Source organism: Falco cherrug, chromosome 2 (genome assembly GCF_023634085.1).
Source record: "Falco cherrug isolate bFalChe1 chromosome 2, bFalChe1.pri, whole genome shotgun sequence".
Taxonomy (NCBI): domain Eukaryota; kingdom Metazoa; phylum Chordata; class Aves; order Falconiformes; family Falconidae; genus Falco; species Falco cherrug.
In genome coordinates, this window is record NC_073698.1 from 30,558,591 (window position 1) to 30,802,383 (window position 243,793).

Consider the following 243,793-nt stretch of genomic DNA (forward strand, 5'->3'; position numbering starts at 1 on the left):
GCTGGCGCTAGGCTTCCATAAAATCTCACAAGCTGTCCAGACTGGGGACCAGATCCAGCTGCAAAACACTGGGGATAAAGTATGATCAGCAGTTACGTTGGCTTTGAGGGGAACGAAGAAAGAAAAAAAGGATTCTTTTTCCTAGACTGAAGCCTAAAGTCCAGTCTGTACACCTCTTTTTCTTTTGTTCAAGAAAAAGGCTGTGAGATTTGGGAGGCGAGTGGAGTTTTCCTCCAAAACTCATACAGAGGTGTAATTCAGGATGGCATGCACAGGTACTTTGGCATAATAATGTATTTCCCCCTTTTTCATGGACATAAATTACACTACTACTAATTTTTGTCTGGAGTATCTGCTTCCACACTCTGTGAAAGAGGTGTGGGGACTATACAGTCCTAGGAGGAAAGTGAAACAACTTTTGTGTTTGGACAGGGCCTGAGTGTCTGTCAGGAGCAGCAGTAAATCTGGGAAATGTTTTGCAGAGCTGCATGTTTTGGACTAATTCTAGGCTGTCAATCAGTGCAGAGATAGCTTTTGTTATTTTTGGCAATTCCTTTTCTAATGTGTTTCGAGGAAGCAAGGTCCTACAATTGAAGGCATTTTGCTTTTCAATCTATTGAGAAAGCAAAATGTTCCTAATTCCAGTTCCAAGAAGTCTAGCTTGATGGCCACATCTTTCATCTTGAAAAGGAGCAGGGACAAGCTGCCTGCCTTGCAGATTTGTAGAGTGGCAGTGGTAGGACACATAATGCATCCATCTGTCTTGTAAGCCACATGAAACCCTCTCTCCTTCACTGACAAGTACCTGTGTTTTCAATGCAAAAATGAAAACAAACCAAAAACCATGCAAAAAAGAGGGACTTGAATGCAGGTGCAATTGCATCATTTTAAACACATTCATTAGTTGTACCTAAAAGCTTGGAACAAAAGTTAAAACTTGGAACAAAAACTGGTTGTAATTTTTTTCAGTACAGTGTGAACACTGGGGCTGTGCAGGTAAGGGAGGATCCAGCTCTGCGGAGAACCTTCAGTCCTGTAGCTCGGAAGGAGTTAATCTCAGCAATGAGTTTCAGGACCCAGCATTGAAAAAAGTCCTTCTCCCCTCCTCAGGAACTGCCTGCACAATGGCAGCCGGCTTTTCTCCTGTGGTGCAGGCAGAGGCCAGCCTGGGAGTTAGTTGGAAATATGAGTACTCCTGCCAGCTTCACAGGCAGATGGCAAGTGACAGCAGCGAGCAGGGACTTGCTCCTTCTCCAGCACTTTGCTGCTACCTGAGGGCCAAACCACGTAAAGCCCCAGCTTCACCCGTTCCCCAGGCACTGCTCCTCCCACGCACACCTCCCTCCGCTGCATCTCCTTGTGGGACTACAGCAACATGCCCTACCATGCATAGAGGCATTATTCTAAATAATATTTAATAGTCATAAATGGTATTGTGTATAGATCTGTGGTGCCATTTGAATACATCGCTATTGAAATTTGATATCTAATACTGTTAATGATGTTAATGAACAAGAAAAACTTTTATTTTTAATTGCAGGAAACAAATAGCAATCATCTCTGCTTTCAGATTGGTTGTAAGACCTGGGAAAATAGCTACTAGTAACACTATTTGCATTTGCAAGAAGCATTCCTGGTTTTTTCCAGCATATTCTAATGAATTTTTCAAGTCATGGTAACCCCTTCGTAAATATCCCACAGGGTGGTAGCAGCATTGTAATCAGCAAGCTTTGGTGGAAGGTGAAATATCCCAGTTAAGTGATAAGTCTGAGTATCAAGTGTTCTGGGCAAGAGGCTGTTTTGGGACAGGGTGACCTTCACAAGCACTTTTTGAGATGAGGCCCATAAAAACCTTTTTAAAAATCTCTGCAAATGAAACGAGCTAACGTAGCAGTCCGCAGGAGAGGATATACTCTCAATCCGATGGGAACAAAGGCCACATGAGAGGAAGTACAACTTAGTGGATGCTAATTTGCACCTATAAACTACTGTGTGCAAAAGCAGTGGGGATTGAATTCCCTGTTCCTTTTTGGCCATTAAAGGCATGACAAAAAAATTGCAGCAATAATGACTTCATTACCTTTCCATAAAGGCTCCCGCAGGGAACTGAACAGGGGCAGGGGGAGAAGAGAAGCCCCAGGATGTAAATCTAGCAGCAGCACCAAGAAGTCTGGCTATAGATGCCCAGGAAGGTGCTATGCCTCTGCTTCTGCTCCCACCGATACTATGGTGCAGCTTCGTGGCAGAGCACACTTCTGCTTCAGCAATGAAAGGCACATAATCAGTGAGGAATCTTGCTAAAACCTTGGTCGATTACTATTATTATTATTATTGTGGTTGCTTTCTGATAAACCTATCTTAAGCATGCCAACCTCTCCGGTGTGCATACCGGGTGGACACACTCGATGTTAATCTTAAGTGATACATTCCTGGGTGTGTTTCAAGTCTTCACACCAGTTTGTTGCTTGGAAAGGAGCGGGACACTTGAGAAGGCTGAGCTGCAGTCTGCCCCAACCCTTCACAAAGTTCAGAGGACTTGCGGTGCTGGGGTTCTTACCTCTGACAGGTAGGCTGGCTCGCCAGCTCCTCTCCCCTCCTGAAATCTGGCTCATCTTGGACAGCAATCAGTCCTTTCCATTTCCATGGTGAAATTCCCTGTAATGGCTTCAGAGCTTGGATGCAAACACCTTTGTTTGAAATGCAAGATGACAGCAGCAGATGCCTTTATAGACAGCAAAAGGCTTGAAGAAGGGCAGAGTAAATAAACAGCAAAAATCCAATATATAATATTGCCACACAGAGAGGAGCTTTCTCTTCAAAATGAAGCAATTAACATGTATGGACTCATTCTGCCAGGCTGGGAGGAAGCAGGAGGCACACTATTTAAACGAATTGCCATGTAGCCCGTGATTATCATTAGGATTCATTCAAACCCAGGCATTCAGTAAAGCTTCTGCTCTGCGACTGGCTCTCTGCTGCCTCTCTATCAGTACCTATTGTTTCATAATCTCACCATACTCGACGCTTTTTTTATCCCAACCAAGTCTGCCTTGTTTTTTACCCTCCCCAGTGACTAAGCCGAAGCGCGTTAACAATGCACCGTTTCATTTGGCTCTTTTTCTCGTGTTAGCTGAAAGAGAGATGTCTTCTCCCCTAATTGCAGAGGATCTCTTCAGCTTTTAATTTCTGTATTGAAAACTTGTTTAGGGAAAGGCATGGGGATCTACATAAACCTGAGAATTCACTGGCAGGGGAGGTAATTGCTCTTTCCCTCCAAGCATGACAGAGTCCTCCTAAACAGCTCTGCACAGGCAAGTTTCCGCACGACAGAGAGGAACCTCAGACATGGCTCAGCAGCTCAGGCTCTCTTCCTCCATCCCAGCCGGATGGCTTCCCTCTTCTAAGAGCACCACAGCTCAGGTGGGCTCTCCAGGGCCAGATTTGGCTGTTCCCGGCCACACTCTGCCCAAGCAGGTCCCACGTGGGGTCTGCAGCTGAGCAGGACAGGGGATGCGCTGCCAAGGGCAGAGCTTGCCCTTTGCACAGGCACCACCACTGCATGCTTCCCACAGGGAAGGAATAACTTTGGGGCAATTCCCCCTCTCCCTTGTGAGAAGATGGGGCTTGGCTTGTCTCAGATACTTCCAGGTTTAAAATGTTTTTTTCTCCCTCAGTTCTGATTCAGAACAAAACCAATGTCTTTTTGTTGCTCTGGAAGCATTGGCCTGACTGAGGGGGAATATGGCTTTCCAAATGCCAGAGGGAGCAGCCTGCTCATCTCCAAGCAGCCCCAAACCTTGCATGGCCACCTGCACTGCACTGCACTGCACTGCACTGCCCCTGCACTGCAGAGTCCTGTGGCAGCGGGGTTCCAGCACCAGGAATTCCACCCCTGTCCAAGCTCCAGCTTGCTTAAGTCTCCCCAGGCATCTTCCCTCACTTGTTCTCCTCTTCCATGAATATCTATGCCTCCCAGCACGGGTGGAGTGCATCTAGCACCTGGACCACCCCACTGCACAGACACCGCTCACCTCTCTCCTTCTCCCAGAAACGTGCTGCAAAACCCTCATTGCTCCTGCAGAAAGCTGGCCCTGTTGTCTTCCACAAAACCTCTGCATCTCTCCTATTGAAACCTCAAAATGGTATTTTCAGGAGGAATTTGAAGCATCCCTCGGGGTGGATTAAACCGATTGGAGCGGGGTTTTGCTTTGCCTTCCTGCACACTGTGTTTCAAAGATGCACTCTTCACAGCATCCAAGCCGTTCCACCCACAACTGAAAGTAAAATGCAGCACTAGGTACATAAAATACAAAATGTAACATAAACAAATACATATTTCATATCTAATGTGTCTATATAAATAAAAGCTATATAGATTATATAAATCTATATATGCACATGTAGAGCATTGATATATGAAACATATTGATACTGTATAATAACCAACACAAATCTATACTTCTGTACTATGTTCATATATTTATTTATATTTATAAAGATATATTATAGGTATGCAATGTACTTGAGTCACTGTTTTTAGCTCAAATAAGATGTTTCTCTGACTAACCTTTTCCCACATGTCTGAGAAGGGAAGCCTGCACCCAGAGTTGGATGCTTGTGGCTCAGGTACCACAGACGGGGATGGAGAGAGGGTCTCGGAGGAACTTCAGCACAGTGAGCAAGAAGACTTCAGAGTAGCTGGGCCACCATCACACAAAGCAGGTGTTTGTGCCTCAGGCCCCCCAGGGTGGGCTTGGCTGTGCTGTGGGCTGCTGGCTCTTGCTGCTTCTGCATCCTAAGCATGAGATGCATTCATGCTGTGTTCCTAAGTCTGAATCCTCTCCAAGCTTCAGCAGCAGCTTGTGCAGGATTTTAAAGTTCACAGCTCCGGATTTAAATGCAGGAGCTGTGTGCTGAGCTAACCACAGCCATTAAATCCTCCTCTGGAGCAGGACAGTTGCATGGTGCACCCCAAAAAGTACCTTCCACTGCAAAACAATCACTGGCTGCTATGGGACCCTGAAGGGACCTGGGGTTGTGTGTGGCATGGCAGCTGGTCATGGGATCCACCCAAAGGTGCTGAGGGAGCTGGTGGAAGTGCTCAAGGAGCTACTTTCAATCATTTATCAACTGTCCTGGCTAACCAGGGAGGTCCCAGTTGACTGGAGGTTGGCAAGTATGATGCTCATCTACAAGAAGGGTGGGAAGGAGGATCCAGAGAACAGAGGATCCAGGCCTGTGAGTCTGACCCCAGTGCCAGGGAAGGTTATGGAGCAGATCATCCTGAGTGCCATCACATGGCATGTACAAGATAACCAGGTGATCACGCCCAGCCAGCGTGGGTTTATGAAAGGCAGGTCCTGCTTGACGAACCTGATCTCCTTCTGTGACAAGGTGACCCACTTAGTGGATGAGGGAAAGGCTGTGGATGTTGTATACCCAGACCTTAGTAAAGCCTGTGACACCATTTCCCGCAGCATTCCCCTGGAGAAATGGGCTGCTCATGGCTCGGGCAGCTGTGCTCTACACTGGGTAAAAAGCTGGCTGGAAGGCTGAGCCCCAAGAGTGGTGGTGAATGGAGTTGCACCCTGCTGGTGGCCAGTCACCCGGTGACAAGTGGTGTTTCCCAGGGCTCAGTGCTGGAGCCAGTCCTGTTTAATATCTTTATCAATGATCTGGATGAGAGGATCGAGTGCACCCTCAGTAAGCTGGCAGATGACACCAAGTTGGGTGGGACTGTTGATCTGCTTGAGGGCAGGCAGGCTCTGCAGAGGGATCTGGACAGGCTGGACCGATGGGCTGATGCCAATTGTATGAGGTTCCACAAGGAGAAGTGCCGGGTCCTGCATGGGGTCACAGCAACCCCAGGCAGCGCTACAGGCTGGGGGCAGAGCGGCTGGGAAGCTGCCCGGTGGGAAAGGCCCTGGGGTGCTGGTCAAGAGCCGGCTGGACAGGAGCCAGCAGTGTGCCCAGGCGGCCAGGAGGGCCAGTAGCATCCTGGCTGGTACCAGGAACAGTGTGGCCAGCAGGACCAGGGCAGTGATTGTCCCCTGTACTGGGCACTGGTGAGGCCGCACCTCGAATCCTGTGTTCAGTGTTGGGCCCCTCACTGCAAGACAGACACTGAGGTGCTGGAGCGTGTCCAGAGATGGGCAGCGGAGCTGGTGAAGGGTCTGGAGCACAAGTCTGGCGAGGAGCGGCTGAGGGAACTGGGGCTGTTCGGCCTGGAGAGGAGGAGGCTCAGGGAGACCTTATCGCTCTCTGCAACTACCTGAAAGGAGGGTGTAGGCAGGTGGGGGATGGTCTCTTCTCCCAACTAACAAGTGACAAGACAAGAGGAAACGGCCTCAAGTTGTACCAGTGGAGGTTTAGGTTGGATATTAGGAAAAAATTCATTACTGAAAGAGTGGTCAAGGATTGGAACTGGCTGCCCAGGGAAGTGGTTGAGTCACCATCCCTGAAGGTATTTAAAGATGTGTAGATGTGGTGCTTAGGGACATGGTTTAGTGATAGATTTGGCAGTGCTGGGTTAATGGTTGGACTTGATGAGCTTAAAGGTCTTTTCCAACCTAAACGATTCTATGATTCTATGTGCTCACCTGTGTTAAATCAGCAAAAATGCTGAGTTGTGAGAACCAAAAATAAACTCAGGTGTCTAACAAGGGGTTTTACCTTCAGTCTGAGCCTTGAGAGTGCAGCCAGCTGTGCTAACCCAGCCTTCCTGTCCTAAGGCTGCTAGAGTTAATATGGGTAGATGAAACGCCTAAATAGAGAGTGAGAGAGGAGAATGTTAAGAACCAACATATCAGCCTTTTGCAATTTCTGTTTTCTGAAGCATGCAGACATACTAACACAGGCATCTTAAGTCTATACTCCCTTCAGAAGAGGAAAGCCACAAAAAAATACTAACAAAAGTGTCTTATCTTGGCTGAATGTTGATTTGCCTACTCCTTGTTTTCTCATCTCTATCCCTTGTGAATTTTGAAGTTCATTTCCATATTTCCTGAAATTTCTGTGTATCATCTGTAACCAAATTTCATAGCAATTAACTCTCCGGGACGTATCAATTATGGAAGCGAAGCCTGAGAAGTAAGCGCAAGGCATTCCTGAAGGTGAACATTGCACAGCTAATGATTAATCATAATATACATAATAATAATGATAGTAATGATCATGATGGCTATGTGAAAACTAACATATGGCAAACAGTAGCATAAATATTCCTCACTCAGCCTTTTGCTTTTTGTTTTGATACTTGTTTTGCTTCTTGGAAGGTTAATGTTGAGAAAGAATTAACTAACAGATTAAATTACAACTCCATCAGTGAAGAAGTATTGTGTTCCTGCAATTCAGATGTAAAAAAGATACAAACAACTTCCTAGCTAGTTATTTTAAAATATTTAAATTAAACAGCAAATAGGACATAAATCAAACACTCCAGTACTGATTGATGTTAGCTTATCCAGGCTTGAAGAGATTTTTCTTCCTCAGATAAAATGAACACTGCGATGTGGTGTTGCTGAAGTGGGGGCTGACTATGGTTTCTTTGGCACAACTGAGGCAACCTGAGTTCATCTTTCACCTTCCCCAATTACTTGCACAATCTCAGCTCCTATAAGGGATTAACTGCCATTCCATGTCCCAGCATCTTGCTTGGGGCCACCTGGCTCTTGGCATGAAATCCACAGCCCTACACACTTCGGTGATGCTCCTCGTACCTGCACAAACCTGTTGGAGCTCACCTGATGCAGCAGCTTGTGACCTGGTGTGGCTCAGCACATCAGCTCAGGGTATCCATGTTTCCCCGTAAGACCTGAGCTCTGCCCGTCTCTCCCTTTGCAGTGGGCCAGAGCAGCACCCTTTGGGGACAGGCATGTGGCACCTCGCAGCCAACATAACACATCTCAGGTCACCAAACTGGCCCCAAACTGGCCACCCAGAGGGTTGGCCCTTAGTCCCAGCATGCTGGAGAGGGCAGACAGCACTGTAAATCCTTGGGGTGGAGGTGCCCAGCTCTGGGGCAATGCTGTATTGCATCCAAATAACTGTGAGTAGGATGGGACTGGAGGACTGGTCATGGGAACAAGCCAGGCAGCTTGGGGCAGTAGCTGCCACTCCACGGAGCGCTGGGTGACCCCTGTAAGCATCAGCCAGGCAAGAGGCTCCCTGCAATGGCAGAGGCTATGGAGACCCTCCTCCAGCTTAAACCAGAGTCGCCTTCTTCAGCACAAGCTCGACAGGGATGCAAGCAGTTAAACCCCTGTGACTTTCCCAGACAGAGCTTGATTTTACACAGCCCTGCCCTCTCCTCCTTTCTACCCCACAGCCTTAAGATCATACAGTTTTCTTTCATTTCAACTTGGGGTTATTCAAAAGAAAAACAATTATTCTCTAGCCAGTGCAAACAATTGTCAAATAACCTGCTGTGACCAGGCAGAGAGGAAAAATGTGGAGGGAAAACTACCCTGCCCTCCCCTGCCAAGTCACCTTCCCAAGCAATATCTGCTCCTCTAGCTGATTACAGGTGTCAGGTTGCCTCAGGATCCCTTGGTGATTTTATAGGATGATCCATCAAGGAAACACATTACACAACTCTGAGCTCATAGGTTTATCCGGGCGGCTGCCAGATACATGCACGCAGAGATATAGCCCGGGTCGTGGCCCCCTTTCCTACAGCGGGGTGACTTTGCTGGGGAGCTGGGATGGGCTTTGTGGCCCACGTCCTGCCTGGAGACCTGTGTGGCTGGAGCCTCTGCCTGGGCAGATGCCCTGGCACTCATGGGGAGAAAACTTCAGAGGAAGAGGTAATGATTTTTAGGGCAGGATCCAAGGAAGGATGTTAATTCACAGCAGTGCGGAAACCTGGGGAAGGTCCTTTTTTCTTGGATAAACCACAAGTTCTCAGCTTAGTGAAGATAAGAGATGGTATGTAGTCATCAAAACACGTAAAACTATGTGATTTTTGTATAACTTTGGTTTTTGTCACCCTGAAGTGGCACAAAAATGCAGTGGCTTTTCCCCACTTTCTTTCCCAGACATACTGACATTTGCTGTGCACCAGAAAGGACCCTTGTGCTTCAGTGTCTTCCTTGTATGCTCACCTAAAATCCAATGTTGTCAGCAGTTTGCCATGTCCATCACCAGGAGACAGTACACTGAAACAGTCATGCTGTTGTGAAATGGCTTTGGTATATAATTCCACAAGCGTGGCTGCTCATTTAACCTTTTCATCCTGTGTTGCGCCAAGAGCCATGAATGATTTTAAGAGGGTGACTCGCATCCCTCAGCAATTTCCAAGGACACTGTCTTCTCTTTAAAATCATGAATACATGTTTCATGGCCAATAATTTCACCTTTTATATGTGCTTCTCTGCTGGGTCGAGGATATTTAAAAAGAATTTGGCCCCAGAGTATATGCATCTGTGTTAAGAAGCTGAAGGTGATGAGCACAGCCCATACCACACATGCTCATTGCTCAGGCAGGCTGGTGTGCAGTGGCTAAAGGAGACAATCTAGTCTTCCTACTTTCTCCCCACTTGAAATCAATACCAAAAGCAGAGGGGATGCTTGTGTGATTTGGCTTAAATCTGCTGCTGATCTGGGTAAGCTGAGTCAAGACCAGGCATTTTTACACCACAGCATGTGGCTTCTCACATATGAAAGCTGGCATTTCAAGGACAGGTTGGAGAAAGGAAGGGAAGGCAAGGAAAAAGCAACAGTCCTGCAGTGACAAAGCCATTCCTGTGTTTCCTGGGGAAATATGCTATGGGGGCCCATCAGACTGTTCCAGAAAACCCCTACAGCAGCCAGCCTCACCATGAAGAAACCTACATGCAACAAAACCAGCCACCAGTGCCCTTTACAGGACTTGTGCCTGCTAAATCTGAAGACAAGGATGATACTTGGAAAATTAATTATTTGAGCCTTAATTGGGTTCTTTGCTGTCCCCTGTGTTTTCTCCCTGCTGTTCAAGAGGAGATTTGTAGGACCAGGGCATGAGCTTTGCAGAATGCTGCAAGCAAAATACTGCAGATGAGAATGGCAAGCACACAGGGTCTGCCAAGGTGACAAAGAAGGGTCCCTGGTGCCACCAAGTGCAGGGCAAGTCATGAAGCACAGCAGACGCTATGCCTTCAGAGCCAAACTGTAGTTAAAACTCATGGGGCAGCATTCAGAAAGGAACTGACGTGGCATTACCCATTATTTTTAAGGGTATGTAGGAAAGGAAAGGTGGTGGCCAGTCTAGGTTTGAAGCAGTTCAACTTGTGGCCCCTGCTTCGTTACCGGCAGACAACTGTAGTGGGTCTTTTCCCCATTTCTTGTCTTCTCACAGGTGGGTTAAAAAGCCAATTCCTTGAGCTGTGGACAGGGCTGGCATCTTGGGAAATCACTGCTGTAATAGACTGGTTTGGACCTATGCTTATGACATTTATCCAGGTTGCTGCTGGTGTTTCACCGGCCCATCACTGTGGCATCTTTCATCACTATGACTGGCCTTTGCAGAGGTCTCCTGGCAATCTGCCAGAAATGCAACCTGGCCAGCAATTAAAGAGAGCTAGCTGATGAAAGGCATCTGCCCTCTAATTCATTGTTTCACTTCTTGGCATCCTTTTGGGGGATGAACTGAAAATGCAGATGCTAAATAATACTTGCTATGAGGGATTTATTGCTATTTTAATGCTATAAGTAACTTCCAAAAACTACAGCTCCAAATAACATGTGCGTATTGGTCAAATATATCTAAGATGTGAAGTTTTCATAGCTGCATTCATCTTCCTGAATTGCATTTCTACTAGATTTACAAAATGTAATTGTATTTCACTCTCTGCCTACCAATACGGGTTTCTAATGATCTGCACAGAAATCTTATCATTTCTGCCTTAACTGTTAAACGTCAGTTAAATGTAAAGGGAACGTGAAGAGTGAGTGGACTTCTTCCCTCATAATCTGCAAAGATTTCTCCTCCAGCTTCAGGACCCCAATGTATATTCCCACTCTTTGATACCACTTGAAAATGTAACAGCAAGTATTAGCAAACCACCACCAGCACCCAGACATATTAGCTATCAACCCAGGTATTTACATCTAACTGCATCTCAGTCTTTTGAGCCTCTGTAGTAAGCAGAGATGTTTATTCTGGCACTTTCCCCATAGCAACCTACAAGGTTTCAGATATAACAGCCATCAGTCAATGCAGGTTGAGCATATTTGGAGCAGAGAGACCCCCTGCACTGCTGTCACGGCTGTAAGCTTAAATTGAAAAGCAGTTATCTTTCGTAGCCTGGAGCACTGTTATCTCTTCAAATACAAGGAAGCCCTGTCCTTTTACACTGATGGAGCAATGCCAGGGATTCACCAAGTATGCGCTACACAACATTTAAAAAAAAAAATTAAAATCAGTGGCACTGACATAATTATCTGAATTCCCTTATTACCTGGAAGGACAGAAATCTAGTGGGAATCTTGGCAGAGCTGGCGCCAGTTTTCTGCCTGGGAAGGAATTCCCCGTAGCCAGGAGAGTGGCTTTCAGTTTCTCTTCCACTTGGCCTCCCTCTTGTTTTAATATCGGCTTGCTGAGTGCTGACAAGGGACACAGTGATGTGCGATGTGCAGAGCGGAGGGGGACGGCAGCTCAGCATTTCATGCAGCAAGCAGTGCTCCCGCCAAGGGGCAAGCGGGAGTGCGTGGGTCTGCCGAAGGGCTCTCTGAAGGGGACCCTCCCAGGGGTCCCTCCAAACAGGGGCCCCCATCGCTACCATTTTTCAAAGTGGGTGAAGAATTCTTGCAGGGTTTTGGGGTTTACCACTGTTGTTTTTCCTCTCTGCTTGTATTTACCTTGGCAGCAGGGGAAATACCAAGTCGCGTTGCAGCAGGTTTGCTGGGAGGCCCCAGTGGTCTCTCACTTAGTAGCTGGCTGAGGGCAGCGAAAACAGCCTGAGAAAAGAAAAAAACCCCACATGCTTCTCTCTCCCTTTTTTTCTTCCCCTCCAGATCAGTTCTCTGACCTGGTTCACTACCAGCCTGCCAACCGCCCGTACTGGCTCGTGGCAGGGGCCATCAGGAAGCAGAACTGGTGCTGGCGGGTCCCAAGAGGCAGCACCCCTCTTCTCACATAAATAAATTGGTACAAAACGTCAAATTCAGCTAAATTTCAGTAGCCACACCAGGCTGGCTGACACCCAGATTTTACATCAACTGTGTTGAATCATCATAAAACTATCTACAAACAAATGCTTACAAAAAGCTCCCTCCCCTCTCAATTACTCTACAGTCACATTTTTTATTTGTATTATGTTGTCATTGTCATGCTTTGGCTTAGATAGAGCATTGCCAACACTCATGCTGTTTGAGGTTGCACTTGCAACCTCAATCCACTGCAGCTTGAAACAAGCAGTGAAGTAGGAACTACAGTGCTCCTTATTAGTTTTCTTTTGTCCTTTTCCCTTCCCTTCCCCCTCTCCTCTCCTCTCCTCTCGCCTTGCTTTGCCTATTAGTTTCCTGCCTTTTCTTGCTTCTACCTGCTTTTTCTTTTTCCTTGCCTTGCCTTGCCATTTTCTTGCCTTGACTTTTTCTTCCCTTGCCTTGTTCCTTACCTTTCCCTTTTCTTTGTACTGATGAAGAAAAGCTGAAAAATCTCTCCTGGGCTCACCCTGAAGACAGCTAAACACAGGACTGGCTTAGCTCAACACCCACTGCTGGAAAACAGCAGTTGCTGTATTCATTTCACCAGTGGGTCGGGTGTCCCTGCCCTGGGATGACAGCATCTGTCAGTGGACGCTAGGAACAGAAACAGCAGCTGGCTGCATTGGTGGCTCCAGGCTGCAGCCAGATGCCCCATGCTGAGCTCGGAGGTGACAGACCACGATGTCCTCTAACAGGGCCCTGGCAAATGCAGTGTGGCACCTGGCATTGCCCCATCCTGGCCACTGAGCTGTGGGACCTCGGTCAGCTCAACTGAGTCTCCCATGGGGATGCATCAGGTTGTGCCAGCTGGCCTGCAAAAGCCAAGCAGGGAGCTGAAGGCACTTGCACTTAAGCAAGCTCACTCGCAGCTGGTGAGATGCCATTGTAGCAAGTGGTTGTTGTCACCCACTCTGCTGGTTGCAATAATAAAAAGAGACCATTTAGAGCTGTACAGCTCTGACTGGGAGCGTTTCCCAGCTCCTGGCTCTACCCCTGCTTCTCAGCCATGCCCCAGCTTTGCTCTGTGTTGTGCACAGCCTGAAGTGCCTCAACCTGTGCCACATTAAGAGCTCCAGTCTGCAGCTCTGCAGCTTCCTTGCTGCTCTGTGTCTCCCTCTGATGCTGCTGGGTTCTCTTGAGCCCCTGGGTGGTGGTTTTCCTTTGTCAACCCATGTTGGTTTTGTCTTATTCTCATGGCACTGCACCTGCACGTCTCCCATGAGAACTGATGGCCAGCAGCATAAGAACCACCTTCCTTTCCCACCTCTTTTCCTATTCCTGGGCTGTCACTCTCAGCTTACATTAGGGCACCCAATAAAATGCACACACTGAGCTTCACAACCAGTGTGCCCCATCAGTGTGTGCTCCCATCAGCACTAACAGGTTTGTAAGCAGGAACAGACAACAGGGGGTCAATGCCACACCCCACCTCAAAACCATACATCTGCCTTGTGAAATTTTTCTGCAGGGAGGGCATTCACACCACCAGAGAGGATACCCATGGAAGGACACTCCTCTGGGGACCTCCTGTTCCTTCTCCTCCCAGCTGACCATGGGTGTGAGTTTTCCTTTCCCTTCTGTTTCTCTCCTTTTACTTTTTTATCTTTCCCCAAAAGCAGCTATTACCTTATTACCTCTAGAGTCAATGCATGCTACCAGCTACAGTCCCCATGAATAAATCTTTGTACTGTCTCAACAACACAGCACAACAGCTTGGGGGAGGCTGCAGGCAGCTGAGCTCCAGCCAGCAAGCAAGCACTGACAGCAGTGTCCATCTTCCTGCAGGACCTGATGCCCACCAGATGCTGGCACTCCTGCATTGGAATGACACAGGGGACAGGCTCCAGGAGTGATGTAGAGCTGGGCAACCAGAAGATGAGGTTCATATGATACCTGGTGGCCTGCAGGAAGAGGTCCATCCAGGCACAGCCCTGCTGGAGCACCCTCACAGGACCAAACTGAGGTCCACCAGAAAGGCAGAGCGCTGTGAGCAAAGAAACTCCACATGTAGTTGATTCTTCCTTCCTTCATCATAGACTTTTAAGGCAGCATCAAAGCTGAAAACAAATTCCTATTCTTAGCTAAAGCAACTCACAAGGCTTCCCATTTTGATTAACAGCTCCAGTCCAAAGGGCAAACACATGAATATACAAAATGAGATTAGGATCCATTTTCCTGTCTCTCCTCTTCCGCGGCACCATTTCAGTGGTATTTCGCTGGGAAGAGTGATGCCTAACAGGTTCCCAGTTCACATGAATGCCATCAGGTATCATTAGAAAGCCATTCAAAGAGCTGAATGCAGGCCTACTTTAAAGTGACAGTGTAAAAATAACGCTCCCTCACTTGACATATCCTACCAAGTGGAGCGGATCTATACATGCACTTGGAAAATAGCTATTTACTTTTATGACCAAAACGAAAACCTCTCTGTGCAAGCATGCACCCATATGCTTAGCCTTACGCATGTGTGGTGCCTGTGTTTTTCAGTCAAAATAGCTGTGCACATTGTTATTTTCAGGATTTGAGAAGCTATTGCCATGGGGACTGAAGATCCAAATAGATCCTGAGATCAGATCACGGGATGTTTTAAAATAAAATTGCCGTTTCTGCCAATAATCATGTGAAACTGGCTTCAATGTGTAAGGGTGGGGACTCACCGCTTTGGTGACTTCTTACAAACTGGAGTTACTGAAACAAGAAGAATATTTTATGTTGTTCATAACAGCCTGGTACCAAATGTATAAGCATTTGCAGGCTTTAAATATGCAGAACATCTCCTCAAATGAGCAGAAGATGGTGGTGGTAGCCAGCTGTATTAGGTCTGTGTTGAAGTGTAACTACATTTGGATTTTCTTCCATCAAGGTATACGAAGGGAAATGACTCTTGTTCCAGATTCACACAGCACTGCATCTGTGGCTTTCTTATCTCTGCAGCAAGGCAAGCTATTATACAAAGAGAGAGAGAGAGAGAGGTAATAAATATACTTATATATATAAACTTACACAGCAGTACAAACTTAAACTTGTTTCGCAGAACAGAAGTTATTTGAATCTGCCTCTACTTCTGTGTAATCTCTGCAGCAAAGCGATCTGAGGCTGTGCTATCAGCTCTGGCAAATGAGGCGATGTCAGGGCAGGTTAATACTTGGATATGAGAACACAAAAGAAAATGCGCCTTTCTAAGGATGCTGTAACCAGAGCTGCATTAACCAGGGATGGAGACAGTGTGCTCTGGGTGTGTGCAGGGAGTTGCTGGTTGCACAACGTGCACACCATGTGGAAATGCACATCGCATTGCTGTGACTCAGGTGGGGCAGGGACCAGAAGCCCCCCAAGTCCACTTCAGTAAATCTTTCCCTTGTCTGTCATAATTATTTGCATTAAATTGTCTTTGCTTATATAAAAAGTTCTTAATCTGTTAGTGAAATCAGATCAAATCCAAGTGAAGGCTCCTGATAACCTTTAAAAATGTAAGCACTAAAGATGCTTTGATGTCACTGCAATTCCAAGTCAAGATACTTCTGCTAAAAATGCCTATTTTCTGCAGTGCAGGTGGAAGTCCTGCAGCTCTCAGCAACTGCGTTTAGAAGAGAAAGTGTATTGCTAACATGTGCCAAAATTTGAAACAGGTCATCACACTGTGATGGTGTGGTGGGTTGACCCTGGCAGGACTCCAGGTGCCCACCAAGCTGCTGTCACTGCCCTCCTCAGCTGGGCAGGGGAGAACTACGTGACAAAAGGCTCCTGGGTCAAGATGAGGACAGGGAGGTCACTCACCGATTACTGTCACAGGCAAAACAGACTCGACTCAGGGAAATTAATTTGATTTATTGCAAATCAAATCAGAGCAGGATAATGGGAAATAAAACCAAATCCTAAACCACCTTCCCCCCACCCCTCCCTTGTCCCCGGGCCCAACTTCACTCCCGCTCCCTCTCCCCGCTCCCAGCAGCGCCGGGGCCGGGAATGTGGCTGGGGTCAGTCCCTCACAGGCTGCCTCTGCCGCTCCTTCCCCTCAGGGGCGGCTCCTCACACCCCTCCCCTGCCCCAGCCGGGTCCCCCCACGGGTGCCGTCCCTCAGGCACAGCCGGCTCCAGCCTGGGTCCCCCCGGGGTCCCCAGCCCCGCCAGCAAACCTGCCCCAGCCCGGGCTCCTCTCCCCGCGGGGCCACAGGCCCTGCCAGGAGCTGCTCCAGCGTGGGCTGCCCACGGGTCACAGCCTCCCTCGGGCACCCACCTGCTCCGGCGTGGGGCCTCCAGGGGCTGCCGGTGGGGATCTGCTCCTCCGTGGGCCTCCCCGGGCTGAGGGGGACAGCCTGCCTCAGCGTGGGCTTCACCGCGGGCTGGGGGGAACCTCTGCTCCGGGCCTGGAGCCCCCTGCCCCTCCTGCCTGCCATGGCGGCTGCGGGGCGGTTGCTCTCACCTGCTCTCACTCCTCTCTCCAGCTGCAGGCTGTTGCACAGGTTTTTTCCCCCTTCTAAAATATGTTGTCCCAGAGGTGATACCACCATTGCTAACAGTCTCAGCCTGGGCCAGTGGTTGGGTCCATCTCAGAGCCAGCTGGCACTGGCTCTGTCGGACAAGGGGGAAGCTTCTGGCATCTTCTCACAGAAGCCACCCCTGTAGCCCCCCTCACTGCCAAAACCTTGCCATGCAAACCCAATACAGATGGTAAAGTGCTGGCTATTCACGTCTGTATAGTACATCTAAATACATCTGGCTATGGTGGATCAAACCATCATTTTCCCACTCACCCATGGACATTAACATGTGTCAGTCAATGTATATCACTCAGTACCTGTTCAAAACAGCAGTGTCACAGCACCATGGTGTTTAGGAAGCTGGCAGTACGGCTTTGCATTATGATTTGGAGGTGATGAAGGTCACTCCAACCACAGAACTCCAAACCCACAGTTAGATTACCGCAGAAGTGATCCTCCAGTGCCACCAAACCAAAGCCTACAAGACAAAAGCCATCTTCTTCCCTCATGCTGCTAAAATACAAAGATATGTCTGATGTGCATCAAAACTTTATTACTTGGGGCTGTCAGAGCAAGAGTGTTTGCAAACTAAGGCTTGACCAGGCAGACTACCAGTGCTCCAGAGACATTTTAAGCATTCACTAAAACGAGGTTTTCCCGTCTGGATTGCCCCTGGGAGACCAACCAGAGCCAACCAGGTCTCTCCCGTGTTTCATAGTCCAACCGTAGCCCGGAGATGGGTATACAGGCTGGTTTGCAGGAGCTTCAGTACCTCTGGGGAGGACAGGCCATGGGCCCGCATCCTGCCAGCCGGCAGGAGTGGGCTGTGCCAGAAGAGCTGCCTGTCCACTGCTGACCCTCACCAACACCAGGCCTGGCCAGCACACCCAGCTCTGCATTGTCCATCTCGTGCACACACTGTGGCCACACAGAAATGTGCAGTATCATCACCCTGCTGCAAGTGATGCTGATAATGTCTGACCACAGAGGATTGCCCCAAGCTCATCTACAGTCTTCAGAGCGAGGCCAGATGGTTCATAGTGGGTGGATCCTCCTCATGCTAGAGATTACAGGCTGAAAAATGCACTGTGGCTGATGACAGTTGTCCCCATGAGCCCAGTGGCCACCTCCTCATAGATGGAGAGCAGCAACTTTCAGCTGGGCCCGTGACTCTTGCAGGATGGAGTACAGGGGGCTTTGGGTGGCTGACCCTGAGTCCTAGGGCTCCAAAGACAAGCTTTCCCTCACCTGCTGTGACACTTCCTGCCCTGTCACAGTGTCCACAGCTTGCATGAGGGCTTCAAGGAGCCTTTTTGCCTGGAGGATGCACCAAGACATGGTTCCCCTGGCAGCAATGGCACAGCCTGGCACTGCCACGCCTGATGGACCTGATTCCCTGGCCAGAAGGGACATGCGGGAAGCCATGGGTGATCATACAGCTGGCATGAGGCTACCTGCACCATGCCCCCAGCATTATAACACAAGGGCTTGCACCACTAAAGATGTCACCCAGGAGCATTGACTCTCCCCTCCTCTTTGCCATGACACAGAAGCAAACCTCTCCTGCTCTAGACAATGAGGAATGTAGTATCCCATGCCCTGTGACTAGCATGTTTAAAGGAGATCTTTATTACCCCAGTAGTTTCCCAAAGAGGATGACATTATTTACCTGGTTGCAGACTACTTCGGCAGCTATCTCGCTCCCAGACATGCTTCCCTCTTGCTTCTCTACTACTGTATTCTGTGCATCCATAATGAAGGGAAGAAAGAAGAATCCCAATTATGCCAATTAAATTATCCACTTTGAAATACAAATTAAGAGAGCCATCCTGCGGACAGTCACACCCAGGTCCTCAGGGACCTTTCCTGTAAACTGCGTCCCTTTGATATCTCCTTCAGGTGCAGCACAGTCTGTGGCAGGGATTTCCTGGCCCTTTTTGGCTCTGGGGCTGGGCTTCAATCGGTGCATCTCTGGGCTGCCTGTGCCGAAGGCTCTGGGCCATGGAGCAGACCGGCTGGAGTTGTTACTACCAGAAAAACCAGCGAGCCCATCAGGTTTTGCTGTTTGAGGCACAGCCCAGCACAGCACAGCCTAGCCTCCTGAGCACCCGCATCCCCAGGCTGAAGCCTAGGAGGCTGGTGGACCCATGGTTCTGCAAACAATGAGTACCTCAGGAGCTTTGCTTGGACTGAAGCTCTGGGCAGGATGGCATTCTGGCTCCTGATCACCATCTGCCTTAAATCTGGGAAAGCTGTCCAGTCCCTGGTGTAAGTCTCCGTGATCTCTCTGGTTCTGTGGCAGCCTGGAGCTCAGACATCAGAAGAAAGGGATGTCTCCAGCTCCAGGTGGGTGCCCGAGCCCTGAGCACAACCCCATCCTCCTGGGGCCTGGGCTGCCTGGGCCCAGGGCCAGCTTTGACAGTGCAGCTGCCTGGCCTTGAATCAAAGAGCTGTTTGAGAACAAGCTGTGAGGAGCCTTGGCGGGGACTCACTCCCCTTATCTCGGTCACTGCTTTTAAGCAGGGCTTTTGCCCTTGGTCTCTGTCTGAGCTATACTACAGCTATTTCTGTACCTGGCTATATAACTTACTGGACCCTGACGTGACCTGGGACCTGCCTTATCACTATGGTCTTGCCTGGTGATTGGGCTTTTGACTAACCTCAGCTATTGTCCCCCAAGCAAGCTCTTCTTGCTTGGGTACCATGGCGGCAGGCCCTCGTCTGTGAAGCCCCTATCTCATGTCCACCTTGCTGTCACCCTCAAGCCCAGGTAGCCTTCTTGTGTGGAGCTGCCTGAAAGAGGGAAACAGCAAATGAGGCACTGGTGTGTACTTACTCTGGGGATTCTTGTGAGAATAGCAGAGGAGAAAAATGATGCTCTGTCCCAGGAGGAGCTTTCCCTAATTTTCCTCCTGGTCAAAGTGTGGTCAAAGATGCTCAGTCAGCAGCTTGGCTCGGACTGAGCAAAGAAGGCCTATGAATAAGCAAAGGTTCCTCCTTCACTAACAACATCCCCCAGGTTCTGGAAACGCTAGCAGACCAGTCAGCTGCTCCCTCAGTGCTTCTGTTTCTAGCCTGCAGATAATGAGGCATTTATAAATCCTGACCCTGGGCTGTTCACTGGCTCTTCCAAAGCCAGCCTTGTGCCAGCTCCTTCACCAGCTCTTGTGTTGCCCCCAGAAGTGACTTCTCCCAGCAGCAAGGGCAGCTTTCTGGGACTGCTCCTGGCACAGATGTACTGAGGAGAGTCTTAACTCCCCTGAGCCCTGTACCAGTCCACACACCTCCTGACAGCCCAGGGTTGCTGCCTGTTCTTGCAAAGTGCTGTTGACTGTGCTGCCTATGGGTAGTGGGATATGGTGTACTGCTGCACAGAGGTATTTAAGACTGCCAGGTCCATTGAGACACTGTTGAAAGACCAGGAAAGGACATCAGAGAGCCAAATTTGATAAGGTATATAACCCCACTATAGCCAGGGCAGGGTTTCCCTGTGCACAACATCCTAGCTAGGGCTTTCTGCCAAAAGAGCAGCTGTTTTCATCCCACACTGGAGTCTGGTACAAGGTAAGCTGCCTCCAGGGTGGGTGAATGGAGAGCAAAGCAGCAACAGGACAGCCTGGTGACAACCATAACCTACTGCTTTGAAACTGGAGGACTACACTGTGCCCTGAGAGTATTAATTCATAGTGATGTCGTTCACTAAGCACTAACTTTCTGCTATAATTATAAGGACTATTGTGGGTCAAACCAAAAGCTTGTCTTATTCAGTATTGCATCTCCAATTGTCATCACTAAATGGATGTCTTAAGAAAAGCAGGAGAACAGGAAAAAAGGTGATGCTTACCCCAGCACTTTCCCCAGCTTCCAACCATTTTCACATCAGGGGTTTCCTGACCTCAGGGTGCGGATCTTTGTACACAGCAACTTTCCGCAGGCTTGTCTTCAGTGAACCTCTCTCATGTCTCCTTGAGTGCATGTTACCTCTTAGCATCCATGATAGCAGCCTTTGACAGACCTGGAGTGTTTACCAGGATTTACCTCACATTCATTACTAAGCCTTAGTTACCATGAGGTAAGAACATAACTTTTCCTATGAAGACAAATTTTTACATCACTGATGGAGAGAACTGCGATCATGCATTAATAGTCTCACCAGAATGGTACATATATCCTAAGGGAAAATGAATGTCAAAGGCATTGTTTGTAGGGGACTTTGCCTTAGTTTACGTTATATGCTACTCATCCCTTTTTGTCAGAGAGCAACACCTGATGAGACGCTGCTCAGCTGGTTGCTGGAGAGCTGTATGTATGGTGGGGACAGCTGCAGGTGATCTGGGCAGGGACCCCAGCTGCGTGCCATGTCTAAGCTGGTGCCAGTCATGCTGCCTCTAACAGACAAGAGGAAGCAAGGCATGAGAGTTAACGTCTGCTGAGAGAGAACACACAAAAAAGCAGCAAATTTTGTAGAAAAAGCTTTCTCTCGCTCTGCCATGCCAATGGTAATACACAGTTAAAGCTGTTGCGCAACTCAAGTAAGAGATGCTTAGGCATCCCATTTTGAGATAAGCAAGCAAGACACAAAACCCATGAATGTTTAGGTTAACTTAATGGCTTGAGCAACAATCCTTGTACTGTTCTGTGATTACAAGTTGCATGATTTTACAGACTATTGACAGGTTTGTAGCCAAGTTTAGCCAGCAGTGGTTTAAGATGATACCACGTTGCCATCTGCCCCGCTCCTTTGCTGGGGAGGCATCCACACCTCCTCCACCCCACAAGTCTTGGCTTCAGCTGCTCATCACTGTGAACAGAGAGATTAGGGAGCTGATACATGTTTTATTTGCCTCTCCTGTCTTGCCTTCTAACATCCACTAGCAGGATAGGACTGACAACAGGTACCATCTTAAAGCACTGCACCTAAATCTCCCCAATCCTTCTTGGAGGGAATACCAGCAAAAGCATGACTTAGGCTCCTTGCATTTCTTTTACGTTCTTGCATCTGTATTGTTCGGTGGATATAGACAAAATCACTGATATAGATAAAATCTCTGACTGCAAAAGGACAAGTGACCAGCTACTACAGGGTGAGTGGCCTCCGACTCTGGAGCTGCAGGTGGGTTCCTGAGCTGATCACATGCACTTCCCAGAATATGGCAATATCACCTGCTGGGTTCATTGTGTTTTGCTGAAGCCAACAAGTCATCCCAGAAACAAGGACAGCTTGTTCAGTAATGGGACACTTGAAGAGTTGTTATTGTCCCACGTATTTCAATTATGAAAGATCTTTCCTCCCCATAGCTCTTTAAGCTATGAAATTTATGTTGTCAGGGCACTGAAGGCTCCCACAAACCTTGCTGGCCCTAACTAGCCTCTTTTCCAACCCTTCACCCCTTCCCATCACCCAGGAACCCCTTTTCAGCCCAGCCAGGACATCAGCCTGTGCATCTGGGCCAGGGCTGCAGTGGAGGTGGAGACTGCCACTGCTGCAGCATCACTGGGGCAGGGGGCTAAAACGGAGTGTGGGGAGGCTGCTCAGGGCCAGTAAATTCTATAAGTGTGTTCATGGCCTTGACATGTATCTTGCAGGTCTTGGTGACAAGAACACTTTGATACGAAGCTCATATGATGAGGAAGAATGGCTACGCTTGACCACATGTCATTCAGTTTCCAAAGTAGCGAAGTACTCATTCTTTATATTTTAGTAGTGTCTGTTAATTACAGTGCCAAAAAGTAGTATTTGCTTAACTACATCAAAATGTTTTCTCTTTGAGTACATGCAAGTTTAATTATCTAGTCAAGAGCTCCACCAAGAAGCTTTTCTCAGGCAGTAAAACTAATCAAACTTCCATTTAGCTCTGTCTAAGAGGCATTCAATTCCTGAGTGTCTACTAAGACTAATGAAATCGCTATAGAAACTCTGAAAGGCTTATATCATGGATAGGAAGAAATGGGAAAGAAAAGACATTGTCACCATTGTATGTATAAATCTGATCTAGTAGAATGTGTATAGATTTATGGATTGGTAAATTGAGTTGTCCCAGTCTGGAGACACTCCATTTTTTATTTGCAAATTTTCCTTTTACTTCACAGATTACACTGGATGGAGCTGAACAAACTCTTTTGTTTGTGGTAATGGTGAGCAACTCCTCCAGAGGATAACTGCAACACCCCAGCCTGGCAGGGATCGGATCGGCATTGCTCTGATGTCCTACCAGGCCTGAGTAAGCCACAGCTGGCAGCTATGGCCACCTTCCCCGGCGGGCAAAACAAAGTTCTCAGCCGCTGAATCTGCTTTAGCAGCTCTCTGAAAGACAGCTGGATGACTGAATCCAATTCTCCTTCAAAAAAGCAAGTGCCAGAACTCAGAAGCCATCTCTGACATTAGCAATCTTGACAAACAGTGGTCACATTGGTTGTGCCATTTGGGCTTTGCCTGCTCCTGGCTCCTTTTTCTCTTCCATTGCTAGCAATAATGGTCCAGCACACCCAGAAAAAGCCGCCGGGAAAAGGCACAGAGGAATGTGCATTGGAAGCTGAAACTACTTGGATATGAGAAGGATGGAAATGCTACATTGATCCCTCAGATAAGAACATTTGGCACACAGCTGAACGACAGTGAAGAAGAGCATGAGTCTTCCAGATTTTTATTCATCTCCATCAGGCTGCAAGCTTTGTTTTGCCAGAACCGTGAGTTACAAGTTACAGTCATTTGAATGCTATAAAGAGGGGTTGGGGGAAGGCAATTAAAAAGCTGAACTGTCAGTTAGAGGGAGAGACTTTTTAAGAGAAAGAGGTCTGTGAACAGCTTATATGTAGCTATAAGGGTCTGTTGCAGAACCTGATGTGGTATAAGGTGACCTGGGCAGGAACATTACATGTATTTGTTATTTTGGGGTTTTGGTTTTCCTGGATACTTTTCTTCCTAAGAAATTATACTCTGCTTTATGGGAGGTATAAGATCACTGCTTACCACCCTCTACATTGCCTACAAATTACAATTACCTACAAAGGCCATTTGTGCTCTGCATTATGGTAGGTACAACACCCTGGGGATGGCCTCAACTGCCACATGCACTTGTGGTACGAAGGGCATGTTCACAGAGTGCTGTATTTGCTTTCCAGGTAGGGGCTGCTTGCACGGCAGGCGAGCTGAAGGAGGTTAAGGGCTTCCCAAACACCTGGATTCACCAGGTGATTGTCGCACCGGCAACATATAGCAGTATCAGTGCACTCTTCTGGAGCAGAGCAAGGTGTGGAGCTGTAACCCCAGTGCACCCTTGGCTGGGGAGCTGTGCGAGGCCGGCTGTGAGGGTGAGCCACCAGCGAGGTCACCACACAGTGCATTTGAGGGGGACAAGCCCGCAGCTGACAAGGCCGCAGGGGCTCAGGGAGCCTACTGGAGGCAGGGGGGACCCTGAGCCCACCGCAGCCCCTCTGCGGGGTTGACCCCCAACGGGGCAAGCGGCGCCCCGCGCCCCCCCCAGAAGCACGATCGGCGCCCCACTCCCAGGCCCTCCCCGCCGGCCCCGGCGCTCCCCGGAGCCGCACAGCGTCCAGCACCGTGCCCGGCCCACAGCTGAGGCCGGCGGCGCCCCCGACCGCCCCGCAGGGCGCGCTCCCGCCCGCTCACGTGCGAGGCCGCCGCCCGCCGGGACTACAGCCCCCAGCGCGCAGCGCGGGGCCCGCCGCGATGCAGGACGGGAAGCGCAGTCCCCGGCCGCCGGCCCCTCCGCTCGCTACGCAGCACGGGCGAGGCGCGGGGGGCTGGCCGCGCCGCGCTGGGATTGGCTGATCCCGCCCCGCCGCGTCACGTGCGCTCGCGGCCGCTCGCCCCGTCACTCGGCAACGGCGCGCGCGCTCACCGCCCCCCCCTCCTCCTTTCCCCCCCCTTCTCCCCTCCTCGCGCTCGTCACGGAGCGTCCCGCTTCCCCCCGCCCCCCTCTCCTCCCCCCCCGCCCTCCCCTCGCGCGAGCCGCCGGGAGCCGCCGCCGGAGCCGCCTCGCAGGAGCTGGGAGCCGCCGCCGCTGGGAGCCGCCGCCGCCGCCATGGCCGAGAACGCCGCCGCCGCTGCCGCCGGCCTGGAGAACCACCGCATCAAGAGCTTCAAGAACAAGGGCCGCGACGTGGAGGTAGGTGCGGGGCCGGCGGGGCCCCGGCCGGGCCCGGCCTCCGCCTCCGGCGGCCGCGAGAGGAGGGGCCGGGGCCTGGCCGTGCTGGCGGCGCCGCCGGCGGGCGGCGGGAAGGAGGCGGGGAGCGGCCGCCCGGGGCGGGCGGGCGGCGGCGGGGAAAACGCCCGCGGGGTTTTTTTTCGCCTCCGTCATGCGGGCGCGGCCGCCGGGGGGCGGAGGCGGCGGCGGGGGGAAGGGTTGGCGCGGCCGAGCCGAGCGCGGCCCCGGCGGGCGGCGTGCAGGCCCCGCCGCGCCCCCTCCGCGGCTTGCCGGGCTGCGGGAGGGCCCGCTGGGCCCCGCGGCGGTGGCCGTGCCCGGGCAGGGCCGGCAGGCGGCGGGATGCGCCACCCCCTGCCGCGGCTCGCGTCCCCGCCGCCCGCGGCGCTCCTCGCTGCTGCCCCGGCTGCCTCCCCGTCCTGCTCCCTCTGTGCTCGGCGGGGTCGGGGCTCGGGTGGGGTGGACAATGGTGCCGGCCGCCTTTTGTGCCGGCCCCTCTGGGCGGTGGTAGCCCTTCCGCTGGGGCCGGGGGCTGCCCGGCCCGGCCCCCCGTGCCCCGCTGCGCCGCTGCCGCACACGGAGGCCTGCGCTGGTGGTAGGGGCCGCTCCCACGCTCCGATGAGTCTTTTTACAGTGTGCCGTGCTGGCTGATTTTGGTCCCTCTACTGCCTTAAATCAACCTTTTATTATTTTTTTTTTTTTTCCTTAAATGTTGGTAGGCACATAAGTAATGGCCTGCTGGGCGTCTTCATCTAAATCGGGAAGGAGTGTGGTGCTTACTGAGGCTAATGGGGTAGTAGTTTACTCCCCCGAATTTGTGAGACCACGGGCGATTAGAAGCTTTTTTTCCCCTGGAGCTATTCCGAAGGTCTTCTGAATCTGTGTGTCATTACCGGGGACATCTTCAATTCCAGTCCCAGTTGGAAAGGAAGGAAATCCCGAATCTTGTGTTCGAGTTTTTGTAATAGGAAAGGAAGGGGGAGGGAGTTGTTCTGAAATCAGACTAGGATTGATATCGGATTAGGATTTGGTAAAGTGAAAACCTGAATGTGTGTCAGATGACTTACACTTCACCTGAAGGTGTGTTCTATACTTCTCTTGATTTTATCACTTAAATTCACTTCTGTAATCAGTAGGGCTGAAATTTTGTCCTTTGAAAAGCGTGTTTTGTATCTTAGCAGAATTCGCACCTCTGCTGCTATTGTTTGGGTGGAGACAATTTTATGCAGGTCAGGCATAGCAGCAGCAGTGTCTTTAACATGACATTCAGGGTCTAAACTATTCTTCATGTTAATTTTTCTTTAACTTGGTGATGGTGGATCTTTCTCGCAGAAAATACTGTACCTAAAGAGTATGGTAACTTCAGTGCTTCTGGCTAAGATAGGTAAACGTTAGAAAGTAACTAAAAATTGCCCATCCTTCTGTTTAGCAGTTCCTTTTCAGGGTAAGGAGGAGGTGCGGTGGGTTTCTTTTTCCCCTTCTCATCTAGTGAAACTCTTCCTGCTGCTCCTCATTCATTTTGTCCTTGTCTCATCTCCCTGTGTTCGTTACTGGCTTTGTTGCTGCTTTCTCAGTCACTGGCCTGAATCCACCAGAGCTCCAAACAGGGAAAGGTTAGATATGTTCCTGCCTAGTGTGAACTGATCTGTCATCCATACTTGCTTATATTATAGCACGCCCGAGACTAGGGGAATTAAATATCTGCCTCTGTGGGGAGTGGGGGTGGGGGGGAGAGGGGACTTGACTGCCTAAGCTTTACTGAAATTAGTTATACCAGACCAGCTAAGGTAGCTTAGCTTTTATTTCCTGCTGAAGGGGAGTAATTATTTTGGAATAGGGTATTTGCTGTTACAGAGAAGCATATCCCCTCTAGTGTTATCTTCCAGTGTGCTGACTGACTTCCTTTTGTGGCTCAGCCTAAGACTTTGGTATACAGCTCCACCAGTGTTAATGTGGCTAAAGCTTTCATCCATGCTTTTGAAAAAGGTTAAAATCGAAGAAGCATCTTTCTTTTGGGGGCAACAAACAGGTGAAACGCAGAAGTATGTAAAATTTGTATACCCATGGAGATATGTTAAAATTAAATTTAGATTCATTTAAAGGATTGTAAAAGATTAGAAATGTGTCAGTGTCATTCAGTACAGCTCAATTTGTATTAAATGTCTGAAATTTTCTGCTGCATCTTGTTTTTGACTTTTTTCTGATCATGGTGCTAATTTAAAAGTTTGTGTTAGAAGTACCCTTATAAGTAAACTTTAACTTAGGTCTCTAGAAATAAAGCAATGTAAATTAAGTTTATAGGGGAGGATGAAGGAGCACAGCAGTGCTGTATAGTTGCCATTACTTACTGTGCTTCTCTTGAGATACTGGTACACAGATTGACCTGCTGATGGGACAGTTTGTATTTAGTGAAAGTTATGTTTTCCACAATGTTTCTTTTCTAAATCAAATATACATAATTCCCAACTGTCACAATTAAATACACTTGCTTTGGTCCCTGTGCTTCAGTGAGGAGTTTTACTTAAGAGATCCTGCCTCCAGTTTTCTGTACTTCAAGAAACATCAGTGATGTTTCATTGGCATTGATTTGCATCCACACATTTTGTCAAATTCCACCAAAGAGAAAATAAGTGGTTTGGTTGGTGGAGTAATAAATCATGGTCTGGTATCTAGATTATATCCTTTGGAAAACATAAAATATTCAGAGCCATAGGCTCTCAAGTTCGGTTTGAAAACAGTGGTGCTTGAGTCACCTTCTGCCTGGAAACAGTCACTGCCTTTGAACTCATCAGGCTTGAATACATTCTTTAGTAATCTTGCTTTGGCTTCTAATAAATACTGGTGAGTTATTGATCCCCTCTGGGTACAGACTCTTTTGGCAAACCAAAATACTTACTCCTTTAATTTGTAGTTAACTTGTATTTTATTACTGGGTTTGCTAGGCCATATAATTCTCTTTCCCTTTTTGTTAATGCAATTTTTAAGGGAAATGAAGGATGAGTAAGTACTTTTCTGTATTATGTTAAGACAGACCTTGGTACCCTATGCAACTTCTCACTATGCTGCTTTTCTAAGAGCAAAGAAACTGATCTGTTGAGCAGAAGTCAAAGCTTCTGAATCCTTGATCTGTACAAGTTCACTCCACTTCTCCTAGTTTCAGGTTTGGGTGGAAGTTTCTTACCTTTTTGTTGGGTGCCTCTGTTGAGGTAGAGTTGTGTATATAGATTTCTAGGGTTCTGATTTTCAGGTATTACAACTTTTAGAAAGTATTTATCCCCCAAGAGGGATAACAGGAAAATCAAATGACAGAAACGAAGTGTTACTCACTTCATATGAGTTTGTGTTCTTGTTTTTATTAGTGAGACTTCTATTTTTGTAGGTACTGATGTGTCATTAGCAGCAGAGAGCTAACCTGAACCTGCAGTGATGAGCGATAAGGATCCAAGACACTAGTGGCTTCATCTGGACAAAAAAGTGCCAGAACAATTTTTCCTCACAAACTTCTGAATTTGATGTTTTTCAGAGATGTGAAAGGGCTTCTTAAATTGTCCCATATACGAAGAGGAAGCTTTCCTGTGTTGATCGTAGGCATGTAGTCTCAAGCCTCAGTGGGTTTCTTTGAAATGTATGACACTGATAATTCCAATACAATTGAGGCTTTACAGGGCAAGATTAAACAGTTGCAATCACGTAATTTGTAATATCCCTTGTAACTGCTGTGTTTATTTGTTTATATTGACATCTAAGCTAGCCTAGCTTTAGAAAATCTAATTTGAGCCTTCTGATCTTTGTTTGCAGTTCTTCAGCTTCATTCTTTACCTAGTAACATCCTTCTTAGTTTTTTTTTACTCCTCTGACTTCTTGGCCTAAGGTATTACTTACTCTTTATTACAGTAGCAGACACCTAGATGTTGGCTCACTGTTCTAATGTTTGTGACAGATCAAACAATTCAGCTTATGTCTTTTTGTCAGCATCATTAGTCAGCATCCCTGACTAAAACTGAGGGAAAAAGGATCCATTTTTATTCTGTACCTTCAGCATCCTGACCCCAGTTCAGGTGGAGGAAGAAACAGCTTAGCCCAGACCTCCATCGTCAGCTCTGGTAGCTTCAGTGTATTTGCTGTTGCTGCTTTGCTAACAGTGTGGGTTTAGTACTTAAGGATGCTTAAATTTATTTGCATTTTTCTGTCATGCTGCCATCAGGTTTTTTTTGCAAGCGGAGGAATATCATTTTGGGGAGGCCAAATCTCGTACAGTCTCTGAGCATCTGAGAAGGGTATAGGTTGACTTAAACCCGTGTTCCCATCAAGTGTCAAAGGCTTATTGCAGTGGAGGTACCATAGCTGTGCAGTGTTAATGAATGATCAGGCATGCTGCTGCCAGCTCATTTCTTGATGCTGTTCCGTGGACTGACTAGTGTTTTTGCTGTCTCCCTCAAACAGTACATGAAACAAGGCTTGTAGCAATCCCAGAAAGCCTCTTACTCCTAGCTACTTTGCAACAATCCAGTTTTCTTTCAGGAGTTCACTTTTACAGATTGATTGGCTTTCTGCCTTTCACTTTGCTGGCACAGGGATGGATTCTGGCAAAAGAAGGGCTGGGAGCAAGTAGGACTGTAACAGCTGATTTAGGTTGGTTTAAGGTAATTCGCTGGCTTGGTGAATCTCAGTACTTTAAGTGAAAACACAGGTGTTGGGTAGCTTCCTGTTGGGAACTGGATTTAGTATAATATCCAATACTGTAATGCAGAGTTTCTAAGCTCTGACTCCTGCAGCTTCTTTATTACTCTTTCAGGCCAATGTATATACTCTTGGGAGAATACAGGTGTACGTGTTGGTACCTTGGAAAGAATTACATGGGTAGGAAGTAAGGTGATGATGTGGGAAGCCTCCTCAGTTGCTGCTGTTACGGAATTCTCCAAACTTTAGTTAGTCTGCAAGAAACAGTACAACTCTGAAACATTTCACAGCAGACTCTCGGCAGAAAACAAACAGCATAAGTCCATTTAGATGTACTGTCTTGTATTTTCCTTGTGAGGTTCAAAACCAGTTGAATGCATTGCATTTTAAACTGGTATCTTAGGCAGTCATTGTTTATTTCAGAAATACCTGTGGAGAAAACAATTTGGAGACAGGATCTCATGATGAACATAATCTTCATAAGCTGATTGGGATCTGTGCTTGCTGTATTGAGGCCCAGATATTACTGGTTTTTTTCTTGTGATATACCAAGCTTTCACTAATCTTCCTGTAATTGCAGAGTTTGTTTTTCTTCATTCTTGTGTATTTCTTACACTACAGCACGTGCACTGGTATCTCTAAAGCTTCCTCTATTAAAAGGATTGATTTTTAACTTGTAAACCGTCAAAGTTGGTAGCAGTGTAACTGTCACACTAAAGAGCTCTTTAACTATTTTTACCTGATTTCTTTGAGGCTTTCGTAATATTTGTGTGGTTCCAGCAGAAATCCAAGCAGGGCATTTTGTCCTCTAAAACTGTTACCTGAAAAGACGGCAATTAGGAGGATGTACCAGCTACAAGTGAGTGATCAGATTTGTATTTATTGTGTGATTGGAAGTGGAATGAGGCATCTAATTTATAAGACTAGGCTAGAAGAGGCAATGAACTGGTTGAAGCTGATGGGGCATGTCATCAAGTAATAAAGACAAATTGCTGAATGAACTGACTTGAAATAAAAAAGAAATGTAAAACCTATATATTTTCCAAGAATAGAGTTGTTTCCAAAATACCCAACACTATGAAACTCTGATATCGAATTCCTGATTACTTCTCTAATAGCGGAAGCTGTGGGCTTTGCATTCCATTTCACAAAAGTTGACATGGGTAGCCAGAAGAGTTAGTATCTTCCAAAAAGTTAGTCCTGCATCAGAACTGTCTGTGCCTTGGAGTAAAACTAGTTGCAAAGCTCTTCAAGTTTCTTTAATTTTCTGCTCCCTTAGCTTCCTGAGCCAGCCCTTCACATCTGTAGAAGACCAGTGGTGGCTCAAAGAAGTCAGTGTGAAAGGGAGGAGGTGTATCTTGTCTAGTGATACTTCACTGTTGGATGGTTACTCCTTCACAGTGAGATTGACACCACTAAATCTGCTGGGGAAGTTCCATGTTGTTTGTTTTAGGTCAGCTGACACTTGTCTCCTTTCTCAGGTTAAGCAAATACAGTCAGTTTTAAACTTGATTTTTCTGTGTGAGTTTAATAAATACAGCAAGTACAAAGCAGGATTATATACTGTATGAATGTCTGTGGAACAGGAGACAAAATTAGTATCTTCCCTATTCAAACACCTATTACTGAATGACTTGTTTCTTTTGTATTCTGTTATGTTTGACCAGCCGAGGATCTCTTCTTCTGCATTTTTAACCTTGGTTGGTGTCAGATTCGGTAACAGGTGGACTTTTGGAGGTAGTGGTACAATAAGTGATTTGCAAAATCAACTTGTAGAAGTTGGGCTTCCTCATATTTAGGCTTGTTAGCCTTGATGGAAGTGTATTCTAGCGAGTGCTCAAGCCCTATTGCAAACTTGCCGGTGTGGAACGGTGTGGAACGTAGTCAAAGTTCATCAGCATGAGGAGAAGGTGCTCAGAGAGGATGATAGGGTGACCTGTGGCTAGATTTTCCGAGGTGCAGTAAGGGATTCCTGGTCAGATGCAGTGTGAGATTTCAGGTTTGCCGTTCTCAGGACATCCTAGTCCTTGTTTTTCCTTAGTCAACTACAGTGTAAGTCAGAAAGTTGATGAAATTCTGCAGAGAGACATTGTGTCTCTTTTCTCAGGTAAGCTAAGGTCACCCTAACCAGCAGATAACTGTCTTTGCATGCAGGTTTTTGGCATTAGGGTCTCTTGCTTTTTTTCATGCACACAAATGTTAGATGCAGAGTCAGTGTTAGTGATTTTTCTGCACCAAAAATCTGATTTGCAGCCAGATACAGAGGGGTTTCCACATCAACAGAGAATCCTGAAACGAGAGCGCCCTGCTAGGAGTCAGCAGGATCCTGTTAACCAGTGTTCGTGAAGTGTGCAAGAAGAATATGGACTGGTAATAGGTAGTATTCATGACAGTGGAGAAACAGCAGCGAAGAGCAACCTTCCGAACAAGAAGAGATGTTTAAGGAGCTCTGACACAGGCAATCAATGTGACAGCACCTTTGAGCATCATGAGCTGCCAGTGGCAGTTCAGAACCTGGCAGTACCCTCTTCCCATGCCTCTTGCCTATAGGGGTATAGCCCACTATACCTCTGTGCTTAGTATAACCTTTGTTTTCCTGGGCCCTATAGCTGTGAGGTTTGAAGGAGTTTTGTATTGGTTCTTGTTGATCAAAATCAGACCACTTTTGGTGGCTTAAGCAATGAGTTAGGGCTAGCCAATACCTTAAGTTTTCCAAAATTCTAATTTATACATCCTTCCATAAAAAGGGTATCCTCAAGGAGAGAAGTATGATATCTAAAATGTTCAAATGGCAGAAACAAGGAGTCAGGGTTTATGTCATGTTAAGAAGTGATCTAGAAGCATCTAGAATTCATGACATTGAAATGATTAAATCAGAAGGATTGCTGACACGGTTCATAAAAAGATCGTGGGATGTTACTGGTGTGTATTTTCTAGTTCCTAATGCTCCATCTTCTTCCTGGTTTGTCAGCTGGGTTTATTGTTTTCTCTTGCATCTTGAGCAGAATGATCCCTTCATAGATTTGATTAGGCAGCTAGCACATGTTTAATCTTTTTTTGCCTTTTGATTATATCTTTCAAAAAACAGGAAAAAAAATCTGATTTCATTTGAGCCATGTAATATACCAAAAAAGCTTGTCGTGGTTGAATATAGACTAGCTCTCTAGGGACTTGATTTGTTGGGTTTTTTTCATGGCACCCTGTGAATGTATGCAAATTGCAATTATTTCCCATTTTATAGATCGAATAATAGGACTTTTTTTTTCTTATTTCACAGGGAGGTGCTTATATATCGTAGAATGATTGTCTGAGGCACTTTGATATTACAGTTGAAGACTGTTTAAGTGTCTGGAAATGGGGTGTCTTTGTTCAAACAAACTGCACAATAAGGTATCTGGCTAGTATTTAGCCTAGTAGGTTTTCTTTTTTCTTTTTTTCTTCCTAAGGGAAACTGGTATAAATATTTGGCAAGTTTAAGAATTTCTAGTCTTCTGTGGCATTTGCCCCAGAGTTCTGTGAGGCGTTTCTGACCAAACACTTATTTTGTAATTAGATTCTTGAAAGTAGTTATCTACAATTTTATAAAAGCTTTTACATTTAAGAGAATTTAAGTCTTTGCGCTGATCTAGAGATCAAAATTTTAGTCTGGTATTTGCACCTATATACCATGAACAGCCATTTTAATTTTGCTCTGCTGTTTTCTGTTTTCATGGCCTGTAAACAAGCAAAGACGGTATTTTGGCTGCTATGGCTTTAAAAGTGTTGGATTTGGTTTCTGGTAACATCTGTTAGAAAAAACTGAACCTATACCTCAGATGGGGTCTTCTAGACTGCAGAAGAGGAGAGGGACTCCTGCACTTTTGCAGTGGCAGTCAACTCTTCTGCTTGAGTAAAAGGGTCAGTGTACTTTCCCTCCTTGGTAAGGGAATGGGAGGGCTGCTTGCTTAGAAATTTTAGGGGAGGATAGAGGTGGTGTCATGTCTTGGGAGAGTTGTGTAGGTGCATCAGTTGTTCTCCCTCAAGGACAGGATAAACATGTTTCTGGGAGATTCTAAAGCATCTGCTACACTGTTTGTGCAGTACAGGGAAATAACATATCTTTTTAGTGTTCACACATCTGAACAGAAATTTGTGTACTGGCTAAAGCAGATTCCTGTGACGTAAAACTACCAAATTTCAAATCCTTGTACGTACCTAGAATGTGTCAAGAAGCCTAATCTTCTAACTTTAAAAAAGTGTGGATAGGAATCATGTAATTAGGCTATCTTGATTATCTGCTGTTCTTGGTGCTTATTTAGCATATCACAATATTCAGATAAGGCAGAGCTGGCATCATTATAAAATACAGTATGCCCTTCTGTTTCCAAAAGGTACAGGAAAAGAAGAAAGACTTGATACAAGTATCCTTCAGACCAATACTTTCTTTTGGGCTGTAGCATAAATGAGCAAGCTCCACAGTTAAGTTCTTCAAGGTGGGCCCTTGTCAGAGTGGAGGTAGGATTGGCTGTATCGCTGCTGTTCTTTGGAACACCATGTGGACAGGTTCTTTGTCCTGTTAGGACCACAGGACAAAATGAGCACTTTTGAGTTAGTGATCCAAGGTGATCCTTGCTGCCTGCCTTACTGGGTAGGGATGAGTTAGCTTGCGTTGCTGTGGAATTACCTGGAAACTTCAGTCTGACTTCAGCTGGAGCCCGTATGGCTTGCGTTGTGGTCTTCGGTCTGATGTCAGGAAGGTGTGATTAACAGTGTTAAGACAATTGAATGGAAATGCTGTAAAACTTTTGACTGGGCATAAAGTCCTTGATTCACACAACAGCAGTAACTGGAAATGTATGAGATTCTGTCTTCCCCCCGTTGAGTTTTGATGTTGAATAGACAATTCCAGCTTGCCTTCTATTCTGTATTACAGCATCAGATAACATGCTGATTGTAATCTGGATTGCTTTGTGTCCTTCAATATCTGTGCATTTTGTGTTGAATGCAGCCAATTAAATTGCTTCAGGTCCAGCCTCCTGAGGATTGTTTGAGAAGTCTGTACTTGTAAACTGGGTAATTGGTATGTGGAAACAAAACCATGAGTGCTCACATCTCACTGCTGGTCATAGCTCAGTATGCAGGTTAAACAAATGCAGAGAGGATATCGGGACATCAAAGAATATGCTTACAAAAGAGCTGGTAAGAAATAAACTTAGCAATTGCTTTTCTGCCAAGATCTTTTGGAGCAGTGGAAGCAGATAATGTGGCTGGGCAGCTTTGTCTGCTTCCATAGGGCTTTCAGGTGAGTCAACACCATATTGGCATGCATGTCTGACTTCAGTGAGTCACTACCCATCACTAAGTAAGAGTCATAGTGGATATGTCATGCATCCAGTTTGCTGAGACTAGCCAGGATCAGATATGTGAATTATCTTGCCACAGACTGGCTAACAGAAAGCAGCTGGTATTCATTTGGGGGGGGGGGGGGGGATTAAAAAAAAAAGTGTGGCGGCTCCAACTGCAAAAGAGCTAGTTTTCCTTCAGTGGCCTTTATTAACCCTGAGGAACAGAGTGTCCCAGACAGGTTATGGCATAAAATACAGCAGTGTAAATACTGCGTTCTGCTCCTGATGGAACTGGTACTGTGTTAAAGGTTACAAGACAAAAGGAAACTTTGTAATATTAAGGTTCTGCAGTACACAGAGCCTGAACCGGGTTCTAATACTTTCTGCAAAAAATAGAATGTTTCCCTAAAAAAGGAGCAAATACCTTTTGGGTCAAACAGTAACAAAATGAGAAAACTGTCTTGGAATCTTAGGTCAGGGTACAGGCACATTTTCAGTGTATTTGGCTGCTTTGGTACCTCATTGTTTGCACTGTGGAATCCATGATCCCTACCTGTATTTCTAACTGGGTCAGCATAATTTAATACAGAGCTATGATAACAAAGCCAGAAGTGAAGTTGTTCTAACTTTGTAGTCTACATGACTGAAAAAAATTTTACTGTTTTTCTTAGAAGGACAATTTGGAGGTTTATGGTAGTACTTGGTAATTAGGTAAATCTCAAAATTGGGTGTGGAGAAGAAGAGTCTGCCTAGAGCATGCACTGAGGAGGAAAAAAATCATGATGCTCGTAACTATAAGGAATAAACCTAGCAGGAAGAGTCAGTTTTGGCTAAACATTTGATTTAGTTTGACACGGATGTCAAATCTTTTTGCATGTCCAAAAGAAATAGAGGGGATCAGTGTGCACAACATCATTGGTTTTAGTTCTTTCAGTTGGGATTGAGTTGCATTCAGACCATCATGATATCTCAGAACTGTGATTTAATAGTTCCAGAATTTTTTTGTCCCGTGTTGTGATTTGCTTGCAGTTCTTGGAGTAAGCTATAGGCACTTGGAAAGTGAACAGATACAACAGCAATATCACCTTGTACAGTGTCCCTTTATCTCTGTTTTTGGCTGAAGCCAGATATACCAGAACAAGTAGAACAATATAATCAGTCTAAACCTCAGCTTTACACATACTAAGAAATTATTCCTATGCAAGTATGGAATATTTAACTTCTAAACTTAACCAAAGATAGGCTAGCTGACAACCATAATCTCGACCATTGTATACAAACAAACACCTGAATTTTTTCTGCCCAAAACCAGTCCAGCTCCTGACGCTTTTGCATTTTCATGTGCATTGCAGTATTTCATGCTTATTAAAAGGTGTCAGAGAAGAAATAAAGAAAAAAGGCTAGTAAAGCAGTTTCCAGGGAAGAATGGTGTTTACTTCATGAATGCAAACACCTTCTCCTTTCACTGTGTTGCACCCACACCTATGTTGTAAAGTATTTAAACTATATACTCTTGGGTATGCTCATATGCAAGAGGGGAGGTATTAGTTAAATCCAATCCAGCTGTTGGAACCGAACCATTTTTTTTCTTTCAGTTAGGCAGGTGGAAGTAGTCTGGAATTGGCTTGCTAATTTCAAACTCTTCAGGTACCCTGTATGTTTAATCAAGCTACTTTACTATCCCAGCTATGTATTCAGGGTAGCTCTTTCCTGTAAGCGTTTATCTTCTGGGTTTCTGAGACCAGATCCTGTAATGTTTAGAGGCAAGAGCAGAAATGAAGAACTTAAAGGACCAGTTATCTTGTAATGAAGTTCATAGATGCAGAGGAATTAGAATGTCAGTGAATTTGTTCTCTTTTCCACTTAGTAACCAACTTTCAAAAGCAGCTAAATGCACATCTTACCAAAGTTCCTGAAAACTTACCTTCTGTATCCACAGAATAGCCAAAACTGACATTGGTGAGATGAACACCACACACCAAGCTGAGCCTGACTTTCCCACTTCCCACTTCTGTGGGCTACATGGAGGCTGGGTGGTGTGTGGGAGAGCAGGGGTAGCTAACTGGCTGCTTGTGGGGCAGCTGGCAGGCCAGGCACACTGGCAATATTGATACACTGGCTGGCATAAAAACATCAGTTTCCTGCCTCTTGATCTCTCATGTTTTCTGGACTTGTTCCAGTTGCAATGGAAGTGGTGTAAATGTGTTGATTAAAAGATGACACTACTCGGGTATACCCCTTAATGAGGTGGCTGATGTGGGTGAGCACCACACCGGGCTCCAGATCTTGCTGTTAGAATGGCAGGTGGATTTTTAGTCATTAAATGATGGTTAAGTTTTAGTCTTCCTTCTGACACAATTTATATAGCTTAAAATGTTTAAAACCACTTACTGTGCAGCATTGGGTTATTTTTTCTGCACAGAGAATTACATTATTAAACATCTTGTAGATTCAACTTCATTTTTATTTTTAAGAAATCTTTATCCCAGCATAACAAAGGCAATGTAATGACTTGAACTTCCTGCTAGTTGTATCATTCACACATTTAAATAGTTTTGGTTTTCTGATTTGTACTTTAACTTGGGATGAAGTAATCTTATCAAGTATCCAGAATTTCTTGTCTCTGAAAGTGATATACTTAAGGGACTTAAAAGTGTTTATAATCAATTAAGATTGATTTTTAGATATGAAATAGAAATTTCCAAGTAACAGAAACCCTGAAACTGGTTCCAGTATTTCATTGTGAATGAAATCGTAACTTGCATTAAGAAATACTAATGTTTCAAGCAATGTGTTTGTAAATAGGACTGCTCAGACTGCTTTGTCTCAGATGTGATTTGTCCTCTTAATTAGCCTTTCTACTCACTGTCTTGTATAAGTCTGGTAGGGTGTTCTTGGGGTTTTTTGGGGTGTGGTTTTTTCTTTTTTTTTTTTGGCTTGTAACCACCCCCAACCCCACCCCCCGAAAAATGCACTGTTATGTATTAGCCACAGAGGATTTTGGAAAAGTTATGATGTACAGCTGATTGTTTTTGGTATCCCTTCAGGGTTTTTTTTTTTAGTTTACAGAAGCTATATGAGTTGCTTTTTCAGGTAGTTTAATGTATTATGCATTTAAAGATTTATTTTTTTTAGTGTTAAACAAAGTCTCAAGAAGCCAGAGAAGCTTGCTAGACTTAATTCTTTCCTTAGAATATCAGTGCCATTCAAAACTTCAAAGTAATCTTTTTTTGTTTGTTTCCCAAGAAGGTGTGCATGGGTTGTCTCAACATACTACGTGCTAGTGTTACAGCAGTGATACTTACTGTTAAATATGTAGTGAGCGTCTTATGCACCTTTGTACAGGGTTTCACCAACGGTACTTGTGAAGTCTCTGTGGTTGAGCCAGAGGGTCCCAAATGTTTAGTCACTCAATAATTCTTTGAATGTGCTGATGGTAAAGGTTAATGTTATGCTGGTAATTCAGAATTTCACAGGGTCATCTTTCACAATTACTTTTTGATAAAAAGAGTTTTATGTACGGTGTTGTGTTCTGTCATAAACCAAATATCAACTAAAAAATCAGGAAGACACTTCCTTCTCCACAGATGGCTCTGAGTCAAATTGAGGTTGAGTTTCTTGTCAGCTTCTTGTTGGAACAGAGATTGTAGAGCTGAAACACTGATCTGATGAGGATGGTTGGATTCTGTGTCACTTCTGCCCCTTGGGTGTGACAAAGGCAGTTTTACATGGGACTGTGGCATTCTTTGAAGCCTTGTTTTGGGCATTGACTTGAAACTTGCTTTGTTTTCAAGGTCTGGGGTCCTTAAACCTCCTTTGTCAGCTTAGCATTTTTGTGTTTTGTATCACTGTAAAATGGGGGTTCCTTACAGCCCCTATCACAGCAGCCCTAATGTGTGTAGTGATTTTCTTTATTGGCATGTGAAATTAATATAGGTTTTGATACTTTGAGGAAACTAGGGATTGTTTTTCTTTCAATTGGAAGGTGTTAGGGAGAGATTCTTGGCATGTAACATTTTGTGCCTAGCTTTGGAACAGTATTCAGAAATTCAGGGTAGGAATGAGAACACTGATTTATCTAACAGCTTCTAGTAGATCTTTTGGGTTTTTTTCTGTTTTATTTCATAAAATAATAGCATGTTGAGGCACTTGAAATTAGAATTACTGCTGAATATCTACTTTTGACTTGTTACAAGACTTACAGTACTTGGTGTATTACTGTGGTTTTATCAGCCTGTCAAACACACTGGTATGTAATTGTTTTTCACAGATGGTGAACTGGGAAGAGGAAATCTCTTGTTACAAAAGCCTTATGAACCTAAAGTCTGACTTGTCATGTATAACAATTGAGATGTAACGTTGTAGCACAGTTTGGCAAATGTATGTTTTTGTTGCTTAATAGTACATGTTGACTGATAGTTACTCATTTTTACTTTCTATACGTGGTGTATGGTGCATTAATACCTTTAGTTAGGAGCAGAGTCGGAGTTCAGATTCTGCAGGAATAAACTCATCTTTTTTGTGATTTGTAGAATTTTGTATATTCAGAGTTTCTGAGATTTGGAGTCTGGTTTTAGTTTTTTTTTTAATTTTGTTTTGTTTGTTTTTTTGTTTTAATGCAGTGAAACAGTTCAGATTTTTTCGGGAGAGTGATTTTGAGATGTGCTGTTGCAATGTGACATGAAGTTATTTGTTTGAGTATATTAAGCTGAGAAATGACCATAGTCAGATGCTGTGAATGTCAAACAGTGTTAGATGCATTGGTAACATCTCGCTAGGTTTTAACTAGTGCTGCATATCTAGACTTTAGTGGATGGTTGTCTTCCCAGCCTGAAAGCTGGTAATGAATCCGTGGGGTTAAGCTGCAGAATAATTTTGTCACTTCTGTTTGTTTTAGCAGACCTGTTAGCAGGGGAAAATGCTTTAACCTTCCTACTACTGTATAAATCTCTTGTAAATGCCTATCAGTTCCCTATGTGCTGAGGCTTGCAGGTAACATAAAAGCATGGTATTCTTCTTACAGTGGTAATGTTTCCTTAAAGGGAGGCTTGCACAGGTATTTAAGATCACTTCTTTTATATGCTGTTGGATGATAGTATGTTTACTTCTTCTGAGGCTATAGGAAGGTGCTGATAACCTGCTGTATTTCTAAAATGGTTCACCTGAACACAAGCTTTAAATACCTTTTAAGAAATGCCAAATCAGGACAAAAAATTAACTGAATCACTTGTCTGTTTTTTGGGGAATAAAATTTGAGCTTTGCCATGCATCCACACCCTTCCACCAACAGGTAAGATTAGAAATTGCCCCTGTCAATATGCAAGTTTTAAAATAAAGTTTGCAAAAGCCCAGCAGGAGAGTCCAGTATATAGCATGGTGCTGTATGTATACCTGTATTTTCTGTAATCAAATGAGGCTGAAGCAGGGTCTCTCAAGGCAAGGATATCCAAACTGCAGTTCAGAGGTCTGTCATGGAGCAGTCTGTCACTAATGTATCAGCTCCCTTGGTAAAGAGAAAAAAATAAAGATGGAGAACAGCCTGAACAAATCCCAATTAAGTAGCAGGCATAAAACTAAGAAATTGGCCAATGTCAAGCGCATGCATATGTTTTTTCATGTACAGTCTATAATTGCAACAATTGACATGTATGAAGTAGAATCCATGGTCTTAAATATATTGGTATGCAGTGGTCATCGCATGAAGTGTCAGGTTAGAAATGATGTCAGCATATATCTAGCTGAGAGCACTGGTCATGATGTGACTGTGGCAACCAAGTTTAACTGCCAGAACGCACCATAGGCTCTTTGGGAACTTCAGTCACATGTACTTGTGGGAAGAGTCTAGCCCTAACACTGTATTACTGATTCTTGGATGATCCTGGTGACCGCAACATGCTGAATTTTTAAAGATGCTGTGCCAGTAGGAGATAACACTCATTGGTTCTGTGAAGTTAAGGCTAAGTGATAGCCCCAGTTATCAACCTACTTGCTCCATGAATGGAGAAGTAGCTCTGGACCCTGGTGGTGAGGACTGCATATTCAGCCTGTTAAAGGAGGGAGAACAAAGCAAAAATGTACCAGAGTTGCTTTGAATGTGAAACTATATATAATAAGTTTAAGTGAAAATATAAAAGAACAGCTAAAAGGGTAAAACCCAGGTAGTATGGAGATTGCCTAAAACATAAAGCTTGTAGAGTGTATACTACTAGTCAGCAAAAATGCCTGTGTAGCTGGTAACCTTTTTTGAAGAACCTTTCTAAAGAGTGGTAGCTCCCTAAATGAGGAAGAGATGGGAGATTCTTGCACATTAAATGTAGAACCATAATGGGATGGTCAAATATTTTGAAGATAGCTTGATAAAAGCAAAAATCTAGTAAAAAAAAAATTGAGACAGAATTGTAATAGGGTGGGATCAGTGGGGCTGAAATAATGGAAGTATGAAACAAAGATAAAACCCTAATTGAAAATCTGAGTGAATTATTTGCCTTTAGAAAGAAGCTTAGAGTCTTCCCAGTAGAGCCTTTATGGATGGATGACTCTGAGTAGCTGTATTTAGTCAAAGCATTGTTAGAGAAGGTTTTAGAGTAAATTGATGAAATGAATAGTAATGCTGTGTCTGAGACTGCACTGTATTTGGGTTTTTTTCTAAACCAAAAATATGAGGCTGCTGAACTGTTGAGCACAGCATATAGTCTTTCTTAAATCTGTCTTGCTACCAGGTGGCAAATGTAATAGTATAGCTGTCGGCTAAGGAGCTTCAGATTTGGTCAGATTTTTCTGCTCAAGGGAAGGTGTTATCACATAGACTTACGTGTTTTTCATTTGAGTAAGTTGTAACTAGGGAGCGAATATAAATTATGCATTGTATCAGTTATATCGCTAAGCACATACAATTTTGGGGGAGAAGATGCTAATGGATATGCAACTGATTTGTTGGGTGATGGGATACCCCTTAAAAACTAAGGTAAAAGGTTAGATTTTAGGGGGAGATGGGGTTGTGTTACTAGTGGAAAGTTCTGTAAAGATCTTTGGTATCTAGCACATTTATAATGATCAAGAAAAGGAGATTTTACAGCAGGAATCTAAGACAGCTGTGTCTATGTTTTTCCATTGAACTGCAGAGTTATCATGGGGAAGAAGTATTGAAGAACTTTTTTAGGCTATTTATTGCCCTTAAATTTGACACAATTATTAAGATTATTCAAATATGAATGAGAAACTGGAACGGCTGGTCTTACTAGTTGCATGCAGTGACTTTTCTCGTTCTTCATTTGTCCATTCCCTACCTACCCAGTGTCCTCCCATTCCCCAGCAATCCGGTCATATCATACTGAGCTTTTGCAGCAGGCTCAGATGGTCACAAGAATCAAATGGTTTAGCAAGATAATGGGGGTGGGGTGGGGAAGTGTAGTTCTGATAGATATAGTACCAGTGTTCTCTTACTGTAATGAGGACTTGCTTTGTTTAAAGTGGTATAGTTCATGCTTGTAGATGTAAAAGGAGAATTGTGCCTGTGTTTACTTGAGTGAGTTGGTTAATTAAACTGTGGGTAGGAAGACAAGCCTTCCTTACTCTCAGGTCAATCTAAGATAATTAAATGATGCTGCTATGCAAACGAATTGAAACCAATGAAGCTAAGATAATGTTCTAAGTACTGAAACTACGTCCTGTATAGATTCATGGTGTGAAGTCTGCTCACTTAGTTTACCTGTGTTTGAATTTAGCATGTTCAGTATTTCCTTAGATAACTAGACGTGGAGTGCTGGCGTTTTCTGTACACTGCTGGTCTTCACTGATACTTTTTAGCTCAGAGAAGTTATTTGCCCTAACTCAAAAGGAAAGTGATAGCAGCAGTGAAGGTCAGTACAAGGATAGGACATAGAAAGTATTTTAAAAGGCTAATTTTAGTTAGTGTGGGTGATCTTTCTAGGCTGCCAGCGGTCATCCAGTCCTGATTTTCTCTGAATTGCATTCTGATGGTGCAAGTCTTTTCCACTGATTGTAAAATGAACATAGAGAGATTGGCTTCAGTAGGCTAAAATTGTTCTTTTTCAATCTTATCTCTCTTAGCTAAGAGGTATAGCAGCATTGTAGGGGATGTGTCCTGGGTGCCCAGTATCTTTTAAGGAGCAGAGATGTTTATGGGCTGATTTTCCTTTACACTGTTCAGTCTGTAGATCCTAAATAGACTCAGTACCACTGTACTGCTTTGTTTCCTTTTGCCACATGCCTTATCTGTCTTGTTTGCATTGAGCTTAGTAATCTTCTGTCACTCATGGTTGATTTTGGCCAGATAACTGGCATAAGTTAGTGTTTAGGTTGTGAGTGTGATCCTATGTGAATGAGACAGTCTAACCTGTATTTACTGCTTCTTTTGGCATGCACATATAAACACCTGGAGAGTCATTCCAGTGAAGCTCCCAAGGGAAGTCAATGTGTCAATGTTTTCTGCCTTTGGGATACTTATTGTGGTATATGACAAAGCTTTCTGTAAGGTTTATAATCGTAAAAAAAATCCCCAAACAAAACAACCAAAACCAGCACAGACAAAAAACTTGTGCATCTTGCTAGGAAAGATTGAATTATAAATTATGCACACTGTTTCTCTTATCTTTTGATGAATAACTGAGCTTTTGACCTAGAACAACTGATTCCAAAACAGAATACTGCTTTCTTTACATACAAATAATTCTTTTATTTTTTTACAGACTATGAGAAGACACAGAAATGAAGTCACAATTGAATTGAGGAAGGTGAGTCTGCTTTTGTTTATCAACCGTGTTACTTTGCTAATAATACTCTGGTGTCTTAGCTAAATATTTTGCTATAAGCTTTGCTTTATGGCCCCAAACTTACATAAAAAAGTTTTAAATTTGTAGATTACTACTGCAGATTCTAATGTTGGTTTTATTCTCCAACTTAAGCTCAGTACAGCAGCACAGTACTGCTTTACTCCAGTGTATTGCTTGGAAATAATCCATATTCAGTTTCTGTACCAGTTCTCATATTATTACAGTGAAAGTGTCAGCTGTTCAAATGTTTGAAGTCTCTGAATGGGAAAAGGGAGAGTTTTAGCATTTGGAAAGTGTGGATGTTCTTTTGTTTTCTGGAAATTACTGCTTCTGGGCTGTAGAGAGAATTAATTTTAGGGTCTGATTTTGGTTATGTTGGGTAGATGCCAGTGTAGCTGGGAAGATCATGAGCATGAGAGATGATCTAGATCAGTGCTTTGCCTAAAACACAGCATTTGTTATACCCTCGTCATTCAGAACTCTTTCAACAGCATTTCGAGGCACCTTAAAGGCCTGCTGCTGCAGAATATTTTCACAAGCTAAACTACTTGAGCTATGTGTGTAAAGAGAAGGGGTAAACTTTTATCTGCCTTTTGGTACCTTCAATATATTTGATGACTGATACTGGCCCCTTGAGTTTAATCCTGTTGAGAGAAATTCAGTTATTCACCCTTTCCTTGAACATTCTGTTTTCTAGATTTGACTTGTTGCTGCTCCTCACATCCAAATTGCCTGTATCTTTCTGGAAGTGTAGAAGTCTGGAAGGATGCAGGCCACAGTTTAAATGGGACAGTGAAAAACAATTCTTAACACAGTATTCCTATTTATCTTGAGTATGTTGTTGACAGGCACTCAGTCTGTGATCCATTATATCCTTTGGGCACTTCTTGCAGTACTGCAAAGCAAGAGTAGTTGTTTGTTCTCTATTCACGTAGTTTAATAAATGCAGAAATTTTAAAGACATCGCTTCTTGTCTTTTGAAATACATCTGCTTTTTCCAGACTTTCTTAACTTGAATTCTCATTCTGTTCCTCAGTATGCTTCAAGGCCTCCTCAGCTTGCTGTCACCCATGTTTTCTAATATTTTCATCAATGACTAGATGGAAGTGTGTGCTTTCAATATGCTAGACGTAGGTCAAGCTCCTTTGAGTCTCCCATTTAATACATGTCTCCAGTTTGCCAGTTGAATCATTGACAGTCTGAGAGGTGCTTGCTTAGGAGTGCATAGCCACTCAATTTCATCTAATTTTTTTTTCATTATTTCCAAACTGAGAGGGGAGACCAAAGTCTTGCTAAAATCAAAATGAAGGGTTTGTAAATGAAGTTATGTCAATAGAAATTAGCTTAACTTGTTTTTGAGGAATTTTTTCAGCACTTGTCACCGGATTGTGTAGGAGCTACCCAAAATCCTGTGCTAATATTTTCTTGGGATCCTTCTGCTTTTCTTAAAGAGGCTTTTTTGTTTTTTTCAGGTCTTAAAGAAAAACTTCTATATCTCATTGCAGTATAAAAAACGTTTGTAAGATTAATCCCGAGACTATAAGAATTAGTTGAAGAAACCTAATAGGACCCAGATGACTAAAAAAAGAAAATGAAATCTTAGTACTTGTGCATGATGTCATCTAAAATTTGTTTAATGCTTTCATATTTTCCTAATCAAAGAAACCAGCTGAAGATGTGTGAATGTGTAGCTTAAGCTGGCTGTGGCCTCATTGGTACTGGCAGAGGATTGAGGGTACTGGCAGAGGATTGGGGTGTGGAGAAAGCTACTTCTACATACAGTGAAAAATGAAATTGCACAGTTTTTGCTTAAGTGAGATTCAGGTAATTTTGATATCTGAATTATCAGCAGTTGAAGTCTATGCTGACATGTTAGGAGCCCTCTCTGTTCAGAACTAGTGTGTTGATTCAGTGTAAAACTAGCTGTATAACTGTGAAATCTGTACTGGGAAGAGTCATTCATAGCATTTGGGCAGTCTATGCCTGCTGGCAAAGCAGTGTTGTAAAAGATGGCTTAGCTAATGCAGCTTATCCTCATATATCTTGTTAAATTGAGACTGCGTATGAGCAGTGCAGTCTTTGGAGAGAGCTTTGCAGTGCAAAGTGAGAATTTGAGTTTTAATTTAATTCTCATAATTGGTTTTTGTAACAGGTCACAATTTCAAGGCCATTTTATAACAAGCATGGTGTGGAGCAAGTCATGCACTTGAGACAAGGCAATGGAGTGTTCTCTGTGGAAGGAATCTGGTATATGCCAGTAATACATGAGTGAAGATAAGGAAGAGGAAGCCTATGAGCTGCTATTGACTTTTCACTGAAAACTACACATGCAGAGATGAATTATACGTTTAGAGAAGCCTAAGCTCTGGGTGTAGGTCAGAATGTAAATCAAGAGTGAACAGCAGCTGCAGAACTCATAAATACAGGAAGTTGTGTTCTTCTGGAGTATTTGTTGGAACGTCTTCCACTGCAGAGACCAGTGGAAGACATCTCTTTAGTGTAAGAGAGAAAGCATGTGTCCAAGTTGTTGGTTTGCAACAGCTGAACTGGTGCTGGTGGGCACCTGGTTTGCTGTTGGAGCTGCGTGGCAAATGTCAGGCTGTTGCTTCTGGTGGAGAATTGGGACTGAAATGTAAAGGGATATATTTTATTCGGTGGAAATGATAAGCTATAATATCAATTTGTCTTCACCTTTACAGCTAACACAGCTACCCTAGCATGTGTGCCAAATCCAGGAAATGTGTGTTGGCATGATCTTAGTAATCCACCAGTGCCTCTTGAAAACCAAGAGTTATCTTCTCCCTTATCCCAGCTATCCAGATGCTGAGTGTACACCTGGCTTTTGAAGAAAATAGGCAAATTGAACATTCTTGATCTCTACAGTTGAAGCACTACATAGTCATGGGTTTGTCTTTTGAATCAATGTGTGTATAAATATTAAATGAATGGATCTGATGAAGTTGCTCACATTTCTGTTTTGTAAGATGGAATAAATCAAAACAATTCACAGCTTTGAACAGTAGTAAACAATTTCTGCATGCATTAGTGTGAGGTGTTTATTCTTTTGAGATTACAGACATCAAGGTGCATTTGCAACACATTCTGTATTTCAAGAATATGTTAATCTCTATTCACTATCTTCACACCACAGCTCTTATTCAGAAGGAAACTTCCCTTCTTTTTTCTTTTCCCAGTCACTTATTATTTGTTTAGGAATTGAGCTAACAACGTTCTCTCTGATATGAAAGGGTAGCTAGCAGTCATCTGGCAGAGACACAGGTTGGCACTGTGAGCCAGTCACATGACACTTCTGATGGTCAGGCGCCCTTTTTGATTCCATATTGGTCTTGCTGAACATGAGTTTTACGCATTTTGGGAATGGACCTACTACATTTCTGGAAAGATGGTCTCTGGCTATATTGTTAGGGCAGCAGCGGGCCTAAGAGCTTAAAAAGTAGCCATCTTTCTTTGCAGACAGACAAGATAACAGTGTCAGTGTTGGCGATGGAGACTCTCGGGATTTAGAAATTAAACTTCTCAGTGTAGTGCCTTGGCAGAGTCTGATTCAGAATGTTTATTTCTTAATTTCAGCATCACAGAAACCTGAAGGCGGTTCTGTTAAGAAACAGGAACCCTGGAATGAATTGGCTAACTTAGCTGATTTGTCTCACTTCTAAAGGGCAGTGGGATGGATGAATAATGGCTAGGGTTCCGTTTAAGGTTCCGTATCTGAATGAAACCTGTAACTATTGCTGTGAGAGATCCTTTGGTTCTAGGTGCATGGCTTTCTATGAGGAGGAAGCTTGACTTGGGCTGCTTATGTGCTTTAAGAAAGGTAGTCCTTAGCCAGGTCAATGCTATCATCATTGAGTTAGATGCCACCCTTCAAAGGAAGCCTTAACACTCCTAACCTCAGCAGAAACAGAAGATCTTGTCCTCCTTTAAGGTCTGCTAACAAACTGGAATCCTAAGAACTTCCAGGATGTCTCACAAGGTTTATTTTTTACTTTCTTGGCAAACTCAGCTGCCTCTGAGAGTTCATAGACATGAGCTCATAGACATTAGCTCATGAAAGCTCTAATTGCCAATTAAAAGTTTGATGCAAGGCAAAACAATTATTTGCTAAACAAGTGGTAGATTAAGGAGCCGTGGGCATACGTCTTTTTTACCTGTTTCTCTGGCATACTGTATTTGATGTCCCTGCTCTGGTCTTTCTTAAGATTGATGACCTCCACAATAGCTCCTAAATAGTGAGTCTTGAAGAAAGGAATTTTGTCTTCATGTTGCTGGGAGACCTAGGGTGGGAAAAATCTTTTTCTGATTCTCAGGAAGTCTGAGAATGGGGGTGGGGGAGAAAAAAAATGAAAAATTCCACATTTTCAGGTTCAGGATAGTAAAACTTGCTTTGGTTACACAGCTTTTCCAGTACATCATGAATGTATAGCTTTTCATTTACTGTAAAGTGTGGGTTTTAGGTGTATGTCTACCCAGCTTCCAAGAAACGGCTACAGTCGCAGGAGAGTGAAGCACTATTAGTATGTTCTTCTGGAGGCTTCCCTGTCCAGTGTTAGTAGTGCAAATTCTTGGGAAAGAACTTACATCTACCCTGCCTTGACTGAGTGCTCAAAAAAAACCCTAATAAAAAGACCTTAGGAGGAAAATTCTGTTCCTAATGTATTCTTCTGGAGACTTAGTTGAAGCCCAACTTAACAGGCCTCAGTCTTTGCAGCGTGTGCTTCGGGCTGTTGGGCCACACACTGATGTACACTTACGTGTCTACTAATTTTTAGTCAGCCTGCTTATCTTCTGTTTGGCTAGTGCACATCTTTCTCGGGAACCTTGTGACTGCTGTCTGTTGTCTCAAAGGTGAGCTAGCAGAACTCAAATGTAGAAAAGTAGCCTGTCTTCTAACTGCGTATCTGTAGCTATGCTCTTTATCCGAAGAACAGTCGTGGAATCTGTTTGACTGCCTTTGGATGCAAGGGACCTAGTTTGCTGAGCATGTAGGATACAATTTTATTATCCGTGGGTTGTAGGATCATCAGATTGACCTGTTCAGTGTTTTTACAGGTTTGCACGGTTTCTTTAAATCTGTCTAGGTGTTAATGGGTTCTAAGACAGTGAGTGTAGGCAATTAATGGTCCTTTCCCAACCACTGAAGAAATTGAATCTTTTCCCCCCAGGTTTGTATCCAAGAGCTGTTACTAGAAATTCACTCAGGCTAGAAATGCCCCCCTAAGAAAACTTCCATTAAGAGGATATTCAGTAGAGGGTTTCCGAGCATCCCTTTAACATGATGAGGCTGGACTGCTAGGCATTTTCTTTTTCTTCATGATGGACTGTGGCAGGTGCTCTCACTCCCCATAGCCATAACTGGAAATTACATGTAAGTGAAACCTAGAAGCTCAGCTCAGTCTGTCACAACAGTGGTAGCTTAAAAGGGATGTCCAGACAACCTGACTCATACCTCCATCGCTAGCCTGATCCTTTAGTCTTTCCTAGGATGTAAGAGCAGAGGAAAGAGCTGCTTGTTGTCATCTGTGAATACAGCTAATGCTGGCTAGCCCTGCAGTTCCTAATGTTGAGATGTTCTTCAAGTTCTGCTCTTCGTCCCCAGAGAACTCAAATATCTTGAACTTTCATGCTAAAGGAACTTCTTCCTACTAGCTGCTGAGTTCCTGAATTCTTTCCCTGACCTGAAGAGTCATGGTGTTTGTTACCTCAGGGCAAAGATCTTCTTGTTTATTTCTTTTCCCTTTTGATCTTGATGCTTCCCAACAGAGTTGAGACTCTCATAGTTTTCCCATGTGTCAACTGCTGAAAAGCATGTATAAATTTATGGTGAACACCTTTCATAGCTCCATTAGAGTATCCTATTGGCTGTGTCCTATAGTACTAGGTGGAATGCAGCACAGAGCTTGACAGGCATCCTCTTTGCCCACAAGGATTCTTGTGCTATTAATCAGGTTGTCTTTGAATCTTGTTTGCATTGATAGGCATTTTTTTGAACCCTGTGGCCATCTTGCAAGAAGGTAGACAAGGAATACTGGGATCATTTGCATGTTTACTGTTCATGCAGCCTGACTTTCCCACTGTCAGTGAAGCAGATGATGGGTATCTGTCATCAAAAACTCTTAACAGATCATCACACTGGACAAGAAAGTGCACTCATGGTATCATTACTGTTGTTTCTAATCGCTTGGTATTTTTGCCTGGTGTATTTGTCCACGTGCCTTTTGTTCATTTGGAAACCTCTGTAGACTGTTGTAGTGGGATCTCTACTAGAATGTTGAAATTCCTATAACCAGCAGTCAGATGCTGTTTATAAACTTCTAGATTTCATTGTAGTAGCACACATTGTTCAGGCGGTGGTTGAGGATCTCCCCCCTTGAAGGAGACCTGCTTAGTTTTGTTAGCGGTAAGGTCTTACCCTTCATCAGGGATTCCAGTCTGATGCCTCTCTCCTTGAAGGGGCTCTCTCACTGGGCTTTGAACAGGACAGCTGTACCCAGGTGGGCTCATTTGTCTTCATTTTTACCACAGGAGCCTGCAGAAGAGGCTAGTGCTATGATTTAGGTAAAAACATTGGAGTTTGTCACAATACGACAAAATGCAAACATTTTAAGGTCATGCCAAGCTGCAAATCTTGTTCTTTTACTTAATCATTCACAGGGGAGTGGTTGGTCTATCAAATTATTGTATACAGTGGTTAAGCTGTCCAGGAATTAGATGCTTTTGCAAGTGGACAGAGCTGTTTCACATAGCCTTAGAGACGCTTTTGAGACTGGAATGTTCTGTGAAGACTCTGACTTTATAAGAAATGCTAATGACAATGGCTTTTCCTTAGTAAGGAAGTTTTAGTGCCTCTTGGTAAATACTAGCCTCTCTGCTTGAGGCTGCTGTGGAAGCTCCTCTTTCTTGATAACTGTTTTTCAGCCCAACCATCTGCAAACAGTGAGTAGCTACAAGAATGTTCTCACTCACTCTTACTTTCCCTGGCTGAGGTCAGTTTTTATACGTGATTACTTGTACTTACTTTGGTTAACATTAACATTAGGAAGCGTTCTCTTAGGCATACTCATGTTGCCAAAGGGAAGGCGTAGTTGTATATGAAGGTATAAAAGGCTTTCTAAGGAGCTGTTAACTTGCTTGCTGGAATGGGAGAGAACTAGACTCTTGGTTAGCTCAGTTATGGTGTGTGTTATGGCCACCTTTAGCATGCAGCTACAACTGGAAGGCTTTTTGGTGTTACTCAGTCTTATACTAAGATTTCTAATTAGTCTGCAGTTTTACTCTTGTCAAGAGACCCTGTTCCATAGTAGAATTTAAACCTACTTGTTTGATGGGCCAGAATTTGAAATGTTGTTCCTTTTGTTACCGTCCTCACCATCGGTCACCTCCCAGGTGAATCAGTGTGGATAACAGTTCTTATGTCAAGCATACTTTAGAAAAACCCTGTAAAGCTCTTTCCCTGCTTTTTTTTTTTTTTTTTTTTTGAGCATGAGATGTAGAATATTCAGCCGAATATTTTGGGAGGAACAGAATTGGAAAACCCTGCATTACACCATAGTGGTTTGCTGCTAATGACAAGGAAACTTCACCCTTCCCAGTAAATGATTTAGTTTGAAACTTTTAACTTGCTCCAGCAGTCAGTGGTGACAGTTGTGTGCTAAGACCCCAGTTACGTCAGGCTGCACCTTTTCTGAAGACAGGGAACGTCTGTCTGAGGCTGGACCAGTGTCTGCCACCCTCATAGCTAAATGTCTTCCTGTACTTTCATGCTTGTGTGAACTTGCTCACCACCGTGATCTGTGGTGATACCTTTAGGTGGGAAGAGGACAGTTGACTGAAGACATCAGGACCTTTCTCCAGCTTCAATCCCTTCTCCTAGTATTGGCTTGTTTTACTATAACAGCACAGCTGATCCTATAGGAGCTGTTCATTCAAGGCAGGAAGGAACTGCTTTCTCCTCAGGTGGATGTGTGTAGTAGCCGTGTACTGGGGAGGGAGGCTGATACGGTCATGGAGAGGGCCTCTGGAAACTGGGTCCGGTCCCTGTAGCTGCTGAAGTATAGGCTATGGTTTAGACAAACGGTAGGAAAAGGAATTGTACTTGAGCAAAGCTAGGCTGAATGATGTTTGCTCTTTGCTTAAAATGGCAGTGCCAAGTACTTGGGGTGGAAAAATAAGATAAATACATTATAGGTTTTTATGGTGAATCCACTTATCGGTGTGTGCCTGCCTGATGCAGTTTGTCTGCATAGCACTGTTTTCTCAGCATTTAACTGCCAGCTCATTTCCATCTCCCTTTTTTCCAAAAGCACTTGATAACAAAATACCTTTAGTGCTTGACTCTATGAATGTGCTCAGAGTATGTTGCTGTTAGCGTACAGCTCTGGAGAGGCTGCCATAGCTAATCTAGGTGACCTTCTGCACTCTTTGAGGATCTAGTTTCTGTACTTAGACTTGAGAAAAATTAAATTATGCTAAGTTCATGGAATGTTGTCTTCTGCATTAAAGTGTTATTTAATTCTGGTGCTTGTTTATTATTTTAGCATTCTCTTATCTGAAAAAAAAATTTAATACATTGCTTGGGAACCTTTAAGGCTGGAAAAGCTGTTTTAAATTATTTTTTTTTAAATGTCTAAAAAGTAAGCATGTCCCAGAAATTTTGGACATGAGTTTGGTGTTTTTTTTTCTAACGTAATAAAATAAAACATTGGGGACTCCCTCAAAACATGATTCTGTTTAGAGGCTTTTTTAATATCTTACAAGCAAGGCATGATATAATACAATCTCTGTGGTCAGTACTGTTTAGGTATCAGATAATTGGAGACTGAAAAGCCTGCCTTTCCTTGCTAGTGTAATAGATTTATTTTAGGTGTTACAGCTAGCTGTTAACACCTTTTCCAATGTTCTGCTTCATTAGAGATTGATATCTTAATGTAGTTGTTTAAAAAAACAAACTAAGCAAAAAGGTGTTCGGATATATGTGCTGCATCATCATCTTCCACTCTCCTTTCTATTTTTGTACCTTTAGATGTACCAAGCAAAAGATAAATTTAGAAATTTAGAAAAATTTCTAAAATTTAGAAAAGACCACATTTTAAACTTGTAAAAAAGTGCATTTGGATACAGTTACAATTGATGATTTGATGTCTGCTTTTTTAAATTAGGGCTTTAGGAGTTCAAATATTCTAATTAAGCAAGGTAGAAATGTTAAATGGGTACTTTACTACTGAAAAGGTAATTTCCCCCCCCCCCCCCCCCCCAGTAATTACTTAAAGGAGCTGAGGCTGTGGAGGGTGCTTTAAGTCAGAAATAAGGCTAATAGTGTGAGTGGGAGATATTACAGGTGTCAGTGTACATAGAGCATGCTGCTTTACACACAAGATTAAAATGGTGTAACCAGGGAACTTTGAAGTAGGTTTAGCTGAATATTAATCTTACACTGGAAAATAATTTCTGTTATGTGTGGCTAAATGTTAATGTTACACAAATATATTTATATTGTAAATGTCTGTTAGAAAGTTGATCCCCAAACTGTCAGTTTTAATTAATTCAAATGTCATGGATTGTCATAGTTCTGTGATTAGTGAGCTGCTGGATTCTTACAGCTGAAATACTTCAAATTCAATGTGCAGTTATAAATGCCTTTTTTTTAAAAAAAAAAAAAGTAACGTTATCTAAACTTTTCTTGTGAAAGTAGCCATTATATTGTCACCCTGTACTAATAAGCATTAAGTGTCCTTATTTTTTGTCATTCTTTTACAGAACAAAAGAGACGAACATCTTTTGAAAAAAAGAAATGTTCCCCAAGAAGAAAGTTTAGAAGATTCTGATGTTGATGCTGACTTCAAAGCAGTAAGTTCCTTGATTCTGGAATTATTTTAAAAACTTTGATGTCTCAATATAGTCTGTTCTAACTTTTAACACTGGAAGTCTTGAGTTATTTTAAAGCAAAATTATGAACTTACATGCTGTTAAAATTAGTTTGATTGTGTTGAATGTTTAAAAAGTGTAATTTAGCAACAAAATTAATAAAACCTCTTTTTTTTTTTTTAAGCAAAACGTAACACTAGAAGCTATACTACAGGTATGTTTTATTTCACCTTTTTTTTTTTTCCATTAGAAGTGCATGTTCTGTGCTTTTGTAATTTTTACAAGCCTAGGTTTTGTTTTGGGTTTTTTTTTTTTGTTGTTGTTTTTTTTTCCCCAGAATGCCACAAGTGACAACCCAGTGATCCAACTGAGTGCTGTCCAAGCTGCAAGGTAAAAATAAAGGCATAGAAATGTACTTCCAACACTTGTTTCATGATGAAAGTTACTTATTTTACTTCTGCATTTAATTTCACAGAAAACTCCTATCCAGTGACAGAAATCCACCTATTGATGACTTAATAAAATCAGGAATTTTACCAATTCTGGTAAAATGCCTAGAAAGGGATGATAAGTAAGTATACTTTTAAGAATGTTCACCTTTATGAAAATCTGCATACAAAACCCATCTCATTATTTCAAATGAAACTGAGGATTCATAGCACCATATAACCTGGCACAGTGGATCACATTTCATGATGATAAACTGTAAGTTCTCCAGGAGTATTTATCCTGCTGCTGAAACATCATTTTCTTATTTAGTGCTTGCTTGAGGATATCCAGCTAATGGAGAAAGAAAACCTTACTAAATTTCTCATTGGTTTTGAATTTCAGACTTTTTTGTTAACTGTAAGAAACCTGTCTCGGACTTACTGTGTATATTTGTGTGAAGGCAGAGGACATGCCTACTTGTGAACAGGGCTCTTTGCCAGAATACACTTGTCTTTTTCGTTAAGGTTATTAGCTTAAGTTTCTAGCTTTTTTTTGTTCTTGCTGTGAGGTGGGTTTCCTTCTGGCTCTGTACTGTTCCCTCATGTGATGGTACAATACAGTGAGCATGCTCCCTGGTATGATTCTTTTTGGCAAAACAAGAGCTTCAGTAAAGGAGGTAGAGAACATTGAGCATGTAGCTGTAAGAATTTAATGACATGTAAGAAAAATGCCATGTTCCACAATCTGAGCCCCTTACTCAGGTAGATGGGGATTAACACATCTGAGGTAAATTTTTTAGCCTATCTTTGCTCTCAGGCAGCCATAAACGTATTTACGTTATTTGCATTTTCAAGGTTATTTCTGCAGCCATAAGGGCTAGAAACTTCAAAAATGCAAATTGGCATTTTGGGTATAATTTTGTGGTTGCAAAAACATGAGGCATGAATAGTTTTGTTTCTAGCTTGTTTAACAAAATGGTTGCTTAGAAAGCAGCTGGCAATAATATTCAGATCAAGATTGCATTTTAAAGTGGGTCATGAATGCCTGTCTGCTCTAGAAGTAGATGATTCAGTGCTGTGAAAATTCTTCTAATTTGAATTTTCTGTCTAGTTTTTGTATGATTTACCTTTGTGTATGTTTAATAAGCCTTTCAAAACTGAACTGAATATTTTCTTAAGTCATCCTTTTAATTGTGATTGCTATATAATGTTTAGTAGAGCTGAACTCTGCAAAGACTTTCTGTAACAGATTGTTAAAGCTGTTGTTCATGTTATCACCGAAAGCTTAGCACAAAGGGAAGAAAAGGAGGACTGACCTAGAACTAGAATTTTAATGCATTTCATCCTACAGTGTAAAGGTTTATAGATGACTGCTGACAGATACTATTTATTTTCACAAATCCTTATTTACACATCTTGGGCCCTCCTAGCTAATTCTTTTCCAATCCCATCCCCGATACAACCTTAAAATGCTTTGGAAACTAATGGACAAAAAAAGCTTAAAGGAAGCAGGTACTATGGGTATAAAACACAACTGATAGACCCAAAAACATGGAAATGAAAAATAGTCACCTAAAAGTAAATGTTCTCTTCTCCTCCCAAAGCCAAATGTTTGTTATACTAACCACCATAAGCTGTAAACTCTTTTATAGCTTCTAGAACTCTTAATCTTTAGCATTTGCTTGAAAAACGGTTTTCATGCAAACTGTTTTACTAAACTGCTGTTGGCATAGAAAATGGTTCACCAGCATCTTGGAAGAGGTGTTCCCCGAGCTTTTATAATATGTGTAACTGATTTTTATCTGCATTTAATAAGTCAGTTTTAATACAGGTATGATGCTGTCTTTTGATAACGATGCTAGATCTTTCCCATCTCTGTGATGGAGCAGAAAAATGTCTTTATCCCAGTATACCAGCTTATGCTTGATCTGGGATGTAATGTTAGAAAGGGCCAAGTTTTTATTCATTATGGTCAGACATGGTTAATCTGTTGAGACCTACTAATGGCAGCAAGACAGTTGCACTTTCTTCACTATGTATGAACGGTGTTTGGATCAGCTGGATGTGAAGAGGTGTCTGTTACCCATTAGAGAGGCATAATTAGATTTTGTGATGAGTGCTAGAAATGTTTCATACAGGAGATAAGTGGACTAGAGCAGTGGTCAGCTTCACTGGTTGGTATGTGCTTCCACAAGTATTACTACTTTTTATTTATTATTACTAATAAGAAGTCAGAATGATGGGTGGTTTACAAAAGGTCATAGAATGTAAAAACTTTTCTTTCTTACAGCTTTTCCCCTGAGATGTCCAGGCTTAGATTTATTTTTTTTTTAAAACCCAACTTTTAGCCCAGTGACACTGCTTGAATGTGGAGTGTCTCAGAGTGATTACAGCTAGTAATACTGAAATGAACCATAAAATAATCTGTAGATCATGTTCCAACTTACTACTATGAAATTATTTCATTACAGTCCTTCATTACAATTTGAAGCTGCATGGGCATTGACTAACATAGCATCAGGCACTTCTGCACAGACTCAAGCTGTTGTACAGTCTAGTAAGTATTACAGTTTGGTTTTTGGGTGGTGGTGGATATTGTAGGTAAAAGGGAGAAGGAGGTATTTGGTTAACATGCCATTTGTTATCAAACCCATTAAAATAATAAATGCATGTCTGGTCTCTTTCCCCAAAAAATTCCACATTTGATCTTAAACATCCATCTGCTTATATCTAACAATATTAAGGATTCCAGACCTGGTTTTCCCATAAAGATAATGACAGATGATATAATAAGTATGACAAAAAAATGTTACTCCTTTCTAATTCTTGGGTTAATTTCTGAAACCATATACTGTTAATTCCCTGATGGCTAAAACTGATGTTAGGAAGTAATTCTTTCTACCTCAAAGGTATGTTCGTAAATCTTACTAAAGTTGTTAAATACATACAATTCTGTAAGGTTGTTCATTTAAATACAGAGTTAAGAAAACTACCATCCTTTCCTTGACCTTATGATTAGTATGTCATACACACAGCATTTGTTGTGCTGCCTTCCTTTCTTGCTTAACCAGCCATTGAGACTTCTAGTATGAGAGGAGATAGGAAATAAACTATAATGTTTATATAAGATAAATTATTAAAATTATTTTTTCAGGTTACATGTACAGCTTTTATGTATCAGCATGCTTATCTTAAAAAAATCACTTTTATGCTAAATATAATATTTTGTTTTTAAGCAGGAGACTATAGATAAGCAAATATATAATAAATTGTCTTGGCTTATTCATATTCAGTGTTTTTATATGGGAAAATGGTGACAGTTATTTGTGGTTTTTTTAAGTGTATGCACCTGCCTTTCAAATAAAAATGCTGGTTTGTACATTTTTATAGCTAATATAAAGTCTCAGTGTGTTTGGACACCTCTGGTTTTGGATTGCTTTTTGTGTGTCTAAATATCTTTGCAAATCTGTTCCCAAGTTTTTCATTCTTCCCAGTTTGCTCATTGGTTAGTCATAGTTTTCTTCCTTTTTTAAGTTCCACAGTGTTGCCATGTTTGAGTGAATGAATCTAATGAAAAGGCTGTTTTATAGTATTAGCTTTGCAGAAAAAAATCTGGAAAGAATCTCAAAGCAAAAGTTAGAATGAAAATATGTACAGCACAGCCAGAAGCATTGCTGTTACCTGAACCAATTTCCAGAAGTTCAGGCTGGGATATGTCTCTCCCAAAGTCTGTTTAGGTAATGTGCTTGAGAAAATGCGATAAAATTACTTTAAAGAAGCAAAAAGCATTTTTCAAGCTTTACTTCTGAAGAGAAAATGGAAAAAGTTTAGTCTAAAAGTTTTGCTGCTTTGGCTGGGACATGACTGAGGGAAAACAGCCTCCCAACTCTACTCCCTTCAGATAAGGGGTGGTTTGAGGAAACAAAGCCATAGACCTTTGCAGCTGTAGAAGGGGCTGGTGCAGCCTCGGCCTTCTGCAATCAGGAGGGAAGATGGCAGTTGGAAGGCCCAGCACAAGAGGAGAAGTACTGTATACACAGAACAGATCTTGGCAGGAGCCAATCTGGAGCAGAAGTAATTAATTTTTTTGAGAGTAGTAGATCAGATAACCTGCAACTCATGATTTCTCAGACCGTCCTCCTGCCTGAGTGCTGATACAAAACAATTTCATTCCTGCTTTTGAAAGCATACCAGGGTTGCAATCTAATGTAAACTACATACTTGACCCTTCTCTCTGAAATATGTTGAATACACATATGGCTGAAGCGTAATCTCAGTAATCACTGAGAAGGAAGGCAGAATGTTCTACTTGAGGTAGTGGAAGTAGGATGATGTTACATGAACAGAGAGACTGTTCTTCAGCAACCGTGTATTGCTGTCCCTCCTGACTGGTCAGTTACAGGCAAGTGTTGAATTACTCATCTGGTATGGGGAAGGAATTTAGGTTGTCTTTAATTTTCATTGCTCTCTTTTCAGGAAAATGTATCAGGGTTTTCTAGCTATTGTCACATGTTACATTATCAACAGAATATTGATTCACAGTTGCTCACAAATTGTGTTGCATTTTTAAAAAAATTCTGAAGCTATTTCTACAAAAAAAATATTATTTCCTGCAACAGTATGTAAATTGATCTATTTTACTTTCTCAGACAATAGGACGAGTGTGATCATAAATAGATTTTGAAAATTGCTGCAAGAATTAGTCTTTCAAACAGCACGAGTTGTCTGAAGTAGTGCATGGTAATAGTAGATGGATGGTTTCTTAGCCCTATTAAATGTCTGCAATTCAGCAGAGACTGATACCTAAAATCAGTACCGCTTCCTTAATCTGGTATGTTGCCTGTGTTATACAAGAGCAAATTAAAACGTGTCTCAGGACTGGCAGATGGAGGTAAATCTTCACTGCATATGGAAACTAACTATAGCCACCTCTTGGGAGGAAGCGATTTTCTTAAAGTCAAGATTTGAAGCACATTTGTACGAGTAGGCATGTCATTCTGCTACGTATGTATTGTGATCTTGGATAGCTGGAAAATCTGGATTATCAGGACATGAAACCTCACACCTACGTACTTGAGGCTTTTGCCTATCACTTCAAGAAATATGGGGAACTGTTTAAATGTGGGGAGCATTGTTGTTGAACTGTTGCTTGTTCTCAGGGCTATTTTCCTCTCTCTAGATACGTACAGAAATGTTTAACTGAAGGTTTTTTTATGCTCTTCATAACAGAAACATGTACAAGGCATGGTTGAGAAAGGTTTTTGTATTAAGGAATGAAAGTAATGTGCATATACCACGTTCTGGTAAAAACAAATCCAATCTTTGCCTTCTGCAGATGCAGTACCCCTCTTCTTGAGACTACTTCATTCACCACACCAGAATGTTTGTGAGCAAGCTGTATGGGCTCTCGGAAATATTATAGGTAACTCTTGTTGTTACGATGATTTGAATTCAGGGAGCGTTTTACTTTAGAATTTGACTTTTTGAACGCTGGCATTATCATGAGACTATGTTTCCTCTAAATTCTGTGGCTTGATATAAATTTTCACGTGGCTGGAATTACACGTGTACATTGTATTTTTTTTCTAAACAATAGTTTCACTTGCTACACAAAATACTAACAGGAAGGATAAATTTTGTGTCTTGTAAAATATACATACCTATCTGTATTGTATGTATATTTAATTGAACACGACCTTTTAATAGTAGTCTCTTGGTGAGGAAACATAGAATTTCAGAATCCCAACATGTCATTGCATACATTTCAAGATTTTCCATTTTTAATGTAATTTCTTTTACAACAATTTTCATTTCTGTAGGTGATGGTCCTCAGTGTAGAGATTATGTCATATCACTGGGAGTTGTCAAACCTCTTCTGTCCTTCATCAATCCCTCCATTCCCATCACCTTCCTTCGGAACGTCACATGGGTCATTGTAAATCTCTGCAGGAATAAGGACCCCCCACCGCCTATGGAGACAGTTCAGGAGGTAAATAAAGAATTACGAGACAGATAATTTTTTATACTCTGGGCTAGAGACCAAATGTTTTATATTGTCATATTATGAATTTGTGCATGTTTTTTGTCACTGTCTTGTGCCGCTTACCATTGTTAAATGAAGTAATTTGACCAGATTGATCTTCCTAAGGCTGTAATAAAGGTATTTGTAACATCTGAAATTGAGTAAGACTGATCACCCATATATTAAAATGGACACAATAAGAAATTAACACTAAAAAGTGTTAACATACTCAGCATTTTAGTTTTTATCAAAAATTTCCTACAGATGTGATTCTGTATATAGAAGTATTCAAATGCTGATTATTTTCAATAAAAGGAAGTTAAGTAAACTAATGTACGTAGTGTAGTTTGTGTTTCAGCTAGTTTTGAGTGTGGAGTCAATGTCAAGCCCCAGTTGAGAAGCACCTGAAAATCCTTTTAAACTGGTGAACAGAGCAAATGTGGTGTTCATGGCGTGGGCACAGCTAGTAAAGTGATGCTATTTGGCTAGAACTATAGTTGTAATGTACATAAAGTTCTTCATTTAAAGATAAATTTCAAAGTATAGGTACGTTCTTTGAAGCCATGTGAAGTACAATATTGTTAGCAACTAAACTCTAATGAAATTTAAAAAATGAAACTGAGAATGTGGAAACTTCTACAAGCAATACTTTACCAAATTAAAAAACCAGCTCTTCTAAGCAGTCTTATAATGGCTCATTTTTATGTTTTCTCCATACATTACTGCAAAAATAAAATTTTACTTTATTCCAAAAGAGGTTTTTATGTTGTTGTTAGGCTAATGATTTTTATTCTATTGTGTGGTAAAAAAGCTTTAAAAATAGCAAGGGGATCTCTAGTCTCTGTTTGCTTGTTTTCCCTCTAAATGCAGTCTGCTCTCATGTGTCTTTGAAATATAGTAGTCTTGTATTTTTACAAATTTTAAATACTATCTATATAGATTTTTGTACATACTTTGAGGGAATGAGCAGCTGCTGGGAAGTGTGTGAATGCAATATGCGAATGCAGTTTCCAGCTCAGCTTTGTGACTGCGGTACTTGAATTCATTATTGTACAGCCAGTTTTATTCTGCTGTAATGACTGATGAACTTCTTTTCAGATTTTGCCTGCATTGTGTGTTCTCATTTACCATACAGATATAAATGTAAGTAATTTCTAAAGTTTTAAATATTTAGATTCTTTTTCTCTAGAGAGAAAATGCTGCAAGATTATGTTTAAGTGGAAAACTTGGTTTTGTGTGTTAATTTTTGTATAATGAAGTAATAACTGCACAATTAAGTATGAAGACGAACATAATTGTAGTCATTCAGAGCATGAAAAGTGCAAATACCATTTCTGAAATATCTTTTCTAAATTTTTTTTATCCTTTACATTAGGATTTTTTTAATGTAGTTCCTATCTTGCAGAATCGAGCACTAGAAATTTAAAGTGCCAACTTTGCTATCAGCTTCACTTTAATTCTGCCACAATTTATAGTTTTAATAGATGACATATAATGCATGTGTAGAAAAAATGTTTACATTTACATACCAGTCCAATCAAACACTGATCATATGGGTAAATCTGACTTCTGTAACCTATTGGGTGCCTGACTTTGCGACCTGTTTAACTAAGGAAATGTCATGTGAAAATACACTTAAATAGCAATAAACTGTTATTTTGTGGCACCTTTTGATAACTTTTCTTCAGGTTTTTATGACTATTTCTGATCCATAGGTTTATATGTATTTTCTGAGTAAAGTCCTAGAGGGGTGGACTCCTGAAATTTTATATTGGGGGTTCAGGAACAAAGATCTGTGTAACTATGGGATACTGAGCTGCTCTTCTCCTCCTCCTCCTGTCAGGACTTTGATGTCTTTGACTTGCTCTCTATAGTGATACTCCAATTTAGGGAAGCCAGAATTGAACCCTTGTGATGGGTCTGGGCAAAAAGCATAAGATTGGTGGAACTGTCTTTCGTTATTTCCATCCTGTGCTAGTGATTTTTTTCTGCTGCTCTTTTAATGCTGAAGTGGGCTTGGCTCCACAAAATATTTGCAAACAGATTAATCTGGGATTTTGCCAGGGTTTTCCCAGTGTAATGTGAGTGGGAGACAGCACATGGTGACTTTCCAATCTGTAATTTGGACAAACCTGAATGGAAATTCATAGCAAAACCAAACATACTTCTAACCTGTAGGCTTTTTTTCCCTGTTGAATTTGAAAGCTTTTGCAGACAATGATTGTGTGAGAGCTTCTTGAAGTAGATACGAGACTGTGATGCCAGGTTTTGACTGATCTCAATTAGGGTGCCCGTCTTTTTGGTCCTGAGAGTCAGGTGCTAGTTTGAAGGTACCAGTCTGGTCCCAGCCTCTCCGTACTGGAGCAGCAAACCTATCTTTGGAGATGAGTCAGTGATGCAGGTAGGTCAGCCCACAGTCCTGTGAGAGCTTCTGGCGGCTGCTGCTCTTGTCACCAACAGGGCTGTGGGGCAGCAAACTGGTGAGGCACCATCTCTCACTGCTTCTGCTGCAATACTGGCTCCACTGCAGCACGTTCTGCTGTCCCAATGGCATTAGCAGGTGAGGGCAGCAGCAGGCTGTGTCAAGAAAGCATTACGTGTGTGCTGTCTAATCCCTGGAGCTGGATAGAAGCAGCCTGTGGGTCAGGACTTCAAAGTCCTTCCTACATTTCAGTAATGGAGTACTTAGCTATCTTAACAGCTGGAAATTTTATATGGGTGTCTGTTTTAAAAGTAGAGTGGATCTAGGTACCTCAACAGATCATGTCCTCAGTGTGGGGTCCAGATTTCTCTTTCTGCAGTTCCTAACATCGTCTCAAAGTGATGTGATATCCCTCTTTCTGCTGGCTTTGTTTCTGCTTCAGATACTACCTTTCAATGACTGTAACTTTTGTACCCTTTTTTTGAGGGCTCTCAAATCACCTTACCAAGTCATCAGTGATTTAGTCTTTATTTTCTTTATGATACTAAGATTGCCCTGCATGATAGTAATTTCTCTGCAGGTTTTTGCTTTGCTTGAACAGTTGCCACCTTACAATAGTTGCTAGTCCTTTAGTTGGTATAAGAACTCCTTTCCTTTGCTGTGAGTTTTGATCTTAGCATGAAGGCAGAAAAAAGGCATACATCCAGAATAGCTGACAGTTCCGCTTTAGAATGGCATTATGGATCAGAAAACCTAAGGGTGTAGATAGATGGATTGGAGACTAAGGGAACATACATATTCTGTAATCAAAAGGTAGCACAACTAATAAATTTATAGCAGTGCTAGGAGGCTGGGTTGGTGTTTTCTGCAGAACGTTACTAGCACAACTACTTACCTCATTGCCTATCTTTGAAATACAAATCAAGCCCAACAGTTTACCTTTGTGAGATGATGTATGCTGTCACTTTACGCACCAAAATGTGGTACTTAATTAAAAAAAGTTTGAGAGGACTTATAAAATGGTTATTATGGAACAAATGGCCCCAGTTTTCCTAGTTGTACGTAATAATCTAACATTTTACTAATTACATCTCATCATAATCATGTTTGAGTTTTTCCTGTAACTAAATTGCATGCTTCTGCACTGACATAAGGAATGTTGATCACTAAATTAAGCCTCCATTATGTGGGTTTTACTGATTCGATGTGTAAACCATGTTTTTTCCAATTTGTAGATTCTTGTGGACACTGTTTGGGCTTTGTCCTACTTAACAGATGGTGGAAATGAACAGATACAAATGGTGATTGATTCAGGAGTTGTACCTTTTCTAGTTCCCCTTTTGAGTCATCAGGAGGTTAAAGTTCAAGTAAGTCTGGTTCCATTGCTATCAAATAGCCATTTGTAAACTATTTTCTAAAAAATGTGCCTTAGAGTATTTTATTAGTGGAGTAATGAGATGAACATTTATAGCCACATTTGTTACAGGTAAAATTGAACAAAAAGTTACCTACGCTGGGGAAAAAGGATTATTAAAATGAAAGAAAGCTCAAACAGAACAGTTCTAATACAGTTTAAAGTGACAGATTAAACATTAACTTCCATTGTGTGATTACCAGGGGTGCCTGCCTTTTGTAGTCCTAAAATATTTAGTGACAGCAGATTTTACATTTCCCAGAATTGAAGTTACATGCGCTCTTTTCTATTGCTGCACACATGGTTGTGCATATTCAGTCTGAATAGCTCATGGAAATCAATATTTTGGGACCTTTTGCATATTAAAGTATTTGCAGATGCTGAGTACTTTTAGTAAAGTAAATTTCTAATTGGCTACAAAAGGTAGGTTAGCTGAGCTTGTTTGATTAATTTCAAAGATAAAGGGAGACTGAAAGTTAATGTGTGCTTGGTTTTTATAAACCAGCTACTGTGTTTGGGAGCTCTTTCATGTATCTGCACATTTGTTGTTTATTTAGTTTGTACTTCAGATGAGACTTGACTGTCTTGAAATTTGTCAGAGCAGTTCTCTTGACAAAAAGGAGTCTCTCCAGTATTCTGTTGCTTGTAAAGCATTTACTAACTAGTACATAAAGAAATACAGTCAGTTTCTGAAAGTCAGCTGAGAGTCAAGAAAAGTAGTCATGGGGTTTTAAATTCTGGAATGGAGAACTGAATGGAGAAGTAAACAACCTTGGCAGACATAGTCAAAACCTAGAAACAGTTAATGTTATTGTAACTCAGATCAGATAAATGATGAACTATTATTTTAGTATTCTTTTAATTTCTAATTTTTACACTTCTTGAGTTGAGCTGCAGTGCATCTGTTCAGTAAAATGCTGTACTGTGTGTTTCTGTTTTGATGAAACAGTACCCGTTTCTAGGATGTAGCTCAGAGGATGAAGTGCTAATTTGTATTTTGCAAATTTATGAAGACATGTCTTAAAATGATCTTTGTTTGAGCATAAGTAACAGCAATGTCTTTTAACATGCAATTTTTTTTTCCTTCCCACTTTGGATATTCAGACAGCAGCACTGAGAGCAGTAGGCAACATAGTAACTGGTACTGATGAACAGACACAAGTTGTTCTCAATTGTGACGTTTTGTCTTATTTCCCAAATCTCCTGACGCATCCAAAAGAGAAGATAAACAAGGTATGGTTTGTTTCCTGACCTAATCTTTTTGTTTAAGAAATAAAACAGCAGTCTGTAGAACGTTACAAAATATTTTTTTACAGCTATCATTTCTGGCATGTGAGCAATTTTATGTGAGGCCACAGCCTTTGAGGCAGGTGCTTAATTAGGGCTAAAGCCGAACAGGAGGATCCATGTGTTGGTGCTGATGCCTAGTACTCCTTGGGAGGACTGGTGGTTTGTGCTTTGGAGTGTGATACTTTTTTTCATTTGCAAAGTGAGTAACTGGCAAACCTGCATTATAGTGTTACTTTTGATTGAGTCCAGTGAGTTGAGTAAGACTGATCCAGTTTTTCCACTCCACCTTTTCACAGTGGAGTTTGTTTTCTTGTCAATCTTCACCTTCAAGGAGGTAGAGTACCACCACTGTCCTTTTCTAAAAACTGGCCTTGCATTTCCTCTCCTTCCTTTTGGTGGAGGTAACTTCACTAATGCAAGGACCGGGTGGAACAGGGGGAGTTTAATAAAAGCGATCAATGCCCTCTTTTCCAGAGCTGTATTTCATGTTGTTTGCTTTTTTTTTCTAATCGTGCCATCTTCCACTGCAAAGATGGAGCTGGCTGAGGAGGAGGCTTTTTTGTTTAGCTTATGTGAGTTCTCCACTTAGTGTACCACTGAGGGAAAAATATTTGGGAGGAATCTCTGTTTCTTCTAGCCTTGTCAACAGCTCTGTGGAAGTTATTTTTGACAGTTCAAACTGCTGTGATTTGTTTCTGCCTGCCCTTCTAGCTCTCACAGAAGAATGATGAGGAGCTCTTTTTGAATGCCAAGAAAGGAATTATTTTTGTATAAAGGGAGTCTAGAAATACTTTGGGTTTTGTTTTAAGTGTATGTTGTGACAGGCAAGTATAAATAAAAGCAAGATACACATCCCTAAAAAGTGGAACCCATTATGGTTTTTTTTTTCTGCAGTATTTCATAATTGCCTGCTTGCCGTATCAGTTTGTCTTTTGCTAACGATTAGAGCCTTTTTAAAATGTTCTGGATTGCCTTGACAAGTATCACCCCTTTGTAACCAGGAATTTGTAACTGCCATTAGATAGATGTTAGCTATGTTGATGAACCACCTGGAGGTAACTGCTGAGTAAAGGCTCAAGACTGAGAGTCCTGTCTGATACTTGAATGAACTTTGTGAGCTCCATCCACTTAATATTTCAGGAAGAAAATGGGAGCTGGGGTTGGTCTTCCTTGTGTCAGCACAGAAAGCTGCTACTGAGCTGTCAGTAGTAAGTCAGGATAAATCCTTTTTTACGTGAGGCTTTACCAGTTTTTCTATTTTCTTTGGAAAACCAATTGAAAGTTTAAAACATGGCTGTGACTACAGCAGTGCAAAGTGAATATAAGGTTTAAGTCAGTATTATTCCTGATGTATGGTGACATTCATTGGGTAAGTAATAATCTGGCCCAGTGAATTAATCATATCAATTTTACATTGATTGCCTGCATGTTTGGCTTTCACAGGGCAATAACAGTTTGTGTGCTAGAAGTGCTACGGGGGAGGAAACCTGGAGGTTCTCTTTAGTGATTGGTCATGGTATGATTTTAGGTTTTCAGGTTGTTTGGTTTGATTGCTTTTTTTCTATCTGTTGACTGGTTTTAAGTGTTATGCTTTTGTTTTTTGTCCAATTGTAGGAAGCAGTTTGGTTCCTTTCCAATATCACAGCAGGAAACCAGCAACAAGTTCAGGCTGTAATAGATGCTGGGCTAATCCCTATGATCATACACCAGCTGGCTAAGGTCAGTCAAACTATAAGCTATGCAAGTTGTCATCCTCTTTTTATAAATCTGACATGAGGAGTCTGTGATTTTTAATAAGCTTGACAGATGTTTCCATGCTGATTTTAATGAGCTATTAATTTTATTTTTTCAGGGAGACTTTGGAACACAAAAGGAAGCTGCTTGGGCAATTAGCAATTTGACAATAAGTGGGAGAAAAGATCAGGTATGTGTAGTGGGATTTCAGATTATCACTAAAACATTGCACATACAGCTGTTTGTAAGCAGCACAATGTTGAAAGCACTTTTTTTTTTGGTGCCATTATTTAGGTTGAATACCTTGTACAGCAAAACGTAATCCCACCATTCTGCAATCTACTCTCAGTAAAGGATTCTCAAGTGGTACAGGTGGTGCTGGATGGTCTGAAAAACATCCTGATAATGGCTGGGGATGAGGCTAGCACAATAGCTGAAATTATAGAAGAGTGTGGAGGTAAGTATAGACTTTTAAAAAATCTGATTTGCTGGATATTATTCAGTCTTCGCCTTGCTGCTGTCAATATTCACTACAGCATTTTTTTTACCATGGGCTATCTGAATAAGCAAGTGAGACTTTTGCAATGAGAGAAACGACACTTTTTTTTCTGTTTCATTCAGTTTATAGATGATCATGTTGGAGGCAGTGGTTGAAGGAACTTTCTGTAGCTTGGGTATTTTTAGGTTAAAATGAGAATTGTACTACTTTTCATTTGATTAGTGCATGTGCTTTTTTCTGTGGTAAAACACACAATTATTGCTTTAGTTCATTGCCTTAGAAGCAGCTGTTAGGATCATAATTTCATTACAGACCGAAGCAGGATGAGGAGTCTTTAATATTGCAATCCAAGTTTTAACACATGCTAATTAATGTATTATAGTAAAGTAGCAGTAAAGGGAAGACGTACTATGCTGGAAGTTTTTCCCTTATATTATTGCATATCCAGTTTGAAAATGGGACTATAGCGTTTTAAGCCGCTTCTTGTGTGCGGCTGTGTCGCCTTGTTGTTTTAAGCTTGTATGCAACACAGAAATGTAGCCACTTCCTTTGGTGATATACAGAAAGCACTATGACTAAAACAGAAGTCTTAACAAAAATTAAATACAGAGAATTTTATCTAAAAAGAGAGAAGATTTCATTATTTTTTGTTCATAAAATGGAATATTCCATGGCATGCAAAGGTTCACAGACTACTTCTCTTTCCTCTTACAGACAAAGATAGCTACTGTATAGATAATATTTGCAAACGGAGCTACGTCTTTTCTAGGATGTTTCACTAGTAATGTTTCAGTATTTTTCTTAGTTTTTTCAAACTAGTCAGTAACCAGTTCAAACTTTATACAACTTTTATCTGTTTTCTTTTATTCAGGCTTAGAGAAAATTGAAGCTTTGCAACAGCATGAGAATGAAGACATTTATAAACTAGCATTTGAAATCATAGATCAGTATTTCTCTGGTGATGATGTAAGTATGCTAAAGATTGAAGAGTATATATGCTGTGCTGTTAGCTTAGTAAGTACATTGTTATTGTTCCTCCCTGTCTGGGGGTCAGTTTTCCTGCTCTCTTTTCAGTACAGTTTCTCTTAATTGAAAGTCTGAGTTTCTCAACACCAAGGAATTTCTTTAGCAACATCAAGATGACTGCTGTGGTTTTGCTTAATAAATTGATTGATGCTGACCTAATTTTGTTACACTGACATGTAAATTGACAGGTAATCACTTGTGATTAGAATCTAAACGGTTCTCTGGCTCTCCTTTCTACATACTCATCAGTCTTTGGAGGGGGCGGTGGATCCTTACTGTCAGGTAGATTACTGTATTTCAGCTCTGTAATTGCTCCATCTGGATTCCGCATTGAAAAAAGTCATCAAAACTATTAACACTTTTTGGAGCTGATTGATCTAGACCATCTGATATTTTGTTGCATGCTGGTTAAGTATTTTGAACCTTTGGGTTCTAGCTCTTTCTGCTACTGGCTGCTTGTGAGTGCCTCGGAAGCACTTCAACAAGCTATTTGAAGATGAATAATAATTATCTTCTCTAGGCCATCCAGGGTGTCTGTAGTTCTGCAGCATAGCAGGACTATGTCTTCAGTTCTTCTCTTAAATTGAACTCTTCAGATATCAGCTCTAACTTTTGGACTTGCTAATTTTCAATTCATGGGCCCATCATGTGATTGTGACGTTAGTTACCAAGAGTTAAGGGAAAATTCCCTATGCTTGTAATGATTCTGTGAGCAGCATTTAATAGTCTCCATAATGGCTCTGAAACTTCTGTAACTAACTGAAGAGCATGGTCTAGTTGGTGTGAGTGGAAAAATACCTCTTTTGAGGTTAGTAGTCCCTTTTGTGCATTTACTTTTTACATAAACTAATGCAATTTAATCTATGCCTGATGTGCTGAATTCACCTCCTTTACTCAGGAGCAAGACTTCATTTCAGATTACCCTTTATACTGTTACCATGTTTTCTGGGGCTTGTGAAACTTGAAAGTATAGAAATTCCATGATGGGGAGACAGGAGTTAAAACAAAATCAGACACATTTGCAGGCAGTAATTTTAAGTAGGAAAATAACCCTTGTCATTTGAGGACTGGTGGAGGAAAAAACAAAACAAACCCCCAAAACCAGGAAAAAAATTCCAAATTGCCCTAGGGAGACAAGAGACTGGTTATGTTAGCAGTGTTAAGATTGACTACCCAGGAGTATTCCTGCCTTCTTGTCACTTCAGGGTCTTCTGTACTCTCGTGAGATGTTGCTGGCTACCAGATACCCCTTCACTGTTAATGCCATCAGCCTTTGCTGAGCCCTGTAAAGTGCACAGGCATGTACTTTAGGACCAGTACTAATGGCTTTCTGACTTTACTGTGTTAAAGGCGTGTGAACTTAGATAATGTTACTTTTGGTACCCCTGCAGAAGGCAGAAGTGCTAATTTATCAATTCAACATTTTGCAAAGCATTCTGAAACCAGATTCGATTTTTGTTTGGGCATGACATGTCCCATTCTTTCCTCTACATATTGTTACTGTCACCAAAGGCCTTAATCTCTCTCCAGTTTAAGTATTGTCACCCAAAGTAAAGAGAAAGAAAGATTTTAGGTGAGTCAGTTCTGATGTCTGCACTACTGCGAGGCCAGATCTCAGAAAGCTGTTTAGACCGTGCACGAGAGCTCTCGCCCGCTTCAGAATGGCACATGGTTTGAAACGAGCTTTATGGTTCCTGCAGCCTGGTCCCTAGAGGCGGCATGTTCAGAGAATAGGTGCAGCTGGTGATTTGGAGGAGTATGAGTAGGGCTTGAAGTTGTGTGTATTGATGCTACTGTGTTATTTGCTGTTCCTAGAGGCAGAAAATACCGAAATTCTAACAGCTCTGAGGAAGCTGCGTGAAGTTGGATACTGATGCCTTTCATTCTATATCCAGAGAGTAATGAAGTACTTCTGGTTTTAAAAAAAATTCAGATTGCACTTAAGAGAGCTATATAAAACTGCTCTGAAATGAGTAGTTCTAAATCCTTCAGATTCTGATAGGAGATACTTAGTATTCTTTTAAGCTTTATATAAGTGTTTCTATCAGCTGCCAATAAAAATTATTTTCATGTTGAAAGAAAAGGGGAGAAAGTACAAAACTAATTTTGGAATTCAGAACTAGTGATTAGCCAACTCCAGAAATACTAAAAATTGGCATTGAAAATTAAATCAGACAGCTAAAATAGCAACTGCTTTGACCAAGCAGCAACCCAGTCTCTAACCATTAAAATTTTCTGTTTCCCTAATGGTAGGACAGATTTGATGTGGTGTTCTTTTTAAACATATTTGAAGAATTGATTTGGAAAAACTGATGTAGTTTTATTACAATAATATTGTTTTTAAAAAAAAGTTGAATGTTTGTGAATCTCTTCTATGGGTACTGAACTGTGCAGAGGATTGGCCTCTCATGTATCTTTGTTGTATTTTATAGATTGATGAAGATCCCAGTCTCATTCCTGAAGCCACTCAAGGAGGTACTTACAACTTTGACCCAACGGCCAACCTTCAAACAAAAGAATTTAATTTTTAAGTTCAAAAAAGTGCAGCTTCTCTGTCCCACACCAGTATGAAGCACCACCAGATGGCTACCAAGTGAAGAAACAAAAGGCTCCAAGACACACATGCCTCTTCGTTTTGATGCTTCTAAAGCAAGCCATGTATCGGTCACTTTGCAGTTGCCAAACATCACTATCACATGGACTGTAAATGCATATGCATGATCTCTTAAACTGTTTCAGAATTCTTTTTAACAGTCCCAACTACCTTTTTTTGCCTTTTTCCTGGTGCCACATGCTGACAACCGCAATCTGCAGTTTTGTTAAGAATATTCCATAGTGGTGGCACATTGGCTTTCCACGGAAAAGTAGCTTCTTTGGAAAATGGTGCGCTGTGGATCAAGACACTTTGGTATGATGCGTACATTTTGGAAGACTTCACAGGGGCTCAGTTTGCTCTGAGCCTCCATCATCGTCCTCCACAAACATATTTTCATATACTTTATGTGGAAGAATAGATTCAAAAATGCAAGCCAAATGAATTTCATTGGTGAAACTGAAATAAAAGTAACTTAAAAAAACAAAAACAAAACAAAAACACTTGGCAATTGATTAAACACTTAAGTTTAAAACAAAAAACTACTTCAGCTATCAGTAATTGATGTGTGTTCATTAACTGCCTCAGAAACCAGGGTTGGAGAATGAACTGTAGATTTGGACTGGTAAAGCTTTTGCCATTATACCTAATTTTTGAGAACAGCGAGCCCTATTTGACCACTCACTTCAGCCTGTGTGTTCCTGCTGTTTTGAAGTAATCAAATGCTGTGCATGGTATTTTACCTGAGCTACAACCTGTTATGGACTTGAACTTCTGTTTAAGCTGAAAGCAAGAGTCCCAGACGTAGGAACAAAAAAATTCTGTCCAAAAGTGTATTAGTTAAAAAGAATCTTGCTTTCAACTTTCAGTAGTCAATATATTTCGTTTTAAATTGATAATTGGATATGGTTGATTTATATTGGGTTTAAACTGTGGAGCTTTCATGTTTACTGTAATTTAGTCTTAAACTATTTTTTACTTAGTAACCAGTGCTTATGATGATGTGGTTGGCAACAAACCAGCAACTACTTAGAAGCGTCATAAAAGCTTCATTCTTGGAGTATTGGAAGAGTAATTCAGAAGTTAGTCTCAAATCTTATTCACGTAATTAAAAAAGATACAAACTGGTTGATGTGTGAGGCTGTGTGGAAGCTGCTGTTATTCAGCATAAACCTGATGTGCAGCGCACATTAAATAACTTTACATAAGATATGTGAGGTCATTGCTTTTGGAAAATCGTCTGACCCAGTCATTTTCAAAGGGATTTTGGTATTGCTGGGGTGAAGATCGATAATTTTGAAATTGTGTAAGCTATCACACAAACTGGTTTTGTTGCTGTTGTTTACTGGGTGTAATTTCCCAATGCATTGATGTGAAGGGATAGAAAAATCTAAACTAATTTAGTTGTTGGATGTGGGTTGTATTTACTGTGATGAAGATAAGGACAGATGCCATCAGAGCTTTGTGGATCAGCTGTTTTTCCACTGATGAACAACGCATAGCAAGTGTGCATTCATTAAATATATATCTGCCAAGGTGGAGCCACTTTAAAGAGTGAGTTGTCTTGTATCTCAACTGGATACAAGTGTATGTTTAAACTGCAAGATTTTTACTTGCTAGATAATCTGTTTTAATATAGTGGTTTGGCCTCTGATTATTTATAGGTTTTATAAATTTTAGAATCAATTTCTCTTTAAGGTGGCTCAGATTTTTCAACTCTTGTGCACATAAAATTGAGTTGAAGTTCATTGTGCCTTTTTTTCTTTTCCCAAAAGTTGAGTTGAAGCTTCATATGGTAACTGCATCCTATTCACACACTATAGTCTAAAATCTTGAAACTGTGTGGTGTTCGCTAAAAACTAAACAATAAAAAGTCAAAGTTAGGTAAGGTCACAAAGTTTTTGTGAAATTAGAGTTCCAGCAGGTGTTGTTGTGAACAAATATTTCCCCCCTTCTAATTGAATTTAGTCTCCCTGTATGCCATATAGACTGACGGATACCCTGTTCAGCCTGCACTCGCTATTGTCCTAGAGATTACATACAAATTGATACTGAAACAACAGTTTTCCACTACTGTGAAGATTTGATCCTTTTCTTGCACTCAATGCATTACATTAAAAGTGAACATCAGAGAACTGGGTAAGGCAGGACAAAGCATTTGCTCAGTTCTTTCTGTTGTGACCTTATCAGCTTTTGATTGGGATTGCACCATTTCATAGTTAATAAAGGAAACAAAGTATATTGCTGCACTTTTACGTTTTCAGAACAGTGTTTAAAATTGCATTGTTTTTATTATTTTTTTAAACTATCAGTTAAAATAGACTAAAACGTTCTTTCAAAGAGGCATCTAAATGTGTTCCTAATTTTGTATATGGGCTTAGGTTTTGTAACCAATAAAAAGCTGCTATCAAATACTATAAAAAATTCAAGAACTTATTTTGAAGATTATGAAACTGCTTAGTCTTCATGGATTGACTTAGGGGTTTTTGTCTTTGACTAGATATTAGCAGAACTCCGCATCAAGGTTTGAAGTATGTTACCAGAATGAATAAAGTAAGCTAATGCAGTCATCTGAAACTTTGGATGCTGTTCCAGTACGGACTTTCATACTTTTTAAGGAGAAGTTTTCCAGAGACGTTTCCAGGAGGCCGTGGTAAGTGGGCTGCAGCTGATCCACACAACTATTAAAACAGTGACTTCAGTTTAAAGGTTTCAAGATGTCAGGGAACTTTCACAGTCTTTTTCTATCTCCAGAAACATCCTTTCCAGGCTCCCAGAGCTAGGCTGACTGCTGAATCAGCACTAATTTTAAGGTCTGTTGGGAGGGGGTGTGCGCCAGGACCAGCTTTAGGTGGGAGGCTGGGCCTGCGGTGGCCCTCCCTGGCTAGGAGGGGGTGACCAGCATCCCTCGCCTCAGGCACGAGTGGCCCCGTTGGGGTGCTGGTTGTGGATAGATTGGAGCTGTTGGGAGCTTGAATTGTCCAGCAGCCCCCTAATTAATGCAGTCGTGCTTTAATTACAAGACAGCACCAGTGGAGGAAAACCTTTCGAAGGGTGCTTGCGACTGCTTTGCCGTCTTTGCTCTGTGTGGGTTGGGTGAGTCAGCTGGAGAAGCCCTTCTGCCTCCATGAGTGGGTTGGTGACGGAGGTGAGCTTCCAGTGCTGTATTTAAATCTTTACAAATGCTCTTCCATGGGCACATAAAGGATAAAGATTTCAAGAGAACCCAACTCCCGTTTCCAAAGCAAAGTTTAATCTTTTTGGTTCCTTCAGCTTTCAGTTGGCAAAATGAAACTCGAATTGTGTTGGGTTTTTGCAACCTCTTAATCATCCAGCAGGTACTACCTAGGTGACTTCAAAGACTACATTAGAATGAAGGATGCATTATTTCAAGATTACTTAAAAAGAATGAAGCCTAGAGGATATCTTGATGTTCTCCCAAACTTCTAAAATTACAGACACTCATTTTGTTTGCTTGATCTGCTAAACAGAAATGATCCACTGACAGGCATGTTTTTGTAAAAAATTCTTAAAATCTCAGTAGACTTAATGATAGTTCAGGCCCATTTTGTTACTAATCTGATCTATAATGGCCTCTAGGTGCCGAGTGCGTTTCAAACTAGTCATTTCTACCAAAGCAGCTTACTTGTGTTCCTTCTATTTTGTTGCATTAAAAAATACTCCCTTTTGTGGCATAATTATGCTTCTCTTCAGATGTATGTAGGACAACAAATTACACCAAGCCATTACAAAGAGCTTCTCGGGAAGAAAAGGAAAAAAACCAGTAGAAAATTGTGGGCTCCAAAAGGCAAAGCCTTGGGACATCGTGCTGCAGGGGTTTGTCGTGATGGCAGCTGTCAGCTCCACGGCAGTGAGGGCAGGGTGAGCTGAAACCACCTTGAGTTGCTTGGCTGCGCTTCAGGGTGGTGTATGTTATCTCAGACTGCTCAGGGAAGATTGCCTCATGTTTAAAATGTGGAGTTAAGAACTAAGGCAGCTTTGCCCTTACCTGATTCTGTTCTGTGCGTGCATTATCCTGCCGCAGAAGCTACCGCAGGCAGGTCTGATGTGTGCTGCTGGCTTAGACCTGGAGATCTTCAGCCACTGCTGCAGCAGCACGAGCAGCTTCCTTTTCAAATGCATTCATGAGACCTTGAGCAGCGTATGAGTTTATAAAGGAACGTAAGAGCTGGGGGGTTTTCCAACCTCAGTTTTAAAAAAGTATGTTGGGAACATTACAGCCTTCAGTATCACAGCTAAGAATATTAAAACCATGATTCTTGTGTTCTAAAATGAAGGCTAAAGTCTTTACTGCTTTCTGCCTTCAGCAGGAAAGTAGGATGAATGTCACCACACAACCTTAGAGCAGAACCAGCAAGTTTTGTGAAGGATTTAGATACCCCACAGGAATTCAGTTTGCTCAATGTGCATTAAGTAGGGCCCAGGGATGCAAAAAGATGTGAAAGATGAATTAACCTTTCTCTTTACTAAATGTGGAAAACTCTGGTGGTTGGATTTTTCTAATGTGCTGTAAATGAAGCATAAGGGAGCTCATTCATGTCTGCATCTTAGTTATTTGCAAGCTGTTAACTTTAGTGGCTCTTTTTTTTTTTTTTTTTTAACCCTGCCTCATGGAGCTAGATGATCCCCTGTATAAATTCTCTGTCCATGCAAAAGGAGGATGAAATGGAAATATTTTGCCAGTGGCTTCAGCAAGTTCAGTGCTTGGTTTGTGCAGGGAGATCCTTCTTGCCCTGGGATTACACCCATCACTGTTTCTTTCTGTTTGATGCAGTTAACAGCTGGTTCCCCCTGCATTTTATACTTCTGCATCCTGGTAGGGCTCCCTGAAATCTAGATACAGCCTGTATTTTGTAACATTGAAAATAAGGGATAAAGTCCATCTGTTCCCCTTGCTGTGGTGACCCCAGCTTACAGGAGAAATAACACCAGTGAGGTCTGGCCCTACTGTAACAGAGTATTTGACATTAGTTCTCCGGGAACGGTTTCTGTGGTCTTGGGTTTTGTCATTTTAAGCACAGCATCAGCACATAGGACATCTCAGGGGATGAAATGTGTGTAGGGGGAGTCTTTGGACTTGACAAATTCTCGTGTTTAAATCCAATACATACAAAATTTCAAAAAGTGTAGCTTTGTCAAAAAAGGCAGTCTTCCAGTTTTTGCATCCCTCAATCTCTTGTCAACGTTTCACATCTCTGAGCCGTTGCCTTTACTAGTTTTGAACAAATATTAAAAATTAAAAAAATAAGTACTTAAACCCCCTTCTCTTCATGTTTGGAAGGAAGAAAAAAAAAAAAAAGGAATTGCTGCTAAAACGCATGCTGATGCTTGCATCTCACATGGAAAAATTTCCATCCAAAGGGCTTGTTTGTGAACTCACAGAAGGAGCTGGATGTTCCAACGCTGTGTCAGACACTTACCGATAACACTCACTTCCAGCTCTGTAATCTCAGCATTTCAGGGTTCTGTGCTGAAATGTTTAACCCTTTTGTGAGAAAAGGGCGCAGTCCAAGGGGAGTGTTTGGCAAGGTGGCATCTTGCCTCTGCAGTGGGAGCATGTTCCTGCTTCCCCTGTTATCAAAGCGCTGGGGTTTTAAACCTGACCTCACGTCAGCAGCACAGCGCCAGGTGTCTGCACTGAGCTTTGCCTGGCTGTCCAGAGCCAGGGGGGTGTTTCTGGGGAGCTGAGCCAGAGGTCTGTGCTTGAAATACTGTAAACTGATGGAAAGGGAGGAAATCGCTGCTTGTAGTGGTCACAATTTTCTCTGTGTTTGGTACTTTAGTCAACATTTGAGCTCTTGAAATACTCCAGGAGTTTTACTGGCCTAAGGAGTTGCATATTACCCTAAATTTAATAGAAGAAAGATTTGGCCCCTAACGATGGGAGAGAGAATTTGAAAATGTGAATCCTACAGGTTTAGATAATGGAAGTTTATTAAACTCAGTGTTTCTTCTTGACGTAACCTGGGGACAGCTTCTCGTGTACCAGTTGCAGGAATACTGCTGTAAGTATTCCTCAGGGCCCCTGAGCGCATCGGGTTTTTTCTTCTACCCCAACTCCCATCGCCTACTCAAAAAGAAACACCGCAAGCATTAAAGTGTTGATACTGAGAACTTGGGGGCTCTTTTCTTCTCCCCTCTCAGAGACCATGAGAAGAGCTGGTTGCTGAACTGCATCAGTATTTCTCCCAAGCTAAGTTTGTGTGAGAGCTAGAAGTGCCAGAGAGGTAAAAGCTCCTCACTGGGCAGGTTTTGCTGCCAGCTTCAGGCTCCGTGCCCAGGGACTGACCTCCCAACTCAGGCTGCTCCTCTCTGTTACACCTGAGAAACTCACTGTGTGAATAACTCGCTCCTGACTGACTTGGTTTGGAGTTGCTCAGGGTTGCGCAGTGGGTGGCTGCCTCGAGGCAGGCTCGTCCCTGGGAACCAAACAACGGATTTGAGGTGGTTTGCTGCTTAAGAGGCTGTTGGTGGTATTTGCACTTTGGAGAAGGTGACTGATAATTTATAAGTGGTTAAAAACTGTCCCTTTGCGACATCTTATGTGGGTGTATCACTGCATTAGGCACTTAGGTTACTGTCACCAGATTTAGTCTGGTGATAAAAGTGGAGCTGGGAGTTTAGCTGGCCTCAGCTCATGCAGGACTGCTACAGTTAGAGCTCCCGTGTGCACTTCTGCTTCATTTCACAGATGAAAAACCACCTGGGAGAAGTAGCTCAGTGACCAGCTGTGTGCTATTGGGACAGGAGCTCTGGCTGGCAGCTGCCTTCCTCCTCCATGACCTGGGTCCTTGGTTTCTGCTAAAAACCCAGGAATAAACTATTTGACCTATTTTGCCTTTGCCAGGGGTAAAGGTGGCTACTTGGCAGCAGTGGACTGTAAGTTGAAATCTAGCTTCCCTTTTCGTAACCTGCTGCCTGCTTGTTGGCAGGTATTGGGGCAGGACACCTCACCCCCAATGTGTCCTGGAAATCGTTGTCTCCATGCGGCAGCCTGAACAGGTCAGGGAAAATCTGCTCCTTGGTGTACTTTGAGTAGGTTTCATTTTGTTTCTCGTGTTCCCAGCAGAAGGGAGGTGAAGAAAGCATTTTGCGAAGCTTTGTACAGTTGCTTCGTACAGTTGAGCTTTGGGTTTGAGGGTCACAGGTGAGGTCTGGAGCTTCTCATGGGGCTCCTCACCAGGGGAAGCCTCCTAGTGGCATCTCCATACATGTTTGAGACACTGCCTGTTCTGTTAGCTTGCGGCTTTGTAATAGGCACTTCCCTGCGGGACAACAGCAGCTTGGGACACTTACCAATGAAGTCCTTGGCCTCGAACGCTGTACGGTGCAGTGCATCGCCCCAGCACCAAAGACCTGCCACCTTCTAAAGAGTCCAGAGGTCTACCTCAGGGTGCAACAGCTTCCCTCCAGCTCTGTAGGGATCACTGTGATTATCAACGCTGCTTCTGGAGTGTATCTCCAGCTTTCCAGCACCACCAGCTCTGCTGGAAAACATTTTTCCCGTCAGCTGGGTGAAGAGGTTGGAGCAAACTCCAACAAGAACCATGTCCTAGCCTATACCTCATGTTCTACCTAAACTCAGGGTTTAAAGCCTTTGTAATGCATATGGATATGAATGTATAATATCTATGTGTGTATAATGTGTATATGTATGTAATAAGTGTGCATAATATGTAAATATTTATCTATATGTAACGTATAATGTCAGAAGAAAATGCTGAGTGCAGGCTTAACATTTTAAACATACGAAAGGCAGCTGCAAAGCTGAAAAGAATAGATTGGTCCCCATGCCCACCAGGAATGAGACAAGAAATGCTGTCAGCAAAGGAGTCTAGATGGGATGCTAGAAAATCTGCTATGGATAGGGTGAGAGTCACCAGAGAAATACACCACCTTTGTCTTCCCCCCTGTTTAAGGACAAGTCGGTGAAGTCCCAGGGGAGGGAGCAGGGGAGCGACTAGCAGACCTGGGCATGGCCATAGCTTCTTGGTGTCCCCCCTTGCCTGGTGGGTACCAGGAGTTGTGTTTCCTTGGTGTGATGGGAGAGGAGGCCAGTGACTCCTCCAGTCTGTGGCCTGACTGTACAAGCTGGGCAGAGAACCGGCAGTTGTGGCCTGGCTGCAGTACAGAAAGATGATGTAATTTGGGAGGGATCTCTCCCCTGTTTATCATTGACCTGTCACACGTATTACAGTCATGCCTTTGGCCCACAGAGCAATGCCCAGATTTGCTAAAATGGCTTGGAGTGCTCAGGGGAACATCAGTCTGCAGGCTGAAACCCACCTCCCAGGCAGGAGCTTTGCTCGGTTGCAGCAGAGCCCAGCCCCTGCTTCCCCCTACCTCCCGGCCACCCTGGCGGGCATAATCCCAGCCGCTCATTCCCCAGCCCTCAGTGGAGGGCAGTTTTGTGCGGCCTTGTAGGAAGCAGGGGGACATGGGACAGACACGTCTGGCCTGTAGCGCAGCAGCCAGGCAGGCCAGCTGCTTCAGAGGCTTGCAGGGTGGTTGCCTGGAGGCTCGACCCCTCCGAACACGCAGGGCATGTTGGATGGAGAGGTCCCCTTTTTTCGGCTCCTGCATTTCATATCTCTCCTGCAAAAGCAGCTTGAATTTTTCCCCTCTTGAAGCAGGTGCTTCCCAGGGCTGCTCCTCTCTTGCAGGCTCCCACAAGTCCCACTCAGGTGTGGTGTCAGTGCGGGCTGTGGCACAGCAAGGTAGCAGGAGGGGGGTCTGTGCCCACCAGGGCAGCTGTTAGGGCAGGAAGGGTTTGCCAGCTGCTGCAGCACCCACCTGCACCCCTCCCTGCCACCCGCAATCAGGACACCCCTGTGCTGCCCACTTGCTTTTTTTATTCCTTTCATCTGACTCCCTCTGCCAGGCTTCATGAGATCTCCTTTAGCTCCGTCGCAGATCAAATGCATTTCATCCTGAGCAGCAGCAGTTGTTGGCACGGTGTTTTGGCTAGGGCTGTGGACAGGCCAACGCACGCTTCTGCAACAATTCCGGCAGTGTGGGAATCTCGGTGTCATCAAGGTTTTCTGGAAGTTTGCTCCTCAAAGGGGTCCCTTGGCTCAAGAGCACCTTGTACCCAGTCCCTCCTGTTTGCTGAGGGCATTTGCCCAGCTGAGAGCAGGTGTTAGGCAGGATGCTGCCACTGAGCAGCTTGGACAGGACAGCAGGGGAAAACCACGTTCTTTTGCTTCCAGCTCATACAGAACAAAAAAGGGGTTCTCCTTACACAGAGCCAGCCGGGGCTGTGCTCCACCAAGTGCTAAACCAGCGTGAAGGCATGGCGAGATTCCCACCAGCCATTCCTGCAACTGACTCAGGTGAGCATCACCTGCACATCACCAAAGCTAGAATGACAAAGTCTCCTAGAAAAATTGCTGTAGCTTTTAAAAATTAGTTTTATTTCGCTGCTTCTAAACAGTTAAAAATTAAAATGAAATTTTTTATGGAGCACTGATAGTTTCTGCTTCTGGGAGGATCTTTGTCCTGAAGCCACAGTGCGGAGTGTGTACTGAGGTATCGGCTGCGGCTTATTCCCTGGGACTGAATGTGCTGGGTTCAGTCACTGAATACAGAGATGCGCAGTGCTGGGAATACAGAATGCTGTGGCCCGATCTAGGTATAAATAAGCCAAAATCCAGGCAGGGCATGACAAAAACAGTCTGACTCCAATTTCTTAATTTTTTTGATTCTATAGTTGATAACTTTAATGAGGCAGCCTGGTTTGGATGTAGCTTTTGTTTTGCAGCTGAGATTTCCTGCACTGTCCCTGGTTTTCAGGGTTTGGGGGTTTATTTTGAGTTTGTTTTGGTTTTGTTTTTTTTTTAACAGATGTGTTATTTACATTGCTACTCTATCTTTCTTCCTTTTTAAAAGGTTGACGTGACTTTTAGTGCAGTACTTGTACTAGCATCAGGGGTATAACATGCAGCCTCAAAATTCACTGCATGTTCTCAAAAGCTCTTTCCTTGTGCCTATTTTCTTTCGTGGGGCACCTCACCTTCAAGAAAATGGCATGAAGCTCGCTTAAGTTCCAGCATCAAAATGAGACTAAAATAATTTAATTAGGATGCATCTCCCATCGGATGGATGGCAGAGACCGTGAGATGCTCCTGCATGGATGGCGCGTCAGTGGCCACGAACCGAACCGGGCAGCTGGGGGACCACCTGCCTGCTGGTGACAAGATCAAAGTGACAGGCAAAAGCAGGGTGAGCCAGGGCCAGCCCTAAGGACACAGTAAGGCACAGCCTTCCCCAAGCCAGTCTGTGGCATTTTCAGCTTCTCCCTCTGGCTGAGGCCCTGATCTTTCCCGTAAGTTAACACTCTACGGAACTGACCGTTCTCCTGCGGTTTTCTTGCGTTAGTGCTGTCAGCAGTGGCAGGCGAGCTCCCATGCAGCGGTGGAGGTGGCTAATGGGGTCTTCAGCTGTGCAAAGGGGAAGGAACAACACGGTTATTTGTTACCTGTGCTGGTGGTGCTGGGGGGACAGATAGCAACGTGAGCAATTTTCTTATATGGGATGAAGACAGGGTGCAGAAAAGAACAACAGGAATATTGAGGCCGTTTTCCTTATTGACGACAGAGTGGCATCTGATTGAAGTAAGTCACAAGTGCTTCTTCCCAGGGAGAAAAGAGGGGAGAATAAAGGTCTCTCTAAGGGAGAAAGCCCAGGGGGAACCAAGGGGCTGAACCAATGCCTTCCTGCCAGGCCACGGTGCCCACATCATCTGAAGCCCTGGGGTTGCCTGCAGCCACCTCCACCAGAACATGTCACCCACCCTCCTGATCGTTCCTGCCCACTGCCTTTGAAGAGCTGCTTTTTCTCAGGGGCACAGTAGATTTTGTCCTCATCCCTCCCAGGACAGCTCTGGAGGCTTGGGACCACTTTCCCGTGATTGCAGCCCAAAATCTGCTCCTCCTTGCTGAGCTTGCCTTGCTTTGCTGGTGACAGGTCCATCACATCTTGCAGAAATGGGTCATCCTCAGGAATGGTCTCTCATATTTTGCCTCCGTATTGACCTTCCCCCCAGGAACAGGGGGAAGCTACTTCTCCATCCTTGTGGAAGCTCAACCCTGAGGCATGCTGAGCAGATACCTTACAGCTGGTGTGGTGCCGGCCTCCTGCTCCAGCTCTGACCCAAACCTCATGTCTTTGGAAATACTGCCTGCGTTGGGGGATGGACTTTTAGCCTTGGTCTTCATTTATGCTATTATCAAAGAAAATGGCTACTGTTAAGTGCTGTCAAAAGCCAGAAAATAATGAGGCCTAATTGTGTGTCTTTATGAGCAGAACAAGCCCTGGCCTGAATGTATGCCCCTGGGAAATGACAGCCGCAGATCTGCTCTCAGCTGGGAGTTTTCTTCCCAAGGAAATCTTCTGTTTGCTTTTTCCAAAGTCCTTCCCCTCCATTATCAAACTTCACGTGGGCCCGTGCTGAGTTTGTCCTTGCACTGCAGAAACCAGCGGCTTCCCGGCCGCGCCGTGGTGTGGTTAAAAAGCAAATACTGCTCCTACACCCCAGGCAAAGCAGAGCGTCACTGCAGAGCCGCCCATCACCAAGCAGGTTTTTTGTTTGTGTGAGTGGTTGTGGTCTGTTGAAAAAAACCTAAAACCTCATTGCCACATCCGAATGTGGTTAGCCAGCACAGGCCAAAAAAAAATTAATAAAAATCTGAGACCTAAGGGAGAATTTAAGAAGACTTTATTAGCTTCAGGAGATTGTTTCTCATGGCAATTAGCGGCCAAGATGTTGATGGTGCCGGATTGATGTAAAGCACTAGAGCTTTGGAGGTGACGGGTGTCGGACTGGGTTGGAGCAGAGGTTTATGCTTCTGGTCCGGCCGCAGAGAGGCAGGCAGGGGCATGGGCAGAGGGGGACGCGCTTGCTGCATCCAGGTTGGTATTGCCTTTCATAGCAGTTGGCTAATTTATCGTTGGGGTTTTTTTTTCCCCTCTCTGCATGAATTTTATACAAATCCCATTGTGTGAAGTATGAGGTGGGGGGGTGTGATATGTTCCCAGCCATGGATGCATCGCTGAGATCCTAACCCGAACACCAGCCTTCACCTGGTATTGTTAATGATACCCAGATGGCAAGCTCAGGGCTGTGGCTCAAGCAAATGCATCATGAAACAGTCAAGTATTGGAACGTTTAGATGAAGGCCAGTTAATTAACCCTTTGAAGGCTGCAACGCCTTGAACTGTAGTTTATCATTTGTCTCAGTCATAATTGCATGGCTGGTGTTTAATACAATTTGGCAACAGTATTAGTTTTTTTGAGAGGTGGTGTCACACGTGGTTTTGCTTCTTGTTTTTTTCTTGGAGGGTTACATGTGATGAATCTTTATAGGTGGTATTTCAGAGTTTTTTTAAGAGGAGGAAATTAATTTACAGCTGTTAGGTGCATTAAAGCACCGATTAAGACATTCCACTGCATTATACAGCCCGTTTCCTAACAAAAGGGGTTTTTTGCAACTTTTTCTTTTTCATGTTGTATTTAAAAAGAAAGCTCTTCTTGGATTTTAAAAAATTCCTATTGACCTTTCTTCCTCCAGGTGTTTCCCAGGTCTCTGGCTACTGCCCTAACACTCCTCTCCCTGCGCCACAGCCGGTCTCACAGCTCCCTCTCATGCACCCCGTGGTTGCCCGTCCCCTCTTTAAATAGTTCATTGGCAACCGTTCCTGCCCTCGCCTGCAGCCCTGGGACCATGTGGTTCCCCTCTGATCTCCGGCCCTTCAGCAAGACCATGGCGAAATTCGTCAGAGAAGCCCCATCAGTAACTGCAGCATGTAGGTCCATCTGAAAACAAAGAAATGGTGCCTAGAGCAGAAATCAGCTAATGCACGAGTAGAAAGCATTTTGTGTCATGGACTGAGCTATGGAAGTTGTGAAGAGACTGGTGGAAAGGTGAATCATCCTTCCTGCAATGGTTTTACCATTGCTTGTGTTTTTTACCAGCTCGCTGCTTTCTTTCTCTCTGCAGGTGGATGAAACCCTTCTTTTCAGGAATTAAAAAATAAATCTGTGCTGCGTTCATAGTAATGAAAAGGGTTTGTTGAAGCTGCTTTAAAAATCATTCCCACAGAAAGGTTAATAAATCAATGAGTAATTAGCTATGTCCTCTCATAAATGGTGTGAAAGATAACTGAAGTGTCTTGGTGCCGTCGAAAGAGTCAGCAGGACCTGGAGGCAGCTCCCACTGCAGTGATCCCTGCCAAGGAGAGAAGGGATGGGAGGTCACGGGGCTGGAGGAGTTGATGGCCCTGGCCAAGAAGGCTGCTCTGACAGCTCCAAGCAAGGGCAGATTCTTACCAGTATGGCTCTTCTCAGTGGAGTGGTGACTGGGAAGAATAATGCACAATTATGGATTCCAGTTACATTGCTGTAAATGTTAATATATACCAGAGTGCCTCTAAAGGTGTTGGGCTGTTGAACCTCCATCCTTGGAAACGTTCAAAACTACTGCACAAGGCTTTGAGCAACCTGATTTCAGCAGGGTTTTGGACTAGATGTCCTTTCCAAACTTTGCTATCCTCTGAGTCGGCCACTTTTGCCAATACATTTAGCTCATAGATTCAGATTCAAGACCATGGAAAAGCAGACCACATAAACAACTAAATACTGACCAGGCCAGTTAAAAAGAGCTGATAAAGCTGTAGGAAGCTACTAGCAGAGTCTAGAGGTAGGACGCAAGCTGTAAGAAGAAGGGTGGTGGTGGGGAAAAACAGCAGCAAAACCATTCCCAAGCAATCCTTTTCCTTTCTAAAGAGAGCCAAGTAAATGCTTCTTACTGGGGGGTGGGGGTGGGGAGGGGGGTGGGGGTGGGTGGGGGGACACGGGACACAAAACCAAAAAGGAAATAAAAAGAAACATCCTGCTGTTCCAAACTTCTCCTTTTGGATTTGAGACAGCCAGCACCAGGGATAGCAAGTGGATGGACTCAGCATGCAGAAAAGCTGCTAAAAAGGGATCTTGAGCAACCAGCGTGGGCTCTGAGGCCAATAACTCAAAGACTACTTTAAATTTCTGAGGAACCTGAAACAAGGAAGTGTCCTAAGGATTTTTCTTTTGCCTGCAACTAAGAGAGAAGCAGTGTTATTTTAGAAATCAGCACAGAGGCTGTGACATCTATCACACACCCAGGAAGATGGAAACTGCCAAGTTTGAGGGTGCCGTCCTGGCTGGAGTCCATAAGCACAGATGTTTAAGACCTTAATACCACTCTGTGTGGCCGAGGCTTTTCTGCAGAATTACCAAGAAAAAGAGGTAACAAACTTCCCCGCCTTGAGCTGGCTTCTTCCTGCAACCCTCCATGTTGCTCCCTCTGAACCAGGCAGGAGTTTTGACACTGGAGCATTTAAGTGCTGTTGGGTGAGCATCCTGCAGGCATTAGATAAGAGCAGTGCAGGGCTCATTAGATTGACTTGTTTATCACCCTTTCCAACGCAGGAGAGAAGAGAAAATAATTAGAAGTAAACTCTGTGTTGCTGTTTCATATTTTATGACCCATCATTGTTTTGACAGTCTCTAACAATGGCATAAATGAGCTGAGCAATGTGACCAAGTGTCTAGCAAAGCCTTGTTCCAGAAAACAAGGATGGTAAATCACATGATGCCCTGGGAGACTGGGGTATTTTGCCAAATTACTGCTTCAAGGGAAGTGAGAACACTTGCAGCAACTGGGATGTTGCTTCATCAGTTTCAGGAATCCAGGGTTCCCGCTGCCACAAACGACCCTTTCTTCCCGCCCTCTTACCTTGCTATTTTAATTTTTAATTGGTGGTATCTACCGAAGTCTGGCAGTTGCCTCTATTTGCTGCCAGAGGAGCCTATTTTTTTCTCTTTAAAGGGCTTAAAAACTACTCACAGGGGGATGGGAAGGCTTCAGTGCCTTTTTTAACCACCAGCAGACAACCATGTAGAGCCAAATGCATGCATCAAGAGCCAATTATGAGTAAAACATCATCAGGACAACCCTTCAGTCTGTGTTGAGTTTAAACTATTCCTGATCCCCCACCTTAATGTACAATACTCTGCTTCGTACCATGTGAGACACAAGACTGAAACACCAGAAGACTCAGTAAGGAGAGTTTTTTTGGCCTGGCAGCGCAACACAGAGCCTTTTGCATTGTGCCTCTAGGACAGCTGTTCAAAATGGCCAGAGGGGTCCCTGAGACGTGGCTCTTTCATGTACTGGCAACTGGGTTGTACAGATGACCTGAGTTCGTTCCTGTCTGTCTAGGCATTAGCACTTGTGTTGTCTCACAAGAAATGCTTGGCCCAGCTCTGGCAGTCAGATACCTGAAACATGCATCACAGACTTGTGTGTTGTAAGCAAATGATGACCACTTACAACAAGTCAAAGGCAGATCAGCCTGCTTATGTTAACTGCAAAGATTTAAAGACAGGATTTTTGTCCTCCTTACCATGCACGTAAATTTGTCGTGCCATTAATTATATGATTCAGCGCTGTTTAAGTATACTCATAACCATGATCACTTAGGCCGGATCAACACTGGAGAACTATTTTATAGCAGTAATAGTTCTTCTACATTAACACAGCTAAAAAAAAATGTGACTTTTTCCATGGGGAAGGATTTCTTTTATTAAGACCTTCCTCAAATGTCAGATTCTGTTTCTTCATGATCATTTAAGCTCTCTATTCCAGCTGCTGCCTTCTATGAAATGAGTCTAATAACAGCACCAGTAACAGCTGGATGATTTATTCCTTAACAACTGTAAAATGCTCTGGTATGAACAGAAAAGGATTTTGCCATGTATTTCTCCTTGGTGTTTCTTCTTCCTTGAAAGCAACTGACTTCTGCTGCCTGAAAAACTTGTGTCCTTTCTCTCCTGTTAGCCCACCACTTTCATTCATTTCATAATAAAGTAGAAACCACTATGAAATGTCTTAATTTTAACCCTGAATAACAGAATTTTGGGTTCAGGGAGCCCTCATGCAAACACAGGTCTAATGGTAGGTTGAGCAGGATTGGGCAAAGACCGTCAGTGCCACAAGGGACACGGCCCCGTTGTGAGCTGCCAGCGGCATTTCAGCTGCTCCAGATGCAGCTGAGCATGGAAAGCCCTTTCATTACCAACCTGCCTGTGCCCATAGGCGCCCATAGGTACCAAACATTGCCTGTAGAGTCGTCTCATCCAGTTTCAAAAAGTCTGAGAGTCGGGGCTTTGTCTTGGCTGTTCAGGCCACCATAAGGATATTCAGAGGTTGACTGGCCATGCAGATGCATTTCCAAGCTTCCTGGAAATTAGGTTTGTTTTCTTTATATTTAAATATATTCCAAGGAAAATGAGGTACCATTTTCATGAAATCAGTATTTGATAAAAAAAACAAATGGAAAGGAAAGACCCAAAACCAGAAATGTGGGAATTAATACATACACATCCTCAAACCGCATTATGCCATCGAATCCTGGCTTGTTTCCATGACTTGAAGTTTATACCCATAGATGCTGCAATAAAACCAATTAGCTGTTGGCCATTTCAAGCCCTGCGCTTACGCTGCTCCTGTTCAGCCATTCCTTTTAGTGGCTGCCTGCTTTTCCAGTGGATGAACGTATGATTCGAGCTGAGAGAAAAGCGGCAGGAGGCACATTCAAACATCCCCCTGGGGACCACGCCATCAGGAAAGCTGCATCTGGGCTGGGAGCTGCAGAAAGAAAACTTCTTCTGTCCCTTGGGCACATCTCTCTTATAATTTATATTGCCCTGGCAAAAAGCATCCCTGCTGAAGCACTGAACATGCACAAAATGGATGAGCAGAGCTGGTGACAGCAGGACAAGCTGCAGCTGGTGATGAGAGTCCAAGAGATGGGGCCAAAAAACGCTCCGCGATGGGAGTTTTGCTTGGAGGTCTTTGTGGTGGGTTTCAGTGGTGAGCAGCTGAGTGTTTCGCAGCACATGCCAGGTCTGCTCATTTTAGGGGGAACCTGGAGGCTGGGATCCTCTGTGACAAACCTGTTGGCAGCGATGAGTGGGAAGGGTCCACTTGAGGATCAGGTTTGCTCTGGACCTTGCCTCCTCCCTGCCGGCCCTGCAAGGGGCTGCTCTTGGGATGGGGAGCTCTGCTTCAGACCGCGTAGCAGCTCTCCCAAGATGGCCAGGGCTTCCTTCAGGCCTTGGCCAGTGTAGGCACTGCAGCCCTGGAGCACCCAGCGGCGCCCTGCCAGCCGCCCCTGCCGCAGCCTCTCCCCCAGCTCGGCAGGAGCCAGCGCTCCTGGCACCTCCTGCTTGTTGGCCAGGAGGAGGACGGGGATGCCAGCCATGCTGGGGTGGCTCAGGGCTTCCTCCAGTGCTGCCATCGCTTCGGGCAGCCGGGCTGTGTCTGTGCTGTCGAGCACGAAGATTAGAGTACTGGTGTCCTCCAGGTAGTGAGGCCAGCTTGCCCGCAGGCTGCCTTGTCCACCAACGTCCCAGAGCGTGAAGGATACATGACAGGGTGTTTGCAGGGACTCCACGTTGAAGCCCACCGTCGGGCAGGTCTCCACAGCCCGGCCACTCTTGAGTTTGTACAGAAGGGTTGATTTGCCAGCAAAGTCAAGCCCCAGCATGACAACTCGAGCATCTCTTTTGCGCTGGCCTTTGGAGATCAGCTTCCCCATTCAAGACGCTCCTGCAACTGTGGCAAAAAAATCGCAGCCCAAAGGAAAGAAAACGTATCGCCTCAATAAAGTCAGCTAATAACAGTGTGCTCAGTCCTGCTTCTCCGAGAGAGAATCTTAGGTTTGGTGAAGAAAGACACAGGCAGCTGGCTTTTGCTTCACTTCGTAGCTAAAATGAGGTGAGAGCTATTATTTATGAGATGTGGAGCAGAGCCAGGGAGCGCCGTTCAAAACAATTTCTATACTCCATCTCTGCTGCTGCTGCTCAGTTCTGTTTTCATTTGTGACCCGAAGTGATCAGTGCAAAAGAGAGCACAATGTTTCACAGGAAGAGGTGGGGAGATGGTGGAGCAAGTTTCCTCCTCACCATGTACAGACATAAATGAGCTTTTGTTCATTGGCTTCTCTAGGGGAAATCCACCCCCGGCAGGGCAGGACAAGGAGGAACCTGGGTTTCAGACCAGGGTTTACTCTGGGAATTTGCTGAATCACAGCTCAAGGGTGTGGATTTAAACATGAGCAACAAGACAACTGACATTTTTTCTGCCAGTCTTATGTTAAAAAGCTCAAACCCAATCTCTGTAGCATCAGCTTTTGCTACCTGTTGCACAGACGGTAATGACAGCAATTTAAAAAATGCACATGAGCATGCTTTCTTAATTTCTCTGAAATATGACTAGTTGTATTTCACCTTCCCTGGGGGTGAAAATCTACAAAATTCTTTACATCAAGGTGTTTGCTACATTTTTACTTTCATAAGTGAAGCAAAGCCAGTCATCTGTGGCTGAGGGGGTAAAAAAGTCCCTTGAAAGAAGGGAAAAATGTTTAACAGGACAGCACCACTTGAACTTTACATGCCGGAGGCAAAAATGTGCTGTTGAAACAGCTCCCAGAGTCACTTGTGCAAGAGCAGATGATGGCAGCCAGGCAGAGCTCCAGCAAAGCCGGTATGTACCTTTTTGTTTGGTTGGGTTTCACTCCTAAAAGGATGCTCAGAGGTGTGCAGAACTGAAAGTGGCTGTAGATCTCACATCGTGGCATTAACACAGAGCTGCTCTCCAGCCACATTTATTTGAGAAGGAAATGTGATTCATCTGCGCTTCCCTGGGACTGCAGGGGACTTCCACACATCTGCGGGAGATGTGTTTTTTCCAGCAATGATCTCCACATGACAGCTCTGTGTCACAAGCCACCGTTGTTGGGAAAGGAGTTCAGCACAGCACATGGAATGGACTGTCTGATTGGCAACCAGGTCGCTGGTGGCCGACAAGAGGCATATTTCTTTCTCTGGGGGCAAGATGTGTCAGTTTTCCATCTTTTAAAGAAAGATGAATGAGAAACAAAACAAAACAAGTAGTCCAGCCCAGACAGGTGGCATGGAATTGCAAGGTGTCCTACCAACCGTGTTTTGCAAGATATTTCTGTGATACATGTCTCTCTTATAGTGAACTCGGAGAGCTGGTTGGCATCAAAAGCCTCCATGAGCTTTGTGCAGCTTGTGGATGTGTAAGACATGTTCACAGAATCACAGAACACCAGGTTGGAAGGGACCTGAAAGATCATCTGCTCCAACCTTTCCTGGCAAAAGCACAGACTAGACAATATGGCCCAGCACCCTGTGCGGCTGAATCTTAAGTGTCCAGTGTTGAGGAATCCACCGCTTCCCTGGGGAGATTATTCCAATGGCTGATTGTCCTCATTGTGAAAAATTTTCCTCTTGTGCCCAATCGGAATCTCCCCTGGAGTAACTCGTACCCATTACCCCTCGTCTTTTCCATGTGACTCCGTGTAAAAAGGGAGCCTCCATCTTCTGTGTAGCCACCCTTCAAATACTGGAACACGGTGATAAACCTTCTTTTCTCAAGGCTGAACAAACCCAGTCCTCTCAGCCTTTCCTCATATGGCAGGCTTCCCAGTCCTTTGATCATCCTTGTGACCCTTCTCTGGACCCTCCTCGGCCTGCCCACAACTTTTTTGTATAGTGGGGACCAAAACTGAACGCAGTATTCCAGGTTTGGCCTGACAAGCGCTGAGTAGAGTGGGATAATGACTTTTTTTATCTCTGCTGGTGATGCCCTTGTTGATGAAACCCAGCATCCTCTTGGCTTTCTTTGGTGCAGCAGCACACCGTTCACACATATTAAGCTGGTCCACCAGGACCTGCAGGTTCCTTTCTACAGAGCTGCTCCACAGCCAGGTAGATCCCAGCCTGTGCTGCACTCCTGGGTTGTCTTCCCAGAAGCAAGACCTAACATTTGACTTTGTTGAACTTCATAATGTTCTTTTCATCCCATTCTTCCTGCCTATCCAGGTCTTCCTGCAGGGTGGCTCTCCCTTCCAAAGTGTCCACTTCCCCACTCAGTTTGGTATCATTGGTAAGCTTGATAGGTGGTTGTGGTACATATCTGTTTTATCTGACCAGACATTCATAGAACTGTAATTTATTTTAAGTAAACTAAAATATAGATACAGGAAGCAGGGGTGGAGATTCTACAATCTGATGAATAATTGAGTATTTGAAATATGATGTGATGGAATCTTTATCGCATTGATCTCTAACATGTTACAGAAGTAGGCTGCTTCTGTAAAAAAAGAAAAGAAAAAGAAAAAGAAGAAATAATGCCAAAATAAATAATATAACTAGGGTACAGTTTTATTGAAGATTGCTTTCAGGTTTTCTATGGCACAGAACAGACTAATTCATGGGCAAACAGAGGCAACTCTGTATTTTCTTCTTTGTACATTCTCATACTCATAGCTGCAGCCTATTTTCTTTCTTTCTGCCAATTATTCCAAATATGGGGTGCAAACTGCCTACATAGAGTCTGTTCCACTCACAGCTGTGTTATAAAAGAATAGTATTTCCAATAAATAATACATAGGAGCAATTGCAAGTCTGTTTAAGAAAGAATGAAAGAAAAGAAAGTAAAAGCAGATGAGATGAGCTCTGAGTGAGCCTATTGCTGGAACAGAAAGGCCAATACACTAAATAATTCATAAATCATGTTCAGAGACCAGGACAGCTCCTACCCCAGCTACATCTCCCATGGGCAGAACAAATTTTCTTGCCTTGTGCTTCATGTCTCTGAATTCACAGGAGCAAAGCCAATGGTCACAAATTCTGTTTATAATTTCATAAATTTCAATTTATTTGTCTGCTGTTTGTTAGGCATGCATTTCCCTATTTCTTAGACATTCATCACAAAAAGCAATAATCAAGACCAGTACTATAGGAGAGAACCCTCCCTCCTCCCCATGCCCTAAAAATTCCAGTAACTGGAATTTTGTCCCAGTAACTATATCCACTGTCAAAGCGCTCTGCCCTCACTTCATGGGGTGCAGACAGGAGGGGTAAAGAGACTTTAAAACTGTAAGAAGTTTGTATTGGGCATAAGGAAGACATTTTTTATGATGAGAGTGGGGAGACCCTGGCACAGGTTGCCCAGAGTAGTTGTGGATGCCCCATCATTGGAAATGTTCAGGGTCAGGTTAGACAGGGCTTTGAGCAGCCTGATCTAGTGAAAAATGTCCTTGTACATGGCAGGGGGGTTGAACTAGATGATCTTGAAAGGTCTCTTCCAACCCAAATCATTCTATGATCCTGTGATTCTATGACCTGCAGTACGACATGAGACACAGGCTTTGGAGAACAAGCCAATAGTTGATAGTTCCCTAAGGAGACCACCTCATTTCAGGGTTAGACCACAATGCTCTTAGCATGGCTGTCAAGGTAGTCTTCATGCCTGTGATGCCATATGCCAAAAGAGGGTGAGCTCTGAAGTAGGTAGGTCTAATTCTAACCAATTCACTGGAAATCGGTGTTAATTATGCAGCAAAGGTGGAGCTGAGTCCATCAGAAGCGCTTCTCAAGAAGGCAATGCCCCTTACTACACAGTACCAAACCACCAGAAGTAACTCTAATGCAAGGCAGAAACTTCCAAGAAAACTGTGCACTGATCCTTCCCTTTTGTAAGTGCAAAATTCCCATTAATGGCCTCACAGGCACTGCGCGGCCACTGCTGCTCTGTCTCTTCCATTAGACGCGCAGTAACCTTTGCAATCAAAGAGGTAATTAGAGGCATGTGAAAGCTTAGCTCCCCTTGTCGCTGAAACCAAAGGATTATCTTCACTAAGACCATAAGCAATGTTTCATCCTATATAGTTTTCATCTAAAACTGAATTTCTTTGTAGATAGTAAGAGTATAATAAGGGTCATTTCTAAATGACCTCACAAATATCACCCCAAAAATATTCACAATATCTGCATGAATGTCAAGGCACTAAAGGGCCTCACCGGCTCTAACCAGCCTCCCTGGGGGGTCCTTACTGTGTCCTTAGGCAGTGTCCTCAGAAGTGATGCTGTGGAGCTCAGGAGATAGGTGCTTTCCCCCCAGCACACTCCTCCAACAGGCATGCCCCATGCCCCAGAGGGCACATCCCTGTCCAGTGGTGGGAAGAGCCAAGGTGGGGGTCTGATCCAGCCCATGTCACCTTTTTGGAAGGCAGCTCCAGGGAAGACAACCCTCAGCAGAGCCAGGAAATAACAGGAGTAGATCTTAGTCCTTACCACGTGTGTTTGTCCTAATAGCATTTGCTTGGAGCAACAAGAAGATCTCAGCCCAGCAAAGGCAGAGCAGGCCTCACCACCCAGACTTGCTTGTGTCTCTGAGGAAAGACACCAAAGCCACCGCTCAGCCAGCCCTGCCATTGTTTCCTGCAGGATCTCCTCACTATATCACACACTATATCCACACACGTGGAAGGACCACTGACAGAGGGGATGTGCAGACTAGCAGCTGGTGAGAAAGCTCGCTGGGAGCTGAAGGAGGCCCTGGACACAGGTGGATGTTGACCTGGAGAGCCCACCTGTCTACCTGCTGCCAGTCATCTTGCAGGGGACTTCTTTCAAGTCTGAACTGTGAGAGCTTCTTGTACACCTGCAGAGGACCACTGGATCTGACCTAGCCAGGATCCCAAACTAAAGCCACAACTAAGCCAAATGCGATGGTTCAGGCTTAGAGAAATTTGGCCTTTCCCTTTTCTGCATCCTGGTCCATTCCTCTTGTTCTGCCCTGCCCTGATTCCCATGCCCACAGAAAACTCACCCAGTGCTCTCCTGCTAACGGACAATGCTGGTTTGCTTGGCATGTGCCTGGGGAGCTACCTGTCCCATCAGGGTCAATGGATAGCTGTGAAAGCCTGCAGCTGAAGGCAAGCAGCTTCCTTCTGAGACAAAGCCCTGGAGGCTTGAAAGCTGGCTTAGCCTACTCTGAAAGCTACACAAGAACAGCCACAGCCTTTGACATGCCTTAGAAAAGCCTGCCTGTGGTGACATCTCTTGGCAACATATGACTGCTCAAAGCTGTTGACCAACTCCCAGAAGTTCAGCGTGACAAAATTCACACAACAAAATGCACAGCAGATGCTGCCCTTCAGGTGCCCAGCAAGCACTCTGGTGCCTGCAGGGCATTCCTGGTGGGGTTGGAAATAGGACATTGTTGCCACAGTTCAGCTCAACCTGTGGTCTCCATTTTGCCCCTGCTTCTTGGGGCAAACATTTGACGAAGGAAAATGCTTTTTGGTAGCATAACTGGCAGTGGATTTGCTATTATGCTATTGGCTTTGTGCTTGCCTTATCACAGCTAACTCTGCCCAGGAGTGTGTTACTCTAGTTGGACAGCCCAAAAAGTCACCTGCTATGCCCTCACTGATGCCATGTCACAGTTTTCAAAGGTGAAAGCTTGGTCCTCGTTTCTGCTTAGTCCCCGCCTGCCTGGCCTGCTACGACCCCTGTGTTGAAGGCTGACAACCACTAGGTCCCTGCTCAACACGTTTGGATACCATGAAAGGGGCTGGGTGTTTGCTTTCCATTTCAGAGCACCCTGTTGTCAGCGAGGCAGACTAGCTGTTGCCTACCTGTTGCCCAAAGGTGTTTGGCCAGGAGCACTGAACTGGCCGTGGCTAAGGTCTGAGCTTGCTTCTGAGCTCTGCCTTGTAGAACAAACACGTTTCCCCCCATGTCACAGGTTTGGATTTGAAGAATACAGAATGGGAAATCTCAGTCAAACTTTCCCTACATGTGGCTATGGTCTCCAACAGCCTCCTGCTGGTGTTAAATTCAGTGGCACGACAGCTCAGCTTCTTCTGTGGTTGTGCTCAGTGTTCACAGCAGGTTGAATGGATACAATAAGCTGGTCCTCATTCCTGAAAATGTCAGAGTGCCCGGAACGCGTCCAAACAGTCTCCATTTGAACTTCTGTGAGCAGTGTTCTCCTCATCATGACCCACCAGCACTGCCTGAAAGTCAACCATGGCATAGTGTTGTTTGTCCTCAGCCCTCCTGAAAGGACATGGTATACACTCCAGGGTATCTGGAAAAGGTTTGATGCTTTTTTTTTTTGTGATGTTTAGTGAACGTTTCCCTGTTGTTCAATTCCTGTATGCCTCATACAGCTGAAACAGAAAGTTGTTGAGAAGATGTCAGAACCCTGAGGGTCTCAGCCTGTCCCCTTTCTCAGGGAGGTGCCTGATGCCCAGGGCTGGGGCTGTCCCTGCATGCCCCCCATCCTGCCTGCTCCCTGGCTGGGGACAGTGGGACAGGCCCTGGCTGCTAGACCCTACACTGACGCCCTGTTGGGAGCCCTCGTTGCACCCTGACAATGAGGTAGATGTGGAGAAATATGGCACAGAGCAAAGACTTTTCTTTTATGTTCTCAGCTATTACCTGGCAGGTGTTGCAAGAGCTGATGAGGGAAGGAAAAGTACTTACCTTGCTTTGATTTCTATTTGAACTACCATGCATTTTTGTATACAATTATGGAATATTTCTTATAAATATTGGTACTCCAATCTCTGCATTCGTAATTTTCAAAGCTGTTTAGAATTTTACCAGGATGCAGGTCCTCTCTGTAGACTCCTTTATTCAAGTGCCTCCCAAATAGTTTTAGTTTTTCCCACATCAATTAGCAATGCTCTTTACTCTTCCATCTATACCACTGAAATTCTCATTCCAGGATCTTCTTATGTCTTAAATGCACAGATCTCTTCCTCCTCGACTCCTAACATGTCAGCTTTGTCTCCTCAGAGCAATTCAAAACCGAGCTTCTTTGGTTTCCCTATCTATCCCAACACCATCGCTCCCTTTTCTGAGATTATTCATTAGCTCTTCCTCTTACAGTTGGTCTCTAGCCCAGTTTAGGTCATATATTCATCTACCCTACATATTGCATACATTCTATTTTCACCTTAGAAACTAGTTAAAATACAGCTCTGACTATCTTGAAATGCTTTAATCTCAGTTCTTCTGTTATTCTTAATGTTTCCAGTTGAAAAGAAAAAAAAGAGGAAAAAATGGGTACACTTACAAAAGTATCCGTGCTACCTGTGCCAAAAAAGGCTTTTACTCATCCTCTCATGTATCCTAGTATTTGTTCCTCCACCTGTTGAATGTAAAAGGTATGAAGCAAGGAGTGGTTTGGATTTATTTTTTATACTGTTCCTTCAGTTGCTCAAAAAGAAGCCCTACAGAGGCTAATGCTGTTTAACCATACTGCCTACCTGCACTATATGTAATATAAGTAATATATATAATTATTACTATATTTATATATTATATAATATAATATAAATATACTATATTTATATATATTATATAATATTATAAATATTATATATTTATATATTACTAATTATATATATAATTATATATATATACATAATATAGGAAATACCCGTTACTTCTATGGGAAGCAAAAATCACAGCTTGGAAGTATGCTGACAAAGCTCAACCCTCCATATCAGTCTGGAGGAAATCCTGCTTTGCAATATACCAATCCAGTCCCCCTTTAAGGGGACTCATTCCCTCGTTCCAGACCCGCAGGAAGAAATGTGATTAAAATGACAGTGTAAGCACAGACCTGAAAATGCATTTTGTACTACTTGCCAAGTTCCAGAGCAACAGTGGAGCCTCGTTCTCAGTGCTCCTCAGATTCAGGGGTTTTGGATGCAAGGTTTTATTTGTTTTTAGTTTTTGCCTTAGCTTACATGTTTAGGACATTTTTATAACAATAAAGGAAATGTATTGAAAAGATACTGGAGATTATTAACAAGAATGAAAGCTACAAACTGGTCTTTACTACCTTTCTGTCTGGTAAAACAGATGAAAGCAAAGAAAATCTGTGCAAATTCAGAAGCTGCATTTTATCTGGCTGGCCACAGAGTGTCAATGTTACCCTACACATTTCTCAACGCAGAGGCTATCTCCAGCAGAAACTGAAGATGTCGGAGCTCCTGTTTTGACTTCGGGAGGACTCAGGGCCCTCAGGCCTTTGGCACACTTTTGAAGCAGGATCACTTTGAAACGGGTTTTGCTGAACAGCAGCTGTACGTATATTTTGTGTACCTGTTCTTTCACATCCGTAGAAAGCTGATTGTGAGGACTCCAGAAGAGCTGGAATAAGATGCCAGCTCCAAGCAGGTGACATTTAGCTCCAGATTGTTTTCATACCAGATTTAGCTGGCATCGTACCCTACAGCTCTGCAGTTTCAATGAAAACAGTTACCCAACTGATGGAAAAAAATAATGCTGCATGAGGAGGAGAGAAACACTTTGAAGAATACCCTTCAACAAGTCACTGACAGTTGCCATCAGGATTCTTCACTGTTCGTGGTCACTTACAGAGCTATAGATACTGAACACACTTTTCAATCTACAACTGACAGAATTACAAATTCTCCTAAAATTGGATTTATTTATGACTACACGCACCTTTGTGATCTCTAGTTTCAACAATGTATACCTAGGAATGAAACTGCTGATTCAGGTTGCATTAGAGTTGGGGGTGTAATTCCATGCCAAGCTATTGTCCTTTTCAAATCTCAAATGTTCCCAGTTTGATCATTTGAGAAAAGCACTTCATAGTCACCTGCTACTGTTATTGAAAGAGATGTAAACTGAAACTATGAGTGTAAGAGACAGGAATTAGCATCTAAGCTAATCCACCAAAGTCAGCAACGTTACACACATTACCTATACTGTCTTAAGTAATAATTCCTTTTTTTCTATAAAACTTGTCTCTGAATATCATTGTTTTGCCTGGTTGGCCTTTGTAATGCTTTCATAACATTTTCAGTCTGTCATAACCTTTAAGATGGATATAAGGTTTCATATCCCTTTTCCTTCTAGAAAAAATAATGGGGGAAAGTTGTTTTTTTGTTATTGTTGGCTTTTACAAAAGCCAAACTGAAAGCAAAAGAACTGAAACTAGTTATTTTCAAGATTATAAAATTACTTCTCCTCCATACAGAGCCCTTTTAGCTGTTTCAGCTAATTGTAAAGCTCAGACACAGTACAAACTGCCTGCAACTACTATGTAAGGACTTACTGCATACAGTAAAAACTACCTGGTGAAACTAACAACAAGAAACTTAAATCTATGTGAATAAAAATCCTGACTGGGGGCTTGTGTTCCAGTACTTGTTAAAACAACTGCATTTCTGTATATTGTAACTAAAGCAGCTCAGTTCTACAGTACTCAATAGGATCAAAGTTCTGTTTACACAGCTCCACCTTTGCACCATTTTCTAGCAACGTCAGGAAAGGCAGTTGCTCTTGACAATTCCTCTGCAGAGCCATAAACACGAGCTGAAAATAAGTGTTGTATATGTTCCCTTTCTGGCTCTTTTAAGGCTTTCCATGGAGGCTCTGATTGACACTTTTCCACCTATCTTCTTATTTATGCTTCTCTTTTGGTTGCTCCAGAATTTGCACAACCTATTCAGCAATGTCTTCCTTATGCCAGCTAAAGTCACTCAACAGTGCAGTAAGCAGGAACTTGGCAGGGGAACAAAAAAAAAAATCTTTTTATCCTGGACCTACTGCTGTGCTTTCCTTGCCACATATTCCAGGGCAGAACAACTTCAGCATTACCGATTCCCTCCCAGAGCAACCAATCCACACTTGATTCCTGGGTACTGACAATTAATTGTTTTTTTCCCTTTAATTATAATTTCTTCTTTAAACAGCTTTCCCCTAAACTGACCACCCCCAAAACAGATGGATGCTTCTAGTGGGCTCTACGCTACTTGCTTTATATTTCAGCTCCATCAGCTCCCTACTCACTGCAGACTCCAGCTGCTTTCTGACCCCCTGCACAGTCAGGAAAATAAATACATTTTAAGAAAAGCAGATGCCATTTCCTGGTAATAACGCCGTGTAACAAAAGAGCTCTCTTGGGAGGGCTGGTCTCCAATCTTCCTTTTCCTGGATCCTCCCCCACAGGTCTGTCTCCTACTTGATCTGAAGGTATAGACACGGGCAACTGTAAAGAGACAAGATTGTGTCAATGCTAAATTCTAGCAGGTACTTACATACTGGCTAAAAACCTTTAAATGGAGAGAAGTCTTCTGACACAAGAAGACCGTTAACACCACCCCTAGAGATCCAACTGGTTGCAGATGTTACAGGCGCTAGCCTGAAGCATAACAAGCACAGATCTTGCCGCAGCCCAGCGAGATCCTGCTTGATCGCGCCCAGGACAAGACGGGAAGCCCGGGCTGGCCGCAGCCCCACCTCATTCTCCCCTCGCCTTCACGCCCATGAAGATACGGGGGCAGAAAGGTGCCATCCGGCGGTGCCGCCGCGGGGAGCGCTGCCCGTGCCCTGCGGCCCGGCCCTGCTGCGATCCCACCGAGCAGAAGCAGCCCGCGGGGCCGCCGGCCGGGCCCAACCAGCCACGGAGCACCGCCCCGAGGCCTCACACGGGCCCGCGGCGCGATGGGACCGGGCAACCCGCCGGGCACCACCGAGCGCACCCAAGGCGATGCCTGCGGGGGGCCAGCTGGGGCTGCGCCGCAAAAGCAGCCGCAGCTGAAGGGCCAGGAGGTGCGGGCGAGCCCTGCGGACAGGCCCCCGGCACCACCCGCTCCCCCCTCACGGCGGTGTCAAAGGCCGCCCCGGTGGCGGCTCCACGCGTGAGTAGAGAAGCCCGGCGGGCGGGGTGTGTCACGTGCCCACGTACCCCCCAATCGACGGGGAGGAAAGGCTGGCAGGCCCGCCTACCGCCGGCCACGTGACGCCCGGGCGCGAACGGTCAAGCGGGCGGGGGCCTTCCCGCCGCTCGGCGTCACGTGACGCCCGGCTTTGCCCTCCCCCTCCCCGCCGCCGTCACGTGCGCGGCTGCCAGCGCGCGCTGCGCACCCCTTCGGCGCCCTTGAGGTGCGGCGCGCACCGGCGGGGCTAGGTGCCCGGCGGCCGTAACGGTCCTAACGGCCATAACGGCTGTAACGGCAGCGGGCGTGTCGGCGGTCGCTCGCCCCGGCGCGGGGGCACCTTGGAGGCGGCGGGCGCGGCCGACCCGCCGGGCGGAGGGGCGGCGGGGAGCCAGCCGGGGCATGGCGCAGGGGCCGGGTGAGCAGCGCTCGGCGCGGCACGGGCTGGGCGGCCCCGGCGTGCGGCTGCGGGCTGCTCCCGCCCCGCGCGGCCCCGTCAGGGCGCCCTGAGGGCTGCGGGGTGGCGGGGTGGGGGGCGGCGGCGGGGCGAAGGCCGCCGCGGGGACCCCGGTCAGGGTCTGTGGGGCTGGTGGCCCCGTCCGGGGGAGGAGGGGGGCGGTCTGACAGAAAGGGCGCTTGGCTGGGGGTCCTCGTCCGAGCGGCTTGGCGAGGCTTTCGCTTGGTCTGAATGTCTCCCACACAGCTCCCTCAAAGTCTCTTCCTGCCTGGCGCAGCTCGCAGTATGTTCTTACAGTTTTTGTTGTTTTTTCTTCTGATTCACGGTGTTTCAGTTCATCCTTCCCTTTGTTGTCTGCTTCCTGAAGGCTGAGATCTAGCTTACCGAAAAAGCAGGGCTCTCAACAGTGTTTTGGGTTTTGCTTTTTGTTTTTCTCTCATTGAGCTTTATTTGAATAACTAGCGTTTCTTTAGGTTTTAATACAGTTCTTCTACATTAAATGTTAAAGGAATATCTACTTTTTAAAAACAACTTTCAGAGTTCTAATTTAGACAGCTTAAGTGATCCCTTTTGGAAAGCATGTTGTCACCTACTGAGGAGAGGTAACATGGGCTTTAATCACTTAAACCAGGAGTGGAATTATGAGGAAAAGATACTAAGCATTATAAGTGGAAGTGTGTTTACAGCACAAAGATTTTTAGGAGGAACTGTTCGGAAGATGTAGTAGTTCTTTAGAGCCTTAATATGAATGTTTTCCTTTGAATGCTTATCTCTGTATGCATCAGACTAAAATATAGGTATTGCTTTAGAATATGTCCTGTGTGCATGGCTTCTTCAATAAGCTGCGGTAGTGCTCAGCTTAAAAAAAAACCAAACAGGCATATTGTTATTATAGTTTTGATATGGTGGTTGGATGACTGTCATGCTATTAAGGGATTTTTCCTATGGCTGAAACAGTCTTATGTTCAATAGTATTCATGTGCATGGCATTTTTTGCTTGCTTGTATCTCTTTCAGCTGGTTACTCAAAGCAAATAGGAGGCCTGGTTGTCAGTTCTTAGATCAGCAGGTTTTTCTTTCTCTGTATTGCACATAAAAGGCATCCAGAAATAAATCATGCAGACGTTTGAGCACACAGATTTTGTCACAGAAATCTTGCCTTATGTAAGGTCTAAGGAAAGTAAGTTAAGGCATGTGATTTCAGGGAGTGCAATATCTTTTTGCTGCCAGGAAGAAAGCCACAATAACCTCACTTGATTCACACATCTGATTAACGTTAATAGTATGGATTATTTCCACGTTCTTTCTCAATACTGAAATATGAGATTAAAAAACCAAACATAAACTAGAAAAAACATGGGCAAGATTAGCGTTACATCTAGGATTTCACTCTTTCTTGGTTGAAGTGTATGTAAAATTAAAAAAGGATCAAGTATGCCAGTCGGTTCATGTTGTTCTAAAGCCAGATATCCCAGCTTTTGTGTTCTCACTGCTGTTTATAATTCCTGTAGACAATTAGGATAAATGAAGCCCTGAGCCTGCAGTTTCTTTCTGTGCAGACTAAGTCTGCCCAGCTAGAATAAACGGCAACATTGGAGCCTGAGGAAAGAGTGAAACAAACACACGCAATTTCGTTCAAATAGCCTTTATAAATAAGGGGATAATATTTGAGGAGTTAACTATAGCTTTTTTGTTGAGATGACAATTGGTACTGTTTTCCTGGTAGGATGTTGTGTTAGGCTATTGTTCTCTCCAGCATGGATTTGTTTAGCTGAACTATAAACTCTGTAAAACTTTTATCTAAAATCATTTAACAAAACATTTTGTAAACACTGTTGTGTTTGTTGTTTTTTTTTTTTTTTAAGGCATGGATTCATGTTTCCCTACATGTATCACTGAGAATCAATCTGCACACCTTTTCTTTAGAAAGCAAACTAGTGAGAAGTTGAACTCATAGGCAGCAGTCTAGCACAGAATATTTGAAGGACTTGTGTCTCTGAAAGCATGTGACATTTTCAAATTGTGAGCAGATCTAGATTTTTCCCCCCTAATGTTGATGACTGCTCAGAGTTCAATTTCTTCTTATCACAATATGTGGCTGGTTCAGTTTCCTTCTTTACAAGTCATCCTTTCTTGCTTATTTTTAGCCTCACTGAAATTCAAACAATCATCTTTGTTTCTGTTCCTGTTAGTATTGTATACTGAGATTGTTGGACGATTTCAAAGATGTCAAAGCAGTTAGAAGAGGTATTGTTGATATAAGCTCCCTCTGCTGGTTAGTTCTGCAGTAGAAATAAAGCTGTATGGTGTATAGTTGTTTATCACTGAATCATGTGGCAGAAATGAAGACAGTTGAAAGTAGTGACATACAGTGTTTCTAAAAGCAAGTATCTACTGGAGCACCAAGTTTAAGTTTATGGCTTTTAATTGCAATTTACCTAAAATCTAGATGTTGATATGTAAGTGACAGATCCTCCTTCAAACTGTTGCTTGCCATGTTGCATGCAGAATCTAAATAGCTTGAGAGCTAATATACTGAGACAGCCATCTGCAAACAGATTAAAGTAACTTCATTACTTTGGACTCCATCTGCTGCTATGTTATACTTACAAACTTTCAGTTAAGGTGCACTCATAGCATGTCATGTAGTGGAGTCCAGGCCTGTAGGTGAGTATCAGAAGTAAGCAATAGCCTTAGATAACTTATTGATACAGTACAGGAAGGGTGAGTGAAGGACACTGTTTCTTTGTGCCACTGTTGGCAATTACATGACTGAAGTCTTCTAGGTCAGCCTTCTGTAGCAAGGACTTGCCCATAAGAAACTCTGCACATACCTTCCCCGCGCCATGTTCTGACAAATGTTGTGCAAAGATGAAGTTTGAGTGATTGGTGTGAGAGATCAATCACTATATTGCAGTGTCTACCCTTTCAGAAAGTGTGCAGTGTGTCTTAGAGGATGCTAAAATTAATTGGATTTCTGTTTTGATAACACTGAGTTACTTTACTGACATCTCCATTTACAGTACTATATATAAATAAATACTCCTCAAATACTTTTTCCCCAATGTAGACCTCCCCCCTCTTCCCCCCCTTCTTGTGGCAAATAGAACTTTTATTGGAAAACTAGGAAATTGGTTAAGGTTGTTAAGGAATCCATCTTTAGAGATGAAAAAGGTGGTGCTTATGCCTAGGTTGGGCATTTCTTTTCTGTGGGAAATGGAGAATAAGTAATCAGAACAGCTTTCTATGCACAATTAAAGCTAAGAAACAGGTATCCATGTATAAGCCCCAGAACTTTCAAGTTTGTATGTTATTTCACTCATTTAGACATAAGTATAAACAAAAATAGCTGTTGCTACTGTAAAAATGTTGCCACTGAATGATGATAGGTACTCCAGCGAATGGCAGCATCTAAGGACAATAGTTAATATTTGTAAAGGGGAGGGGAAAAGGACTTGTGTTTGGGGGGAAACAGTACGTATTATATAAAAGGCAGGAGATGTTTTCTCTTGGTTCCTTGTGTGAGTTTTTTTGTTTTAAGGATTTTTGTGAACCTTCATTGGTTGCTAAACCTGGAGAGGGTTTAGGATTGAGATTTATTAAAGAAACCTGCCAGTGGCAGATGAGTTGTCATTAAAAACCTTTTAGGGAAGACTCTTGAAATAATTTGTAGGATTGTGGTAACAGTTGAAATTGGAAATATACTGAATTGTTTTAGATAAAGCAGTGTTAGACGCATCAAAAATTGTAAGAATCTGCATCTGTGGGTGGAGTTCATTGCTTATGCCTTCAGCGTGGAAAGTCTTGTGTGCTTGAAAGCTTTTCTTTTACCTACTGCTATTAGTTTGTCTGACAAGAGACCCAGTTGAGCTTTGAGGTATGGAAATGCAGTGTAACTCACATAGATTTTGGAAGTACTTGGAAAGGTTTTGTCGAAGTGGAGTGGTTAACTGAGTCATACAGTAATGGAAAATAAGCCAAGTGGATTAAAGACTTAGTGCAAAGATCAGAAAGGGAGAGAGAAAGTAGCGTATTTAAAACTGATTACCTTTAGAGTAGAATAGGTTCTCGGGGTGTGGTAAGAATTGTTAATGTTAATTTCCTAGGACATTCTCCATCAAAATAACGTTTTTCTTCATGTTTTAAATTGACAGGATGCATTGGAAAGAACTTCAGTGAAGAAAATATTTTTCTTGATGTCTGGTTTATGACACATTTGTTGTGTGGCCAATTTTATGTTATATGAAGCATGTTAAATAGGTAAAGGCAGAAGCGATGGTTACTTGGTCTGCTCGAAAGAACAAGTCATCGCTGTCTTCTTTTAATTGATTGATAGTGTCATGTGTTAAAAGATTTACCAAAGTGAGGTAATAAATCTTAGCAGCTAACTAGCCGGAGTTTGTAACTGGAGTAGAAATTAAGAAGAAATGCATTCACATCTGTTTAGCTGTGTAGAATGTGCTGTGGTCTTGGCATCAGGTAGACTTTCAAAAATTATTCTACAAATTTATTATGAATGTGCCATCTGGAGACTTCAGGTGTTTTCAAGACCTGCTTCAGATGTGAAATGTAGAGTGAAGTCAGGCTTGTAGTGAGAGAGGTACTTGTAGAGCAGACCTGGGTTTGTTGGAGCATGGTTACGAAATTTGATAAGGAGACAAGTCTGGGTTTTGTTTGTTGGCTTTTTTTGTATACCTACTTCCTGTGTGACCTCAGTGTTTCTCAAACTTTTAAAAAATAATAAACCCCCTCCTTCCAAAACACATCTGCACTGAGCAACCTGTATTTTAGGATTGATTGTGGGTCTTAAATAGCTTTCTGAAGCTGTGGCTTGGTTGTCAGCACATTTTTCAGAAGCCAGCATCAGAAGCAAAGGAAAGAGGCTCTCTTGTGTTCTCACTGTCGTCCATATCCGATGCCCGGGCATCAAGAAGAAGCCTGACTTGAAAACAACAGCACAAAGAATAGTGGAATGGGATAGGACTGCAGCAAACAAATTAAAAGGAAAGAATTAAATGTTGGTGAGAGCATGGTGTCTGCATTTCTTACCCATTGAATGATACCTTAGCCTGCTTTTTTTAAATCCTTTATTGTCATTTATATCATGTCACTGACACTCTGTGGAATTCTCCATCTAGTGCTTTTCACATCTCACAAAACTTGCTGATATCCTTGAGAATGGGTCATCAGTTGTCAGTGGCAGACTCCCTTCAGGGTATAAGTGATGTTACAATTTTTATGTGCAGGACTGAAGGCCTTGATAAGCTCTGTATGTTTGTGTTGACTGTCAGCTTTTTTCCTGAGCTGATGCAATCATCCTGAGGAAACTGGGAAGAAGGAGCATTGTGGAAGGATGTATACATCTGGGTTCGTTGATAGATAATATCTATACCCAGTCATGTTTCCAGCTTTTAATGTGGTCCAGCTTGTTTCTAAGTAATGGATTATGACAATTTTACTTACTCGCTTTTCTCTGATGTGTTTCACTGCTTAATTGTATGAACTCATGAGTTTAGCTCACGCTTTTGTGCTCTCACAAATAGCTTTTGACTATAATAGCAGCTTTTGATTACACAAGAGGTGGCAGATCTGTGTCATGTGCTTAACAACCCCAGCTTTGTTTTTATGTGCACGTTTTACATACGCACCAACAGCTTGCTTACATGGCATATATAAGTTGTAAGACTATAATAAAATTCTCACTTGTGAAATTTTTTAAATAGGAATTCCAACTGAAATTCCCTCAGGAATCCCCTCTGCCACCAGTGGTTATTTGCTAGATCAAAAGCTTTTAGTAACTTTGCTGGTAGAACTTTTTTGTTAAAAGTTCTGAACATTAGTGAACATATGAAGCAGATGTTCAGTTGTACTGAAGTCGAACCAAATATGGTTTACTTAAATATCCTGCTAAGAAAAGGTCTGCTTTTCCGTTGTCTTACCAGTGACTTGCTATTTGTTCGCCTTAAAACACAGAAACAATGATTACATATTGCGTATAAAATAGAATGCTATGCTTTCAAGCCACAACACATGCCTTTTCTGTCATTTAAAGGAAATTACCTTATTGCCTGTTGATGAAAGTGCAAAATACACTTTTTAATAAGCTTTTGGTTTTATTACAGCAATGTCTTCTTACTTGTAGAAACATCATGACACACAGCAGCATCATGGTGGATGTAGGCAAGTGGCCAATATTTACCTTACTGTCACCTCAAGAAATAGCGTCTATTCGGAAAGCGTGTGTATTCGGTACATCAGCTAATGAAGCTATATACATAACACACAATGATGAGGTAAGGCTGTAATAAAGTGGAACATTACAATTGGTTGTTTTCAGAGTCCACTGAATAGCTGTAAATTAATAGCTTCTCAGAAGCATTGTGTGAAATTTGTCAATTTCAAAACATGTTGGATATAACTTATAATATTTTTTTTTTTTTAGTCTTGTATGGGGAAAATATAGATGGAGTATGTAGAAAACTTGCAAATGGCAAAGGCCAGGATGGATTACATGCACTTTTGAAGGCAGTCAGAATTCAAAAGAAGTTGTAGTAGCTTGAAATTAAGTGCAAGCGCTCCAGGTATGAAGATATAAAATGAGGTTATGGCTTGCTAAGTAACAATACAGTAGAAGATTATCTGTGGATCTTAATGATTCAGTAACTCAACACGAGTTAGTATTGTGCCTCTAAAAGAAAACAAGCCATGTGTTCTGGGATGTATTAATGGGAGGGTTTCTGGTAAGACTGGGTAGAGTAGGATTATCTTTTTTTTTTTTTTTTTTTTTTGCCCCCTAAGACCTATGAAAGCTGCCTGTAGGATGAACCTCTCGCAGTACAGCTGTGGCTGCTCTTTACAAAGGCCTTTTAAAAGAAGGTGGTGTCTTTCACTTTCACAGTTTAATAGTTTTTATCATACTTTTTCTGCAAATAACAAGTCTAGCTTTCAGGCCTGCACAGATGTGGAGAATTCTGAATCATCAGTTAACACAGTGTCTCTGTGCTGACTCTTGAGCTTGTTAAACTCCATGAGGGAAATCTCTGGCTGTTGAGAGCCCTTGGCAAAACTGTCCTGGATTTACGAAGACCTGAATATTGCCACATCTGTGCATACCTGAGTATACATCACTTGAAATGAGTATGCCTTTTTTTTTCAGGTATTTGTTTTTGGACTGAATTGCAGTAATTGTTTGGGAACTGGAGATAATCAGAGCACAATAGTACCAAAGAAATTAGAAGCCTTATGTGGAAAGAAGATTTCCAGTCTCAGTTATGGAAGTGGACCCCATGTTGTACTTTGCACTGAAGGTAGAAGATTAACATTTAGTATAGAAACATAAGTCACAGATTTTAAGTTCTGCTTGCATTTAACAAGAATGGATTAAAGTGTAATTTTATTAACTTGTTAATTAGGTAATATACACTAAAGGGTTCTCATTGCTTTTAAGTGGAACTAAATGCATTTGTAATAGGTACGGTGAGTTTCCATTTCCTGTGTTGCAACTGTAGGGTTTTACTCTGTCATTTTTGACCTGCTCAGTCTTATCTGTGCACTTTCATGTATTTCCACAATTAATCTAGAGGTTATATTGTGATATATAAAATAGTTTGTATACAAAGTATATAATTTTTTAATATACAGATGATTCTTGTAATAGTTTCGTTGTTTGTTAATGTCCTTCTACTTTCATGCTGGCATTTGCTAATTTCTTAGAATTCTGCCTGTCTAACTTCCTTGGAATTTTTGGTGGGCTTTATCACAAACTTAAATATTTTTGCAGACGGTGAAGTGTATGCCTGGGGTCATAATGGTTACAGCCAACTTGGGAATGGCACAACCAATCAGGGCATTACTCCTGTTCAAGTTTGCACAAACCTGTTAATAAAGAAGGTGGTGGAAGTAGCCTGTGGCTCTCATCATTCCATGGCACTGTCTTTTGATGGGGATGTAAGTTCAAATCTATTCAAATCTCTTAATCTTCTTCTTGAAGTGAATAGTGCAAGTGGTCTTGCAGTCTGAAGTTCTCTCTTTCTCTACAGTTTCGTTATGATACGACTTTTCTCCTGTTGCCTCAAACTAGGATGTCCTTTTCTTCAGAGCAGATTTGAAAACAACTAAATAAATCCCCTACTCACAGACCCCATCAAAAAAGCCACCCCAACCCAACCACAAAAACAAGGGAATAAAAGCTTAGTAAACTTTTATCTTTCATGTGTTGTATGTCTCGCAGGGATGAGACCGGAAGACTTTGCCACTTAACAGGTGAAAGAATGGTTTGTAAGGTGCACAATGTAACATTGTTATTTGCTTGAAATTCTGTTATTTAAGAGGTAGATAGTTATTTGTATTCACTGGTTCACGTTTGATTCATTTCTCTTGGTCTTCATGATTGCCACACTGGTACTGTGAAAGAATGTTGCTCTGCACACCTCTGCATACCTTGTGTGTAGCTAATGAAAGAGCACTTGGTTTATAGCCAGGTCTGCTTTATTCTATTTGTTTATATGGCTTAAGGCTATTTATTATGGGAAACACATACAATTAGTTTCCAGTTAGTCAGATTTGACCAATGTGTGTGTATCTGTTTTGAGTTGCATGTTACTGCATGGAGGAAGGCCTGGTTTCAGCTCTACTTTAACAAAAGAAGAGTTCTAATTTTAAAACCTTCCTAACAATGAAAACGGAAACTACAATTCTTTCCATCCTGGTAATTGGAGCGTGTCAGTGTTAGGGTTCACTATAGAGTCATAGTGCAGCTGTAATACAAAGTAGCAAATTGGTATTTTGAGGGTAGGAAGGAGACCTTGGGTAAGTTTAAGTGGTTTGTGTTGTATCTAAAAGAGAGCCTGCACTTAGGAAAGTTCTTCATGCTGTCACATTTGACTTGGTTAAACTATAAAATGTAGTGTGCTGGCAGGAAGGAGTGGATGTTCGTGTGTTAAACTAGTGGTGCCAGCTGCTGTGTAGTAGCTGCCTGTGATGGCCGTGCTGTCTCTTGTAATAAATGTCACACGCTTGAAATCTCAATGGAAGTGGGGAAGTTTCTTTGTATTTACCGTGGAGTTGATATTTGCAGCTTGCTTGCCATTGTGGCTAGTTAATGTACTATAAATCTATCCCTAGCGTACCTTGCAGGAGCTTAGCCTATTTGTATCCTGAGATTTTATCTGTACCAGAGCAGATTATACTGAAAGCAGCTAAATGTGTTCAGTAGAGTTTTATTTGCAGAAAGATTTGGCTGCAAAAACCCTTGTAACTTGATATAGCTGGAGTTTTAGAGAGGCATAGAAGTTGGAAGTATTTGTGGAAATGCTTGGCATAATTGTTTTGTACAGTTGGTTCAGTCCAATTTTAATGCAGAGCGAATTAGGAAAAAAAAATAGGACCTTAATGATAGACTTAAAGGACAGCAGATGTCTGTACTTCTCTGAGAGAGGAAACTGATCAGCTCTTCGGCATTTTGATCTACTTCCTGAGATTCTCTACCTCAGTTGTTTGTGTGTGTGTTATTGAAATGAAGATATTTTATAAAGCATCTTCAAATACTTGGTAGGAATCAAATATCCAGTGAATGTGAGTAACAAAAGCAAAGGACTGCTTTCTTTTGTTTTGTTTAATGTAAACATGGCAAATGAGTTGTTTTAGTGGGAGGGTTGTTTGTTCTTGTCTTTTGTGGGATTTTTATTTGGGTTGTTTTTCTTTTGGTGGCAGTGGAGGTGTTAGTTTCTAATAACTGACTTTTGGTTTGGTGTTGCAGTAAACAGGTGGCCTCTGGCACCAAAGGATGTGCAGACTTCATGTTAGGGTATCTGTCAGTGTGCTTTTATTAGCCAATGACTGGATATTTTCAAGAGGACAAACTTTTTAATTGGGTGAAGCGCCAGAAAATGAACTGTCAGAACTAGTTTTATGCCAAACTATGCATATGTGTGTGTCACGGTTTAGCCCCAGCTGGCAACTAAGCACCACAAAGCCACTCCCTCCCTCCCTGCTGTCACCCCCATGGGATAGGGATGAGAATCAGGAAAAGGTAAACCTTGTGGGTTGCGGTAGGAACAGTTTAATAATTGAAATAAAGTAAAATATAATAGTGACAACAAGTGTAATGAAAAGGAGAGAGCGAAGGATAAACCCCAAGGAAAAACACGTGATGCACAATGTAATTGCTCACCACCCACTGACTGATGCCCATCTAGTCCCTGAGCAGTGATCAGCAACTCCCAGCCAACTCCCCCCCAGTTTATATACTGAGCATGATATTTTATGGTATAGAATATCCCTTTGGCTAGTTTGAGTTCTAAATATATATAATATAATATTGGAATAATATTCTAATATTCTGTAATATTCTAAATATTACACTAAATCCAAAGCATAGCACTGTACCAGCTACTAGGAAGAAAATTACCTCTGTCCCAAGCATGCATATAATAAAAATTGAAGGAACTGAAAATACAGAGATATAAATATTTTTTTTATACCAAACTACTTCCCTGTCTTCTGGAATTTTAGATAAAAGGAAGGAGTATTTTTTGGTTTTATTATCATTAGTTTGCTACTGACAAACTTTGAACTGTCAAAGATGGTACTTTTTTGCTAATGCCGTTGTGTAAGACAGTTTTGCTACTGTGAAACGTGGGCTGATCTCCTTTCACAGCTTTTGAAAGATACAGAAGAGGTATGAGTGTCCAGCAGCAACCTGGTTTAGAGTTCTGTGAAGAAAACTAAATAGCTGTAAATTGGGGGGGTCAGCTTGTCTGGGAAACAAATTACATTCTGTTTTGCATTCCTTTTTCCAGTGTCGTGAAAGTATAAAGATATTCCACTTACTAGGCTCTTATAGTCTGACATATTTAATATGGAAATAGGTTCCTTTTTGTTTCCTGTTATAGTCAGATGCTCTGATTCTGTAGCAAGACACTGAAAAAAGTACCATGTTCATATTTGCTAGATCAGTCCTATTGCTGTTTATAATTTTTAGCTGTTGAAAATGAATTTTAAGTATTTTAGCTTGTTAAATGGGATAGTTTACCCAATCTGATGCTGACGACACTGAGATAAATTTGTTACTATCGTTACTATTATTAAGGCTTAAACTGCAGGTTTTTTGTTTGTCTGTTTTTATGGACAGCTGTATGCTTGGGGCTATAATAACTGTGGTCAAGTGGGATCTGGATCTACAGCAAACCAGCCGACTCCTCGTAGGGTTTCGAACTGTTTACAGGGTAAAATGGTAGTTGGCATTGCTTGTGGTCAGACCTCCTCCATGGCTGTAGTAAACAATGGTGAGGTAAGCATTGCTACATTCTCATGTTTTCTCTCTGTTACCCAGACTTGAAAGGTTAATGTCTGAACATGGGGAAATGCTGAAAAGGAGTCCTCAACTTACAGAGTTGTATTGATAGAGTTATATTACTGTTATATTGATAACTTCTGTGAGACCACTTCAAGGAAAATTCTGCAATTAACTGGAGATGCTGTCTTTACACTGAACATTCCTTCTTGTGGCGAAGACTGTATTGTAACATAATTCTTATTCATGTCTGCAACTGCAAGAATTTGAACAGTTGTATTAAGCATGTCTGTCTTCATATTTCAATAGATTGTTTAACATATGTCTTCATTAGATTTTTTTGAAAGCGTGCACAATTAAATAGTTAGTCTTTCTGCAAGAATACACTGACTGATCCTGGTTCTTAAACACGCTGCTTAATTGCCAGCAACAAAACCAAACCAATCTTTTGAACATTGCACTAGTATTGTGCAACTGTTTGTTTCACGTACATTTATGGTGCTATCTTGCTTCTAGGTATGAACTGTAACCTCAATTTTACTACATTTCACCAAACTTGGAGTGTAGGATTTCTTTGAGACTGGAAGGACTGTAAAAGTCACTGAGGTTGAGATGAGCTTTCATTGTGCATACTTTTGTCTTAATGTGCCCACTGTAACAAAACTAAAGTAAAAATTAGAGCTAAACTGGGGACTTCAGTTTAAACTAATCCAATAGCTAATCAGCTGATCAGAATAATTCATTGTCTTTAATGAAAGAAAAAATAATAAATAGAAAGGAAGTTGTAGAGGTCAACTAAATGTTGACACTATGGGAGAGATTTTGCTGTATTGTTTATTGCAAAATTCCTACTGCTTCAAAGACAAATATATTTTAACCTTCTTTAAAAGGTAAATGCAGGATTGGAAAGTTGAATACAGTTAGTCATTACAGTATATTTAATATCTTTCACCCTTCCCTGTATTGCTCTTGAAATAGCGTACAGTTTTTTAATAAGATGTATCCAGCACAAGTCAGAAAAGTACTAAGTCTTAAATGTTCTGTACTTCTACAGAGGAGTGGCTTAATTTTGTTTTCCTTTTACAATCAGGTTTATGGCTGGGGTTACAATGGTAATGGTCAGCTAGGTCTTGGAAACAATGGCAATCAACTAACACCATGCAGAGTGGGAGCGTTACATGGTGTGTGTATACTCCAGGTATGTCTAATGTGGAGATGAAAGTGTGGCTAGCATCTGTTTAAACTTTATCTTTGGCGTCTTATACCTGCTTCTGGATTTCACAGTTCAAATACTGATTTTTGTCAGTTCCTATAAATTACATTAGGCTTATAAAAAGTGCAAGTAAGCTGTAAAATACTTGCTTTTGTAAATGTTCTGAGTGATTTAAAGTTAGCTAGTGTAAGTAAATTATACCACTGATGCAAATTGCATCTTTGTTACAAAGCTGAATGAATGAAATGCACTAGGCAAAGACAAGAAATGAAGGGGAACAAGATGTTCAAACTAGATTCTACATCAATATTCCTGTTAGCCCTTCAGAAGTGTGGGGAGAGGGAAAATGAGTCATGGGTGTGGATTTGGTTGTTTGGTGGTGGGGGTTTGTTTGGGGGGTTTGGGAGGGCTTTTTTGCTGCTTTTTTTTTTTTCCTGCTAAAGAATAAAACTAAAATTTAGGATTTCCTGGGGTTTTAGTAAGGTTCTGTGGAGTTTCATGTGATAACTTGGGTTGAATGATTGTTGGTTGTTAAACTGCAGCTCTTGTAGTTTGTATAGTATTCAAAATAGCTAATTCTGAAAGTATTTCAGAGTTGCAAGATGTGATCAAGTTCACTGTTCTTTGTGTGAAGAAACTGCAACTGAAAGCAAGTAAAAGCTAGGGAGAGTTCACAAAAGTGCAGTAAATATTTAGGAGTAATGAATGAACACTAAATTAATGAAGTTGGAACTTTTCCAGTACCTACAGTTAATGTATTTTGTGATAGCTTTAGGTACTGAGAAACACATTTGTAGTGCTAAATGAAGAATACCTGAGATATTTAACATCAGCTAGACAAAGGTAATGTGTGCGATAATTTTGTTTCTCATCTCTGTTTTGTTTAGTAGTAATGCTTGTACATTTACTTACAGATTGCCTGTGGCTATGCGCACACACTAGCACTAACAGATGAGGGTTTGCTCTATGCCTGGGGAGCTAACACTTATGGGCAGCTGGGAACTGGCAATAAAAGTAACCAGCTAAGCCCGATGCAGATCATGATGGAAAAAGAAAGGTAATCTTGCTGAAGCTGTTTCTGGATTGATAAGTCTGAGCATGTGTTATGCAGTTTCTAGCACTGGAAGCATGCGTGTGTAGGGCTTGGTGGATTGTTTTTGTATTGCTAATGTTAAAAGCATAGGAAAGGATGATAACTTACAGTTTACTGTAGGCTTGAGTGCTTTCTGCTATCTGTAATGATTATTGAAAGTAAACATTCTTTGTATTTACCTTATACTGAAAGATAACGAATGACTAAGTGTTAGGTTATTCTAAATATGGTTCCTTTGGTTAAAAATTTGGAGCTATGAAATTGATAAGCCAAGCTTTTAAGCTGCACTGAGGCCTACATTTTGGGTGGGAGGGGAGGGAGAGGGGGAAGGAAGCACCACCTTTATAAGGAGTGGCATGTGAGGAAAAACAGATTTTCTCAAAGGCTGACAATAGCCAACCACATAAACAGAACTTGATTTGCAAGGTTGCTAGAGCTAAGGGCAGATAATACCACTTTTATTAGTGGTACCAGTTAGTAGTTTCTTAGTTTCCTAGACTCATAAAAGAATAACCCTAACCCTTCACCCTTTTTCAGCACCCTTGTCATCCTCATATTTGGGATGGCTCTTCTGATATTTACCTACAAACTTGGACCTCAGTCTCATTCTCTGGGCCCATGTGTATGATTAACATACCTCAGTTTGGAAACCTCTTAGTCTATAAATCCCTTAACCTGTAAATCTCTTAACTTGTAATCTCCTCTTAACTAGGAAACAGTTTTGGTTGGTTTTTCTCCTCCATTTCTGAACTTTCTTTTTGGGAAGTCGTTCCTATTTTTTTCCTGTTTCTCACACTAAACAATAAATTAAAAGCTGCACAGTGCTGAGATTATTTAAGAGCTTAAAAAATGAGTGGAGGGAAAGAAGAAAGGAACCACCACAACAGAAACCACTGAGGTGAGGCTGGCTTGTCTGTGAAGGAAGTGACATTAGCAAAGCAAAAGAAAATATTCTTTAAAAAAGCACTGGAAGAGAAATGTGCGTGTTTGCAAATAAATCAACTTTGTTTTCTTAGCGTTCTATTTCTTGAGTAAACTAAGGGGAGCTGTTGCATTTAGAACTGTATGTGAACTCAAGCATGGGATTATAATAAAACTGGCATTTGTTCAATGGCTAAAGGAGGGAGATGTCGTAGAACTTCTGCTTGGAATCTAAGGGAGAGAGAAGTCACTTGAACTTATTAATATTGCTTCACTTGGCTCCCTTGGAAACAGTGCTGTAAGTGGGTGAACTGTCATTTCCTGTGAGGCATATTACTGCTGCTTCTTCTGGTCTTTTAATTTATATAACTCTTTTGTCATTTATATGTAATGCTGGTGACAGTTCCTTAGGAGGTGGTATTTGATGCTATCTTGGAGAATATTCTCCAAATAGCTTATAAGGAGCTTCTAGACGTGTTAGTTTGGAGGAACAGCTATGAAGGCCAGCTTCCTGAATTTTAATGTTAAGTGTCTGCTTAACACATTACCCTGTATGTGTACTCTAAGTATACTGTACATATACATGTATTATAGTACATGTTCTTAAGTATACACTTCTATAGTATAGTTACTCTAAAAATAGGAATCTGTTCTGCTAAGGAAAGGAAGTTTGGGGAAGGTAGTAGTTTAGGTGCATAGCTATGATGGAAAGCAAGTTGTCTCTAAAATAATTACTTTATGATGTCTCTTGCAGAGATGCTGAAAAATCTCAATGTTGCATAGAGGTTCATAAATTGATCATGGTGTAAACCAACCCATTAGTTTTTTATCTGCCAGAAATTACTGATACATACTGAAAGTGATTGTAGGTTCTTTCTGTGTTTGATCTTGAAAACAATTTTTGCACTTAAAATGTAAGCTTTATGTAAAAAACCCTTTTTTCCTAAAAAGCTAACTCTTCATGGATATTGTTGGGTAAAGGAACAAACATTTTTACATGTATATTTTTAGACTGCTTGGAAAGACATTTATCCCAGCTGATCTGTTTCTGGCACAAAGGCATGAAATCCTCTGATGTATTTTTTTAGTGTGGAGAAAAAACAGGAAAGCGTAGCTTTTGTTTTGAACTGACACTGGCACTTCCCCTGGTTTTTGCTTATCATGTGAACAGAGACACTGGAAATGTCCTTGCGGTCCTTTTAATGGAAGTGTGATTCTTCTTAGTTATTGTAATGTTTCAGATAGCAAGATAGGGATTGTCTGAGCAATGGGAAAACAGAAGAGATTGTGTATCAGCAGCTCTAATATTTTAAGGAACTATGTGAGGTGGGTGAAAATAATATATAGACTTTATTTAAAAAACAACCATAACTTTCCAAGAACGTGGAGTTAAGTGTGTGTATTCACCTCTTCTTAAATGAAGCACTGTCCATGTACTGTCCTGAATTTCAGTGTTGAGGCTTTCAACAGCAAAAGAAAGTGTTTCCTACAGGTAGTAGGTCAGATCTCTGTCTACATACAAAAAAAACAGATTAAAAGAGGGGTAGAAAGGAGGGTATATTGAAAAATACATAGGAACTTAATCTCAAAATGAGATAATTTTTGTAATATCGATTTGAAAGAAGTTCTGAAAAATGCTTTGCAAAACCCTTAGTAGTATAACCTTCTTGTCTGTTCCCTAACTGGAGGTTTCATAAGCTCCATAAGCATTTTTTCTTGAGAGTAAGTCTCATGTGCATTGGTTTTAAAGGGGAAAAACAAAACTTTGTTTTTCTTCATTCCTTTCCCATGGTTATGGAAGAAAAAGAAGGAATGTCAACTGATGAGAATGACAGAATGCAGTATCTGATTACAATAAAATCTACAAGCAATCTGAAAATGCCATTTCAGTTTTTAAATATCCACTCAAACAGTATCTCATTTGCGCAGGACAAAGAAAGAAGTACAGGAGTGTAGATGCATAGTTTGGTTGGCTGTTACTTTGGTGAGACATTTGGAAGGTCACTTGGTTCTGTACCTTACAAGGTTTCTTCTGTTTGCAGGGTTGTGGAGATTGCAGCCTGCCACTCTGCTCACACATCAGCTGCCAAGACCCAGAGCGGCCAGGTGTACATGTGGGGCCAATGCCGTGGGCAGTCAGTGATCCTTCCCCACCTCACTCACTTTGCCTGCACCGACGACGTGTTTGCTTGCTTTGCTACTCCTGCTGTTATGTGGCGTCTGCTGTCAGTAGGTAAGAACAAGCTCCGGTATGGCAGCCAATGCTATAACCTCTGTGTACATATGTAGTAATTAGTACAGGATACCACTTCTATGTCAGGATGGTTCCTGCTTTAAGCAGAAGCAGTAATTAAAACTAGCTCTTTCAGCTAAGTTTTTTTTCTTCTGAAGAAAACAGTCGACTTCAGCAGCTAAGGGTTCAGCATAGGGTTAACAAGATTGTTTGTTTACCAGTATACATCTGGAGAGAATCCTTGTTTACCATCGTACTGTGAATATTGTCTGTTTCCAACCTTTGTATTGTTTGAGCTCCAGCCGAGGACTGGGAAGGACTTTTGGATCATTAAACATAACTTTTTTTTCTCTTGATACTATTCCTACTTGGAAGAGTGCTCCTGATGCCTGTTACTTTGCTATCTAGCAACTTTGAATTGTAAGGGTTATCTCTAGCTTTTCCTCCTTAGTATTTACCCTTCCAATATGAATATGAAGGGGAAAATCTCACTCATATGCTTCATGTTAGGAAAGTAAAGAATTCCAAGTTTTCATTTTTGAGATTATTTCTCTCATCTCAGTTTAGTTTGACTTTCCCCAAAGACAGGCGGGCTTGTCAATAGTTGTACCTGTAAAACAAGACTCTAATAGAATTGTTTTCTGTGTTGGAACTCTCTTATATTGCCTTGGATTACATTTTGGGATGCAGCCTCTGTGACCACCAACTTAAGCCCAAGCTTTTCTTCTTGATTATCTTTGATTCACATGCTGCTAATTCTTATTTGACCCCAAATATAAACAAATATTAATACAGCTATAAAATGCTTAGCTTGCACTAAGCAAACACTGAGGTGTTTTCATGTTCAAAACGTGAAGATGTTTTCATCTTACATCTGTTGCTTCAGTTCTTGAGATCATTTAGGAGATCTAATCTGTTTTCACATTGACAACAGATCCTAATTTTGTTAGTCCCCGTACAAAACTGGTTTCATGGAGGCATCACATCCTAAGTAACCTTTCTGCAGACTCGGACTTCATCTTTGTATGTGGCTCGTCCTAACCCAGCTTCTCCATCTTAACCTGTTATTTAGCATGTTGTCACATTTCTAGAGGGCATCTCATCTATAGAGGAAAACTGGATAGTTTTACTAAAGACAGAGAAGACTAGCTTGGAGTGATCTGCTTCTGGGTAAACTCCATCGTGTTTTATCCCACCTCACTTTCTTCATTCTCTAATCCTCTGTGATATGTGTTAGTCTTGCCCTCTGTAGAGGTCTGACGGTTGTGCAGTCTGTTGCCTTTTGCTAATAGTGAAGGTGTTTTAAATGACATCTCCCCAGTTCAGTACCTTTCAAGTTCTTGATTTTTATGAGGTGTTCCCAGACTGAGTATAACAAGGTATTTGACCTTTGTACTTGCATTTTAATTCCTCTTAGCCTTTGGGGTTTTTTTCTCTTCTTATTTTGATAATCCTACTTACTGAATATTTAAATCAAAAGCATTAATTCTGGGGACATTTTTAATCTTCATTTTCCATATAATTTTTTTCCTTCACTTTTTTTATTCATATAGGTTAAAAACTTTTTTCTTTTTTTTTCTTAGTGAGAGCTAACTCTGCATAAAAGTTATTGTTCTAATTCTGATTTTGATGGCTTTGCCAAAAAAATTAATCAGTCACTCAGGATTGGCTGTGGTGAAGTACAAATATTCAGCTGTTTTTAAGGAATGAACTTAAGGTATTTGGAGTGAAAGTTGATCTACTGCATAGCTTAAGCTAAGCTGATGACCTAGAAAAAAAATCACATGAGCAAATGGAGGGGGATTGGAACATGGTTTAGTCAGCCCTGATGAGATGCAGGTTCTGTGGATGATCCGTGTAAATTGGAGGAGTGTATGGTCTTTTGTGGCACAAACATGATTTGTCTGTTACAGAAGTATTTCATTTTAAATACCAGCTAATTTAGCTGTCCCTAATGGTGAAGAGGGATTTGTGGTTTGTATATGGATGAACAATACGCAGTTCTGTGGGACACAAGAGACAGACCACATCCTGTTACAGTAAAAATCTACTTATTTATCCTTTCCATGCTGTGCTTCTGAGAAACCATGTGTTTTGAAACACACTTTTAAGATGTATGAACAGAAGCCTCAAGTAGTGGGGTTAAATTAGATTTTCTAAAACTTCAGATTTCTCAACTTACCGCAAACCTTGGCCAACTTGTGCTGCAACTCTTGTATGATTTCTAGAGGTACAGAATGGGACCTCTGTGGGACCAGTGCCATAGGCCTTAATATACAGAACTGTCAAAAAGCTGTAATATCTCAGCTCTAATCCACTTCCAAAATTGCTGAAGTCCTGTGTCCTTGGTTATACCAAGGACACGGTGTCTACTGTCTCTCTTCTTCAACAACACTGCTGTTGGGTTTTGTGTTGTCATAACTGACTAATAAACTGAGTGTAATGGTGTCAGTGATAGTTCTTGTTAGCGAGACCTGGCAAAGACCTTAACAGACAACCTGCAGGCTATCTCTAATCTGCCAGCACAAAAAAAGTGGCCAGCTGGTGACATGTTTTCTTGCCCTTCAGGCTCAGTTCACACCCTGTCAGTGGGGCTGAAGTACTGTACACCATGTTTCAAGTGAGTTGCAGGTGATGCTGCAGGCTCCCGTTACCAGTGGCCTGCAGGTTATCCACAGGTTCTAGTTTGCAGGTTGCAGAGCTGAGCTGACCCAGCACTAGCACTGAGCTGCCAGCAGGCTGGTTTCCTGGGTGGTGCCCAGGCAGAGAATGAGAAAGTTCTCCAGGTACCTTCCTTGGTGCTGTGCTACCTCTGTGCCATGAGCTGGAATGGGAAATGCCGACCACTGCTGCCTGTAGCTGTTGCGGAGCAGCCCTTGCCAACAGGAAATGGTATTGGATTAATTCATTGTTACCATTTCACCGCTTAAGCCAATGGAGCCCTGATAACTGACCTATTTTCCTTGGTATGCTCTTAGTTGAGCTGCTAGCTTTAGCTAGTGGTGTGTGTGTTCTATTTAATATGTTTAATGGTTTTTTTTGTTTGTTTTAAAAATGTTTCTCTAGAGCATGAAGACTTTTTAACAGTAGCAGAGTCTCTGAAGAAAGAATTTGACAGCCCAGAAACCTCAGACCTTAAGTTCCGTGTGGATGGAAAGTACATCCATGTCCATAAAGCTGTTCTGAAAATCAGGTAGTGGTCATGTTTCACAGCTGCTGTTCATGCAGAATAACCTCTCAGTATTGCACCTAAAGGGGGAAAAAATGTAAGGGGTAGGGAGGGACCCCTAAACCTGTAATATATGGCATCTATGTATCCATAATCACTTTAAATGAAGCGATTGTGAAAAAAAGTTGGATCAGAACTCTGTCTTAAAATGGTCCGTATTAAATTTTCACTAAGCCTGTTTGTTGTTCCCAGGTTAATAAATTCTGTTAAGTTGGCCTGAATGCAATGGATACACAGGTGTTTCTGTAGCATAGATCAAGTAAGAGTTTTATCTTGATGCATAACAATGCCCACAGCATTAGGAACCAAAATGTGGACCACTGGCTGTGATGGAGTATGGTAAAATATTAGTGAATATTGCAGACTGCCCCAAATACGTATTTCAGGGGGACTGTAATGTAACATTCCATGTGTTCATAAAATAGTGTTCCAGATGATGTCTTTGTCTCTTAGGTGTGAACACTTCAGAACCATGTTCCAGTCGTACTGGAATGAGGATATGAAGGAAGTGATAGAAATAGACCAGTTTTCTTATCCTGTGTATCGTGCCTTTCTTGAGTACTTGTATACAGACAGTGTTGACCTTCCGCCTGAAGATGCAATAGGTATTGCTTACGGTCCAGTTATATTGGAAAGCAGCATCCAGAAAAACTGACACGGGATACAGAATAAATGTATTAATATTGGCTTCTGGTCTAGCCTATAATGCATTTTACTGCTGATTAATTAAGCTGTCTTTAAAATACTGTTGCAGCAAACTTACATATTTAGAAAAAAACTATGAGCTGTTTTTTTCAAGCTTGGGTGAGAGACTATTTATCTGGGTTAAAATACTTGCATGTTTTACTAAATTGAGTCGATGTTTGTTTAGGATAAGGTCAAAGAATCTCAGCAGATCTAATAGGGAAACTTGGACAGCAGAGCAAAGAGCAAGCTGTAATTCAGGCACAGATTTTTATAATGGTAGGGGTTTTTTTCTCATGTTGCAGTGCCTGTTTTGTGATAGTTCCACTCTTGCAAGCAGTTAGATATGCAAATCAGTGGAACAGCTTGCGTATTTACAGAGATTAATAGGATTTGTGTCATGAGGTAGTAAAAGGCCTTTCTTCCTGTGTAATGGTAAAATGCATTTTTCTGAGAAGTAACCTACTTGGAAAAAGCATGTTATAGAGCTATAGAACACTGCATACAGAATACAGGTGCAGTCTATGCACCAGGAGCATAAACTCCTGTTGAAAGAAGAGATCATTACAGCTGACTAATACGGTGGCATTTTCATTGCAGGGCTTTTGGATTTGGCTACTTCATACTGTGAAAATAGACTGAAAAAACTGTGTCAACACATTATCAAGAGAGGAATTACTGTGGAAAATGCGTTTTCATTGCTCTCTGCTGCTGTCAGATATGATGCAGAGGTAAACTTCTAAACTTCAATCTCTTAAATAGGTGGCTGCTTTCTGACAAACTATGGAGAAAAGCAGCCAGTTATATTTTCATATAAGCTCTCTCTTGCTATCAGATAATACTACTTGCCATTTTCAGAATTTAAGAATGCTGGACTTATAAAAACTGTATTTGCTGTAAGAGATGTATTTTATTTTTTTTTCTATAAACCAGTACTGGGAAGGTGAACTAGTACAGATATCTAAAGATGCCTTAAGTCCCAGGCTGAGACTCAGTGTCTGTAAATGTTTGCATTGCCTTATTTAATGGTAAAAGGTTAGGATGCTGTGCCAAGCTTCATGAATTACTGTTTCTGGGGTGAAAAACAACACTAAGAAAAATCTCTGAGGAGGAAAACACTAGCTCTGAAACAAGGGAAGGGTTTAAACACAAAGAAAAACTGTAACAATAGGAAGAGCAGTCTTGTAAGCTTTAAGTTACTTATTTGTTGTGTGATGTCATATGGTAGTAGGTTTGGGGATTGAGTGCATTGGAGATTTTTTTTGGTTGGCGGGGTGTTTTTTGTTGTTTTTTTGTTTGGCTTGTTTAGCTACAGTCAAATACACTTTCAGTCTTCACAGTATGCTAACTAATGACACAGCAGGATAAGAACTGTTCTATGGACCTAATAAATGTTGAAGACAGAGAAAGAGTGTGTGAAAGGTGGGGGGAAGGCTAGCAAAGCTTCCCTGTTGCATAATGGCTGACTTCACTACTAGATCACTAACATGCTGCTTCATGAACTAATTAGGAAGTATTCCTGGGCTTGCCTCGGCTATTTATGTTCAGCATAGTATCTGTGCATCATGTTTGCAACTTTGCAATTGGCTAGTTTTTAACTTGCTACTTATGCTCTTAAAGCAGTTTTGGTACTTGGTAAATCAGCTCATTGCTTTGCCTTTTACATAATATTCAGCAATTAGCATGCAGGTGCCCTAACTTATTTCAGAGCCTTGTGGTGCTTTGCTTGTTTGGTATACCTTACCCAAAGGGTTGTGCTAGTGTCTGAATTGTGGCTTCAGCTCTACTGTGAATAATGATTTCTTTAGTGGGAGTTCATGGAAAATAGGAAGATTTCCATATTTTAGCCTCAAAAGACTGTTAGCAGGATGGGTCTTCAGTGTGTGATTGATTCCACTTGTAAAGGGTAGAAAAAAATCCAGTTACTATGCCTTGGGTTTACCTCACTAGCTAAATGAAGTTAGAAATGACAATAGAACTGTAGGCTGAAAGGCTACATCAAGGAGATAGAATGGGTGACACAGAGGGGTGGCTTTTTTACTAAAAATTTTAGTAAAAATTGGTTTTTACAGGCTGTAATGCTAGATGGGGGCTTGAAATTGCTTGGGTGATGTTCATTCAAAGGACTGTGCATCTGGAAGACAACAGTTAAAGGAAGCTGCTTTCCTAATTTAAAATAACTCTGTGACTTGAAACTTTCCTATGCTTGCTTTGGGGGACTGACTGACATGGCTAGAATTAGGTCAGGTCTGGCTTCTTATTGCAGCTTTTAATTATCATTGGATATATCTTGTGCTTTTATTCACTTCAGTCTGTATTAAGTAGTTTGCTGGGAGTGCATCCATCTGCAAATGAAATTCAGTCTTTTTTTTAAACAGAAATTTAATTTTTCCAAAGTTACTTACTAATAGTACAGTATTTCTGTTTATTGTATGCTTTTGTTGCATTGACTTGGAATATGAATTTTTTAATAAAGCAGTGCAAAATATTGTAATGTGTATGATGTAATTTTGTTTAAAATGCTAGCTCATGCTGTTACTTAGAAAAGAAAACCATCAGTGTTCAGTTCTAATAAGCTTGTCTTTTTTTGTTGCACAGATGCCACACAAGTCAAGATCTGCAGCTTCAGAATGCCTGGTTTTAGGCCAGGATATATTTTTATATTATTGTTGTGTCAAGAACTCTCACTGGCACACAGTTGCTCTAGCTTCCTTAAGTGAAAACATGAATATTAATCAGTCTTCTTTCGTACCTCATGGCTTAAAGAGCTCTGCAAATTTGTTATGCCTTACTGCAGCACCCAGTCTGCTGAGCAACTAAGGAAGGGTGTGTTCTCACATATGAAGTATTAGTTCTACAAACTTAAAAATTAGAACAGGGTGGGCAGTTGCTATTTTGCAAGGGCTGCAGCCTCCTCCTTATAGCAGCTTAGATCTGCAATGCAAAGAGTAGACTTTCTCCTCAAAAGAGGAGTTGGAAACAATCTGAGTGGGAAGTGTTCTGTGATCAACTTTACATTGACAACAACTGTGTCTTGTTTTTTTTTTTTTTTAGACATCCTTTCTCTCTGACATCATGCGGGTGCAATGATGGTTGTGAGGCTTTTCTAATCGTTAAATGGAAGGCACTTCCAAGTAGACTCAAATATCCAGAGCCTACTTTCTGCAAGAATTGCTATGCTGTATTGTACTACAGTACTTCCTTTGAATAATTTTTGGGACATCTGTGAAATACTTTGTAATGCGGGTCTGTTTCTAATGCACAGAAAGGCTGCCTGCCTAAACCTTGCTTTAAAACTCTCCACTCAGTATATGCTTGGATCGAGCCTGACACGCAACTTTAAGGTTTCAGTGAAGCCCTTAATTAAGCAGGAAGTCAAGCAACCTTATGTATAGATTTGAGTTTATATTATGGAACAAAAGAGCTGAATTTTCTTAATCCACAGTCTCAGTTATGTATCATTACCCCAAGTTCTCCTGTTTATATTGGGCTTTAATAGCTGTTAGTGAATGCAGGTGAAACTCTTAAAGCGGGAAAACTTTTAACAAATTATGGTTACTTTTCCCCTTGTAACCATGTTACGTGGGCAGAATTATCATTTTCTGTTGCATTTACAAAGTGACAGTGTGTGGGAAAACCATTGAGAGCCACTGGTTAGCCATGTATTTGTCTAATTCTCTGCTAAAATAAAGCATATACAGGCGCTTGTGCCTGAATGTAATTTAAAGATATAAAGATAATAAGTTTGTTTGGTTTTTGTGTTTTTCTCTGTTTAGGACTTAGAGGAATTCTGCTTTAAGTTTTGTGTCAATCATTTGACAGAAGTGACACAAACCACAGCGTTTTGGCAAATGGATGGTCGCCTGCTAAAGGAATTCATTGCTAAAGCCAGTAAATGCGGAGCCTTTAAGAACTGAAATGAGGCTGTAAGTTATGGGTGTTTGTAGGGGTCTTTTGCAGTTACAACAGTATGTCATAACTGTATGGGTAAAAGTGAGTCTTACCTGCTTCCTTGTAGGAGAAGATGTGAAGGGCCAGAGTGAAAACATGTTTTCTGTGCTCGAGTGAACTGTTGCAAAAATGTCAAGTGAAATATTCACTTCCATTTAGCAAGCCTGGATGGTGGAACTTGCTCAAGATTTCAGACAGAGTGAGTAACTGCTGCAGTGTGCAAAGGACACCAGCTGTGTTAAGGACTCACCTTTTTAGCCTAGGAGAGCTCCATTCTAGCACCACCTGTTCGTATTTTCAATTTACTTTTTGGTGTTGGAGAATAGTCTGACCTGAGCCACTGAATGATGTCACTTAAATCATTAACTCCCTGGGGTTATAGAGAAACAAATGGCATGGATATCTCTTACTGCATTTGCATGATCATGGATGAATTTGCCATTTGCTGTGTGTAATTAACCAACTGTATCTGGTGCTTAGAAAAGTGTGCAAAACTATCATACGCTCAAAGCCTATGCAAGTGACTTTGAAGAAAGGCATAACTAGCAAATTTAATTGGAAGTAAATCTCTTATATTTGAGTATACCTTAATATTAAGTTGTAATGTGTACTTTGTGTAATCTGTTCAAGCAATATTTATAATGGTTAATGGAAAAAAAAATCCCTCTTCAGTGATTACATTGGTTCCCTTGGAGAGGAAGAGATACACTGTTCTGAAAGCAGTGGTTTTGCATTTGTGTTGTCTAAATCTAAACTATGTGTAATAAAATCCACTTTTTTTTACCTGTTCACTAGCAAACTTCTTTGGACTATGGAGAAAATGGCAAGCTTTTTGTGTTACATACCGTATATAAGCTGCTTGATTTTAAAAAACAAAAAAAGCAAAGAAAAAAGCACCAAAAATCCCAACACCTCCCCCCCCATGTATTCCTGCACCTTACAGATTTCACTGCTTGACAAACACCTGTGATCTGTTTCAGAAACAGGGAATTTATTTGTAGGTGCTAATTCAAACCCCAATGACTACAATCTATGGATCTGATTTTTTTTTTTCCACTAAGTTGATATGTGACTGTAACCTTAGAGCAGGTGTGTACAGACATACACACCTACTAATGCTATTGTGTGCTTTTAAGTTGTTACATCCACATCAAATGTGAGGTAGAGCAGAGAACTTGGGAATTTTAGATTTGTAGTTTGTTAACTACAGGTCTAATTTTGGGGTTCTGACTCTGCTGAGTTTTGCAAAGCTGAGGATGTTGTGTTGTTTGTAGAGGCCAGGGAGCTTCTGCAGCACGTTGGGCATTCAGTCCAGGGTAGTCTGAGACAAAATGCTTCCAGCTGTGTCGTAACTGTTTCTACACCTTGTTTTGGATTGTGAACTCCAGCCTGAAGATCTCAGCTTGGCAGGGGGTGGAACAGAAGAGTACAGGACTTGTCCTTTAAGCTGTTCTGAAGCTTGTCAGTAATTTGCATTGCTGCTATAGGAAAAAAGGGCCCACAGGAGCTTTTATGTCTTTGTGATGACAGTGGATTTGCATCTTCCTTTGTTCCCTAAGAACAGAGAAATCCCCACTTCATGTCAATACACTTTCAGTTTAAGTGGGGGTTTTCTAGGCAGAATAGCGGTGAGTGGTGCTTGGGTCCTTGGCTTAGGCAGGAAATGGGTTTTATTTCTAGTCCTGGACACCCAGCAGGCCTGAACTGTATCAGCAAGTAAACCACTCTAGTTTTGTTCTATGTGGCACAGCTAATAGTTCTACCCTAAAAGCTTATGTTTTGGAACTTGTTACTTTGTGCTTATTGATTTCCACCTCCATGCAGAACAAGCTCAAGTTACAAACTTTTACTAGTCAGGGAGAGAGTAACAACTCTTTCAACAGGACGGTGCTGCAGCCTCTCATGACAAGTGGTGTTTGATATCATCATTAGGGCGCTGGATCGCTCGTGTCCTGCTCTACTTGTTACTGAGAGGCAAGGTGTAGTTAAACTAGCCCTTGGTTCAGCATAGCTCCTCCTCAGCCATGTCCCACGCCCAGTGGGGTGAGTGAGCATGACAAGACACAGCTTTCTTAAAAACATTTTATTTCATTAACTTACCATTTTGTAGCTAAACAAAGCTTTTCTGTATTCATACAAATTTGTAAGACTAAGCACATGGAAGCCATATCCTTTCTTAATGGAGAAAGGAAAACAGGCCATTGTTTGATCACATTGTTGAAACACATTGTTTAGAGTATGATGCCCAACCATCTCTGTTCTGCCTGCAAACACTTTCACCACTGCCATTACAGCAGAACTAGTTACACATTAAGCAATCGGGAACCATTTAATTAAAAAACCCACAAAATCCTGTTTATAATTCAGAAGGCTTCATTGAGTGCAAGTTCTGCTAATTCATCTTCTTTGGAAAGCCAAAGCAGCAATGTGATCCTTAAAACATCACTGTCTGCGTGCGGCTACCGCACACAGTCAGAAGAAGGCTCCCACAGTTAAAGTGACTTTAACGTTCTGTGGCAGATGATGCTCCTTTGTCTTTGAGGAAAAAAGTCTTCATCAGAGGGTTTTGTTGAGCTTTAAAAAAAGCTAAATTTGGTGTATAACACTTACTGATCCATAGTAAAATTTAAAGAAAGGGACAACTTAAAATTATTGCAACAGTGAGGTATAAAAATGAGTAAAACACTCACTTCTTGCTTGTGTCCCTGTCTTGGGGGGGGGGGCGGGGGGGATTACTTAGACACTGACCAGACGTGCTCTATGGTTTCTATCATTAGAAAATCCTAAATACTGACACCATTAACAGACAGACTTGGGGGTTATTCAGACATCGTACTAGATGTACTAGCGGTGTTCTCTGGGGTAGGAAGGACGACTTCTTTTAAGTCCTGCAGTAGCTCAATCTTGTTATCCAGTCTTTTTCTACTTTCCAGAAGTTCCTGGATTTTCTCCTCTGTTCCTATTATGAAAAGGAAAGGGATAAAAGCTTTTATTCATATGTAACTGTTATTAATTCATGTGCAATTATATATTAATATGTGCATATATATATTAATGTTGTATGTGCATTAACACTGCAGGGGCTACCAGTGCTTAGTTTCACCTACAGTGAAACCTCTGCCTTTCCAAAGCAAAGCCTTTAGCCTAACAGCCTGCACGCTTGGTCTCTTCGTAAAGAGCCAGACTGTGTGTTGCATGAAATGAGACCAGCGGAAGCATCAAAAGAAAACACTTGGCCGTCCATATGCTGTCCTCTCAAGACTAGCCACATTATACGTTTAATTTAAACTGTCACAGCAAATATAAAAATTAGTACTTTAGTTACTAATCGAATGTTGCTTAGCCTGTGAGCTTTAACAGTTCCATTTTCAGAATCCATTTGTATAGGGGCTCTTCCAATAAAGGTGCATTTTAAATCTTTAAAGATAACATCTCTAAATTAAACACTTAGAGCAAATTTACAAGCCTAATGGATTCTAGCCAACAACAAGATTAAACATAAAAAGAGATGGTTTGGACAACTATATTCAACAGCTAGAGTCTCAAAAACACAACTCAAGAGCATTTAATGTTACTGCTTCTAGCAAAATAGTTACTGCCAGTGTGCTGATGGGATTTAATCAAGTTGTTGACCCTATTTGCAAAACCTTGCCCGACTGCGTTTCTGCTCCTCCCTACCACTTCCATTTTTCTAATGTTAAAGACTGGTGAAATTAGTGAGAGCTCAGTACACAACTTGCTGGAATTCAGAAGCGTTACCATCACCTTACATTGTTAATTGCAAGTTTTAAATGAAGTGCTTGCTTAGTTCAGTAGCAAAACACACAGAAGCATCAGTGACCTCTGAGCAGCATTGTTAGCCAGTGACCAACAAAAAAATCAGAATTAAAATTTTAGTAAGAAGCACAAGGTGTTTTGTACAAACCTGAAGAAAATTCTCTCTTTTTGGGGGGGGAAGACATTGAAGAAGGTCTCCAAAGCTGTAATAGGCAGGGTGGGGAAAGTAGCTCCAGACATTTACCTCCGTTTATTCTGAATTACAGAGCCTGAACCATCCTCAATGGTGATACTTTTTTTTTTTTAAAAAAAGCACCTTTGACCTTCTGCCTCCCTCTGCTTCTTCCCGTTTGTTCAGAAAGCCCATCACTGCTGCTCTTTGTGTGCGTCCTTGGACGATTATGTACATGCGCACTCTTTTGTAACACGTTTAATACATTACCCAATGAGCTTCAGTGTGGATGTTGAAAAGGGGCAGCCAGAACAACGGTGGTGTCCGCTGCCTGTTGAAAATTTTGGGTAGCGCTTCATTAAAAGAGGGGCTTGCTGCCTCACCCTAGCTCTGACAGAAAGCAGATGACCCCTCTGCTCTCTGCTTTCCTCTGCAGTCAGGCAGCGCATATATTTGACAGCACGTCCCATCCCTGTCCCACCACGGTCTGTGCCCACCGTTTCACTGTCGGCGCAGCTGTTGACAAGACAACTGCAACAGAAACCACTGTCTTCATTGCCTGCCCCAGGCAGCCTTCCTGGCGTTCCCATTTGGTATCAAGTCTCTGTGGTTCAAAGAACTAGTACGCACATATTTCAAGAAAAAGCTGGACACATACAAGTGGGAGCCGAAGAAAGACCACTCTGAGGATATTTGGATACGAATCAATAAATAATCAGAAATAAACAGAACAAAGAGCAAACATGACAGCTGTGTTTGTGTATTCAGCGCATGGGTGCCCTACAGGTGGAGGACATACGGCTCCATTCCCCCTCTGCTGAAAGGACATGGCAGAAATCGGAACAGCCCAGAGAAAGGTGTCAGTGATCCCAGAGAAAGGTGTCAGTGATGGGAATGACTGGCCTGTGGGATCGATGCCACAGGAAGGCAGATAACAGATCAGGAACCTTCCACCTCATGCAGATGACCTAAAGGGACACAATAGGTATTTCCGTAAAACCAGGAATGGCCTCTGGAACGCGGACCTGGAATGATCACACAACAGTTTTAAAATGAAGTATCGCCGCCTTTGTCTGCACAACCGAATTGCAGAATTCACTGCTACAGACTCCCTGAAAAAAAATGCTACCAAGGAGCTAAAAAGCTACTGCACAGGCTGCTGCCCAGCAAAGAGGAGATTAAAGGTGACTGAGGTATCGCTCCAAGTGGGACACACCACAACAGAACAGAAGGCAAAACTAAAGGAAGTCACTTTTCTGTGAAGGAAAGAAATCTGAAACTGCTGTTGAGGCGACAGCAGGTCCAATACGAAAGTTTTAAATGCAGTCAAGTTTGCAGTAAAGCTGCATGCTGCTGCCAGATAACTGTTTATCCCTATATATAAAGGGGATTTCAAAAAGCACTCTCAGCAATTACAGCTCAGAGTAACCTTGCTGTGCTGGTGCCTAAGGCTTTAGAACACGTTTTGCGTGATGATCCAAGTAAAAAAAAGATAAAATGAAAGAATGGATTTTAGGTAAAGCAGGTCAGATGACCCAAAATCATTAGTTCCAGGAGAAAGATCAAAAACACCACAGTATTTATACTAGTTCTACTTTATCTAGTCCGAGACTTTATATGTCATCACAGAGACTTGCTACCTAGAGCATGGAAGACAGATTAGGACAAAAAAAACCCCAAACCAACCAACCAAAAAGAACAAAAAAACCCGCTACAAAACAAAAAAAAGCTGGTGATTTCCTTCCCTCCCTACAGTTTCACTCCAAATTAACATGGTTTTCACCCCTTTCTCACTGGTTCACTTCAAGAGCTCCTCTTGGCTCTGTTTTGGAACCAAGCTTGATGGATGTTTTTGGTATTGACCTTGAAATGAAAAGTAAGCTGATGGTATCAGAAAAAAAGAATGTGTGATACCAGAAGAACTGAGCTGCTCAAGTAGTGGGGAATTGGAGAGGGGACAACTTTTACACATGAGAATCACATGGTTGTGTGCCTGTAGGTGCAAATACCAAGAATTTCTCCTGTAAGCTGAGAAGAGGATGAGGTAATTGATGCAGCTGTGAAGAAATGTGTGTGATCCAAGGCTGGCTGTGTCACACGAGGAGTTTTGAGCAGAGATGTTTTAATGCCCTCAGATGAGGCACTGGTGGAACCTTATGCCAGATAACTGCAACACCAGTCACTCTCATTTCCAAAGGAGGAATTTAAATGTGAGAACAGGAGACTGAAGAGAGGAACCTGGCTTTTTCAAGTGAAGGGAAAACACCAAACATTAGCAAACATCACCTTCACACGCTGAACCTCAGTGTTACCTAATTAAAACCCATTTCCATTTTCACAGGGACAAATCTAAAGCAGAAATTAGAACAAGGCCACTAACTGTTAGAGGGAAATAGAAGCAAGAGACTTGCCTATCTGAAAAAGAATTTTAACCTTGTTGCTTCCAGCAGCTGAGGCTGGAGTCCAAGCCCCAGAGTTTCCTTCTGTACCGGTGGACCCAAGCAACTGCTCCTGCCCTTGTTTTCATTTCACTTGGAGCATTTGCAGCTTGTTTTTCAAAGCACACTACAGTTGCCATTAGGTCCAGGAAGTTCTGCCCATGGCACTGAATGCACCTAACTGAAACACAACAGCCAGTCTAGACAGAAGCAGAGCTGTAACGCAGGCAAGCTGCTAATGGGAGGCACTGAGAAGGAAGGGAAATAAATAACCTGCAGGAACAGGATGGGAGCACACCCTGCGGGAGAGGGAAGTTCCTCGGGGGCAGAGACCCTCTGGTCTTCTAAAGCGGTGGAACTGTGACTCGCCTCCCCCTTCAGGTCAGCCAGCCAGATCTAAGGTACTGTCATACTGACATACTATAGAAATACCTAAAGATTCAGGTAGCAATGCCTTTTACTCAATTGCTTATATAATATTGAGAAAACAGTTCCTTGGAATTTTTATTTTAAATGGTCATTGTATCAAAATGCTCAAAAGAATAACCTCAATGCGAAAACCACACCAACTGCTAGTGTTCCAACAGCTTTTTTCACGTACCTGAATGAATATTTGTCAGTATATTTTCAAACAGTCCACAGTCAAAGAGTGACATTACTGTCTCTTCATACTCTGTGGAAAGAGATAATCTGATGTAATATAACTGAGTAAAAGTTTACAGAACCCTCACACTAATGCAGAGCCCCACAGAAGTAGCGCAAAACAGTAATTACTTTATATCACACTGATTGCTTGAAGTTTTAAGATGCCTTCCTTCCCATAATCTATATTGAGAAAGAAGGATCGATTTTTGAGTTCTGCCCTGGTTTTAGTTTCATACAGAAAACAGGAAAGGGGACCTGCCTGTAATTCCCTTTTTGGGTCTGCACCACGTGAACAGCCCATTTTAAAAAATGAGCAATACACTTATGTCATATTTCATTCCACTGTGTCAGGACTGTTGATGGCAGGGCTGACCGTACCAATTCCTCTTGACAGATCATGTGACATGTGGAACAGAGCTATCGCTGTTTGATGTTAAAAACCAGCCCAGAATTATGCCTCAATTTCATAACTGAGGCTTCCATTAAAACAAAATACAAAACACCTACAGAGAGTTTGCACGACTGTTAAGAGGTCTGCTTAATGGTGAAGCCTTTGAACCTCTAACATATCCCCGACTTGGTTACTGCTTCCAGCTGCTGTCATGTCACACACAAGCTGCTCGTGAGGAAGATTTAGCTAGGTGGGACATTTCACCTTCCATGCATCTGCTTCAGTTACTTTGCATAAATTAGCAGTCTTTATCCAAAGGCATTGTAAAGGCTTTTTAAAGCAGGGAGGACAACAGGAGAAAAATGCTTGAAATTTTCTTTAACTGTGTTGTGGACAAAACAACAATGGTCTTGGAGGATTCTAATCCAAAGTGCTCATACAAGCTGATACTTAAACCAATAAAACCCCCAAATACACACTAACAGTTGACAATGAAGGTCTAACTCATCATCCAAAGACCTAACATGTTCATACTCAGGGATTTTTCCCTCAAAAGAGAGTGCTGATATTAACGGATAGTTGGTCCCTCTTGTGAAGCTGTAAGAACAGCACAGACCAAATAAAACCTTCTGTTTCTCTTCAGGAACTCTCTCTTCTTTAGTGCCCAGGAGAAGAGGCCTGGCCAAACCTACCTATGTTTATGCCAACAGGTAAAAGGTGGCTTCAGAAATTCAAGTTAGAAGGCCTTACTAGAGCATGCTGAGTTGGCAGCTCTTCCCCTCTACTGACACAGGTATACCAAAAAGTACTCTCCACCTGCTGTGCAGCTGCAGACATAAGACAGGACCCAGTCATTTAGCATGACAGAAGTATCCTCAGGAAGGTGACCCAGGCCCGAGCGCCGGGCACTCGGATCAGTGTTTCTGCTGAGAGCAGAGTCCTCCGCGGGTCTCCATACCTGTTTCTGAAGTGTTGTCATCCATCAGTTTTTCCTGTGCCAGGTGAAGCGTGTCCAGCATTTCTTCAAATATGTCATCCAGAAGCCCCGCTTGCTTGCATTTCCTAAGGAAGTCTATTCGGACTGTTAAAACACAAAACCACACTCTTACATAGAGGTAATCTGCAAAGTGGGCTTTACTTGCTCACTTCAGAAACTAAAACTTTGGATGAAGTCCTCTTTGCAGTAACAAATACATATGCAAATCTCTGGCTGCTCCAGCTACCCACTCAGTCCTTTCCAGTGGGAATAAAAACATGGTCAGGCAAACATAAGCATTGCACTGGGCGTAAAATTACCTAAGCTCTAGATTTGGCTTTAGTCATCAAAAGCAAATAAAATACAACCCTAAATGCACCACTCCTAAATCCTCCTGATGCCCCCTAGTATAGGAAAGCATTTCTTATTGCTAAGAAAATTAAGGCTCCAAGTGATTTTACTCCAAGTGATCCAGGCATTAAACTTGTTTATTACAGCCCGTTTCATATGCCTACTTTGTCAGACTTGGATTGCTAGAGAAGTAACTACCTATTTTTTCCTCATCTCGGAGCAGCAGGTCAGTGACAGGGTTCAGTTCAATGGGCTGTTCAAAAGGAAAGCTATCGGGCAGCTCACAAAAGTCCGCCGGTCTCCATTAAAAACAATGCTACTTTTTACTGGAGACGCTGTGAGAAAAGAAATGCCATTTCACTTTCGCTCGACACCCTACAAGTATTCCAGGATTCCATATAGGTTCCCTGTTCTTTAGAGTGGTAGTAAAAAATCAGAAAAAACCCATCAGGCAGCTACCTACTGTTACACCACCATGCCATGGGAAGGTGAATAATCACACCTTCCAAACTTCCAAGCAACAGCGTAATCCGGACAAGCAATTGCAGCAGGACTCTCGGGGTAACATGAAAACTGCAGCGCTGAAGGATGGGTCCAGCGGCTGATCTTGCTGTTGTAATAGCATCTTTATGCAGTAAAATACTATATTGTGTCAAGCGCCCAATTCAAAAGGTAAGATAAGCATGCGGTGGCCACAGTAACAGTAGCAGCAGCGTTTAGCCAGCCCCATTCCTACCCAGCAAGCTACAGAGCTCCTCTCTCAGTGCTGGGCTATCCTTTGGCCCTCTCTCCTCACAGCACCCCCTCCGCTGAGCCATCCAGGGCGCTGCCTGGCAGAAACGCACCTCTGCCCTTCAAGAGGGGCTCAGTGCAAGGAGACCGAGGTGAAGGAGGACCGATTCCCTTTTAAATTCCACTGTACTGATATAGAGGAGGTGGGGGGCAGGCAGAGGCACCCCACTGGAGACACACAGCTGAACACAGCAGCCAAAGAGAGCAGGGGCAGGCCCAGGTGAATTCACCGGCTCGCATCACACAGCAAGTCTCAGCCACAGCACAGATTTGTTTGCTGCACAGTTGTTAAAACCTGCACAGTCATTCCGCAGATCAGACTTCTGCTCCCTTGCCAGAGCTTGGAGAGTCAGTCACTCGTCTCAGGAGAGTAATACGCGTTTGCAGCATTGCTGCTATCAACCAGCTCCAAGCTCTGAACTTCAACATAACAGATCACAGTTATCTCCTAGCTGTTCTATAAAGTGAGGCGCACCTTTATGCCTGTTGTTTTTCCTTTTTAGTATTTGTAAACTGTTTTCTTCTGCTGTCTCTTCTGTGCTCTGTAAGAAAATCAAAACAATGTATTTTTACACCATACTGACATTCACAGCTTTGTTTTCATTATCTTACCCCTGTATTAGCAGAAAGTTAAAAAGCAGCCCATATTTCTGTGAATACAGTCAGCTTCTCTGCACAGCTCACAATATTCTTCTCCAGACATTTCATTTTTAAAAAGGGAAGCAAAAACTGCTTCAAAGCAAAAACTCTTTAGGAAAAACCCAACACCTGGGACACCGCCCTCCTTAATTACTGCATTTGCAAACAGCACAGATGTTAACAAATGCCTGCTGCTAACTCCCAGTGCAAATTATGTTTAGTTCCCTAGACCTGATGATGTCATACTAGAAAGGATTTGAGAAGAGAGGGGGAATATTTTTCTTTTCCTTTGGACAGGACACAGTTATTTGCTGCTGTTCCATGTCATACGAGAGCACTACAATTCTTAAGCTCTGTCACAAAACTCCAGCAGTGTAAAAATGCATTGCTTACACAACTGTAAACAATTTATGCTGCATCGAAAAACACTGGAGTCCTCTCAGCTTCTTATTTGCAGTGTCTGCATTGATTTCCAAGATAGGGACCACTGGAGAGCAGCTGAAACAGCGCATTAATAGCATGGGTAACAGGTCAAATGAATCTTGGTTACAATACCAGGAACATAAGTGGATTTACTGCTGAGAAACTCTTGGAGACAAACAACCTACCCTTATGAGAGTACGCCATGGTTTAACCCTGGCCAGCAACTAAGCACTACATAGCTGCTCGCTCATTGCCCCGCAGCGGGATGGGGGAGAGAATCAGAAGGGAAAAGTGAGAAAACTCATGGGTTGAGATAAAGACAGTTTAATAGGTAAAGCAAAAGCTGTGCATGCAAGCAAAGCAAAGCAAGGAGCTCATTCACCACTTCCCCTGGGCAGGCAGGTGTTCAGCCATCCCCAGGAAAGCAGGGCTCCAGCATGTGTAACGGTTACTTGGGAAGAGAAACCATCACTCTGAACGTCCCCCCTTTCCTCCTCCTTCCCTTCAATTTCTACACTAAGCATGACCTTCTGTGGTATGGAATATCCCTTTGGCTAGTTCGGGTCAGCTGTCCTGGCTGTGTCCCCTCACAGTTTCTTGTGCCGCTCCAGAACGCTCGGCAGGGCCCAAGAAACTGAAAAGTCCTTGACTTAGTACAAGCATTACTTAGCAACAAGTAAGAACATCAGTGTGCTATCAGCATTTTTCTCACACCAAATCCAAAACACAGCACTGCACCAGCTACTAAGAAAAAAACTGTTTCAGCTGAAACCAGGACACAGTACTACACAAAAGCTGCAAAAGATCATCCACGTCCCCTCACATGACCTGCGAAGGACAAAGTTTTCCCCAAGGAAAGCTGTATGCTAATTCTTCTAGAAAGGGGAAATCCTGACGCCCCCAAGAGTCAATGGGAGTTCCCATGCATACTTCTGTGGAGCCAAGAGAATCGCCTCAAAACTTAAAATAAGCTGTATTTACAGGCTAACAGCCTCTAAACCAACACCCCCTGCAACCAGAGGGATGCTCTGCTTGATAGCTCCTGAACCCTTGGTAAGGCCACTTTCACCAGCAGAACTGAGAACTGCCTGACCTGCCAATGAAAATCTGCCACGTTTCCCACAAGCACAGGCTCACAAAACAAGTAAGTGCCCGTTTAAAAGGCCAAGTGACTCATCAAAAGCTGTTTTTCATGGAAACCGTGTCAAGCCCTAAGCAAATCTGAGAGAAGTAGCACTTCCAAAGAAAAGGAGCCCCCAAAGGGAAGCTCTTGCTGATCATGTCAAGATCACAGCCACCGAGTCAGTCTGGTTCAGAGGTTCCTATCATATTTGTGTCACATTACCCAAGGGCAGCATTGCTCTGCCTGAAGCAGCTCCAAACCCAAACAGTTCTGTTTTGACAGAATGACAAGATCAAAACAAGGCAGCTGTAAAGGAAAAGTTATGCTTCTGTGAGGAAGTCTCTTGCTGAATACACTGCCAAAATACTTCACTTTATTGTAGCAGATGCAGGTTTCTGTTTTAGAACTACTTAAACTCAGAATTACCATTTGTTCCGTGATGGTGGAAGATTTCGATAGATGTCTTCTCCTCTTAGTAGCTGCATCTAGGAATCAAGAAACAACAAAGTAACCAATGCTTCAATCTCAGACTGATGATTTCACATCATTCAACTTATCTTTTTTTCCCCAAAGAGCTATAAAAGTGAGGCACTTTGGGTGGCAAAGTAAGAGTATGTTTTGGCTTTCCCAAACACCTGACATTTCAGTGGAATTCACATTATTTCCATGTAAGAAAAATTACAAGCTTGAACCATTAGGAAGAATCACTGTGGTATTAGAAGTTTGCCTTTAAACCAAGTATAAAGTGACCCTAGTTTTTAACGTAAGATTTTTGACTGTGGCAGAGAGAATCAGAAAGGAAAAGTGAGAAAACTCATGTATTATCAACAGATAATACAATCAAACAGATTGATTATTCTCCCCGGCAGTAGCAGTACCTCTAGGTGGTAAAAACTTCAGGCAAATTTATGAAAGATGACCATTTTTTCCCCCGGTAAATTCTTGTTTGTGTTAGCACACCCTCAAAACTAAGCCTACATAAAGAATTATTTTAAGTGTCCCAAAAGACATACAAATTGCATTCGGTTTTTCATCAATATAATGACCCTCCTAGAAAGCCTCCAGAAACAATTTGACTTGTAAGTTGGCTATCATATTATGCTACAAAGTGGTTTTAGTGACGTGGTATGAGATCTCCACAAAACCATCTGCTTTCACTCTGTCCTCTCTAGCAGCCATGCACCAGCCTCTCTCCAACACCCTAACTGGCAGCTGCTGAAAACAGCTACATCACAAGCAGAGAACAATAACTCTGGCGAGGAAGACATGGCAGGAGCAGAGAAAGCTAGTGAAGAGCACATCCTCCCACCCAAACCTGAGGGTTTTAAATGCAGTGGGGTTATATGCCCCCTTCCCGTTTAACTCTACATCCTTTGGGCAGCACTGAGGTTCTTCCTGTTAGAAATCACCCTATTAAGAGGAACAAGGAGTTACTGTTGGTACAGGAAGGCTGTTGAAAGAAGTTTGGGGTTTGTGTACCGGTGCTGTACATTTGCATTTTTCATGGCCTGAAAGGAAATCATAACCTCTCACTTCGTGTGTTATAAAGCTGGATGGCCTAATTTGGGGCAGTCTAGGAGATGCTGCTGTAGGCACAGTGCTCCTTGCTGTCTAGCATGACATCCTGACCTGTGGCAGGATTTTCTCAGCTCTTCCTGGTATTTGCTGTAGGTATGCCTTATAAAACATGAGGAACAGTCCAAAGGCCAGCTCAGCTCTTACCGCTCCCCACAGTGTTCCCCACTCTTTTGCATCTGTCAGCCTTCACTCTGGGCACATCCAACATTTCCAGTGAAGCGGAGGTTAGAGCCTGTTTCCAAGCCCAAACTGCCCTTCCGTTTGTGCTGCACAGAGCTGCAAGGAGAGCTTCTTGCCCCTTAAGGCACCCTGTCTCCTTCCAATCACACAGCAAAGCCCTGACATTTCAGCACAGGAATGTTGTCTGGACCAAGAACAAGGGAATGTTCCTTAACCCCATTTTCTCCAAGCTACTGGGGGAAACAAGCCTGGAGAGGCAGCCCTTTTGTGTCAGCTCCTGCTCCCACACAGCCCAGCACTGGCTCGGACTGCCCCAGAGAAACAGCTGAGCTACTTCACCCGAGTTGGATCCTGAAAGCCAAAACTCTACCATGGAGCCACAGCGCTCCCATCCCAGCCTCTCTCGCTCCCCACCCTGTGCAGACCTGCAAACACACTGGGCACAGGTGTCCCCTGCCTGCCCAGGTGGGCCAGGAGTGGGCCTGACAGAGTGCCTGCTGCTTCAGCCAACTCACCAGCAGATACCCACGGCTATTCTGAGCGCCACGCATACATCTGAGAGCTGCTCTCATGGGGCACGGGTAACCAAGTGTCATTGACCCAACTCAACCAAGTGTCATTGACCCGACTCTCACAGCTACTCTCTCAGAGGTGGGAGAAGCTCGTTCAGGAAGCGGGGCAGACACTGCCAGCAGAATCCATTTACCACTCATAAACAGAGTGTCTCCAAATGAAGTGCCTCTGGAAGGTCTCCTCTAAGAAAGGACTCTCTTCTCAGCAAATGGACCATACATTGTATATGCAGCACTTGTTCAACCTCGTAAGATTTAAGCCATCCTTATGAAGGAGGTGGTCTATAGGGCTGGACCTAATACCTTAATCTCATCTCATACCGGGAATGAAGCAATCCTGGTCCGGTCTAGTACTTGGGCAGCAGACCACCTGGGACCCTGGATGAACCAAACAGACTGACAACTATTAGACCACAGAAATAAAATTAATGAATTTTCAAAAGGGAGGGAACGTCAGGCCTCAGAACTACAGATAAATAAAAAGCAAAACTACTACGTGAAATAAGAAGCTGCATTTGGTTAGTGAACCGCAGCAATATCAGATGTTAAACGGACCGTATGTCTGGCTAAGACAGACCCTATGTCTGCAAGTTTAAATGATAATCACCTAACCCACCCCTTGAGGGGCATCAGGGTGGAGCCACACTTTGCCAAGAAGATTGGCCAAAGTTTGCTAGACTTCAGTGGGAGCACACCACTCTTAGCATTAGTGCTCACCATTCAACTGAGCTTAACTTCAAAGAAAAGGCCAGTGGAGGACCCACTCTGTTTTGAGCAGGACCGTATACATTAGGTTAATGAAGTCAAAGCTTTGGTTAACTCAGTGAGATTCCTGACTACCTCTGAACCAGCAAGGATCAGGACTGCCAAATGAAGCTGCACTTCTGTAGCAAAGGAAGCAATCCTTAAATGAGGGTTGTATAACCCTTTTGTTACACTTAAAAAGCTCTTTGGGATCCTTCAGAATGAAAGGCCCTATTTAAAAAACTACTGCAGTCAATACAGAAAATACAAATGTGAACGTTTTAACATAGGTAAAAATCCCAAGACGACCTCTCCTGTAACAGCCCTCTTTTGCTAATCAAGTGCAAGCTTGTGCATCAAGCCACCTTTAGCGTGGCTCTCCTCTCTCACATGGATCTTACAAGCTGTTTGGGCTTACCTGCCCACACCGAGTCAGAATAATTCCATGAAGGATCAGGTCCACAGTGTTTACAGCAGTTTTGAGGGAGATTTGGGGAAGATTAAATAGAAACATTTCCTATTTCAAAAAACCTTCTCAATTTTTGTGCATATGCATGGATCTCAACCAAACCACTCCTGCAAGATTAGAAATCCACCGCTCAATATAAAGGCGGAGTAACATTTATTTTGTTCAAATGAGTTATTGACTATAGGATGCAAACTTTTAAAACAAACGAAATCAATGAAGCCATTAAAGAAACTCACCATAGTGATTGGTCCTATTGCCTGGGTCATGTTTTGGGCAGAACACTCTAAAATTTAAGTTCAATTTTAAGAAAAAGAGAAAAAGTATTAATAAACAGAGTTATGCTGACTGATTTTAACAGATATTTTCCCATCTTTTCATTGAACGTAAACTGAAAAACGCTTAAAAAAATTATCAGGATTTTTGTTCAGCATTACCCACCTATGAAAGCGCCTGCTGTAAAGTCACATACATGCACAAGCTTGTATTTGTACTTTCAGAGCCTCAGTGAACTCTGAACACCAAAGCTCTGAATTATCAGTTCCATTACTCCACTCTGTTTCGACCTGCTCACTGTTCAAATCCTGAGTCAGACACATTTTATCTGATGTTGCAGTCACTGTGGCAGAGGTACTTTTATTGAAACTCCTTATTAGAATGAGATTAATGCCGTCAAGGTGAAATACCAGAGTACTAATACTGCTTGATCATAGCTACTGCAGTTCTGCCCCGTTGCCCTGTACCACTCAGGCCAGGTCCAGAACCTTTTCAGACGTATCTGCTTACCAGTCAGCTTGAACTTATAAGCCCTGCACGATGTGCTGGCATAGCCACACAGCACTGCACCAGTTACTTGCTTGGAGATCTCTGTGCCCCTTCCTTTCCACTGCCCAGTGCTGATGAGGTGGTCCCCAAATCCTGAGGAAGTAGGGCACCTTGTTTGAGATCCAGTAGCTTAAAGATGCTCAATCCATTTGTTCCTTAAAGACTTTATTAGTATGTGAGATGGGAATATTCTCTCTGGTTCCAGAAGAGCAATGTGAATTCCATGGAAGAGGCAAAAGGTAACAAATACAGCTGGAAACATTCCTTATCTTCTGGATACAATAATGTGTAGAGAATGTGAACCAGCTTCTATAATATGCCTTTCTTACAGAAGGATCCCAAATCACTTTTTAAGCAAAATTGCCCTGTCAAGAGTGTGGTTTAGCTGATCTCTTCATTACAAACCTATTTGCCAAGACTAATGCTCAAGTGTTTGGAAGCAAATTTTAAAGGGAACTGCATTTATTAGGACATATTCTAATTACTGTCATTCTTTTATTTTAACAAAATAGAAGTACTGACCTTAGAAACACAGTCTGTTCCCTTGACGAGCCAGCTTTTTTTCAGGAAATTTCATTGTGATGCACAAACCCCCAGATTTTACACATGCCTAAGAATCCAATCAGAAGGCTACATACTGGAGACACCTTATTTACATTCCTTGCTTTTTAATATTGCCCTTCGGAGGTTTGTTTTTTCCTCCTCTCCCTTTAAGTCTACTGTTTCCCAGTTAAACATAACCTTCCTAAGTACAAGAACATCATATGAAGAACAGATAATACTTTTTACTACTCAGGCCACTTTATTTGGAAGCACCTCTCTACTATCATTTTTTGCAAGATGGCAGTACAAATTACACTTATTTCCTCACCTCTGCTCTTATTAGCCACTTTCATAGCAATGTATACCTTCTCTTTTTGATCTGCTCTGCTCGTTTTGATAATCACTGCTCATCATCACAACGATGGCAACTCAGATTTTAAAAATACCAGCTCTTTCTCTCTCGAAGGAATCCTCTCTTTTTGATATGCTTTTCAGTATATTGTATTTCACCACAAAAAAGTGCAGTGGGCCATCAATCCACGTCCACTGTTTTTCAAATCTTGTTTGTCTTCTCTCTAATAATTTCAGGCTTGTTACAAATTTTGTGCTTTATTTATGCCACTGATACTGTGCATAAGTCTTTGGGTTCAAATCCCTGAAACCTGCCTCTCACCACCTTTCTCTAATCCGGTCCTTTTTCACCTCCTCCAAGCAGGTTACTATAGCCTGGTTTCCTGCATTTCTATATATGATAAGCAACTAGTCTCACAACTAGTCTTCAAACAGTGACTCAATACGAGGCATTTTTAAGGCTCCCACTTCTAAACCTCCAAAGTTACCAGCTCAGAAAAACACCAAATCAAACTATATATTCAACCACTTCTTTACCACTTTGTATCTGGACTGTTATCATTCCCGTTCATCTTTCAACATCTTGAGAGGCTGGTCTTCTTCAGCCTGAGGTATCCTTTCTAAAGCTATATAATGAGAGCCATTTATTCTGCCATCATAGAAAGTTTCCATCTTCCCAGTTATACTCTTTCATGAGCTTTGCAGACTCCCGAAGATTTTATAAGCATGAACTAAACGTATCGTCTTTGCTATAAAGCTGGGCTTACAGCCTTGCAGGAAGACATACTTATTTTGGACCGAGAGCCCTAGTGAAGCAGCCAGGAGTGCCAGTGTTTTGACACAAAAGGACCCATCTTGCACTGCTACCAAGGACTGCACTAGCCCACTACTCCCTGGAGCAAGTAGCGATTGGTCCAACAGATTAATCTAAGACTAACATGGTCTGTGATCTCTTTGGCCTTGCGCAGAAACAGACATCAAGGGTTTTTTGCACCCCAGACTTTACTATAACTTCAGCACTTCAGTCCCTAAAGTCCCAGTTTCTCAACCCCTTCATCTGCATCCTCCAAACAACTCGTTCCATCTACTTACTAACAGCAACACAGGCAGCCCGACGGCAGTGGACAGCAGGACTAGCATGATTGGGACAGAAAATTTTCTTCAAGTCTGTTTAATCATGTTAATGCTAGCAATGTACTTGAAACATAAGAAGGTCTTTGGTGACAAAGTTCTCTGCTAGCATATCGTGGAAAATTACCAGAATTTGCCTAGTGTGAACAGACTTAGAAGTGCTATAGCCTGCTCTGTGCTCAGACCACATTTACTGAAGCTTCTGAGCCAACAGAAATGGAGAATTTGAGCGACATTAATAAAAATCTTGGTCCTTGAAGACTAGCTACATAGCCAGTAAGGACTGACTTCCACAGTTTTGGCCTAGTGATCTTTCAGGTGTGTTGCAGGCTGAAACACTTAATAGATTCTTTCCCACTACTGTGATGTTTTCCTGTGAAAGGAAAACATTTCCACTATTGCTTGTAAACAGAGGATCAAGCATCACTTTAACAGAGAACATATCTCTTTTTAAAAAAAAACTTTTAAAACCACACAATTTTTAAGTCTCTCTTCCTGACAACACCACAAAAAACCTGACAACAATGTTAGAAAATATTAGGTTCAATACCGGTAGACTCCATTTACTTCATCCGTTTCTATGGCTGCATCATCACAGAGTGCGCAGAAGTAGTGGTAACTTCTGCGGCAGGCTCTTTCCTCACATCCCACAGTGGCTCCTTTCTTGCGACAGAAGTTGCACACCTAGAACAGGATGAGGTTTAGCAGGTAAGCATTACAGACAGCTGCTGAAAATCTTGCCATACAAGGCAAATACTATCCCCTGTGGGAAAACCAAATCTTTCATTGCAGGTCACCTCTGTATAACTCATCAGACAAATTCACTCCTGCAAACTCCTACCCTGCTCATTATTTCAGCCACCTTTTTGCCATCTTACCTCTATTTCATACTGATGAACTTGTAAAATTATAGAAAGAGCCACGTGAGGGCACTGGGTGATGCTGCCCCAGCCCGTCCCCTAAATCTTGCCCAAGGTATTTCAATACCTATTGGTATTAGTGCTTGTATTTCTGTTTTCTAGGATAACTTGGTAATGAACAGAGCTCCAACCCAGGATGTAAGGGAGGAGTGCAGCTGAAGACAAAACCAGTAAGAAAATCTCACATAAATAACCTACCTTTTGCTAAAACCAGAAGGTGTTTCCCTCTACACTTATGGATTGCATAATTTTGTTTCAGGCACTAGCTTTACAAAGTCCTTTACCAAAGCCTCTTAGGAAACTTAAGGCCTTAAAAGGCCAGAAAAGCCAACACATTTTAATACAAAATGTACTAAATTTCACCAGATATAATGTCAAATCAATGTTTCCAACTCTAAATCTGTAAGTTCCCTAATCTTAGTAGATCAGAAGGACCAAGCACTTCACACTTTTTTTCCGAGCACAAAACAGGCCAGACAACCTTCAGTACTATGAAATAGGACTAAAAGCAGATTCAGAAACAAAATCCTTACCAGCCGCTTTCCTCTCTTCAGTTCTTTCAACACTGATGCCACATCAAACCTTATATCCAGGTTATCCGGGTTATACTCTTCAGATTCCACAAACCCTGAGGAAAACAACTGAAGACAAAAGAGATGATATTAAGAATTAATACAGAGACTGAGTCACCAGTGCAGAAAAAAGAAGGGTTCTTCTTGCGCTTGCCCTATCAAAGAAGGTTAATTTTTCTGTGTTTTTTTAAGAGGTTTCACCTACATTGAACAAGGAGCTGTGCTTAAGCCTTTTTCCAGTCAAAAGAAGTTCCTCTGTCTATATAGGAGATTTCACATGACCTGACGGTGAACTAAGAAAAGATAAAAAGGTGAGAAAGTGAACTTAGTAAGAAGTGTGAATGATGAAAGTCTGGAAGTCCAGGCTGCCCAAAGTAAGGAGGAAAAGCTCTTCAGCTGACACACTTCCCTTGTTATCTGCACAGTTATTCGGCCTTATAGCTGGATGCAATATTTCTCTGTAAGATGCTGACACCAGTTGACTGCATGATAAACCTTGTACAAAGCCTGGGAGAAACCCACAAAAAAAATGTATACATGCACATTCAGGCCACCTTAATTCCCATAGAAGTGCTGAGCCATCACAGTAAGTGAGGCAAGAAAAGTTCTTAGTAACTTTTTTCGAATCATTATATATAGATAAATTCAGCTGGCACACACAGTCTGTCTGCTCAGAATGTCATAACAAACTGCGAAAAAAACCAAACAGCACAGAGAAGCTTAAGGCAGAGAAATTAGTAAAGTTGTTGCGGGGGGTGGGTGGGGGTGGGGTGGGGGGCAGGGCACGGGAGCCGGGTAGGAGAGAAAAGAGAGTTTCCACACTGGAGCAGCATTGCAGCCCTAACAAAACCTGTTTCAAACAAAACATCCAAGTAACACTGTAAAAGAGATACCAGAGGTTTCTGAAACTATCTGCTAAAAATAAAAATAAAAATAAAGATGTAAACCTAAAACCTACAAGAATAAGAAGGCTGAACAGTGAAAGCCAAAATACTGTTCCAGCAGTAGATGCATCTCCTGCACTAAGCAACCCTCACTGAAGGGAGAATATTGCATCTGTAATTGATTCTGCCACAGAGATCCCAGAATAAAGGGGAAGCATTCTGACAGCAAGAAAAGTAAATACATTCTACCATCACAGCATGCTTAAGGGCTTCACAGATATTTTTATATAATCAACTTCCGATATTTTTATTCCTTATTTTATATAAGGCATAGACCGGGAAGTTTTTTACCTTGATATGTCAAGTGATGTGAATATTTTCCTGCAAAGGTTTAAGTAAGTACACAACTTTCTATAGTCTCAGAAACCTCATCCAATTAAGCATCGCAAGAACACCTATTCCTACTGCTAGACCCTATGTGTGTCTAGAACCACGGATCTGGAATATGAAATGCATGAAAGCACCACAAATGAACATGTCCAGCTCTGCAGCCGTGTACTCCCCCTCTCCAAAATTCCGGCCAAGTCCTGCTGCCTTTTCATGGCTTTTCAATCTAATACAAGCTTGCTGGTTTGGTAACCAGCCTTTTAATTCAGACATCATTGTGCAGTCAAAAATAGACAAGCAGTGGAAACTTCCCCTTTAGCCCTTCTTCTTTATTCCTTTTAGGTACTGACCAACCAAAAGCCACTCACCAGACAATCCTGATGAGCTGCAACATTTTGCTCTTTGGCAATATACATTACAGAACCAGCCTCCCCTTCTGAACAAAATGCACACGTTCTTCTCACCATCTTCGCCATTATCTGGAAAACACCTAGAGTAGGAAAACTGGGACAAAACATAAAGCAATTGCTGCAACTATCATACACCAAGCAGGAAGAACAGGGGAAAGCAAAGCTTACTAGCACTTGTCCTCCAGCTGCTCCTTCACCTACATTCCCTGAACCTTGGTGCTTTGCTCCTCCCACAACAACTACTAGTTGACCAGGCAAAGCCTGCTCTTGGGACAGCAGTGGGATGGAAACCAGCTTGCAGGAGCTCCAGCAGTTGGAGCAGGAGGAAAACTGCTTTATTTCCTCTTGTAAAGTCAATAACAAGTCATAAGGGGCAGGTAATACAAGAATTTTCAAGCTTGCTCGGCAATATCTGCTCCAACAGGCCCAAGGGCAGGCCAGCAAGTCACACCCTAGATATGAAACCCCTTTTATTTGGAGGAGGTCAATTATTCATAGCAGTGCTTTCCTAAAGCTAGTTCTGCCACATGTGGGTCTGCAAGTCAACCAAGGAATGAAAAATAGCTGTCCTCAAACCTCTCAGTGCCTTCCAGGAATTCACAGAAAAGAAGGAAGAAACGCTAATTCCATACTGTAAAAACGATGTAGCAAAGAAGCGTGGAGAGGTCTGCAAGTAAAAGGGGGCAGAAGCCAGAAACAGAAACAAGAGATTTGAATGTTCTCTTTTAACGAGGTGAAGGGCTAACATGCTACAAAATTTTCTCTGTACCCTGGGATTTACCCCATGGACAGCTCTTCTCTTTTTCTGGCCATATCCACTCAAGTTCTTATTCACACAGCCTCTCTTTCCCCCTCAGAAGCTGCAAAATTTTAAGGACTGCTACTTATCTCACAGAACAGTCTAAATGCTTCTGGAGAAGCCTTTACCCACATCCCCCACCAGTACAGTGCATCACACCATATACTAGTAGCAGAAGTTTTACTTTGCTTGTAGTTTCTGTGCAAATCCACTGCAGAAATCTTCAACAACTTCCTGCTTCTACTAGGTGTGGTACTCCAAACTGCCCTTTGCTGGAGACGTCACCTCTGACACCACAAACTCCTGTAGGAAAAGGGTAAGAAAGGACTGCTTTTACTTTCAAAAAATAAGATTTGAAGTTAAATTATTATAGTGAGAGAGAGGCAGTAAGGTCCAAGTACAAAACAGGCAGGAAATCTCACCATCCAGCAAATCTCACAACCTTTCTGTGGCTTTCAACAGCCAAACTCTGTTTTCATTAGTTCCCATCTCCTTCCCATAAAAGGGAGGGTGTAGTCTCAAGTGAGAACACCACCAGAATGGAAGGGGATTATTTTTTTTTCCTCCCCCTCTGGCCCTGCCACTGAGAATTTACTTATTCACAGCAAGTCACTGTGCCTCCACACACATCTGGTTGTTTTTTTTTTTACCCCTATCCTTCTATCTCTTGTAAAGAAGGAAGGGTAGGGACTGATTTTCAATATCTATCTATGCAGTGGCCATCAAATCAGTCTCATAACTTAAGCATTAAATAAATAGAAAAGTATAGAAATAGAAAACAAAGACGGAAAGAAATTAAAAAGCAGATCAAGCTAGACTTTGAACGGTCTAGAACTCAGGAAAAGTTCTCTGCAGCAAGCTAATACCTGGAATCCATGCAAGATACATAGGCCCTGCCCAGGCCCAGTCAGAGGATTCAGCTCCAGGGGCTCTGGGAATTTTGGAGTAAGAGGCTAAAGGTGGAGTCTACAGTCCCTGGTGTTCTTACAGGCTAAGGAGAAATCCTGGTGCTACAGGAGAACGGAGGACACTCAGTCAGTCAGCCTTGGGGTTACTCCAGCACCTTTGCAGGAACCTTGAAGCGGTGGAAGGACAGCTCTTGACTTAATTCTCACAGCAGAAGCAGCCAGCCTGCACCCACTGCCCCATTTAGCTTGGTATCCTGTCCCACACAGGAGCACTGCTTCGGCCCTGTGCTCTCCCCCAGCCTTCTGCTACAGATGACTGCCAGGTAGAAGATACTGAGCTAAACAGGGCAATGGATCTGGCGGGCTGCTCTCAAGCAAAAAGGGAGAGGCTAAGGGCATGGTTCCAGTTCCAGTTTAATTACATTTTGCCTAAACAATCCCTTAAGCTTGCTGCTCACGGATTCCACGTGACACCCCAGGATCTATCTGAAAAGGGAAGAAATCATTGTTCCTTACTCAGTTCCTTCAGTAACACTCATGACAGCATATTCTTTCTCCTACTGTCTCTTTTTAAAGTTGAAGAATCTGAAACTATTCAGTTGTTCCTTGTACAGAAACTGCTCCACATCTTTGATCATCCCTGTCACCTCTCAGTCCCTTCTCTACTCCTGCTATGTTTCAAGAGGAGCAAACGACATTCAAAAGGGTGGGCTATAACTTATAATACAAAGTCACAATGGCACGCTGTATTTTTCTCTTATTTTCTTAATAATTCTTTATATTTCAATCACATTGAAGGCCACTTCTGAGCATGGAGCTGACACCTTCATAGAACTACACATTACAGTCCCCCAGATCTCTTTCCTAAGTGGTATGGAGGGCATCAGCATTAGCATTATTGCTCTGACACATGCATAATTTTCCACTTATCAATGCTGGATTTTCCCCCACTATTTCATAGTCCAGTCACTCGCTGTCACAATGTCCTTCTGCAACTCTTCACAGTCAGCTTTCACTTCCACTGCCACAGAAGCAGACTATGGGAACCTAAGATGCCTAATTAGTCTATAAGAGTTGGAGGCCCTTACACTGTGGTGGTTTTTGTTTTTTTTTGCAACAGTGACAAAATGGAAGAAAACAGGAAACAAAACAGAAAGTAAAAAGGGACAAAACAAAAAGTAAAAAAGGACAAACAGTTTTGGCAAGTGCACAAGGATTTCACCATTTCCAAAGAAATCTTGCTGAAATATTACCAGTTGTCTAATTCTTTCCTCTCCAGAATCAATTCTGAAAGCACCCTTGCACGTAAATACACACATTTTACACAGGAAGAAACGTAAGGCACAGAATATCACTTGGCATATCTGTAGGAGAGTAAGGAAAAGAACCCAAGTCTCCTGACTTCCCAGCGTACTACCACAACCCACGGCCCTAGCTCCTGCCCCACTCTCCTTTTCACCCCAGTACAGTGAAGGATTTGATCTATTAAAGTAGGGGGAAAGAATGAAATTACATGCCTGTTACCCCACGCTTACCGTGTCCTTCATTTACACTTTGTGGGGAAAGAAACACTGCCTGTCATACATTAGCTGGGTATGACCTACGCAAGCCCCCTCCCCACTCTCCCCGAAGCCATTAGCAACATAAACACACCCAGCCTTTGCAGGGCTTTCACAACAAAACCAAAAATACCTGTATTTCTGATTACCTTTCACTTGCTACAGGGTAAATACTTTTGAGGATATACAAATTTATTTTTTTTCTTCAGAAAGATATATTTTGACATATCAGATCCAAGTAATGGGGGTGACTGAAGATCTAAACATTGACCTGTTCAAAGGCTCACAGAATGACAGACTGGTTTGGGTTGGAAGGGATCTTTGAAGATCATCTAGTCCAAACCCCCCTGACACAGGCAGGGACACCTTCCACCACACCAGGTTGCTCAAAGCCCCATCCAGCCTGGCCTTGAGCACTGCAGTGATGGGGCAGCCACAGCTTCTCTGGGCAACCTGTGCCAGTGTCTTACACCCTCAATGTAAAAAATGTCTTCGTTGTGTCCAATCTAAGCCTACCCTCTTTCAGTTTAAAACTGTTAGCCCTTGTCTTGTCACAAGAGGAGCTGAGAAAAAGTCTCAGTCTTTTTTACAAGGCCCTTTTATATTGAAAGGGCATAATAAGGTCTCCTGGGAGCCTTCTCTTCTCCAGGTTGAACAACCCCAACTCTCTCAGCCTGTCTTCATAGGAGGGTGCTCTGACCATTCTCACAGCCCTCCCCTGGACCCACTCCAACAGGTCCATGCCTGTCTTGTACTGGGGAGCCCAGAGATGAAGGCGGTATTCCAGGTGGGAGATGTTTGGACTTGTGTCCTTAGAAGTTCTCAATCACTCCCTGATGCACTTCACAGAGTAACACCTTACCCTCTACTAACACACCGCTTCCAGCATTCTAAACACAGCAGTGCCATGTTTTAAGGCTAATAGTTATTACCTTGCTACAACCCCACTACGTGCCACACAGCAGAACTTGAGGAAGAAGGATGCGGATGTACTCTCCACTGATCTGGACACCTGAGCGCTGAGGCGGGGCTGGGATTGGGCCTGCTGAGGTGATGTCTTCCCTCACGTCCCTGTGCTTTGAGGCCTAGCGGGGCGAGCTCTCACCTGCCTAGGCCTACCTAGGCTCTGAGCCTCCCGGGGCGGCTGCCGCCCCGGGAGGCTCAGGGCCGAGGCAGGCCCAGTCATGGTGGGGAACCTTCAGGACAACGGCCTCCGCCACTGAGGGAAAACGGGGTCGCCCTCACAGCCCCTCCCCCAGCCCCACTCTCCAGCAGGGACCATTTATCGTGACTTGGGGGGGGGGGGGGGGGGGGGGGGAGAGATGGCACTGAGGGGGCGCTGAACACCGGATGGCCCTTGTTTCCCCCCCGCCCCGTTCCCGCAGTGACTTACCGCGGGGCGGCGGGAACCATCCACTCCCGTTCCGTCCTCACCGCCCGCCCGGACACCGCAGCCACTTCCGCACTCGCTCGGGGCCACCCCCCCACCCCCCCCCCCCGCGGCAAGTCTCCCGCGCGGAAGTGGGCGTGCCCAGCCGCCGCACAGCGCATGCTCAGTGCGCGCCTGCTGACCCCCGTGCGGAGCGCGTAAGGGAGCGGGGCGCCGCGTGATGCATTTCCCGGGCGTTGATTGGCTGCGGCTCCGGCGTGGAGGGCGGAGGGGTGGGTGGAGGTGCGCCGCCGGTCACGTGGCGAGGGAGCGGCGCTCGGCCCATCCCCCGCGCCTTTGGGCGTGGCGGTAGCGAGGCCCCGGGTTCGATACCCGCGCCAGGCAATCCCAGTGGCAGCCGTCGGGCAGCCCTTTCTCGCGGGATTTCCCTACGAGGAAAGGAACATCCTCCATCCTCCCATTCGTTGTTGGAAGTCCCTTAACCACGGGACAGGACGCCAGGTGAGGGGCCTGGTATGGGTAGGGGTGGTGATTAGCGCCCAGTGCTGGCAGGGTGATATCTTATCAAGCATCTGATCCAAGAGATAGGCAGGAAAGGCCAGGACGTCGTGGCGGGCCCTCCTGGTGCCTCTGTTCAGTCGGTCCCTCCGTGGGGAAGGAGGTGGTGGCTGCAGTGTGCTGGCTGCACGCCCAGCCACGGTGGTGCTCACCCAGAGCACGAAGGACAGGACGGTCCTGTCCCTGTGTCGCTGGGCAGCGCTTCCCCTGGTCAGGCGATGCCAGCCTTGGCCTCAGGCTGCTGGGGATACAAGACCTCCAACTGCTGAGTGGTTCTTCCTTGCTTGTAGGCTTCACTGTTCACATAGGTGATCCCCTCCAGCTGCCCCCATAAAGAGATGGCTGGTGTGCACCAGCTATGCGCTGGGCAGATGTGGTACAGGGAGAAGCTTGCTGCTTTGCAGCTCTTAACACGCACCATCGAGAGGTTTCCACACCCTGCTTCACAATGCTTCTGAAAGCTCTTTGAACAGCAGTGACCCAAGGCTTGAGGCAAAACTGTGTCAGCAAGACCAAGCTTTAGGCCTACATGAAGTTCCTCTGCTATTGTGTGGGGTAATTAAATAAACCCCGATTTCCACCCCCATACAGCTCACCAGCCACAACAGGTGTGTTCTGGCCCGGCAGCAGGGTGCACCAAACACAACATGGAGGTTTTTAAGATCAGCTCCCTTTACCAGCTAGAGCAAGCTTTGGCTTTTCAGCACTGCTGGCGTTATTCCAGCTGGTTTCCCAAATCCCTTTGTGCCTGCCCAGATGTAGCATTTCAGAGCTAAGATCAGCCCCTGTGTGGAGGCTTGCAATTAGATTGTATCTATTAGCCAGATACTGCTATGCAACACCAATCCCACATCTGTTATCTAGATGGCACTCAAACGAGTCGAGTCAACTGAATTCAAGCACCCTTAAAGGTGCCTAAGTCTTAAACTATGGAAATTTTCCTAACACAAGTATGTTCTTCAACACAGGAAAATAATTCTCTGTGGAGAAAAAAACAACTGCAGATCCCTTGTGATCTCTTCTTCCAAGCCCTGCTCTACAGAGCTGTAGAGTTCTGCTGAAATAGGTGGAGCTGGAAGTTAGTGCTCAGTAATTTTCTGGCAAAACAAAAAAAATCACCACCACCACCACAAAAAAGTTATCAGTGTAACATGCTCCAGTCCAGTTTCTTTTATACCTATGCCATAGGTGATCTTCAGCTGTCTTTGCATTTGTATGTTCACCTTGGGCACTAATGTTTATTTCCCTGTAGGTCATGGAGACCTTACAAGTCCTCACATCCCTACTGTCCTTCTGTTGGTACTGTCCTGCTCACCACAAGAAAGTCAAAAACTTCCACACTGTGTGGCTGGATGACACCATTTCACAGGCACAAGGTACGACCCTGAAAAAGCCTAAATTGGTTTCAGAATTCCCCTCTGCTGATCATCCTTCAGTGTTGTAAAACCTACACTCACGTCAATAGAAACTGATTTCAGGCACCTCCCAAGTTCTGCTTCAGGTCTCAATGTCACTAATTCCCCATCAGGCACTCCTCTTTTGATACCCCTGGCAGGCTGACAAGAAGTCCCAAATGTGTCCTTCCACAGTGCTTTTGAGTGTTTCACTTGGCACATTTCCACCTATTCTTCCATCAGTGGTTGTGCTCGGTGCTTTCACATGATACTTGCTGTAGCATGGGTGGCACAAGGGATTATGATTAGAAATAACACCCATCTCTGAGCTATGTAAGCACAGGCAGAGGAACTGACAGCTGAGCAGAGAGCAAGTTCACATGAGCACCTTTGCAATGTCTGTTGAACTGGCACAGCCATTATCTGCAAAGGATACTCGCCAGGCACCTTCAGCAGAATCCCTTCTAATAATTACAAAACCAGACAGAAAACATACCTTGTAAGGCAAGTTTGCAAGAAGGTTGTTTATGATCTCTGGTCTGGTACATCAGATTCACAAACAGTGAAAGCATCAGACTATAAGGGGACTAGAAGCTGGGTCGCAACCACTGTATCTAGTGTATCCTCACACGGAAAAGGAGAATGAAGAAGCACCAGCCTGAAGACAGACCTGATAAACACAGCTAGCCAAAAAGCCCCCGTCTCATACACATACCTATTGTAAAATCCAAGTTGACAGCAGGCTCTTGATAGTTGCAGACCACACAAAGCAAGTAAGTGCTTTATCTTTTGAAACATCAAGTCTGTTTTCTGCAGGAAGAGAGAGCTTTTTCTTGTACCATAGATCCCAGTACCATAATTCCCATCACTGATCTGGAAAATATAATCAACAGCAGTAAAATGTCCTTCCCTCCCCCCTGCCGCCTCCCTCCTTGATGCTTTAATGACATTCCCATCTGCTTTTCCACAATCAAATTGAGCTTGGACAGGTATTTTCTGCAACCTCACTTGTTTAAAAGGCTTACAGCAGTGCTGGGTTACCAGTGGGCTTGCCATGCGGTTCGGTATCTCTGGAGGTTTTTACACCGCACAATATTACCCTAAGGTGTAGTCCCTCTGAGTACAGACAGATCTTCAATGAAGCAACAAGCAACTGAGCTGAATGCCGACTGCTGCTAACATGGTGGTGCTCCTCAGTGACAGAGGGGTGGAAGGGCACTGACCAAGGCAAGAGTGGGTGGCCCTGAGCCTTTGAAGGGGTACTGCACTGACACTGGCAGTAACCCCGCTCTTCCACATTTAGGCCCGAAGATGCATGATGAAACCACACGCAAACCCATAGTGCAACGACTGGGACAAAAGCTGAGGATGGCTTTGCTTGATGGGTATTGTCAAGCTCTCAAACAGGGCTGTGGGAAAGAAGAGCTGAGGTTTTGTTGTGAGCAGAATGGTTCACAGGCCTGTTATCTCCATTAATGGTCCATTTGTAACAGGCTTAAACTCCTCACGCATGCTGAGACTGCCGAGAAATTAGACAGCATTGTGTGTTGCAGCACAAACCTGTGTTTTTTAAGCTTGAACCATCCAAAGCAAACTCAAAAACCAGCTCAGGGCCAGAGGTACCACGTTTGTCCACAGTTACACAGCACAGATGCCACCCAATTAAAAGAGGGGTAACCCCAAGCCGTGTGGACATAAATCATCCATTGCCCCTCAGCCTCAGGGCAGAGAACAGGTTCCTGCTTGTCTTTCATTTTGCAGTATAGCTGTAGGCTTGAAATCTTTACTCCCGTGGCCATGGCAGTCTCTCACAAGCATGTTTCATTCCCATATAAAATTGCCTAAATCATCACTAAATATTGCAAATACTACCTCCTCTCTGCTCTGTAAAACAGGAAAACTAGTGACAAAACCTACTAATGGCTGAGCAAATACCAACAGACAATCCTGCATGATCTGCCATGCACAGCTCCCCACAAATTCAGTAAGTAAAGATAAGGAGAACTGCAGGGCCAGCTTTCAATCTACCTGTGACAGATGCACTCTTGACCAAACTTGCAGTAGTTTGGTTCAGTCTCGAAAAGAAGCAATGGCCTTGGCCATAACTGGGTCCAAACCTCTAGTTCCAACCTGTTCTTTGAAAACCCGTACAGGAACAGGGTGACATGGTGAACATCAATGCATATGGGCTTGGAAACTGGAACATTGACCATGTGATTAACACATGAATAGCAGGTGATTCTTCCAAGACTCATTTATCAAGGAACAAAGAAAGCTGTGAGTACAAGGAGTCTCATATTTACCTTTTCCACCTCATGCAATTTGACTACAAGCCAAGCACTTTATTCCACAAACAGGACAGCCTGAGGGAGCCACCTTTAAGCTGTTCCTGTTAAGCAGCTGACTGCACAGCAATGATCTTCCCTTGAGCACAGACACCTCTCAAGGTTACTCCTCAAGGCTGAGGCACCCCTTACCAACTGCAGATCATTGGTAAGTGACCGATACTGAACATAACTTTGTATTATAGTGTGCTAAGTTTTGTACTGGTAACTTTGAATCATTGCTATATCCTCTGCAGTAATACAGTGAACCTTCCCTTTGAACTTGTAAGTCTCCTAAGTCTCACTTTTACAACATCTTACTTCAATAAACCCACATTTGCCGATACCTTTGGCAGCAGTTCTTCAAGCAGTCTAAACTGCCCTTCTGCGACGTCTTCTTTGCACAAGGCTCCAACACATTCAAAAGCCACAAACCTGCACACTCGTCCCTTGCTCCGTTTCAGAGCTGCCTCCTGCATCTGCACTCAGTGTCACCTAATATAGCTTGTTTCTCTTACCAACAAACCACATGGCAAGGACTTCTGCAGCCCTCCTGTCCCACACCACACAATATGGCACTGGAACAAAGGGCACCAGATTTCTCAAGGATTTCTCTGTGTGTCACAAACATGGGAGAGGGATGCAACCCAGCAAAACCCAGTCATTTCTCTCCTGCAGCAGCAGGACTTGCCTAGCTAAATTTGTAGCACAAACACAGTTCTGCAAAACTGTTTTGATTAATCTCATCTCTGTTCAAGACTGTCTGTCCCACTGCATCCATTATGCTTAGGTATATTCTAATAATTCTTAGCCTCCAAACAGGCAAACTTGTATTCATAACGAGTTTCAGAAAACAGAGTTTTGCAAACTCAGCATTGTGGAAGGGCACAGAAAACATCAACTAAGCAATGCTCTGCATCAGTCATGTCTCTGCTGGAGATGGCACAGAAGCTTGAGTTCTTCCAGTGCACTGTGAACTTTGCTTGCAAATGAAAAGGGGTGGGGGAGGAGACTAGGAGCACAGATATTATCTAGGAGAAGTTTGATGCCTGTTCTTATGACAAACCTTTCTAATTCTGTAAACTACAAAAGTGACATTTAAATGTAAATTTTAAAAAAAACAACAATCAGGTGAAAGGCATTTTAGTTGAATTTAATTAGACCACAGATGTAAGTGTGCTGTTCACTGCGTAGTAGTCCCTTCCAGCATATACATCCCCAGGGACATCATGTGTTGACAACAGGAAAGCCTTGGCTATAAGGTTTTTTTCCTGCACTTCTGAACTCCACACTGACAGGAAATCTCTACCTCTGGCATGCTTCCAGCTTCATAACCGTAATCCCATGTAAGTTCGGTTCCAGCTTTCACATGCCTAAGAAATAAAACACTCAGTCAATTTGTTTGAACTAAGCGAAACAGTACTGTGCTTACAATTTGTCATCAAGGACTCAGAGGCAAACCCTGAAATTGTAGGGGGCAGGGAGCATCAAACATGCAGCTTGTTGGGAGAGAGCCAAGAGATAAAGGAGTCTCTGGCATGTGCATGCTGCTTTGCCTGCCAGAGCTATAGTGCACAAACACCCACAGCTGAGAGAAAATAATTTCTCAAGCAGTGCGATAGGTTCGAAGTCTAAACAACCTGCTTTAACTTTGAGGCAAATTCTGGGAAACAAAAATCAAAGCAAAAAAAAGGAAAAAAACCCACCTAAGTGAACACATTAAATTATAACACACACTTGTTATTTTTACTACATACAGTGCATCACTGAGGTTTGAACAGATCATCTTTGGTCTGACAAGTGATGTTCTAATGCAATTACGCTACCTGTATGCACAAAAAATTAAACATATGCTCCTCATGAACCAGCCACTCTGACAGTACATGAAAGAGAAGAAATTTCTAAAGTAGGAAATTCATTGCCCAAAATAAATGCCAAATTAAATACCTGAGCTAAGACACTGAGGGGTAACTGAGGGAAAATACAATAAAATGTGAGTGTTACAAGCAAGAGACTGATTCTCTCATATTTCTCACTGGATATGATATAAAGGACAACCAGTGAATTACCAGGCAGTAGGCTGAGAAGAAACAAGGAGGACTTTTCAAATAGCACATAATTGCAACCTGGGACTTGCTGCCTTATGATGTTCTGGAGGCCAGAAATGTAAAACAAATAAAAAGATGACTGGGCAAGTTCATGGAAGATACTTGTTGTAAGTTGCAACTTACAGAAATGTTGTAAAAGGTGATTGCCAGAAAGCAGGAGGGGCAGCCAGGGAGACTTCCCTTCAACAGTCTTCTTCCCTAAGTGTTTTCTGCTCATCACTATTACCTCTCTCCACTGGCCTCAGTCCCCACTACACACTTCTTTACCAAGTCCCTGAGCAATAAAGACTCTAGCGTAAACAAAATCTTTTTTCTGACACACTTTAAAATATTGTCTTCACAGTTCTCGGAAGCCCTCCTTCACAGCACAGTCCACAGCATCTGTGTCAGTATGAACCAGGGTTGCAGGGCTCTGCAGAGGATCAGTGTTCCCTGAGGCCAGTTTGGAAGGAATTCTCTATTGTAAGTTCTCACCTAGTACTCCTGCCGTCACTAGCTTCATTCATACAATTAATTTTTTTCCCTCCCAGGTTTAGTTGCCACCTTCTTGTGTCTCACTGGCACCAGCTCTCTGTACCTCCCTTTCTGTCATCCACTAAGGGAAGACACACATCTCTTGCTTTCACCTCTGTGTATCCTAGTGCTACCTCACCAGGACATGCTGGGCTACACAGGCTCCTGCTTCTCTCGGTAGCTGCAAGGAGAAGGCCTGCAACCAGCTTGTTTGGCCCACAAAGTGTCTCAGCCTTAAGACCCTATAGAGTCCAATCTTGGTCTATGGGACCCAAATCTGCTGGCCATTCCTTGAGACAACAGTAGGATCAGTGAATCTTGGCTTTCAAAATGACCACACTGAGTTATATTTTTCCACTGAAGAAGATTATCACTGAAATGGTCGCATCAAAATTAAGCTTCCCCACTTTACATTTCAGTGAAAAACTGAATAAAAACTCATTAGTGATAACCAACAGCTGTATTTCTTCAGTCTTTAGTGTACAATAAGAAGTCAACAATAAGAAGGTACTTTTATGGTTTCATGATCTAAGCATCTGCCTCTCTTAGCACAATTATTTCCTAATAACAAAGCACTGCTTTTTTCCCCTAGTGCGTTAAATGAACAACATTAAATTTGAAAAAATTCACCTGTTTGTGAAGAACGCCACCCATGGGAAATTTCTGTTGTGAGTCTCTACAAACACGCTCTGTGCAAAGAGATTTGGGCAGCAGCTGTGCTGTGAAACAGAATATTTTAATTAGAAACAGGGAAACACCTCATTGTTGGCCGAAGAACCTATTTTGTCAGATATCTGTCACTAGTAAAGATAGCTTCTTCCTTCCATTCTCCAGCCCATACAGAATCTGTATTACTCAATGCCACTGCCACTTATTTTTTGCAGTAACTATGTCTCTTTAAAGTATTATTTCCATCATATTATGAAAGTACTTTTGCCTAAGCAAACCAAGTTCTTTTATCAAACTCCTCCAGAAATTTATGGTGAGAATTCATCTTAGATTCAGGATGCACCACAAATAATCAGTACGTGACAGATGGATCTCGCTGTCAGCCAGGGCAGCAGTGCCAGGGAGCAAGCAATAGAATAAATGATTGTGTATGTTGGCAAAGAGATACGAGATGTGAAAGGTCATTCAGGTACATGTAGGAACATGTGTTCATGCTCATGGATGCAGAAGAAAAGTTTCAGCAAGATGCAGTACTAGTCTTAACACCATATTACCTCTGCAACGAAGAACAGCTTAAACATATGCATGGATTTGCTGTAAAACACGTATGCCAATGAAAAGCAATGTTACTTGCAGAGCACACGCAGACGCGTCTGTGAACTACTTGTCTTAGTTGGAGGCACTTGGTAATTCATTACCCTTTCTTGGCAAGTCAGAATTGAGAGACTTATTTAGCAGATATGTACACAGTATGACAGACCACTTTCTGAACCTATAATTGAACAGTAAGAGAAACTTCCTACAGTATCACAACATTTATCCTAAATCAGCATGAGCTAGATTTTACAATGGTTGGGGAACAAAAAACAAGGCTGGGAGAAAGCTTGTGGTTCAACAAAATATGCCATTTGCTCTCTGGACCCCCAGAAAAGGCTGTTCAAAAGTTCAGGAGAAAGATGTCATTTATTACTGGGGAATATTTCGCTCAGTAACCTAGTGGTGCCAAAACCTGCAGCTAGTACATAGTGTGCATCATCTTATGGAGGCGCTGACAGCCAGTGTGACCCAACCTGGGGTTCTGTTGCTTCAGAGTGCAGGGAGCACCATGTAGCCTGCCTTGTCATGCACCTACCAATATATGGTTTATGCAAAAAAGCTTTCTAATTTACGCGAATATGTAATTTATTTATTTAAGCTAAGACAACTAAGAGAAGACATGAAACTTTTTACTTACATTAAGAAAACGACCCACATTTCCTTCTTTGCTGGCATCCAGTATATAAATATTTTCTTCATTAGCATTCTTCAGAAGCATCCTGTCATCATCAGCCTTCTGACAAAATGTGTCGTGTTTTGACTGCCTGTGTTTTTCCTCTTTGCAGTGGTACGTTCCTCCTTTTAGGGGTACGCTTTTGGATGGCCTTGTAACAGATGTGTCATCCAGCACATCTGCCCTGTCACAATCAACACCCTGCAGAGACAGTCTCTTTCTTTTGCGTTCTGCACTGTCCATGTCAGCAGACTCTGTCTGTCCAATTTCCATTGGATGTTCTTCCTTCTGCTGCTGAGTGGATTCTGTCAATGGACACGTAAGTTATTTTTCGATGCCAGTTTAAGGCCAAAGCCTTTCCCTTGTTTGGCCCAGAACTCTTATCCACCCACCCTTTGTTCTCCAAAATCTAAGCAGCTTCCTTGCTATTTACAAGTCTATAATACAACCACCCTTTTCCATCCCCCTCATCAGTCCTTCCACAAATGACTGTTTCCTGCTGTGGTGCCTAAAGCACTTGCTCAAGTCTCCTGTGAGTGACCTAGTCTCTTGTTCTTCTAAAATCCCACTCCAGACTGATTTCTTCCACATAGCATTTTATCATCATTCTCCACCTTAATTCCTGAATCACAAACTTCTGTAATTAAGACAGGAACAAGATGCACATGCAAACAGCATCACTTTCCCACTGCTTCTCCAGCTTGAGGTCCCCCCACCCCTGCATTAGATTCTGCTCAATTTTTGTTGACTGGAACATGTATTGGATGTGATACAATAAGATTTATAAACTGACTTTCACACAAGTGCACTGTATTTGAGAAGCTGCTGTCAGGACCATTCAACATGTCCCAAGATTAACTTATCAGGCAAAAGATTGCTTTGCACCAGTTAATGCACTGTCTTAATACAAGACAGCAATAATTTCTGTACTGCTCAGCTCTCTTAAGACAGCCTAAGCATTATGTGGACAACAGCATTCTACTCTGAGAACAGGCCTTCCCACATCCAAGGATCACTTTCTGCATTTTGTGTCTATCACCTGATGGGACACAATTGTACTAACAGTGCAGTATTTATAGCTCTCAAAACCTACTTTCTTTTCCTTTCTTGGTTCCACTGGTTAGTTTGCTTGACTGATGAGTCTGAGAACTATTATCTTCATCCGAGCTCACAATGTGCGCCAGTGTATCATTTTCCTTTAAACAGAATAAAAGATAATGAAAAGGCTGTGATGTATTGTTGCTGTATGCAAACCTGGGTCAACACAAGATAGCAAGTGGCTTTTAGGACTCTAGGACTGAAGTTTCAAACCTACTGTAATGCACAGCTATGGCTGAGTTTCAAAAGTTCATACATTTACTGCAATGCAAATTCTTCCTAATTTCAAGTTATCCTTAAGAATAACCTGAAAGAAGCTCCCCACTCAATAAAACATTTAAGTGTGGAAGTCCCAACAGTTTCACCAGAACTGAAACATATTTGTGTAACTGGCTCAAACATGCCTTTTACACAGTTTCAATAATATGAATAAATGTGGCAGGATTTCTTCGACCACAAAAAGGCAATTAGTTATGGGAGCTCCAGAACAGACAGCACTGCCAAATGTTAGCATGAAAATACCATGTGCATTTCTTAAGTGCAATGAAACCAACAAAATCTACAGAGTACATTTACCCCAGTGCCTCTCCTTTGCATCTATTTGCAGACAAAACCTCACACCCAGATCAGATTAAATTATCCCGTGTCACTACATGAGAAGACTGTGTCCAACTCCTGCGATTTCCTTCTGTCCCTGCTATTTCAATTCTCTGAGAAGACATCACAAAAATACCACTATGATCCCCTAACCCTGCAGTTAGCTACAACACGGCGTGGGGCGGGAGAATGTTTTCTTAAAGCTCTCAAGACTGGAGTGTAAGTGAAGGGTGGAGAAGGGAAGGCTGTGCGAGTAGTTAGTGCTGGTCTCAGGGAACATGTTGAAGGACCAATAATGGAAAAGGGATGGGGCATAGCTTCCAGCACGCCAGATTAGCTCACAGTGTGAAACAATCTCATGAAGAAAGATCATCAGAACTATTTAAATGTATAAGATGAAAGGTCAAAATTAACATACGTATTCAGCACAGTGAAAAATGAATCTATTAAGGCCACTTATTATTACCATTTTTAGCGGGTGATTATGAAAAACAACCCTTCTAGTTCCAGGCATTCTCGCGGTTGCATTACTTAAATTCCTGGGATGAACCCTGTACAGAAAGGTCAAAAGGAAATTATAAAATACAAAGACACCCATAAGTAACTCTCACAACGCACATTTCTCTAACCAAGTCAGTAGTTCATAAGAACAGACTACACCAGAGCCTGTAGTAGTCTGGCCTTGCCTCAAGTTCTGTGACTATTTTGCCTTTAAGAACTGAGAACCAAGGTTCGGTTCTCAACAGTATTTGTAAAAAAACTGGTTGCTCATACTTTTTTTTGAGAGATCAGAAACTGCTTTCACATCCTTTCCCAGTTCTGCCAAGAACCAAAATCTCTGTTGTTTTACTATTATTATATCTGATCATCTCAAAATAGAGCACCTATAGACAGAGGTTTGCCTTTTTCCTGCTACCAATTTCAACAGTTTTGACAGTGCAGCTTTCAAACAGGATAGCAAAGATGCTGCAGGGACAAGGGATAGAAAGACAGGCAATATATGGCAGTACAGAAAATACTCTCCAACAAAAGAACGAACGTCACTCCATATCAAGAAAAGGCAGGGGAAGGATGGGAAGCAGTATCAGGCATATACATTTAAAACATCTAAATGATATTAATTTGGATTACATTTGAAGTGCAGTAGAAAACACCAGTTTCAAAACTACCCTTAACATCTGTACAATATCTAGCATCAAGTAACAGCTCTTATTCCAGAAAACTTTCAACATCGAATGTTTATATAACAGGAACAAAAGCTACTCTTCAAGGCTTTCTTAAGATTTAAATCCCTTTGTAAATTCAAAAGGTGAATTTACAACAAAAGAAGTTGTGACGTTATTACATGACTACTACATTGTTTGTCCTGTTAAAAGCAATCTGGGTGAATGACATGTCAAGCTTAGCACACCAATTTCCTCTCAAAGGTTTCTCAGTTCAGCTGGATTGTAATTTCTTAAGAAGCAGAATAACAAAGAAGAGGCAGAACAACAGAGTCTTTTTGTCTGTGGTGGGTTTGTTATTGTTTTTTTTTTTTTTTGGAGGGGAGACTGGTTTTTTGTTTGTTTTTTGGTTGGTTTTTTTTTTTTTTTTTTAAACACAACCCATGCATGAAACATGTTTATTCTCAGGAAATGAAATTTATGAGATTTGAGGTAGCAGTGCAGTGAACACAACTTTAAAACTGTGCTTCCCTGCAATTTTTAGCAACAGCACTTAGTAGAAGTAAAATCTAGCTGATTGCTGATAATTATGTAATTTACAAAATCATGAATTCATTAGGCTTCCAAGACACTGAAATGCAAGTGAGAATATATGGCAGGTATTAGAGTTTCCATTTGTAATTTCATAGTGCTTCTCAAAGATCCACAATCATCTTCTACTAAGAAATGAGCAAGAATTTGCAATCATTTATGACTAGTGCAAAGAAAGAGTTTACAGAGTAGTATGGCAGAGCAAGAATAGTTTAGGAAAACAATCTCCCAACTTCCTTCTGAAAACACTACAGCATAAAGCCACATGGTTATTTTGCAGTAATTTTATTTTAGGAATACTGATAGGCTACAAGACCTTGACTGTAGAACGAAAACAGGACCAGAACTTTTGCATATTTCACTGCAAAAGCAAGGTGTTGTCAGACTCCTAATGGGAAAGGTTAAGAATCGTAGCAGGGAAGGTTATGTTACAAAGAACAAGACCAGGAGCAAAGGACAGGACAGTTAGTGGCTAATTTATTAAACCCTTTGGTGTCATCAATATCTTTAAATCATTTATCTCAAGTACTTTATATTAATTATTTCAGGTTAGCATAATGATTAATACTCTGAACAGATCACGTACACCCAGGAAATTAATTTGATTTCTAGAAAATGCCAATTAGTACAGACAATAAATAAAATTAATATAGAGAAAAAACTGTCCTACGAGAAGAAATAATGAGGAATTAACAAAAAAGTTGAGAAAGGAAAAACACACCCTCAGCTGAGGACATTCAGTTATACTTTAAGTTAAGGAATTTCTATAATAGCAGAATATTAGTTTTGTCATGCTTAAGTTTGCTTTAGTAAACTTACAGGGTTGATTTATTTTCATTATCTACAGTCTGAGACAAAGATTCCTCCTTCTCAAGAATGTGACTTCTGCCAGTCTGCACTCGTCCAATCACAGTCTCTGAACAATCAGTGTGAAGTTTTCTTTTTTTGGAAAAAAAGCCACAGACTCTGCCACTCACAGCACTCTCCTCTCTCAGCTCCTGATCATCATCTCCCAGTACTTGAACTTTAGCTCTGCTCATCAATCTGCCTGGAGGAAGAAGAAAAGTTGGGGTTTTTAAATTGTTTGCTAAGATGGGTCACACTCAGTACCACAGTTCAAACTTTCATTAAAAAAAAATACAAGAACATTATTTGGGAAAGAAAAATATGAATGCATTTATACTGAAGGAAAATTAGCCCTGGCACAGGATACACAGGCCTGTGAGGGAAAAATCAAGTCTGAGACAGGCTTTGCTCCAGAATGTTTTGTTTGTTTGGCATCATTGCATTGCAGTTCTTCAAGGTTCTTCTGTCCATCTGATCATCTTGCAAGTTAAGATTATATTGACTCACTTTTCTTCCAACCCTGTATTTCCCTGTTTGGTTCTCCAAAAATTTCCAGGGCCACAGGCCACAGGCAAGGGAGAATTACGCTATACATCTTCCACAGGTCATCTTCTGTTACCTGAGTAAGTACAAACAAATGTCCCCTTGTCGATATCATCTAGGCAGCGGACACCCCAGCCTTTCCTCTCCGTGTTGAACACTTGCAACCTGACTTGAATGCCATGCTGTACAACTCTGTTTTGACACATCATCTTGTCACACCTGCACAACACACTACACTCATAAATTCTGTCAAGAGGAAGCAAAACAAAACACAATATAAAAGAATGCATTGCCAAAACAAAGTTGCTATTATTCATTTCCCTCCTGCACATTAATAAGGCCATTGACTGAAAAGATTAAAGACTCTGGCTAAAACTGATTGTGCAGCAGTACTCTGAAGCCCATGACTTTCTTGATTGCCGATTCATCAATTTTAAGAGCCTGTCAGCCAGATTTTGGTATAAGTAGACAATAAAAATAAATGAAATCTTTTTTATTTTACACAGAAGCAGAAATCCCTACATGAAGCACATCATTCTATGCTGGAACAGATTTTACAAAGACAACCTGTCTGCCTGGACCACGCTGTAGCTGTCATGAGTTTTAGGATTTAACAAAACATTTCTAGAAGAATTCACCATTGTGCTTTTTTTGTTCTGCATTTGTTTCTGGGTTCACTGGCAGCTTTAATTTTCCAGGCCAGCCATAAATTAACATCACACAGCAACAACGGACTGAAAGGAGCAACTTCAGCCTGTGGGTGCAGCCCTTGGCTGTCGCAGAAAGCTACCTTGCACAATTCCTCTCCTACACACCTGAGGTTACTGGCACCTTCCCCAGGCCACATATTAATCCACAGGCGCTGAATAAGAGAAAGGGAAAGGGTGAACACTTGCAGCACTGGGACTGCTTTGGAGACTTGCAAGAGTCACACATAACCAAATCTGGCAATAGCAGCTGGCTGATACTTCTTTAGGACTCTGGTCCTACAGAGCAAACGGGTGGACAAGATAGAGGGCAAAACCCACGGGTGGCAACTGCTTCCCACTTCTTCGGCTGATACATGGTGTGATGTTCTTGTGATAGACCTCCTTCCCTTGTGGCAGGTTTCTTTCCCATCTCCCTTCTCTCCTTGGCATGCCTGAATGAACCAGCGCATGGGCCAGATATGGCCTGAGCTCCTGGACCGTGACTCTTAAGTGTTAACTGGACTGTTACTCTTAACACTCTTCTTGGACCTTGAACTAAGCTGTGAAAATTGTAGTATCTGCAGTACAAAAGTAGTTTTTCCTCCTATTACTCAAGTCACATTATTTTTTAACATCCTGATCAGTCAGTAAAAATGTGACAAAAACTGAAGGTTTCAGCATCCAGAAACTGCAGTTATTTTAGCTCTGTAGCACTTACACTACAGGATAAAAATAAAGAGTATACAAATAAAATAACAAGCTCACGTTCAGTCTTTCTTACCCACTAGGAACAGGTCCCTCTAGTCTTTTGTAACTGTATCCATGGGATGTTGCACTACTTCTAGAAGTTCTACTACAGCCTCTTGCAGTTAGCTGTAGGCATGCACACTTTGACCTAAAAAATATCAGTAAACCATCTCAGAATGTATTTGGGGCAGCATAAATAAAACATACATCTAGACATTTTAAAAATGTACTTGACTATACACACCCCACCACCCCCCACCCCCCCGCCTTTTTACTTCACAGGGCCATTTCAGGCACCCTGCCCTTCTCTGTCTCTTGGCTGGTTATGTGCGTTTCATAATAATCATGTTCTCTCCACCCCAACCCCATTCTTCTGCCAAGCTCCATAAAGGCACATGCAAACAGCTGAGGTACAACAGAAATTTATTATAAACAGAACACTGTCAAATGGATTGAATGTACGAATGCAAATCATCTGCTCTGGCATCCCAGCCTGTTAGACAGTACTTCATTACCTTCCTCCCACTCCAGCCCCTAGGAAGCAAAGAATTTCACATGTGGAGCAAAGAACTCGAGCAATAATGCTGGTCTTCACCATCTTATGTCACAATAACTCCAAAGACCCACAGCATTTGCACAAACAGCAATAGACCAAATCTTGAACCCCAAAACTGCACATCAAAAGCATCTCAACCTTTGCAGGAACTCAGTGCAAAAGAAGCAGCATGCTATGTGCTTGCTGTTCCCCACCACTCAGCTGAAACTAAGTAACTTTAATTAATGAAGCTTCATTAGATTAGGCTGTGATTTCAAGCTTCTGTTGGGTCATGGGCGATTATACTGCACACCAGCACATGCAACCGCCCTAGCTATTAATAATACAAAACGGATTCAATACCAAGTAACACCTACAGGCACAGATCAGGTCAAAGACAAAACACCCTTGAAGAAAGCGGACAAAATTATCACCAAAGTCGCCTGTGTTAACTGTGACAGGTTCCCACAGAATAACATACAGCTCAGAGTTACTGTGTTTTAGAAAGACAGCAGTGAGCAACACCATTTAACTGGTCAGAAAATAAATGTGTTCTGTGACCACAGGGTTTCATAGTTTCTGTTTAGAGAAGGGGAAGGATGGGATGTAGAGGTTGTGAAGGGGGATGTTTCTTCCTCTGCCCTCTGTAACCTTCTAAGTTCCAAATGATCTGATCTCTCCATGCTGTCCCATGCCATCTCCAGGATAGCATCCCAACAGAAGAGCTGCAGCAGTTGTCATGCAGGATCCTTCCCTGCCTGCCAGGAAAACGAGCCTGCCTTTGCTGGCACAAGCCTCTCCCTTCCCCACCCCTTTTCCAAAGCCCAGAGATCTGCTTGCCAGCTCCACCTGGAGGAGAAGCACTGCCAATTTGGGAAGAAAGGAAAAGGAACACAACAATCCACCTGTTGATTGCTTCCTTCCCTACAACACAGGCTGGATGGGTAGAAGCACCCAAGTTCTGGGGAAGACAAAGACACAATGGTGTCAGTCAACACCACAGAGCATGGCACAAGACAACTCCAGTTGTGCTGGTCCTTCATTATCTGGTACTGTTTGGTACTGCACATCTTCACACTTAGACCACCACCCTGCTATTGAGGCATCATGCGTCACTTGTCTGGGATTAGGTTTTTCTACCTACCTATCAATGCAGCCATCTGTGCAGTCACATGAATCAACAAATACGCTAGAGAAATTGTTGAGATAATATCCATGCGGCCACGATGTCCTCCGATATTTGAAATAAGGTAATCTTGCGTGGTCAAGATCATTACAGAAGGAAATGGGCACAGACTCTGCTCCATTGCTGATATCAAAATCAAATACGAGGGGTTCAGGATTTACGGTACTCCTGCCTAACAGTACGTATGTGTTGAAGGAGAAGTGATCAACAAATAAGAAATTGCACTCCGTTTGAAACAAATAATTTTGCACATCTTGAAAGCTTCTCAGACTTCGACCACAAGGAGCTTTATAATTCACATCCAGTGATTTTGAAAGGCAGTCTGCTTTTGCATGGCATCTTTGAAAGTGAAACAGGATTGGTATCTTAAGAGGATTTTCACCCTTGTAGAAGCCTGCCGCTCTGTTGGGAAGACATGCACTAGAGCACTTGTGGTTCTGATACTGAAGGTTTAAAGGTAAATCTTGAATTTGAAGAGATGCTTCTTTACTCCCTGAACCCGTTTTTGCCATCTCCTCCTTTTTGCTATTTGGAACAAAAAGAAAAAAAAATAAGAAAAAAGAGCAGCATCTTAGATGAACCAGTAAGAAACGGAGCGTTTTACTGGTTCAATATTATTAGCACAGGAAAGAAACAGCCAATTGCTAGAAGACCAAGGGTTTCACTGAATCACTGTTTGCATTGTGTTACTGACCTAACATCATATGAAGACATACTCAGTGGCATAAAAAAAAAAAAAAAGGCAACAGCTTCTTCCCAGGAAGCACTTACACTAAAACACAGAAAGGACATAAAAAAAAAAACCAAAGAGAGAGAGAAGAAAGGAACAACATCTTTACCCACATCTTCCAAATCAGTACCTGAGGCTAAATACAGAAAGACTAAATCATGTGCCTGACAATCTGCACAGTCTATGAGAGCCTGAGAACTGAACTCAAAAATCGTTAAGCCCTAACCCTGATAATCCTGGTGATACTCCGGGATCTTTATTCATAACCTAATGCCCTATTTTATTCTGCGATGTTCTCGCATGGTAAGTTAGACAAGGTTACTCAAAACCTCAGGTCTTCCATGTAGGTCAGGTTCAAAATATTTTCACTTTGAATACTGGCAGGATTCAAAACTGGGTTTAAAATGGTAAATTTAGAAATACAAAAAGAGATATTAAAATCTCTCTCAGATGCACTAAAGAGTATGCCAAATGAGAAACTGAAATAAACTATTAAATACCCTGACCTGTGAGAACCTTCTACAGAGTTTGCAGTGTTGTCATCTGTAAGAAGACGTTGCCATTTAGGTTTGGTTTCCTGTATGCCATCTCCATCAAATACAGCACCTACTGAAAAAAATTTGAATGCAAGCAAAAACTCCAGCAATCCACATTTCAACCTACAATCAAACTTCAGTTGCTAAAGAGGTAATTGCCAAAATACATTAAAAACAATGCATTGCTATGAACTACAGCTAACAAAGAGCATGCTAGCAAGCACCCTACTAGAAAAGGAAGCTGCTTTTTGGAACTTAAACAAAAATCACGTGCTTGCATATAGGTGTGCAAGTAAACAACCAGCTGGCACACGCTCTCACACTTTCTCTCCTGCTCCTCCTCTCCCTCCCTCTCTTCCCCCCTTCCCTTTCCCCAAGGGTGAAAAACTTTGGTGTGCATTGACAAACTTGAGGCAGAACGCATCGTGAAGATTTACCCTTTTCACAGACCACCAGATGATTTGCACATTACAACTTTCACGTAGCTTTCAAAGTGTATGGAGACAACATGCATATGAAACACATATACAGATTTCTCTTAATTATTTGAGGTAAAAGGAAGCCAGGGTATCACAGCTAGTGAAGCCACACACAAAATGACTCTGCTTGCAGCCAGCTCAGGTTCATCAGGGCTTACTAGTTAAACTCTCTTCACCTGGTAAAGGCCATATACACATACATTCAAACCACAAATGTACAAACGCAGGCGAGAGTCCACAGTCCAGTACCTAAGGAAACTAATAACTATGGGTTTTCCCTTGTAATGCTAAGAGGCTTCTCAGATCTATTTTATTGATTTTAATGAAGGGAAATAAGCTCCTAGTGAGTAAACCAAGACAAATTAAATCCACATGCCAATAAATACAACAGAGATGCACATACCATTTGTCAAGGTTAAGAGATCACCTAGATTAGCTTCATTCACCAGTACCGAAGCCTGACAGTATTCTAGGCAAAAAAAAACAAAACAAAATGGATACGATGTCTAATTTAAGTAATGATAATAGGGAAAACAAGTCCTCCAGAGACACCAGTTTCCTCACTATACTAATCTAGAGCATTGCAAGACTGATAACATTAGAAACCTTTTGCACCACAGACCTTAATAGACACATCTGCAAATTACAATAAAATTACAGCTCATATTAGTAGTTGTGAATCAGCACTGAATATCCTCCAGCTTTTGGAAAGCTGCTGGGATGTTTCCAAACACACAAAACCAGTAGCCTCCAGTGGCAGTAGTGCACATCAACACAATTTAGTTAAGTTTCTCTTTGTACTTTCTCATCAGACTAGTCATCTTCCGGCTAAGAAGGGCTGGATCTTGGCAGACCAAATTAATGCTACTCCTAAATTGGTGGAAACGGCCTTCAACTAGTAAGAACACAAAGAAGAGACCAGTTCTATCTCAACCTTTTACTCCACGCAATAAATATTACAGGTAGAGAAAAATATTAGGAAAATCCATGTTAATATTTTAGTTTGAAATCTTTACAGAACAAAGCATAGAAAAAAATCAAACTTAACTATGTCACAGATTCATTGTGTCATTTGGGGATTCAAGTTCAACATTTATCTACGCACTGCTGTAATGTTTTGTCATAAAAATCAAGATGTGGGAGCTCAAGTATATAAAAAAACTGCACTACTAATTCTGAGCAAGCAGTACAATGCAGAGTGTGTGGCTATACCTGTTTAAAAACATCTGACACTACTGTACATTGTTTTGCACAAAAAAGCAGTAAGATCCACAGATTACATTTACATGCATGACAATTAAAAAAAGTAGTTTTCCTGAACAAATTAATAAAAAGAAACCTGTGCACTGCTCCAGGCTTATCGGATTTCTGATTTTTATGTAGATAAAGGACACTGTTCCTGATTTTCATGGAAACAAATCTTAAATGCATTGCTGTCACATTTTTCTACTCATGTTTTAAGTTATAATGGTGTCTCTGACATGAAATAATACTTACAAAATTATAATCCCACCCAAACCCATTCAGTTCACCAAGATCAGCTTGAAAGGCTAAAACTTCTGTCAATAAACAAAACACAAGGCACAGCAGGTATTTCATTACTTCTCAAGAATAAACATTTCAGTTCCACGTACTTAAGAGCCACACATTGTTTGAAAAAGTATACAGGCAAAATGAGAAAATGGCAAAATGCACCTGAAACAGTTACTCTTTTTTTAAAAAGTGCTTAAAAACACCAACTACAAAGTAATTTAAATTCAGAGATATCCAATTTGTGGCAGATACCACATAGCCCTACACAAAGCAGGCCACAGCTCCCCTGCAGTCCCGCTTAACTGTAACAAGGATTTCAAACCTTGGTTTGTCGCAGTTCCATTCTTGATCTTTTGCTTCAGCAACAGCAGTACATTTTGCATCTGTTCAAATATGATGTCCACTCTTCTACCTCCCAATTGTGCCCAAATGGTCTTCAAATCAGCTGAAATGCAAATCTCAATTTACAAGTCTGTACAACTCCCAGGAAGTCTAAAATATCCAAGTAGTTCCTAGTGGAATTTTCAAAGGCTCCCACTCATTTCATTGTGAGGCACTTCTGAAAAACCAGCCAGAACTGCTGTCTTCTTTTGCAAGCTTAAACCTTAAGAAATCTATTCCTAAACTTGATTATGAAAGTGAAACAGAAGCCAAGTGACAAACTGGAGTAGCTTTTGATGGCTCATGATGGGCCTTCAATTAACTTTTCATGCATGTCTACAAAGAGTGCTGTGGAATCCTTTCTCAAAACACCAGCAATTAGTCCCACTATAAATTAATCACCACTGAAGCTCATAGAAGTGACACAGGAGAATACTTTCAACTGAATGAACTGATCATATTATTAAACAAAAGAACTTTAAAAATATTTTTATAGCTGTAACCTCCCTTAGCTACCCGAGCTGACTATGCCAACTCATCAATATTTTTGTACGTTTTCTAGGGAAAAGTGTTCAAAATATTCTCAGATAAAAGCATTTTGATAAATTTTGTTCACCAAATTTTATCAGTTGTAGTAATTAATACACTCCTTGTATCGTGTTTAAATAAATGTTTTTTAAGCTGCAGGTTCAGAACTTCTTCTCTTCCAAGAGTATGTACCTTTGAGGTACTAAGCCCATTCATGAAAGCTCTTGTTAAAACATTAGCAGTGCATCTCTGGCATGGACTCTGAAAAAGAACTACGGTTTGGTGTGTCAAGAGGCAATGCCAGAAAAAAGAACAGGCTCTCTCTCATGGTTAACGTTTTTCTTCAATGACCATGCACAAAAGAACAAGTAAATCTGTTTTCCTACTCTGTTTCTAGAGGTAGAGTCCACTGTCACCATACTAGGTTTACATTTCACTTTCAGACAGCAAACCTGGGTTGGCAAACGAGCTGGGGTGATACCTCCTTGCCAGTCAATACAGCGTTCTTTTAAGGCTAGTAAAAAAAATTTACTTAATTTCTGACTTAGCAGAGAATGACTTCTGTTGCCCAAGACACCAGAAGCTAAGTGATGCTATGGCAGTACAGAGTCTATGGTTACTCTCAAAAGCATCACATCATGACAGCAGTGAAGAAAGTAACAATCTTTTGCCACCACAACTCCACTGCTTATGCCACCAGCAGCTAAGAGCATAACACTTAGTATCAACAGGCAATGCTGAAAGTACTTTATCTTGTAAAATGACTGATTTAGCACTAGCTCTCATCATTTCATGAGCTTTTATACTCACAGAAATGTTTAAAAAAAATGTGGAAAGGTCAAAGTCCTGTAACAAAAAATGCCCACACCACTTTCTGGAAACCTACACTACTGCTCTGAGAGACAACATGTGCCCTGTGCCTTTTCCATCCTTTGCTCTGTGTGACAGTATCACAAATTTAAAATATGGAGAAATAAGTGTATTTAACAACTGTGTTTAAAAATACACATTCAGAAATTCTAATAAGAAATTCCACCGCTGCAGATTAAAACTGTTGTGCTTATTTCTTATCCAATTTCAGGTATTTCAATATATTTACTGAGCCTGGATAGATTACTTCACAGGATGGGTGACAACACAGTTTTTCATTTCTGGGTCATCAGTTATAATCTCGTGCAGGCCAAAAGGCAGTAAAACATATAACACACTGTACAGCGCTCAGACCACTCACTTGACTTGCAAATGCTTCCCCAATTCTCACGCTGCAGTGCCCCAAACATTCTAGCAGTAAAAACTTGGTTTTGCGTGGAGAAGCAAAGACTGCATATGAAAGTTCATATCCAATTTTCATTTCAAAAGAGACAGATGTCCACATCACTAATCCCTCCAGTGTTAATACTGTTATCATCAACACTAGCCAGGAGAACAGGGAATGCATCTACCTTGTCAGCATTCATGTCAGCTGATGGACTGGCATTTTGCGGCAATAGCTTTAAACCTGGCCAAAGCCATCACCTCTGGAGGGATTTTCTTCTCCCTCTATAGAATCCTTGTGGCCATGTATTTCTTTTTTTTCAGCACTGCACAGGAGATTGATGCTAGAGCAAGAAACAGCAAGCAGCCAAGGCCAGGGCTACTTAGGCCAGCTGCTGGAAAAAAACCTTGGGTGCATGTTTCTTATAAAGGACCTGTAGAGCTGCTGACTAATATCTTACATATGTGCCATAAAAGGCAAAACTATTGTCTTCCGGTTATCATTTTGAGACCAGAAGTAGTGTCAAATATATACTACCTTCCCATTTCCCTCCATAAATCCAAACTATACTACCCTCAATCCTCTCCTCCCTCAAACTGGCAAGGTTCTCCACTTCAAAGCAGTTGCACAGCACTGCAAGAGGTGCAGAATGGACAAGCAAGAGATGAGGTGAGAAATTAAAATGGTTGTAGCTACTTAGTTTTTTAAAAATTATACAAATAAACACTATAGCGGGTATTAGCAGGAGCACTGTAAGAAAGCATTGCAGTGAAATAGTCATCCCACTTTCAAATAGTCAGCCCATGTCTTATCAAGACCTAACTGAAGAACACTCAAATGAAACAAGCTGTGTGAGGAAATTTTTTTACACAAGTAATTTCTTACTATTCCTCAAGCATGAAACTGTCATGAGATGGCCCAGAAATTCCAGCATATTCAGCAGAGCCTACATAATCCCCACTTCTTATTAGCTCACATTTCTCTCTTATTTTTTAAATTAATGCCGTCACTACAGCAGTACTGCAGCTAAACTAATTTGTTTAGGAAAAAAACGAAGGCTTTTTTAGGTAAAAAAATTACTGTTTCTGTTTCTCAACAGATGCAAGATAGCTCTACTTTAATAACACTAAGGAGAAGTAAGGCAGCAGCATTCTTTGTCCACATTGAAGATACCAGCACTAACGACCCAGAGAACATAAAACATACCCGACTTGCAAGTCAGCTACTTAGCCTTTTCATGCTGTAACTGAAATTTTGAAACATTCCAGAAAGGAAACTCCTTTTTACGTCGTGAGAATACATCAAGCTGTAGCCCTATATACAGTACCAAATTTACAAAACCCCAGAAATTTTTATTTGGTTGACTGGGAAAAGAGCTTAAGGGAAGACTGCTCAATCTTGGAAAAGTTTCTCACAAGACCTGACTAATTGCTGCTCGAAGCATATTTACTTATTTAGTTATTTTAAAGGCTTACTTCTATTCTCTTCCATCTTCCCGGGTGGCTGCGTGGAGGGCTGGTAGGCTGGTTGGGTCCGGCCAGCGCCAAGCTCAGCTCAGGTAGGGGAGCGGCGCGTCGGTCACGCTGCCCTGTGACACGGCCACGTTCAGCGCCCGGGGCCTGCGGGCAGGGGGCGAACCGGCGGTGGGGGCCAACCTGTGGCGGGGGAGACCCTCCCGCGGGGGGGGGGGGGGGGGGCAGTCCCTGGTGGACCGGCCCTGCGACGCCGGGTGGCCTCGCCTCAGCACCCTTCACCCCCCTCTGGCCAACGGCTCACAGCTCATCTGAGGAGTACCGAGAGAAAAGGGTTAAGGCCGTGCGGCGTCGGCAGCGGGACGCGCCGCGGGGCTGAGGCGAGGCGCGGGGTGACCCGCACCCCTCCCGCCCTTCAGCCACGCGTTCCGCGCGGCGTGGCGAGCAGCGGGACTGCGGCCCAGGGAGACCGGGCCCACCCCCGCGCCGGGTGACGGGTGCTCCTACACGGCCCCGTCTGCAGCACCCGGCGCTATCTACCGCCGCAGGCTGGAGCTTTGCTGAGGGACGGCGCGACCCCGACAGGGCCACAACCCCGGCCTCGGTCCCGGCCAGCTGCCCTCACCTTCCTCCTCCTCCTCCCCTGCTTAACTGTTACCTGCAGGCGGCGCTCGACGACTGACGGCCGGGCCCAGCCGCCCTCCCCCGCACACGGGCACGCCCCGCCCCTAGGAGCACGCGCGGCCCCAGCACCGCCCCCCGCCAGGAGGCACCGCCCCCCGCCAGGAGGCACCGCCCCCCGCCAGGAGGCACCGCCCCGCTAGGGAAGCCCGACAACCGCCTGACGGCGGCCGGAGGCGGGGACCCACCAGCCGGGCCTGCGGCACCGCCCCCTCCCCTTCGGCGCAAGGCGGGAGGGGTGTGTGTGGGGGGGCAGATAAGTGTGTGGTGATTGGGCGTCGGCTTTTCCGGGTTATAACGTTGCGGCGTCGTCTTCTCGCTCATACGCATGCGCGAGGCGGGGCCAGGTCCCAGGAGCGAATCGCCGTGCGCGGGAGGTGGGCCGCTCCCCTGGGGACGAGCGTCTTCCTTTGGCGCGATTGGCTGCGGCGGGGGCGTCCGTGCGCGCGGCGCTTTGGTGGGGGGGTGGGGGTGTGCGGAGCCGAGAGGCTGGCGCTGCGTCCGCCATCTTGGGCCGGGGCTGGCTGTAAACTCTTGGTGGTGGAGCGGGCTGGGTGCGGTGGGAGCGCCGCCATTTTGGCACAGTAGCGCTCGGGCGGCGAGGGCGAGGGGTGAAGGGCTGAGCCAGGCAGCTGATCCGCTTGAATGAGCGGTAGGCTGCGGGGATGGCTCCGGCTGCTGTTTTGGGCCTGGTGTGGCCCGCCCTACCTGAGGGGCTGGGGGATGTGGGGCCGCTCATAGCGTGTAGGGTGAGGCCGTCTGACCCTCTGCTCGCGTCTGCGGGGCTTCCCACACCCCATGTGGAGTCTAGGCGGTTGCTAGGCCCCTGGGGGAAGTTGCCTTGGTCAAAAGGGTTCTGGCAGCTGGCTGAGCTCAGTGAGGCTGCAGGCACACGGGTGGGGAGCATTGGAGAATGCAAGTGTTACTGAGGGATGTTTGGGCCTTTGATTCCAGTCCTCCAAATCAAAATACTTGGTAGGTGAATGAGTTGCTTAACTTGACTGCTGGCCCTTGCAATTTGCCTTTGCTGATTGCAGCTGTATCCTATTAAGTGCTGAATTATTACTGTCATTTTGATTCAAAGTGTGAAAATAAAAGTTTACGTTGGCTTTAAAATTTTCAGCGGTATTACTTTCCAAGTGTTTGTGTTATGGCTAAGTAAAGGGATTTTTCAGAGGCAAAAATGTAATGTGCTTTTAAAAGATGGGGAGGGTGGTTTGTCATTGCTTTTTTATCACGTCTTTTTTTTACCATGTTAAACTGTAGAGATAAACTTAACACACTCCAATAATTGTCAAAGCATTTCCAATATTGTGGCTGTTACTACAAGTATTTCTTTAGTTGGGTGAGGGATAGAAATTAAATTTAAGTCTGGGGGGGAATGCAATGTTTATGTAACTTGGAGCTCTGGTCAGACCCAGGATTCTGCAGCAGATTTTGATGCCCAGCATCTGATTTCTACTTCTATAAAGCCTTTTAAATGTTTACATAGGGATCCCTACATCTGTGCCTGTGTTTGAAGTTCATTGATTAGTGTATGAGTACTGCCTAACTCTATAGCGAGAAATGAGACAACCAACAGTAACATTGTTGGGAACAGGTGGTTCAACATTACTGATGCGCTGACAAATCTCTCAATAAAAATAGTACTTTTCAAAAGTGAGATTTCTTTCCTGTAATTGTTTATTTAAAAATTAATTACAAGCTTTTCTTGCTCTGGGAATATACTGCATTATGAGGTGATGATTGCAGGTTAAGTAATTTCACTTTACTGAATTATTAATACATGTCTGTGCAAATTAATATTGAGTGTTATGAAACACTTGTGTTACAAATTGTATATGAGGAATATATCAAATACAGAGAAGATGGAGCCCAGCATCATCATAATTGTATTAATTGTAAGTTATTTCCTCATTAAGTTTTCTTTCCTTAAATGCCTGCTAAATGACCTCCTGGGTTTGTCTGCATGCTTTCAAACTGTGTGATAAGCATTAATCAGCAATATGGGGATGATACACTAATTTCATAAACAATGAGTATTGTTAAATAATTATGGTTTGGTAATGGGATTGTATATGTCTGCTTGCTTGACATGGCTAGGGTGATGGTGTGATTGGGTTTTTGTGATGATAAAGTTGCCATATGCTTCATGGTCTTGAGCAGCAAATGGACTCGAGCCTTTTTCCGGCAATAATTCATTGAAATATAAGTATTGGGAATCTAACCACAATGACGGTTTTACTTGGAAGCAGTCGGTGGTGTTACCCGGCAGCACTGAGGAAAGCAACCCCTTTGCTCTGAGCAAGCCACTGGAGCTTATTCTATCTGCCATAGCAGGATCTTTTGCCTGGCACTTGTCAGTGAACACGCACTGCTGCGGTCTGTGGTGGTCGCTCATGGCGAGGCCTAGCTCTAGAAAAAAGATGAGGGAAGTGCCAAGACTGTCCTTGGAGGCTGATGCAAGGAATCTACTAAAATGAAATTTAGGACCGATTGGTATCAGGATTTTGCATTCACACATATGCAAATGAGCTATATGTCAGTGTGGTTGGAAGTGCGGTTTTCGGTGTTGTAGCAAGTGACTGCGGAGGACATGTACTGAAGAGGGTGACACTGGTGTAATCTGTGTTACTCCTTATGAAGTGCTGGTAGCGCTCCAAAGCTTTTATTAGCAGCTGGGAGGGATGGAAGAAGCTGGAAGCACATGACTGCACGCCTCTAAGACAAAAGAGAAATTAGTAATATATTCTGCTTGTTATTTGAAGCAAAAGGAATGGGAAATATATCCTTTTTAAAACAAGTTTAATAAGGAGGCAGTTTTGAAACTTACTTCTTTCCCTGTTTTTGCTTTTATCTAGAAGTGTAAGATAGGCGTTCTGCAACATAGCAGCAAATTCTGCCAGTGAGCCAGTAAGCTCAGTTCTTCCTGAACTTGTTAGGTGGCAGAAGCTCACAAGCGATACTGATGACACATCTGAACAACCTGCTGGCAGCACTCCTCTAGCAGCCGTATAAGCTTCTTGGGGCTCTGCAGTTTAGACGTGGACTGACTTAACTGCATCTAGAGGTGAGGATAGCCCATTGCACATGCCTACCCATTTGCTAGGTGCACCTTTGTTAGGGTGACAATGAAAGGGCTGACTGTCCTGGTGAGTGACTGAGTTGCTGAATTGTGCTTTTGTGTTACATAGTTCTGGTTGTATTTAGAGACTTCAGATGAACAATTGCTTAGACAGGCAGACTGCAAATGGCTACTTTGAGTGGGAGGAGATGAAGCTAGTCCAAAGTTGTCTTCTCCATGGATGTTTTTATTATTTTGAATGTGGTGTGAGGATTTGGATGTTTGCTCATATGGCCAGATAGGCTTGGGTGAGGTACAGAGACTCCGGTCTGACTCCAGATAACAGCAAAGCAGTCAAAGCCATCAACTTTGGAAAGCCATGGGCATTTGGAGGATGTTTTATAATTCTCATTTAGCTTTTTGCCCTTTTCTGATGGGATTGGCTTATTGCGTTATTGACCCTTTTCTTCTTAAAGTATCATCATATCAACTGAGTATTTTTACCAGCTTCTTCCCTGTCACATCCTCCTTGTTATCCTTATTGATTTAACTTGCTCCTTTATAGGTAAGTGCCCATACCTCATTCTTTCAAAATGCAACTTTTATTTAATGTTCTGTTTTATTGCATGATCAGTTTAAGTATGGTTCCTTTTTCACATATCTAATCTATCTTGGGTAAGATAACAGATCAGAGAACTGGTAATTTTATACAGATCATAGATAATTGTTTCTTTACAAAATGTGTTCAGTGTGGCATCTTTTGGTTTATCTTAAAAAATTTTGATTCATTATGTATGAAGACACAGGGTAATATTCCCTGTAGGTGCATTGCTTACTAATCAGGTTTGTCACAGACTGTTTACAGGCCCTCAGTATGTTTTGTAGTTCTGTTGCTATTGTAGATATGTCGTTTTAATTAGGTTATTTGGATATTATTTTTTTCCAGTTACTAAAGAAAGGGGAGATTTGGGATCTCTGAGAAGCCTGTAAAATGATTTTTGTTCTACCTGTAATGAAAAGCACATTTGTATTTTGGGCAACTAAAAGTCAAACAAATTGTCCATTTGAAAAGTGGAGCTTCTAAAATCATAGACTGTTATGGCCCTAAGGGAATCTTAAAACACAGGCAGAGACTGGCAATGAAAAGGAAAGGAAAAATTTGTGTCATTGTTTAAACAATACAGTTCTTTCATGTGGAGGACCGAGATGTCTGTTAATTACCAACTGGCTTGAGAGTTTTGGAGTCTGGCCCAATAGGCTGAAACTGTTAACCATCCACTAGCTGGCATATCCTTCAAGGTCTGCATTTGGAGGCTGGTAATGTAACGGGTTTCATCTTTATAGATGTTTCTGTAGTAGAAACATTTTCAGTTTTAGCTATATTTCTGTCTTACAGTCCCAGTATTCATTGCCAACATAGATTCCAGACAGTTGAGTGAACACAGAAAGCAAGGACTGGTTTAAATGTTAGATAATGTCAGACCAAGTTGAACAGCATGCGTTGTCTTTGCTGTGCCACGGCCCCACCACAATACACTGTTCAAGACCTAGAACTGTGTCCTCTAATTTGGATGACTTGGATGAATTGACAAGTTCTGAAAGCCTGTGATTACAGTTGCACTTGAAAGGGCCTGAGGTCTCTGGAAACCAGGCAGCAGATGTCTGTGATGAAAGGAACCCAAAATAAATGGATGCCTAAAAACCTTTTTATCTTCGTTTCTCCATGGGAACATAACTATATGTTTATCTGAAATAAATGTTCAGGGGTATTTTCGGAAGTAAAGCTAGTGGTTGTAAAGTATTCTGACTCTTTTGATGGACTCTGTTTGTGCGTTTGCATGCCAATTAAAGTATGTGTACCAAGTATTTTCATTAAATGAAGATGTTGCAGACAAAAATTTCTAAGCAATCTTTAAGAGTTAGTGAACTTGTGGTGTTCCCACTCATAGGAGATGTTCTGTGGAGTGCTCCACAACTTCTTTTTGATTTGCCTTTTATTTTTTAAATCAAAGTGTAGAGGAAGCTGTCCTTGTGATGCCAGGTGATGTAAGGTTGATTGGTCAGTGCTGGTCTTGATAGCAGCTGTACAAAGGCAAGGGAGTGAATGTGTGGCATAGAATTGGACCTGACCTAATAAAAGCCATCAAAAGGAGGCATATGGCAAAAACTTGGAACTCATTATTGTGTGTAGATGGAATAACTGCATTCAAATAAAACTGAAACCTGTAAGATTTCAAATATACCAGCCACAGAAAACAGGGTAAATATATGTCGTGATGTAGGGGCTCAACAATAGGGCTCTTGAAATGAATATTCTGGACTAAGTAGTCCTTAGTTGCAGCCTCCTGTGGGAAAACTAATTTAGCTGAAGAAAACCCCGAGGGTTTTTTTAGTTGATTGCTTTTCGTGATCCAGTTCACTATGCCACATTAGCAGCTGGTTTGGCTTAACTTTATAGAGATGTGGAAACTGGCAGTAAGGTATGGAGAACAGGAGGAGCAAGGATGTGAGGCAGTATTGTCCTATTAATGTTTATTGCATTTGGTTTTGTTAATAAGCATTATAAGGGGCCAGGGAAGCCACAGTCCCCTGAACATTTTAAATTGGCACTGGCAAAGAAAGAAACAGTTCTGTTCACCCTGTGCTGTTCAGCCTTCTCTTGTTCGTTTGTGTCATTGCTCAGGACACTGATTGAGGTTTGAAAAAAAAAGGTTACTTATTTGGCTCAGCTAATTTTATCTGAATAACTTTCCCCTTCTAATCTGCTGTGCAGCCACTTCGGTATTTCTTCTTCTTTCAGGGAACTGAGGGTGTACTAGGTGCAAAATGAGCATCTGGAGATAGATTGCTTTTTAATTTGATTGTTGGTGTCATTGATCCCAGTTTAAAGTGTGTGTGCAACTACTTCTTCAGTATAAGCGAAGTGGTGGCATGGGCAAAACACTTCCTGTGGATGGTCTTCATCGCCCAGCAGAGCTGTCCTAAGCCTGGACCTCTCTGCATCTTCAGTTGTGCTAGACCAAAAACCCCTCCTGCTTTTTACAGACAGTGGAGGTGAATGGGTTTCTTTTGGAGGTGACTCAATTTAACTTTGAGTTAATTTCTGTAAAATTCTTGAATGTCTGGAATCAAAGAAGCTATGTTGGAAATGTGCAAGGCATCTGTTCAGCAGCACTGAATGAGAGAAGTGAACTGTGGGTCCAAACCTTTGCAACCCTTTTTCATAAGCAATGTTACTTAAGTGACTGTAATATATGAATTATGCACTCCTTTCACAGAAGTGGATACATATGCTCTTTGTTACAAAGTAATACCAAAACAAATTTATATTGCATGCAGATTGACATTTAAAGAAAACACAACAACAAACTTTAGTAAGATTGAGTGCAGCTAGACAAATACATTTCGTGTGTATCTGACAAAAAAAAAGAAAGGAAATGTCCACCAAATACAACTGGTTACCTTAGTTTAGTATGCTGATATGGTTTGTCAATGTGATGAACCAGTTATGTGACTTGTAGTTTGGTAGCAGTTTTAAGTGCAGGATTATTTTTAAGATTATTCGATTTTGTTAATGAATTCATAGCAAGGTGCTATAACCCTTACATTAGCAGATCAAGAGGTATGGTTGCAGCTTGTGTGCAGGAGTGAGGATAAAAGGATGGGATGGTGGGTTGTTTTTTTTTTCAAACTGTTTTTGCCACCACATATTCTAGAAATATTTTAAAATTGCATCACCCATCCTCCAAAAAGGTATTCATGGATGGATGGATTGTTTCTTTTCTTTTGTTCTTTTAGTGTTGTAGCCTGGATTGTCCATGTTAGAAATGATTGATAAAGGTAGTTCCAAAGATTTAAAATCTTACATTTAGTAAGACCCTCCACAGTTCCTCTCACTTCTCCAAAAGCTGCATTTTTATCAAATATAAGAGGGATTTGGTTTTTTTCAGCTGTTAAATTTTCAGGGTGTCTAGCAGGCTGTTCTGTCTCCCTCTTCAGTTGTGCTGTTCCTAGAACTGATTCAAGGGAGGTGATGGCAGTAAGGGCTAGACTTCCCCAGAGGTTCTTGGGGTGCATGGAAGATAACTTCCTGACACAGCTGGTCAGTGAACCAGCCAGGGGAGATGCCCTGCTGGACCTGCTGTTTGCAAACAGGGAAGGACTCGTGGGTGATGTGGTGGTTGGAGGATGTCTTGGGCACAGCGATTGTGAGGTGATAGTTTTCAGTTCTTGGAGAAGTATGCAGGGGGGTCAGGAGAGCTGCTGCCTTGGACATCTGTAGGGCCGACTGGCCTGTTTAGGAGCCTCGTTGACAGAGTCCCTTGGGAGGCGGTCCTGAAGGGCAGAGTCGTCCAGGAAGGCTGGGCATTCTTCAAGAAGGAAATCTTAAAGGCGCAGGAGCAGGCTGGTCCCGTGTGCCAAAAGATGAGCTGGCTTAGAAGACCAGCCTGGCTGAACAGAGAGCTTTGGCTGGACCTCAGGGAAAAATGGAGAGTTTATGACCTTTGGAAGAAGGGGCAGGCAACTCAGGAAGACCATAAGGATGTTGTGAGGTTATGCAGGGCTAAGATTAGAGAGGCAAAAGCCCGGCTAGAACTCAGGCTGGCCACTGCTGTAAAAGATAACAAAAAAATGTTTTTACAAATACATTAGAAACAAAAGGAGGGCTGAGGACAGTCCCCATCCTTTATTGGATATAGGGTGGAACATTGCCGCAAAGGATGAGAAAGAGGCTGAGGTACCTAATGCTTTATTTGCCTCAGCCTTTAACAGCAAGACCAGGTACCCTCAGGGTACTCAGCCCCCTGAGCTGGAAGACGGGTATGAGATGCAGAACGAAGTCCTCACAGTTCAGGAGGAAACAGTCAGTGACCTGCTGCTCCCCTTAGACACGCATCATAAGTCTATGGGGTCAGATGAGACCCAACCAAGGGTGCTAAGGGAACTGGCAGTGTGCCCAGGTGGCCAAGAAGGTCAGTAGCATCCTGGCTTGTATCAGGAATGGTGTGGCCAGCAGGACAAGGGAAATGATTGTCCCCTGTACTGGGCACTGGTGAGGCTACATCCTGAACACTGTGTTCAGTTTTGGGCCCCTAAATTCAAGAGGGACATTGAGGTGCTGGAGCGTGTCCAGAGACGGGCAGCGGAGCTGGTGAAGGGTCTGGAGTACAAGTCTGGTGAGGAGCGGCTGAGGGAACTGGGGCTGTTCAGCCTGGAAAAGAGAGGCTCATTAGAGACCTTATCGCTCTCTACAACTACCTGAAAGGAGGGTGTAGGCAGGTGGGGGTTGGTCTCTTTTCCTGAGTAAGAAGTGATAGGATGAGAGGAAACAACCTGAAGTTACACCAGGAGGGGTTTAGATGGGATATTAGGAAAAATTCCTTCACTGCAAGGGTGGTCAAGGATTGTAACAGGCTGCCCAGGGATGTGGTTGAGTCACCATCCCTGGAGGTATTTAAAAGACATGTAGATGTGGTGCTTAGGAACATGGTTTAGTGGTGGACTTGGCAGTGCTGGGTTAATGGTTGAACTTGATCTTAAAGGTCTTTTCCAGCCCAAATGATTCTATGATTCTATTCTATTATTCCCTTTTTGGCAGCAATGTAAACTTAAAACAACTCAATTGTGAAACAACATCTTTAAATTTTTTTACAGCATGAGTTAAAAAGAAAACTTCTTACATCTCAGTAATGTTTGTGCCTTGTTTCCTGTTGCAAGAGACTCTACTTACAGTGAATAAAGTACTGCTCCATAACTGCACTTTGAAATGTGGGGACAACTGAGTGACAACTATTGGATTGGATGGTCTTTAATAAAGACCCCATGTCAATCTAGCACAAAGGCACTAGTATAGATTTATACATACAGATTTATTGCAGCAAGGAATACAGTTCACTTGCTTTTAAGTGTGGGAAAGAAGTTGTGTGGGGCTTTTTAAGTAAGGTGACTGGAGATTCCTGAACACGGAGATATTAAAATTATGTGGAAAGAGAGTTCATTTCCAGCAGCCATAGCGATCCAAGCAACATGTAACATTCAGCTCTTTGTTGTGCAGGGAGGCACGACTTATCAGCTTTCCCTCAAGCATACCTTCTAATTGTATACTCTCACTTTCTGCAGTGCATTGGCAGTCAGGCAGCTAACTTTCACTTCTGCAAATAAGGAAAAGATTGCCAGTTCATGGTGGTCATTCACTAGGTGTTGCTTTTGGATACAGGAGAAGCTGTCTGCAATATATGGTTTATTTGTTGTTAGAAATAAGACATCAAATTGAACTTCATAGGGTGAGGGCAGGATTGCAGGGTGGTTGTAGACCTCTGTTAAGGCAAATATTGTGTATATCACATAAACCCTGGGAAAAGTCTGTGGGTTTGGGGTGGGGTTTTTTAATAATTTTTGTTTGGTTTGTTTGGAGTTTGGTTTTTGGGTTTTTTTGACAAATTGGTTTAAGCAAATGAGCTGAGTAAGGCTGAACCTTCTAAATGCAAGCTTATTACATAGGAATTGTGCTTACCTTTGGTCCTACTCCTCCTCGTTTGCAGGTCATTAATAGGTCTTGTCTTGTACATTGCAATCCGTGTTTAAGTTTGTAACTGCCTGGGACATCTGTACTGCTCTATTGCAAGCATCGCACACAGCCTTGGGCAAAACAGGAGAGTAAAAGACAAAGTGCTTTGGTCAAAGGCAGTTTGAGTGAAGACAGGTTTGAATGAACTCTGAGGTCAAGTTGGCTTGGTAGTCTTTAGGTTGTGCGTTGTTTGGAGAAGGTTTTTCCCTTCAAAACCCCAACATTAATGTAAGGAGATAGATGCTGCTGCAATTCATCTGTGTTCCACCCTTTTGTCAGAGAAAGGAAGATGTTGCCAGAGGATTTCCCAAGATACCCTCATGCTATTCTAGTTTCTTGGGCAGGAGTTAAATGCTAAGAAAACATTCACAGAGATGTTGCCCATTGTTTTTCCTCTTTCACTGAACTCCCTGCCCTGTAAACTGAGTATCTCCTCATCATGGTTCATAAGGTCTCGTTGCAGTTCATAAGGTCATGGGAGAAGATGGCTGCAAAACTATGTGACACTTACATCTTTGAAGACAAAAACCGTAAGGGACTAAGCAAATTTTCTGTTCTGCATGATGTGATATGCTGTTACATCACTAATATACTTCTAACATTGCTTACAAGAGTGTCTCTCAAATTTGGAGAGGAAAAAATGTGAGAACACGTGTCTATCTAGAATGTGCAGAGCTGAATGTGAAAAGATAGTTTAAGCAAAGGAGGGGTCCTGTCGATTTAGAAGTGGTTCAAGGGCAGCAGCCAATATATAGGAATAAGTACTTTTTTATAAAGACAATTAAAGAAAACCTTCCAGATTTTCTTTAGGATCTAGGGCTAATAAGGAAACATTCTAAAAATACTGGGAACAAAAAGAACAGCAACATATGTCTGATGGCTGTGCTGAACTTGTCAGCAACAATGCTGAAAAGACAGAACTGTTACGTACATCTGCCGTGAGAATGAAGCTGAATATTACAAATAATCATGTAACCATGAACAAATCCATCATATTACAGCAGTAAATAAAACCTGAACTTTTGTGTTACAAATTTGTGGAGACTGAGGAATTGGTTTTTTAAAATGGCTAATGTAAAACTGTCCAAAATTTTAAGGATTGTCATGTAGCAAATGCTATCCAAGATGATGAATAGAAAACAGGTATTATGTCTAGTATATCAATTAGATTTGTATATCAGTATACAAATATATATTTGGCTCCTGAGAATGTTACACTCAGTGAAGAATCCTTGAATTAAGATGTATTTTTGTGATGTTCAGTCATTGGATGTTTGCAAAACAAACCCAACCCCAAATGAATGCACAGTTGGAAGTAAATGCAAAATCCTGACAGTTTTATTAAGGCCATGTAGAGTAGAAAAACGATATGATGGCAGAGCCTCGTGTATTTGATTGAATTAAAGAGCATGTTAGCTGACTCTTTTGAAAGATGGACTCCAAGCTTTGGAAGTTAATCGCCATGAAAAAAGACTGGGTGCACCTTAATGACGAGGAACAGTATCCAAAAAAATACTGCTGCAAGGTATTGAGACTGACAGGCAACAGGCAGTGGACAAGACACTCCCTGTAGAAAAGTGAGCCTGACAGTAGTTGAATACAATGAATGCAGAATAAGAGATTTCCTTTCCAATATTATTGACCCCACTTCTGGAATATAATCGTTTGATTGATTCACCTGAAGATATATTTTTAAACTGAAGTCAGTACGTGTTGTAGGTGTTGGAGAAACGTATCTACACACTTGATAGCAATGAAGTAAACTCTGAGTTTGAAGTTATTTGATTATGTACCTATGCATGAACAAAATCGAGAGCCTTCAAAGAGCATCCATTTGCAAATACAAGAGTTACGATGGCAGGAAGCAGAAAGTAAAAATAATGCAAACTTGTGTAAAAGCAAAAAATACTGGAAATGGTAACTGGTAACTATTGTACTAGCTTATTGATGGACTATATAGGTGCCCCAGCACTTGAAATTAATGTCAAGATCCAAGATCTTTTAAAAAGCTGCTCTTGTTCAAGGAGATGTTGAGGTACATCAGACGATTCATTTTTTGTGTGAGAGCCGGAGTAGATCTTTCAATTTTTAAATACACTTGTTGGTAGTACCAACATTCATTTCTTGTTTTGAGAAGAGGCAAAAATCTTCCCATTTTTTTTTCCAAATGAGGTCTTATTTCATAAGTCTATAGGAAGCATATAGAATCTGTCTTCAATTTTGAAGAAAAGCAAGTTCTATGTAAATTGTCACAGATTCTTATTACTTGCTACTTTTAAACTTCCTAACCATATCATCTGTATTTTATTTAAAATAAAATAGTAAAAATAGGTAGTGTGGGTTTTGGGTTAAATAACAAGGTATTAAACAGCTCTAGGTTTTATGTCTTTACTCGGCTCATACACAGCTGTTTGGATACAGGTCTTTGTGTGCAGAAATCTGTCAACTGAAGTTCTTATGCTTATGAAAGTAATTTCATCCCATGATGACAGCTAGTATAGACTGTCTTGCTGGACTGGCATGGGAAGTTGAACTGGCATGACTCTTGCTAGGTGACCTTCTCATGGGATTCGGCCTGCTTTCAGAAAACTGGCCCTTTCTTCTCACTGGTACTTGGGTAGAAAGTCCAAAATTGGCAATAGTTTGCTTCAAAAAGCACTGCTGTTTTTAAAAGAAACTATTTTGGGACTTTTCTCTTTCAGTTCTGTTATCAGGCCTACAGCTCTGACTCCTTGGATTTGGGAATCTCTGTTTGATTTAGTAGATAGGAAATTTTGTCTCCTTGTGAGGTTAGGCTTGGACACGACATTGAGGAATGTCATATGAGAGCTAGAGAATTGAGGTCCTGAATGCATATATAATTTTAGACAATGTGTTCTGCAGGTGTTCAGACTCAGAGAAGTTCTCACTATGATACAAGATTGTTTTTGTTTTGGTGGGGGGGTTTTGTTGGGGTTTTTTTCAAAGATACTAGATAACTTCTCAAGTCTGGGCTGGTAACAGCTTGAGACTTTTTTTCGTTTGTGAGGGGCTACACCTCACTTTCAGTGCTAATCATGACTTTCTGTTTGTTATTGGACAGTAGCAGTCTTACTCTTCAGAAGTGTAGATTTTGATGGCAGATAAAGTTGTTTTGTGAATGCACGCTGCAAAGGCACACCAGAGAAAAGTTACCAGTTGTTCCCATAGGAAGAGAGGAGATATGTAAACGCCTATTAGTGTGAAAAAAATGTAATTTCTTGAGCTGTTTCTGGAGGGTGTGACAATGTAAGTGTAGATCTGTGTGCTGTGTAATAAAGGAGCTGTCAGGTTTCATTGAGAGATGTGTAGAGGAGTGATGTTTGCCAAGATTTTAATCAGTATTTTTGACCTAATAGAACCTATATATCGAGAGCTTGCCATTTATGTCATGTGGCGAGTTATTTTCTTCCAGGTATCCAGAGCCTGTCAGGGACCTTCAGTGTAGAGGCTAGCCAGGAACAGAGTTGAATTAAAGCACACCGATGTACCTCAGCTGCCCTCCCTCCAAAACAGAGACTGTCCTGAAGGCAGGCACACTGCTGCATGTTGGTCCTCCTTTAGGGCAGGCTTCCTGCACTAAAAAATGCCAGCCTGCAGCATGCCTGCTGCCATGTAAAGCATTCAAAGAATGACCCTGGTTTATTAATTAAAACAAAAGGAACTCAGCCTTTAATTGGACACTTTGTGGTTGTATGTGTCTATAATTAATTTATAATGTTAGCTGTTGGGCAGCACAGATGAGGAGAACAGCGGATGGCTTTTTAATAGGGTGGGAATGTGCATGGTTAGGTTTTCCCCATCAGGAAGTAACAGTATTGGACTCCATAAAATACCATAATAATTGGCTCAATGTAGTCAACTTTTAGCCAGGCTGGACTAACTAGCTCTTTAGGGAGGCACTGGAGGCCTCCCTAAATCTGTGATAGGGGATTTGTGACAGCAGGGACCGTTTATCATCTAACAGGTTGGATGATCACATTACAATCATGTTATGATCCTTATTGTGGGACCAAAAGTGCAAGCATCCAGGTTTGCACTGACTGACCGTCTGTCCGTCATGTGAAGGCAAATAGATTTGCAATCTGTCAAGTGATGAACATACTTAATTGTTTGTCAGGAGGAATGACTTTGGGGTACTTGTGAAGGCAACGTCTCCATGTGCAACTTGAGCTTGATCAATTCTCAAGGTTCCCTATCCTAATCCAGTATGTTAAACTAATTGCAGGACAAAAACTGGCAAAGAGCAAAACTTGAGAAGACCTAGGTTCTCTTTCTCCAGGGGAGCAGTGTTGACAGCCAGAGATTTTCTGGTGTGACTTTGGGCAAGTCAGTTTAGAGCAACACTTGCTTAAATGTAACAGCCATTTTTCATTAATTATAATAATGCTTAGGCTTCATTATTGGAGACTGGAAAAAATTGTAGTTCTTAATCTGAATTGAATGAACAATGAAATGAATGAAAGCACAATGAACAGTGCTTTGGACCCTCTTAGCCTAATATTATTCAGTTTTTGGTTCAACCGTTCTGCTTTAGTAGGATTCTTAACTTGCATGAGAAGAGACTCAGAAGTTTGTTCTGTCTGTGGGAATGGTTTCTGGAGATGTACATCACACAAACTGCAAGATTGTCATGCCAGTCTGCAAGAAAAGGACACAGCAAACTGGGTGCTGCCTGGGGTGTTTGGTTCCATCACTATAGTGTCAAAGCAGCTTACGGTTTTGAATGCATGCATTTTCCAACAGGAAGTTTTTCCAAGATCACATAGAAATGTATGACACAAATGGGAACTGACTCTTGGTTTCTTTGGTCTGAACTAATTTCTTCATTGGTACAACACCCTAGCTCTAGCTCTGTGTGGGACTTTCTGGTAGTAGTTGCTCTTTTGTCTGGGGTAATCACTTGAAAAATACAGTGGTTCTGTGGGTAAATCCTGGCCTTTGCTGCCCAGAACAGAGAGCTAACTGGATTGCAGTAAATCATTGATGGCGTTTGATTTCTTGTTTGATACCCCATCTAGAGAAAATAGTCTCTGAGCTCTCTTGGCTGCTCAGTCTTGAGTGTCGGAAGCAATCTGTAGCAATCTGTTGTATCTTAAGTATTGCAGATAGAACTTCAAAGCCCCCCAAGAAGAAAAGTAGTTGGTCTTTTAAGATCTTTGAAGCGAATGGGTGTGGAGCCATTTGTAGCTATTTAGCATGGTGATTTTGGATGATACTTCTGGAAACCTCAAAGATGCTAATGGCCTAAAGCAGAAGAATAGAGTGGTCCTTCTTCTGGTACATATTTCTTCTTCTACTTCGTGCTTGGTGTCAGCTGCTCTTGGAGGTGGGATTTGATGGAGATTTGTCTGATCTGGAATTACAGTTCCTATTTACTATAATTCTTCAACTGTACATTTCAGGGTGCACACCTTTGGGTATTTGCTTGGTGCCATCTCAGTTTCCTCATATGAAAATGTGTGTTACGGTGAGTAGTGAGGAATGTTTAATTTGTGTTTCAAATCAAGCTTGATTTTTGTTCATTTGCAAGTCGTCTTGAGAGCACCTGATGAAAGATGCTTTAGACTTCTATAGTAGTGGTCAGTAGAGGAAAAGTCTTAATCTCAAGCTGCCTTGCCCCTTGTCAGAAACAGAGACACACGTTATGTATAGAGAAATTACTGTCATCAAAAGGCAGTTGATCTGCCTGGTATTTTCATTGCACATCACCATTAGCGAGATGAATACGCACTAATACAGCTTTCGGCTTCAAGCACTATTGGGAAGTTTAAGGTTTTGGTTAGGGATGCTCCATTGTCTTTCCCTACCAGGGAGGTTGTAGGGAACATACATAGGGGTTTTTTGCGTACGTGAGCATGTGGGAAGGGAATGTCTTAACAAGCAGTACCCCATGCTGTCTTGCTAATTCATGCTTAATATTAAGAAAATTGCTTGCTGAAGTTACATGGAACCAACAGCTAAATTCAATATTTGTAAGAAGACTAAATGGTATTAATATTTTTTGAATATTTCAGAAATGGGAGATGGCAGATAAATACCTTACACACATGAAAGAATTGCGCAATCTAATGAGGAAAAGTGTTAGCAGTGATGCAAGGACTATCTTCCAGCATACTAGATAGTGAGGGCTTATTTGGCCCTATATAACTTTTGTTTGTTGCTACTGTAAATGACTTTTTTTCTTTTTAGTGTGCTGCAGTGCGAACTGTTAAGATTGGGCCTCCCATGGTACATTTGTGTTGAGAGGTTATATTTTAGATCTTCAGCAAAGCTCTTTTTGTTGTTCCTTCTGAAATGAGCTTTCCTTTTCACGTTTTTAATTCTGTGAATGGACCTTAAGCAAACATGGCCACTGAAGTGGCTGACTGTACAGAGCTGTGATAGAAGCAGTTTGGAGAGATGAAGGCTTTAATTATATTAAAAAGCCTGTTCAGCTCTTCAGGGAGTTACTGATTTTGGAGGACTAGTTTCTGTTTGCATATGTCCACGGGTAAAAAGCATGATGTTGTCGTGAGTTCACTGTTCCTCCACTCATAAAAATGGGAGTGTGGCTATGGTTCTTAATTGTGTTTTCTATTGGGACATAGTAGATAAGGGATGTGATTAACGTTTCCTAAGTGACTTTTCAGAGCAGGCATAAAATTCTAATCTGTTTCATTTTTCAGCTGTTGGGCTTTAGTTACCTCCTGTTTAGATGTAATTCCTGTTTGGGGGTGGGAATGTGCAAGGAAAGGGATCCATTTTAGCAGACTTTCTCTAAGGATGAAAGTTGATGGATACCTTTAAAATGAGTAAAATTTTAAATACGCTGGCCTGAACATGAAGTATTTAATACATAAAGGTTTCTGGTAGAAATGCCAGTGTTAGTGTGTGATTGCTGGAATGATGCACATGAGAATAATATGTTCAGTAAAATCTCAAGAGCAGTTTATAAGAGTTAATACGGTTCTTTAAAAGAAAAAAAAATCATCTTACCAACTGTTTATTTGCTTTAAATAAAACATGAAGGAAAAGGCAATATGTGCTTAAAAGCACTAGAGGGAGCCACGAGGAAGAAGAGGGGAAAAGCACTGAAGACATGTTTGCATTTTTAGGAACATCCATTTAAATCCTCCCCCTTGCTCCAGCTAAAATGCAGCTATAGGTCGGTCACTGCCTGTGGCTGCTCCCTGCTCCCCCCCACTTCACTAAAGAAATTTCAATTTTCTAGTCTGGAGAGAAGCTAGAAGATTTGCTGCTTTCTAAATGGCTGTAGGGAAAACTACCTGCCCCTCCTTAGACTGTATCCGTTTTTTTGCTTTGTTTTGTATTTGGTTGAGCAGCCAAATTTTAATTTGCCTTTCAGTGCTAGTGGCTGTTTTGGGGGGATTCGTGTTTAGGCTCAGTTCTGATCTTGTGACCCTCAGAGATTATATGGGTGAGAACGAGGAAAAAGTAGGTGTGTTGGTACATGTCTGTATTGGGGATTGATTAGATGAAGAAGAGTTTTAATGGCATTAATTTGGAGCGGCCACGTTGCTCTTGCAGGGGATCAAAGGAAAGTGAGTATCTGCGAGCTTGTAGAATAAAATAGAAGCACAAAGTTACTGTAAAGTCTTTCTCATTTTATGAGGTTTTAGAACCTCAGGTTGTTGGGCACACTTCTTATATTGCTTTGTCATAAAGCTAAACCCTTGAGTTTAAGTCTTAACAGCTTTACGATGTAGATAAGTAATTTCTTTTTAGCTCCTCTCCACCTTGATAAATTGCTGTTCATTTTGATATCTTGTGATCTGTAAGATTAGGATGAAATCCTGGGAGTGGGGGAGAGGGTTCTTTAGTTTTCAGGTTTTGGAGGGTGAGGAAATCTTTTTGGTATTCTAAAGTTTCTCCTCTTGATATCCATCATTACACAACTAAACCTGTCGTGGTGGTGTAGTGAATTTTGATGGCCTGGGGCCTTGGCATTGAGCAATTTTTGGGGAAGGAAGGATGGATGATGATGATATTATTATTGTTGTTGTTGTTAGTAGGGCTTTGGAATGCTGGAAGTAATCTTGGAGGAGGTAGACAGACTGGAAATGGGTGATTAAAGGAGCAGAATTAATATGTATGTACTGTGTGTTTTATCATCCGCTGCTGTTGTTTATTGCTACCACACTCATTGTTCAAACTCCCTGATTTCTCTTTTCCACTTTAGAAAATAAATGGAAAGGGCAGAAATAATGGACTGGAGTTTTCTTCCTTTGGTCTTTATTAGACAGAATGATTTTAAGTTATGAAAGCGAGGACAAACATTTCTCAGAAGTACTTTAACCATGCTTTAGCCTGAGGAGTCTGCTCACTTTAAAGGAAACAAATATAATGGGATTTAATTATGTGAAGGCTGGAGTCCTTTAGCAGTGCACAGAGGTTTTTGTTTTCAGTATACTTTGAGACTATAAAGAATTGTCGACTATTTATAATTACCTCATCCCAGATTTGAGATGGCTACAAATTAAGAATTGAAGAAAACATCTCTTTTGAAATATTTAATAACCGCTTTGCAACAAAAAAACCCAACCCCAAACAGGTAAGAGCACTAAGTAATTACGGCGTACTTTCTGTTGGATGATTCAGGGCCTTTTCCTGTCATCTGAGAATTAACTGCAGTGAAGATGAAACAGAGTCTTGGAATAGCAGAGGATTTTTTCTTTCCTGCCCGTTTAGCTACTCTGCTTTGGACTGTTTTTCCTGCTGCAATGCAGGGATGGGGGCAGGTGTGTTTCTGACTCTCCTGGTGAGTAGCAGGCTCCTATAAAGCCCAAAAGTTATTTCCTCAGGTAGAAGAGTGGCAGAGTTGAGCAGTAGATTGAGCAGATATTCAGTTTATTCCTTAGAACTGGGAAAACAGGTATGTTTACTTCGAAGCAGAGGATAGTGATTTTTCTAAATAAATTTCGTATGCTTCCAAAGGGCTACTTGCTCAAAACGGTCCAGGAATACTTCAGGGAACTCAGTAATACACGGATTATCCAGTGGACCCCCTTAATGTGCAACTAAACCAGCTTTTTTTGTGATTATTCAACTGCAGGGTAGCACCCCCCAATGTTGAACTCTACAGGGCAACAAAGGGGGGACTTTTTACCTGTTGAAGTGGTGGTGGATGCACTGATGCACTATGGAAAGGCTCTTTCCCTCAGGAGAAGGAAAAATGTTATTCTCTTAAAAACACACAGTGGAAATTAATGATGTGGTGTACTTAGACTTCTGTGTTGCCTTAGGAAAAGCCGATACCTTCAGTAGTAGCCGAAGGGCAGTGTTTTTGTTGTTTGTATTTCACTATGACATTTACCCAAAGGCTGCAGTATCTGATAAAAGGAACGGGCCAACCCCTGAGCGGGTGTAAGGTGCTGCAGGGCACAGTGCCCGTTCCCTCTCCTCACTGAGCTGGAGCAGAGCAAGGTGCCCCTGAAGTGATGTCTAGCACCATTTTTTCCCCTCCAGGTCCTTCATATGGCGAAATGTCAGCCTGTGCTGGTTGTCCCCGTGCCTGCTAAGCTTTGTAGAGAAGGACGCCACTTCAGAAGGTGGCTTGTCCTGCTCTGGCTTGGCATCCGTGGCATCCCTCACTGAGCTCTGGCTGGAAGTAGCCTAGGAAGGAAACCTGGCGAGGGGTGTGCGATGTGAAGCTTTTCGTTCCACACTGCAGGAATATTTCACTACAGGTTTAAAGCAGAACTTGCCACTTGGTGTCACTTGTGGCAGGGCTTTTGGGTGCAGCGGGAGCAGCATTAGTGCCTATTCCCAGTACTGTTCAGGGCAGTCCAAAAGCATGGGGCTGAGGTATGATGATGATCTGTTAAGGTGAAGTGTAAGCACAGAGGGTGGTGCACCTCAAGCGAAGCTGAGAGTGCAGAGCTGCTGATCTGAGGTTGGCTTGGCACCTCCCATGCAAGTGCAGGAAGGTGGAGGGAGCCGGGATGGCTTCTGCCTCTCTGAGGCCAAGAAGGATGGGCAAGGTACTGGTTTTTGGCTCTTCAGAATGAGGATTTGGATACTCCTGTTTGCCTCAGTTAGGCTCCGGGATTGCAAGGCGGCCGTTTTGTTTGTATTCCTCAGAAATGAGGTTTCTCGTGCTTTTTTTGTTGCCTTTAATGTAGGGCTGTGAATTGCTGCTGCAGGTGAGCCCTAAATCAAAACCTGATGCAGCTGTAGTGCTGGTATGCGGTGGGGGCCAAGATTAGTTCCCCAAGCAAATGCAGCGTACAAAATTATTTTTAAGAACATAGGACTTCGGCTAGGCTTTGTCCTGAGGAAGAGAGGACAGGAGGTGAAATCCCCCCCGGCAGGTGAGCTCAGCAGAAATACATGCTGGGCTTTCAGTCAAGATGTGGGTGAAGATGAGATTTAAATCCCGTCCTGCAGTGCCCATGGTGGCTGGTAAAGCATCCTCCTTTCCCTGCTCTCAATGCCTGTTAAGACACTTGGGGGCAGCGAGGGTGAGTGTGGGGGAGGGCACTTGCCATTCCCTTTGGGAACATGTGGCGCTTGCTGAGCGATAGCTGCTGAGAGACAAAAGCATTAAAAATTTATTTTAATTGCATTTTGCTACATTTGTGTGCTTGATGATAGCTGGTAGTACTTGTTTCAGAATACTTTAACTGTATGATTATTTTCCCCATCACATCAGCTTTTGGAAAAGTACTTTAGGCTAATGTTTTTCATCGGTGGAATTTAAATTTTGCTTAGGGTATGCTGCAGGATTTTTTTCCCCTCCAGCATTGTAGAAAAGTATTCACGTCTTTATATTGTAATATATAGGCAGGCAGGAAGCAGCTTAACTTCAGCTTCTCTGGGCAGGACTCCACTGAAAGATGTGGTGCCATGAGCATGTTGATTTTATTATTATCTTGTAACAACAGCCCGCTGTTGGGCTCCCTGATTTGCATTCTCAGCGGGATGGCAAGGTGAATAATTTAATTCCAGCAGCCTCCACCACGTGATGGTGCGAGGAGCCATTGGTGATGCCTCCCCTGCACCAACAGACTTTAGACGGGAATGGAAACTTACAGAAGTGATGCGAAATCGTCGCATCTCCTCCCTTAACCCTGGAGGAATCTCTCGGCGGAGTGATCGCTTCTTCCTTTGCTTTTCCAGGCGCTCCTCTGACGTGGAGTTTGGGGGGGGAGGGGGGGGGGTAGTGTATGTGTGCGTGTGAGCCTGTGAGCAAGACGAGTGAGGGACTAGGAAGCAGGGAAAATGCACACCCAGCCACGGAGCTAGTGGGCTCAGGAACGGTGAGGAACCGGAGCAAAGCCGGGAGCCCGGTCACAGGCAGCGGGGAGTGGAAATTTACAGCAGCTTGTGAGCGCCTGTGCGTGTTCAAGCAACCCTTTCTGCTAACGCTTTTCCAGAGGTTGACAGTTGCTCGGCAGAAGAAGAGCAGGAGGCCAAATCGTAGGATCCCTTGTCACTGCCACGTGTCAGGAACTGGCAGGGGGGTAATAAAGTGGAATTAAATGGAAGATAACTGAAGGCGGCTGCTGGCGGCTGGGCTGCGGGGAGGCGGCAGAGCTGTCTTCAGCACCTGGCCATGGGGCTGCGCAGGGCTGCCTAGGAGCCCCCACCTTCTCCACAGTAAGTGTCAGCTGAGATGATGCCCTCCGAGTGACAGAAAGTTAAGTGATTTAATGAAACTTTTCTTTTTCCTGTTAGCACTGGCCTTTTTGTAATAAACTGCTTGCCTGCTTGTTCTCTCGGTAGTTCCGCTGTTTGCTTTTTATAGCTTTGTAAACTGTGTTACCAGAGTAGCTTTTTAAAGCAGGCAACCCTAAACAATGCTCCTCCTGTTACATAAGGCGCTGGCTCTGCGACCAAGCGCTCCGTGTCCGCGAAATATCTCTGGAAATGGCTTTATTTACAGTGTGGTTTCCAAAAATAAAATATCTGCAATATATCATTTCTCTCACTCCGCTCCGCTGACTGCCTGCAGCGGCTCTTGAGATGCAGAGGAATGAGAGCATGGCCACTTGCATAAGGCAGTGCGGAATGGTTAGGGATGAAGGGAGGATGAGTGTGTATGTGGTCTGTCACAAGAAACGGCGTATGTAAATTAACCATCTCATTATTTATAGTCAATAGGTCTTGTCAACCTGAAATGCTAATAGCAATGGGCTCTTCACAAGTCGTTATAAGGCAGTACTTTCATTGAGCTTAAGGGAAGTTGTTTTTCTGAGCAAAGAGTCTGTCTTGGACTAATGTTACTAGTAAAGTGAAATTACTGCTGTAGGAAATTATTTTAATGTGTTATGAAGATACTGAAGGTAACACAGCAGGCTTGCTAAGAACATGGTCAAGTGAATGCTGTGTAGGGAGGTAACCTTCAGTAATATTGAACAAAAAGCAAAAGTAGTATTCACCTTCCTCCCTAATGGGTCCTATTATATAGGGAGAAGTCCTGTTCCCTCTTGGCTGCTGCATATGTTCTTTAAATTTTATCACCAGTTTCCATTATTTCTACATGAAATGGAAATTTAACTTGGTTTCCCTTTTACTTAAGTAAATGGAAAGCTGTTAAGGGCTGTTCTGTTAGAATTGTGTGTACTTCAGAGACGTTAGTTAAGAGACCTCTTTCTGTATGACTGAGTTCATGGGAGTTTTGCTGTAGACTACAGTTAGGAATGGAATTGAATTCTTAATCTTTTAGATTTGACAGACCTCCATGGTGCCAAATGGAAATACGGATCCCAAATATTCTTAACTCATCAATCCTGCGAATTTGGTGGCTGTAAAACTGCTCAGTTCTTATCTTTCTAGTTTTATTCAACATGAAGGAATAACCTACTACTTACAGCTAGTTCATTAGCATGGGTGGGACAGCCTGTGTAATCCTGTGGTACAGAGGTGATTGGTGCCGGTGTGAATATGGTGCTGCAGGACGCCGCTTCTGCATGGGTTTCAAATCTGAATGTTACCTGGCATTGCAGTTTGCAAATGCTGTTTTGTAATAAATATTTTCTAATAATAATAGTAGATGTGGTAGCAGAGGACTTGCTGCAATAAAAGGACACTAGGCAGCGAAGTCAAACATTCAAAGAGTTTAATTCTGGCATTTATCTGTGTCAGTGTAGTGTGTTCTCTGTACTCAAGATACTTTCATTAAGTTTGTATCATCACACAATTTATACCCCCTTTCTCATCATCACTGCCTCATTCTGGGTTTGGTTGGTGAACACCCGAGATGTAGCATCAGCAGCCCCATCTCTCTGTCCTCCTGCCATCCCCTTCTTCCCCTCATGTGCTGGTACAGCTGTTTGTAAGCCTGTGGGATTGGAAACCCCTGTGACCTTTTTTCTCCCCGACTGGGCTATTTTTTGTTAACCTGGGTCAGTTACCTGACCTAGCTCACCACATAGCCCTGCAAACAGCTGTACCACTCCAACAGAGGCTGTAGGGTTGTGAATAATGTGGAGCAGGGTGTCACTGTCACGGAACAAAACATTTATCAAACTGTTGCCTCAGTGACCAGATCGCTATTCGGTGTTTCATTTTATACCCTGTGTTTGCTGAGAGGCTGTGTAGGCTTTTTGTTTTTTACTGAATGGGCATTCAAGCACTCAGTTAAAAAGAGAATTATTAATTTCTTTTGAGTGCTTCCATAGAGTTACACCACAGCACTTGAGTGAACTATCACCGTAAATGCCTTCAGTTTCATGACAGTATTGAACAACTGTGTGATATTACTATTCTCATTCTGTAGAGGTGATCAGATTAAGGGCAAAGCTGCCTCCTTATTTTCCATGTCTGATCTTCAGGATGGTTGCCATCTGTTAAAAAAGAATTATGTTTGTGGTGATAAGTAGGCATTACTGCAATATTTTATGTGTTCAGGTGAAGTTTCAGCCATATCCACCTTCATTCCAGGTAATGCAACAAGTAGCCAACAGCAAGGCTTATGAGTAAATTCTTGAGTTTTTTGAATAATTTTGTTGCCAAGCAGAGATGGCATTCATTCACCCTAACCATAATGCTGTCCTCTGTTCTGTTAGTCTTGTCTCATTTGCAATGTACCTTCCAAAATACGCAACTTGTGAATTTGCAGAAAAGTTACTTGTTGTGTAGCCCTGATTCCTTCTGCCTATCAAATGAAACGAGGGTTGTGAGGGGACTGCGTGGGCGAGAATGGATTGGGCTGCTCTGAGTAATCATCACACATGGGGGCTTCCATCCCCTCGTCTGAGTTCATGACTCTGTAATTGCAACAACTTTCCCAAGTATGGCAGGAGGGAGAATGGAGAGATAATAAAATGTCTCTTCTATTGTGTAGGGACTGAATTAGGTAAAATTATGAATAAAGTTTGCTAATTCAGGCCCCAGATATATGGGTCTTGGGCACACTGATTTGAATGAAGGTCTCTTCCATTCAAGAAGCTCTCACCCAGTATGAGGTATTGAAATGTTTTGATTCCAATTAATAAGTCGATGAAGGTTTGGAACTAAGACAATACGGTTGTCTGATACTTGAAGGGAAGGCTTTTTTTCCGCTCATTTATTTTTGAAAACCAAATGACTTGTCCAGAGGAACTTCTGTGAAGAGCGCATGGGTGGGCTCAGGTGCTCTCTCCCATTCCTGCCTTCCTGGGCAGGGGGTGTTTGTTACCCAGCTGCTCAACTGAGTCACTTCATAGTGGGATGGGCCAGTGAGTGGAGTCGTGTTGTGGTCTGTGTTTTTCCTTCATCATGCTTACAAGCTCAGTCGTGCTGTAATCTTTTGAGAAAGTGTATGATTAAGAGCAAATGAACTGGGGAGAGTGCCTATAAACAGAACTAGATCTCTTACTGTACTTTGTAGCTGTATTAAAGAGCTCAAGTTGCAAAGTTGCACTGTTTCTTTTTATTGCATCCCCTTTATGAGCAGATAAACTGGCAGAAGAGATACTTTGAAGACTGATAAAGCGTAGGCTTTGGTGTCAAATGGTCTAGGTTTCATTTCTGACAGAGCCACTGATCTTTTTTTTTTTTTTTTTTTTTTTTTGTGGCCTTGGGTGAGTCTTCTAATCTTTCTGTGCTTTATTCTCCCTTTGCAGAGGGGGCAGAGTAATAGCAGGTATGAAGGTTTTTGGAAGTGTGTTTTCCATCTTGGTTAAATGTTTGCAGAGCTGGAGGCCCTTGAGGGAAGGCACATCCTGAGTATGAAGGGATGTTACATTAACTTTGACAGGCTACTGAATACCCTAAAACTCATGTCTTGTAAACATCATCCACCTCTGGATTCAACTCACTGCTGTAGTCTGTGTGATACATATTTTTTCTTTTTTTTCTGACTGAAACAGAAACAGCCAAACATTTAGAAAGTGATGCTTTAAAATTGCCTTTTTGTGTTTCTGTCACTTACCTAAAATAAAATCACTGCCATTTTTTTTATTCCTGATGAACACAGTATTATATTCCCTGAAAGTATTTTTGTAAAAGTAGGGCTCAGTAAATGTTCTGGACTCTCCAGCTCTGGCAGCTGAAATGTCCTGTCTGTACTGATGGCAACAGTGGGCTTTGGAAACCACCATTGCTCCTGCAGCACTGTCAGGGCATTTTCCCCACAATGGGGGGAGGCAGCCTCCGAGGCCAGGAGAGTCAGTCCGGTGAGATACAGCTGTTTCTTTCCTTGGTCTCGTAAGCTCCTCACAAGAGCACTGCTGAAATAATATCACCACAACTAAATGTTTCAGAACTTGGCTGGTCCCCCATTACGAATTCAGGAGTGTCCACAATGCATTTCTGGTGTTATAAAAATGTATGTTGAATAACCATTAGGTGGAAAAAGTTGTCCTAAAAAGTAGGAAAGAAAGGGGCTCATTCAGCCCTGTTCCTTGCTGCCAGACAGCACTGTCAAAAATTTATGAACAGCTGCTTTGTAGTGCGTCTGGTAGAGTAGGTCATTTCAAAACCTCAGTGCTCCAATGGTTAGGAACCTTTACATTTTCAGCTTAAGTTTATTCATTGGCAGTTTACAGCCATTTGCTTCTGCATAAATAAAATGTTATTCTTATTTGATCTGAAATAACTTCTTCGGCTTCCCTGTATTTTTATTCTAAGCTTCCCAAGGCAAGCACTATTAGCCTCCTGGACATGCTGGTCTTCTGTTTTTCTGGCCAGCTGAGGGCCCTTCTTTGCACCCACTCTAATCTCTGTTGATTTTACTTGACTGCATGTGTTCAGGATTGTGTACCATGTTCCATTTGAAGGTCCATCAAGACATTTTTGTACAAAGACATGAATACTTTTGTAGTTCTACTGGCAATTACTTTCCTAATTCATCACAGGTTTGTGTCTGTCTCTCCTGTCTGTAAAATATGGGTGTAGTCATCAGGTGTCTTGTCATTTCTCATGGTAAGTCGTCAGCTTGAAGCAGGTATTCATAGAATCTTAGACTGGTTTGGGTTGGAAGGGACTTTTAAAGGTCATCTAGTCCAACCCCCCTGCCGTGGGCAAGGACATCTTGTACTAGATGAGGTTGCTCAGAGCCCCGTCCAACCTGACCTTGAATGTTTCCAGGGATGGGGCATCTGCAAACTCTGTCTCTTCTGCCATTTAACATTATCTGATACTTTATACTTTTACATTTTATCCCATTTTTGTTATCTCAGTGCTTGAGGCAATCCAGTTCCTCAGGTAATGATTTTCCAGTCCTCTTCTGTGTTGATAATATCTTCCTATTTTGAGTCATCACAATTTTTGGGTAGACTCTTAATTCCTATGCCTCTGTAAATACAATCCTGTCCTCAGATTGCTTTTATCTTCTTAGGCAATCAATCTCCCTTTACATGATAATTTTCCTTCAACTGGTTTATTTTCTACTATATTCAGTTTAGTGTATTTCCATGCTAGATGCATGGGTTCTACTGCGTTTTCTCTGTCTGAAAATAAAGGATTGTAGTAGGAGCTACCTTTGGTAAGCCTGTGTTTCTACCTTTTCAGCTGTCATTTATCTTTGTATTTCAGTTATTTTTAGACTGGTTTCTTAAGAAAACGAAGCTTAAGTGGTCACACTGTCCACCTGTCATTCTACTTTTCTTCTCATGGTAACTTTCGAACTTACTGGCCAATTTCAAGCAACCTTGACAGAGAGCTAGATGCCTGGAAAATACGGAGTTTAAAAAAAAAAAAAGACTGAAAATGAGTGATGAAAGAAATAGGGAATTTAAACCAAATGAGTACCTCTACTGAAGAGAAGACCTTCCAAGCAAAGCTGGGAGAGCAGGGAGCTGATACAAGGAGGAGGACAGGGCAGAAATGCCCAGCTGTAGCAAGCTTTCTTTGGTGCTGGAGAACCCAGTCATGAGGAGCAAAGCTGGAGGAGAGGAGTCCTTGTTTTGCCATGTGCTCTGTGGAATAGCCAGCCGTAAGATAAAGGAGTACAACTCCCAAAGCTCAGTAAACTGACTTACCCATTTGCTGAATAGCACATACTTCATAGAAGATTCTTGCATGAAGTAACCTGCAGCTAGCAGTATGTATTTTCTGGAGTTATGGATCTTGTTTTGCCAGATGCTGATGGGTTGAAAACTGTGTCCTGAAAAGAGGTAAATACAAAAATGTGCTTTGGTGCACATCTGAGGCTGTTCCCCTTTTTCTCTCTATCTCCCTCCTCTTTGCATGCAGCAGGTGCTTTGCTTTGTATGCAAGACTCATAAATGAAATGAAGCAGAGACTTTCTGTGTTCACTGGAGGGATGAACTAAACATTCTCTTGGGTCCCTTCCTGCCCTGTTCTCTGTGATTCTCCTGTTGTGATTAGGGTACTGCCGGGATATGAAGTGAACAGAAATGTATTTTGTCACTGAGCAGTGCTGTGGTGACTTGTTGGTGAGACTGTAACTATACAGTGGAAAAGTGCTAGCCTGGTTGTTGGAGGTTTATGTGTTATTTAAATACAGACTCCATACTCTAGACAGCTATGTAACTTACTTTTTGGGAGAAGAATGTGTTTATAATTTATAGTCAACATTTCAGTTAGAAATGTGGGCTTCATTTTTTAAAAGTCTCAGAACCTCCAGCTCATGAGTACTTCCATTTAAAAATCAAATTCTCTCTCCCTTTGCTTTTCCTTGTGTGGAGACTTCTAAAAGGGGAAGATAAAGGCATGGCTTCAGCAATCTGAAAAAATCTGCCCTGCCTTGGATAAAAATACTTCTTGTCTGAAATGCAACACGTCTGTTAAGCTCCTGCTCTCAGACTCTTTCTCTCTTGCATCTTTACATACTCATGCCATGTCTTCACAGATAATAAACCCATGCAGAATCAGGTCCTTTTCAAAGTGTGTTATGAATTATTAATCTACTAATAGCAACATGTCCAAGCTTACAGGGTGCTTGGCGCTTCCTAGCAGCATTTAAACAAATTTATTGTATAATACTGCCATCCCAGTCTTTTCTGGTGCTTGTAAGTAGCTGAGTGTGCCCAAATGAGGGAGTTGTTAGTATACCCAATCTTCAGTCTTGCACATTGTCAGGTTGAGGTGTGAATCTGCTCCGTTGCTAGCTGGATGGTGCTGTCAAAGCTTGCAGTTGCGAGCTCCATGGGAGCAGGACTCTGCGGTTGAGAGCTCAGCCAAGGAGTGAAGGTTACGTAGCCAAAACTGCAGAAATAAAAATGAGTTTGAACTGAACCATGGGAAGCTTGAGAATGGAAGTCCGGAAGTGGTGAACTTTCAGACGCTGAACATGAAAATATTCCCATAGAACTGACATAGCGACAAATGCGAAGCTATATACAAATTCACCTATTCTGGACACAATAAAGGAACTTTTGATTTAAATAAGGCATTTAGAAATATTTTCTGTGTGTCATAGAAACTGTTCTTGTAAAGATAATCTGCAAAAATATTTTGAATTGTTTTTAATAGACATTAGGACAGAGTCTGTGTATATTTATGATTATTATTATTTTAAAGGATTCCTCTGTGGTTTGAATTTTGTACTTGGCTGTTTTATATGGTTGCTATTTAAAGTTGTAATAGAATGTATATCTAATCTGGGTATTAATTCCATAGGATATTTAGGGATTAGTAACACATTGATGTATGGCACAAATGCGGTCATACTTCCTGATGGATTCTGCAGCATGTCAGTAGTAATGACAATGCAGGAGAAGGACCACTGGATCTTCTTGTTTATACTGTGTGTATTGTGCTTGTTTAATTCTCTCCTTTAAAACCTCTTGTATAAAGCTATTTTTTTTTCTTTTTAGTTGTAATAATAGTTGAAGAAGAATAAGATTGGAGTGGTTTGTGTATGTATTTTTTTTCACAACTGATCTTGCAAATGTGTGGGGAGGGAATGGTGATGGTTGTCTTTTGTTGTGGAAAGGGATGAAAGTTTGAGGTTATTTATGCCTTTTTTTTTTTCTTTTTTTTTTTACCTCTTTTTTCTTATCATACAAACTGGAATGCCTTCCAGAATGGTGCTATGGTCCCCCTGGAAAGTGGTACTGCCTTAACCAGAGCATATTCCCATCTGTAGTCTGTCTGTTGACTTCAGTAGGTCTTTGTATCAGATCCTCAGCAAAAACAATGGCAATTTTCAACTTAATACTATGTAGGATCAGAAACTAAGCTACTTGGTTTCTTTCATGTATAAATACAGTGATGGTGGTATTTGCCTTTCTGACCATACAGAGGAAGAATGTTTTAAATTAAACAAACAAATCCATTTTCATTAAAAAGTTCAGTCTTTCTTTTAAATGTCATGAAAACATTTGTGTCCCTATTTGGGCCTGATCCTCTGTTCCTTATTTAATTCAGGCAATGTTTTACACAAGTGAGATCTGACCCACAGATTCTTGAAGTCAGTCAAACTCAGGGGATAGCATGTACTGCTTCCTCTTGAGAAGCTTTAGTCTGAAAAGGAAAAGCAGCTGAAGAAGAAGGAGCGATGGCAGAGAAGCTGGGGCCTTATCTTGCGATGCTCTAAACAAAGGACACTTCTGGTATGCTGGTGTCTACAGTTATGTGCATCATGATGAAGCCAGTGAAGTTTGGCAGAAACCCCTGTCAGAAATCCAGTGGAGCCTGCCAGATACACGGTGTCTGAAAATGTTGGACATAGGCGTAGACTTGCTGGAGTATTGACTTGTAGGTCAGGGGCTTTAGGAAGAATCCAGCTCCTGCGCAGGTGCTAGTAGTTGCTTTCCATGTGCTGATGGTGGCTTGTGAATCCTGGATGAACTTATAATAACTGTACATGAGAACTTTTACTGCTGTACGGAGCAGCTGAAGCAAAATATAATGCCTGAGGCATAACCTTTTCTTGTTCATAACATCTTTGTGTGTTTTTATTGCATTTTCATATAAACCTTAAAAGCTATTTTTGTTTCTTGTTTGATTTAAGGCAGTCCTCCTCTATCCTGAAGGAAGAAATCCAGGTGAAGAAAAACCATGCCTTTGTTTAGTAAATCACACAAAAATCCTGCTGAGATTGTGAAAATTCTGAAAGAAAACATGGCCATATTGGAAAAACAAGAAAAAAAGACAGACAAGGTATGAGGTAATGTTGTAGAAGACCAGTAACATTTTTATTCTGGGGAAAGAGTAGAATAAAGGGAATAAAATTGTATTTACTCACTGCTCTGATTCTGCAAGCGCTTGCACATGTAAGTAGCTTTGTGTTTGAATGGTTCTGCTGAAATAGGGGGGCTTTTGCAGGAGAAGTGGGGGTCAAACAGAAAATGTTGAGAACCAGGAGCCTCAACCAAAACGAGGGGTGATCCACTGTTTCAAATAGTAATGCTATTTGCATATAATGCTCCCAAGCAAACGAAATGGCTTGGGAGGCTGTTTAAAAGGCTCTTATATAGTTAATTGTTTTAGCAGACTACCAAATGAGACTGACAATGTGTAGATACATACAGAGCAAAACTTAACTTCTGATGATCAGAACATTGTTTGCACAAAACAGCAAACCTGTCTGTATTCAAATGTATATAAAAGAAATCTCAGTGTATCGATCCTTTACAGTTTTCTGGGTGCTAGTGCTTCCTAAATGAGCTGTGCTACTCGTGTTCCAATTATAGTGCTATGTTTTTGCTAATACTGTTGCTCTTCTCTAACTTTGTGACACAGACCTGAGTTACTTTTGCCACTTTTCCAGTGACCAGTGGAAGCGATGCACCCCAGCATACAAAATGCTCCCAATTAGAATTTGTGCTTACATAAAATTATTTTTTTTTTCCTCTGAGACACTGGCCCCCTATATTATTACTGTAGTAGAAGTATATGATTTTAATTAACAAACTAATTTTAGGTTAAACCTGAGTGTCAGTGGAAACAGAAATAGCTGATAAGTCACATCAACACAGTTTTCAGGCAGCTGATGGTTTGCCTGTGCATGTTGGGCTTCCCCTACCTTGTACAGGAGCCTGTATTAAAACAAACCCAACCCAGAAGGTAGGCATGGAGCCATTGTGCCCTTAGTGAAATCCTCTTGAAACATTTTGGTTCAAAGCAAGTAGGTCAGAGTGTGTTAATTATGTAAGATCAGTCACACGGATTTCAGGGAGGCCTCTGGTATTTGATGTCTCATGCTGAAATACCTTCAGTTAACTGAAAAACACTGAGAGAATTTGACTCTGAACTAAAACTTAAAATAAGTAACAAAATAAACCAACAGAATCTGCCCTCCCCTGCTGAATTCATTCTTCAGAGTCTGATTAAAGAAGGCATTCAGAGCAGAAGTTCTAGGCTTGGGTTTCTTTGCAGTTTGCTTTGCAGCATGCTTCCTCTGGGTTGTGGTTTGGAGGATTTTGGCTTTGAGCTGATTTGTTTATTTGGGTGTCCGTAACAGAGGAGGAGAAATTCAGACTTCTTAGAAAATCAAGAACTTAATGTAAATTTTTTATAGAAGCCAGAACAGCTGGTGTTCATTTTCCTCACAAAGCAAAAGATACAGGACCATTCCCCCAGCATGTTCGGATGGAAACAGCTCGCAATTTTAATGGTGACGCTTATTTTACAGGAGGCGGTTGGTTTTCAGTATTTTCTGCCGTACTTTATTGCTATAGGATGGAGGCTGTTCCTGGGGTGAATGTGGGTGACTGGGGGAGAGGAGGGAGGGAGGACAAGGCGGTCACTTGAGCAGCAATGTGGAAAGTGAAGAAAGCAGCCTTTTTTTTGTCAGTATTTACACATACACTTTACGTGGTGTGTTGACTCAGGACTTTGCGCTGCAATGTAGGGGAAGCACATAGGGCCTTTGTCCCTTCAGAAGGGAAGATGCGAGGCTACTCAGTGATGCTGCCTTTCATCTAAAGGGTTGTACTGAGCTGTCCTGAAATAAATACCTATTAAAGAAATAGCTGGATTCATTCTCCTGAGTTTAGGGAAGTAGATGTAAGGAATATCTTCAATACTGTGACAACAATAAACTTTAAAAAATGGCAAGAAAAATAACTCTTGCAAAAATCTCATCCCATCTCTTACTATCCATACTGGTTTGTGGGCTTAGTAAAAGCATTTTCAAGTGTTTGCATTTTGAATTGGAGAAGAAAAGACGATGGGGAGACTTTCAGAGGCACACGGGTTTTTAAGAATTACTCAGTAATACTACTGAATAACGTCTTGGTTTTTTTCTGAGTATGATCAGAGAAATTTAACTGAAAACAGAAGCAAAGAAAAACAAAGCGCAGTGCTGTAAACCTGGTGAGGTTTTTAAATTTACCTCTGATTTAATTTCCAAAGTGCGGTGAAATGTGTCAGACTTTCATAAAAGGGCCCAGAGGTCCGACTCCTGCAAGAGCCAGAGACCCTGGGTATCCCAGAGCTGGTTTTTGGACCCTGTGGACCTGTGAACACAGACGTTTGGGAGTCAGGGCTCTCTGGTTTTTCAGGTTTCTGGCTTCTTGGCTGCTGCAAGAACTGGAGGGGCACGGTTGTGCCTCACCATAAACCTGAGGTTCCCAGGTCTTCTAGGATGTGACTCCTTACCATCCCTGATTTTGCTGCATGCAGAATAGCTTCCAACTAGGACTGGCCTCAGATTCTTAAACAAGATTTATCCTGTGACAATTGAACTGTTATTGTAGCACAGCCAATGTGGTATGTGGGCTGAGACAGCTAAAAGCTGCTAGTACAGCCAGAATTGGCAGAGAAGTGTGGCAAAACCTAAATTAACTGCAGGGCTAGCAGAGAACCTCCTTGTTTCCTTTCCCAGTTGAGAAATTTTAAGTATGAGATGAAGATGCCCTGGGCAGCTGCGGGGGTGTGAGGTCAGACAGGGAGAGGCTTGACGCTTCTAGTACAACTTTGTGCAGCTTTCAGCAGGAACCATCTGTGCCTCTGAGGGGCTGTTTTAAAATAATACAGAAATGATGGTTCCTACCAAGCTATGCAGTATACATGTAGAGGGAATTTTTCAGCAGATCAATTAAGACTTTATGAGTGATGGGAAGAGGGGAGAGGAAACAACTTGATAGATAAGATGCAGAGAAGCCACTTGTAAGTAAAGAGGCAATTGTACATCTTTTCTGAGTCACGTTTTCATATACACACATAATATATAGAAGTTTGCACCCTTTCTTAATATGCTTTTTGTTAGTCTTAGAATAGGACCCATTCAGACTTTGACTGAACTCAACTGACTGCACTAGCATCTGTCGTCTTAGATAAGGATTGAATTTGACCCAGTTCCTCCATGTGTCTTTTTTTCTTTAAACTATTAATGTGTGTAGTGTTGCCATAATGCTTTTTAAACACACTCAATGGAAAAACAGGATAAGTTTGAGTGTTTGGTTCTTATTGTATGGGTGGATTTTTTTGTTTGTTTGATTGTATGAATATATATGTGGGCTTAAAGTTTTGCCATTTTCTTAGCTACATTCTGATGGTTAATAGACCACAGAGAAGTGTCACCACTTGTGGCTCCTCTTCCTCTCAAGTGCTGTTCCTAATACCTTATTCTTATTTTTTTTAAAAAAAAACCCTTCTGTTTTAAAGAAGGTATTTCAGCACTGACAAACCTAGTGTAGCAACTGGGAGATTAAGTAGGCTTAATCAGAGCTGGAGAAGTGGACTAAAGCCTTCTTTATCAACCATCCTCCTCTCTTCCAACATCTGAAATAAAAAAGGCGTGCTTGTGGCACACAAAATTGCTGACATCCTGTTTGGGCTCTGATATGGTGAAGAACAATTAATTACATTTTATTACAGAGTTCTATAAATGCCACAAAAAGTTAATCTCAGTCATGTAGAACCAAACTGTGCTTGGATTTAATGAGAAATACCCATTCTGGCATTAACTAGAAAAGCAGGGGAGTATTTTAATACCTAGGAAATGAAGACTTTAGAGCTTAGACTCTCTTCCTTCTTTCCTGTAGCGTTTGGAGGATGCACATAAGTAGGAAGCAAGAGAGGAGAGATCCTTATATCAAGTGGACGTATCTGTTGAACCTGAGGAGGAACAGTCAGCATGTGACACACTGGTCATACTGCTCCATTTATTACTGATTCGCTGCCATGGCTTTTGCTGATGGGTGTTGTAAAAGAACATTAATAGAAAGGATACCTGACCCATCTCACAAAAAATGGAGGTGACATCCCAACTTCTCAAAGTCTCGTATTCGGCCGCTGAGTCTGGTTAGCACAAAACAATGCAGGTGGCATCCAGTGTGTCACTGAAGGGTGTCACCGAAGGATGTCCTTGAACACATCACCCTCTCGCTGCTAACTGAACACCTTTGCTTGCGGCACCAGTGACTCAGTGCCATCTGCAGTGCCTACAGGTTTGGTAACATTTTCTGAATCCACCCTGCAGCAAAAGCATTCAGACTGTCACAGGTTTTTAATTTAGTACAACAAACGGATCTGGGGATGTTTGAAACTTGGCCTCATCTTTGCACTTGACCTAGATGGGCTGAAAGATTTGCAGTTTCAGGTGTAGCTGGTCCAAGACTTGGGTTTGTTGCAGAAGATGAAGCCAAGTGAATTAGAGCAGGTTCAGGACACTGTGCTGTGTGTTTTCCTAGCAAGCAGAACTGTGGGTGCAGCACCTTTAGTCAGTGTTCAGAAACAGCGAAGCTAGACTTAAAATAACCTGAGTGTCTAGCTTCTGCCCTTTCACTTAAATATATCTAAGGAGATGGCTTGTTTGGGTAGGTCACTGTAATCTGTCCTCTGTTTCACTGCCAGGTACTGTAACAAATTTGGTACTGTTCAGAAGGATCAGGAGAGCAGCATTTTATCAAGGCTACAGTTAAAAGACTTTAAGATTTCTGGAACAAATATTAGTATCAATAGATCCTGCTTTTTTTTACATAGCAACGAGGCCGTTATCAGCTCCTGTCCACCTTGCTCACTCATAGCGGTGATAAAGCGGTGAACTGGTGTGTGAGGTGAGGTGCTTGCAGAGGATGTGATGTACATTTGCATGGAAGGATGGTTGCGTGATTACTGTGAACATGAATACCCATGGGTGTGATTCTGCAGCTGCCAAAGGCAGTTGCAAAATTGCCTTTGACTTCGTTGCTACACACTGAAATGGAGGGAATGAGATAAGAAGGGCCTGGCACCCCTTCCTTCTACCTCTGCACGCCATGGGGTTTTGTGGAGTGTTTAATGTTTCGGCTTCCCCGTTCTGCTAAGGCCTCTTATTGCCCTAGAGATGGGAGAAACTCCAGACGCTGTCAGGTGCTGGTGCCAAGAGTTTAAAACCTGTGTCTTCTGATTGCTTTTTAATTATTATTTTTAAGGACCTTACAACTTTTAGTTCTGTCTTAAGTGCAGGATTAAGTGGGAAAGGAATTTATGTTCAGATGGGGCAAACTTGTCTCTTGCATTTAATCATCTGTCTATTTAAAAGGTGTTTCCCTGTTGTGTCTGCTTGACCAAATTGTCTTTGCCAGCTTGCTTGAGTACTAGGCCATAATATTTTGCTAAATGACAGAGTTCATGCCTCCTGATCCAAAACGTCCACAAATTGTTCCTATATATACATTCATCATGAAATTGAATCAAGAATAAGTCAGCTGGGATGATCCTGAAGCTACACAGACGTTGAATTCGGATTCTGCTAATGGCTGTTCTTGGGACTCCTTGCAGTTGCATGTAGAGTGAGTTGCGTTGGTGCTGTTCTTTTAGGAGAAAAAATGGTTTGAATCACACAGAGTATTTTAAACAAGATAAAGCCAAAGCAAGGAGCTTTATGCTTTTGGTTGTGATACATAGTATGGAGTACTGGCAGTTCACTGACTCAGACGTCGGAGTATTTAACATCACGCTGGCAGGCATCTGTGTGTATTGCTGTCTGCTGCTGTGCAAGACAGCAACAGTTTAGAAAGAGATTTTTGCCCTGGAAATACGCTAGGTACACAAACAAAAGCTGTATGATCCAAATCACCATATTCTTAAGAACAATTGAGGATTTCCTGATTGCTATGCGGATGCCAGATGTCAGGCATCCTATATTTTTCTTAGGTATGTTTGGTATCTGAGTTTGGATAGGTGGAAAAAGTTCATGCAATCTGTTTTTTTCTTCGCTGTTATGGTTGGTCATAAATGTTATATTAAGTCCCTGGATGAATAAAAGAAAGAATACACCCTTCTGACCCGTTATGTATGTACCTATGTATGAAACCTCTAACCTGTTGGTGAAACAGGTAAAATAGAGACAACCCACTGAAACCTTTGAAAAGCTGCAGTTCACGTGTAGGAGCTCAGACTGTTGATGATTCAAGGCCTGATACTTTTCCCCTTATGGTTTTTGTAATCTCCCTTGGAGGCGAGTAAAAAGAGATGCGATGGATCTACATTGCATAACAGGACATCCCTCTTTCTCTCTCTCTTTGACAAGCATAATAGGTCTGGATCACAAGCAGTTAATAGGCACTTTTAAGATAAGTGTGAAATTGCTGTAAGTAGCTAAGGAGAGGGGAACGCAGCATTAGTAAGTAGAGAGGTAGTTTTTATTAAGCCACTTGGAACAGCTAGAAATGTAATTTGCTGAAGCTGGGCAGTCTTGGTAAATTATCTCTGTGCTGTGCTATCAGTTTTTTTTAAAAAAACTGCCTGTATGAAGTTTTGATCTCTGAAGCAGCAGATCTGCTTTGTTTGTTTTGCTATATCATGCACAGGCAGTGTTGCAAAAAAACCAACAGCTTTGAGTATGGAAAGTCCCAACCCATGTAATTATGGAAATAAACATTCAGCTTTCTGTGTGAACAACAGATAAGACCTTTGTTTTAGCCTTCTGTGCTACTCTTTAATATCTCCCTGGAAGATTTTAGAAGAACAGAAAAAAATTAAAACTTGGAAGATTTCTTTGTAATCCCTTAATGAAAAAACGAAGACATTCCTTATGGAACTGTCTTGCATAGTTGTGAAATACAGAGAAAGATTAACTGTTTTCCAGCATTTCTTAATGCTAAATTACTGCCCTAAGAACACTGTCATGCACTTTGGCCTTCCTTTAAATATCAGTCAAAAATAAAAATAGATAAAACTTAAAATTGTCTTCTAGACCTGGCAAAGCAAGTTCTGAAGAACCCAGTATTAGTGCTGTGGGAAAAGAATATCAACATTGCTGTATGGTGATATTTCAGTATAGGCATAGTAATGTTGTCTGTTCTGTAATAAAGACTAGACCTTTGCATCAAAATCGGCTGGTCTCCATGTGTGTGTTAGACTGCGGAGAGGAGAGTCTTGAGGTCTTTCAGGGAAGATTTTTTTCATCCAGACTTTCAAGGAAGAGCTTCTTCGTAAGCTCCTTTGTGTTAAGATCCTGTTAAGTCAAGAATGACAAGACTTTGTTTGATCTACAAGGAAAATAAGCTTGAGACAAGTATCTTCAACTCAATCTGCTGGTAGGTTTGGAAAGACACATCTATGCTGAAAAAAAATCAACTTTATAAGCTGGAGAAGTTGAACACATTTATAATTTAACTTAGAGAAGTTATATTGTCTTATCTACATTGTCAGTTTTCCAGCTCCAAGGCTATTGTTGATCATCTAGTCCAGTAGAGTTAGCAGAGTAATCCCAGGTTTGTTGGATTTCAACATCTACACAAAATACTGTATTTCAGAATGGACACAGCAACTCTTGTGGGTTGCTGGTCACTATAAACTATGCTCTGTGGATAAAGAGTTATTTCTTGTAGAGAAGAAATAGCCAACGTTGCACAAACTGCCTTTCATTGCGCAGGGGGGTGTGGCTGTGCTCACCTTCCCTCCCTTACACAACCTATTGCACATCAACCTTCTAGCTCATTTGAGACTTACCCATGTACCCACCCTGAATTTTAGTGTTCTAATTGTATCTTCCCAAGTTTGGATGTTTTGGAGGTCAAGATCCTGATGTCTGTGCGGTGACAGCAACACAAACACTACATTAATGTGTGTGCTGGGGATCAGCTTGCATCTTGTGCTTTGTTGTCCCTGTCTGCAAACTTTAACTGTCCAAAATTCAACATATCCCACTTTTAACATTTGTATGTAATATGTGTAACACCCCCACACACCCCCCAGCTTTTCCCTCTTCTTCTAAATATAATGGCTTAAATGCAGTCATGGTGTAAAGGACTCGAACTGTGAGAGTAAAAGGAAAATCTGCTGGAAATAAGATTGTGCTTAATTGCAAGAATGAGGTAGATGGCTTAAAGTGCTTAGATATTTCATAAAACCTTTTCTTTTGCTCTATAACTTCTGCTGAAGTGACAGTTGCAGCACTTTGCTATTGTTGCTGTTGCCAATGATGGAAAATACATAGATTTACAGAAGTCATAGTTTTTATTACAGAGCTCATAGACTTTGAGTTTCTAGCAAATCTCTCTCTCTCTCTTCTTCTTTTTTTTTTCCCCCACTGAAATTCTGTTTGTGGCATCGTTGGGGGGAAGGGTGTCCTGCTGAGGTTTTGATGGGGTTTTTTGCTAGTTTTCCTAAAGAGGCTCAGGACCAGTCTGGCTTCTGACAAGCTGTTCTGTAGCTATGTTTCTGTCATCTTGTATTTTCCATGTATTTGAGTGAATGTATTTGCTTTGTTGTTTATTTTGGATGCATCTTAGGTCTTTGGATCTTGGAATGTCTTTTCCCCCGTGTCCCCCCCCCGCCCTGTGTCTTGAGCAAGTTTCCATCCCAGAAACAGTGCTTATGTACTTAGGGTATTATTCTAAAAATGCTGTAAGGTTAAGTGGAAATGTCAAAGTGGAGGCTAGAATTGGTGTTAATTTAAGAATATGTGTTCAGGATTATGGTTTTCCTCCAGATAGATTATGAGGGATAGGCACTGAAAAGCCGCCTTAGATTTGACTGGGAATAGCTTTTGGTGGCAGGTTGAATGTCAAACCACAGAGTATCCAGAGGATATGAAGGGGGGAGGAGGTTGAGCACGAAAGGTAAATTGCGTGTAGAAAAGCAGAGATGATGAGCGGATGGGATGGCAGATGATCAGAGAAATACAGCTGTGGTCCCTAAGTGTGCCCATCAACACTGCGGTGTTCTGTAGTTTTATTTTTTCCTGCAGTGCTTTACTTTTTGGCCTCCTTTTGGAGAATTAAACCTAAAGCGGAGTCTTGCAGAGATTTTTCTACATATCAGAAAGGAGTACTTATACTTGAAAGGAAAGGTATTAATTCTTTTTTAACCCACAGAATACCAGAGATATTCGCACCCTGCCCAGCAGAATGGGTGAAAAGCCAAAAATATATGGGTTTTTCCTTTGATATGAAAATATTTTCACAGCTCTTATAAAGATTTAGAGCTTTAGTTTCCAAGATAGCACCCCTGTTGTTAATCCCATCTGTACTCTGTGGGATATCTCTAGTGACATACCACTAACATTTGAGGTAAAAATAGGCTCTTCTGCTGGCGATGGTAAGAAACAAGACTTCTGCTGTGGTTAAAGTTATCACATAGTCATATTCATTTACATGCTGCTCATGCTGACCTAACTCAACCAGCAGAAAACTGGGATTAGATACAGACAGACTGGGGGAGAACATTTCTTTGTCGTGCAAAATCAATGCTTGAATCTTCAAGGTAGATGCAACATGAAAGTGGCCTTTTATTGGGTTTGTAGGATTTTAATGGCTTTTTAGGATTTCTAGGCTTTTTCTAGTTTTTTTTAATTCACTACTGTGAATAAAATCGGTGATGTAAATCAGTATTGGAAGTGTTGGGAGATCAGCAGCAATTGAGAGATACCTCTCTGAAGCAGTTATTTTATGCAGATTGATGGGTGGTATTTGAGAACATGACATTTTTTCTTTCGGTTTCTGAGAGAGAGAGATTGAAATTACTGATTGAGCTTTGAACATCCGTTAATGTCCAGTTAGCTTTTACAAAAGAATCTTGGGTTTTCTCTGCGTGTCGTGATTGCTCCCCTGCTCTGCTAAGCTAATGAAGGGCTGATTTCAAGTAAAGGTTTTGCGCTATAGATGTGAAATGCTGTCCTATCTTCAACATCTTTAACCATCCTCAGCTTTGCTTTCAAACCTGTCCCTTATTTCCTTCCCACTCCCTGCCAAAAAATCAAACCAGACTTGCTGTGGGTCATGCATGTATTAAACGTACCCCGACCCAGAAGAAACCATTGCCTCCACAGCCCCATGGCTGGAGCAGATGGCGTTTAAAGCATGCACAAACATGGGAAAAAATATCACCTTTGCTCCACGGAGTCTTCATTTATACAAAGTGGAGCAAACCTGGGAGGAGAGTGTGAGCCAGAGCTGCTATGCTGTGACCAGCGGTTGTTTCCCTTGGGAACTGGGACGTTATCGTTCACGTCTGATTTAAACCTGCTGAATGCCACAGATGCTAGGCTGTTACGTGTTTATACATGTTTCTCCTTCATTTTCCTGTTGTAAGATTTCTGGTCAAGATACTTCATCAGGTAATTCCTGATTTGTCCTCTACATTTGGTATTTGAAGCATTGCACAGACACACTAATGTATAAGCTAGGTGGGAGCAAAAGCTGAAGGACTAATTTTAGTTTGCTTGGTGGCAGATGTGGAGCCTTACTATAGCAAATTGTTTAATTTAATTAATTTCCCAACCTGAGACTGGAGTGCCTGTGTTCTCAGTAGGCAAATCCTTTGCGGAAGATGCTGGCTCAAACCGCACATGATGAGGAGACTTAGGTGGTGGCAATGCAAAGCCAGCAGGGTGTTCTGGTTTTGGCGGGGATAGAGTTAATTTTCTTCCTAGTAGCTGGTATAGCGCTGCATTTTGGATTTAGGATGAGAATAATGTTGGTAACACACTGATGTTTCAGTTGTTGCTAAGCAGTGCTTGTACTAGGTCAGGGAATTTTCAGCTTCTCACCTCACCCCACCCCACCAGTGAGCATGCTGGGGGGCACAAGAAGCTGGGAGGGGACACAGCCAGGACAGCTGGCCCCAGCTGACCCCAGGGCTATTCCATACCATACGGTGCCATGCTCAGCATATAAACCAGGGGCAAAGCTGGCCGGGGGCTGCTGCTCGGGAACTGGCTGGGCATCGGTCAGCGGGTGGTGGGAAACCGCATTGTGCATCACTTGTCTATTCTAATTGTTTTATTTATTATTCTTTTGGTTTCCCCCTTTCCTTTTCTGTCCTGTTAAACTGTCTTTAACTCAACCCACAAATTTTACTTCCCCCCTGCAATTCTCTCCCCCATCCCACTGGGGGGTGGGGGGTGAGCGAGCAGCTGTGTGATGTTTAGCTGCCTGCCAGGTTAAACCATGGCGCAGGGGTGTAAGGATTTATCTGGGTTACCAGTAAAGGAGCTGGGACACTCTATCAAGAAGCAGTTGATGGGAAATCTGCACAGCGGCCACCTTGCAGGCAGGCAGAGCCAGACAGTTTGGTACCTCCATCTGGCACCTCCTGCCCCACGTGTGTCAACGGAACCCACTGGGGAGGTTGGGGGGAGCAATGGTGAAAGTGCTGCTGCTGCTGCAGGTCAGCATCTGTCTCCAAACCCAGAAAAGATCTTGCTGATGCCAGTTGGTAATTACACTCCCGCCCTTATTTTATGCCTGTGGTCTGTAAGTGAATGCATGCTATGTTTAAATTGAATATGCTTGTGTACGACCTGCAAGATCCAGTGTGGATACTCCAGCCTTGGTGATTTACATAAAATTATTAAACCATTTTAATATAGATAACGATCACGTTAAGTATGGTTAGAAGCTTTTTTTTTGAACTGCTTGTCTTTAAAATAAATCACTTTTTCTTTCTTTTTTCTTTTTTTTTCTTTTTTTTCTTTTCCTTTTTTTAAACAAAACCTGTATCTGCTGGCGAGCAGGCATCAGAGGAAGTGTCAAAATCTCTGCAAGCAATGAAGGAAATTCTGTGTGGGACCACAGACAAGGAGCCACCTACAGAGATTGTGGCTCAGCTGGCACAAGAGCTATACAACAGTGGCCTTCTAGTGACGCTTATTGCCAACCTGCAACTGATAGATTTTGAGGTAAGTCAGCATCTCCTTGCTCTCAGTGCTGTCAGTGAGTAAAGCTGTATTCTTCTGAAGTCTAAATAATTTTATTGCATTTAAAACTGTTTTTTACATGCTGAAGAATGCACCTGCTGTAGATTGGTCAGTGTCCTGATAGATGTGTTTATATACTGGAAGTAAATGCAATGGATCTGATGACATTTTTTTTATTAAAATAAAACCAATAAAGAAATATTGCCATGTGTATCCAAACAAGATAGGAAATGATGCTGAGAATAATGTTTATGACCAACCTTGTAAGCTGCAGCGGTGAACCTCTTTGGGATAGTACAGCTAGAACAGACCACTGTCTCTGAAGGGGTTGTCCAATTTAGAAGGGGTCCAGGGACATGGATTAAAAATACTTGGAAGCATGGGAAAACCTCATGCTACAAAGACTGAAAAACATTAGCATGGTTTAGTTGAGAGGAAAGGAGTTGAAGAAAGTGTTAAAAACTGGCAGCAGGTAGCAAGCTAAATTGGGTTGCCCCCACTTAATTCTTTGGATTAAAAGAAGAAAGGAATATAACTTTTTTTGCCAGCAGAAAGATTAATATGAATATATATGTGTATTTATTGTTTAATTTTGTATATTTGTGTATAAAATTATGTATTCTTTGGAACTCCTTGCCAGTTTTGTTGTTAAAGCCAAAAACTTAGTAGGCAACTACTAAGACAGCTGAACTTGCTTATAAATAAGGAGAAGAGTTATGGTAGAAAAGATTGCAGTAAGTCAGGATAAATACAGACCCTTTTAATTGACCTTTGACTGGTAGGAACTGGAAAGAAACTTTGTCACTGGCAGGTCATTATAGTATTCCTGTGGTCTACGGCCAGCCAGGATAGTGGTCCTCGGGGACTGCTGTTAGGAGTCCTGTGATTCCTATGGCTCCTGGGCACTGGTGGATCGTCACAAGTGTATGAGCGTCTCCGAGCAGTGAGAAAACCCCAGTTCCCAGGAACCAAACCTCCACTGCTGAGGTCTGAAGCAGGAGTGGTACCCAACATATAGGGCTGGGTGGCTGCTGAATTTAAAAATCAGTTCCCTAGAGAGATTGTCTGATGCTCTCAGAGCCACCTTTTGTGGGAGTTACTTTCTTGTAGAAGTTTTCTCCCTTATTGAAGTTATTGTTAATTTGCTTTTCTTTCCATATTGTAAATGAATGAAAGGGAGGAATGATGGGAGATTTATGTTTTCTTTTCCCCCTCTTCCCTCTCTCCCCTGACCTCAGTAAAGCCAGGATTCAAGGGACCTATTTATTTATTTTATATTAATTTTTGAAAATGTTCTCTTCCTCAGGTCTGAAGTTCAGGAGATTTTTTTTTTAATGCTCGAATTTATTGAGATCCTTTCATTTGTCTTCTCCCTGCCACTCCAGCTTACTGGTAAATGTTTGGGTTTTTTTTACAAGAAAACCCCAACCAACCAAGAAAAAAAACCCAACCCCCCAAAAAAAAACCAAAACCCCCCAAAAAGCAAGCAAGCAACCAACCAAAAGAACCCTAACTCAAACCCCTAAAAATCTGGTAATTTATTTTTTTTTAAGAAAAAAGGAGAGGAAGGAGGAGAAGATATTGTTAGCAAATACACCACAGAAGGGAAACTACTGCCTTTTTCTTTTGGTTACTGACAGTCTGTATTTCTTTTGTCAGACAAAAAATCTGTGTGGACATATTGAACCCGCAGTCTTCAAATGCAAGCACTGAATGAAATACCTAATCTGTTGCTGAATAACGGTTCTTGCAAACAATTCTAATAACTCGTATTGCAAAACAGATTTCTCCATGATAAAACCTTTTCAGTCTTGAGGAGAGCTGTTATACATACTCTTTTGGCAAAACAGTAGAAACAAAGTGTCATTGAACAAGAGGATAGTAAGAGCGCGTGCTGCTTTGCCTTCGTACTCTCATTGTCTTTTTCAGTTTATCAACTTTTCTGCTTCTATTTTGTTATATTGGTGGCCACAGTTGGCATTTAGGTTTCTTGTTGTATAAGCCATGTCATCACTTTATAACATGCAAGTTAATTTTTTGATCTGTATGTAATGGTAGAAAGTAAAATCACAAATTACTTAAAAATTTAATATCTGAAGGGAATAATGTTTATGTAGGTTACTTTGTTCTGTCCTGACTCCCTGTCTCCTCCTCACCAACCCTGCTGCCCACTTTGATCCCAATTTTGCACAGCTGTACTTCCCATTGAAGATGTATTTTCAAAGACTTCATGGAACTTGATGAGGAGTGAGGCCAGAGCTGATGTCCCCACTGAGAAAAAGGCAGAAGCACAGACTCAAGTCCTGTCTCATTTGTGCTCAATCTGCCAGCACACTTACAGCACGTGTGGCTGGGGGCGAGCGGGTGTGTAGGGGAGACTTGCACGTATCCATCGCACAGCTATACAAAACACAGGTTTATTGGTTCTGCCACTCAACAGACAAGATGTAATTTTGGTGATGATGTTGTTATGAAGCACTGAAGTTGAGTTTGGGCAGGAGCCCAGAATCAAGATCAGACTAGAATTTTGGAAATCTAAAATACGAAATTTATTGTTGAACTTTAAAGAACTGAGGAAAGTGTGCATACAGAAAAAGTCAACTAAAAAAATAGATGTTAATAACTCCACGTAAGCTTAAAGGTTCACAAGCTGTAAAGCCACTAAAAGAGGTAGTAAATAACCCACGAGCCCCGGACTGGTGACAACAGCAGCTTTCCCTTACTTTGTCTTGAAATGGGAGCAAAATTATGATATAGGTATCATACAACTTGTTATTTACATAATGGCATTCTTTGCAGTTTTTTGTTCTTGTCTAGCCACTTTCTCTCCTTAAGTGCTGCTTTATCTTGTGCTTCAGTGGCCATATGTATTTCATTATAAGGCAAAACTGAATCATGGATCCAAATAAGAAGTGTTGCAAGAGTATTCCTACAATTTTTATAGATGTCAGGTGGTAAGGGAAGTCTGCTTTGGCTCCGTCCTATCTGGTTCCATTCCCTCCAGGAGAATCCAGAGAGACTAACTTCTCTGGCTTTCACTATTGCTGGTTTCTACAAAATTGAATATAATTGGATATATCCAATTATATTGGATATCTCCTCTCTGAGATAAATATAGATATATAAGTATCTCTTCTCTGCTATTGGATGTAATGCTGCAGTGCCACTAATATTAAGTAACGTAAGATTTGGCATAGCAGAGAGGATCACTTAATTTTTGGCCATTTTCACCTTGCCCTTTCAACAGCTCTTCTCTGTCTGGATTGTTTTTGTCTTGGAGCAACTGCTGCAGCCACTGGGGATCACAGGATTCCAGGCGTACATTATGAGTGTTGTAAAGACAGGGGAGAATGGGATGACTTTATAGTCAATTTAGCCTAATTAAGACAATGTCCAAGGTTCAAAAGTGTTGCAGACAGAGGCAGATGGACTGGCCTGCTCTGACATGATTCTCCTATTGAATTCCCCATGTCTCCAAACCAGCTGGATTGGAAAGAGCAGGAAAGCAGAATATTTTGTGTTTCTCAGCAGTGATTTATTTGTAGAGGTGAAACCAGGGAATTTCCCTCTGTGTGAAACTATCTGCTCCTTGGCTTCAGACATTCGATAAGTTCTCCACCAAGGAATGTTTGCCCTCTCGAGACAGATCAATGAGCACGTACGGATTATGAGTAACCTTTAGCTTGCCCTGTGCATAGTGACCCGCTGTAGATTCAGTGCCTTGATTACTGCTCATTAGTGCAGCAGTCTCCCCTCCTCCATTAATTTCACACATCAATTTGTCTCCTGTGGCCAAGGCAGAAAGCAGTGGGGGAGGAAGAGGACTTCTAATTCAAGATGTATTGTCAAACCCTGTGGCTGAATAGAACATACTTTCAAAAGACCTTCTGAAAAGCTACTTGCACAGGGAAGCATTCAAAGATAAAACACAATTGTGCAGATAGATACCTGTATACAGGAGAAAATTAGGACAAAGTGAAGGATCTTCTTGTGACTAAAGCAGAGATGTGATGCAGCCATTTTGTCAGTAGTAATTCGTTCTTCGTGGTGAAATATTGGCTGCAGTTTTAAATTGAATCCTGATTTTCAAAAATGCAGTCACTGGCTTTGATTGCATTTGAATAATGAAAAGCTTTAGCTTTGTAAGTTTAGGCTGTGGGGCGATGTGCTTGGTGCTAGCTTGACAACTTCAGATTTGGAGACTGTGGGAGCAATAATACACACTGCAAAAGCATGTTTGTCTCAGAGTAGTGGCTTGCTTTTTTTTGTGTTTGAATGTTGCTATTTAAGATAACCAGGGACGTGCTTGACAGAATAAGGGGGGGTGCACATCTACATTTAGACAAAGAAAGGTGGAAATGGAGTGGGGGGATCATCAGTGGTCTTCAGAGCCACCCAACAGAAGAAGCCTTCTTGAAGAAACAGCAAGTACGAGGTGGTGGGACTGTAGAGAGTTCAAGAAAAGAGACCAACTTGTTTTGTTTTCAATTTCATTTCTGCTTTAAATAGAGCTTATAGTAAATGGTCATTTGGTCATGTTTTTCCAGTTGAAGATATATTTTGCTTCTTTAACAGGGCAAGAAGGACGTTTCCCAGATATTTAACAACATCTTGAGAAGACAAATTGGTACACGCAGCCCTACTGTGGAATACATTAGTGCCCATCCACATATCCTATTCATGCTTCTAAAAGGGTGGGTGCTTTAATCTGATTTTTATTAAAGAGCGTTACCTGGCACATGCTGGCATTGTAGTTGATCTCTTCTCACTCTTAGTTTCAAAAACAACAACAAAAAAGGATTTTCAGATTGTGTTCCAGGTTAATTATTCTGTTTCTTTCATATTGACTTTCCACTTAACTCTATACTGGATTATTTTATTTGGCCATTATTTCTTCTTCAAACCTGGCATTAGAATAACTATGTGCTGATTGTTTTTGACTGCTCCCCACATGATGTGTACTTCAGTTCTTGCCCTAAACTCTTGGGTGGCATTGTTGATGACTGCCGAGTTTCATTTAGACCTTTTTGCATTGCAGGAGTGTCTTATAGTGGTGTCTGTAAATAACTGGAGTCAAACTGCCCCCCTATGCGGTAGAACAGAGAAGCAAAAATGCATAAAAGAATAGTTGTGTCTGTGGGACAGACTTCTTCAATGCTTGTAGCCACATGTGAACTTCAACTTTAAATTAATTCTGTAATGAACTCCACAACTTCCAGCATTGTTTTTGGGGTCTTTTAACCTTTGAAGGAGTCAGTGCTCAGCTGTAACCCCATGGTTTCCAAGGTAAGTTGGCCAAGGAGGGGGAATAGACTACTGTGTGGAGTGGACATCAACTACAGTTGCATTCAAGTGTGCACAAGTGTTGGCCTAAAACACTTGAGGTTTCTGTCCCCTTTACTTTTGACTGAAAGCACCTTCCATTCAGTGAAAAGCTTTGCTTTTCCAGCCCTTGAAGTCTACAGTTGTCTGCTCAGTTTTCTTCTGGCTTTAGGATTTTGTTTACTTTTCCCCTTGTCGTGGTTTAACCCCAGCCAGCAACCCAGCACCACGCAGCCACTTGCTCACTGCCCCCCACCCAGAGAGGTGGGGAGGAGGATTGGAAAGGAATGTAAAATTCGAGGACTGAGATAAGAACAAATCAATAATTTAAACAGAATAAAGATATAAGAACAACAGTAATAACAATAAGGATGGAAAGGTGGGGGAAAAGTGTAAAATCCAAAGGAAAAGGGAAAAAAACCCAAGTGATGCACAGTACAGCTGCTCACCCTCTGCTGACTGATGCCCAGCCAGTCCCTGAGCAGTGATCCCCCCCAGCCAACCCTCCAAGTTTCTGTACCAGGCATGATGTCCCATGATATGGAATACCTCTTTGGCTGGTTCAGGCCAGATGACCTGGCTGTGTCCTCTCCCAGTCTCTTGTGCCCCTCCAGCATTCTGGTGGGCAGGGCCCAAGAAACCAAAAAGTCCTTGATTTAGTATAAAAATTACCCAGCAACGACTAAAACCATCAGTGCGGTTATCAACATTGTTCTCACAGCATAGCTAAAACACAGCACTGTACTAGCTACTAAGAAGGAAAATTAACTTGGTCCCAGCTGAAACCAGGACACCCCTAAGGAAAGGAGAATATTTGTGATTGGGATTAAATAACTGATGTAGAAGTAAGTGCATGTATTAGCTAATTGGTATGAAACAAGTGGACTCTCATAGTAGTTTTATGGTCACACTAGTAACAGCCATTCAAAAACATGATGTGAGCCTTTTAAACTAAAGACTCATAAGAGAATGAAATGTTTTTTAAGTGTCTGTTTTGCTCTTGAGGTTGAAGAGCTGCATTTTTACCATTTGCTCCACAGCCAGAGTTAGGAAAGTACTTAAGCACCACCTAAGGTTTGTGCATGACAAGGCTGCAGCCCCAAGGGTAAAATTCCCTTCAGTCAGCGTCCCCCTTCTCCCAGGGGCAGACCCCTGCCAAGAGAGGGATGGCCATGTGAGTCCTCGAAAATAGTTATTTCCTGCAAAACTGGCCTCATTCCAACACAGCTGAGTAGGGAAAAAAGTGATCAAGAGAACTAGTCAGTCCCAGGGATTTCAAGAACTGTGAGCTTGTGGTTGAACGTGGTGGCAAGGCTCTTGGCTGCTGCGATAGATGTGGACCTGCCGCCTTCCTTGCGGGCAGGGCAGTGGGGAGCCTGCGCAGGTGGATGGGCTGAGCTAGGTCTTGCTCTTGCAAGTTTAGTGATTTGTTGTGGTTTAGGTTTAATTTTGAAACTCTTGACTTGTTTAGTGTTACTAAACACCAGCTTCCTCAGAAAGGAAATCAGTAAGTTAGTTAAATGGACTTTGGTTTCATTTGTTCATTAAAATTCACCATTTATATAAACCACAAACCAGCAGTTTCAGGATGGTGATGATAGTTCTCTCAGTCATTACGTTGTACAACTGCTTTCAATTTCATACGTAGATACGATATTTTTCTTCCCTTTTCTCTGTCTTTGCTTTTTTGATTTTTCACTCATTTTGTTTTTGCACATTGTGCATGTTATCGCTACCATATGTCTAGGCTTTATTTAAAGCTAAAAATTATTTTTGGATCATGTCCCAGGTATTCTTTGGCATCTGTAATAACCAAGAATATTAAGACAAGGGTAAAGATTTAATTTTATGCATATGTACTGCTGACAGACATTTTACTATAGGTGACCTGAGCCAATGGATGTATTTAAATGTGTTTTTTTGGAGATTCCTGCTGCGTGCGGCAGCGTGTCCATGTAAGTTTGGTCCTCAGGCTCCCTGTTCTTGATTTCTTGATTTCTTGGCTATCTCTCCACAGCACTGCACTGTATCAGAATTGCCATTTCTGGAGTTTTTTGTTAGAAAGCGCTGTTGAATTCATCAGCAGTAGTCCAGAAGACAGCCCTGTTGGTTTCTGAGCAGCTGCTGCAGAACAGCATAATGATGTCAAATGCAATGCTGCCTTACCTGCCTGTGTCCTGCTGCTGACATTGTCTAAAAATGATACTTAAAATATGTGTCTACAGCAAAGGGAGGCACCTTTACTGAATACGTTACTGAAGCCCTGAATATTGCTTGCAGCGTGCAGCACTTGTCTGCAGTCAGCTGTGAGACTGTGGAACGTGTGCTTCATGTTAGACACCACCACTTCAAAACATGATTTAAGGACGCATTTTCATAGTTATTTAATGCTAAATTAAATACGTGAAATCAAAATCTGCCTAAAGGAAAATGGATTTGGCTGGCTTGTACCATTCCGTGTTTGTTTTATGACATTATCTGGAGGGAAAATGAAAAAAAAAATAAAAATATCTGCCATGTATAAAAAGAAAGAGTCCAGGACTATTGTGAAGGCTTGTCATTGTTTCACTTGTATTGGATGCAAGATTTCCTCTGCCCCCTGACAGTCAGTTCCCAACAGCATCAACAAAAGGTTGCTTTTTCGTTGCATAACGTGAGCTCTCTTGAGTGGGAAGGATCCTGAATCAGGGCTCCCGCCCAGTGTTTCCTGCCTAATACTCCAGCGGCACTGCCAGCTTGAGATAACTGTTCTTAGCTTCTAGGCTTCGTTTTGCTTGTTGGCTACTTCCTTCCAGCTTCTCAGCTTCAGAAAAACATACAGCACATACTTCACTACTTCTTTTTTTTTTTTTCTTTTTTTTTTTGGTAGGTTAATTGACCTTCGTGGTGCCTGAGGACTTGCTTTAATAGGATCTTATTTTGTGTGTGTGTGCAGGCTTTGTGTACGAGCGGGATTTCAGATGAATGCAATGTTTGGTATATATAGAGTGCTGGATATATTTGGGCCAATTTTTTTCTTTGGTGTCAGCATATTGCATTAGTCCAGAAATAACTCTGGTTCTTTATAATTTAAATTCTTTTCCCTCTAGTACAGTGACTGTAGGGGACTTGAAGTTTGTGCCACTTGTTTCTCACAAGTGACAAATTTCTAAGGTCTTTTGTGAGTTTATATCATGCCACATGCTGTTTCTGATGTACTCGGTCACTGCCCTGACCTGTTTTGTAATGACCTCCTCATATCGCAGTGCAGTTAAAGCTTTAATGGTATGTTGGCTGAAGTTGCAGAATTCCTTTTGAGTTTATCCAAGGATAAACTCAAGCTATGGAAGTTAGTGTAAAATCAGATCAGAATATAACTGTTTGCCAAGACTGTGTCTCCCAGGCTCGATGCCTTCCTAGTGTCCTGCCTGCTCTCCTTGTACCATCTTCTGCACTAGCCATGCAAGTATGATTCATTTTGCACTGAGATGCATCCCTGCCCTCAGTCTTCCCTCTTTCAGCCTTCACAATAAGCGTTTTGAAATATGTCAAGTCCATTATTTCATATTCTGGTTGCCCCCAGTAGTCAGTACGTGGGGGTTTCTTTAGGCTGTAAGCTTATCTAACAGAGAAGAACTCAGTATTTTTTTTTTCTGCTGCGGGAATACGTCAGCGTAGAGCACTAATTGCTCATTAAAAGCGATTTTGAAAGACATTTCTGTCATTCCTGCCTGGTGGCTTTGCATTTAAGTGTGGGTGCAGAGAACATGCCGGTTATGACTGGGCAGCCTGTAAACTTCTTCCAGGCATATTCTAGGAGCCAGAACCAGCTTCCCTCACTGATGTGACCAGCCAGAGGTCCATAACCCACTTCCAAATAATGGAGCATTTGACTAAGAATGATTCTGTTGATACTTATGTTTTAAAAAGTTATTGTGCTGGAAACAATGTAATTTGCTTTTATTCCAACCAAAATACTCCTCAGCCAGCTAACTATTAAATATTTTCCTGGCTGCACTCCTATGAGCAATTCCGCCTCTTTTCCCCTGAAAATTAGTATTCCTGTTAATGGAGTTTAGGAGAGGTATGCCTCAGCGGGAAACATCAGTGAATTTCAGTTGTCTCAAGACTTATAAATTCATGCTTGCAAATGTTTCCCTAAAGGAAACAAATAGAGGCTTGAGTGCCTGCATTTCCTTGAGGGTGGGAAGTTTCATTTGCCTGTTTGGAATTGTAATTCATTTTTCATTAAGCCAACTATTGTTGACATCAGGTTGAAGTATGCGGCTCTGGTATGCTCACAAAACACTACCATTCTTTTAAATTGCAAGCTGGTGGTAAAATTGAGGGCCCACTCACAGCACAGATGGCATTTTGTGGTTTTCTTCTTCTTTTTTTTTTTTTTTTTCTTCTCTTTTGGCCTAGTGATAGGAATTAATTGTGCAAAGAAAAATGATGCTGATAAGCTCTGGGTGATAATACACAGTTCTGATATAGTATAACCGGCTTATTGAAACAGAGCGTGCTTTCTGTTCCATTGGATTTCATCACTTCACATGACTGAAAATTGCTGGAAGAAGTTCATTTTAAGTCTTTCCTGACTGTTGGATTTCATCTTTTCTTTTTTTTTTTTTTTCCCTCTCTAAATTGTGTTTCTACCAGTTTTGTTTCAGATTAATTTCAGCTTTAAAGAAATCAAGACTTTATAGAAATAGAAAACGATCTGAATTGCCTCCCTTTTTCCTCCCTCTCCGAGATCGAGAAGCGTGCTGGCTTCTGGCTATTGCAATGCGTGTGCCATCACAGGGTTGTAACTTGAGGAATGAATATTTGTCTCCTGATCAAAATTGTGGCCTCTGCAGAGGAGGGATTGTGCAGAATTCCTCCTAAACTGCCAAAAAGATCTTCAGAGCTACAGAAAGCTTAATCCTGTGTAGGCTGCCTGGATAGACTTTTTCTACCATCCTCATTAGACATTAATATTCTAGAGCGACTTTCTCTAGAAGAGGAGTGGGAGGTGATGGATGGTCATGAGATGTTAATATTTTTCTTGGATAAACTGAGGAGCTCAGAATTAAATCTGAAAAGGGAGATTGTTATATTGTATGGGCTTTGCTTTCTCCTAAATCTAAATGGGTAAAGGAGCTCTGTTAAACATCAAGCCCTCCCCATAGTCTTTCCGCGGAGATGAGTGTAATGCACACTTAGGCTGAGTGTTTTGGCTTGGGAAGACACAGGATTGCAGTGGAAAACGCTGGCAGCCTTATTTGTGTATCTGCACCTTAGCTGTGGGCTGGGATCCTGAAGCTGGGTACAGTGCTGTGGCTAGGAGCTTTCTCTGTGTATGTCCCCTCTAGCACACACATTCCCCATGTTAAAAAGTTCCCCGTTGCTAGAAAAGTGCCAGTTTATCTTTGTTCTTCTATGTTGTGATCTTTTCTGTTTCTTTTCATTCTTCAGATATGAAACCCCAAATATTGCCTTACGCTGTGGAATTATGCTGAGGGAGTGTATCCGGCATGAACCCTTGGCCAAAATCATACTTTTTTCAGAACAGTTCAGAGACTTTTTTAAATATGTGGAAATGTCAACATTTGATATAGCTTCTGATGCCTTTGCTACATTCAAGGTAAATTATTTATATAAAGTGCATCATAGTGTTGTGTCAAAAATGGTCCTTTATCAGTAGTCATCACTAAATGTTGTGTTGCCTTTAAACTAGGTGGCTTTTTTATTGTTCAGTAAAGGACATAATTAATCCTTGGTCTGATTGTAACAGGATTTACAACAGTGGTCAAGTCTGCAAAGAATCTTTAATTCAATACAGATTTACATTTCAGTAATGTTCTTCATCTTGATAACCCAAGGTCTTTTATGCAACCATTTAAAACTCAAATTAATCACATTACATACAGCTCTTGTAAAATGCATACCCTTTTTCTCTCCCTGTTTTCCCCTGCAGAAAAACCACTACCCATCATGACCACAACCAGAATAGAAGCAATCATTTAAAACTCACTTTTGAAATCCTTGTAATTTTTGCTGTCCCTTCTGAATTCAGCAGTCAGATTTGGATTAATGTCATGCTCGCTGCTTATTTTACAATTTATTCATATGCTTACTTTTGTGACTCATGGTTCAGTGTAAGGACCGCAATGCTACAAGCTAAGTAGGTGGAAGCACTGCGTAGACTCTGTACAGAGTCTGTGTTGTATTAAAAATGAAGTTGGGTGAAGCCTGCCAGATTTCTTGGAGTTTGTATGCGACCGTTCTCTTTACCACAAGGTGCTAGTATAGTCTTTGAGCAAAATTTGGTGCCTATGAGCTTAATGTACAGGGAAGGTAATTAATTTCTGAGAAATAATTTAAGAAAGCTGGGAAAAATTCCTTTCAGGTAAAGACTCTTCTAAATATAAACATAACTCCTTTTTTTTCTCTTTTTTTCCTCTCATTGTTTCTTGCTGTCATAGAAAGGCATTGTTTATTCTTCTGTCTCAAAGCTAATTAGAAACATTTAGATAGACCATAGGAATAGCTGTAAGGAATGTTAAGAATTCATCTCAGCGATTCAACACATACTGAAACCTGGCCTGGTTTTGCTAACCTACTGAATGGGGTAAAGATTTGCACATTGGAGCAGTGTTGCATTCTTCAGTACTGAGTTGAGCAGGATTACCAATTCAAACTACCCATTAATCAATAGCAGCATCTTTCAATTGTTTTAAGTTGTGCTGTCATGGTGTTCATTCGGTAAATGTTATGAAAGTGGAAGTAGTACAGAAACACAGACAAGTACAGTGTGGGACTGTATAAGAATGCAACATAACAGATATTTAAATCTTCTGTCTCTGGCATTTTACCCTGTGCCCAGAAGAGTATTTGTCTCTGGTCAGAAAAAGTGCTCCTGGACTCTGTTCCTACTTTGACAGAAGAGATTAGCATCTTTTCCCCAGGTCCTGCTTTGAGCATGACAGCAGAATGTGTTGTTGGTGATGGACAGTCTTCACCCCAAACAGGAGGCAGGATGGGGACAAGGGTCAGTTAAGCTGTGGCAAGGACCACAGACTGCTGCAGCTCTCCCCCAAAGAAAAGAGATTGATGTTTGTGGATCTACATCTGTGGAACTTAACTTCTGTCCCCTGTGAACCAAGTATATTTTTAGCAGGATTTAAAAATAGAATTCTACATCCTTACATGCACTGGAAAGAAAGGGGTATGAGGAGTTCATCCTCAGACATAGGACAGAATTCACCTTTTAAAATGCAGGGGGAAAGTCCATAAACTGCATTTTTATTTTTATTTTTTAAATTGCCTCTTAGCATGGTCAGTTCTCAAAATAAACCAGCAGCTCGTCTCATCTCCTATTATTTCTGTTACTCTGAATAGCTGGCATAGAAAGTAGTGATGTGGAAGCAATTGAATCATGAAATATGGAGCTACCTGATTTCTAATACTGTAAAAATAGCGCTATGATTACTTGCTGGCTGGATTACTGAACTCACGTTTTCAGTTCTGTTGCCCCCATGTTGGGTTTGTAGCGTTGCCACCAGGGTGTCTGGTTCAGAGCTGAAAGCCTTGAACAGTCTATGCACCACAGGAGGGCTTAATTAAATGTGCATTAAAGTCTGAGGATATTTATAGTACAGAAGTATTGGAATTTTTGATGATCTGGAGATGTACTACTTAATTAAATTCAGCCAGGTGCACTGAAGAGAGGAAACAGGGCTGTTAAAAATGCAGAGGAAAATGGCTTGTATTTGGAGATATAGTTGGCTATGGAGGGTACAGGCAGCAGATGGAAAGAGTCCTGATAATATTGCTGCTCCGTGCTCTCTTGTGATTTTCTGTGAAAAACTCATTTTGGATTATATTCCATTTGTGCCCCCTATTGAAAAATGTTGTACTTGCCTCCTAAGTGCCCTGTGTAAAAGCTTGTGAATCATGTTTGTTGCACTCAGCCTTTTAAACTGCTATCATGGCAATCCTGCTAAATAAAGGAATGTATTAAAAATATGTACTGGATTTTACGGCGCTCTGCTTTCCTCTTATAACTGATGGTAAAAATAAGTTAAAGGATTAGTATCTAAAGGATTTCTTTTCTTTGTGATGCTGTAGAGGATGTGTCTGTGCATCTGCTTCAGCTACTCATCAGCTTCAGTCTCTGACTGGGTAGGAAAACCAAGGAAAAGATAATGAAAAAGATAGCAGAATCTGATTCACCAAAAAAATACCAACATGAATGGACTTCATCAGGCTTTTATTGTGATCAATGTTATGTTTCAAAAGAGGCAGTAAGATAAAAATTAAACTTAAATGCCTCAAACTGCCCACTTCATTTCATAGCTATTCATCTAGTAAAGAGACTTGATTTTTCCTGGAACTGAACATTTGCATTTCTGTCGCTGAGTTCTAGCATGCCCATTCGATGAGAGAGGTTGCTTTAATTTAACTTTGAATTAGTTGGCCTTTTAGCATAGGAGGCATCCCAGCTGGCATTCTAGAAGGTCTGCTACTGCTTCTGTCCCTGAGCCCACCTTGGGCAGAAAAAGAGCTGAGAAGGGATTCATCCCTCCTACCTGAGACCCCTTTCTGGGGAGGGAGTGGCTGTGGAGGGAGCCTGGATGGCTAGCTTAGATTGGTGCCTAACTTTCAAGCTTTAAATAAATAAATAAATAAATGTATATATACAGTGGTTGAATTTGAGTCTTCCTTGTTGTATTCTTGGAGATGAGCCATAGCAGTTGATCGAGCTTAGCATCATTTCCAGCTGTGGGGTAGCAGGTAAACCACATTTGGCTTTGTGACCACAGTTGATTCCTCCATAAAGGGTTAATTTCCTTTCTTCCTTTCCCCTACCCCAGTTTATTGTAAGTACTGTGCACTATGACCACTAACCATGAAAAAAAGTGGGAGGGAAAAGGAATATAAGGAGTATTAGAATAGTTTTGTATCGATTCTGTTAGCATTAACTGAGTTCTCCTTAAAATCCTACTAAACACACAATGCAGCATTGTTTTTAAATGCTTTCTATCTATAGAAATAATGTTGTAAATACCTTCTAAAAGATGGCCTGGTCAAAAAAATACTCAAATGCATTTGAGAATCATGGGACAATCAAATAAGCACACTTTCTCAGGTAACCTTTTTCTCTTCTTCTCCAGGACCTGTTAACACGACACAAATTGTTGGTAGCAGAATTTCTGGAACAAAATTATGATGTGGTAAGTATAAACGCTAGAATATATATTTTTTTTAATTTGTTTGTGCTTAGCTGGGAAAAGTGCACTTTCGATAGCAGAGGATTTCATCCTCCACATAAAATGATCACACAGGACTGCACAACTAGGCATTGCTTTTACTAAAGTAGAATCCCCACAAGGCATTTGAAGTACAGGTACCCCCTCTGCACACACCTGGGGATACGTGCCAAGGTGTCAGGAGAACTCCTAGTTTAAAAGCAAGTTCTGTTCCTCTCTGTGTGCATTGTATCTCGTATGTGAGTGGAACTGCAGACTTTGTATGTAAATAGATTGTGGGGAAACAGAGTGCACATTTTTTAAACAGTTTTATGGTATTCCAGCACTGATAGACCTGAAATGGCCCATATATAATACTTTGGGACAGAGGGGAAGAGTTACTAGATGAAATTTTAGCATTACAGGAAATCTCATGTACCTGACTGGGGGACTGAGGTGTGAGTATACCTCTTACCACGCTAAGGCAATTAGATCCTTGGTTAGCTGCCATTTTTCACTTTGATTTTTTGGCTCAGTTTTGAACCAAATGTGGGTCAAAAAATCCATTGGAATCAACTGAAATTAGTCTAATTCCATGATCCCTATTAGTCCACAGGTTATGTTCTCATGTCACCTGAGGTATTCTTTATTTCATTGCCAAAGTAAAAAGGCCAAAGACTATTTCTTTTATTGTAGTTACCAAGATGGTTAAATAAAGATCAGGCTTATTATTACTGGGTCACAAATGCAGCTTAACTGGAGCAAAATTAGTGTCTCTGCTAATCTTTTCTTTTAATACTGAAGTACTGCACAGGAACAGTCCTCATGCTACATTTATTTAATATTTAAATTTTTGAAGTATGAATTCTGGAAGTGAGCATTTTTTTAGGTGATTCATGGATAGCAGTGTTGGGTTTTTTTGCTAGTTTGGTAGATGGTCTGCCCATAGCCTTCTTGCTCAGTCTCCTTTAACTACAAGGTTCCCTTGGCCCGATCCTGCAAAAGCCAGCCTGTGCTCGGCTCCTAGTGACCCTCGCTGGGCAAACAACTTTAACAAGCGAGGGTGCTGAAGGCAGGTGAGGTGGCACCTCACAAAAGGAGCTTTTGATATATGCCAGTATGGGGTGCACCGTCACCAGTTTGGGGTATTGCATGAAATTGCACAGCGAGTCATGACCGTGAGATACGAGTGAGTCGATGTCACGTGCTGGACCCACGTGTCCTGGCGGCAGATCCACCCTCCCGTAAGAGAAGGCTGCACAGGCACTGGCTTACTTCTGTCCTAGTTGGCTCACACCAGCTCCTGCTATGTCCCGTCCATATGTGGTATTCCCCTCTGCAGTCTTCTGAAGAGGAGTCTTCCTGGGCATTAATTCACTGCATGGTAACCAGCCAAGGAAAACGGGCCGTGAGCTGGGCCTGGCATTGCAGTGAAGGGTTAGAGGGTGGCACTGCTGTGGCCTCTGCTGCTCCTCTGGGGTGGTAAGGACCAGGACGTAGAAGGATGGACATGAATTGGATGCATTTTTGTTTTCTTGTTGCTCTAGATCTTTGAGGATTATGAAAAGCTCCTTCATTCTGAGAATTATGTAACAAAGAGACAGTCTCTGAAGGTAAAGTCTCTCGGCACTTCTCTTCTACATTTGAACTCCACATTGTGCAGAATATCAAGAGGCATGTGTGGCAATGAAGCAGACACGTACTTTCTAACAAAAAAGAAATAAGTGCTTGGGATGCTCTTCTTACAACGCACAAGAGCTCACTGTGTCTTTTCTTTCCTGGATCTCTGGTGAAGCACTGGGCTGTCTCTATGAAACAAACACTATCATTTTCCTCTGACCGCAAATCTGTACTTTGGTTCAGAACGTAGATTAAAATGAACTTGAGAGTAATGTGATAGTCTCGGTTTGTCTGGTGCTGCTTGCCACTACAGCACCAAGTCTGACATGACCTGTAGATGGGACTGGATAGGTGTGTTAATGTGACATCCAAATAAAATGAAGGTGTCTTTGTGGGACAGAAGAACTGCACTTGCTTCTGTCCTAAATGACTCACACCAGCTCCTATTACACCCAGCCCATATGTGGGATCCCTCTCTGTAGTATTTAGAAGATGAGCATTACTGGGCATAAAGTAACTGACTGCATGATAACAAGTCTAGTTACCTTTTTTTAAAGGTAGTGACACTGAAACCTCTTAGGCAAGCATTAAATTATGTTGCTGCTTTCTTTGCATTCAAAAATCTTGTGGTAAACTGAAAAAACTGGGTTTGTTTGTTATTGTGCCTGTAGCTGCTGGGTGAATTGATTCTGGACCGACACAACTTTGCCATCATGACAAAATACATAAGCAAACCAGAAAATCTGAAGCTGATGATGAACTTGCTGCGAGATAAAAGCCCCAACATTCAGTTTGAAGCATTCCACGTGTTCAAGGTGAGCTAGTATGAACTGTAGAGGTGGCAAACTCTCTCTTCTTCTCATAAAAATGTCTTTCAAGGTGGGCAAGAAAAAGCCCAGAAAACTAAGGCCAAGGTTGGGGTTTACTACAGTCACTTCCAGCATTAGAGGATGTCTTAATTGAAAACTTTTCTATCAATCAGCCTCTGAATTCTATTTGTCTTCCTTCAGGTGAGATCTAAAGCATCATCATTTTGGCTTGGGCTGAGGGTAGTCAGTCAAGTAGCAATGAGGCGGATGCTACAGGTAACAAAATACACAGCTTCTAGGCAGTATCCAGGGTACCTTCCCCAAACTCTTAGGTCATTTTACCATGTGATTCTGGGTAAAGAGATGAAAAAAAAAAAAGTCTTAAAACTCTACATTAAGACTAAAAGTAGATGGTGCTGGCACTGTGCATCAGTGCAAACACAATTTGCTTTTAAAAGCATTAAAAAGGTTTGGTAAATCTGATCTTGAAATAAACTTAATCCGTCCTTTTGCAGTGATCATTAATGCAGTCTTAAACAATTACCAGACCCAGCCAGTGTCCCATTTTCCATGATGACTAATGTTAATAAGTGAAAAGTTTACCATTTTGCTATCAAAAAAGTTCTTTGCTCTGGGACAGAGGGATTGTTATTATGTAAAACTGCCTTTAGTTGGGAATGAACACATTAGTTTCAAACTATGTAAATAGAGTTAATGGTTTTCAGAAGAGGAACATTGAGCCTGTAAGGATATCCTTCCCCAAGATGGTTAAGAAAGATACCAGATCACACCAAAAGGCATGCAACTGGAAAAAAGTTACATCACCCTCCACAAATTCAGGGTGACTTGTTGAGCTTTGTACTTCTGCCATTTCTAATTTGGAAAAAAGCTTTCAGATCTTCAGTGTGGAGGCTTAGAGGATGTGTAGTTTCTCCAAAAAGCTTTTTGTTTCAAAAAAACCCCAAACCTTCAAGAAGGATTAAAAAAAAAAAAAAATCCCTTCCTGAAATAAGTAGCTTGGTAAGCTGCTCTCTTGCTGACTTCCTCTGTAGTCAGCTGAACCACTGTAAGTAACTTGTACTCCTCCTCCTTATCAGGAGGCATGTGGCTACAAGATAAGCGAGCAGTCAAGCTCCCAACACTTGCAGCCTTTGAGATGTCTGTGGAGGGAAGGGATCAGAAGACTGGCTCTCTTAGCTGCTCTGAATAAATGCCAGATTTTTGTGTATGAAACACATGAGTTGCTGTTCCTGAATTAATGATAGGCATTGCCCAGGCCTTGGCAACAGCTGATTTCATTTATTTTAAGGGACATTTGAAAGGATTTGGAATAACTTGAAAGGATTCCAGTGTGCAACCATGTCATGCATTGCTGTCGCTCCCATTCTGCCTTCCCATTCCTCCCTTCCTTTCCTTTTCCAGTACTTTGTGTCCCGTTCCCAGTTAAGAGTGGAGATATTGTAGGCTCAGCCTTGCTTGACCACTTGCAATTGCTACCACGTGGACATAATGTTGAGGCCTTGGGGTGCCCAGCAAAACAGGGTGTGGGGGTAACATTCTGTCTCTTCAGTTCAAAGGGCCAGACTCTGTCCTCAGGTACTAACTTGCATGGGACGCTGTTGTTTTTTTCCAGTGGTACCAGTCAGCAGCATTTAAGAGGTGCCATGGCATTCCTCATGCTACCTCATATGCATAGTGATCGTTTTGGGGAAATTGCAGACCCAGAGCAGAACCTGATCAGCTGGAAATTGCTCATTTATAACCACAGCAGCACACTAGAGTAACTCTAGAAGTGCAGCAGAGCTTCCCCTTTAGGTCCTCACTGAGGATCTGGGTTAGCTGGATGTAGAAGCATTTAGCTTCCCTGTGGGCAGAGACAATTGCATTGTGAGTTAGCTTTGTGGAGTGGGTCAGAGAAGATTGTTTTCCGATTTCACTTCTTAAATTGAATTCTAATTTCTTGAGAAATACCAAAGGAAATCCTTAAATATTTAAGAGAATGGGCGAAAATACTACTGACTGGTTGTGCCTGGTTCTGCAGCGTCCCTGTCTCCTGTTTCTGGGTTGGTGTCCCTCAGCCTGGTTCTCTTGTCAGCTGTAATAATTCCGTGCTAATGTAACTGGGAGAGGAATCTTGCCGGCTGCTTTTAATCTCATAAATTTCAAACTGTGCCTGCATTTTTAAACTATGCTTGCAAAACACCTGTGCAGTCCTGGTTGAAATTACAGTAGACTGACCACAGTGATTTGAAATCAAAGGTCTGCTGAGAAGTGGATACTTGGGGCTCTGTCTGAGCTGCCAAAAGATTTGGGTTTAAATTACCTGATTTAGATGTTTCACCAGTTAGACACAGTGGAAATGAAAAAGTGCTTGTTTTGCAAGCATTCAGATTCCAACACTCCCATGCCCCAGCTGACCCCCAAAAAAGCCTGTGACTCTTACTTCCCTGCAGCCATTTTTGATTATTGAAGATTCAACACTAGAATCTAGACTAGATAATTAGAATGATAGAGATGAAACACTAGAGATGAAAATGGTAAGCACCTCTAGTGCAAAAATATTTTGCAGTAGCACACCATGGCTGAAAACGACAGTACCCCTTAAAGCTCTGAGAACATTTCACTCATCCAGGATGCTTTGGGTGGGAAATTGAAAACAGAGCACCCACATGGAGTGTTTCCTTCCATCCTCTATTTGAGGAGTTGCTTGATCTTTCTCCTAGCTCCAGCTCCTTCTCTTCTTCTTGCCTGAGCGAAATGGAGCTTCTGCCTTGTGGCACCATCCTAAAGTCCTGTGGCTGCTTTGTAAAACTGGATGTCCCAGACAATGTGTGCATGAGAGTTAGCCAGTATTTAATCATCAGGAAAAGCTGACACAGGTCAGCGCTTTCCTCCTCCTCCTCCATAAATAATCCAACGGGGTCACCTAGATTTGTAGGTTCACAGGTTGCTGGTTCTTCTCTGTGTGGATTTCAGTGGAGGTGTCTCAGTCCTGGGCATGCACACTTTGAGGACCAAATAGTGGGAAGGGGTCTCCAGCTCCTGTGACAGATTTGTGACACTTAGTAGCGGAGCTTGCTTTGAGTTCTCCTGTGGGGGAGACCAAATCTTTCAGATGTATGTGAACATGGTGCAGGTATTCCTTTGACCTTACACATTTACGTGTTATTGGCTAATAACAAGCTCTTTTGGTTTCCATATAAAAAAATCAGATTTTTTTTTGAGGAAAACACCCTGAATTGGTTAAATTTGGATTATGCAACTTTCTTGTTCTTAAGCAGAAATTTAGCAAGATACATTTTACTGTTTAAATCTAAAAATAGAATGAGTACACTGTGTTTGTGACCTTAGTTTCATTTTTCCATTCTCTTTCATGCACATTACAGAACTACCTCCTGCAGCTTGCTCTGCAAATGGTCTCATGTAATTTGACTATACTGACAGTTTCCTCTTGGTACAAAGCTGAAACCGCATTTGTGGGGATGCATCCTCTCTGTCTGGAGATTTTAAAGGGCAAGTCTCCACTTGCCCTTTAAATTTTAAATTTTATCTTTTTATTTTAGTAATTCCAAAATTAATTATTTAGTTAATCAATCTAATTAAATTAATAAAATTTAATAATTCTTAACTTATAATTTATAAAATAAATTAACAATAAATAAATAGCTTTTTAATTAATTAAATTACTTTAGATTTTAAAGCTGGAGAGTTTAAAGGCCAAGAAGTGTTACGCAAAGCATTATGCTATAAGCAACATGGACCTATAAGGCGCTTATGTGTGCAGTTTCCTGACACGGTAAGATTGTGCATGACACCAGAATAAATCTTAAAATATCCAATACAGAGTATCCAACCTCTGTAATCACTTTTGCTGTGCTGTAGTCCTAGCGGGTGGTGATGCCTGGTTATTTATTGTAAGGAAACAAGGTCAGATTCTCTAATCAAGTGATTTTGGTATTTGTTTGAAGAAATACAGTGTATGACTTTAATGGAGAAGAGAGCAACAGTTACGCTTTGGACAACTTTTGAAGCTTCAGAGTTGATTTTAATTGCAGGCCTTTTTCAAATATCCACAAAATGGAACTGAGCTGAAACAGCTATTTTTAGAGTTGGAATTTTAATATGAGTACTCTCTTTATTTTGGGTCTCTCTCTCTCATCTGTCTAAATTAAGTGCTCTAGAACATGCAACCTTTCATAATAAAACCATACATGAAATAAAGCTCTCTGTGAAGTGTTTTAGCTTCAGTTAAGTTTAATTTTAGTAGGAATGTTCTAGATAGCATCTTGTCGGCTATGACAATACGGAGTTCTGAATGAGGGGGGGTCTTTTAAAAGTAAAGTCTCTTGGTGGTCCTAATCCTGGGCTTTGTGAAGCTGATTAGTTGATACTGGCAGAATTGATGTTGTTTGCTTAGCCGAAGTATTGAATAACATTTCAGGAATTTTCTGGTCCTTTAACATTCTGTCTTTATGAGTCCCTGTTGACACTGAGCAAGACTGGCAGTCAGGATAATTTTTGTTTGAATGTCAATTTGACGGTTTTGCAAGGGGTAGATTATCATTTATAAATAATTGAGCAGGAAGATAAACAGGATGTGATGTCTTCTATTAAACCAAGTTCTTTAATTATTTGCTATGGTAATACAAGTTGTAGGCCAATACGAAATGTTAGTGTTTACTAGGTTTGCCACTAAAACCTTCCAGTTCTGTTTGATGACCAGATAGCTTTTACAAGAAGAATGATTTAGATTTCTTCATTTTGAGAGTCAGCCTTCACCTATCTTTATAAGGGTGCCTAATATTCATTGAAGGAAGGTGTTCAGCACTTCAAGGTCAGGCCTTCTTTAAAGGATTCCATTTGCATTTTAATCAGATTATTTCTGAAAATTTGTGTCCTGCCAGCGTACTTGATGGTTTTCTTCTGGTCACAAAGGGGGGACTGATCTCCAAAATCAAAAACCTTTAAAAAAGGTCTGTAGTGGTTACTTTGCTCGTCCCTCTCCATAAGCTTACATAATGCTTTTCTCAAAAGAAGCTTGTTCTGATGACTGGGGACTTATCACAGTCTAAATCCTGGAAGCATCCGGCCTCCACCAATGTGATGACATGCTGTAGGTCAGCATATGGGGAGCTGCATCATGGGGCTGCTCGAGCTGAGAGCATAAACTGCCACAGCCTCAGCCAGAGCCAAACATTTATACCCACAAGCTTTCAAGATTTGTGTTCCCTAGATAAGGCACAGACTAGAAAGCTGTAAAGTATGTTCATTAGTAATTTACATCCCCAAATCCTTTATTTCCTAGTCTAAGGGGAGCCAATCCATCAATAGTAGCATATCTTTGTTTGCAAAGGAGGGGTTATTGCTTTCAGATGCTGCAGGCAGCAGCAGAACAATCAGCTGTTGACAGTCCATCGTGTATAGTGAAAGCTGTGAGCTGGCTGTCCGACCCACTGATACATGCGTCCCTGGTAAGATGTTGCAATTCAAGTGCTTGAAACATTGTGCGGGAAAGCTGTTAATTTTAGAGTGGCTGCTCTGAAGGGTTCCTTGGGAGCTGGGGCTGTTGATGCTACTGTTGAGAAGTTTTATGTGGCAAGTAGGCATAAAAAAACATTATTTGAGATTATAGCTCAGGGTAATCAGAGAAAGGTGATGTGGAAGCCTGTGCAAAGACAGTGTTAATAACTGTAGATGATATACTGTCACAGGGACCATGGCCTGGCCATTAGATCAAGGAAAACTTTAAAAAGCCTTGGGGCCTGGGAGTGTTCACCCAGCATGGCAGAGGCTGCAGCTCTTTCCCCAGAGCAGAAGGAAAAGTACCTTGAAGCAGGGACTCCTAGGAGCAGCTGGAGGGGGGAGGGATCCAGAGGAGACAAAAGCACAGGCAGGGATTAGGGCTCTTACGGCATCAGGATGCAAGGGTCTGAGTAGATGCTTTGCCTCACCTTTATGGAGTAAAAAAATAGTATTACCTCCCTGTCTGGGCAGAAGTACTTAGTGTGGCACTGTTGATGTGTGCTGAGCCCCATTCCTTCCATATATTCCCCACATGTGGCATTTTCCACACCACTTGTAACATCCCCTGATTGGTGAGTATGAAGCCTAATGGTGGGTCCAGTCTGAATCCTGTCCCAGGCTTTACCAGGTGGTGTTCCTGGGGGCAAGGGGCTGTAACGCAGCCCTCCAGGACTATGTGTGTGTGTGTGTGTGTGTTCCCATCATGTAACACAATGCCTCCATGCACAGCTGGATGTGGCCCAGGTTTTCATGTGGGCAGATCTCAGCAGGGATAAATGAACCTGCAGAAGAGAGCCTCAGGTCTGGACCCAGCAGCTCTGGGGCTGGGTGAGTGGTGGTGCTGCCTGTGCTCGGCTGGACAACATGCCATTCTGTACTGTCAGCAGATGTTTGTTTTTGTTCTGGTTTGGACAGGCTTGGAGGGAAACTGGATGTTTTCCAGTTCTGTCCATCCTTAATTTCTTCTCATTGGGTAGAGAATAACTCAAGTTATTTATGTCGTTGCACAAGCACTGGGGTGGTGTTTTGTTGACCAGCCATGGCAACCTCGGTTGGAGCCAGATGTGGGAGCTCCTCCTGGGCTGGCCAGGGTTGTGCTGTGCATCTGCTCCTACTGCCAGCCCCCGGTCCCATCTGCCCCTCCCGACTGACATCCACAGAGCCTACATGGGTTCCTGGGAAGAGCTTGTCACCAATGGCCTTTACAACCAGCCTTAATAAGTTTCCTGTCAGCCAGCACATAGGGTAGAGAAAATGTTAAAGAAACAGTGTTGCAGTGTCAGGGGTCATGTTCAGAGATGGAAAACTCTGCAGCTTTAGGCATCATAGGAGGAAAAACTGGAGCATGGCTAGTTTTATCTTTAAAAAATACTATTTCAGACCAGTAAGCCCACAGTGCTGGGCTGGCTGTGCCAGATGAGTATCAGTTTCACGTCACCTCCCTGCGCTGCCACCCTCCTCTGCTTGGCAAAGGCAGCAAAGATGCTGGGCACACCATGGTGCTCCCGCTGCTGGAAATTTCCATACTCCCATGGATGGATTAGGCAGAAGGAAGTGGAGACTCTGACATATTTTTCCAAACCAGAACAAAGCTGGCAAGTCTAATTTTAGGCCTGGTTTAGTATGGAAATGATATCAATACTGACACAAAGCTTTTCCATTCTCCTGATAATTTCTGTGTATTTAAGTCTTGCACATGGAAGAGGCTGAGAATGATAGCTTGCTCTCAACAGCTGGGTTTACAATCAAAGACTTTTATCAACAAAGAACAAAATTAAAGGGAAGTGATACCACACACATAGGCGTAGCTTTGCCTCAATTTGCTGTTGAACCAACATGTTTGTAACTCGTCTCTCTCTGCCTTGGGACAAGGTGTGTAGCAGCAGAGTATCAGCCTGCCAGACTGCAGCTGACTTGTCAGAAAATAACTTAAGGGGATGTTGTGACTGACGTTCCTCTCTCTCTCTCTCTCTCTCTCTCCCTCTCTCTCTCTCTCTCTTCCCCCCTCCCCGTGTCTGGTTTTCTTTGCATGTTAGGTTTTTGTGGCCAGTCCAAACAAAACACAGCCTATTGTGGAGATCCTGTTGAAAAACCAACCCAAGCTAATTGAGTTTCTGAGCAATTTCCAGAAAGAGAGGACAGATGACGAACAATTCACTGATGAGAAGAACTACCTGATTAAGCAAATCCGAGACTTGAAAAAGCCAACGGCATGAAGAACTCCTCTCATTTTCCACTGTAGGCATTAATATCATTTGTTAAGTTCCTCTGTGTCCCTTAAACGCCACAGTAGTGCTTGAGAAGGCACAGCAAGTGCCTGGTTTTTATTTTGTCTTTTTCCTAGATGTCAAGAGTATAGGGGTTTTACATGAAAACTAAAAAACCAAAAATCTAGAATAATATATTATTTTTAATCAAGACTATAATTATTTATGTCAGTTTAGAATCTCTGTAATAGAAGCTGATTTGACAGGTTTTCGTTTGTGCTCAAGAAGAATGAACCTCTTTGCTTAACTTTATCAGCAAATTCAAGCTGTTGGTGAGTGCACGGAGTAGGTTTCTGAGGAGTGTAACGTTCCTTTGCACCTATAATTGTGACTTTGTTCTAGTGCTGCACACACACAAGACTGTGAAAGAGTACTTTTGTCTCTGGAGTTAGCTGCACTTATAGATCAGGTTCTGTAGTCAAAGCAGTGGGAGATGAAAAAGCAGTAAAGGTCACGTTTTTGCTTTATTTTTGTGTTCCTTCATCTTTAAGTTCTCTTTTCCCCTAGATCAGAGGTTTTCTGTTCAGTGCTAGGGAATGGATGAAGACATCAGCCAGATGAGCTGTTTTAGCCTGCCTCCCATTTTCCCATACATGTAGCCCTACCTTGGGCTACAGCACAGGCTGTTCCCACCAGCTCCCAAGCAGCCTGATGAGGAACAGCCCCTGGTACGTGATGACCATGTACCCCGTAATGGGAAGAAGGTAAAAGCAACTCCGCTCCATCAAGGCCTGTGCTGTATTCCTCGTTGAGTGGTCCTGCACCTACTAAGATCAGCAAGAATTCTGTCCCCAGTTTCAGTGGGAATAATATTAGGTGGTGGCCAGAGCTATGCGGCTGAACTGCACCAAGCGCTGAGCCCCAGCACCAGTGTGAGAGGAGGGTCCTCAGCATCTTCCCATCCAGATTCAAATCCCAGCTGTGCAAGGCAGGGTTGAGCTGAGTTCAGCAAGGGGGTGCTGAAAAGGCCTCAGCCCAAACTTCTGAGCGGCCTGAGGTCCCCGAGTCTGCAGGTGCTCTCAAAGCTGAGGGCATTTATTGGGTAGCTTAACCAAGTGTGGGAAGGTATGTAGCAGCCCCAGGCACCAAAGGCTACTTGTAGCCTGGTGCTCTCTGTCCTTGTTCATCCCAATGTGAATTCAGGTTCTGCATTGAAGTTGTAGAAAGGGAAATCATTGCACTGTTAATGTTTTAAGTTTAATAAGCTCTGTGGTCCAAACAGTGTTTCCCAGGTGTGTTTGAAAAGTTTTTGGGGTCTTTAGTTTTCCAGCAGGAAATGAAAATGTTACTCTGATGCTTTATTAGGAAGTGGAGTTTGAAAGCAGGGAGTGGAAATTTCTTGAATTTTTCTGGACAGCCTATGTTCTGAGTTTTTCTATTTGTTGTAAGACAGTTATCTAGCTAAAACTCTAGCTAATGCTTCAGATGAAAAGATGACACTGAACTGTAAAAACAGAACAAGACCTTTTCCTTCATTAAACTGTTGTATATTGGGGTGACTGATACTTTAATTTATGTGCTTTAGAAAAAAGATTAAATGGAACAGATTGTGGACTCATAGGGTGGGGTTTTTTTTCAGATGTCAGATATACACAACAAATGTACATCTTAGTTGCCTGGAATAAAAAAAAATATTTACAAGTTATTAAAAGCATGATTACTGATGACCCTTTATTTATATCTGTTTTTTCCCTTCTTGCCTTTCTGGATAGCCAGACTCTGTGCAGTGCTAAATTCTTTCTCTCCTTTGCCAATTGGTTTTAGCAGATGGAAAGAGAGAGAGGAGCACTACCGTCACAGCTAACATGCTCTGCAAGCATCGCATCTGCAGCCCTGTCTGGCAGGGGGCCTGGCAACTCAGGTGGCAGTCCAGCTTAGCCTGGCTGCAATCTTCACCCCCCAGCTCCGGGGGCAGGTCTTAGTACCAGTGGTAGCTTGTGGGCTGATAAAG

General features: G+C 42.3%; 6 protein-coding genes and 2 long non-coding RNA genes across 33 annotated transcripts; 5 read left to right on the forward strand and 3 right to left on the reverse strand.

Annotated features, from left to right (window-relative positions):
* The first annotated feature begins 24,614 nt into the window (after positions 1-24,614).
* KPNA3 (karyopherin subunit alpha 3) lies at positions 24,615-73,351 on the forward strand. Its single transcript, XM_055701561.1, has 17 exons — positions 24,615-24,792; positions 43,541-43,585; positions 53,399-53,488; positions 53,691-53,720; positions 53,844-53,896; positions 53,982-54,077; positions 56,406-56,491; positions 59,270-59,356; positions 59,754-59,923; positions 61,055-61,099; positions 63,614-63,745; positions 64,897-65,025; positions 66,697-66,801; positions 66,935-67,006; positions 67,111-67,273; positions 68,187-68,281; positions 70,774-73,351. The coding sequence occupies exons 1-17, from the start codon at positions 24,709-24,711 to the stop codon at positions 70,870-70,872; spliced, it is 1,581 nt and encodes a 526-aa protein (XP_055557536.1). The 5' UTR covers positions 24,615-24,708; the 3' UTR covers positions 70,873-73,351.
* On the forward strand, positions 43,621-46,666 carry LOC129735326 (uncharacterized). The gene is made up of 2 exons (XR_008730823.1): positions 43,621-45,448; positions 45,777-46,666. It is a non-coding gene; the product is annotated as an uncharacterized LOC129735326 (long non-coding RNA).
* An 8,232-nt stretch (positions 73,352-81,583) lies between the features above and the next one.
* ARL11 (ADP ribosylation factor like GTPase 11) lies at positions 81,584-89,303 on the reverse strand. Of its 2 annotated transcripts, XR_008730822.1 has the most exons (2): positions 87,073-89,303; positions 81,584-84,181 (listed from the first exon to the last, which is right to left on the reverse strand). XR_008730822.1 is itself a non-coding variant. In XM_027815868.2 (1 exon), exon 1 carries the CDS (start codon positions 88,590-88,592, stop codon positions 87,987-87,989), a length of 606 nt encoding a protein of 201 aa, XP_027671669.1. In that variant the 5' UTR covers positions 88,593-89,303; the 3' UTR covers positions 86,678-87,986. The 2 variants fall into 2 exon arrangements, 1 of the variants encoding a protein (XP_027671669.1); XM_027815868.2 differs by lacking the exon at positions 81,584-84,181 and having other exon boundaries at positions 86,678-89,303.
* A 10,431-nt stretch (positions 89,304-99,734) lies between these two features.
* RCBTB1 (RCC1 and BTB domain containing protein 1) lies at positions 99,735-125,437 on the forward strand. 5 transcript variants are annotated; one of them, XM_055701833.1, is made up of 13 exons: positions 99,735-99,999; positions 106,160-106,330; positions 107,194-107,344; positions 107,818-107,984; positions 111,169-111,327; positions 112,421-112,528; positions 113,458-113,600; positions 116,600-116,790; positions 119,857-119,983; positions 120,473-120,624; positions 121,304-121,434; positions 124,480-124,629; positions 124,722-125,437. In XM_055701833.1, exons 2-12 carry the CDS (start codon positions 106,187-106,189, stop codon positions 124,618-124,620), a joined length of 1,614 nt encoding a protein of 537 aa, XP_055557808.1. In that variant the 5' UTR covers positions 99,735-99,999; positions 106,160-106,186; the 3' UTR covers positions 124,621-124,629; positions 124,722-125,437. The 5 variants fall into 5 exon arrangements, 4 of the variants coding, with proteins under 4 accessions (XP_055557808.1, XP_055557807.1, XP_027671659.1 ...); XM_055701832.1 differs by having other exon boundaries at positions 106,180-106,330; XM_027815858.2 differs by lacking the exon at positions 99,735-99,999 and adding an exon at positions 100,348-104,297 and having other exon boundaries at positions 106,180-106,330.
* A 1,285-nt stretch (positions 125,438-126,722) lies between these two features.
* On the reverse strand, positions 126,723-150,717 carry PHF11 (PHD finger protein 11). Of its 8 annotated transcripts, XM_055701839.1 has the most exons (13): positions 150,604-150,694; positions 146,910-147,046; positions 145,903-146,038; positions 144,225-144,332; positions 143,322-143,455; positions 140,161-140,207; positions 139,033-139,089; positions 136,808-136,866; positions 134,672-134,738; positions 133,036-133,158; positions 131,643-131,714; positions 128,580-128,634; positions 126,723-127,613 (listed from the first exon to the last, which is right to left on the reverse strand). In XM_055701839.1, the coding sequence occupies exons 3-13, from the start codon at positions 146,008-146,010 to the stop codon at positions 127,577-127,579; spliced, it is 867 nt and encodes a 288-aa protein (XP_055557814.1). In that variant the 5' UTR covers positions 146,011-146,038; positions 146,910-147,046; positions 150,604-150,694; the 3' UTR covers positions 126,723-127,576. The 8 variants fall into 8 exon arrangements, with proteins under 8 accessions (XP_055557814.1, XP_055557809.1, XP_055557811.1 ...); XM_055701834.1 differs by lacking the exon at positions 128,580-128,634 and having other exon boundaries at positions 150,604-150,717; XM_055701836.1 differs by lacking the exon at positions 128,580-128,634 and having other exon boundaries at positions 145,903-146,013; positions 150,604-150,689.
* A 221-nt stretch (positions 150,718-150,938) lies between these two features.
* Positions 150,939-161,590, forward strand: LOC129735350 (uncharacterized). Of its 2 annotated transcripts, none has more exons than XR_008730866.1 (3): positions 150,939-151,101; positions 152,411-155,045; positions 161,142-161,590. It is a non-coding gene; the product is annotated as an uncharacterized LOC129735350 (long non-coding RNA). The 2 variants fall into 2 exon arrangements; XR_008730867.1 differs by lacking the exon at positions 161,142-161,590 and having other exon boundaries at positions 152,411-152,534; positions 154,706-155,879.
* On the reverse strand, positions 156,009-175,124 carry SETDB2 (SET domain bifurcated histone lysine methyltransferase 2). 8 transcript variants are annotated; one of them, XM_055701824.1, is made up of 14 exons: positions 175,004-175,124; positions 174,349-174,656; positions 171,032-171,154; positions 169,580-169,645; positions 168,668-168,770; positions 167,390-167,956; positions 165,745-165,858; positions 164,351-164,520; positions 163,705-163,933; positions 161,598-161,682; positions 160,530-160,632; positions 159,401-159,741; positions 158,128-158,216; positions 156,009-156,249 (listed from the first exon to the last, which is right to left on the reverse strand). In XM_055701824.1, the coding sequence occupies exons 2-14, from the start codon at positions 174,362-174,364 to the stop codon at positions 156,132-156,134; spliced, it is 2,124 nt and encodes a 707-aa protein (XP_055557799.1). In that variant the 5' UTR covers positions 174,365-174,656; positions 175,004-175,124; the 3' UTR covers positions 156,009-156,131. The 8 variants fall into 8 exon arrangements, with proteins under 8 accessions (XP_055557799.1, XP_055557800.1, XP_055557801.1 ...); XM_055701825.1 differs by lacking the exon at positions 175,004-175,124 and having other exon boundaries at positions 168,668-168,767; positions 174,349-174,985; XM_055701826.1 differs by lacking the exon at positions 175,004-175,124 and having other exon boundaries at positions 164,351-164,493; positions 174,349-174,985.
* Positions 175,125-175,384: 260 nt separating this feature from the next.
* Positions 175,385-243,509, forward strand: CAB39L (calcium binding protein 39 like). Of its 6 annotated transcripts, none has more exons than XM_055701843.1 (10): positions 175,512-176,001; positions 177,969-178,096; positions 205,024-205,172; positions 216,904-217,068; positions 221,662-221,780; positions 227,848-228,016; positions 231,549-231,608; positions 233,171-233,236; positions 233,915-234,058; positions 241,612-243,509. In XM_055701843.1, the coding sequence occupies exons 3-10, from the start codon at positions 205,071-205,073 to the stop codon at positions 241,789-241,791; spliced, it is 1,005 nt and encodes a 334-aa protein (XP_055557818.1). In that variant the 5' UTR covers positions 175,512-176,001; positions 177,969-178,096; positions 205,024-205,070; the 3' UTR covers positions 241,792-243,509. The 6 variants fall into 6 exon arrangements, with proteins under 6 accessions (XP_055557820.1, XP_055557818.1, XP_027671665.1 ...); XM_027815861.2 differs by lacking the exons at positions 175,512-176,001; positions 177,969-178,096 and adding exons at positions 195,834-195,937; positions 196,055-196,277; XM_055701845.1 differs by lacking the exons at positions 175,512-176,001; positions 177,969-178,096 and adding an exon at positions 175,385-175,403.
* Positions 243,510-243,793: the final 284 nt, after the last annotated feature.

Coding starts and splice junctions, on each gene's coding strand:
- ARL11 (XM_027815868.2), bottom strand. CDS start 88,592: ATGGGGAAGCTGATCTCCAAAGGCCAGCGCAAAAGAGATGCTCGAGTT.
- CAB39L (XM_055701845.1), top strand. CDS start 205,071: ATGCCTTTGTTTAGTAAATCACACAAAAATCCTGCTGAGATTGTGAAA. Junction 205,173..216,903: donor AAGAAAAAAAGACAGACAAG/GTATGAGGTAAT, acceptor GCTGGCGAGCAG/GCATCAGAGGAAGTGTCAAA. Junction 228,017..231,548: donor ATGCCTTTGCTACATTCAAG/GTAAATTATTTA, acceptor CTTCTTCTCCAG/GACCTGTTAACACGACACAA.
- SETDB2 (XM_055701824.1), bottom strand. Junction 167,957..168,667: donor TCTGTAGAAGGTTCTCACAG/GTCAGGGTATTT, acceptor TGTTCCAAATAG/CAAAAAGGAGGAGATGGCAA. Junction 159,742..160,529: donor AACCAAGAAAGGAAAAGAAA/GTAGGTTTTGAG, acceptor GTCCATTGACAG/AATCCACTCAGCAGCAGAAG.
- RCBTB1 (XM_014286189.3), top strand. CDS start 106,112: ATGAAAGTGCAAAATACACTTTTTAATAAGCTTTTGGTTTTATTACAG. Junction 119,984..120,472: donor AAAGCTGTTCTGAAAATCAG/GTAGTGGTCATG, acceptor TTTGTCTCTTAG/GTGTGAACACTTCAGAACCA. Junction 121,435..124,479: donor CTGTCAGATATGATGCAGAG/GTAAACTTCTAA, acceptor TTCTCTGTTTAG/GACTTAGAGGAATTCTGCTT.
- KPNA3 (XM_055701561.1), top strand. CDS start 24,709: ATGGCCGAGAACGCCGCCGCCGCTGCCGCCGGCCTGGAGAACCACCGC. Junction 66,802..66,934: donor TCATACACCAGCTGGCTAAG/GTCAGTCAAACT, acceptor TTATTTTTTCAG/GGAGACTTTGGAACACAAAA. Junction 67,274..68,186: donor AATTATAGAAGAGTGTGGAG/GTAAGTATAGAC, acceptor TCTTTTATTCAG/GCTTAGAGAAAATTGAAGCT.
- PHF11 (XM_055701834.1), bottom strand. CDS start 146,010: ATGGCGAAGATGGTGAGAAGAACGTGTGCATTTTGTTCAGAAGGGGAG. Junction 139,090..140,160: donor CAATAGGACCAATCACTATG/GTGAGTTTCTTT, acceptor TGGTTCATCCAG/GGTCCCAGGTGGTCTGCTGC. Junction 133,159..134,671: donor GAAAAACAACAGGCATAAAG/GTGCGCCTCACT, acceptor GTGTTTTAACAG/TCCGAATAGACTTCCTTAGG.